Below are 288,358 nucleotides of genomic sequence, written 5' to 3'. Positions count from 1 at the left end.
TCCATATGACGTGTACAATCTATCCTATAACATAGAATGCACTGTACCTAACTTCCGCCTGATCCATACTGGCATCCTCGTGGGGTGACTCTCCGGGGCTCCCCTCGCTCAGTGCAAGGCTGGAACCCCCCCCCCCGAGAAGACGCCGGGCAGGGGGTCCTCTCAGCCGGGCGGGGCGGGGCGCGGCGCGGCGTGCGGGCGGCCCAGGCCCTCCCGGGGCGACCCGGTCGTTGGAGCGCACAGGGCCGGCCCCGGGGAGGAAAAGGCCCCTGCCAGGCCCGGGCGCGGCCCTCCTCCCGCCACCCTCAGTGTGATCCCATGCTGCCGCCTCAGTTTCCCCCTCGCACACAAGCCAGGGGGCGGGGGCAGAGGGCGTGTGTCCGTGTCAGGTGTCGGGGGAAGTCTCCCCACGCGCTCCCCCCGAGCCACGGCGTGTGGGCGCCGCAGCCTTCCACGCGGCCCACGCTCGCTGGGCGGGAGACGGAGTGTTAGCGATGGAGGCCCAGCGGGGACCCCTCAGCACCCACCGTGGGCACGGGAAGCCGGCACGCAGGATGGGGCCCACCCGCGGGGCTCCAGGGAAGCCCACGCGCTGCTCCTTATGGAATCGCCTCCGTGCTCTGCAACGATCGCTCTGCCCAGCCAGCTCGCCCCGGAATCCAAGAGCACCTGGCTGAACCCCAAGAGCACCCGGCTGAACCCCAAGAGAACCCGGCTAAACCCCAAGAGCACCCGGCTAAACCCCAAGAGCACCCGGCTAAACCCCAAGAGCACCCGGCTGAACCCCAAGAGCACCCAGCTGAACCCCAAGAGCACCCAGCTAAACCCCAAGAGCACCCGGCTGAACCCCAAAAGCACCCGGCTGAACCCCAAGAGCACCCGGCTGAACCCTCCCCTTCCCTGCGGCCAGGTGAGCGTCTGCCAGGAGGCAGGTGAGGCGGTTTCCCTCCAGAGCTGCCCTTCCCTGTCCGTGTCCCGGGCTCGCCCCTGGCTTTTCCCCTTCTGAAACCTTACAGGCAAGCCCGCAAACAATAGCCTCCCACCCACAATCACGTTTTATGGGCTTGCTACAGATGCCCACGGTACTGTTCTAGCCCATAATGACAGCTTTATTCTTGCATTGTTTTCATAGCATCTGGCATAATGTTTGAGACGTGGAAAGTATTCCTTAAATACTTGCTCCTTGTCTGTTTAGTTGCCTAAACTTCTTTTCTTTTCTTTTATATTATTTTTGCCAGTCCTGGGGCTTGGATGCAGGGCCAGAGCACTGTCCCTGGCTTCTTTTTGCTCATGGCTAGCATTCTACTTCTGGCTTTTTCTATATATGTGGTGCTGAGGAATCGAACCCAGGGCTTTAAGTATTCAAGGCAAGCACTTTACCACTAGGCCATATTCCCAGCCCCTAAATTTCTTTTAAAAGAGCTGTCATAATACTAATAACTGGGTGCATGTGTTTGTGTGCATGTATGTGTGTGTGAGTGCTGAAACCAGGCTTGACCTCAAGGCCTTCCTAGGGTTTAAAGTAAGGACCTCTCTCTCTCTCTCTCTCTCTCTCTCTCTCTCTCTCTCTCTCTCTCTCTCTCTCTCTCTCTCTCTGTTTTCTTTCTCACAGCTGGAACTCTACCACTTGAGCCACATCCACAGTCTTTGGATTTTTACTGGTTAATTGGAGATGAAGTCTCTGCAACTTTTCTGCCCAGACTGGATTGACACTGGGCCCCTCGGGCTCCCCAGCCTCCTGAGTGGGTGGGTTACAGACCTACACCCCTGGTGCCCAGCCAATATTGATACTCTATATGGAATGCTCATTGTGTTCACAGACACCAAGTTATTAATATTTTACATACCTTAGTTTTTCCCTTTGTATGTAACCTTGAGATGAATAGTACAACTCCATTTTGTAAATGAGAGCACTACACAGATAAAATCAAAAGTTTAAAAAGCCAGATACCAGTCAGTGGCTCACACCAGTAGTCCTAGCTCCTCAGTAAGCAAAGATTTGAGGATCACGGTTCAAAGCCAGCCCAGGCAAGAACGTCCGTGAGACTCTTATCTCCAGTTAATCAACAAAAAGCTGGAAGTAGAGCTATGACTCGAGTTGGTAGAGCACTAAACTTGAGAAAAAAGGTCAGAGACAGCACCCTAGGCTCTGAGTTCAAGCCCTAGGGCTAGCATACACACACACACACACACACACACACACACACACACACATACACACATGTTGAATAAGGTTTATATTTACTGAAATAAAATGATTATATATCGTCCAACAGACCGTATACATGAAGCACAAGCAAAAACACTAAAAATACTAAACTTCTACTACTTTTTAAAATGTTTATTAGCTGATATTTGGTCCCATTAGATTAGTGAAATATATTTATATTCAAAAATTATTTTCAAAATTAAGTCCTTTAAAACAGAAAGAAAACACAAATCAAAGTTGAGGTCAGATGCTGGTGGCTTCCACTACTCAGGAGGCTTAGAACTGAGGATCATGGATCATGGTTCGAGGCCAGCCTGGGCTGAAAAGTCCCCGTGACTCTCATCTCCTATTAACCACCAGGAAACTAGAAGTGGCACTGTGGCTCAAAGTGGCAGAGCGCTAGTCTTGAGCTGAGAAGCTCAGGGACAGGGCCTAGGTGCTGAGTTCAAACCCCATGACCAAAAAACTTGAAAAATATTGATTAGCTGGGCTTTGACATAAAATGAAAAACTAGTTTTGATATATAATTCCATCTCTGAAATAGGATTCTTTGAGAAGTTTTAAATAAGATCTCGATATTTTTAAACTTTTATGGGATTTTTATGAAGCCTTTAAAATGGAACTGTGTAAGTAGCTGACATCATAGCACTTTCAACTGAGTTTTCTCTCTGTAGTGTATTTTTAGTGTGATTTCCTTGTTATTCTGAAGGTGTTGTAGAGAGAGCTTGTCATAAGTCAGGTAATGAGGACATTTCTTTTTGGACAATGTCAGCCTTCCTGTGTTTTCCCCCAGTTTCCCCTTCCTGGTTCTGTCCACATGCTGCATAATTCATTTTCCACATACTGAATGCCATGATTGCATTCGTTCACCCTTCCTCCCTCCATTTCTGCAGCCCACTTTTGCCCCTAAAAAGACCAAAAAAAAAAAATACCAAAAGCAAAAATGAACACACCACCGTACTACCACCTACATACTTTTTACTGAACACCAACTGTTTCTAAGGGTTTTTTGAATGAATGCGTTAGCACCCAGAAAAATACTTGGCAAATTAAAGTTTTCATCATTTCTATCTGTCGTGTGTGTGTGTGTGTGTGTCTAGGGCTTAAAACTAGGGCTTAAACTCAAGGTCTCATTCTCTCCTTTAGCTTTTCACTCTAGGTAAGTGCCCTATCATTTGAACTACAGGTCCACTTCTGGCGTTGCTCTGGTTAATTGGAAATAAGTGTCTCTAAATATTTCATGGGCTTAACTGCCTGCGCTGGCTTAGAACTGCAATTTTCAGATCTCAACTTCCTGAGTAGCTAGGATTATAGACATGAGCCACTGGAATCCGGCTTCATATGTTTCAGCGAGTATGTAAATGTATTGAAGCAGTATGGCTAACAGTTATATTCTTGAATTTGTAGTTTGGTAGCCTTGTCCGTTTAGGAGCTCAGTAACCTTAGAGGAAGTTATTTTAGGTCTTTGAGCCCTATTTCTTCATTGGTGGTAAAAGGGGCTCATTATTCTCAAACCCCAGAATGGTTAGGTAAGCTGTTAGTTTCCGTTTAGTTTAGTGATTTTTAAATTCCCCCTGGCCCTGTTTTCTTGAATGATGCATTGCTAATTCAAAAGTGCCTCATTTGGTCTCCATGAGCTGGTTGTGTAGGTTGTTGTTTCTTTTCCTGATGCCTTCTAGTGTTATTTAGTATGATAAGGCACTCAAAATTATTTCAGGATTTTTGCATTTGCTTGTTTGAAGGCCTAAAAATTGGTCTGTTTTGGAGAAGGTTTCCTGGGCTGCTGAGGAAAAAACCAAGTGTATTCTTTTGCTCCAGAGTAAATGTCTTGTATTGGGATTAAAGAAGAAGAAGGAGGAGGAGGAGGAGGAGGAGGAGGAGGAGGAGGAGGAGGAGGAGGAGGAGGAGGAGGAGGAGGAGGAGGAGGAGGAGGAGGAGGAGGAGGAGGACTATATAGAACAAGACAGGGTATCCTATGGAAAATTCTGGAATCCTAGACAACCTATTGGTAATGTTTTCCTATTTGACAGAATAATACAGAAACCACACATGTAATTTTCACTCTATCTCATTTTACAGTGGCTCTGTGGGTTAAGATTTTCAATCTGTTAAACTATTTCAGGAGAAGAATTTAAATTTATTTTGCCCTTTCCTCTGCATGTTTTATGTGGAATCTATTCCTTTCTGGTTTTCCCATCTGGAGAGTTGGTGAATTTAGCAAGTAAATTTGTTTCTTGAATATCCTTGTTCTCGTTTCATTTAGTCATGTAAAAATATTGATGAAAATAGAGCACTGCATTAAAAGATCTATAGGCTTTAATAAAAAAATTCAAATTAAGAATTACTCCACTTGCTAGTACATAAAACATTTCACTAGGTGCCCCCATGGTCCGCTTGTAAAATTATAGACAAATAGCATTTGAATCACTTGAACAAAATTTACCTTAATAAAAATCAAATCCAGTTGAAAACAATGATCCAAAATCTGGAGCCCAGAATAACAGCAACTCTTGCCATTTGAGAATGCCACTCTTTTCCTCAACGTGGTGGCTTTGCCACCCACTGTCATTCCAACAAGCTTCTTTAAAATTACAAAGGGGAGGGAGCAGAAGACCAAATACACGTTCCACTGAGCTCTGATTTCAAGATGTATGGTGTTTTTCCTCATTACTATGTAAAACAATCCCCCCCCTCCTCTCTTTCTCTCTCACTGTCTATATGTGTGTGTTCATGTGTGTGCATGTAAGACAGAGAGAGAAGTTAAATCTAGAAAAATCTTGAAAGATGCAGTATTAACAGTACTGAATTCTGACAAGTGAATTGCAATGGTAGATTTTTAAAAATTTTTTGTATGGTCCTATATCCTTTGCATTTTCACACAAATATTGGATTTATAATGTCTCAAATTAAGGGAAAATATTCCCATTGCACACATAATATCACAAAGCATAGCAGCTTGCATTTAAAGATTCTTCTTTCAAATTTCCCCATCTTAGAAAATGGGACAGTGATGAGTCATGTGCTTTGATACAAAATCCATGGATGGTGTCTGTGTCCTTTACACAATGCAGAATCTGGGGGCTCCATTCTCAGATGCCACCCTCTTTCCAGTCAGCTCTCATCTAGTCTATCACCAGGAGCATGGTCCAGACCACATCTTCATCGGCTATTGTGGCTGCTACTAAGAAATCTGTGGTAGCTCTCCAAAGTAAATTCCTGGCTGCCAACCCATTGCCACTCCTTAACTATAAGGTATTATGTAAAAATGCATGCTTAAAAAATCCTATCCACATCTTACTAAATGCCTAGCCTCTTTGTCCCTACACAACCTGGCCCTTTTCTTTTATCTCTCCCCCCACTCTCCCCAATTTCATTCGACTCATCTATTATTCAGAAAACACATCAAGCTGCTTCCAGCTGAAAGGCTTCTATTTTCGTTTTTCTAGAGATACCATAACCATAATAAATAAGACCGGTTAGGCATCTTAAGTCACAGAAATGTGCGTATGGATGAGGCTAGAGGAGCAAGCACAAGATCAAAGGCTAGGCTCATTCGGTTTCTCCTAAGGACTGTCCGTCATGCAATGGAGATGTTGCTGTGCCTCTCATGGTTTTATAATGAGCGTTACGTAGCACTTAGAGATCATCTCTTTTGTCATTTTACCTCACCCATTTGAAGGTCTGACCTCTAAATAACTCTCATTCTTCAGTACTGACATTCAGGAGTTAAGCATGTGAATTCAGGAGATATGTCAGTGCTGGACAGTGTTCTTCCCTCTACCTAAGAGTCTCCATGCTTCATTCTTCATGTCATTCCACCTGCGCTCTAATGTCATCTCAACTTGGCTGGCTTCGGTCTCCGCTGCTGGACAGTAGCTCACGTACCCTCTTCCTTCTATGCCTTCTCCCAAATTCACTCACTTCATAATACCTCAGTGACATCATAGCACTGTAAGACATTTTTTAATTTCTCCATCTTAGTTCCAGCACAATTGCATAAACTCCCATTCACATGTGCATGCACACACACACACATACACACCAGTCACATTTGATAAAAAGTAATATTTTTCTTATTTATTGTCATAACCCTAGTAGGTTAAACTCTAGCAGGAATGTTTTAGGACTTCAACAAATATTGACCGGATGACCTAATGCTAACTGCATAGGAATATCCCTGAGATCTTTCTAATAGCATAGAAGCATTGGTTGAGAAAAAAATTCCCAAGATAAACTATGCACAATAAGTGAGCGTGGAAACATGCTCACTTCCATGGTGATGGCAACAAAGGTGGCCATTCTTGTAAAAATGAATGTTTGCTTTGGCAATGTAACAATAAATGAAAACATATGTGCCTTACCATGATAGATGGTGTTCAATAATTATATGCTGATATAAGCCACTTATTCTATGCTAAAGATTTTTCATCAAAAGGTATTTGACTGGGCTGGGGATATAGCCTAGTGGCAAGAGTGCCTACCTCGGATACACGAGGCCCTAGGTTCGATTCCCCAGCACCACATATACAGAAAACGGCCAGAAGCGGCGCTGTGGCTCAAATGGCGGAGTGCTAGCCTTGAGCAGGAAGAAGCCAGGGACAGTGCTCAGGCCCTGAGTCCAAGGCCCAGGACTGGCCAAAAAAAAAAAAAAAAGATATTTGACAAAATCAGAGATCTATGTGGTTAAGAATGCTACAGACATGCAGTATGTAGATGCCCCGGAGGATGTTAAATAAAACATACTTCAAAGAACAGCCTCCCAGGACGAAGAATGAATGAATAGTGAACATCAGTATGGTAGATTAAGGGAGAATTCAAATAGTGTAATTCCTTGAAGGCAAAGATAAAGTTCAACAAAAACAAACACAAAAAACAAGTATTTGAAAGAGGCAGGATGGGGTCCAGGGGAAGGGGTAGACGAATGAAGAGGAGAACACGGTAAGGAATCCAATGTATAGCCTACAAAATAACGAAGAGTGAGGGAAAGGGTGTAGTTGGGGAGGGGTAGGTGAGAGTATTGAGAGGGGTGACATTCATCATGATGAATTGAATTCATAAACTGCTTTGATAAATGACAACTCTTTTGTACAACTACTCAAAGATAATTTAAAAAATGGACATTCACATTTTAATGTGCAAATGTTGAGATTTTTCCTTTAAATAATGGTAAATAACAAAAATAACAGAATTTTTAATTTAGGCATAATTTATCCCACTGTATTTTTGTATAAATCATGGCCCCTATATAATATGAATGCATGTATATATTTATTATTATTATTATTATTATTATTATTATTATTATTTGCCAGTCCTGGGGCTTGGACTCAGGGCCTGAGCACTGTCCCTGGCTTCTTTTTGCTCAAGGCACTCTGCCACTTGAGCCACAGCACCACTACTGACCGTTTTCCCTATATGTGGTGCTGGGGAATTGAACCCAGGGCTTCATGTATACGAGGCACGCACTCTTGCCAGTAGGCCATATTCCCAGCCCCATGTATTTTTTTTAAAAACATATTAGGAGACAGTGAAATTGCAAGTTAGGAGACTTTGTCTTAGAAACGTCTTTCCTTGCCCCTCTGCCTCCCTCTCCGTCTGACATTTTTTTTGTTTGACTCAAGGTTTAGTGCTTGCTGGGAGGCACTGTACCATCCGAGCCATATTCCCAGCCGTGTGTGTGTGTGTGTGTGTGTGTGTGTGTGTGTGTGTGTGTGTGTGTGTTGGTCCTGAGGCTTGAACTCAGGGCACTGGCTGTCCCTACTCACCTTTGCCCAATGCTAGTGCTCTGCTACTTGAATCACAGCCTCACTTCCCAAATTCTTGGTGTTTAATTGGAGATAAAGTCTCACAGACTTTGCTGCCCCAGATGGCCTTGTGATGCTGAGATCTCAGCCTCCTTAGTAGCTAGGATTACAGGAGTGCCTCACTGGTGCCCAGCAAATGTGAAACCCTGCGCCCAACATGGAGGTCGAACCCACAACCCTGAGATTAAGAGTCTCATGCTCTACTGACTGAGCTAACAAGGTGCTGCCTTTTGATACTTCTTAATTCCTATTCACTTTTATCCTTAAGGGTCATAGCGTCTCCCACTTAACTCTATTTACCTAGGGTTCAGAACTTTTACTAGAGATCATACTTGGGTCTAATCTGGGCTGTGCCCTAGATTACCCAATAAGCTTCCATTTTCCTCAGGCAGTTCAAAATGCTAGAACAAACAAAAACTGAGCAAGAAAAACAATGTAAAATATTAAACATAAATTTCACCAACTTAATTTTCACCAGAACAAGATCTAGGAGATGACTTAGCTTAGTTTAATGTGGGGAGATCTAGAATATTTTACTGTCTTTCAGAACCTCAACACAGCTAGAACTGTATTGCAATCTTATTGCTCCAGTACAATAGCAAAAAAACCATGTTTTGTAAGGAACAACTAAATAAATGAAATGTATAGCAGAAGAGAACACTTAGGCAAACAAGGTATGATAGTCTCTCAGTGTTTGTTTGAATAGCTACCAAAGAAGAAGAAAAGCAAAGAATTTCCCCTTACTTTATAGGAAAGAGAGCTAATAATACTAAGTTGGAGCTATAGGGATGGGGGACTGAATTGGGCTGAGTATGGATAAGTTTTATGACATCTTGGCAAAAGTACTGCTTCATAAATAATATGTTTCTTATTACTAGAAATATGCTGAGGTCACGGGATTCATTTTCACAGACACTGACATAGCAGAAGGGATTCCTTCTGGGGGTAGAAAGATAGACTATAAATTCCAATTCTAGGATTCTAGGAGCCTAACCAATTTTTTTGTTGAAAACCAGATATTTAACTCTTTTCTCTCAAAAGCAAATATATATATAATACAGCTTATTTTCTTCTTCTCTCTGTAAGAAAATCTTTGCAGATTTTTCTAATAGAGATTGGTAAATAATTCTACTGTATTTCAGACTCATGTGAATAAATAAGTATGCTGACTTGAAATTCTAGTAAAATCATCAACCATGGCACCTTTCCTCACCTATAAACACTGCTGAGTTCAGGCTATAAGGGTAACAATGCATACTATTTTAGTAGCGAACTCTTGCCTTGTTTATCTTTTAATTTTTATAGTTTATTATACTTTAGCTCTTTCCAGTTCCAGAACTTAATTCAGCACCTGGTATGCTCACTCAGCTTATTTGCTGAGCTTGCTTTCTCAGGCTGCGCGTTACCACGTGGACCATACCTCAAGCCCAGCATTGTGCAGTTGATTTGGAGATGGAATCTCACAGGCTTTTCTGCCTAGGCTGGCTTGATACCATCATCCTCCAGCTCTCAGTTACCAGTATATATATTTTTTTAATTTAAGGGATTCTAAAAATAATAAAATGCAATTTGTTAGATAACAAGACATAGGTCTGAAGTTCTACATGCTAAAGACCATGTCTGCTAGCTAGTTAATATGTCTCTAGATATCATTTTCTCATACCAAGATATGATTTTAGAATCAGAATTTCAACCCAAATTTCATCCCCTGATTTTGCATGATTTTATTTGGCTTCATAGACAAAATAACCATCAGTGCTACTAAAGGATGTAAGTCCTAATGACTTTTCCTAGGTATATGAAAAAGAAAAGAATACAGGGAACCACAAAAATGGGAGCGGTAGCTGCCTGATGCATCATGGGTTATCACTGATATTAAAAGCTTGAAGACTATGGTGTCTTAATCCATTTTTTAGTGGTTAGCCCTTCATATAGTTTGGAATGATGGGATCAAAAAGGAGATAAGGTACACCAGAGAATAAGAGCAGGGGAATTAAAACAAGCTATCATGTTTGCTCTTTGATTTCATTTTTCTCAAAGCTCCCTTATTTGTATCAGTTAGGAAGTGAAATTCTTTGCCAGGGGAAGAAGCCTTTATGAAGTTTCTATGGAAGCCTAACTTGTCAAGTTGCCATGGTGAATTATATTGGTGCAGGATGCCAATGGACACTGCACACTTGGTCTCTTCATGGCCAACTGAATGGGACTGCAACCACATGCTACTCAAAGCCACCCCTGCGAGCTGGCTAGTCATTGTCAAGTCCCCTTACCACAAGGGTGTGGTTGCTATTGGGTCAAAACAAATTTCCAACCTCAGTTTCTCCTCATATGTGTCACTTACCTATTTTTATTACTGTTAAATATATAGGGTAAGTGTGGAGGAGAAGAGAGAGGAAAGGAACAGAACAGTAGGGATGGAGAAAAGCACAGAGAAGAAGAAAGAAAGGAAGGGGAAAGAAAGGAAGAGGGAGGTAAAGCTATGGAAAGGGTGGGGGAAAGGGGGGAGAGGAGAGAGAAGAGCAGAGAGGAAAGAAGGGGAGGGAGGGCAAAGGAGGGGAGGGGGAAAAGAAGAGGCAAGGGTAAGAGAAGGGAGAGGAAGGGATAGGAAGAAAGGGGAGGGTAGAGACTGAGACAGACACAGAGACAGGTTTGACTCCTAATTTGTACATCTTTGTGACTCACAAATCAGAACCTTAGATTTAACCCAGCAGCAACATCTGCCTTTCAGTACTGAATCTAATCCACTCACATTTATCTCAAAGGCTGTCATAATGACTTTATTATTTTGCTCCATATTTTACTACTAACATACATCGTCCTCTATTTTTCTTCCCCTTTACTTTAATTAAATTTCTGCTTATTCCTTTTTCTCATGATAATTTAAAGGTTGTGGTGTGTTCCCCATTCGCTAAATGAACCAGATACACAAGTCACTATGCTTCCTTGGAAAACAAGACACCAGCTACACTCCTGTCTTCCCCACAATCTTTAATCCTATGTTCTTCTTTCTATACAATATATCTTATAGATACTCATTCTTCCTTGTGCATTCCATCTAGATGTGGAGATCCTTATTCTAGCAAAACCTTCCTTCTATTTTAAGAGTCTAACCGCATGTATTCTTAAATTCTCTCTCTACATATATATAATATATAGTATAGATATGTCTACACTGTATATTCTTACATTATCTATATTTAGATTTAGGTAAGTTAAGAATAGTTTAAGAATACATTGTATAGATATATCTATACTGTATATCTATATTATAGGTATATCTATAATATATAGTATATATTTAAACTATAGATATACCATATGTACCTTAAGGATATGTTTAAACTATGTGTGTATATATATGTATAATTTAATAACTATTACATGTGTATATGTATGTATAATGTTTTGTTAGATCATATTTTCCAAGTGTCTATTATGTTCCAGATTCTTTTAAAATGTTTTACATTCTGTAACTCTTTTATCTCTTTCAAACCACCTCTTTACAACTGTAAAGTCCAATAGATAGACTCTACCATTATTTTCATTCTTTTGTTTGCAGGTGAAGAAACTGAGGCAAGGAGATATCCCACACAGCAAATGGGACATAATTAGGAACTAAGTCCATGTGGGCTGCTCTAAGCCCCAGCACATACCCCCGGGCCCAGACATACCCCCACCCCCGGGCCCAGACAACCCCCCCCCGACCCCCGGGCCCAGACATACCCCCTGTCCAGCAAGTACCTCTGGGCCGGGCATACACCTCTGGGCCACACTGACTCACTACCATGGCTGCACTCTTTCACCTTGGTCTAGACTGAAGTGTATCACTTGTTGTGCTAGTGTTTTCTCCTCTTTTTTCTCCTCTGGGGAATTGGGGTAAAGTTCAGAGGCTGTTTTCATCTTTCACCTTCCCCTGTGATGAATCCTCTCTGAGTATACAATTCACAGGCTGTGGATTTTGTTTTCCTTTCAGTAATCTGTTTCCCAGTTTCCCAGGCTGCAGATGAGAAGTCTCCTCTGTCTTCTACTTGTATGAGAGACTGGGGGCCATAGCAAGTAGGAAAGACTTCTTCCTACCCGGCCTCCAAGGAGGGCTGGAAACCTTGCCCATCCCCTGTAGGTTTATGGAGAGGACCCCATAATTTCTATCCAGATTTGGACAGTTGGTTAGCATCTCAATGCTGACTGGGATGCGTTACTGTCAATTTGATGGCATGGCCAAAGGAAAAGGACCAAACAAAGATTGTTTATTCAAAAGGCATTCAAAGAATTGCTAAGTAAGACAATCATCAAAGTTAAAAACTAAAAGACCAAAGTGCTTAACAACATCCAAATTCAAAACCAAAACAATCTAGATATTACAATCAGTACTTTCAACATGCTTACCCTTTGTTCCTCCACTTCTGTATTTTCTGTATTTCTGTCCCTCCAATCAGTATTTTCAACCAGCACATAGCTAGTAAAGGCAAGTTTGACGACTGAATAACCAGAAATTAGGCAGTAGCCTAATTTCTACATATGAACACACATGACATATATTGCCAGAATGTGAAAAACAATGTTTATCACACATCTATAAGACTGATGAAGACATACATTAGAGCTTACCATGAGTGTTCTACAGTTAGTAGCAATGTGAGCTTTTCATTTTATTGTCTAATTTCAACAAGGCATTTATCTTGTATAGATTGTTTCTGGAGAATAAAAAGAATTGGAGGAGGAGAAGGAGGAGGAAAGGATGGGAAGGAAAGGAGGAAGATGTGGAGCAATGAGACAGAGTGGGAAGAGTGGGAGGAAAAGAGGAAGTAGAAGACAAGGGGAAATAGGAAGAGAAATTCTGGAGGGCTGGAAGGAAATCCAAGGGCTGCCAGGTAGAAGGGGAGTAGGGATTCAGAAACAAAGGACAGTCACGTGCTCTGATCATCACGGGTCCTGGTGCATAGAATGTGCATAGAATGAGTCTTGCCTGTTTCAAATTACCACAAATGACCACAGAAGGAAAAATGTAATCCTGACTATTTATGTTTAGCTTTCCCCACAGCGTAATATGAGACAATAGGTTTCAAAGAGACAACAAAACTAGATTCAACTTTGAAAACCAATCCAAAAGTATAGATTAATCATAGTTGTCTGCAGATTATAGTGCTTGCGTAGAGATATGATCATTTTGCAATGAGTTATATGTTATCCACTTACCTAGAAAAAAGTTATCTAAAATGATTAACTACAATTTGGATGATGATATTCACATACTTGACAGTTTTAACTATTAATTTAGACTTAACAACTTTGAACTACATAAAACTCTGATACAAAGCAATGTTTGCATGCAGAAAGGAGATAATTCTGGATGAGTTCATCTTATAATTACATTTTCAGACAGGCTTGGTGATACACACCTGTAATCTTAGTTTTTAGGGGGACTGAGGCAAGTCCAACTTGAACTACATAGAAACATCTCTAAATAATAAAACAATATTCACAAAGCAGCTTCAATATGCATAAATTACATGCTTTTTTTATTAAGGCATTCTCAATACTGTATCCACACTAAGAATAGTAAATCCAATTAAATTTTACTAGATGTCATCAATAGTCACTGAGGACTGTGTGTGTGTGTGTGTGTGTGTGTGTGTGTGTGTGTGTGTGTGTGTAATGATACTAGGGCTTAAACCCAGAGCCTTGCACCCTCTCTGAGCTTTTGTGCTCAAGGCTAGCACTCTGTCACTTGAGCTACTTCTAACTTTTGACTGGTAAATTGAACATAGGAGTCTCTTGGGTTTGTCTGTCCAGGCTGGATTTGAACTGTGATCTTCAGATCTCAGGCCCTTTGAGTCACTACGATTACAGGTATGAGCCATAGGAATGGGCCAAGGGCTCCATTTTCTTGCCTTTTTTAATTGGCAAAATAAGTCTGGTATCCTACTAATCCTCGTGTAAGTATCCAAGATTTGGGTAATCTTGAGGGTGCTTATAGTTGAATACATGTTAAGACACTTAAGTTCAATCTTCATTTCATGAAGCACTGTGTCTATGATGTTCATATGGATACACTGAGTCGACCACAGCCTACATGTATCCCTTCACCTACCTATTGATAAGACTGTCCATTACTATCAGCTAAGTGCATTGGTGGGTTTCTTTCTACCAATTCATTGCTTCTAAGGAAGTCTTTGTTGTTGATGTGTAACATTGATATTTTGAGATCCCGAGAACAAACTGATAGCTATCAAATCAATCTAAGGAGATAAATTGTTGATATTGCTAGACAATGCTCTCTTGCTTAATATAAATGCATATATATAAAACATTCATATATGTGTATACATATATGTGTGTATATAATATTTTTTTTCTGAAACCAAATCTCCTCACTACCAGCACTTGGCCAAATGACAAAAGGAAAAAAATGAAATGACATGCTCTCCTTGCCAATTTTTTCTACTTCAGTCTTTACATTGTGTCTTTGTGGCATGATGTAACCATTCAGTCAATCATCATTGTTTGATTTGCAACACTGCTATTTGGGGTTTGTTGTATAGGTTAATACTGTGTTGACAAGTAAAGTTACCTTCAAAGAGGTTGCAGATCTCTGTCATATCAATCATCATTTGGAGGCTACATCAGCATATTAAGATTCAATTCAGGGTTCTTTCTTGCCTTCTATCTAAAATGTTTCTGAAGGTATTCAACGAAATATGGTTCTAATGAAATGCTGGCAGTAATGTCAAAAAGAAGCAAAGCCTTCCAGGCTGTCTGAGATTTTGTTTTCCAGGAAGCATGAAATATAACGGGCTGGAATGTATTTGGGGATGAGGAATATCACTGGCATGCCTATACAAACAGAAGAGATAACTTTTCCACTTTGCTAACCGACTAGACCCACAAGAGCTCCTGGGCACAACTGGCATATTCTCTTATGCCCTGCACACTGAATTGAACACACGGTGTCCTGTTCTAAATTAGCAACTCTTTCCCATTCACGGTTAGTCTGAATACTTCTCCTAGCCACAGAACCACAGCAGCCAAAAAATGCATGCAGACACACCCTAGTGTTCTTAAAATGGGTATCCTTACGAATTTCCAGAGTCCCTCTTTCAGAGTCTCCAGCTTGTCTGCTATCGGTCCTCGGTTCAAAAAGAACTTTCTCATGTAATTGTTCAAGACTGAAAATGGGGTGTCTAGGCCTAAAACCGTGATTTGCAAGCAATTTCACTCATTGGTTTTTTTTACACTAACGTGTTGGCAGGACCTTATTTTAATTTGGATGGAGGCTGATGTCTCTCCAAACAGGGAGGGGAATTTGGAGAGAAAGAACGGGCATCCTGAGTGTTTGCACAGTCTGATTTCTCTTTCTTTATATTAATTCTTCAGCAGGCATTGGTTTGGGCCGGTTGGCATTGTAGCCTGAGGCCGTGATAGACCCAAGGGGATGACCCCACCGTGCAGGGGTCAGGCCGTTTGGTGCCGGGCTGCCCTGGTGGATGACAGACAGGTGGGCCTGTGTTCAAGTCACGCTGTGTGCGATGAGACCTGTGTGTGATGAGTTCACCTGTGAGCGAACCAGAACCGCGCCCTCCGAAGGCCACGAACATCTCTCCTTCCTGTGTACTCAGCTCCCTCTCCGTCTCCGTGTTGTCCCCTTAGGCTCTGGCCCTCATTAATTAGCTGTTGCCCCTAATTAGACAGCACGCCATGCCAAACCCACCTCGTAAAACTCCGGGCAAACTGGAACAGGGCAACGCCGGGGAAAAAGCCAGGTCTCCCGCCAGGCAGATCAGAACCCAGAACGGGGAAGACGAGGTGCTCGGAGGCCCAGAGAGCAGCTGGGGAGGCGCTCCCTGGCTGGCAGGCGCTGCGCAGGTCACCCACCGTCTCCAGAGCATTGTCACTGTGTTTTCTAAAGCAGCTTTCCCTACATGACAGGACACGCCACTCAAGCTTCAAGCCACAACGCCTTGCCGATTGGGGCAATTTCAAGTCCAACTCCAAATATTGGTTTTTGATTAAAAATGTACTGCAGCCAGGCATTGGTGGCTCCCACTTGTAATCCTAGCTACTCAGGAGGCTGAGATCTAAGGGTCATGGTTCCAAGCCAACCCAGACAGGAAAGTCAGTGAGACTTTTATCTCGAATTAACTACCACAAATAGGCAGAAGTGGAGCTGTGGCTCAAGTGGTCAAGCCCTTAGCCTTGAGCACCAAAGATCAGGGACAGTGCCCAGGCCCTGAGTTCAAATCCCAGGACTGGCACAATTATTATTGTTGTTACTACTAATTATAAAATCCATTTTCTTTCTTATTTATATTTTTATTTTGATAATTTGTATTCTTCGTAGCCAGGGTACTGATTCTCATCTAGATGAAGGCTTGGATCAGCCCAGCTGTGTGGTACAAAGGAAGAACGGCGTGAGAAGAGTCTGTGCCAACTTGTTACTGCATTTCGTGTATGTGTGCCTGTTCTGGGGCTTGAACTGAGCTCTGTCCTTGAGCTGCGCTCTTGCTCAAGCTATCACTCTACCACTGGAGCCACAGCTCCACTCCCAGCTTTTTCTGAGTAGTTTATTGAAGATAAGAGTCTCATGGACTTTCCTGCCTGGGCTGGCGTGGAACAGCGATCCTCAGATCTCGGCCTCCTGAGTAGCCAGGATTACGGGTGTGAGCCACCAGCAAACGGACACACTACAGCATTTTTGTTTGTTTTTTGGCCAGTCCTGGGGCTTGGACTCAGGGCCTGAGCACTGTCCCTGGCTTCTCTTTGCTCAAGGCTAGCACTCTACCACTTGAGCCACAGCGCCACTTCTGACCGTTTTCTGTGTATGTGGTGCTGGGGAATCGAACCCAGGGCTTCATGTATACGAGGCAAGCTCTCTTGCCATTAGGCCATATCCCCAGCCCAATACTACCGCATTTTTAAACTATCTTCCCCCAGCACTAGAGTCACCTCAAAGAAAGAACAATACATTAAAGGAGAAACTCAGAAGATGAGACAAGAGAAGGGGTGTAATAAAGACTGGGAAAGTCATCGGCATACCAAGGCCCTGGCCTGGAACAGCGCCCTCCTCAGTCCTCCGGGCACAGCGGAAGAGACAGCGTGGTGCAGTCCGATGCTTTGCTTGAGACTCTGTGGGCTTCTCAAGGGTCATGCATGTGTACGGGTTAAGTCCACATTTGGTTCCGAGGGGTGCATTCACTTATGGACTCAGCTGTTTTAATCAATCCACAGAGTGTAGTTAGGCTCCCAGTAGAGCAAGCCTGAGTACTTTAGCTCCCTAGGAAAGCATTTGTTTCCTTCATCACCAAACATGTTATCCTCAGACATCAGCTATCTGAGGACTGGCCACAGAAGAAGTAGATTTAGACAAAGGATGCCTGCTGAGAAGGAAAAAGGCAATTCTATATTCTGGAACATTAGTCAGTCTGTACTGTTGCTAATGAATCAGAACAGGTGATTCTCTTGGTCTTCAGAACTGAGGAATTAAAAAGAACTGTCATGAATTCTCAAGTGGAACTGGGTTTGAATCATGGAGATTGATTTTCCTTTCATTTAAAGAATACAGGAGGCTGAGATCTGAGGATCATGGTTTGAAGCCAGCCCAGGAGGGATAGTCCATAGGATTCTTATCTCCAATTAATTACCAAAAAAAAAAGATCCCGATTAGAGCTGTTGTTCAAGTGATAGAGTACTATCCTTGAGCAAGAAAGCTCAGTGCCAAGGTCCTAAGTTCAAAACCCAGCCTGGCACACAGTAATAAGATGCTATGACAGAACGTGTTCTGCTCTGTTTCACCTCAGACTTTGTGGACTTTGTGTTGAAACTTTTACTATCTTGCCTGTTATGAACACAAGTCTGTGAATAAAATATAAAAGTGCAGAGATGAATATATGCTTGCTTGTATTTGTGATGTTAATACACAAAGAAATGATCAAACTGTAAGCCCCAAATGTAAGGAATATTATGTGTGGCCAGACAGGGTGGGAGGTGCCCGTCATCCTAGTTATTCTACGAGCAGAAGCAAGAAGAGCAAGGTCCACAGATGGCCCAAGCAAACACATGAGACCTTGCCTGCAAAGCAGAGTGCAAAAGCAAATAGACTGGGGCAGGGCTCAAGTAATCGAGTGCGCACCTAGCAAGAAAAGGCCCTGAGTTCATCCCTAGTCCTAACAACATAATAAAATAATATAATATATAAAATAAAATGATACATAAAATAACGTGCATCCTATGTATTTGTGTCTGGCTTTTAGTACTGACATTCTTATTGTTTCTAATTTAGCCAACTGGCAAGGAAGAGAGACCATAATGATCAGAGATGTGAACACAGAAGGAATCAGAGAATTCATTTTTGGCATCGATCTGTTCCACTTTGGTTTCTGGACACCCACAGGGGCTTTACTAATTCTGATTTTACATTAACTGCCTGCCATACCTCCTGTATTTTCCATTGTATTCCGGCAAGTATCAGCTCACTATTGTACTCTTCCATTGGTCCATGGAAGGATTTCCTTGTCCAACAAGGCTTGGCCAAAGTGACTTTGTGATGTCAACTTTATTATATCAGTGTTTGACCCCTTCCAGAAAACATCTTTCAATGAAAACATATTACAGAAGATATAGCATCTAAATTAGCAGCCTTACAAGCTCTCTGCTCTGTCTTTGCCCAGTGAAATGTTGTAAAGCATGAATACCATTTTCTTCTTCATGTCTGAGTATGAGAGCAAATTTTAATTTAGACTAAGTTAATTAGCTTACATTGTATCTGAGTTATTTTGTAATGGATTTTTTTTTCCCTTTGGTTGGTCATGGGGCTTGAACTTGGGGCCTAGGCAACTGTCCCTGAGCTTGTGCAACTCTAAGATAGTGCTCTACCTCTTAGAGCCACAGCTCCACTTCCAGATTTCTAGTGGTAAATTGGAGCTAAGAGTCTCACAGACTTTCCTGCATGGGCTGGCTTTGAATCGTGATTGTCATCCTCAGATCGCAGATACCTGAGTAGCTCGTATTACAGGTGTGAGCCACCAGCACCCAGCCCAGAATTTTAATAATAGAAAGAATTCCATGGCTCTCTGGCATCCAGATTTATAGATATAGGGACTGGAGGCTTCCTAAATATATAAATGAATTTTAAAGGTAGAAGGACAAGAAAGTGTTAGCTGGGTGTGGTTGCTTGAGCCTGTAATCCTAACTACTTAGTAGGTAGGTATCATGGTTCAAGGTCAGTCTGGGAAAATTACACTCATGAGACTCCATCTCCATCCATGGAGCACTGCTACACATCTATTATCCCAGCTACAGGAAAGTGCAAATAGGAAGATCACACATAAATTGAGACACTAGCTCAAAAAGCCAACCCCCAAAGCCTGGCAGAGTGGCTCAAGGGGATGCTTAGCTGGTGCAAGACCTTGAGCTCAACTCTAGTACTGCCAAAAAATGTGTTAATATTAGTCTCTCCTACTAAAAACGAGAAAGCAGTCAAGGAGGGCAGAATGCTTAATCATCTACTGGAAATGAAGAAGGGGAACTATGGTGATGAGTTTCTAAAACACACTTGTTACGAAAATAAAAAAGAAACCTTGCGTGTATGTGTGCACGTGCATGTGTATTAGCTTTTGCTGTGTAACAAACTACCCCCTCCCCAATTTAAAAACTGAAAGTGTTGGTCCTGATCTCGGGTGGCTCAGTGGATTTCTAGTTAGCTCTGCGCTCTTCAAGGCCAGCAGAAGTGCTGGTCTCCAAGTCACTTATTTGCTTCATTTTTCACGTGATTTCATGGATCAAAGCACATTAGGCCGACAATCCTAGATCAAATGGACAAAAAGACAGATTCCATCTCTATCCATCTCTACAAAAAATGTAGTAAAGCCATATTGAAGATGTTAGTAGTTGTCGGCCATTTGCCACATAAACCCAATTATAACAGTACCAGTATGCACACACACACACACACGTATTTACGCCACTGTTTACCATCCAAAAAAACACCATTTGCATTGGAGACATGTAACTGTGTGTATGTGTGCATGTGTGTGTGTGCGTGTGCACGTGTGCATCTATGCACAGATCCTGAGGCTTGAACTCAGAGCCTAGGTGTTGTCCCTGAGAATTTTGCCTAAGACTAGGGCTATACCACTTGAGACATAGCTTCACTTCTGCCTCTTTTAGTAGTTAGTGGAGAGAAAAGTCTCGTGGATTTTCCCACCTGGGTTGACTTTGAACCACAGCCCTTAGACCTTAGACTCCGGAGTACTGAGAGTACAGGCTGGAGTCATCAGCATCCAGCATGTGGCGACATGGGAGTTTTTTACGGTGTACAGCCTATCTTGTGAGGGACTCCCGGTGATGGACAGGCCTGGGGGTGGGCTTGGGGAGACCGGGGAAAAGCTAGAGTGCTGGCTCTTGTCTGTGGCTTTTACTCACATTTCAGAGGGAGAGAGATTTTGTAGTTGTAGTTGAAGCCATCCTCAACAGTCCTAGGCCCGCATGGAAGCAGCAGCCAATAGCATTTTATGAACAGTCTCACTCTCTAATTTCTTAAGTAATGTGTAAAAGTCTCTCTATCTCCCTCTCTCTCCTTTCTTGGTTGTGTTTCATCGTCTCTTGCTAATATTTCACAGAAAAGGACCAAATTCCTGGAAAATCAAATATTGAGTATTACCCAAGCCACTAGGGCCCCAGCCAAACTATTTGGCTTTTCCCTGTTTCAGAGAGGACTAAGAAAGAACCCGAGGCAGTCTCCCACACCTGCGAGTGGGCCAGCCAGTCCAGGGGAGCCTCTGCTTAGCGGGTACTGTGCTCCACACGATGGAACTCAATGTCTCTCTGAAATATGTATACCTGCCATGGACTCTATTTAGGAGCTGACAATATTTTAGACCTGGTTGCCAGCCCAATAGTAATTCTATCTTGAAGAACTCAAGAAGAAGAAGGAAAACACTGGTGTGTGTAATTTTTTAATAAAGGTTTGCCAGGCTCTGGTGGTTCACACCTATAATCATAATCATAATAATACTTAATCACACCTATAATCAATACTCAAGAGGCTGAGATCTGAGGATCACAGTTTGAAACCAGCCTATGCCAAAAAAAAAAGCCACTGAGATTCTTATCTCCAACTAAGCACCAAAATGCCAAAAGTATAGATATGATCCACATGGAAGAGCATCATCCTTGAGCAAAAAATGCCGAAGTGAGAGAGTAAGGCCCTGCGTTCAAGCCCCAATACCACAATAAAGTCATTAATTACTTAACTAAAATAAAATACTTTTGTCAGTATATATTCAGGAGAAGCTCTCATACAATGGAACTGACATAGCTGTAATAGTAAAACCAGTTGGTTAGTGACATTTTTTTATTTTCCTGGGTTTTTCAGTAAGAAAATGTAAATGTTGGAATATGTTTCACTAGAACTTTTGTTTTAGCACAAGGAGCTACTTAGCTTCCTCTCCTGATAGAAGAACTAAAAATGGACATTTGGCTCAAGAGGTAGCTCATCAGCTGAGTGAAAGAGCCCGAGGTGAATCCCCAGTAGATACACACACACACACACACACACACACACACACACACGCACACACACAACAATTATATAAGTAATCTGAAAATATTGTTGACACTGAAATTTGACCTAGTGGTTCTATTCACAGAAAACAAACCTGTCTACCTATTTGATGTTAGTCACCTGATGTTTAATATTGGTCCTGTGTTTTCCCCATTCACCTCGTTACAAATAGTTGAACAAAAATCATACTTGAATAGATCAAGGACCTTCTAGCTCATCTGTAATTATGTCTGCAGAAGCTCTGAGAAAACTTGGTACATACGTTGTCTGGATAAATCAAAGGCCTCCCTCAAGGGCAGAAAACAAGGCTGACAATTGGGCACACAGAAAAAAAAAACTAAGAAAAATTTGATAAGGAGACTGGGTAGTGTCCATCTCTGTTTTCTCCATTTAGGAATTGCATTCATTGAAGTCAGCATCACACATGAAATATGTGACGACTCTTACAGCTGGCACCCTGAAAAATTATTAAAGATGGGCCAAAGATTTAAAGGTGACTTCTGTCCCATGTTTCACTCTGGTTCATGAGTTCTCCCCAGAAAAAAAACTTCAAATTTGTTATGAATCTGCCATGTTTACACCGTTGCTAAAAGAGTTGAACCTCGTTCCTTAGAGCCAGCTCTCCAATAGCAACAAAATGCACGGGAAACAGGTAAACTTGCCTTCCTCAGGACTCAAAAGGGTCAGTAGCCACCGCATCTCACTTTGTGTGTAGGAGTACTTATGGGTACCACAGTGACATTGCCACCATGAGAGCCTAGTGTGCATCTACAAACACACGAAGGCAAGACCACCAGCTCCCAGAAGGGAAGAGAAAGCCACGGAACAGACTGACCCCCTAGAGCTTCAGAGAGAGCCCACGGTTTGGCCAACACTTTGACTTGGGACTTGAAGCTCCAGGACTAAATCTCCATCGTTTTAGGCCACCTCGTGTGGACGGGTTCACTCTAGCAGTGCTGAGAAACGAGTACAGTCCCTTCTAGCCCGGTCCTCTGACCAGTGGTGCCCGAGTCCAGCCACTTCTGTCCACACTCTGCCTGTTCTGCGGTGCCCACACTTCCCTGCTGTCTGGATTACTGATAAATGCCCCTTTCAACAGCTACTACTAATGTTTCCCAAGTTGTTCCAGTTACTTTTTCCACATCTGGCTCACTCCAAAGAGTTCCAGAGGTTTAGGAAATGTTTGGAAAACCAGAGGTTTCTTTTTTCAAAAGGAAAAAAAGAACTCTCTCATCTTAAACCTCTCTCCCAGACTGACCTTAAAAGGCTTGAAATTATAGGTTGCTCCAGATAGCTAAAAAGTCACATTTGAAGACTTGGGGATGTTTGGGGATTTTTTTTCCTTTCCAGGGACAAGATGGTGGAAAAGAACAAACATTCAACTGTCCTTCAAGTACACCCATGAAAAAAATTAGTACATGAGTTTCCCTACACAATATTGCAAAACGAGAAAGATTTTTCTCGAATAAAACACCTGCTTAGCAGTTGATTCAAGCATGTACAACAAGATGAATGATGAGAGAAAGGGTAGAGGAGAGCTGTCCAACTACTTAAAGATAACTTTAAAAAATGTTTCTAAGTGTACAGAAGAGTTCTCTGCTGGTCATGTACACCTGACCTGAGACAAGTCATTTATACTCTGAGTTAAGTTTTATATTAAGATACTGAAATGACTCTTTTTAAGGTCAATTACACTAATATAGTCTTATTGAGTGATAAGTTGCCTGGTCAAATTACTTATTTATATATCTCCTAAGCTAAATCAAAGCATCAAAATATCTTTTCTCTAGCTTTGGTACACACACACACACACACACACACACACACACACACACACACACACATTCTTTTATGTGTTTATTTTTGGTGCTAATCCTTACCTTGAACTCGGGGCCTGGGCACTGTCCCTGAACTTTATTGTTCAATAGTAGCATCATTTGAGCCATAGCTCCACTTCTGGCTTTTTTTTGTGTGGTTAATTGGAGATAAAGTCTCATGGACATTCCTGCCCAAGATGGCTTTGAATCACAGTCCTCATCTCTCAGTCTCCTTTGTAGCTGAGATTTTAGGCATGAACCACAGGCATCTGGTTGGGCACATACATTTTATTCAAGGATTTGGTTGACTCTTCAGGCTTCCATTACTTCTGTCTGCCTTCAGTAGAGCCTTTGACCCTTGTGGTTTTACCTCTCTTGGTCAGCATTAATGCAATTTGCGTTTGTAAGAAAGAACTCGGATCTGTAGAATCTGAGCAAGGGACATGAGATATGATCGTAACCTTGGCCATCCACCTCTTCTCTTACCCAGAGGGTAGCTTGGGGGAACGTTATCTGGCACTAAAAAGTGGACTGCCGTCTCAGAGATGAGAAGCTCCGGAGGACTAAGGGTCTCTCGCTGCAGATCTCAGCTGTGCCTCTTGGGTAACCAGGTCATTTGGAAGGGCAGATGCTCACCTGCTATCATTTCAGAATCGTGAGAGCAAAGTGCATGGGGGAGCATACGCCTTCTATGTCACAATCTGTCCTTAAAATCTGATCTACATTAGCTCTTTCATCTGGAAAAAATGGAAAGCTGAACACTAATTTCTGGGATGTGGCAATCTACTGACCAAAAAAAAGAGAAAAAAAAAGCCTACCATACGAAAGTAAAACGTAATTCCTTAGAATGTAAAATCTTCTTGTTTCTATGGCATAAAGTTGCATGTGAAGACAGTTATTGCCACTCGTTACATGTGACTATTTCCATTTAACTTAATGAACATAAAGTAAAGCTGAATTTGTGTCTTCCTTTTAGATTTGGTAGCCATGTTTCAAGTGCTCACTGGCCTCCTTTGTCTTTATCCAGGAAGCAAATCCAGTGTTGAGTTCCTACAGGATTTGCGACACCTTCGTTTGCAGGATCCTTTCCTTCATAAGAATCAAGTTAAGGTTGTATTTAGGATGCTGCCATAATGCATGCGTGGTATTGCCTTCCTAACTAGAACAATAGGCCCTGTTGCAACTTAAACATGGTTTGCTCAAATCACTTTCCTATGTTCTTAGAAATGAACTGTGCTAGGTTAGTGTGAAAACAGCTGTCTTGGCATTTTCCCACCAAGAGGAAATTTGAGTCTGCTCTCTTTGTGTTAAAATAAGAGTTAATTTGGTTTTTAAATGTAAGATATTCTGAAAATATAGTTAGTACCATGAAATTAACAAAGTTCCAAGAAAACTTTTCCACAGATGTTTATAATTTCAAACATGTTTGAATTTAAAAGACATTTAAAAATAATACACACATGTGAGAATTAAAAACGATGAAATCAAACCTTGTCATATTTTGAACCTTAAGGAAGTGTCCTACTGTGATATTCTTCTGATAGCAAAGACATTCAAGTATGAACTTTATATATAAGTTGAAATAAATCATTCCATCTCTAACTTGTTGCTTATATTAACTAAAAATCTAATTTGAAGGGTTTGGCATGGTAGCACACACCTGCAATCTCAGCTACATGGGAGGAAGAAAGGGGATGATCCAAGGCTACCCCTCGTCAAAACTGGGAGACCCTAAACAACAACTGAAGTCAGATGGTTGCAGTGTGGCTCAAATGGTACAGTACTTGCCTAGGAAACTCAAGGTCCTGAGTTCAAACCTCTGTACTGACAAAAAAATTTTTTAATGAAATATAAATTTAAGTAATTCAATTCTCCACATGGATCTGACTTCCTAATGTGGTCAGGGAGGTCATGGTTTTCAAAAGTAAAACATATTTTTTCAAAAAGTAAAAAATATTACTATTCTTTAGTACAAACTTGATTTAAATGACAATATTTAAAATATGAAACCAGCCACCAGTACCTCATGCCTGTAATCCTTAGGTACTCAGGAAGTTGAGATCTGAGGACCCAGATTTAAAGTCCCGCTGGGCAGGGAAGTCTATGAGACTCTTATCTCCCAATTCACTAACAAAAAGCCAGATGTGAGCCAGGTGCTGGTGGCTTACTTCTGTAATCCTAGCTACTCAGGAGGCTGAGATTTGAGGATCACAGTTCAAAGCCAGCCCTGATAGGAGAGACTGTGGGACTCTATGTCCAACGAAACACCAAAAAGCTGGAAGTGGAGTTGTGGCTCAAGTAGTAAAGCACTAGCCCAGGCCCTGAGTTTATACCCTAGTACTAACACTAAACTAAAATATGAGAGATACTTTCTAACGAATAACTGGATTTCTGATTCCTCTTGCAACACTGGAAAGTCGGGCTTGTCGACAGTTCCTGTGATGCTTGTTGGCAGAAGCCAGTTAGCAGGGGCCTCGCTAACCTGTGGGTGCACTCCAGCATCGCCAAAGCCAGCTGTCTGTCAGACCTACAGCACTGACAAGCGAGTTTGAATCTCCTAGCTCTGCCTCTGATTCCCTCATGTGCTGTCACCCGGAAGAGCCTCATGAAGTCCCCTGCCCCAGGAGACCTACGGAAACAGAGACTCTGCAGCTAGCTGCGCTAGAGTTCTAAAGTGGCCTGGTATTTTGTTTTTCTATCTGTTGGTGCTTTTCAGCACTGGAGTTGCAACTCCAGTTCTCGTGCTTTGGGGGCTGGCCCTCTCTCCCACTTGAGCCATGCTTCCATTCCTGGTTTTTGCTGTGTATTTTCAAGATTGCGTCTCACTTCCTGCCCAGGGAGTCACCGGAGCCTACCTTGGGCTCCCCATTGTTGAGGGAATTCCCAGTGCGGCCTCTGCCTCCAGCCTCCTTCTGTGAAAATGGAGTCTCCCAGATTTTTCTGCGCAGGCTGGCCTTGAAGTATAATCCTCCCAATCTCAGCCTCCCATATAACCAGGAGTTCCCACTAGCCCAGCTATGGGTTGAGAAAGGGTCTGGAATGCTTTGCTTCCCAGGCTGGTCCCAAACTACCTTTCTCCTACTCGCAGCCTCCCAGGAAGCAATACTTGTAGGCACGAGCCACCAGCTCCCAGCTGGGCCTGACCACCGATGTTGCATTCATTCCTAAGTGAGTCACACAAACAAGCCAGTACACAGCCCCTTTTCCTTTTGGTCCTCTCATAATTCTGTTTTGTTGCCCCCTGAGCTTCCTCAATGTATACAGATCCTGGTTGAACCTGGGGAAAGTCTAATTGTTTCATCTGTGACCTGATTCTCTCGCCAAGGTTCTGTGTTCCCTCCTGTGTGTTTGGCCTGAGTTGGGAAGGAAACACCTCTCAGCCTGAGGGTGGCTGTCAGTTCATGAAGCCTACTCAGAATCAGTGTGTCTTGCTCCGGGCTCCATCAAGACTTGGAGTGAATCTCTACTGAACAGGAAAGTCGTTCTTGGAATATTTGCTCTACCGGGGCTTTGGTGTCCTAACTGAACAAGTATAGTTCCGATTGTGCTTACTGTTCTTGCTCATCTAAGGAAAGGTTGCCCAGTACTGGTGGCCAACACCTGTCTACAAATAAGTAGGAGAGCTAAAGGATTTCAGTTTGACACCAGCCTAGGCAGAAAGCCCATTTCCAAAGTAACCAGCCAAACGCAGGGCTGGAAGCCTGGATCAAGTGGTAGAGCACAACCAGGCAAGCACAAGGCCCTGAGTTCAAACCTCATTAAGTGGGGGGGGGGGAAAGGTGGGGGATTTCTTACTTTGTTTTTTCTCTGTTACATTGTTATTTCTTATACTGTTTCTTGTTGTTTTTTTAGTTATTATTTAACTTAACTGCTTGGTCTAGATCTAAAGATCTTTATGGACAGCAATAATTTTTATGTGTCATTCATGCACGCCTGGGCACTTGAGATAGTATTAGGAAAATCCTAGGGCTTCAAATAAATACTTTTTGGTCACTGACTCAGGTTTGATCATTCCATTCCCTTTACTTGGAATTTCATGTGGATGGTTTCATTCAAGATAATATTTCCTTTATTTAAAATACAACCAATAAACAAGCGATTATGAAACTGCATGAGGAATTTCACAGATCTTCTGTGTTCATTGTTTGGGATTTTAGTCTGGAACACAATTTTGGCATGCCAATCACATTAGAAATGATGTCTCAGAAGCAAGCCCCTGTGCCTTCATAGAGCTGACATTGAACCTCCTGTGAGAGGCACTTACCAAAGAAGCTATTTTGCAGTGAGTAGGCACCCACATGTTCCCAAATGTTGTCCAGGAAAAACTAGTTGGTCATATTCTTCTTAATGTTTATAAGACTACAAACATGGTATTAAAGTTGGGTGAGGTGGCACACATCTGCAATACCAGTACTACTCAAGAGGTGGAGACAGGAACATCTGGAGTTCAAGGTCAGCCCAGGCAAAGTGAGTGACATCCTATCTCCCAAACAAGAGAGGAACTAAAGGGCTGAGACTCAAGAAGTAGAGCATTGTCTAATCCAAGTGAAGCCCTGGGTTCACATATTTTATTACGCCCTTCCAAATATATAGTACTAATTTCTTTGTCCCATTTTCTCTCCCCAAAATGTCTACATCATAAGTAAAGCCAGTTATGTGATGCTCAAACACACAGAGGCAAAGTGTTGTCATTTGCCAGTGAAACTTGTTCATGTTTTGTTTCCTTCAAAGGAAAATTAGAGGGCTAGAAGGAAGAGAAGGGAAGGGAAGGGAAGGGAAGGGAAGGGGAAGGGAGGGGAGGGAAGGGGAAGGGAGGGGAGGGGAGGGGAGGGGAGGGGAGGGGAGGGGAGGGGAGGGGAGGGGAGGGGAGGGAAATCTGTAATGAGCTGTAGACACCAGAGCTCTCAGCTCAGGCCAAGTCTCCTGCATTTATATGAAGAAGCACCATGGACTCCAATAGCTTAGGCTGATGGCATCTGACCACAGTAACAGAGAAGAGAGGCTTTGTTATGGTCCTGCTCAGATGCAGCTGTACTGTGTGACCTTGGAAAGGGAGAGTTCCCGCAAGCAGAAATGTAACATGTTGTGCTCACATTGACGGGGTGAAGACTGTAAGGGTTTAATTGGAACAGTGGGGGGCTGTGGAATGACATTGATCAAACTCATTGTGTTGCAAATCCGATCATTTGAATTGAACTACTTAAAGATGATAATTAAAAGATTCTCTCCAAGTACACTGTAAATTTCTCTATTGGGCTGTGAACTCGAAACCTGTCCCCATTTCTCTTTCCTTTTTGCCACCCTGTGCCCAGCAGCCGGCATAGTGTCTGGACATGGTCAGCACAGATCTGAGTACTCCATAAACATTACCAACCTGAGTCAAGGGGAATTCCATCTTCTGAGACTTTATTCATCTCAATACAGCAAACCAGTGTCCAAAGTAGATCTTACTGTCCTATGTTGTTCTTCCTGTCTTCTGAAATCAATTTAACAAACTCACGTTCTTGTAGTATAATCATTACTGATGGACCCTTCTATAATTTTCACTCCATTTTAGATTAAAAGCAGATAGTTTTCTTCACACAATGCCTCACCTGTGTAGAAGATGCTGTCCTGATGATCACATAATTTGAGCCATTACACTACTACATTCTACATACAAGTTCTATCCCTTCTACTATTCTGGAGTCTATTATATTTTTTGAGGAAGAATCCAAATTAATTAATTAATGTGTTTATTTACTTAGCACTGGTCCTGGGGCTTGAACTCAGGGCCCAGACTCTGTCCCTGAGCTTATTTGCACTAGAGCCACAGTTCAACTTCCAGCTTTTTGCTGGTTAATTGGAGGTAAGAGTTTCTGTCTGGGCTGGTTTCAAAAGTTGATCTTCAGATCTCAGTCTCCCAACTAGTTAGGATTACAGGTGTGAGCCACTGGTGCCCACCTAGAAATGAATACATTAATACAGGCTACAATGGAGTTTTCTTGTCGACAGGGGCAACCTTAAGATTTTAAGCATCTTTTTATTGTCTTAAGTTTTATTGTAAAGGTGATGCAGAGAGAGATTACAGTTACATGAGTGAAGTAATGAGTGTGTTTCCTTTGGAACAGTATCACCCCCTCCCTCCCTCATTCTCTGCCAGTTTCCCCCTACTTGCTCCTCTTCGCTCCCAAACTTGTATAGTTCATTTACAACATAGATTCTAGTGGGTTTCACTACTGAATTAATTCACCCTTTGTCCCACCATTTCTGTGGATATCCATTCCCCTCACCAAATCAGATAAACTTATATGCAAGACAAAAGGGTACAAAAATTAAAAAACAGCAACAGAAGGGAATAAACTAAAGGAAAAAAAGGAAAGAAAAGAAACACAAACAGTACAATAAAAAAACCTCTTGCTTCCATTTCTTGGAGTTCATTTTGATATGCATCATGTTGTATGTTGTATGATCTTATGCACATAGCTCTTGAGCCTTTGCAATCCTCTCCTAAGAATATCCTCCTTTGTTCTCACTGCATGAATGCTTAGACTACTGTTTAATTAATCATGTCCAACTGTAATTATTTGTCTTTTACTATCCATTGGGTTTACTCATAGATTTATAGGCACATTCTAATTATTGCAAATAAGGGAAACCACGCAGCCTAATGTTTCTTTGGGTCTGGCTTAGTTCACTTACTTCACTTAGTCTAATTTTCCCAAAGATTTCCATTTCCTCATGAATGGGGCAATGTCATTCTTTCTGATGGAAGCATGGAATTCCATTGTGTATATATACCACATTTTCTTGATCCATTCATCCACTGAGGGGCACCTGGGTGGGTTTCATATCTTGGCTGTGGTAAACAATGCTGCAGTGAGCATGGTTGTGCTGATGGCTTTAGTGTAGCCTGGTTTCTGGTCAACTAGATAAATGCCAAGGAGTGGAATTGCTGAGAAACCTCCATATGCTCAAGTTTACACTCCCTCATTCCGCTTAGTTTTGTAGGATATACATTGGATTCTTGATTGCATTCTCCCTTACTTCCTTAAGTTCTTATTAATTTATTATTTTAGTATGTATAATAATAGATTGATCATATAATCCATACTTGTGTTTAATACCTATTAAATCACGTGTCATTAGTTTGAATGGGCTTTAAACCTAGTTCCTTGCTCTGTCTCAATCATTATCCTATTTGTTGACAATAATTTGCTCAATGACTTGCTTATTGGATGAATTAACTAATCATGGAGAACCCTGGAAAAATGTCAATGGAAAGAATGTCCTGAAAAACTTTTCCAATGCTTTTCTACAATCAACACAGATAATCTGAAGGAAATTCCTGTCCTCCAGTGGTCTTTCAGGTGTGGTTCCTGGGCAGGCAGTAACAGCTCCACCTGGGACCTGGGAGAGACGCAGGTTCTGATCCCAGGCCAGCCCTGCTGACTCAGAGGCTCTGGAGGGGCTCCCAGAAAGCTGGTTTTAACAGGCCCTCCGGTGATCCTGACACAGGAAGGTTGGCGAGCTGTTGCTGTGTACTTTATCAGACTGGAGATTCTGATGTTTCCCTGACTCCTCCCCTTCACTAGGCTTACAGGTCCTTCTTTGTAAAAAGGAACCGTGGGTTTATTTACAGTATTTTCCGTGCAGGAATAGAGTGACTTGAGCAACTTATTTCACTTCCTTGCTTGTAAAATAAGCACAATAATCACAATCTTGCAGCATTGGAAGAAGGACTGAATCCAATAAAGTAGCTACAATTAAGTCACTTCCCATGTATTTGTTTCCATCCTCATTTGTCCCCATTCCTTTTTTATTTTCATGTCAACTGAATCACCTACTTCTTGATACTCCATTTTAATGATCCAGTCTAATGTAGACACAAGCATAGTTCAAATACTCAAATACTTGTAGTTTCTATTTAGCTGTATATCCATTGAACCAAGAACATCTCTCTCACTCTCTCTCTTTCTCTCCAAAGACTTGTGTGTGCATGTGCACTTGCATATGCACATGTGAGCCTGTACTAAGGATCTGAGCTTTTTCACTCAAGGCTGATACTCTACAATGTGAGCCATACTTCCAGCTTTTTGCTGGTTAATTGGATGTTAGAGTCTTTCAGAATTTGCTGGCCTGGCTAGCTTTGAACCTAGATCCTCAGATCTCAGTCTTCTAAGTAGCTAGATTTATAGGCATGAGCCGTTAAAGCCCAGTTTCCAAAAATTATTATATCAAGGATTATATGAAAAGAGTACTTGCATGTGTAGTGGATATTGTGAACAGACTTTCCATTGAGAACCTACCATCAAAGCTCTGAGTTTATTAGCATTACCTTTCATGAGATCCATTAATGACTCTAGTCAATAAGTACTAAGCACATCGATCCGTGAGGCGGGCACTGGGATGCTCTAGCCTTTCCCTCAGTGAGCTTCCAGCTGAACAGGATTATGTTATTTATCCAGCCATCTACTGTGCTTACAACAGAATTTATTCTTCTTCTGAAGAAAGCTTCCACTCAGTGGCTGAAGTAAAGACACATGATGGAAATGAAACTGTTACGATGTGCAAGAAGGAAAAGATGGCCAGTGTGTCTGTCTCAAAATAGAACATGTGGATTTTTGAGACTGCCCTTCATTATCTGATACTCATTAGAAGGATGTTCAGTTGTATGGAAGTGATGCCAGCAATGCCCTGGGAATAGAAACTTGCTTTAATCACCTCTGAACGTGGAAACGTTCTGTTTAGAAAGAGTGTGATTTGCTTTGGGGGTTTTACCCATGATTTTCTTCAAATGTATTATGACTGTTGGTTATTCAAAAGTTTTGCAGAGAAATACAGTAGTTTCTTTGCGAACTGGACTTGCTACACGTTTGCCTCTCAAGATTTCTTGAGGGAAAGTAGATAACGGAGATTCAATTTGCCCATAAGTCTAGCAAGTGATAGACTCACAGAGAGATCTCAGTAAGGATTATTTTTATTCTGTTTTATTTTATTTTTAAATTTTAACTTTTTCGTGTTATTATAAAGGTGATGTACAAAGAGGTTATAGTTATATAAGTCAAGTAATGAGTTCATTTCTTTTCTTTTTTTGCCAGTCCTGGAGCTTGAACTCAGGGTCTGGGCACTGTCCCTGGACTCTTTGCTCAAGGCTAACACTCTACCACTTGAGTCACAGCACCAGTTCTGGACTTTTCTATATATGTGGTGCTGAGGAATCGAACCCAGGTCTTCATGTAGATGAGGCAAGCACTCTTGCCACTAGGCCATGTTCCCAGCCCCATGAGTTCATTTCTTTTAGGACAATGTTGAGTAAGAAACATTTATTAAAGAGGGGGAGGAGAAGGTGCCAGTGGCTCACACCTAAAATCCTTAATTACCAGGAGGCTGAGATCTGAATATCACAGTTCAAAGGCAACTCCAGGCAGACAAATCCAAGAAACTCTTATCTCCAGTTAGCCACCAAAATCTGAAAGGAAAGGTGTGGCTCAAATGGTGGATCAAAACAGTTAAGGGACAGCACCCAGGCCCTGAATTCAAATCCTAGTACGGGCAGGAAAACACACACACACACACACACACACACACACACACACACACACACACACACACACACAAATAGTGGTTTCCAGTCTGAAAGTCAAGTGCATCTACTCTCACCAAGATTGTGCTTGTTGGAAATTTCAATGTGCATAGATAAGAAAAGATGGCTCCACTTTACAATTTTTGCTACCAGGGTAAACATACACATTTCCTCAAACCTTTATTCTCTACCAAGCAAATAAATTGAGCAATATATATCCATATATATGTATATATATATATATTACATACATGCGAGATTGAATATAATTCCACCCCTACTGTTTTCTTTGTCTTACCCCTCGTCTTTGTACATACCTGTAATGTCTTCACATCTCTGCTTACTGATTTTTTTTTATAGTTTTTGAAAATGTTTGTGAAGTCCATGTGTGCTTCCTTATTTTTGGCTTTGAGCCTGATGCTCACTAATAGAAAATCTGGCTCACTAGTGAACACCACATGTGAGGATAACCCAGATCTCTCCTCATGAATATGAAAGATGTTCATTACACATTACTGCCATAATCATGGAAAGACGATAAAAATAGGCTTACATTTTGTCATCTCATTCAAGTAAAATGTCTCAATGTAGAGTAAGTCTCAAAGGATGTTATTTTCTGCTTTGTTTTCAAAAGAAAAGAAGAGCTAGGCGCGGGCAGGTGGGTCGCACTTGTAATCCTAGCTACTCAAGGGGCTGAGATCTGAGGATCGAGGTTTGAAGCAGGAACGTCTGTGAGACTCTTATCTCCCATTAACCAGCAAAAGACCGGAAGTAGTGCACGTTGTAGAGTGAAAAAGCTAAGGGAGAGCACCTGTGCCCTGAGTTCAAGTCCTGAACAGGCTCCCACACAGACACAGACAAGGTGGTGGGGAGAGAACCCTCAAGCCTCAACTTGGAAGAAAATACAGCTGACCCTGGGGAACCTGAGACCCTGGGGAGACGCATTAGCCTTTAGGCACAAAACCATAGACCCAAGTTTTGCAAGAGACTTTCGCATATGGTGGCGTTTATGGGCATTGCCTTCTTGGGCAAGCAACAACTTGGAAAGAGCAGTGCTGATCCCAGCAGAAAGGTTTTATTAAAACTGTAGGCAAAATAGAAATGTTATTCCTATCAGAGGCAAGGCTGCCAAAGGCCTCGGGGGCAAGAAAAACTTGGTGGAGAGTGGCACCACAGTTCTGTGACTCAAGCTTCGTCAAACTGTGGTGTCGAAGTCTTTCAAGTTCACTTCAGAAAGACTGGGGAAGAACAATTGGTTCTGAACAAAGAAAATATTAGAGTTCAAATTGCAAACAAAAGAAAAATCAGCTTTCACTTAAGAAAAATTCCAGTAAATCAGAAGCCATTACTCTAACACAGAACTGTCAGCAGTCGTGGTGGCAAGTCACCCAGAACTTTCTGGCAAGACGGAGTTCTCAGTGGGTACAATGGCTCTCCTCCGTGGCTGATTGAGCCAGCGGAACAACAGACATCCAAACAAGGCCGAGGAAATGTTGCTCTCCGTGTCCATGCACTTCTAACCCAGAAGAGGAAACGGAATTCTGGTCCAGTGTACAGTTATGTCCATGCTGTAGCTCCTGACAACTTCTCTTAATGCCGCATGCATGCTTCAGATGTGTCCCTGAAGGAACGGATGCCATCTGGGGTTATTTTCCTCCCCGGTGAAATAGAGTTCAAAGGCAGGAAAGTGCTTCTCGCAGACAGAACAATGCTGTTTCCTATCGCTTTGTTATCTTTCAGTAGTTCTGGGAAGGAGTTGCCATTCCACAAAGCAGTGGATGATGACAGTGTATCTTGATCAATGTCCCCCCTCCACTCTCTCACCCCCCTCCCCAGCCCACCCCTTCCCTCCCTCTCTCAATCATGTACAGTGCAGTGTGCATTGCATTTTATGGCTGCAAGTTGACTTTTGAGGGAAAGGAAACCAGGGACTCTGATCCTCAGAAGGGAATACAGGCTCCTCATCTGGACCACTGGGATACACAGCCCTCCCCCATCTTCATCCCTCCCTGGGGGCGGATTTGTGTTGTTGTTGTTTAATTGGTCCAGTGAGGCCACGCACCCCTTTCATGATGGGTTTCCTCCCTCCTGGTTGGACACTGGAAGTATTATTTTCATTGATTTCCCTGCCTTGCACCGGGAGTGTGGAAGGGATCTCTGTATGGGCAGGGAAGTGAGGGGCCCCATGCACCTCCCCAGCACGCACAAGGCGCATGCCCGGGCACCCGGAGCCCACAGGGCTCATGGGAGCAAGAGAGACGTTGCACACAGTGACCCAGTTCCTGTCGTCCGGGCATTCGTCCCAGCCTCCTTTTCCCGTTCCTAACCACCTCTCCAGGGAAGCCCTAGCTCTCTCTTCCTCCCCATGCTTCTCCCTACCCCACCTCTCTCTTTCTCTCCCCCTTCCTGCCCCCTCCCCGTCTCTCCCCTTCTGTCCCTCCTCCTCCCTTTATAAGCACCCACACGCAAGTGAGTTCCCAGACATGCGCCCTGATGAGCACTGGGGTAGCAAATTCGAGGTGGGTCTCGTGGACGCTCCTGCCTCGGCTGCCTTCAAGCCTGATGCTCACACCTCAGCCTCCTGAGTAGCTGGGGTGACAGCCATGAGCCCCCAGCTCCCAGGACCCCAGTCTTGAGGAGCTTTGAGCAAATAATCCTCCATGGCTCCCTATGTCATCTAGAAGATGAGTTGGGCTAGGAGATTTCAAAAAGAAGAAGGGAAGACGGGAAGGGGAGGGAAGAAGGAAGGGAGCTGGAACAGCACTTCCACTGTTGAAAATGTACAGAGCACACTACCTAGCATAGGATCTACAAGTTGGCCACAGTGTCTGTTACATTAAAAGTATATTTTGACAAGATATTCAGTATTTTAATCTATTTTATAATTTTTGAATTTTTCCTCCTTCCAATGCTAATTCTGCCGGTTCATTCATTTTCCTCAGGGCCACCCCCTTGAAGACAAGAGAATTACATTAAGCACCACCACATCATACACCTCTGTAAACAGCACTAACATCAAAAAACCAGCTCTTAATAGGCTCATGTTAACAGACCGGTCCAAATGTCTAGTCTAGGAGTTGCCAATCCATGAGCTTTTGTAGAAACATTTGGGAGTAAATGATGTTACTAGATGCTCTCAACTCTAGCCATACCCATTTCTCATGGGGTCCCCTTCAGCCTGGGGTTCAGCATCTGACTGGAGTTGTCAAGGAGATGGGGAATGATCTAATGCCCCCTGATGACTGTGTTAAAGGAGAGAAACTAGGAACCTGTTCACATCCAGGCCACATACTGTAGCCATTTCCCAGAGAGGAATGCAATTAGCACTACAGTAGAACCAGGGAGAAAATGGACACTCCAAACATCAATGAGTGTAGGCCCTGGGGTTGTGTTGAACAAAGTCACGGAGTGTCCACCCATCTGATATTCCAGCTGTATTGCCATCTGGCAGGTTGTACAGATTGAATATAAATCTTCCTGCTGACCTGAGAGGAGAAAGTATGAGCTGCAGTGAAACAGGTTTTATAAAGAATCCAGCATGGCTTATTTTTTTTCCAATGGTTCCAGATTTGGTTTCTAAAATAGCTTTGTTGGAAATTTTACAATTGCATTAGTACAGTAAAAATCTGCAAATAATTCTCCAAGAAAAGAAAAAAGCTTATTTCAACTTGTTTAGTCCACATTTATTCCACCAAGAAATAATAACTTTATTGATATTCCACTGTTTTTCATAAAACAGCAAATGTATAATTCAAAATATCAAGATCAGAATTCCTTGAGGAACAAAACTAAATATTTAAGTGCAACTCCCCACTCACTCAATTTTTCAGGTAGGAAGTAGAAGAAGGGGGTAAAATATATCTTTATTTCTAGTGTGTCAAGGCTCATGCTTGTAATCCTAGCTACGAAGGAGGCTGAGATCTGAGGAACATTATTCAGAGCCAACCCTGACAGACAAATCGGTGACACTCTTAGCTCCAATTAACCAGCAAAAGACCAGAAGTGGAGGTATGGCGCAAGTCGCAAGCACTAGCGAGGAGTGAAAAAACAGCTTATCAGTACCATAAGGCCTCAAATTCAAGCCCCAGTACTGGCACACACACACACACACACACACACACACACACACACACACACACACCACAAATCATGAAATATCTTTCATGTGATATCAGTGACTTATAAACTATTGACCAAAAATGTGTAATGTTTGTTATTCGATTTTTCCTTCCCAGGTCTAGTTCCTTGTTTCCCTCTCTACAATAACAATTACTGTGCTCATTGGTTCTGAGGTTTCAAACAGTTGCTTCATGTCTCTGCTGTGTCGTGCATAAATAAAAATTGTTTATAAAATCCCATACTTTATCATACAACTCAAAGATATTTACACTTCACCAAGGTCAACCTGTAGACAAAAATATGCTGTTAGGCTGTGCATTTTAGCCATTTTCTTCCCTTTCTCTTACCTTCTTGTCTTTAATTTTCTGGGTTTTTTTTTCTTTTCATTTGTGATTCTTATTATCTATAATTTCCTGCTCTTATTTTTGTAGTGGTCAGGTCACTCTGCACTCTCCCAAGGATGCCAAGTAGTATTTTTAAAAAGAGAGAAATCTCTGACTTCCACTGTGAAATGAGATTTTAGCAGGATGGTGCTTTCTGTGATTCTACGTACAGTCTTCTTCTTACACAGTTCTGCGGATTTCTATTCATCTTGTGTGAGTCTTGTCTCTTGGACATATCCTCAAATAAAGAAATCCTTATAAAGACATGATTTCCCACAAACTGCATGGCTGCCGGGTCATCACGCGGCTGCTTTCTTCAGCTGGCTTCTGGCAGAATTCTGTGGCTTATAGCTGAGAGCAGGTTGACATGTCCACTACCTAATCCAATGTCAGGGGGCTTCTGGGGCTTCATGTAATGCAATTAGGATTTGAGGAGATTGTCTTCCAAGTCCGTGCCCTAGGTGTCTGAAATTCCTCACATGGTGGATATTTAGAACCTCCAGTATCCACTGTAGCTATGACTTCCTATTTCTTCCCCATCCACCTCTCATTTGTTTTTTTTTTTTTGTTTTTTTTTTTTTTTTTTTTTGCCAGTCCTGGGCCTTGGACTCAGGGCCTGAGCACTGTCCCTGGCTTCTTTTTGCTCAAGGCTAGCACTCCGCCATTTGAGCCACAGCGCCGCTTCTGGCCGTTTTCTGTATATGTGGTGCTGGGGAATCGAACCTAGGGCCTCGTGTATCCGAGGCAGGCACTCTTGCCACTAGGCTATATCCCCAGCCCTCTCATTTGTTTTTATTTATGCATTATTCTCTTTACGTAGTTATTTAAATAACCCTGGATGCAATGATCACTCTTGCTTTCCATCCTATGAGAGTTAAAAACCACTCATGTCCAGCGATCATCAGTAGCAGAAGAAAGAGGAAGGCCTTTCTCCTGGGTCCATGTTCCTTACCTCTGTAGGACTTTATTAAAGAAAGATGAGGATGGAAAGAACATCACAGTTTTACTCTTTCCTGTAGTCATGTCCTGCAAGCTAGATAATCAAACCCAACAACACAAAATCTAGACCAATGGTGTGTGGAGGTGAAGCTTCACTTATTAAGATTCATTCAAGATCCTCATGACACTAGAGTCCTCAATCCTAAACTAATCTAATCCTAAACTAACCCACGAGGAATCTCTTGCCTGGTGTTTCGGGGGATTCACTTTCTTGGCCTAAATTTAAGGTCAGTGAATGGGGTAAATGTCCTCCATTATTTCAGAAAGATAAAGTTTGTACTTGCTTCTTTAGGCTGGAAAACATTTAAATTTCTTTATTGAGCTCAGCATGTGGTTTTCATTCTTCCTAAATTTTAATAAATCTTCCATCTGTTCTCTTAGTTATACAGCTGATTAAATCTTCACACAAAATATTGATGAACACTATATATACATGCAAGCTATAAAATTTCCATTAAAAGTTCACTGTCTCATTCAAATGTGATTTTGGAGCTGAAGCTCATTTCTCAGAATGTGATTCTATCCAATTTCAGAGCAGATAAGTGGTAACTCCATCAGCTACAAGGTGTTTATAAAAATCACAAAGCCAAACGATCAAAATATAATTAATATAAATATATCCAAAGATAAATGAATTCCTTGTAGACGTCTACTTCAAGCATTAAGGGCAAGCTGAGCAATGGTGGCTCATGCCTGTGATCTTAGAAGGCAGAGATTTGAGGGCCACAGTTTGAAGTGAACCCAGGCAAAAATGTCCCTGAGACTCATCTCCAATAACGAGCAAAAGCCAGATGTGGTGGTGTAATTCAAATGGTAAAGCGCCGTCTTTGAATGAAAAAGTTAAGTAAGGCATAGTGCCGAGGCTGGGAGAAACAAAATAACAGTAAGAATATTTGGAACCAATATGTGTTAGATGAGAAAGATACTTTTATGTTGCAGAACACAGCTAAGTTAGACTCATAGATGTTTACTCTTCAAAAAGGCTGAAGATTTGATATCAATCCTGAAAATCTTTTGCTGAACAATTTCAATGATTCAGCAGTAGGGTTTCTCTAAGAATCACCTATACTTTTTTTTTTTTCAATTTAGTTTTTGTCAGTCATTGGGCTTGAACTCAGGGCCTGGGCACTGTCCCTGAGCTCTTTTTGCTCAAGGCTAGCACTCTACCACTTTGAGCCACAGCTCTACTTGTCTTTTCCCAGTGATTAGTTGAAGATAAGGGTCTCACAGACTTTCCTGCCTGAGCTCCTCAGCTCATGAGTAGCTAGGATTAGAGGTGTGAGCCACCACAACCTGGCTATTTTTAATTATATTTCTTATCATCTTTCAGTGCAAAGGAGTTACTAGCCAACAAATCAGTTTATAAACTGATGGATGCCACCCCCTCCATCAACCTGTATATATTTTTTAAGCTTTTGTATCCGAAACTGACAGATGTCCCATACAAAACTTTTAGACAGATGTCATTTTAAAACTTAAGATTTTTCTGGGCTGGGGATATGGCCTAGTGGCTAGAGTGCTTGCCTCCTATATATGAGGCCCTAGGTTCGATTCCTCAGCACCACATATACAGAAAATGGCCAGAAGTGGCGCTGTGGCTCAAGTGGCAGAGTGCTAGCCTTGAGCAAAAAGAAGCCAGGGACAGTGCTCAGGCCCTGAGTCCAAGCCCCAGGACTGGCCAAAAAAAAAAAAAAAAAAAAACCTTAAGATTTTCTGGCACTGGTGGATCATGCCCAAATCCTAACTACTCAGGAGGTAGATGTGAGGATCACAGTTCAAAGCCAGCCTGGGCAGGAAAGTTCCTGAGACATTTTTATCCAATTAACCAGCAAAAAAAAAACAAAAAAAAAAAACCCACCAAACTGGAAGTAGAAGTGGTAACTTAATTGGTCGGGCACCAACCTTGATCAACAAAGCTAAAGGACAGCACCCAGGCCCTGGGAACAAGCTTCAGTACACATACACACACACACACACACACACACACACACACACACACACACACACACACTGCATTTTGTGCTTTTTTTATTCAAAGTATAATATCTGCACCTGTCATTCAACTTAGCCATTCATTTCCTTTATGTTTTGGTTTTTCTTGTTTATTATTACTTATTGGGTATCTACCCTGGTCCCAACACTGTCGTGGAGCTTTTGCTTTCCCCCTCGAGGATAGCATTCTGGAACAGATGTTTGCATAACTACCCTTACTGTGAACATACTTTTTTCCTTACAAAGAAATAGATAGTACATAGTTAAACATGAGGAAGAAGAAAGTATTAAAATTATATTTCTACCAGCTATTTAAACTAAGATCAAAGTTGCTTGATTCTAAGTTTTATAAAGGCTTCATTTAATACAGGCTTATTTTGATCATGCTTCCTCTGTTTTATAAAAGGCTTGTAAATGGTCACTTACATAAACACTTTAGAAAAGTTGCAATTTGTTCCAGGCTAGAAGTAAATACTGACTTCACATCTCTTGCTTCTCATGAATTTCCATGTTCAGGGAGCCCCATTTAAAAAAAAAAAATAGAGAGCGAACTGGTGCTTTTTTTGTATTTGTTGGAAATGATTTTCAAATAAATTTAGTAATCATATCCTGAAATCCACTTGCACAAGGCCCATATTCTGATTTTACTGACGTGAAAGTGATTTCTAAGAATATTTAATAAAGTGTTATTTTTCCCATCAATGATGTAATTTATGTTTGACCAACTTCCAAAGTTGATATTAATAGTCAAGATCTGCCTTCAACTAAAAGCTCATAAAAAACGAGAAGGTCATTCCGACTTAGAAGTCCTACAGTGGAAGCAGAATTTATGAAGCGATGATGAGCTTGCGCCCCAGCGGGTGATGACCTTGCTCCTTGATTTTTCCACGACAACTTCTATAGCAAACATTTTGACTTTCCATCCCATTTAAAACTATTCAAAATATTCTTTTAGGTCAAAAGATGTGGTCCAACATTCCCTCTGTTGTGATGCTCATGGAATAGGATCCACTACACAGACTGAAATTCTACATCATTTTGTAATGAATTTATTCCATGGGCGGAGTCCCAGTAATGCTGAGAAATAGTTCACCCCTTCTGAGTTCAGGTCTTTGAAAGGGAGAGTAGAGAAGGCATGTATGCACGCTGACTAAACGTAAAATACAGGAAGAACTAGACATGTAAAACATCTGCCAGCCACTGGAGGCTCACACCTATAATTCTAGATCTTTATAAGGCTCTGTTCCAAAGATTATAATTTGAAGCCAGGCCAGATAGAAAAGTCTGTGACACTCCTAGTTCTAATTAACCGTCAAAAAGTCGCAAGTGGAGCGGTGTCTCAAGTGGGGGAGCGCCAGTTGTGATCAGAAAAGCCAAACAAAAACTCAAAGACCTGAGTTTTTAAGCCCCTGTACCAGCAGAAAATAAATAAATAAATGACAGACAAGATAGACAAACAGATAGATAGGGAGTATAAACTACTAGAAATGAAATGCATGAAAACAGCACTAGAAAATACAATGAAGAGAAGATGCAGATAAGGAGATTAAAAAATAAAGATATATTTTGTCACCAAACAATTTGCCTAAATCCCTGCATGCAATGGGCCATCACTTCATATTATGAGTCAGTTATCAATTCTACCCCACCAATTATGCATATATCAACAGCTATTAAAAGGATAACATTGGCTAGCTGTTCTCTCCCTTAAATATAGAAAAGAACTTATTTTCCCCACCCTCAGAAATTACTCCAATTCAATGTTGGCTTTAGAGATAATGTTCTGAGGCCAAATTCCACACATGAAATCTGTCTTTGTGCATCAGCATGCAAATCTCGGTGGGCCCATCATTTGCAGGGCCTCCTTGGAATTAAGGTTCAGAACTGTTCAGAGCTTCTTAATAATCCATCTCCTGACATTTGAGCCGGAGTTGTGACTCTAGAATTCCTAGTCGATCTCATTTTTCAAACTATACTCTCAAATCAAGAGACAACAGGAGTTACCATCTTATCAGCTCATATAATCTAAGTGCGTGTTTAAACAGAATTTCCTGAGACGCATCATTGAGCATTCAGGAGGTTATAAAATTCCCATTGGCAAAGAGTCAGCGTGGGATAAAGTAGATGAGAATCTACCTTGAGGCAGAGGTTGGCGCTCAGAAACTCCCCTCCGGCCAGAGACATTCCATGACCAACCAGTGAACTCCCATTGGATGCTTATGGGTGTGAAAAGATGGGGCTGGTCGCAGCCACGAACACGCCTCTCAAGGATCTTGTCTCCTATTTGTACTTTCCATGAGTAGAACCAGGAAAATCACACTGAACACAAAGTGAAAATACTTCCCACTGGAGGAATGATAATAGTGGAGAGAAAAGAGAAAGGTGGTAAGGTAGGAAGTAACTGATCAGGAAAGGAAAAGTATTCAAACAGATGAGCCAAGAACTTGATCAAAACACCCCAAAAGAACTCAACCAAGGCTGGTGTCAATCCAATGAACGTCTCTATGCCAGGAGAGGGAGGACTCTCAATCCAGGAAGGCAAAGATCTTACGTGCAAGTGGGGAGGGGGTGTGGATGTGATCAGAATCCAGCTTTCAGTGTGGTGCTGGCACGAGACACTCTGAGAACCCTCAAAAGAAGAAATCCCTGGAAGCAGAAGGACAAGGCTGGTAAGGAAAGAGGTGGAAGAATTTTATTAGCCAAAGAAAAGGCTTTCTGCAACTTGGAATTTCCTTCAGGTGAAACTCTCTTGCCAGAAACATGTTCATGCCAACGTCTTTACAAACGAAGTCTGTAAGGGAAATAAAAACGCCTGTCAGGACAATGGGCATACACACACACACACACACACACACACACACACACACACACACGATCTCCCTTTTTTTTTCCTGTTCTCTGTAGTGTAGCATGTGACCAGTTCATACTGCCATGATTGAATAATCCGTATAACCCAAATCACCCCTCCTTCCAGAGCTGGAGACGGGCCTGGCACCTCAGCCATCTTGTCAATAAATTCTGGAGTCTGGAAGCCTTTCTGTAAGAGCACAGGGATAGGTTTTCTACTTGTCTGGTCTGGTTTAGAAGGCTGACTACAACACGCTCTGCAGCCTGGGTCTAGCCTGGCCATGTCTCATACTTCCCACTTTTCTGAAGTGTCCCCTAAGGGATGGCCGCATAGAAAAGGCCAGAGTGCCCTTGGGCTGTCTACTCGAGCAGTCTTTCCCTGGGAAAACGCTGACAGTAAGGTATCCCATAGTTCATTTGATAAAAGACTTCTACACCCTCATCAGTTACAGTGATTCATTTTAAGCAATGAAGAAACTTCTAGAAAACTCATTAAACCTATATATTGGCCTCTTCCTTAAACTGGGGTTGAAATGCTACCCCTTCACTGGGATGGTTTTAGGAAGGATAGCCTTGGAAAAATACATCAGGAGGGAAGGCCCTCGACAACAGAATCAATGCCCTCACCAAAGAGCAACCAGTGAAACGTCTCCTTCCCTTTGTGTCCAGGCTTCACGGGGCCTGATCACGCCGGCGCCCGGGATCCCACGCCTTCTCATTCCAGGACTGTGAGAAGTAACTTTCTTATAAGGTGTGCAGTGCATGGTATTTTTAAAGGAATGATCTCACTTGATTTTGTCACACACCAAACAAAAGAATGGTGTTAAAGGCTTTATTTCATGGCCGGGTAGATGAAATGTTAGGAAGATGGACTTACTGTCACCAAACAAGCACGTAGTACGGCTGTGATTAGAAATGACAGCACGTTTGGGTCTCTGGAAAGAGAGGTGTGCGTGCACCGTCCACGTGAACGTTGTTAGTAAAAAAATGGGCAAATAATTCCATGCCGAGAAGAGAGATGGAGAGATTCGAGGAATGGGCAGCGAGAATGAAAGCCTTGCACATCAGCCAAACCACTCATGAATTTCAAACCCATGTCTGTTTCTGGTCCTATCTCTATCATTGATACGTTGTAAAAGCCATGGATAAGTGAGAGAATTTTCTTTCATATTCTTTTCTCTCTTCTTTCTTTTTTTCTTTCTCCCTTCCATTCATCCTTCTTTCCTTCTTTCTCTCTCTCTTTCTTTTTTTCTTTCATGCTAGTCCTGTGGCTGGAAGTCAGGGCCTGGATACTGTCCCTGAACTTTCTTTTTCTCACAGAACTAGCACTCAACTATTTGCACCACAGTTCCACTTCCAGGGTTCTGGTGGTCCATTGACGAGCCTTACAGCTGTTCCTGCCCAGGCTGGCTTCTAACCTTGATCCTCAGATCTCAGCCTCCTGAGCAGTTACAGCCACTGGTGCCCAGCTTGATTTTACCTTTAAGATTATTTTTCAGATAATGCCTGACATTTCCAGCCAGAGCTGGCCTCAGGCCTTCATGCTCGTACCTATGTCCTCTGGCGGAGATAGGGGCCAGGTACAGATGGCCACACGGATTGATTTTGTTGGAAGTTGGTGTTTCACTCACTGCTTGTCTGAGCCATTGTCCAATTCCAGCCATGGTCCTCCTGATCGCCACCTCTTGAGTCGTTTGGATTACAAGTGTGAGCCTCCAAGTCTAGCAGATTTTTTTTTTATTAATTAAAAAATTTTGTTGACAAGGTGTTGTGCACAAGGGGTACAGTTACATAATAGGGCAGTGAGTACATTTCTTGTGATATCTTACACCCTGTTTTTCTTTCCCTTCCCTAGATCAGGTAGACATATATACAATACACAGTGTACCAAGAACATATACAGTAGCCACGTGGCCTACACCAAAGGAAATTCACCTAGGACTTTAAATGTAACGTCAACAATAGAGTTTGCTTATCCTTGTCTTATATGATCATACATATATAGCTTTTGAGCTATTGTGATCCACTGAGAGATCTATTTTTGACCTTTATATGTTGAATAGTTGTTTGGTTTTTAGTTACATAATGTAGGTTCACTGACCCAATCCTGTGGGAAATACCATTTGACAAGAAGCTTTTGGTTTCACAGACCTGGTCTCTACTGTCTCCCCCTCCCCCCTCCTTAACAGTCATATATCAAGGAGATCATGCCCCTTTGTTTTCTGTGTTCTAAGCTTGTCTCGCTCAACATTATTTGTTCAAGTTCTGACCATTTCCCTGCGAATACCAATATTTCACCATTTCTAATTGCTATGTAGTATTCCATTGTGTATAGGTACCATATTTTTTGAATCCATTCATCTGTGGAGGGGCATCTGGGTTGTTTCCATATTTTGGCTATTGTGAATTGTGCAGCGATAAACATGGAAGTACAGATGTCTTTTTGATATCTTGAGGCCTGTTGTTCAGGATAGATGCCTAGGAGTGGTATGGCTAGGTCATAGGGTAGGTCTATGTTGACGAGCAGTAGTTTTACAATCCACCCCTCCTATAACACATATCTACTTGTTCCTATGTATTCATTTAAAAATATTCTACTACATGGGTAGATGACACTGTACTGATCTGTTCACTAATTGATAGACACTTTGGGCAGACTGCAAACAACACTGCTGAGAGCATTCATTTGGTGTTTTTGTACAGACACATACTCATATTCTTCTTGGGTATTCTAGGTATATGTGCGATCTTGTGATTCAAGAATCTCAACTGAAAAGTGATCATAGAAGAAAAAAACATTTCGGAAATATGAAATCAGTGAATTAAAAGCAGGCAGGTTTCTATCCCAAACTGGAATACTCATTTCTGACCAGCCAGCTATTTGTTTTTCTAATTTCAGCTCCCTGTTCGATGATCAGCCCCAACCACCACTAAAACATCACCCTGTGGGCCTCTTTTGTTTATTCCATAAGGACGGTGTTATTTGGGTTTGGGTTCTTTTTTTACTGTTTGCCACTCAGGAAACAAAAGGAGACAAGAAAGCCAAGCGTGTCATTTCAAGCTCTTGTCTCCTGGACACGGTTTCTCTGGATTTTATGGAAGTATGACTTCTCTCAGATCCAGAGCAGCCTGTCAGGCCTTCGTGAACTTGGACATTAACATAAGCACTCCTCTCTGCTCTTTGGCCCTTCTCCCCGTTAAACACCCACATTTCTTGGGGGATTCACTGCCTCATCTTCCTTCTGATTTCCGAACAGGGCAATCCAGAGCCTGGCTGGTGTAGTCTTCTTATTTCATCCCTGATCACATTGAATTTAATGAATGCCCATTCAGGTCGCCACCCAGAGGCACCCCTCCCTTTCAAAAAAAGCCAGCTGCAGTAAGCATGGGTATTAGGACATGTGTCATTATTGTAACAAAATATGTGCAGCTGGGAACTTAGGAAGAAGAGAAGTGTATTGAGTTCACACTTGTGAAGGGTGCAAGTCTGAGACAGGGCAGTCCCATTGGCTTCCCCTCCTTGGGGGCCTGGTGGTGGCTAAAGCAACAATTGATTCACACAAGAACTAACAGACTCCCATAACAATGGAATCTGTTCACTAATTGACAGGCATGGGAAAGGTTTCCGGAAAGCGTCTGAGGCCATGCCCCCAATGACCTGCAGACCTCCCGCCTAGAAAACAAAGCTTCCTTTGGAGGACAAGGAAAGTTCTAGTGAAAAGATCTCCTGGGCTGTGTGCTGGCTGCTGGTGCCGCCTCTCATCTTCTAACCCACTGTTCTGAAAAAGCTAACCCGTAAAGAAAAGCCACGTGACGGGCAATTCCTCAATATCTGAACAATCGCTTTTCAAATCGTGAGCATTCCTTTTGCCAGAGTCTCTTTCCGCTTGCTGTGACTATGTCACCTTTCCTTCACAGTCACACGGCAAGAGCAAGTCCAGGGCCCCCTCTCCTGGAACCGGAAAGGCTTAGGTGCCCTTCCTTTAGGCTTTCTCTTCCCATGTCTGCTTGTGCAATGGCAATGCTCTATTACAATGCATCCACAGCTGTCTGTCTCCTCCCAACTCGCGTGTTCATCTTTAGTGAATAATAAGACATGGGTAGAATTATAGTAGAGAGTTAAGAGCACAGATTCCAAGGCTTGATTCCTCAGTCTGTCTCTTACTGTCTCTATGACCTGGACAAATCATGAGATCTAGCTTATTATTGGAGAACTGAAGTTAGTTAATGCAGCTAAGGCACTGGGAAAAAGTGATCTTCTTCTTTCTTCTTTCTCTCCTCCTGTTCTGTCTTCTGCTCCTCTCCTCCCCCTCCTCCTCCTCCTCCTCCTCCTCCTCCTCCTCCTCCTTTTCCTCCTCCTCCTCCTCCTCCTCTTCCTCTTCCTCCTTCTCCTTCTTCCTCTCCCTCTTCATCTTTATTATTAATATATGTGTATGGTTCCCAAATAAGTACATAGTTGAGATATTTGTATCGATATTTGTAGAAATGCTCTGTAAACTAATGATCTTAATAATTAGAATGAGAGGGCTGGGGATATAGCCTAGTGGCAAGAGTGCCTGCCTTGGATACACGAGGCCCTAGGTTCGATTCCCCAGCACCACATATACAGAAAACGGCCAGAAGTGGCGCTGTGGCTCAAGTGGCAGAGTGCTAGCCTTGAGCGGGAACAAGCCAGGGACAGTGCTCAGGCCCTGAGTCCAAGGCCCAGGACTGGCCAAAAAAAAAAAAAAAAAATTAGAATGAGAGCATGTTACATTCTTTTTTCTCTTCTAGAAGAGAGGCAGAAATAAATGGAGCCAGTGATATCCTGAACATTGTTCACAATTGCTAAGGATGCGACACTGTCTCAGAAACTAGGAATGAGATTGTCCAATAATCACCAGGTGATTGGTTTCACATGTTTCAGTGATATTAGGGAGACAAGAAGTTGAGGTAAAGCCATTTGGATCTGGGCTCTGAGAACACTCTGGAAGAGGAGTGGGGAGGCTCGGTGCTGATGGCTGGTGCCTGTAATCCTCCCATCAGCAGGCTGAGCTCTGAGGATTGTCCTGTGAGGTCAGCTTGGGCAGAAAAGGCTCTCAGCTCCAATTCACTACCAAAAAGCCTGGGGTGAAGCTATGGGCTGAGTTACAGAGCACTGGTCGTGAGTAAAACTGCTCAGGGACAGAGCCCAGGTCCTGAGTTCAAACCTCAGGACCAGCACAAAGGAAGAAGAGGAAAGAGGAAAGAGGAGGAGGAGGAAGACAATGATGACTGGGAAGAACAGGGTGACACTGCGGGGGTGGGGTGACTTGGGAAAGGAAGAGAAAAGGGACCATGAATGAGGACCGGCTCCCCAGGAGCGGTGGCCGTGAAGAGCCGGAAGGAAGGGCCTTGGCAGTGGGGGCTCAAGGACTTCTCTCGGAAATTCACTTTTTGAGGTGATCCCTGCCACCTCTACCCCAGGAAATGAGCAGGTGTCACCTGAGGCTGACTCCTGTGCTAACCACAGGTTTCTCACCAAGCATGGAAGAGGTGACAATATCCTCTGGGCAGTGTTTTGCATTGTTCCATTTACTTGAAGTAATCCGTTGTTCACTAATCTTATTGTTCCACTAATCTTTCCAGGTCCTACGTGTGAGGAGACAGCTCCAGAGGAGAGCAGAATGCCAGCTGCTTGGTAACACTGGTGGGGAAGCACAGACTGCATCTGTCAGAGATCAGCCAGATGTACATACCTCATGGAAAGACATTGAGAACGCCAAGCAAACTGAATTTACTACTAAGGTTAAGTAAAGGCAGTTGACATTTAAACGATGCTATCTTCTAGTGAAAAACTAAAAATCAAACTCCATGTAAAAATCAGAAAGTACGAAAAACCATTAAAAACTTCTAGAATCCTAACACACAGGAAAAGGACCATTGGAACTAAGGAGATCTAAGATACATAGGCTAATAACCTGTTCCTAATTGATGCATGGTTCTGTCATGAACTGGAAGTTAGTAACAATTGACACCCTACCGTTGATCATGAATTCGGCTAATCCACTCACTCTCACGGTTGCCAGAATTTCTAAAATCTTGTACATCGTGACAGGTGAGGCATAATTTCCATTTTTATTGGTATTCTCACTTGTGAGTGAACATTTCTGAGCTTCCACCAGATTCCACGTGCACCTTGTCTTATGCGATTTGAGCACTGTTTTAGTGGAGTTTTGCCTTTCTTAATGAGTTTATGGCTCTTTTTATAAGGAAGATATTACCCCCTTCTGGCACATTTGTCTTTTCATTTTGATAATCCTTTATGTTAGCTAACACTATTTTTCTAGTTACACCTTTTGCATCAGACTGTTAACATATTTCAGGTAGTTAGCATTTTTGTGGCATTTGTTCTGAGAATTCTCCACTTAAATCAGATGAATTCATATTTTTCACTTAAAATATTTCATTCTATCTGGAATTAGCACAAGTTTATTAAATTATAATCCAAGAATGTTTTTTACTGTTGATTTATGAGATCACCTTTATGCATAATATAGTAATTCTTCCATCTAGAAAGGTTTACTGTCTTTTTTTTCAGGCCGTTCTATGGATTTGTTTATTATTTCTGAGGCTAAGAATGTAACAACTGGATGACTGACTAGGATGTGTTTGGTGTCTACTACTGGCAGTTGATGATTTTAAATTTACCTCTTTTGAGTTCACTTCCCTAAAGACAGAATATTTCAGTTCCTATATTGAATCCTCAAACCTTACCGAAAATATTCAAGTCCTTGGTCCCAAATAGCACAATCTTGCTTTCCAGAAGTTTCTAGGGAGTAGGGAAATTTTTACGTTGATAGCCATTTTGTTGAGGATTATTTCTTTTTCGAAAATATTTTATTGTCTTTTCATAGTCATACAAAGGAGTTAGCAAAACAGTGAGTCTTCTCAATGTCATCCCTTTCAACATTCCCACCCAGTCCTCCCAACCCGCCCCTCCCCTCATTTTTCTTACTTTTTTAGAGCAATTTATGTATACAATGCATTTGATGTGTGTCACCCCTTTCACATTTTCGCCCCCCTTAACCCACTCCTTCCCTTATTTTCCTTAATTTTGTGGAATATACAATATATTATTGACTACATTCTTCCTTTTCCCTCTTTATTAGTCTACTCCTTTCCCTTTGCCTGTCCTCTTGCAACAACCCACTTCTTGAGTACTTTTTTTGTTGGGCTTTGACTTAGTCTTTCTGAAGAATAATACCTAAGGTTTAGTTCATTCTATTGTAGCTACTTACATATCAACCTGTGTGTTTGCTTATGTATTTATAGATACATTCTAGCTCCCACAAATGAGGGAAGCCTTCATTTTGTATCCGTGGCACAGGAAACTGTGGGAATCCATATTCTAATGGGTTAGTTTCCATGTAAACACATTAGCACTGCTTAGGCCTGAAAATAACCCTGTGTCTGATGGGCAAAAGCCAAGATTTTTGTCTGGTTTGGGAGGTCTCTGGCTCTCTGTTTGAAGATACGCCAATAAACAACACTGGGTCTTATAAAAGTATCAAAATATGATGGGATATAATTGAACTCAACAAACTTCTCTATTTTATTTGCAAAAGAACTGGAAGAAAATTTGCTTGTTTATTTTTGTTAAAAAAATAAGCTATTGAAAATAAAAATTCCCTCTCAGGGTTCAATTTTCAGTTACTATTGTGACACAAGAGATCTCGATGCCATCTTTACCCTTCTTGCTGTCCGTGATGAATGCTCTAGGCTAATCATCTTATAATTTCAGAACTCATATCACTGACCAAAACTTCTGGGAAATCAGCAGTAGTAACTTGAAATTTGGAGTTACTTTCATTTAACAATACACTGTAGTCACATTCAGTAGTATTTAAATTAGTTTAAGTAATCACATAGAAGCTATTCTGTGACCGGTAGTCCAATTATAAGGTTGAAACAATTACTCCATTGACGAGTGAGAGGCCAGAAACTCCATAGAGCCCAAAGAAACAAGGAAACAGGCAATAGTGAGTTGGTGGAAATGGGAAGAGATTATGTTAAACATAATTTTCTAAAATACTGACAGATAAGCATATGCATAAGATAAATGTGGATTTTATGGGGTGCTCCGTGAGATTTTTCTTTTATCCCACAATTAGTCCTTACAATAATCCTGAAAATTAAATGCTGTTATAGTCAAAGCAAGCATTTTCTTTCGCCAGTAACAGGGTCTAAACTCAAAGCTTCAAGCTCTCAGAAATGCAGCCTGGCATGCACAGAAAGGATGACATATGAAATGGTAAGTACACTATTTCATTTTCAGTACATGCACTATTAAAAGCAGGAAAATGCTAAAAAAGAAAAGAAAACAAATAGAAGGTTCCCAAAGATCTTTGAAAACCCCCTTTTTGCTGGTTGGCAATTCCCATTTGCAAGTGGCTCTAAGAAAAAATTTGCAATTGACCTCTGGTTTAAATAGCTCTTAGTGAATGAAGGACCCAGTAATCTTTTCTTCAAAAATGGCACCCAGAAAAAAAAAATGGTGAGAAGAAAGAACCTTGTTGAAAATCAAAACAGGGTTGGTGAGGGATTGAGTTCTGCTCAAGGAATTCATCTTTGTGGTAACTCGATTGTGCCTGTAAATCTACAAGTACAGTAAACACACTGGATGGTAAAAGAAAAAAAGTACACTGGGACATGATAAATGCCATAGGTCTCTAGGCATCCACACAGTGAGATCAAAGGATGACACTCTGGCAAGAAACACAAAGGCTCAATAGCTGTGTGCACTTGATCATATAAAATAGTATTTATCGGAATGAACTCCAAGAAATGGAACCAAGAGGGTGTTTTCTTTTGTCCTGTTGCTGTTTTTCTTCTTTCCTTTTTGTCTTGTTTGTTTGTTTATCTGTCTTGGGGAGGACAATGGGGACACAGAAAGAGCGAGACAAAGGGTGAACAAAGGCAGCCGTGGTACTCACTGGACACTATGTTGAAAATGAACTATACACCTCGGGGTGGGGATGGGAGGGAAAACGTGGGAGAGAGCAGGGGAAGGGGTGACACTGTTCAAACAGAAACGCACTCCTTACCCGACTTAGGTAACTAACCTCTCTATATCACCTTTACAATAGCAATAAATATAAATATATGCATACATGTATGTATACATCTATCTCCATCCGTTGCACAGGACAAGAAGGGTTCCCTTTCTGAGGACACTTGTGAAACAGCGCTCTGTGCTTCTGTATGCTGTCTTCAGAAGCAAGTAGGGTGTTGATGAGAATCCCTAACATTGATTGCACACGGATTGGCTAACAGTCATGCCGACAGAAGTCATTGCTGATTTCCTTCCGGATCTGTGTTCTATTTACAATAGGCCGGGTGGCTCTTGCACCCAGGGCTTTGCATGTGAGTGCAGGCTCCTGGAATCTCACATAGGACAGGCCCATTATTGTGGCCACTTGCAGTACCTTTGAACACACCCAAATTCATACCGCAGGGGAACAAAGGAGAGAAGGCGCAAAGGAGAAGTCTGTAGTTTCTATTTATAATGATGACTGCCTTTATTGTTAATCAGGTGTGCTGTGCAGGCAGAGACTAGGATGCATACCAAAGCCATTTATTTGTTCTGTCTCAGATAATCCCCTTCCTTTTGTGGTTGGGTATGGGACATATCATCAGCTTCAAGCTTATTTGTTTTGGCTGCTGAGAACAAGTTCACACTCTTCCAAAAGGCTAAGTGGAAGAGGAAAAAAAAAAATGTCTTCTTCCCGTGTTAGAGAAAAGCCAAACACTTGGCTGGATCGGTTTCGCGTTTTCTGGCTGAGGAGGCTTCATCCCATGGCCTTAACTGTGCGGATGGAAACAGAGGCCAACAACCACTCCAGCAAGAAGAGGAATCCCCCCCCAACACCCCCCTCCAGCGTCTCCAGGACGGTCCCTGTGGGCTAGCCCAGGTCTGCCTTTCTGCGCTTAGAAGAAAACTTGAGGATGCCAGGTAAGTTCCTTGTCGTGATGGAAGTGAAGGTCGTCCACCAACACAGGTGAGAATAGGAAACCCAGGAAAAGCCGTAAAATAAAAGGGAAACCAGAGAGAGGATAATAAAGAGTACAGAGGGGGTGAATTTGATTGAACTACATTACATACACATATGGAAATATCGCACTCAAGCCCCTTGTTAACTGATTTGGGTTTGTTTTATTTGGGTTTATTGGGGAAAATAGTACACAAAAACTTGGTGCAAAACTGAAAAGTACAATATTTCCAGTTGAAAACATGTTGGGACAAATTACATTGAAAATAACCATCCCAAAGTCCCTCACCATGAAAGGAAAGGCCTCAAATTCTTTAGGATAACAAAATGTTTTAAGTAGGACACAAGCAAAGAATGAAGAACAAGAGAATGGACAGGCTCCTCAATCACAACGTTGACAGCCAGAAAACAAAAGAGGAACACCTGCAAAACCCTCGGGGAAAATATTTCCTACTTTAGAAGTTTCTGACTCACTTCACCAGCAAGATATCCTCAGGAGGGCGGGGCCGGAGTCCCAGCCCAATCAAGGCAAAGGTAGGGAGCCCTGGTCTCAAAAACAAAACCAAAACAAACCACTGGAAATGTGAGTTATGTAGTAGAGCACTCGCTTCAACCCCCAGTATCAACCAATCAATCTATTAACCAATCAATACTTTAAATAAAAAGTGTCAAGATAAAATAATTTCAACATTCATGATTTCTGATTATTTGCAAAACCCTGTCTTAGATTGCTGGTGGAAAATATACTTTACCAAAATAAGGAAGGAGGGAGGGAGGGAGGGAGAGAGTAAGAGAAAGAGAGAGAGAGAGAAAGAGAGAGAGAGAGAGGGGACATGTAATAAGAAGTGAGAGTTGATGATGTTCAAGTAAAACAAAAGAAATATTCCCCCAAAGTAAAATATACAAAAAGCAAGAAGATCATAGCATTAAAAAATCCAGGATGTCAAAATCTATTAGGATTTCAGAACAGATGGAAAAAAGCTACGAACTCTTGGAACTTCAACAAAGCATTTCACATAGAAAGTAAAGATGGAGTCCAACGCCAGTGGCTCACACCCGTAATCCTAGCTACTCTAGAGGCTAAGATCCGGGAATTAAGGGTGGAAGCCAGCCCTAGGAAGAAAAGCCTGTCCAATCTGATTTCCAGCTAATCAACAAATGCTGGATTAGAGGCATGGCCCATGTGGTAGAGTACCAGCTGAGGGCAAGCAAGCTGATTGAGAACACCAGGCCCTGAGTTCAAGCCCCAGTAGCAACACACCTGTACACACACACACACACACACACACACACACACACACACACCATAAATATCAAAGCAAAAATACAGAAAGCACCAAAAGAGAAGTCTCCAGAAGGAAAAATGAATGGAAATTGCAGGTTACTCAACCAATTTTATCAACTAGGTAGTTGTGAAGACAATTCAGATTTCTAAGAAAACTGAAATAACTGAGACAATTATTAACTCCAGGAAATGCAGTTAGAAGTCAAAGAAAAAGAATATAATCATGGTCATGAAGTGATTAATGAGGGAATACAATGTACTATCACTGTAATAATGAAAATTCTTGATCAAAACTTGTTATAGAACCATGTTGATAAAAGTGCGGAACAAGGGAATAATCTATGAAGAGACTAGGAAGGCATTCTAAATTTTATTCCATCAGTTTTAGTACCAAAAAGATACAAACACACATTGACTGAACTGCTTTACAAAGTCTGCTTGATTACATTTTTTTGTTTATTTTAAATTACCTAATTTATTTATTGTCACAGTGATGTACAGAGGGGTTACAGTTTCATATGTAAGGCAGTGAGTACATTTCTTATCAAACTTGTTACCTCTTCCCTCATTTTTCTCCCACTTTCTCCCCCGCCCCCCAATTTCTCCCTCCTCCTTGATTACATTTTTTTAAATAAAACATACTATTATTGTTAAAAAAAAAAAAGTGCAGAACAACAAATTAAAGATCTATTCACCATGAAGGAAGTCAATAGACAATGTGTGAAATGCTGTGTCTGAATGCAATGTCTGAACTGCAAGGTCAGGAAAAGCTTTATAAATGCACTGCTCACTAGACTTATAGAGGTCATTTATTCATTCATTCCTTCATTTTATTTATTTTCTTCTTCTTTGGCTTAAATTCAGGGCTTCTCTTGTCTTGATTAGATTTTTTAATTTACAGCTGGCACCAACCACTTGAGCCAAGCTTCCAGTTCTAGATTTTTGCTTGTTAATTGGAGCTAAGAGTTTCATAGACTTTCCTGCCAAGGCTGGCTTTAAACAGTGATCCTCAGATCTCTGTCTCCTGAGTAGCTAAGATCACAGGTGGGAACCACCAGTACTTGGCTAGAGTAATTTCTTGAAGAATGGAAAGAATTAAAATAGCCCTGCCCTTGAAATGGGATGGGGGGAAAGAAATTGTTTAGAGAGCTTCACACACTATTTAAGTCTTTAATTTATCTCTTTATTTTTTGACCCAGCTAATCAGTTCATTTTTATTTTAAAAAAAACAACGTTTTTATCTTCAAGTAATTGTACAAAGGAGTTGCCATTTAACAAAGCCGTTTATGAATACAATGCATCTGGATCAATGTTACCCCTTCCAACATTCTCACGCACCCCCTCCTCTGGCCGCCCCTGCCTTCACTTAAATTATCTTTGAGAACTTGGTTCTGTTTCTAAACTCCTCTGCAAATGATTGTATACTTAATCACCTTCCCTTCAAACTGGTCTGGAAATGGGATTCTTCATTTCCTTCCCTACTTTTGCCCATTATACACTGACCAGTCTTACCTTTCTCGCCCACCATAAAAATCTACTTTTACGTTTCAGAAACTTTCCTTGATGTTTCTGAATATTTTTGCTCAGATATATTTTCTACTTTTTTAGAAAGTTCTGGTAATATTTTTTTCTGTGTGATAATCATCATACTTGATGATTATCAAGTTTCTACCCACAGTAGAAATTTTATGATTACAATGATCCCTACTGCATCATTAGCAAGACTGAGCTAAGGTATAAACATTAGTGGCTATAGGAATCTGACTGCAATTAGGGGCTTAGTTTTACATTGTTTTGTTTTTGTTGTTGCTTTTTTTTTTTATATCAATTCTAACCAGCTCAAATTTCAGGAGTTAACTCAACTTGAGGTCATCCTTTCCTTATAATTCTAATTCAGACAACATCAGAGCTAAATTGTGTCTTGCCCCATAAAGTTACCTTTAAAAGAAAGTCTTCTAGAAGACCTAAAGTTTTGCAGCTGTTTTAAATCATGCATAGTCACTGTGAAGTCATAGCAGCCGATACTGTTAACAAGCAGCGTTCTTATAACATGTAACACATTGCATATTCAACCCAACAGAGCACTCACATACATGTTTCAACTGAGACTCAAAGTCCATAAATCTTAGACATCAAAATAGGTTATAAGCCAAACTATCTTGGAGGAAATAAAATAGGCACGTTCACATCAGTTAAATAAATAACAGATATCTCTCCAAGTGTTATGAGTTGAATTGTTTCTCCTCCAAAATCAATATATCAAGTCTTACCTCAAATATGGCCTCTCTTAGAAACAGAGTAATTAGATATGTAATGAGACTAGTTGACGCCGCACAAGAGTAAAGTGAACCACTAATTCATAATGGCTGGGTCTTTTTTAAAATAAGATTTCAACCTGAAGTTAGACAGACACACAGTCAGACCATCTTGGGAAGGCTGAAAATAACAGGATGCCAAAAAGCATTCTGATAGCTGGTCACTAGCAGCTCCCATCTGTAATCCCAGCTACTCAAAAGACTGAGATGTGAGGATTACAGTTCGAAGCCAGCCCAGGCAGCAAAGTCTGTGAGACTCTTCTCTCCAATGAACCACCAAGAAACCAGAACTGGGTCTATGGCTCAAAGTGGTAGAACATTAGCCTTAAGCAAAAGAAGCTCAGCCAAGAATCAGGAGCTGAGAAGGAACCGGGAAAAGCTCCTCTGAGGATCTGGTAGGGAGAGTGTGGCTTTGCAAACCCCTTGGTTTTGTGCGTCTAGCCTCCATAATGGAGAAAAGAAACTTCTTTGTTTGAAGGCATTCAGTTGTGCTTTGCTAAAGTTGCTCTAAGACAGCAGAGAAAGATTAACATGTATTAAAGAGAGCCGGGCACTAGTGGTTCATACCTGTAATCCTACCTACTCACAAGGCTGAGATCTGAGGATCGTGGTTCAAAGCCAGTCAGAGAAGGAAAGTCTGTGAGACTCTTATCTCCAAGTAAGCACCAAAAAAGCCAGACGTAGGGTTGTGGCTCAAGTGGTAAAGCACTAGCCCTGGGTCCTGTCCCTGAGTTCAAGTTTGATGCCCAAGAGAGACATCCAAAAATAAACAAAAAAGCATTATAGATGGAGCTTACAAGATGTTTCTCTTTTTTTAAGGTGTTTTATTTCTGTCTTTGTGTTTTAAGCTAGAGCTTTCTTTAAAGAATGCTGCCTGTGTACTAACTGTCAGCAAGAGAGGTGGGCTATAGCTTTTGTCAGCAAATCAGGTAGCAGAGGCCAGTCAGAGGGCTCGGCTCAGGCTCCCAGGAATCCAGTGACTCCCAATGGATTGCAAACACACACTTACACAACTAGGAATCTAAAGGGGAAAAGGCACAATTGTCAGCCTAAGGCAGCCAGTCAGAAAACGTGGAATATGTCAAAAGCCAGGTACATTTTCACTGACAGGAGTGAAAGGTAAGGAGTCTCTGAATCTATCTCACAAAAAGATATGAGCTATTGCTTAGGAGGGAGCCAGCTCACAGCAAGGTCTCTTAATAGAAAAGGGACATCAAGAGATCTCCAGGCAAACAGAGAGACAGAGAGTAAGCGGTCAGGAAGAAGTATATGAAAAGCCCCAAAAGAGTCAGAAACATTTTCAGTGTGTTCTCAGAAGAGTCTATCAAAATGCCCACAAGAAAAAGACTCAACCTTAAATAAAAGCATCTTATTCCACTAACAACCGTGTAAGAACTTATACAGACACTGTCTCCATGCTCTCCATGCTTGTTTCTTTATTTTTGCTCGTTTCTCTTCCCAATGTCTTAAGTTTGTCAGAATTTGGTAAAATACAACTGTAGAACATCCACCGGCCAGTGGGGAGGAGATTATTCATGAGCATGCGCAGAGTATTTCTATTTCCAAGGAAGCAGAGCAAGAAATGTTCGTATGAAAAGTCAGTAAGTTGTATTTAACAATCTCCAGATGGACTTGCAAAAAACAGTTCCATTTGTACCTACAGGCTTCCAGCTACTGCTCTGTAAAGGTAGTATAAATACCCAGGCTAATTAAGCTTCAATTTTAGCTAGCTTTTAGGCCAACTTAAAGATGTCCACACCACTCATTTCTTTCTCCAGCCTGGCTCCCATCTCAGGAATAGACACAAGTTTACATTGGCCTCACACAATCACCACTAGAAGTGCTGGAACCCTTCAGACAGGAAATGTGGATCAAATAAAAGCACCAACTGGGACACGCAGAGAGTTCGTGTCAGAAGAAATCAATTTCTTCTACCTATTAATTCTTGACATTTTTAATATGCCCAATCTTGATGACAAAAATGCCATTCACTATCCTTGTATTTAATAAATCCTTCCATTGGGAATTTACATACTTAGATCTTTAATAAGTTGAATCTCTATGAAAAGAATCGGTAAAAAATGCATCTGAGCAAAATTTTCCACTATAATGTGAAAGTGACTTGTTATATTGACAGCCTCAGTTACCAAAAGCACTTTGATTCTTTTTTCTGACAGTTATTATAAAATATCTCATATTCTCTTTCAAGAGTTTATTCATCACCCATAGGGGTAACTGATAGATTAAAAACCCTAGATTTACTTTAGAGCCAAATGGAGAGTGGTCTTCATATTTTTTTACCCATTGCAGGTTTGAAGCATTTAGTCTTATAATATATGATAAAATTTGCATCAATAGCGAAGCATATATTCATTGATGTTTTCCTAAGACTATAATTGGAGATTAAAATGTTCTTTAGCTTAGTGACATTTCCTAACATCATAGCACACTTGGTTCCTCGCCTGTTTGTTGGGCTGCCTGTGTAAACAATGAGGTCTACCAAGTATCCACCAGTATACACAATATACACAGCATCTAATATTTGATAGCAATCACAAACAGATATGTTACAGATGTGATTCATGTATACTACATATTTATCATTATTTTAGATTGAAGTCATCTACTTGTAAAAATGTTCAGTATAGAGCAGTGTGACATACTATCAAGGCACCTTACACATTTTATGTTTAACATGACATCGAATGGTGGGTGTTGGTGGCTCACGCCTGTGATCCTAGCTACCCAGGAGCCTGAGATCTAAGGATTGAGGTTCAAGGCTAGCCCAGGCAAGAAAGTTCATGAGACTCTGATCCCCAATTTAGTACCAAAAATCCAAAAGTGAAGCCATGGCTCTAATGGTAGATCACTAGTTCTGAGCAAAGTAAAGCTCAGAGACAGAGCCCAGGCCCAGAGTTCAAACCCCAGGACCAGTGTACACACACACACACACACACACACACACACACACACACACCCTGTAGAAAGATCGACCATAATAGCTACATTCCCTCTCAGTAACCCATGGCTGTGTGTGTGTGTGTGTGTGTGTGCGTGTGTACATGAGTGTGTTTGTGACTAGTATTTTTATGTCTTCTTGCCCTCACTGAGGCTAAATAGAAAAGAATTTATATGTTGAATCTAACCTGTGAGAGATTTTGATAAAAGGCATTGTGATGATGGAGATGAGTAATAAATATCTCAAAATTATAAATATCTTTCTCTGGGCTTCAAAATATATGGTGCCTAAAATTGTAACAAAGCACTTAATTTTAATATAGCACTAAAGTGCTATATTATTAAAATATTTAAATGATTATAAAATGATTTGCAGAGAAAGAGAATGAAGGCGGTTGTGAACGGGATGGTGGAGGAGCAGAGGAGGAAGAGATGAAGGTCAGAGGATGGAGGTACCACAGACGCATAGGATTAAGAAGCCTAGAGCTCTGACGCAGGGCACAGAGACTGAAACTGAAGTGCTGTTGTGTAACAAGAAGCTTGGTGCTGGTGGCTCACGCCTGTAATCCTAGCTAATCAGGAGGCTGAGATCTGAGGAATGTCGTTCAAAGCCAGCTTAGCCAGTAAAGGCTGTGAGACTCTTATTTCCAATTAACCAGCAAAAAGCTGAAAGTGGAGCTGTGGCTCAAGTAGTAGAGTACCAGCCTTGAGCACAAAAGAGGGACAGTGTCCAGGCCCTGAATTCAAGTTCTAGTAGCTGCACGAAGAGAGCCAGAAACAGACACAGACAGATGAGACAGAGAGAGATGGGCTTAACGGTGAGAGATACATGCATTTGCTTCACCCAGTGACCATTTCAGTGTTTGTCTATGCATCCATACCTATCTGTCTTTCTATACCTATCAACCTATCATCTGTCATCCTATCATCTATCGACCTACTATCTTCTACCTATATCTATCATTTAGCTATATAATTATGCAACTAGCTCTCTTTATCATCTATCTACTCTCTACCTTGTGTCTGTCAATATTCTACTACCTGTCTATCATCATCTATTATCTATCTGTACTCCATAACACCATGTTGTAATTTCAAGGACACAAAATAAAACTTATTTTAAAATGTAAAATAAATACAGTATATTAGCCTTAACAAAAATCTTCATATCTTAAATTTCTATTGAAAGAAGAGTTGTTCCATTGAGACACAGGGTGTTAGCTGATTCTCATATCACCTGAGCGTAGCACAAGTCTGGGTCATAATCAGCATCTATCAAATATTTGCCTGATAATTGATAGTGAAACACAAGGCAAAAGAAATCTCTCTTTTCCAGACACTACACATGTAACAAAATCATGGAAAAAGATAAATGGCTGAAAGACACAAATAGGACCCAATTTGCATATTTAACTTTATCTTCTTCATCTTTTCTTTTTACTTTTTGTGTCAGTACTAAGGCTTGAACTTAGGGCTAAGCACTTAGCTTTTTCACTCAAACCTGAGGCTCTACCATGTGAGCCACAGCTCTACTTCTGGCTTTTTTGCTGGCTAAATTGGCGAAGAGTCTCACAGGCTTTCCTACCCGAGTTAGCTTTGAATTGCAGTCCTCAGATCGCATCCTCCTGAGTAGCTAGGATTACAAGCATGAGCCACCAGCACCTGGATGTATTGTCTTTTTTTAGTTATGCTTTTCTGAAAAATAGTAAATACATGTAGGAAGGAATTATTATTGGGATTATTTTTTCATGATTTCCCAGAGACGTTGATATAAGCATGCGTCTTGTGAATCAAAACAGTTCCCCAAATTTGTTAGGCTATGGAGAAATCTTGTGGACAGCACAACTAATTTCTCATGCAACATCTTAGGAAACTGCCATATGAAATACAAGATAAATGTGCCTAAGTGTGCACGCTTGTTCCACACTCCTGAGAGTATATAGCGACATTGCTAGCAAATGGAATGTCTGAGTTTGTATCTGAGATTAACCATATTTTTTGCCCCCCATCCCAATTAACTGTATTTTTTAAACTTATTATTGGCCAAGCGGTGGTAGCTCACACCCATAATCCTAGCTACTCAGGAGGCTGAGGCGGGAGGATCTCAATTTGAAGCCAGCACAGGCAGGAAAGTCCATGAGATTCCAATCTCCAGTTAACCACCAAAAAGCCACAAATAAAACTGTGGTTCAAGCAGTAGAGCACTAGCCTTGAGCAAAAAACAAAAACAAACAAACAAAAATACCCCGGGCCCTGAGTTGAAGCCCTAGAACCACCACCAAGAATCCCACCACCAACAACAACACCAACAGCAAAGCATCATGCACTCTGGAATACTGAACAGAACATAGGATGTGAAAGGAAGTTAAGGTCCTTTCTGTGTTGTCCTTCTTCTTTTTGCAGTTCAAGTAGTACACCTATAGAGTTTATATCAAGCCACAAATATCCTAGTTCCAAGAGTGATGCTAAAAGCCAAGACATTTTGAGAAACACATTTTGGAGGCTAAATTGCTCACTTTTCCATGATGTTACCAAGGAGGAAGTACGGCTTTGCACAGGATGCCTTGGGGCACAACTGCGAGGAAGAGACGGTGAGCTCGAGTCTATGACAGCCCGGGCCACCGTGATGTGTCCTGAGCCTTTGGTGGCGTTACTGACCCAGAGGATGGACATGGCAAGAGGTTGAGTATTGCATGTCCAGGAAAGGTAGGACTCGCAGAATACCAAGGCTACATTACTTACCTGTAGCTAATATCCAACAATTTGTATAAGTGTGTGTGTGTGTGTGTGTGTGTGTGTGTGTGGACAAAAACAAATCTAGAGAATGGAAAAGCGAGAAGTAATCAAGGGGAACATTCCACTACCTTTTCCTAGGAGAAAAAATAAGTGTCATAAAATAGTCAAGGAAATTCTGTTCGAATGACCTACCAAAACCAACTGCTCACATTGGGAAATTTTGAGAAATTGATTTCAGGGCATAAATCACAGAACATTTCCTTGTAACTCAAGATTGAAATATGGAAGGCCAACTGGTTCCTTTGTTCTTGTTTCAGAAAGAGATGGGGAGAACTGAAGTAAATTTTGGAAGACCACTAAGTAGATTATTTTCATATCAAAATGCAAAGTCCATTTTCCTCCTCTTTGTTTAATTTTTAAATTTGCTTAGCTTTAAAAAAAATAATAGCTGGTCTTTGAGTGACTTGGCATCTTTATTGGCATGGGTTTGTGTGTATTCACATATAAAGTGCATTTCGATAAACAAATTCTGGGGACCCTCTGTCTTTCTAATTTCTCCCATTAGCCTGTGGTGATCAGGTATTATTCCGCTAATATTTTCCCCATTCTAAAGCTAGCATTACCAATTGGTCTAAATCAAGTACAGTAGAGATGCTGTTTGGGGGAAAAAAAAATCTAAACGATTGAAATGATGAACAAATGATGGTCCAAAATGATAGGCAAATTATAAGCAAATCATGTGCCAACTATATGAACACATTATGAGCCAAAAATACTTCAAACATTAAGCCCCTATGATAGTTTTCCTTATGTTGTAGTTCCACCTAGAATTCCTCTGGTGAGAAGGCTCTGCTTTGAGCTGCCCTGTTCTCTGACAGCTGTGTTTATACTGAGGATGTCCTTGCCAAATTACTTGTTGTCTTTTGCTGGCCTAAGTTTCCTTCTGCTTAATTCAGAATCTCCTGTTCCATTTAACCTTACTCGTTCCTTTACCTCTACATGTAGGCTCCATTTTCCTAACCTTAGTGCTTTTAGTTTGGGGCATTCTGATAAAATGGTGCCAAGGATCCTAAAACAACAATCACAGTGGGTCTTCCTTACTACATTCTTTCAGCAAAATCACACATGGTAAATTCAAGACAGTGTTGCCTGGGATATCTAACACCCAGCTAAGGTCTGTACCATGACAACCGCAGCCTAGCTCTTTCCACTCGATCTAGCTGGAGTCCGCGGCCAAAATGCTCTTCTTATGGTATTAGATCATTCCAGCTCTTTCATTTCAGGTGGAGGTTTCTCTCTCTTAGCAGAATGCACAACACAGTTGGTTCCCAGCTCGTCAGTCCAGTGTCGTTTTCCTCCCTGGGCCTTCGGGTGTTTCTTGCTGTTTGGGAAATTTGGAAGGAGCATCCCTGTCACGAGGAAATGGGGGAGGGAGTATTCCAGTTGTCCACTTCTTGTGGAAGATTCTTTTTCAAGACATTTCCAAAGCAGCCATATTTCCAAAGCTGCCTTCCCCCCTGAAAATTTTTCTTAGCTTGTCACTTAATTTTTCTCTTGTTTATTATTTTTGTCACCCGTCATTCCAAATGGATACACCATACTTTTAACGAAAATAATACCCAATCAGTTTAGAAAGAGACCCAGAAAAAAAGGTTATAATGAGCTAGTGAGGATTCCCATAAATGAGTAATTTGATTTTTGCCAGTAGAAATCTAGTAGTTTGGGGCTAAATATTAAATTTCCAAGGCATTTATCCTTTAAATCATCTTAAAAGAATGAGATTCTAATAAGGAAACATGTTAGTATAAGAATGTCTATGCTTGTTTCCTGGTCAGGGAACAAAAAAAACAAAAAAAGAATGTCTATGCATTAGGATAAAACTCCGGAAACATCATGACTGCCTATCTAAAGAAGGGTGATTAAATAAATCATAAGATATTCATGCTATATTAAACAGTAACTAGTACATAATATAAATATGTGCTTACTTAGAGAATACTTACCCAGTCATGAGAGTAAATTCAGTTACTCAAGACTGGAGTAGATAAGAAATCAACTGGAGAGAGATAGAAATTTTTTTTTTAAATAGGACAAATGAGGGCTGGGGATATGGCCTAGTGGCAAGAGTGCCTGCCTCATATACATGAGGCCCTGGGTTCGATTCCCCAGCACCACATATACAGAAAATGGCCAGAAGTGGTGCTGTGGCTCAGGTGGCAGAGTCCTAGCCTTGAGCAAAAAGAAGCCAGGGACAGTGCTCAGGCCCAGAGTCCAAGCCCCAGGACTGGCAAAATAAATAAATAAATAAAAATAGGACAAATGAAAGAATGAAATGCTTATTTGTGTGTGCATGTGTGTGTGTGTGTGTGTGTGTAGTAGTAGTAGTAGTAGTAGTAGTAGAGTAGTACTGGGGCTTGAACTTGGGACTAAGGCACTTTGTCTTAGCTTTCTTACTTAAGGCTGGCATTCTACCACTTGAGCCACCCCTTACTTTGGACTTTTGCTGGTTAATTGGAGATAGGATCCTTAGGTCCTTTTGCTACCCTGGCTGGCTTTGAACCACAGTGCTCCAATCTCAGCTTAGTAACTAGTGCCCAGTTGTCATTCTGCTCCACAATAACCAGGTCATTGAACTTCTTGGAATTCTTGTGGCTGGACAGGGCATTGGACATTTTGTCCAATCATTTGTAAGCAGAAGTAAGTGTGGCCCTCTGGACTACAGCACTTACTGACTGCCCAGGACCTCCAGAGATTCCTTCCCACAGCTGACGTGGACCTAACACCCGGGCTCCATTTCTGGGCTTCTGAGTGTTGGAGAAAGGGCAGACATCAAAGACTTGCTCTGATCTATGTTAGGACATGATGAATAGGAAAGGAAATTTATGTGTTATGTTATCCAAATTTGAAAAATATTACTGTGCTATAGCAAATGACATAAATGTTTCAAATGCTTTTGACTTTATGTAGGCGCACATCGTAAGTTTGTTCAACCACTCCCACTCTGGAAAGCAGTATGGAGGTTCCTCAGAAATACTAAACATAGATCCTCTCTGTGACCCAGCATTCCTGCTCTGGGCATTTACCCAACAGAACACAAACAAGACCATATTAATGCTACCCACGTAGAAAGACTTGGGAAAAAAATATATTATGTGAAGTAAGCCAGACTCAGAGAAACATAGGTTACAAGTAAACACACTGGTTGGTAAGCAAGGGGTTACAAATATATTAATGGAAGTATAATAGACTCTAGGGAGAGTTCAAATAATTAAAAAAAAGGAAAGAAGGAAGGAGGAAAGGAAGGAAGGAAGGAAGGAAGGAAGGAAGGAAGGAAGGAAGGAAGGAAGGAAGGAAGGAAGGAAGGGACTTAGCAACGCTGGCTTGAGGACAAGACCGAGTTCTCCCTCTTACTGAGTTCTCCGGGAATCGAGTGCCTGGGTCCTTCCCACTTCTCCAGACAAGGCTCCTCAGCCTCCTGCCTGGAGTGCGTACCAAGCTCCCGCACCCTGGGAGACAGACATGGGGACCAGGTGGCTCGTCATTCAGCAATAAGACTTCACTGGATCCCGTTCTCCAGCCTAACAGCTCACTACTGCCTCTCTGTCTTCCTAAACCAAGAACCAATTGGCATTCATCAGCCCTAAGAAATAAAGCTCCATATTTCTGCACTAGTTGAGAAAGAGTGCTCACCAATACTCCAGGAGGTGTTAAACACTGGGCTGTTTCTTCATGGTTCCTCCTCCTCCTCCTCCTCCTCCTCCTCCTCCTCCTCCTCCTCCTCCTCCTCCTCCTCCTCCTCCTCCTCCTCCTCCTCCTTCTCCTCCTCCTCCTCCTCCTCCTCCCCTTCTTGCTCTTCATCTTCGTGTTCTTGTTGTTGTTATCTTTAAGTCTTTGTGCAGAGGAGCTGCCATTGGATAAAGCAGCTAATGAATACAATATATCTTGACCAATGCCACTCCTTTCAACATTTTTACCCTCCCTCCCCTCCCCACCCCTTCCTTTCACTCTTCTTCATTTTGTAGGGTGTACATTGGATCCTTGCCTGCAGTCCTCCCTCTTCTCCTCTTCATTTACCTACCCCTCTCCCCCTGGAACCCGCCTCACCCCCTTTGTGTAGCCACTTTCTGGTCTTTTATTTTGCTGAACTTTGATTTTGCCTCTCTAAGGAATTACACTGAGTTCTCCCTTAAGTCTATCGTACATCAGTTAATACATTTGTATATACTTTCGTGCCACCTAACATACGGAATGTTACCCATGATTTCTACAGTTCTAGGAATCCCCATAATCTTTGCTTTCTCTGAAATCTGCAGGAAAAACTGACTTGCTCTCCTGCGCTCTCTCCAGCGAAGGAAAGAGTGCTACAGCGTCCTTGTAAATGAGCTCCTCCTCCCCTAACATCTGGCTTCCCACAACCTTTACTGAGTCTTCCCTGCTGTTATTTCCCCCTTCCGTGTGTTTGGCCCTTTGCTCTTATCTTCCTTGCCGTGGGATTTGAAAAGCAGAAGATTTAAACAATTGAATTCCTTGGATTCTGTTTATGTCTAAGACAAATACAGCATTTTCAATAAAATAACTAAAAATGAACATTGCATGTTCTTTGAGGACAGGCCAAAAGCCAAAGCACCAAGAGCAGCAAGATAGACCTAGGTAGCCAGGGACTGGTGGCTGGCGCCTGTCATCCCAGCTACTCAGGAGTCTGAGATCTGAGGATAGCGGTTCAAAGCCAGCCCAGGCAGGAAAGCCCAAGAGATTCTTCTCTCTAATTAATCACAGAAAAGGCCGGAAGTGGCCTTGTGGCTGCAGTGGTAGAGCACTGGCTTTGAACAAAGAGGAGCTCAAAGACAGCGCCCAAGCCCAGGGTTGGAGCCCCATGACTGGCAAGGAATAAGAAGAAAAGAGATAGTCCATAGGCGTTAGCAAGAACTCCCTTGCACCGAGAGGAGCTTGAAGGGTGAACTGGAAAACTCAGAGAAAAGAGGTTTCACACTTGGGGTGGATCTCTTTGGAGGCATTTACTGTAAATGGAACCAAGGCCTTGTTCCACTCGCTCTGTTTGTTTTCCTGTCGGATAAAAAAAGAACCTTTTGTTTAGTCTTTGTCTTCTGCGGATGCGTGTATGGGTGGGAAATGGAAAGGGGGCTGGATTACCACTCCTCACGTGGGTTGAAGTGGCCTGGGAACCCACGGATGAGTCCCACCAAGCCCACAGCCAGAGACCACAGATCACACACCGGCTGGCGTGGGTCCATCCTGCAGCCCATACAGCCCATGACACGGGCAACATGGTGCGTTCTGCGGTCTTGATTTCATTCCACCACCTCGCCCTGGCTGCAGGAACTGACTGAGCAGAACGATGGCTGAGAAACAGTGTCACCACGACCCTTGAGGCGTGGTGTCTCTGCTTGCAGTCCTTTTGAATCTCCCCGGAGGCTCGAGAACAGAATCACCAAATCACCTTCGAGAATCACCAAAGATCCCTTCTGCAACCTATAGCAAAATGGATCCAAAGCAGCATTCTTCCAGGACGTAGCATTACAATTCCGAAAAGGGCCACAAAGCCAGCTGTTTCTTCCTCAGCTCTGAAGCCTCCCCATCCTGTTAGGACAACGCCAGCCCCAAAGAGTCCAAAGCAAAGAGAAGGTGAAGGAGAAGAGGAAAAGGTCAGACTACCTTCCACATTCACAGGAGCCTAATTCCATTATGCTTGAAAATCTGACATGATGTGGACAATCAGTCCTCTCTTCTTAAGTATCTCAATGACATTTTGTAAAGGCCACACAAGGCAACTTTAACTTATAAAAATAGTGTTAACTCCAATGTGATAGGCAAAGAAGCGTCTGGCATCTGCTTGCCATCTACTTTGTTCCAGAAGTTTGCTATTCTCCTGTTCCATAGATTTTTTTTTTCCTTGACCTTCACAGCAACCCAGTAGTATGGACCCCAGCATTTTTTGGTTTCACAGAAGACAAGACTGGTGTCCAGGATTATTCCATCATTATAGAACCTGGACACATTTTGAACCAACATCTTTTTTTTTTTTTTAGTTTGAATTTCATGACACACAGCATGGCATGTTTTCCATGAATAAAATAAGATTGTCAAACATATAATTTCAGAGGGACATTGTAGAAACCAAATGAAGTAAAGACCTGCAAAATCCTAAGAACAATGATTTTCAAATAGTAAGCTCTCACTGTATCTGAATTACTATTGCTTTGGGAATATTTTATTTTAGTTAGTTTTTATCTTCAAATAGTTGCACAAAAGAATTGCCATTCAGAAAGCCATTTATGAATGTAATGCATCTTGATCAATGTCACATCCTCATTCTCCCCAAAAGCTCCCCCTCCCCCTTTCCTCCAGTTTCCTTACTTTCATAGGATATGCATCCAATGTGATTATAATGCCCCTTTCTCTCTTTATTATTGATATTAATACCATTACAACTATTGTATTATTTCTGTTCCCATCGAAGTATTCCTTGCTTATTATTCCTAAAATACCAAAACAAATCTTTTTTGAAGTTTGGGTTTTCTTTACTTCCTGCATTGGTTATTGTTATAATAAAGGTGGTGTAGAGAGGGGTTACAGTTTTATAAATCAGATAAAGAGTGCATTTCTTTCTGAACAATGTCACCCCTTCCCTCCTTCTCTCCCGTTTTTTTCCCTCCCATCCCCACCCTCAAATTGTATACCTCAGTTTCCACATAGTGTCTAGTGAGCACCATTTGCTACATTTGTTCACACTTTGTCCCTCCATGTTTGTGCCCCCCTTACCCTCCCAAAGACAGATAAACAAGAAAAAAAGGGGAAAGAAAACAAAATAGCAACTAAGAGAAAAAAACCCTCTTGTTTCCATTTCCTGGAGTTTATTTTGATAAATATTATTTTATATGATCACATGTACATAGCTATTGTGCCTTTGTGATCCTCTCCTAAGAGTACCATCCTTTGGTCTGACTGTGTGTGAATGCCTACAGCCCTGTATAATTTATCATGTCCCAGTGTTTTGGTTTATTATCATCTAGTGTGTTTCCTTGTAGATGTATAGGCACATTCTAGCTACCACAAATGAGGGAAACTGTGCAACCTGTGTTTCTCTGAGTCTGGTTTACTTCACTTAATGTAATTTTCCCAAGTCTTTCCATTTCCTTACAAATGGAACAATAATATTTGAAAGTATAAGATGGCAGTGGTTTCTCAAAATGTTACTTCATATACAATTGGAATTAAATTTGTTCAGGCAACCAACCAAATTATAAAGTTACAAATTCAATGTAGTTCACCTTTTGATGTCTGCATCCTTCAAGACTTCCCATATCTCCTAGGATTCCCAAGATTTTTATTGGATGTTAGTACATGTATTTTTAATATTTTAATTTTTGAGACATAATTGCTAGTTAGGGGGAGAGAAGAGTTTGCTGACATTATAGATGGCAAACACATTTAGTAATACATGTCAAGAAGTGTAAAAAAAAAGGCTAAATTCTTACATAGTGAATTTTATTCTTGGGGTATGGACAAGGTGGTACAGTGAAAGTATGCTCCTATTCTTAAATATTTCTTTAAGAACAACCAATGTTGCTTAACTGGGCATGGTGGTACATACCTATAGTCTCAGGTGCTTGTGAGGCTGAGGCAGGTGGATGTCAAGTTCAAGGCCAGCCTGGGCAATAACCAGACTGCTGTTTCCCATAAAAACTATAAATCTGAAATATTGGACGCTTATGTTTTGTGAGAGCTGTTGTATTTTTGTCATTAATATTCCCAACTTGAGTGACTCAGGGAATCATTAGAAACTCACTAGTTGAGTGGGAAATAAGTGAAGAAAGTGGTCATAGAAACTTAATGACCGTATTAGATCAAAGACTCAAGTGAGTCTTTAAAGACACTAAGTTTTATTAATTCTACCCACCAGTGAAACTTTGCCTTCTTAGAATTGACTGAGTACTTCCGGTCTGCAGGCCAGTTTTCCAGCATATGCAATGGTACGTTCGTTAAACCCTTAGGGTCTCACCGGGTGCAGTGCTTCGCACCTGCGATGTTAATTGCTTTGAAGAGTTGGGAAAGTTACAGCTCAAGGACAGCCTAGACCCCTATCTAGGCAAAAAACAAAATAAAACAAAAATAGCATGATTCTTGTTTCAACCAATAAGCCAGGACTGATGGCATACAGTTCCAATCCAAGCTATGCAGGAAGTATAGATAGGATTGCAGTCTGAGAGAGCCCGGGCAAAAAGCATGAACATTTATCTGGGCAACAACAACAAAAAAAAACTAAAGCAAAAAAGGGCTGGAGAAGTGGCCCAAGTGAGAGAGTACCCAGCTTGGGAATACAAAGCCCTGGGTTCAAACCCTAATTCCACCAAAAACAGCAAACCCTGGGAATCGCATAAACAGTCAACATGTGTTGCCCAAAGACAGTTCATTAGCGTGTAAACAGTGGTGTGATGTAATGGTAGCAGCACACATAGGAAAAAAAGATGAAAATAGTAGTTTTTAAATGTACCTACATTTACACACATTTTTATAAGCTACCATAAATAAGATGCACTCTTATAAAACATTCGATCATATTTGCTCTGTTCCTTTGCTAAATGGTTCTGTTTGTAAGGAAAAGTTAACAACCAAAAAATAGCGTCTCACTTGTCATTTAATTTTCACAAAATATCTTCTGTATGTATTCATGCCTAAGCACTCTGGGGTGTGTGTGTGTGTGTGTGTGTGTGTGTGTGTGTGTGTGTGTGTGTGTTGTCAAAGTCAAACAAAATATGAAGAGGAAAATCTTCTTGCAAATAGTTGTTACATGTGGCAAACAGCGAGCTGCAGGACTGCACTCCAGGCAAGTAAGTGGTTCCTGCCCTCTCCAAACAGCAAAGGGAAGGTTGGGTTTTACCTGAGGGAAGAGAAAAGACAGAGCAGAGTGTGCTGCCGTCTTGGCATTCTAGGACAGCTGGTGAGCTGGGATTGGTAGGAGGCTGTTTCATTGGGTGGGCCTGGCCAGCCTGTGTAGCAAGCAAGTGTTCTCTCTTGAGCTAGCAGTTAGCTGTTCTTGGGGTAGTTCCAGTTCCCAGGCAAATCTTTGTGTTCCTAGCCTGCCTCCACAAAGAGATGCCCCAGCTGGAAGAAGATGAAGCTGAATCCAAGGTAGGAAGTTGTTTTGGTGAAAAGTTGCTGTTATGGAAAGTGAAGGACTTTAGTGGGAAAGAATGAAGGTCTGGAACGTGGGATGATAAATCCTTAAAGCTGATCTTTGATCATTCTCACAGAGCCATTGTTACGCCGCACTCAGGACAGCTCACAGCAGAAGGCTACCCAGTATTTGGGGTAGCACCATAAATCTGGGCTTCTTTTGAGGCACAGTTTGCTCAAATACTTTTGGATCCAAAACCATAACATTAAACTTTCCTGTGCCTCCTTCCATTACCTTTTGAAGTCACACAAGATCTGGGGCCACAGGGAATTGTAACAACCTACCAGCGTTTTCATTCATGGTCAGAAGTGAAAACTGGCACTATCCATGCGAATATACACGACTCAGCAAATCTCAGTTCCATCTTCCTTAACTTCAACCCTCCCAGCCCACTGGGTGGGGATGTAGTTTTATATCTGCTTTGAAGATAAAGCAATGGTGTTTCCAAAACACAAAACAAATTTCGAAATGCCAATGAGCAATCAAACAAGATTTCCAACCGCATGGCAAGGCCTTCCACATTTGAAAGCTATGCACTTTTCCATTCTACTGTTTGAGATGAAAATGTTTAGGCACCGCTGAGACACATATGCTTACTTCAAGGAAACATTCCTAAAGAACGCATGTGAGGATTTATTTTTACTTTACTGGTTTCCTCTGTAATCAGAAAAACTTTGAAGTGACTTGGTACAAAGAGGAAGGATGGAGAGAACATTCTAGTCAAGAAGAAGCCGAAAGGAAATCTCTCCTCTACAAACATAGAAAAACCAGAACCGCGATGGGCCAGATAAGAAAAAAACCTCCGAAGCAGAGCCATGGATGGGAACTGAAGCGAGCAAGCCGGGCAACTCGGGAGAAGATTGAAGCGTGGGGTTGGAGATGAAGACACAGGTGTAGAAACGCTGAAGGCAGAACCCACCTGGACTCCCGGGACAGTGTATTTGTCCATAAAAACAAGGACTACATTTTTTTCTCTCAACTAGACACACACAAAAAATAATCCTAGAGCGCTAGTAGACAGTTTTCTACAATTAAAAAATGCAGCATTCCTCAGATTGAAACACCTTCCAAAGTATAATCAAAGAATACAAGTTCTACCACCATACATAGTATACAGACCATCTCTTAAGAACATTGATGACGGGGCTGGGGATATAGCCTAGTGGCAAGAGTGCCTGCCTCGGATACACGAAGCCCTAGGTTCGATTCCCCAGCACCACATATACAGAAAACGGCCAGAAGCAGCGCTGTGGCTCAAGTGGCAGAGTGCTAGCCTTGAGCGGGAAGAAGCCAGGGACAGTGCTCAGGCCCTGAGTCCAAGGCCCAGGACTGGCCAAAAAAAAAAAAAAAAAGAAGAACATTGATGACAAAAAGAAAATACCAGAAAGTACTCAGAGAAAAAGGCAGATTACCCACAAAGAAATAGATTAGCATCCAAACCTATTAAGACTAAAGTCATACTCAGGAAAAAAAATTTGTAGGTCATTGTCTTTAAAAAAAAATCAGTCATAGGGCTTGAGCTCAGGTGTGTATACCTTCTATAATAAAGCAAGACCAATGTGAAATTTTTTAAAAGTCGGCAATAATCAATCTTCAGAAGTGAGTAAATAAAAACGGAAAGAGAAGAATGAATGATTTCCAAAGTCAAAAGAGAAAATAAAAATAAAAGAATAAATAACATGTGTGCTTGTGAGAGAGAGAGAATTAGGCAGTAAAAATGATACTCCATTACACAAAAATTTAGAAACAGACTTCTAATTGTAAGAAAATGAATCAATTCATTTATTTCAATGTTACGGAACATGCGAATGAAATAAATAACGCATTGTGAAAGCATACAATTTACCGTAGCAGATCTCTCTACCCAAGAACTAAGAGAGCCCCAGCCACTGGAGGCCGTACCCGCACGCCCAACCACTCCAGAGGCTGAGATGTGAGGAACGCAGCGCAAAGCCAGCCTGGCAAGAAAAGTTCTGAAAAAGCAAGAAAGGGAGGGATGGCTGAAATAAAGCCTGTCAGCCTTGCGCCTGAGGCTCTGCGTTCAAGCCTCAGGACTGATACACACACACACACACACACACACACACACACACACACACACACACACACACGAAGGAAATAGGCAAGCATCTCCTCTTTTGAAGAATTCAGCAGAGCCAAGTAGCAGCATGGGAAATATCTACTAAAGCTTTATAAAAATCAATTTTTCATATATGAACCATCCACAGTATTAAAAATATAAAGCATTTGATATAGCTATGCAGAGTATAACAAGCTTTATATCATTATCCAAAAGTTAAATAGTGTAAAGAAGATTCTAACCCTTGAAGTAAGAAATAGAAGATTCGATATTGGGGGAAAAATACTTGTCGTTATTTGCAAATAATTTCACCTATTTTGAAAATGTACTGAAAGAAAACTTTTACCCAGAGTAATAGCTACAGAAAGAACACCTTGGTTCAACACTTTCTTTAATATGGACAATGATTTGCTGGAAATTTACCAAGTACATTTAAAAAGAAACATACAATTGAAGTATAAACTTCAACTAAAATAGTCATCTTCAAAAAAAAAATTGAGTAGGTATCCAGTTTGCGGACCATTTAAATGGTGTAACTCTCTTTATTTTTCATATGGCCAAACATTTCCGTGCTTTATGTTTCCTTGGTTTTCAGTTCCTGAAGAGAAAGTCTTCTCTTTCCAGATGATACATTCACTCTCCAAGATATTCTTGCAAGTATTCTTTTCTTTTCTTTTTTTTTCATTTCTCTGTTGCTCATCTGGAATTTATGTTTGTACGTACTACAAGATAAAGTTTCAGTTTTATCTTCTCCCCCATAATGGTGCTATTTAGAAACCAAGCCTTTATTTCCTACAGAATTGATAAAGCAATTCTATGATATATTTACTTACATACAATGGGAAAGATTCCTGTGGTATCTCTGTTATTCATTTCTTAGATATTTTGGCATGTTAAGGATATCTAAGAAAACAAATAAATACTTAAATTCAAGTAAAGATTTTTTTTCTTTACTTTTTCTCTCTACCAGATATTGGTTGAGTGGTTCACTATTCTTCAAAAATCCTAAATATAGTCTTCAAAAATCCTAAATATATTTCATACATGAAAAAGTAAATAATTAAACTGACTTTTATAAACCATTGCCCAGCATGAGATTATCTTTAAATAAAGAGAATATGCAAGCTATTTGACAATAGCTTACTTGCAGTGACTTGATATATATCATTGTATTTGCACTTCTACTTGCTCTGGTCTGTTTAGTCAAAGTTGTTTTTTTTAATTTATGTCTAAGAAGCATGGTTATAGTACAGCACAAGTCCTACAGCCCTCACAACAAATCTAACTTAAGAAAACAACTTCTGCTAACACCATACTGTCACAAAGTAAGTCTATTTAGGAAAGAGGGTCAGGAAAAGCCACTCCAAATAAAGCCTCTTGTTTCATAGACATCTGAAAATTATCAGGGAGACCAAACATGAAATGATTCCATACAATACCAAAACTGCTGTTTGCCCACACATCAAATCTCCTAAAATAGAGGTCTTGAAGGAAGCCAGGCCTCCTCTTAGAGCTCTCCATCCCCCACCCACCCACCCCTTGAGCGCCCAACTTGGAACATTTCTTTACCTTTGACCTTTCCCCTTCCCACACTGTTCTTTTTTTTTTTAAATTTTATTTTACTAGAAAGGTGATGTATAGAGGGGTTAAAGTCAGGTAATGAGTATATTTTCTTTTGAACAGTGTTGTTACCCCCACCCCAATTCTCTCCCAGTTTTTCCCCTGCCAACTTCACGCTCCCAAAACTTGTAAAGTTCATTTCCAACATAGTGTCTAGTGGGTTTCCCTGCTGAGCTGGTTCATCCTTCATCCCACTGTTTCTGTGGTTACCCTTCTCCTCACCAGATCAGATAAACTTACATACAAGACAAAAGGTACAGAAACCAAAAGCAGCAAAAGAAAGGAATAAGCCAAAGAAAAAAGAAAAAAAAGAATCACAAGCAGTATAATAATAAAAAAAAACTCTTACTTCCATTTCTTGGAGTTCATTTCTTTAAGTATCACTTTATATGATCTTATGCACATAGCTATTGACCCCTTGTGATCTTTTCCTGCGTATCCTCCTTTGTTCTCACTGTGAATGTTTAGATTGCTGTTTAATTTATCATGGCCAGCTGTAATTATTTGTTTTTTCTATCCATTGGGTTTTACTTGTAGATTGTAGACACAGTCTAATTATTACAAATGAGGGAAAGCATGCAGTCTATGATTCTTTGGGTCTGGCTTACTTCACATACTATAATTTTTTCCAAGTCTTTCCATTTCGTTATGAATGGAGCAGTGTCATTCTTCCTGATGGAAGCATAGAATTCCACTGTGTATATGTACCACATTTTCTTGATCCATTGGTCCACTATGGGGCATCTGGGTTGATTCCACATCTTGACTATGGTAAACAATACTGCAATGAACATAGTTGTGCTGGTGGCTTTAGTGTAACCTGGTTTCTGGTCAATTGGATAAATGCCCAGGAGTGGAATTGCTGAGAAACCTCCATATGCTTTCCAGAGTGGTTGAACAAGTTTACATTCCCACCAACAGTGGGTCACACCCCTGCCAGCATCTGTTATTGTTAGTTTTCTTGATAATGGCCATTCTAACTGGGGTGATCTTGAATTTGGGTTCTGTGGGGAAAGTTCCAGGAAGCAAATCAGGAACTGTTGCCGTGGTTACTGTGATTGTCAGGAATGAAGACTTAATTCTACAGAAAATGTGGACACAAGAGTCTTCACAACCATGCAGGTGCTTTATTTTCTATAGCCACAAAAAGAAACAGAGAGCGAGAGAGAGAATTGGAAGGAGAGGGAAGGAAGAGAAAGAAATGCAGGAGGAAATGAAGTAAGAAAGAAGAAAATGGAAAGAGGGAGGAAAAGAAGGAAGAAAGAAACAAGAAAGAGAAGAAGAGATGAAAGGATGGAGAAAAAAAGGAAGGAAAGAAAAAGAAAGGTAAGTCACAAGTGTTAAGGCTTATATCAATATAAATAAATCTGTGATCTTACAGGTCTGCAAGTGTGAAGTCCAATGCCAGTCTCCAAGGCTAAATTCAAGGTGTTGAAAGGCTCTATTACTTTCTGGAGGCTCCCGTCGAGCATCTGCTTACTGGCCTGTTTCAGCACCTGGAGACTGCCTGCAATCCTTGGCTTGTGGTTGCCTTCCTTCATTTTCAATGCTGTCAGCACTATGAGTCTGTCACCATCTCCCATAGTTGAATTTACCTCTGCTTTAAACTGCAGCATAGAAAGGGTCTCTGATTTTGAGGATTCTTGTGATTAGATTGCATGGGACAATTTCAGTGCCTGTATACACACATCTATATTTATTCCTTTTATTATGTATTTCTTTATTCAAAGGCATTACCATTGAACAAAGGTTATGGATACAGTGTCTTGATCAGTGTCACACTTTTCAACATTTTCACCTATGCCTACCAACCCGCTCCTTTCCTCTTGTCTTAATTTTGTACAATATGCATTGAATTTTAATGCATTTTCTATCCCCCTTCTTCTCTTCATCTGTCTAGCCCCTCCCTTTAGCCTTACCTCAGCCCTTTCAAATACCCAATTCCTAATGTTTATTTTGTTGAACTGATTTTGCCTTTCTGAGGAATCATATTGTTTGAGTTCTCCCCTGAGTCTACAGTTTTCAGTTAAAACTGCCCTGGAGTGTTTATTTATATATTTATTAATTAGCTGCAGATTCCACATATGAGAAAAAACATTCAACCTTTGTCACTCTGGGCCTGACTTAACTTCTCTTAACATATTTTTTCCCAGGTCTGTCCATTTCCTTACAAATGATGTCATAGCATTCTTTCTAATGAATTAGTAAAAGTCTTTGTGTGTATATATGCCACATTTTCTTGATCCATTCATCCACTGAGGGGCATCTAGGCTGATTCCCCAACATGGGTATGGTAAATCACACTGCAATGAACATGAGTGTGTAGGTGGCTTTCTGTATCCTCGTTTGTCATCTTTTGGGTAAATGCTCAAGAGTGGAATTTCTGGGTCATAGGGTAGTTCTATGTTTAATTCTTTGAGGAGCCTCCACACTGCTTTCCAGTGTAGTTGAACAAGCTTACATTCCCACCAACAGTGCACTAGGGTTCCTTTTTGAGGGCCTGCCCCCTTACTCCCAACTTGCAAGTCTCTTTTGCAATGTAACATGAATCGATGTGATAGGTCTTAAGATACAGAGCAAAAATTTCTTTGGGAGCCATCATTATGCCCACCACACAGAGCCTTGCCAGCACTGTACAGAGAGGCCCCAAAGGGTGCAGGACTGGTGCAGAAACAAAGGTAAAGAAACAGGGGGAAGAGAGGATGGAAGGACAAAGGAAAGAAAATTTGCTGCTACTCCATCTCCATCTTGATTTGAGTTTGACATCTTAAGACTCTACCATCTATACAGACCAGCCCTTATCTTCACCCATGAAATATCTACTATAACATGAGATTTTTTTCAATATTAAATAGTATATTCCTGTGTTTCTGTACCACATATTCTTTACTTATAAGTTACATATATTTCAACAATCTATTGTTGTGTGCCATAGATGAATATATGTACATGCACATACACACATTTTCATATACACATGCTTATGATTTGGGTGATTGTGGGAAGAGGATATAATAAAAGCCCTCCAGCTTCCATGTAAGTATCCTTAGTTCCCAGTCTAGACTCACAGGGCTATTCTAGTCAGAGAAGATCAAGAAGATCTCTACCCTGAGTCCAGCTTTTCCAACTCTCTATTCAATTTTACTATCTATTTGACACTGAACAGTAGAAATTCCCAAATCCCAGAGAAACTGAACCATACAAGAACTTTCATTTAAGCACATGGTTCAGATACAAAACTCCCAATTAACAGGGCTGCTTGGATCTTCAATCTAGTAGCCTCTACTCCAGTACCTCCATTATTGTCATGTCTTCAGTTTCTTCTCTCAATTATCAATAACTCACAAAAACCAAATCATTAGTGTAACCCAAAGAGACAAAATGAGTAGATTTCAAGAATATTAAAATTCGAAAAGACGTCGCTGGTACAAATCAATTCTTTCCTCAATCTCTCTATCTTCCTTCCTCTCATTTTGCAGCTAAGCACACTGTAGTTCTCCTCAGAGACCACTCTGTTCAAGTGCCAGTGCTTGAAGCATCATTTCACATTTGCCAAGTGTTGTTGAGATACTTGAAGACTGTAGGGCCAGCTCAGCAAGCCTTGCCTGAGTGGGTGACGGAGATCTGGAAGCTGGTCATCTGAGCCTCAGGCTCCAGCATACAGCTCTTCAGAAAAGACCAACCTTGCACAGGGCTACAAGTCCCAACTAAGGAAGTCTCTTTTAAACTTTTTTTAGCTAGATTTTTTTTTAAACCACAAGATTTCCCACCAATAAGAATCGTATGTTCTTCCTTCATGTTTAAGATAAGGGATTTATTATATGTATTTATTTCATGTTCTTCTGAGCCAGTTGGTATCTCAGAGGGCTTATAAAGGGTTTAAGTTTAGATTATAGACCAAATCAATCATCTTGGGAAATAACCTTACGTCAGATATTATTTGGCGGTAGAAGGACAGTTGGCTATACCTGAAATCTGTAGGAAGTAAAAAACTCAAGTCTCGGGCTGGGGATATAGCCTAGTGGCAAGAGTGCCTGCCTCGGATACACGAGGCCCTAGGTTCGATTCCCCAGCACCACATATACAGAAAATGGCCAGAAGCGGCGCTGTGGCTCAAGTGGCAGAGTGCTAGCCTTGAGCGGGAAGAAGCCAGGGACAGTGCTCAGGCCCTGAGTCCAAGGCCCAGGACTGGCCAAAAAAAAAAAAACAAAAAAAAAACTCAAGTCTCTTGGTGATGTGGCCAGAACTATGGTTTGCCTAAGTTCCTGTAGCGGCGAGTAGGCACTGGCTCAAAGGGCTTTGATTTCGATTAGGAGCCCTGTCCTTCCTTGCTGGATTGAAACCACTAATATTTCATCGATTAAATGAGTGGTAATAAAGACTTAAGTAGTTAGGTGCTGCTGGCTCGTGCCTGTAATCCTACCTACACAGGAGGCTGAGATCTGAGGACCAAGGTTCAAAGTCAGCTTACAACAGTTAATATAATTTTTCCAAGTTTTTCCATTTCCTTATGAGAGGTACCATATCATTCATTTTTATCGATGAGTAGAATTCCCACATGTTCTTGATCCATTTGTCTATCGAGAGGCATCCAAACTGACTCCCTATCTTGGCTATGATAAACAGTGCTGCAATGAACATAGTTGTGCTGATGGCTTTACTGTAACCTTGTTGGCATTCTAGCTGATAAATGTCCAGGTGTGAAGTAACCCAGATCCAGAGAAACAGGGGTTGTATGGTTTCTTTCATTGGTGGTAGATAGAACACCTATAAGTCTATAAGTAAATACATTGGGATGAGCCTGTTGCAAGTGGCTACCAATAAATTAAATGAAGTATAACAGACTGTATGGAGAGTTCAGATTATATAATTGTTTAGAAAGACTAGGCCAAAATCCAAAACTCGACACCAGGAAATGGGTACTTCCAAGAGGGAGTACGGGGCCAAACATAGAGGGTTATGAATGATAGGGGAAGAAGGGAAGAATGCAGTCAAGAATTCATCATATACACCAAAATATTGGGGAAATAAGGGGATGGGTGGGTCAAAGCGGGGTGAGACTATTGAAAGGGGTGGTACTGATCAAAAAGCATTGTATTGATAAACTGCTTTGCTACATAGCACCTCCTTTGTATAACTACTTAAAGGTAACAAAAAAAGTATTTTTTAAATCATCCTGGACAGAAAAGCCCATGAGGCTCTTATCTCTACTTTGGCAGCAGAAAGATGGAATTCCAGCTGTGACTTAAGTGGTAGAACAGCATCCTTGAGCAGGAAAAAAAAAAAAAAAGCCAAGCATGAGAGTACAAATTTGAGTTCAAGCTCCAGCACTAGCACAAAAATTTACACACACACACGCACACTTAAATAAACTGCTACCAGCTTTCTTAGTTTAGTGACATTTTAGCATCTCTAAAACCTTTAAAATCTAAGTATTTTGGCATAATTATCCAAACCCTTTCTAAAATGATGGTCAACAAACCATGCAAATATATAATAAATGCTTTTTGCAAAGGTGTTTGTCCACAAAAGGAGAAAAGACTTGGTATTCTACTTCAAGGATATCATCAATTTTATGGTGACAAAGTAATCCTCTTTCCCAAGAAAAAAAGTAATGCTCTTTTCCCATGGAAAACACCAACATGTTGAACTGGCTTTTGCTTTGCGTGAATCTGAAAAGAAACTGTTTAAGGACGCCAGACAAAGGCTTAGCTTTAAGTTCCCCATCTCATAAAACAACTATTTTAATTAAATACAGAGATTCTCCACCAACTCCAATTCTCAATTATTTAAGACTTTAAGAAAAAGGCAGTAAAATGGCATTAATAAAGATGCTGACAAACTCATGAGCAGAGAGAACAGAAAATGAGTTTTCAATGAAAGTGGTGGTTATTCCTGCTATTATAATAAATGAGCTCCTATAACAAGGAAGGTCTGGCACTTCCCTGAGCCATTTAAATTAACCCATAAAACTTGACATATGCAGTTTGTTCCACACATTCTCAAAAAAAAAGGGGGGGGGTACTGCAAAAAGTAGTGTGTATCCATATGTCTCTTGCCAGTAAAAAAGGCTTACTCCAGAATCTTTTGTTGCCACCTGGGACATACACAACTTAAGATTCATAGCTTAAGATAAAAAGAAACATCATAGCCAGCACCAGTGGCTCATGCCTGTAATCCTAGCTTCTCAAGAGTCTGAGATCTGAGGATCGCAGTTCAAAGCCAGACTTGGCAGGAAAGTCCCTGAAACTCTTATCTCAAATTAACCACCAGAAAATCAGAAGTGGCACAGTGGCTCAAAGTGGTAGAATGTTAGCCTTGAGTAGAAAGAGCTCAGGGACAGCACTCAAGCCCCAAGTTCAAGCACACATGCTCAAAAAAAAATAATGTAGATACCATTCTGTAAACCTAAGTGCTAAAAAAATTCTCTCCTCATCTTACATCTGTTCAAAGTCAAAAGGAAGAACGATCTATGCACAATAATGATTTCCACAGGGAGACTTGCATGTCCTGTCTATAAGGGCTTTTGTCACCATTGTCTAATGAGGAAATGAATATAATCATACATATCAAAGTTACATCCATGTATATCACTTTTGACTTTGGAACCCAAAGTTCCAAAAACTATATAAGTTATGGGGAGAATGTTTGTATCCAAGTAATATTAACTAGTAAATAAATAAAACATGCTGCATTTTAATAAGTGTACCCAAAACTTATTTCAAGCAGACAGGAAAACATTGCCACTGAAAGGAAATTGTGTGGAAGAAATTCATTCTTCTTCCAACAAACACACATCAAAAGTTGGCCTCCTCCAATCCTGAGGCAAAACCAGCATTCCTTTGACCATCAGAGACGCAAGCATTTTTCCAGATCAATGAATTCCCCTTCTGGCCTGTGACTTTGAAAAGACTTAAAACCTAGCAAAGTACATGGCCTTTGCAGACGTGTCGCCAGCCTCCAGCCTCCAAGCCATGAATTTCTGCAAGCATAGAGTCAGTCCTTTCAATTCGTTTTGTTTTATTTTGTGCGGATACTAGGGCTTGAACTCAAGACCTTGAGCTTTTGCTTAGCTTTCTTACTCAAGACTGGTGCTGTACCACTTGAGCCACACCTCCACTTCTGGCTTTTCACTGATTAATGGGAAATAACAATCGGTGGACTTTTCTGCCTGGCTGGCATCCAGCTGTAATACTAAGACCTCAGCCTCCTGAGTAGCTAGGTTTACAGTCATGTGGTCCCCTCTTTTCCCCCTCCTGCCAGTGCCTAATTAACAAAAAACAAGATGACGAATTTCCTATGGACATTTTCAGGGTATAACAGTGTGCTAAAATAACCTTGCACAGAACGCTTGAATTTTTTAAAGCAAAATCTAAAAGCTGAACAAGAGAGTAACATGCTACATTTGTAATTAGGAAAGTTCACTGTCATTAAAATGATACTTTCATCTCAAAAGAGAAACATAAGAAAATTCCCACTAGAATCCTCATTTTTAGTGGAGAACTTAATTAATGATATTGGCACCACAGCGTAATACTATTTACAAAAATAGATTTCCTATGGATTAAAATCTTTTTGGTTTTGGTCCATATTTTTGTTTTCCTTTTTAGACAGGGTCTTGCTATGTTGTCTACATTTCCAAGTCAGACAGGGAACTCACAATTCTTTCCCTACCTCCAGAGTAGCAAGGACCACAGACAGGAGCCCTGGTACCTGGCTAAAATTCTCTCTCACTCTTTTATTGTTTGAATCCACATGTGTAGAGATTTTCTTTTTTGTTTTGTTTGTTTGTTTGTTTGTTTGTTTTTTACCAGTCCTGAACCTTGGACTCAGGGCCTGAGCACCATCCCTGGCTTCTTCCCGCTCAAGGCTAGCACTCTGCCACCTGAGCCACAGCGCCCCTTCTGGCCGTTTTCCATATATGTGGTGCTGGGGAATCGAACCGAGAGCTTCATGTGTAGGAGGCAAGCAATCTTGCCACTAGGCCATATTCCCAGGCCCCTGTGTAGAGATTTTCAAAAAGGCAAATTACTAGGGTTCTCCAAAGAGATTGGCAAATGTGACTTCATTTAAATGTAAGCAGTGTCTCTGGTAATAGTTGCAATTTTTTTCTCTCAGTGGAAAATATTTTTAACCCTTATAACCAACTCTTAGAAAATTCCTATCTACCGAAAGTCACTCAAATTGCTCAGGAAGATATGTGGAAAGGATAAAGGCAGTAACCACAAGAGGAAATTTGAATGATCAATAGCATTAATAGTCAGGAAAATGGAGAGAAAAGAAATGGCGACCGTGAGAGAAGATCTTTATTCTTGCCAGAGGAGGAAATCTCCAGACCAATATCCACAGCAGTCTCTCCTCCAGCTAGTGAGTGGCTATAATTTTAGGAAGTAACTTGGCAGGTTGTCGAAATTACAGCAGGGCACAGGCTCTGATTCCACCATTCCATGTCTACATTCCCATCCACAGAGGTCTGATGGCCAGTATCGAGCACAGAGTGGTTTCCACAGCATCGTAGCAGCAACAGCTGGTAACGGGGCAGCCATCCTCCAAGGTCAGGTTGAATAGATATCACAGAATCAACATGAAATGACAGGAAAGATACTCATTTAAAGATAGCCATTTTTACTCTTAAGAGCAGAAAGTTATCAAATAATTTACACAGTCCTCTCATGAGGGGAGTATTTGCCTAACATGGTCAGTGCCCTGGGTTCAATCCCTAGCACTGAAAGAGGAAAAAACAAAACCGTAAATGCTCCTTCTGTGTGGATGGGGGGGGGTGGTATATTTGTACAGTATATGAAGCAGAAGTAGAGAAATTTGCAACGGCATCCATCAATGGTTAACAGTAATTTCAAAGAGTGGGGAGATGGATGGGGAAGGAGAAAGAAGAAAGCTAATGGTTTGTGCTGCAGTGTTACTTGGCTGCGTTACTACGCTTTTCACTGATAACCTGTTTGTTTGTTTGTTTGTTTGTTTGTTTCATCTCACACGTCTTCAGAGCCAGCACAGTAGCTCACTCTTGTAATACAGCTACTTGGGAGGAAGAGCTAGGAGGGCATGGGGTTTGCAGTCAGGGGAGATGCTGGTTCTGGCTGGCCGATCTCAGACCAAAGGCTCTCACCTGGCTTTTTCACTCCCGGCTGGTTCTCTGCCACTTGAGCCACAACTCCACTTCTAGCTTTTAGCTAGAGAGCATGGATTTGTTTTCTGCTCAGGCTGGCTTTGAACTCTAATCCTCAGATCTCAGCTTCCTGAGTAGCTAGGATTACAGGCGTGAGCCACCAGCACCAGGCAGAAAGATCACAGTTTAAAGCAAGACCTGTCAAAAAAAGTTAGCAAGACTTCATCTCAAACAGCAGTATCCTATCTGTAGCCCCAGTATAATATCTGTAATCCCTCCAAGGCCAACAGGGCAAAAAGCAAGAACCCTTTTTTACAAAGGCTGGTGTGTCTCAATGGTAGCATGCTTGCCTCACAGTCTGGCAGTGCAAAAACCCCAGGATCACCAACAAACAAACAAATCTGCACATGTCTGTGAATTTTCTGTGTCAACTTTGCTGGGCTAAAGTGTGCCCAGAGAGCTGGTAAACTATTCTTGCTGGTTGTGTCAGTGAAGATGTTTCTGGAAGAGATTAGCGTGTCAATCAACGCTGAGTTAAGAACAAAGGAATCATCACTGACGAATGCAGACTATGAACTAACCCCTTGAGGACCTGGGCATGACAGAAATGTGGAGGGCTAGCAAGTCCGCTTCTGCCTCTGGATGGAACACGCATCTTCCCTGAACTCGCACACTGCTGAGTCACATATGCTATATCATATAGATTGTTTATGAGTGAAGGCTGTGTGGACATGGCGATCTTCTAAAGGAGCTGTGACTAAACTGATAAACAAATCACAATGTGCCAGTGGAGGGCCCTCAAGCAGGGCCCGGGCTCTTCCTGTCCATGTTGGTGCCATTCTGGTCGCCAAACTCAACTCATAAACAGGGAACGAGAGGCTGACTGATAGAACTCCTCAGGACCGCTGGGTGCGGGAGGGGGGGAGAGCGGCTCTGAAAGAGATGATGGCACAGCACCCAGGCTAGCACCTGCCTTCCAATACAGGGACTGTAGCTACCTAACATGATGAATTAGCACTGGGGAAATATCCAGGGGCCTGTGACTCACACCTGTAATCCTAGCCACTCAGGAGGCTGAGATCTGAGGATTACTAGGTTGGGAAGAGAAGTTCTGTGGGCAGCTTAGCTCCAATGAGAGAGCACGCAGCTGAGAGTGGAGGTGCGGCTCAAGGGGTAGAGCACTTGAGCAACAGTCAAGTGACCCCAGGCTCTGAAATGAAGCCCAAGTACCAACACACACACACACACACACACACACACACACACACACACACGTGTTCCAGTAGTTTATTCTTTCTGCTGGAACATCATATGTATACAAGATGAGTCATTTCAATTCACAAGAAAATACTTGTTCATTTATTTAACAAATCTTCAAATACTGTTTCAACAACAACACATATTTATCATACAGATTCTGTCGATGTGGATAGAGATGATGATTTTAGATAAACTCCTCTGATTTTTTTCAACAAAATCTAAAGCTACCAATAACTGGAACAATAATCCAGCTTGGAATGTTGATACCTTCCCAAATAAGAACCGGCTGTGCCTGAGGCAGGAACTAAATCTCCTGTCTCTTCTGTTTTGTTATATTTGCTTCTGAGTAAGATTGGAATGGAAGAATCATTGTCAATCTGAACACTGGACATAGCTGTCCAAGAAAGGCTTGTAAGTCACCATCTATCTGCAAGAAGAAGCCCTAAGAGCAATAGAACAGCTCTATTGTTTTGCCCTCTAGTTGTCCTGCTTGCGTTTCTATTAGGAAGTAGAATGCAGCCTAGCTGCTGCACAAGGAACAAACACAGCTGCGCAGTACAGAACTCCTGCTTGCATCTACTGATTCTCCATAAAACATATGCCAGGAGGTCAGCTAACAGAAGCTGCAGCTGAACCAAGTTTCATTTCCCCTTTGAACTCAAGAAAGCAGTCATCCTTCCCTAAACAACAAAAGAACTCTGTAACCCGGAAGCCTGAGTCAGAGTCTCATTCCTTCCCCATTATGGCGGCCTCCATGTCCCAGCCAATGGCTGGAGGGTGAAATTCCATCGTGGCAGGAGAAAACCCAGGCCTCAGACCAGGTCAGACTGGGTCGCAATCTCCAACCTTCTTCCCATCACTTTCCAGCTCATCCTCAAGAAGTAAATCCTGAGCGGTAGACACTTCTCAGCAAGTCCTTTCCTCTGCCATCCAGCTATGTCCCTACCCACACCCGCCATTATCAAGAAAACTAATGATATCAGATGCTGGCAGGGATGGGACCCACTGTTGGTGGGAATGTAAACTTGTTCAATCACTCTGGAAAGCATGTGGAAGTTTCTCAGCAGTTCCACTGCTGGGTATTTATCCAATTGACCAGAAACCAGGCTACACTAAAATCACCATCACAACCATGTTCGTTGCAGCATTGTTTACCATAGCCAAGATTTGGAAGCAGCCCAGATGCCCCTCAATGAACCAATGAATCAAGAAATGTGGTACATACACTCAATGGAGTTCTATTCATCATTAAAAAGAATGCTTTTGGACCATTCATAAGGAAATTGGAAAGACTTGGAAAGCATTATATTAAGTGAAGTAAGCCAGACCCAAAGAAACATAGGTTGCATGGTTTCCTTCATTTGTGGTAACTAGAATATTAGAATATGCCTATAAATCTACAAGTAAACCCACTGGATGGTATATATATATGTGTGTGTATATATATATACATATATATATATATAATCTGGGACATGATAAATTGTACAAGTCTCTAGGATTTCGTACACAATAGAATAGCTATGTGCATATGATGATATAAAATAATCAAATCAACTCCAAGTAATGGAAACAATAGTTTTTGTTGCTGTTTTGATTTTATTTTCTAATTGTCTTGTTTGTTTATCTGTCTTTGAGAGGGTAAGGGGAAACCGGAATGGAGGGACAAAGGATGAACAAATGCAGCAACAGGACTCACTAGATACTATGTTGGAAATGAACTCTACAACTTGGGAGTGAGGAAGGGAGAGACAAACTGTAAGAGAGTAAGGGAAGGTGTGGTATTGTCCAAAAGAAATGTACTCTTTACCTGACTTATGAAACTGTAACAGAAGGGCATATTACTATTGGTGGCTGCAATCAATATTTCTAAATAAAAAGCCATTCAAAAATTATAATTAAATCCTTTCATTTTGAAGATCTTCAGAAACTGTAGCATACGTTTCCAAGGCACTTGAAGATGTAAGAAATTCATTTTGCCTCTCATGACTGCTACATAGCATTTCTGTGAAGGTAATTATAGCATTGGCATAACAGGAAGACATTTTTGTTCTACAGCTTAGTAGAGTCAACTATTTTTGTAGTCTAGACAGATAAGAATTACTAGATGTCCCTTCTAGTCTACAGTAACTCTCAAGAAAGAATAATTGTAGTTCCTAGGAATGTGAGAGCCGGGCACCAAGCTCTTAGGTTTCTCTCGCATACTTCTTCTCCTTGCATCTCCAGGTTCGGATGGCTTCTAAACTTCAAATTGGGTTTTCTTTCGCTTTCCGAAGAAAATTTCTTGGTATTTTTTAAGAAGGGCATATGAACTATAGATGAGGCAAGAAAGACATTGGAGATGTCAACCGACCAAAGTGCCCTGAGAGACAGTATGTCAGCCCCCAAGCTTGAGGAGTCCACATCCCTGAATTTAACCAACTGCTTGGGGAAGAGGATCAAAATAATATCTGTACTGACTGTGTGCAGAATAACTTGTAATAATTTCCTAAACAGCGTGGTATAACTATTGGTGTAGCACTAATATTGTACCAAGTATTCTAAGTAACCCAGAGTTGAGTTAGATGGGAGAACAATTCAGAGGTAGAGTGCTTGTCTACTATGCATGAGTCTCTGGCTTCCAGCCCCAGCACTGAATGAACTTAGAAAAGTTGGGGGTTGGGGGGATACATAGATGAGAGATGAATGGATGGAGAATGAATGCTAAATAAATAAGTTGATAGTGATAGATATATGAAAGAACAGATTGGTGGGTATATAGACTAATAGATGATAGGTAGATAGACAGACAGACAGATGGGTGGACAGATGGACAGAAAGACAGACAGACAGTTCCTTAATTCCTTAAACCTTGGCTGCAGGGTGGTTGAGTCCAGCTGTTCTGCCTGGGCGAATGAGTTAGACCAAGATGCAAAACCAAAAACCTGAAAGTAAGCTGAGGAAACCTGGAGGATGTGTGTTTGCTCCATGTAAATACTACGCCATTTTGCATAAGACTTGAGAGGCCACAGTTTGGTATCTGTAGGGGGTCCTGGAACCAGTTTCCATGCCTACCAAGGGACAACTGCGCATGCCAAAAGGTGATGTTCTACTAGAGTGTCTCCTCGTGATGCCAGGGCTGAATTGATTCAAGCTGCTCTCGAAACGAGCATTCTTAACGTGCAGTTGCTGTTCATAGGAAGGAAATAATCCAAATGGAATCAGACACAACTGATAAACACTGGAAGAGCTTGGCAAAGCCTCTAAAAGTGCTCTTTGCATGGAAGCGAATGGATTCTTCCGAGGAGAAAAGCCACTCCAACCACAGACAGCAGCAGGAAATGACTGTTCTGTTAGTGGCCTCTGCTAATCTCAGTTGACCTTCCATTCACTTTCATGGTGTATGGGAAATAATAAGCCAAACCGAACGGAGAGCACTATTTCATTTGTTCATATTTGCAAATTTACCAAATTGGGTTAGATAACTATCCTCGAGCCTTTAAGAAAGTACATTCCTTCATTATTGATACGGATATCATATTGTTGTAAGCAATCATCTTTAGCGTCCTTTGGGAACTAGTCCATCTGAAATGCTAGATTAACTTTTTAGCAGGGCACCGGTGGCTCATGTATATCATTGTAGCTACTACAGAGGTTGAGATCTGACTCTCATGGTTCAAAGCCAGCCTGGGCAGGAAAAGATTGTGAAACTCTTATCCCCAACTAACCAGCAAAAAGCCAGAGGTAGGGTACTGGCTCCGACAGTACAGTGCCCTCAGAGGGGAAAAAAAGCACTGAGGTCCTGAGTTCAAGTATTAATATCAACATGAAAATTAAATAACTAAAAATGTTTAAACTTCACTAGGATTGTTTATCTTTCTTGCCTATTTGGTCCATATAACACAGTGCTATTATCATTCTTCCCAATATTGAATAGAATCTCTTTCCCCTCTATCTCTTTTCCTTCTTTCTCTCCCCTTTTCGCTCTCATTCAGCATAGTCTCCATTTGCTTCCTGTGCTTACTTCCCACAGCTACCATTCATCACCATACTCACCATTGGCTTCTAGAATGTCTTAATGACACCCCTAAAACATTCCAGAACAGCAGACCTACGGAAGGCCATCGAATGCATCTGCTTATACTGAAAATGTATCTGCTTCATCAATGAGACGCACAGTGGTGGTGGTTTTGAAATAACAGTCTTGCCACACACCAGTGGTTCTCATCAATAATCCTAACTACTCAAGAGGCTGAAATGTAATTGCAGTTGGAAGCCAGCCCAGGCAGGAAAGTCCATGAGACTCTTATCTCCAATTCACCACCAAAGTGCTGGAGATGGAGCTGTGGCTCAAGGGGTAGAGCACCAGCCTTGAGCAAAAAAGCTAAAGGACAGAGCCCAGGCCAAGTTCAAGTCCCAATACCCCTCTCCTCTCTCCTCTCCTCTCCCCTTTTTCTCTCCTATTTGTTAGTGTGGGAATCTTTTCGTTTCAATCCACTTTGCCATGATAAAACTGTGTTCCCGGTAAGTATCATCCAGACTACAAGAAGAAAAGACATTTCTCCTAGAGGCTGGGGATGATAAGATTTGAAGGTAGAGATGATATACAGAGGTCTAAGCAAGTTAAGAAAACAGAGCATCCGGAAATTAAGCAGGAACTTGCATCCGCAGCCCAGAAGTGGAAAGAGAACTCATCCCCTAGGAGCTCCTGGAGCTGGAGCTGAGCGAGGAAGGCACAGCAGGAGGTGCTGGGCCAAGGAGATGCCATGCAAAGCCAAAGCTGTCCCTCCCCCGCTCCCCCCTCTCTCCCCCCTCCTGCTCATGTCTCTCTTTGCCTAAACCCAACCCAAAACCAGCTGTAAAGGATCCCAAGCCAGTTATTCCAAAGGAGTCAGCTTCCAGAATGTGAGATCTGAGAGTAGATCTGGGGTAGGCGAAGAAAGCACTGCAGCATGCTGTGTGTCTGGATCAATGGCTTGAGTGTTGAAGGTATTGTTCCTTCCTCTACAGGTATGAGCGTGTCTAGGTCAAGTGAGCCCCCTTAATACTTGACGTTTCACTCTTGTGCAATCTTACTTACAAAAGAGCAAATAACTTTCAAGCCTTCCTAAAACTGTTTTTCTGGCCCACCCACCACCCAGCCTCCGGAAACGCACCATGTCCTTCCTCAAGTGCCGTGTGCGCTTCTCTGAGAAAAATGATGGCAACTGTGTGCGGATTTTTCAACCCTTTTCTCTTGAGAGGCTTCAAGGGGAAAAAAACAACTGGAGAAAGACCCAAATATGTAACCAACACAAGGCATTCCATGGCTAACGCTGTCAGAACTCATGGTCAGGAGTCCTAGGAAGTTTTGCTCCACCACTCCAAACACGCAAAGGATTCTGTGTCTCATTAAAGAGGAACATCCTTCCTGCCCAGATTTCTTTGTGTCCCCCTGGCCTACCGAATTATTGAGCTGAAGAAGCCCAATACTACTCATTAAGAATATTCTTTTCTCATTCAGTTGTCTGGGCACCATTGTCAGAAATCAATTCCATATAACATTAAGTATGTTTGGGTTTTCAACTCTACCGCAGTGTGCTATACATCCATCACTAAACCACTGCTGTGCTTTGTTGGATTACCAGAGCTTCACAGGAGATTTTGAAATTGGGAGGAGTGGGTTCTTCAACTTTGTTCTCTTTTCAAGACTGTTTTATCTCTTACAGAATCTTTGAATTCCAAATAAATGTAAAGAAAAACATCTGTGAGAAAACCAGGTGGAATTGAAATAAGGATTGTGATTCATCTGTCTTCTAATCTGAAGACCAGTGAAGCCTTAACAATACTAGGTAGTCACATGGTTTAAACATTTTTGTTCTTAATAAAAGCTGATGTCACTTCTTGCATCTTCTTTTACTTTTTAAAATAAGTCTCATACTTCTTTTATGAAAATTATCTCTAAATATTTTATTCTTTTTGTGCTGCTATAAGGAGAATTATCTCAATTTAGTTTTTGATTGCTCAATTCTAGAATACAGAACTACATTCTTGTATGTTGACCTTGTATCTTATGACCTTTCTTCAACATGTTGATTAGTTCTCAGAGTTTTTAGTGGATTTCTATAACATATATTATCTGCAAATGAATACATTTTTTCTTATTCCTTTCCAATCTAGAAGACTTCTCTTTCTTCTTAATTGTCCTTTCTATAACCTACAGAATAATGTTAAATGAAAGTGGCAAAAGAAAACATCTTTTCACCTAATTTGAGGAAGGAAGATTTTGATCTTTCACCATTACATTTGGTTTTAACTATGAATTTTATTTTGTAGATTTAATTTATTGGATGGAGGGAATCCACTTTTATTCCCAGTGAGTTGGATTTTTTTGTGCTGAAGTAACAACAAGTTTCACCAAATGCTTTTTTCTAGATATGCACAGAAGAGCGTGTAGGTTTTATCCCTTATTCTCTAACTATGCTGTTATATTCATTTCTACTATGATGTTAATCTATTCTTAAATACTTGCTATAAATCCATTGGATCATGTTCTACGGTTATTTCAAAGACAATATTTAACAAATAACTTAGGCACAGTATGAGACTAATAACTCATAATGAGGTAGAATAGTTATAACAGCATACTGAAAAAGTTGTTTGGATGTGAGCTTTCTGAGGACATTTCTCTGTGTAGTATTTACTTCTCCTGTGGTCCCATGAGATAATGCAATCCCTACAAGGTAAGATAGAATAAGGTCCTGCCTTCAGCTCATATAGGTGGATCTTGAACATAAACACTGCTGTCACAGCCATTCATCTACTGACTTGAAGCAGCTACGGAATGACTAACAGGAGGGTAGCGCCTCCAGCATCGGTGCGCTGGGTGCCCAGATAATTCACATCCTGGGAGGTAGTATGGGACTATATCATGCTACTCAATATGCAATGTACCATTTAAATTACTCGTTTAATTTAATTATCATAAATGTTTAATTTCAATGATTAATTTCTAGAATTTCTCCATATAGTATTCTTGGACTATGGTGGATTATGGGCAACTAAAACTGCAGAAAGCAAAACCATGGGTAATGAGGGAACACTCTAAGGCCTAGAGTTTTCCTGAGCCTGCTCCCTGCTTGTTTCTGGCAAAGTAGCTCGCGTGGGGCTTTGCCTTTTGCTGTAATAGAGCAAACATTATAAATGGTATAGCATCCAAATCCCCATTGTGTATTTTTGCAGAGAATTCTTAAGATTTCAATATTTCCACGTTCGGTTCTAAAGAAAATCAATTCCTGTGGGGAGAACTTGAGTGCTCTCTTTGAGTGTCCAGAATGATGGCTCTTGGGATAGCAACAGATGTGGCCTACTTCTCTGGAGGTGAAACCTCTGCTTTGATCCGAGTGAGGAGACTGCCTCTGTCCTTTGAATTTAATCCCTCCTAGGATGCAGTTAGCACCCTATAAAACAGAACCGGATATAAGAGCTCCGGTCTTCTCAGCTTGCTGTGCATGGAGTTTGGTCTCCGCCTAATGAGTGAGTGAGTATGGGGTGAGCAGAGAGACCCTCTCATGCTGATTGGCTGGCACAGCGCTTCTGCCACCCTGGGCTCTGTGGAAGGGATGGGAATTTCGGCTTTGATCCTCGCAGGAAGATGTCTTAGCCCTTGACTTGGCGCTGAGGAGGAAATGCAACCCCGTGGGTCACAGATTCTGAGCCTACATGCAGGGCAGGGGGAGGGAAGTAAAGGGAAAATCCGCCACTCGATAGTGGCCTCCTGTTACTCCTGCCAAGATAGAGCAAAAACGGATGAATAACTGTTTCTTCATTTACCACATGCTGGTAGGACGATTTCCAGAAACTAAATGGTTGGGTGTTTTAAAAATAACTTTCACTTAATAGCTGTTCCAATTTGAATAACTATTAACCCAGAGAAATTTAATCTAATAGATATTTTATATCTACTTCAATGTGGCAACTTTAGGAAGTGTTTCAATTAAAAGTATTTCTCACTTGGGCACAAGTGGCTCACATCTGTAATCTCATCTACACAAGAGACTGAGATCTGAGGATCATGGTTCAAAGGCAGCCAGGGCAAGGAAAGTCCCTGAGACTTTTATCTCTAATTAACTACCAAAAAACCTGGAAGTAAAGCTGTGGCTCAAGTGGTAGAAGACTAGCCTTGCACAAGAGAGCTCAGGGACAGTGTCAAGGTCCTGAGTTCAAGTCCCAGGACCTGAACACACACACACACACACACACTTCCCATTTGACATGCTAGGTTTATTTGTTTGGAGATAACTTTCACTGATGATTTGTCACAGTAATTATCTTACTTCTTTCAACACACTGCCTGGCCCTTCTGCTAGGTGTTACCTCTGGTGTGGCTTGTGCAAGAAACTCTTCCTAATGAATGAACATATCATCCTTTCTTCTCTATGGCATTTCCAGCACCTGAAACTTTTTTTCTTAATAACAATAAAATTTTAGAATAAAGCCAGGCACCAAGGGCCCATGCCTATAATCCTAGCTACTCAGGAGGCTGAGATCTGAGGATCGCAGTTCAAAGCCCTCCATGCAGGAAAGTCTGTGACACTCTTATCTCTCCAATAAACCACCAGAAAACCAGAAGTGGTGCTGTGGCTCAAGTGGTGGAGTACTAGCTTTGAGATGAAGAGCTCAGGGACAGTGCATATGCCCAGAGTTCAAGCCCCATGACCAACCAAAGAAAAAGAAAATGTGATTTTGGAACAGCCTCTATTATTTTCCAGTTAGGGACCTTGAAGAACAATTTCTTTTTCCTGTACTCCAGTCAGTTCCTCTCACGCTTCATTGATCACACTGCTTTCAATTAACAAATACAGGCTAGGATCTTTTTGTGTGTGAATGTCAGTACTGGGGCTTGAACTCAGGGCCTGTGTTCTTACTTGGCATTTTTGCTGAAGCCTGGCATTCTACCGCTTGAGCCACATCCCACACTTCTGGTTTCTTGCTGGCTAGTTGGAAATAAGAGCCTCACAGATTTTCTGGCCTGACTAGCTTCAAATTGTGATCCTCAGATCTCAGCTTCCTTTGTAGTTAGGATGACAACACTTTTATATCTTGAAATATGTCACAGCCTATTAGGGAAGTAGAATTTTTGGGTCTCAAGTCATTCGTTCAGCAAATATTTATTATATACTACATATATGCCAGAAGCACACTGGCTACTATATACCTAAGACCAAATATGAGAAATATGATGCCTGGAAATATAGAAATTTGCTGCTTAGCAGATAGAGAAAACATTAAATAAACTATAGTTAGTGTGAGAAGTGTCTGCTCAATTCATGCATTCATCATAAATTGGATCACTTGTTCTTTTGACATTTAGTTAGTGGAGCCTACTAAAAACTAAAATAAGAGATGAGAGGCAATAAGAAAGACTAATAGAAGGGTAAATTATGCATGTGTTCAAGCACCACAATGAAACCCCTTTGTACCATTATTATTAATGTGTATTCATTAATAACAGTTTAATTTTGCTTAAGAGGAACTGCTAGTGTGATTTTTTAAAAAGATACCAAAGAAGTTAGGACTGTTAATACATATCAGGGATCTTGAACTTTGCAAACAACAGGAAAGGTGTTTCATACGAAGTGATAATGACCACAGCACAGTAAAGGCTGAGCAGAGATGATCAAATGAAGCTGTAGAGTGATCCAGGCAAAAGAAGCAGAACCTACAAAGGCTTAGAGGAAGAAATGTTGGAGCAAGGAGTAAGCTGTAATTGAAGAAAATCAATCAAGGAGATAAGTAAGGTACAATATAAAAAATATCACATTTTAGTCTTGATGCCATGAGTCTCAATAAGTTTTCTGGATTCAATACCACTAGAAGACTTTAAGAAAAGTGATAAGACCACGTTTTACATTCGAATTGCCTTTTGGGCTCCTGTGTTACAGGGGGAAATGGATCAAAATAAGTTAAGAACAGAGGAGAGATCAGACAGACATGTTTTGAATATTGCAGACAAGGCCCTGAGGGCTAGAGGAAGAGAAAGGCTGTGGCCATCTAGAGAGGTGGGCTGTGAAGAGATGTTGAAGAGATAGGATAAAAAAACCACTCATGATTCATGACACATGGGACATGAGGAGTAGAGGAAAGTGACATTAATCTCTGATTCCAGAATAAGAGGTTAAGAGTATGTGTGTGTCACTCAGACAAGAAACACTTGTAGGCAAGGTAGCAAAGAAAGCAAGGGAAGGATGTCACTTTGAAATCTCTGTAAACCATCTAGCACAAGACACACCAAGACAGTTGAGTACGCATGCCTTAAGACACCAAAGAAAATACTGGGCTAAAAAGAACTCAGCGTTTGTCAACACCAAAATGGCACCCAATGCCAAAGAAAGAAGTTTTCCATCCTGCTTGACAAATTATTCACCAAAAGAATCTATTTAAATTATGCGTATTCTCGTACCTCTTGTCAAGCATGCTGAATGAGAATCTCTAAAGAGTGGGGTGCCCCTTAGCTGTCCATTATAATTACCTAGACATTATAATTACCTAACCATTTTCTCTGATCAGTCCTCAGTCTGGTCTAGCTGGAATTCATGAGAGTGAGATCCACATATTGATTTTGTTTTCCCAGTGATTACAGCGTAACTTTTATAGAGCCCCAAGTGGATGTTCGTATATTTGAAAGAGTGTGCATGCAACCTCTTGTTACACTTGCTAAATTGTTAGTTCTATTATGCAAAATAATTCTATAAAAGACTCGGAAATTAGGATTTATGGAAATACTTTTTGAAAATCTTGAAACTTTTCTCACTGTAGATAGACCGCATCAAAAGCAACAACTTCTTTTCATAGTAATTTCAGGCTATCCTTTTAAAACTAAGAGCTTTTTAGCTTCCAATATACATTACATCTAATGAATTTCTGTATTGCCATAGTGGGGAAAAAAAACCCACCAACTAGAAAAGAAGTTTCAAGTTGTATTTTTTTCCCATTAAAGAAGCTCTAAATAACTAAATTAGTGCCTACGTTTGAGTTTATGGGATTTTTACCATTCATTTACCCAGCCCATTCAGCCACTTTTGGCCATAGTTCAGTGACGATGTATCCAACTAAGTATCACGAAAATAACAGAAAATTTCAGCAAACATAATGATTGTGGAAATATACTATGAAAGTAAAAATCAAAACATGTTCCATAACCAGGAATTAGCTTTCTGCCTAGCCCCGGTTAGGAACACCATGACCACGATTCCACGTCCCTGCACTGAAAGATAATAAATGACCCACATGGAGAATGAAAGTCACGTCTGCCAAGCTTCCCTGTCTGCCTCTGGGATCTCACTGAGTCATCAGGACCACCCCCCCCCCGGGTCCCCCCCCCCCCAGGCTCCTCACCCAGGAGCTGGCCACCAACAGCCATCAGAAACCCAAATGCATCAGAAACTTAATAACAGTAATAACAATAATAATAATAATTTGAGCTGAGTGTCAGTAACTCTGTAATCCTAGCCACCCAGGAGACTGAACTGTGAGCATCATAGTTTGAAGCTAGCCTAGGCAAGAAAGTCCATGAGACTCTTATTGCCAATTAACCACCAAAAAGCCAAAAGCGAAAGTGTGACTCAAGGGGTAGAGCACCAATGTTGAGAGGAAATTTTAAAAAAAAAAATGACAACAAAGGGAAAGCATTCAGGCCATGAGTTCAAGCCCCAGCATGGCTATGCACAAAAAGAATACAAATAGAAAGGTATACTGGAGATCTTGGAGATTTGGAGGCTCAGTGTTCTGAGATGGGGAAAGATAGTATCTGTTGGTGAACAGCTAAGAGGCGTGGGACTTAGTCTCCATCTTGTTCTGATACTGCTCTGCAGAGTTAGTTTCTTCCTACAGAGGCCAAGGAGGTGAGCTAACCTCAGTGGCTGTCTTGGAGTCTTCCACGCTGCAGGCGGAGAACCCTGGTCAATGCTGAGCTTGGGGAGGGGGGGCTCCTAGGGGCCCCTCCTACCTTGGATGGGCCGCCCAGTCCTTTTGACTTTCAGCTCCCACAAGTATTTCATTCATGATGTTGCTCTTTGTAAACCTTCTCCCACCCCCTCCTCTCTTCAGCGGATGCTGAGATACCTTCAAGGCCACTTGTTCATTGTTTTCTTTGACATTTAGAATGACTTTTATTACGTCTACCACAGAAAAGAAAGGTATATCTACGTGAAAAAAGAAATTCCATGAATGAATTTTCCTTTTTGCAATTAAACTTGCTATTGGGCAGCTTGCAGTATAGGAAAGTAATTAAATGCATACAAAATCATGTGGATTGTGAGATGATTTGGTTGTTTAGGGTTTCCTAGGCAACCTGGTTGTTTTTCCATCAACCCACAGATCCCTACGTTCCTAATAAAGCCTTGGGGATCCGCTGTGCTTTTGAAGACTCTCGCCACTCTCCTATGACTTCACCATATCATTAAAAATCTAAAGTTATTTAGCATAACTTAATAGTATTAGCAAGATTTGTAACTGTATCCAGGGATATGAATTTATTTGTTGTAACAACCGCCAGTGCAATCCAAAAAGCCATTCAGAGAAGGGGGAAGGGGGGGCTGGGGGAGAAGAAACAACATACCATGTGAAATTTTCAGTAGTTTTATTGAAAAATGCCTCTTTTGTTTCAGAAATAAATAATATAAAGGCAGTGAAATTCACAATCTGCAGTTAAAATATAAAAAGCAGCAATTCTATGTCCATAGTCTTGCAAACATTTTCCAACTGCTTTTGATAACTAAGAAACATTATGCTCTGAGAAGGGAGGGGGAAAAAAAAAGTTCATACTACTATACAACACAAACATGCAATTCCATCTCCACAGAGTAACAACCTGCAATTGTTGCATACATGGTAAAGTGTCTACAACGAGGAAGTTGAAGGCCACGAATGTGGCGTCGAACCCAGGGCGGGCACCACCCACCTGGAGCTACGGGCTTGCGTTCTGTGGGCTGGGTGGAAGGCGGTGTGTAGAAGGGCGTTGGTGCCCTCTCGTACAGGGAAGGGGGAGAAGGCGATCGGGGTTGGGGGTGGGGGGCTGAGCCCCTCCTCCTTCATCTTGGCAGAGGAATTCTTTGCCTTACAGATGGGTGTGGGGGGAATGGACAGCCCGCTGGAAAGACACAGCTCCCAGGACACGCGGGCGGTCTCTGCTTGCGGCTGTGTGTGTGTGTGTGTGTGTGTGTGTGTGCAAGGTTTTGCAAGGCGAAGGCACAGGTGTTTACAGAGCGCCTGTGGCCACGCTGGGCTTCCTGCAGAATCAAGGCTCGGAAAGGGGGCTGTGGAGGAAGCAACGCGTGCAAACCCATCGCCGCCAAGATGGGGCAATTGCTCTACCTGACCTGCAAATGGAAATCCGCCCCCCCCCCCTCCCGCCGCGCGCCCTCCCCGCCCCCGCCGGCTGCAGGACCAGGACGCGCGTGGTCTCAGGTTCGAAGCCCGGGGCCTCCACGCAGCGCGCGCCGCCAGCGATGAGGCTGTTGCCGGGCAGGGTCGGAGGCATCGTCGGCCCCGTAGTCCTCGTAGTCGGTCCTCTCGGGCTCCACGGGCACGATGAAGGGCTCGCCCTGGGGCACGTAGGGCTCTGTCCGATTCAACACGACAGTTACCGCATGGTTTGGAGGGCACAGGCACGCAGCAGCACGCACGCACGGCCCACGCACGCACACACGAGCCACAGGGCCCCGGGATTGACTGCCGTTTGCACAGAGCACATGGGCCACCCACTCACGAAACCGCATATGACAAAAAAAACATGGAAAACAAGGAAGGAAGAGAAAGACGAGACAACCTCCGCAGCTGCAGCATTGCACAAACACCTAGAGAGGACCAGAGCCTGGGCCACGCGACTGTGAACGCACAACCAAATCCCCAAGCAACTGCCTAAGACTGCAGACTCCTCAAGTCCAAGGACTGGGAAGGGCTGCAGTCTGGGAGCTCCCCCTGTAACCCTAGCTACTCAGGAGGCTGAGATTGGAGGATCGCCCGTTCAAAATCTGCCTGGGCAGAGGAGTCTGTGAGACTCTTTATCCCCACGGAACCAGCAAAAAGCAGGACGTGGAGAGCTGGCTCAAGGGGTAGTGCAAGAGTCTTGAACAAAAACAAAACAAAACAAAAGCCAAGTGAGAACATGAGGCCCTGAGTTCAAGCCCCAACACCGGCACCAAAGGGGGAGGAAAAAAATACTTGGAAGGATGAGAAGATGAGGAGAAATTTTATTGGCTCCTAGCAATTGAAGTCTGGAGGTGAAAAGCGTCTATCACCAGGTAGAATACAGTACATGACAGTCCTGTGTCTGTCCCCACGCGGGCTGACAGCTCGTGGAAGAGATACACCATGACAACAGCCAAACAGGAAGTTCAAAAAGTCATCTCCAACTTTGGTTTGAAAATTGCGATCCCCAAAGCCAAGGGATAATACACATACAAAAGAAATACTAAGACATTCCATGCCCCAAATCAGACAGCTTGCAAGCAAGAGATGAAAAGATTCCATTCACTGTTATTCCACAGACAGAGAGCAGCGGCAGGCGTTGGTGCGCAAGCTTTTCGGAGAATTGTTAAGAGGTTTTAGTGGACAGGGTCATATACAGAACTGTTTACAAGCCACCATTAGTTTATTATTTACAGAAGATGTTTCTCTTGAACCAGGTTAATTGTTTGTTTGTTTTCTTAAAACGGCATCATCTCTGCTGGTTAGTAATTATGTAATGCACTTCGTTCACAAATGCAGCTCCTCATGGCTGTGTGTTTGAACTTTTATTAAAAAAATACTTTTCTATATTATGACTGAAATGCATCAGGCTTCTACTGCTTTCGTAGCATTCAAGTTAGTATCCTGAGTCTCCACCCTCCTTTCTGATGTCCGCCCGGGCTGTTAACCAGATCTGTGGTGAGATTTCCATACAGACTCATTTCCTAATAAGCACGTGCGCAAACATCTCAGAAACAGGATTTTTCATGTATTCAAACTGTAAGCAGCACTGGCGACTTAGAAAATGTGTTAGCCGGAACCTGAAACAGGTCAAAGATGATAGTTTTTAAAAGTTGAATTACGATGCAAATAATATATGTATATATCTACTACACATCCATCTAAGTATGCAATGGTTAAAGTCTACACACATATCTATATGTCCATATATTTTCAGTTATTCCTACGTGCCATAAAGCAGTGGTGATTTGAATTTATTTAACAACTGTGTTGCAATTTTATGAATGAGTTACATGAGAGATACACATTGAGATTCACTACTACTTTGGGTCACAGGCGATCAGGCACATAAATATATAGACATATAGATATATAGATATTCAACTACTCATGCACAATTTGCCAGTAGCAAACCATATCAAACAGCAGTATCATTTTTAAACTTGCAAGGGTTTGGGGGGGGGTGCACTATCTATAAAGCCATTGTAGATCTCGGTGTGATAAGCTGATATCTGGACCAACACTGTCTCCTCAAACCTCATATCCCCCCAAACCAGGCTCCAGAGACTTCCACCTTCTACCCTGTTGATGAAGTCATCAACAAACCTCCAAAAGATTAAGTCCCAGATTCAATAAGAATTCATCTCATGGCCACTATGTATGAGACATTGAATTACCCTCAGCTGCCTATGATATTATCAACTATCTTGTTAACCAATATGTTTTACACATAGTTTTTTCTTGGCATTCTACTATTGTATTGGTAAAAAGAAGAAGTCAAGTCAACTGGTAGAATTCTTTGAACTTCCGAGGAAGATAGGGAGAATATTTTTTCTTGCGACTTGGTAAATGCAGAAATACAGAAAGAGAAAGTAATGACTTAAAAATAATATATTCTGTTGATGAGACAGCGCTGCTATTCCTTAGTCACGTGATAGCGGTGAAGCCTCAGCCGCTACGGTCAGGAGACCCCCAAATCCACCTTCCTCCCATCCTAGAGATGCTTTACTTCAGGCGAATCTGGGGTCCTGCGATGCTGACATACCTGGATAGCCTTGCCCATTGTATGGGATGCTGGCACACTGGGATGAATCACAGTATCCGGGGGGACCAGGGGGGCCTCGGATCCCCGAGTTTCCAGGACGACCGGGGGGACCGGGAGGACCTCTTGAACCTGTGGACCCTGGTGGACCTGTCCTGGATTCTCCTTGTGGACCTGGTGTGAAGGTCAAGCAAACAGATGTCACCTTGTGTTAACTGTACCTCCCGAGGGAGCCAGCAGTACGGTAAGAGGCGGGCCCACTACTAGCGGATGGTGAGAAATCGTTCCTTGAGAAATCGTTCCTTAATAAATCCCAAATGCAGGGGCTGGGGATATAGCCTAGTGGCAAGAATGCCTGCCTCGGATACACGAGGCCCTAGGTTCGATTCCCCAGCACCACATATACAGAAAACGGCCAGAAGCGGCGCTGTGGCTCAAGTGGCAGAGTGCTAGCCTTGAGCGGGAAGAAGCCAGGGACGGTGCTCAGGCCCTGAGTCCAAGGCCCAGGACTGGCCAAAAAAAAAAAAGAAATCCCAAATGCACTGGGTGATGGTGGCTCACACCTCAAATCCTAGCTACTCAGGAGGCTGAGATCTGAGGATCACTGTTCAAAGCCAGCCCCAGCTGGAAAGTCTGTGAGACTCTTCTATCTCCAGTGAACCACCAGAAAACCGGAAATAGAGCTGTGGCTCAACATGGTACAGTACTACCCTTGAGCAAAAGAGCTCAGGGCCAAACCCCAGGCCCTGAATTCAAGCCCCATGCCAACAATAAAGGAAAGAAAAGGGAAGGGAGGGAGGGAAGGAGGGAGGGAGGGAGGGAGGGAGGGAGGGAGGGAAGGAGGGAGGGAGGGAGGGAGGGAGGGAGGGAGGGAGGGAGGGAGGAAGGGAGGGAGGGAGGGAGGGAGGGAGGGAGGGAGGGAGGGAGGGAGGGAGGGAGGGAGGGAGAAGAAAAGAAGAAATCCCCAATGGGAGCTATTTTGTCAGTGACTCTTCAAGAGTTAAAGCCAGAAATCTACTGCTTTAACAATTTTATTAAAGGAAAACTTATTTAGCTGGATTTCAACCGAGCTAAGAGGTATGTATCAGTGAGTCCTCAGGTTTGTTCCCAGGCCACAGAGGTAAGCACACCTGAAGGAGAGGGCTCTATTTATTCCACAGCCACTTTGACTATCATGAAAATATGCGAGTGTGTGCTCCACGCCTGCAGACTATGTGAAGCAAGCAATAAGATGTCTGACGAAGCGATGCTTAGTTACAGTTAATAGAATCATCAAGATTTAACCATAGGAGTCAGGCCCTGGTGGCTGAGATCTGAAGATCACGGTTTGAAACCAGCGGCAGCAGAAAAGTCCATGTGACTGTTATCTCCAGTTAACCAGCAAAAATCCAGAAGTGGAGCTGTGGCTCAAGTAGTAGAGTAACAGCCTTGAGCAAAATAGCCAAGGGAGAGCATGAGGCCTTAAGTTCAAACCCCAGCACAGCACCAAATACAAACAAACAAATGAATAAATGATTTAACCACAGGGCTAATCTTGGTTACAAGGATCTCACTGACCTTTTAAGGATGAAAACGAAATTATCTGCAGCCTAGCAGACACTATTCGTAAACCAAGTGGATGACTGCTACTTCTTTCCAGAATATCAGGTAAGAAGCCGTAAATGGGATTTTATAATGTTTGTCAAGTCTTTCCATTATATTTTTCTCAGTCTAATAGCCCCATAGAAAATGCCAACCCTTGGTGTCGCTGAAAGCACCCATCTTTGTGTATTGGAAACATAGTCAGTGAATTGTGGGATGCCTTTTGTTTACCAAAAGGAACATAAAGCTGAGGAGGCGATGTGAGCTGAACTGTGTGTGTGCTGGTGCGGACGCCCGCGCTCGTGCGATGCAGATGGGCCGCTGTCAGGGAGTGCGGGGCCCTCTCCGGGTCACACCTGGACCCGAGGTGCCAGCCCGACCTACCTGGAGGCCCCGGCAGCCCTCGTGGTCCCGGAGACCCGATGCCCCTTTCGCCTTTCTCTCCAGGCAAACCTGTGGAACGCCACAAGAACAAAGCATGGCGAGACATCCCTGGAAATGCACATTGCACCCAGCCGGATCATACTTCGCTGCCTTAGTGAAAGCAGCGGCTAATTTTACACAGAAGTTCACTCCTTCAGCCAGATTCTTTCTAGACATTTGTGTCATTCCAAATTCAGGGCCAAGAGACAAAACTGGCAGAAAGTCAAGGGGAAAAACATATTTGAAGGAAACAAACATGTCTAATGCGTTTTTAAATCATTAAGAACGGAAGTCTTGGATAAATAAGTTGTTGTTTAAAAGCCTCTCAAAGAAATCTTGCCACCAGTGGGTCCTAGGGTGGCATCTGGATCATGAGGTCCAGGGAAGTATCCAAGATTTCTTTTGACTACTACCTAGTGTCCTGAAACCACTGTCCTCAAACATCTGGAATCAGACAATTCTATTTTTTCCCCTGATTCTTTTCCTTCAGTTGAACTTACTTACCATAAAATCCAAGTCAAACAACCATGGAAGCCTACCTCCAGGCACTGGACAAGGGACCGGAGAACGCCTGGATCCCAAACTACAGAGCTGCTTAGGTGCACACTGCCTGGCTACTCCATTTCGGAACCGGCCACAGCAATTAACAAGAGTTTGGAGTCTGATTGAGTTTTGCCAAGACACAGGGTTTCCCATGACAGCCACCACAAAACTCAGAACATAACACTAGCTCTACTGAGAGCCACTAGACCTACTGAGATCTACTGGAGCAACCTGTGCTCCAAGATACAGATCTCTAAGGGCGGCCCACTGCTGAGAGGGAGGGTCACACACAGACAGCACTTGGGAGACTGTCAAGTAAGACTAGCTTGCCAAGTTCCATTTTCCACAGGCCTGCAATCCTACCCAGTTCTCGCACAGTCCTCTCTGTGTCTCTGTGCAGCAGAAGGAAAGGCTCACCTCGCTCACCAGGAGGCCCCTGCATGCCTGGGGTACCAGGAAAGCCTGGTCTGCCCCCGGGTCCTGGTTCTCCTCGGGCTCCCACACCGCCAGGAGGCCCGGGGGGACCCGGTGGGCCTGGCTGGTTCCGGCTAGAATGGTAATCATTTGGAATCTGATTCAGCATCTGATTGAATCTGCTCATCTGACCTGTAACAGAGAAAGAAGGCTTGGTAACAAACAAACAAATCAATAAAACAAAAACAGTAATGGAGGCGTGAGAGTAGAGCTGGCTGTTTCTCTTAGCATTTAAAGAAACCCATCTCCCGTGTTCTTTCCCTCCAGAAAACATTTTAATTAAGAGTCTAAAAATAAAAGTAAGACATCCAGTACAAAATGATCTCTGCTGATAAATGGTCATTTCCATAAAATGTTGTCCTGCAAGCCACAGGCATTACTAAGAAGATAGAGTCGTTAAAGTTTAATATGGCTCTGAAAGAAAGCTTTCAGAAGTGCTGGATGATGTCATTCGAAGTTGAACCTATTTTAAATGAACCAATTATGCCATTCTTGTAGGGACCTAAGGATCCACAACCAGGTTTTAGTGCAAACTGAAAAATACACATCTCGGGGCCATTTTTCCAAAGACAATAATTCACTATATACGGCATGATCTGGGTGTTTTCTTTCCTAACAAACAACGTAAGTGATTTTCAGACAAGCAAGTGTACATCAGGAACACGTGTTGAGAAATGTTGATTCTGTAACTTCTCCCAGGGGGAGCCCTGAATTGCAGGTGTGCTTCCCCTCATTCTGTAGGAACGTTAACAGACTTCATGAAGTAAGAAGGGGTTGAAGAAGTAGAACACCAGCTAAGTTAGGCATGGTCCCTGAGTTCAAGACTCAGGACTGGCTAGAAAAGACAAAAAGGAAGGGGGAGGAGTCCCCACCAAAAGTGACATTTTATGATTAAATTAATCTTGATAAGCCTCTTTTTTTTCAGTGATAGAACAAGTAAAAAGTTGGATTTAGTGTGTAAGTGCTTGGAAAGTTTGATACTTCATAGAAACCCTGAAGAAGTTCATTAAGAAGTCTAACATGGAAAGAGAAAAGCCGCGTGAAAATGTGATTCTGCAACCAGCTGAATCTAGAAATATTGCCTCAGGCTATTATTTTACCTTAGTGACAATCTCCAAATATTATTGGCTTCATCTTATCATCTACAAAGCCAGCAGTGTATAAAAGCAAGAGCTCATTAGCTATAAAATGGAAACCTATCTCTTACGTACTCTATGACTCAAACTCTGCCATCTTCCTGCAATGAATTTAAAAATCATTTTCCTATAATTAAAAAGAAAGTCACTGTTACCACTTATCAGTTGCTCGCAGACTTGTCTTGCTACTGCTCGCATCATGTTCTGAGAAGCAATGTCTCCCTGTTCATTAAAACAAGGAGAACCATTAGTATGTAATTCCCTTCGTCCTATGGTGTTTGATGTCAATGCTTAACACATGAGAGAACTGTGAACAGAATTTTAAGAAATACATACCCTATCGCCTTTCTCGCCTTTTAACCCAGATTGGCCCTGGAACATAGAAATTTCACCCATTAGAAAGTGACATCTGGTCTAAAATGATGCATGAATGGACAGGACTGTTGTCTAATGAGTTAGCAAAGTGATGTACCACATTCTTATCTGCATGACTCATATTTGGCTTTTCTATCAAAAATAAGCTCATCTCTTTCTCACCCTGTCACTGTTTTTTATCTCTTCCTCTTTCTTCTTCTCTGTATTTCTCTCTTGTCTGTCTGTGTCTCTGTCTCTGTGACTCTGTCTCTCTTTGTGCCTCTCTTTATTTTTCTGTCTTCCTCTAATACTCTCTCTCTCTTTCTCTGCCATCTTTCTCTGTCTCTCCCTACACCCTCTCAAAAGCGCATGCCTTCCAAAATGGTGCTTAACTATAAACATTACAGTCACAATTATAACTTTTAACACAACACAGACTTGAACTGCAACGTACGTGACAATTGCGCAACAACTAGGCAACGTCACAATATTGCAACTGGTGAGCTGGGCAGGTTATGGAGGAATGTCCAGAAGGATAAGGAAGTGAGACTCCACTCAGCTCCCCTGAGCACCATGGTCCTCTGGCCACCCCCTCACTGAGAACACCCCTCTCAATTCCCTCCACTGAGTCTCCATGTACTGCGTAGGGAAGCAGCCAAGGGTCTCTCTTATTGAATAGCCTCACATCCAGCACAACAAAAGAAGCTTTGGCCCTGCTCAGTCACAGACCATTCACTGGCCATGAGAGATATTGGAAAATGTTTTCCTTAGAGTGCAAAAAGGTTTTGTGTCTTAGTCATAGATTTGCAGGCTGCCAATTGCTATGATTGAAGGGAAGATCCAAACTTAAAACAAATTCAATATTTACGTTGGAGAGGCTGAACAGGCTCCAGGTGCAGTAAAGTCCTATCAAGAACTATCACAAGGAGACCCTCCCCTTGTATTACAAATGGAAACTAATTCAAAAAGTAGAATAAAATAATAAAAAATAAATCAATCTGATACTTAGGTAATATTCCAGACCAAACGCTTCCTTACCATTTCCATGGACTTTGACCCTAATAATTCCAGTGTCTTCCTAACTGGCCTCAAGCCTTCCCATTTTGTTCCCTAGGAAGTCTATTTTGCATGCCAGGCCCTGAGTTCAAGCCCCACAGCCAACCAAAACCAGAGAGAAAGAGAGAGATAGAGAGAGAGGAGACACAAGAGGAGAGATGAGGTCAGTCATCTCTAATTTAATAACTATTTTAAGGAAAGCTTGGGTTTGGCTATGATTTTATCAAAAGGATTAGGCTTTTATGGAAACTATAATAACATTTAATTTGGAAATCACTGCAAATTGCAGTGATTTCTTTTTTTGCATTTGATGGTGTTTTGAGATTGTTCTAATGTCTGTGTTTTCTTTGTGTTGTGACAGAACTGGCGTTTGAACTCAGGACCTGAGCACTGTCCCTGAGCTTTATCACTCAGGCTGGCATGCTACCACTTGAGCTACATCTTCATTTCTGGCTTTTTGTTGGTTAATTGGAGATAAGAGTCTCATGGGCTTTTCTGTTCCAGCTGGCTTTAAACCACAATTCTCAGATCTCAGCTAGGATTACAAGCATTAGCCACCTGTGCCCATCCTTCTAATGTGTACTTTTAATTTATGGTTACCCTGAAGTTGTCCTACTGTATGTGATTTGTAGAACATTTTACATAGCTTTCTTCCAGGCTTCTAGCTGACTCATTTGCGTCTGAAATACTCTTAGATGAGATGAGGGTGACAGAGCAGAGCACAAAAGACTATGAAGAGCTCAGCAGTTTGTACAAATCCTTGTGGATACTTTTTAAATATTATCTTAAACAAAAGATCCAAGTAATGGAAGTTAACTTACATGTAAATTAAGAAAGGGTAGTATAAAAGAGGAGCATAAGAACCAACTAAAATTGATACAATTATGTGATATATTATGTATGTAGCTATGTGTGCATTTAATAGTTCTAGGAAAGCCAAGTACTGGTGGTTTGTACCGGCAATACCAGCTTCTCAGGAGGCTGCAATCTGAGGATCACAGTTCAAAGCCAGCCCAGGCAGGAAAGTCTGTAAGACTCTTATTTCTAATTAACCAGCACAAAAGCCTGAAGTGGAGCTATAGCTCAAGAGGGAAAGCACTAGCCTTGAGTGAAAGAAGCTCAGAGACAGCACTCAGGCCCTAAGTTCAAGCCCCAAGACCAGCACACACACACACACACACACACACACACACACACACACACACACACGAAGCACACGAAGCACACGAAGCAAGTACTTTACCAGTGGTATAGTGATCCATGCCTCCAGCCTAGTAAATACTTAAAAATCAGAGATAAACTACTATTCTAGCATCCTCAACAAAAGAGATAAAACACATATCACGGCCAGTTGTCAAAGGGTTAACTTCCACAGACTAAGGGTGAAGGCCGCCATTCACCGTGGGATGTATTTTTCTGTCTATCATTTCTCAGTAAAAAGAATCCTTTTGCTGACCCAGCTCTGAGGCTCTGGGTGTTTATACAGTGCAGAAATATGCGCCTTGGCACCTCATCCATCTCCCTTTGAAAAAGACCCAATCACCACCATTTTCATCGCGTTGCAAGTCAGAGAACAAAACTTTCAAACGAGGACCGTGTCAAAGCCATGAGCTTAGCACCCTTGCAACGGGTCTTAAACGTATTTACAGCTGAGATAACGAAACATGCGGAAAGGTGGGCGCTGCCGTGATTTGTACCGTGGGAGACTGAAGGGAAGGGAACAGGTGCACTCTCCACTCACCGGTCTGCCATGGTCTCCGGGTTTTCCTGGTTTTCCACTTGGCCCTGTGACTCCCGGAGAGCCTGGGCTTCCCTGAAGCACACAGACCAAGGAAGGGAATATTAGGACAGCAGGAAAATCCCATCCACAGCAAAGCAACAGAGCACGGCCTCACTTCAAAGCTTGACCGAATGGCTGAACGTCATCACACATTGACAGGAAAGTCAAATTCATGTAAGAGGAAGGAGAGGGGGAAATCCTGAAAATTCCAGCTTAGTTTCTTTTTTGGTGAACTGGGCAGTTTTAAAATACATCTTGAGATTAGTTGAAGGTATATGCGTGTACATGATTATTTGCACAATTGACACACTACGATCCCAGTAAATACGTCACAAAATTGATTCGTAGAAAGCAAATTTCTCCCCCTCCCACACACACAATTTTTTTTTAGTTTATTTCTGCTTCCAAAGTAGAAAACATTCCAAAAGACAGAAATTGAAAACTTGTGCTGCAGAGGAATTGAGAAAGTGGCTGATTTTTGGCTGATTTTAGATTAGAAATTCGTTTTTGCTTAGACACAACTTCTATCTCCTTTGCTCTGAAAGCATACGAATTTGTTCCTATTGCTTGTAATATGACATCCAGATGTCTTAACTATATGTTTATGGTTATGTATTTAGTAGAACTACTTATATTTCTTACTTAGTACATATTTGTATATGTAGTAGAATTACTTTTTAATATGACATGCTTATTACATCATATTCTAAAACCTAAAGCATACTTGAAAAATGAATTACTGGACTTTTGTAAAACAATGTTTTACCCCATCAACTATACACATTCTAAGCTCTGTAACAAATATTTAATAAGGTATGCATGCATTCAAACCTCCCTTATCGCAAAGAATTTATTTAATATAAGCAATACCGTTATTAATATGCTCTCAATTCTTCATACCCTCCACCATCTCCGGGCTGTTAGGAAGAGCATGTGCACAATGACAGCATCAGGCTTTCTCCCATACATCTTAAGTAGAAGGCCATATGCTGAACTTGTGCATGAATTTACTTCCTCACAATGAACGATGGTTGTTCAGTAAGAGTTCCTTCTCATTCGAATGTCATAATCGTCTTCAACTTCTCTAGCATGAGGTAACCACTAAAGTTATTTAATCCATCCATTCAACCTGAGAATGAAGACTCTGAGCACTAGCCAGCTAGTGACCAGATTACTCTGAGATTAATGGACGGATTCATCGGGTGCTGGTACTGGGGCTTGAACTCAGGGCCCCTTGTGTTCTCACCTAGCCTTTCCACTCAAGGCTAGCATACAATCACTTGAACCACACCTCTACTTTGGCTTTCTGCTGACTAACTGGGGATAAGAGTCTCTCAGATTTGTCCACCCGGGTTAGCTTTGAATGGCAATCCTCAGATCTCAGCCTCCTGAGTAGCTAGAATTCCAAGTATGCACCCAGTTAAGACTGTATTTTGGGACACTGGTTTTCTCTAGCACATTTTTTTATTGAGGAAAACAAAAACAAATAGCCTCCTCAATGATACACTAACATCAAAAATGCAATATGCCTCATCCTGATTCTGAACCTAGAGATTAAGAAGATGGGGAAGAGAGAGACAGCACCCACTCAGTTCTTACCGGAGGCCCTGGTGGACCCCTGGGTCCCATTGTACCATCTTTTCCAGTAAATCCCTATAATAAAAATGAAATTATTACAGATTAGGAAGGAAGTGAACAGGTTAAATATAAGATACTGAACAGATTGTTCAGTGTGAAGTGTCATGAGAAGGATTTAAGTATTGAGCAACTTTCAATATAAAGACAAATATGCCTTAAAAATAAACTCAGTGTACCCTCTGCTTATTTTAATTAGGCTAATTAATTTCTGTACCTATTCATTTCCCCAGTTATAATCAAAACCATTTAAAATCCCAACGACACTTTCCCCAAGAAAGCAGATTTTATTCAAGACTCTGGCTTTTGCTTTTCCAAGAGTGTGAAGAAAGCTAACAAAAATTAACCCTTAGTTCTTTTTTTTTCCTTCTGGGGGGTAGGGGTGGTACTGGGTTTGAACTCAGGATCTCACCTTTACCTAGCCACCTGAGACATGCCCCACCACCTATATGCTTTAGTTTACAGATAGCGTCCTATGCTTTTCCTGGACTGGCCTCAGACTGCAAGCCTCCCCATCTTCCTCCCATATAACTGGAATTACAGAGGTGCACCACACCAGGCTTGCTTCCTGAGACATTGTGTTTCCCTAACATTTTCACCTGGGCTGACCTTGAACCCCCAAATCTTCCCAGCCCCACTTCCCAAGTAGAATACTGACCCTTCCTACCAACAAAAAAAAAAGAAATCAACTTCCACAAACTGGCCCAGTGGGTAGAATGAAGGGAAGGTTTCTGAGAGAAGCAAGTGGTACCCGAAGTGAGGAATAGAGGTTCACTGCTCAACTAGAAGAAATCTGCAAATCGTCAGTCTGCGGATCCAGGGGACGGTGTGTCTCCTCCCCGGGGAAAGAGATGCTAGGCTGTCCAACAGCCCCTCAGCTAGAGGAGAGCAAGGATTCTCATCACGAGCAGTTGGTCTGAGTGTATGCATGTCTGTCTGTGTGTGTCTCTGTCTTCTCCCCCAGGAACCAGAACTGCATAGTCAGGGATGCTGACAGACCCAGCAGGAGGCCCACAGAGCCACCCTGCCCAGCTCCCTTCTTGGCTCCGGCCTCACGTGGATGTGTTGTTTCTTTTCTCTGCCTTCAATGCCAAGTGACCTTTGCGAGGAATGAGTCACATCGCTACCTAGTTAGCATTCATTCCCAGCAGCAGGTCTCTGAAATCCAGCCAAGAATTTCTGAGTCAGGTTGTTGTTTATGATTGTTGCATTCCTCTGTCCGAAGAGATTTTTGTCCTAGTTTCTACAATGAATAACGACGAACATTTCGCCCATCTTCTTGGATTCTAGTCGAAATCAGCATTAGTTGGATGGCTGCCTGCATAAGTATCCACCCTTCTTTTTGGTCTCTTGATTTTACAATACAGAAGCTTATTTTTTAAAAGTTGTTTGAAATATTCTGCCTCCCCTCCTTTAAAAGAAATGTTTTCAGAAACTTATAAGGATAAAATGTCAGACTGTTTTCTGAAAGAACTGGGCCTGCTTAACAGAAAACAGACCCCAAGCCAATCTGATATAATACCAGCATGACTTCTGAGAGCCACGTAAGCAAAAGCGTTCCAGTAGTTTGAAATGCATAGTTTGAATGGCATTTTTTCCGTCGAAATTTCTCCAGCTGCTACCTTGAACACTCTTTCATGTCTAGATAAGTACCATAGTTTTAATAATCTTCCTTCAGTCATTCTAGCAACTTCCTGATCAGCAATTTCCTTTTTAGGTGGGTGTACTTGAACTCAGGGCCTCAGCGTTTCTTGCTTGAGACTGGTGCTCTACCACTTGAGTTATGTCTCCAGTCTGGCATTTTTCTGGTTGATTGGAACTGGAACCTCTTGAGTTTTTCTGTCTGGGCTAAGCTTTGAACCTGGATCCTCAGGTCTCTTAATATTACAGGCATGAACACTAGCACTTGGCAGCTATTTTCTTTCACAGAAACAGATCTAAGTTGGGGTGAGGAGGATTTTATTGTGATGTCCTCTTAAGAATTACCCACTAGATCAACTACAGGCCTTTCGGACACAATTTTATTTTTCTTTCTTTTCTTGCAAAGCAATTAATACTAGGTCGTTCCACAGAATAGCGGCTGGGGAATATGCTGATGGTTCTCACATAGACGTGCACTTCTTCTGTTGATCCTAGCTTGGAAAAATATCTTTGAAGAGAATGCTGATCGCCGGCCTTCCTGCTTCACCATGGTCCTGGGCTTTTTGTCTCATTTTTATTTTCTGGGTTCAAGTTTCCTGCCTTTATTGTGGGTGTCCTGGGGCTTGAAGTCGGGCCTCATACTCTTGCTTAGCTTTCTCCACTCCCACCTGGAGCTCAGCCCCTTGAGCCACACCTCCACTTCTGGATTTTTGCTGGTTCACTGAAGAAGCGAATCTCTTGGATTTGTCTGCCTGCCCTGGTTTCCAACCAGGTTCTCAGTATCTGCCTCCTGAGTAGCTGGGATTACAGGAGCGAGCCACGGCAGCCCCACCAAGTTTCTTGTTTCTTAGCAAAGACCCTTCTATCAACATCTAAGTTCCCCAAGCTGTTCGCGGTTCCCCTATCCGTTCACCAACTTTCATCTTCCATTGGGAGGTACAGAAGGCCGGGGCAGGTAAATGCGAGGCTCAGTGTACATCTGTGCTTCGTTCACTCAGGTGAGGAGAACATTTGCAATCATTGGGCTGTGAACACTTTAATAAGAATCTAGGGAGGCTAGAGTTGCTCAAAACCCCACACTTCATGGCCTAAAGAGACCCGGGCCCCCTCCCCAACAATGCGCACCGGCTGCCTGGGATCTATCCTGTCTGCCATTGCTTCTCCTTGCTCTAGGAAACTTACTCGATCTCCTGGAGGTCCTGTGGGTCCCGGGGGCCCGGGCAATCCTGGGGTTCCCTATAGGGAAGGAAACAAACGGCTGAGCCACCGCCACAGAACTCTTTTAAAAGTTCTAGAGCAGGAAACGGGAATCAGCAGGCCACTCCACCCCCCCCCCCCATAGATGTTCCGCGGGTGGCAGGTGTCCAGGAGGAGGCCGCAGGCCTGGGGGGACCCCAAGCGCAGGCTGAACCCCCGGGCTTGCAGGTCAGGAAAGGCAGCTTCCAGAACAACTCACCGAGCGGCCCGGGAGGCCCGGCTCTCCAGCGTCGCCTTTCATCCCCTGGCGACCCTGCAGTGAGCAATGGAAGAGTGGTTCTCAGCGGGGCACAGGGGCGAGGGGAAGAGGGGCGCTGGGAGCCCCTCACAACCTCTTCTCCTCACCCACCCCGCGGGAAGGCCACAGGGCAGCCCACCCGGGGCTTCTGAAGCTTTCTTTTTAAAAAGCAAAACAGCACTGCTCACTTTAAACTACAAATGCTATGAATTCTGCTTACAGTGCTTTATGAGGCACTTTTATATTGGGGGGTAAATATCCCTAACTTTGAATATAGTTTCCCCAAAGTGACCTATGCATTACTCCAAGAAATCTTCCCCCCCCCCCAAGCTTAAACAAACAGCAATAGGACTTTTTTCAGCAAAGGTATCTATTATGATATGTACCATCTACACACCCCACATATTATTCATCCTAGGATCTGATCTAAATGACACATCTTGCTGGACGCTCTGAGGACACATACGAGTTTGGCAAGGCGTAGAGAAAGTTCCAGCTTAGCTCGCTTAGGGAAAGTTGTCCTTACCTGCTCTCCCGGGATGGACAGCCCATTGGGTCCCTGGGGACCCGGGGGCCCCTGAGGGCCTGGCGGACCAGTATCTCCACGGGGACCAGGAGGCCCCTAAAATACAAAAGAGAAAGCTGAGATCTGAGGACCGAGGTTCCAAGTCAGCCTGGGCAGGACTCGTACCTCCAATGAACCACCCAAACAAGCTGCAAGTGGAGCTGTGGCTCACATGGTAGAGCACCCGCCTCGGGCAAAAACATTCAATGACAGAACCCTGCCCCCGAGTCCAAACCCCAGGACCAGCACCAAAAGATAAAATGAAAATGAAAAAAGAAAGCGAAGGAGGAGGACCACAAGTAACACCATACCACCAGTACTGATTGTCACTGTCACTCCAAGATGGCAATTCTTTCATCTGTGTATACGTTTTAGAATCTACACATCTATAAAAAGTGCCTGATAATGTCATTCTTTCCTCCTCTGACTCATTTGAAAACTGGAGAGTACAATAAATTCACAGGTAACACTTTGACTCACCCTAAAAAGTCCCATAAAAAGCAGACTGTCACATCCATATCTTTAGATGGATTGATTCATATGTATACAAAGCTCAGATTTCATGAGACTTATTTATACTCGCTCCTCTGTCCTCAGATGTGACTTCGGGGCTCCAAGGACCAAGGACAGCTCCTGAGACACACTGACCCTGGACCCAGGACAACTCCTGAGACACACTGACCCTGGACCCAGGACAGCTCCTGAGACACACTGACCCTGGACCCAGGACAGCTCCTGAGACACACTGACCCTGGACCCAGGACAGCTTCTGAGACACACTGACCCTGGACCCACTGGTTCAAAGCCAACTATCCCCTCTGGGGACATTTAAACAGCAAGACACACACACACACACACACACACACACACACACACGCACACAGGAACATGTAACTGAACTCTAAACTATACTTACAATTGCTCCGTTGATACCTCTTTCACCTCGGGGACCCTTAGCGCCAGGTCCTCCCTACAACACAATAGAAGCAACACACTTTAGTAGGGACATCAGGAAAACGGAAAGAATTTTTCTAGATAAAAGCTACTTCAAGAAAATGAGGGCTAGGACGCTGAAGCATGTGTTTTCAGGAGCGGGGAGAGGTTGAAGGGGGGGGGTAGATGAGCGGAGAGTGAAAGGGTGAGCAAATATGGTTATATTATATGTGAACATGGAGGCAGGACACTTGAGGGGTTGGGAGACGGGGAGAACAAGGGACGGGGTGATACCGACAAGGTGAGTAGTCATCATAATCTGACATGCTGAATTGAAACCCTTTGTATATAGCCGCTTAAAGACAACAAAATGTGCTTTGGAACTATATGAATTCTATTCTTCCAATAGACCTAAAGTAAAACCTGTATGTAAATGCATACAGAATCATATGCGCATATACACAATAAAGTTGCACAGGGTGGATTCCCATGGTGTAACTCCTTTGAAAACTTGACAGACAGTTTAGTCAAATGAAGACTAGGAAGCGGAAGCGGAAGCATGCTCTGTCTGGGAGGTTGCATGGGCTTAAGGGAAAGGGGGGGGAAGAGAGGTAGAGAGCGGAAGGGTGGTGAATTCAGTCACGGTACTCAATGTACGTATGTGAAAATGGAACCAGGTAACCTGAGCGACGGTGAGGCTGGGAGAAGGATGGAGAGGGGGGACACTGATGAAAAGACATTGGACTTGTAAACTGAAATGTTGGCATGAAACACCTCTCTCCAACAACTGAAAGACAAACTTTAAAAGAAAAGGATATCTACAAAGAATGAGTATCTCAAACCTCTCTGAATCTCAGAAAATATCTATTTAAGAAACAGGAATCCAGCGAGGTAGTGGTGGCTCATTCAAGCTACTCATGAGGCTGAGATCTGAGGATCACTGTTCAAAGCCAGCCCCGGCAGAAAAGTCTGTGAGGCTTTGTATTCCTAATTAACCACCAAAAAGCTGGAGGTAGAGCTGTGGCTCAAGTGATAGAGGGGAAGCGGTGAGCAAAACTGCTCAGGGACAGCGCCTAGGCACTAAGGCTGACAGAAAACAAAAGGAAGGGAGGGAAGGAGGGAGGAAGGGGGGAAGGAGGGAGGGAGGAGAGGAGGGAGGGAGGGAAGGACCCAGGAATCCAGAGATGGCTGAACAAAGATAAAATTAATATGTAATTACATCTAATAATATTACCTCTCAACTTCAGAAAAACTTTCTTTAAATAACCTGTCCCATCTAGGATATAACTTTATGATTGTAAATACAAATCATGTAAGTCACTGTCACTTTAAAACTTAATGCAACCTCAATGGCATTTTGATGCTGCTTTCTTATTAGCTCAAACTCAATTTATCTTAGCACAACAACAAAATGTGAGTAAAATTTGAGAGAATTCCAGAGCTGGTCCTGTGTTCATGGCCTAGTCTCTTCAAAGAAGCAAAGGTGGCTTTTTCAAATCCCCACAGTTCCAAAGTTGAACTTGTTTTCTTAAGAAAAAGCTTCTTTGAAGACTAGTCAATGTCATTATTCCAAAGGAATAATATCGGGGCTGGGAATGTGGCTTAGTGGTAGAGCGCTTGCCTGGCATTCATGGAGCCCTGGGTTCGATTCCTCAGCACCACATACACAGAAAAAGCCAGAAGTGGCGCTGTGGCTCAAGTGGTACAGTGCTCAAACCCAGAGTTCAAGCCCCAGCACTGGAAAAACAAGACTCAAAGGAATACTATCCTAATAATATCATTATCATCGACACCTTGCAGGTGTCAAACGCCAGGATCAAACTTCCTGTGTGACTGCTGACACTTCAGATCTCTACATGTGCTACAAGGGCAATCTGTCGTTGCGCTTTCCCTGTTCCAGAAGAGACAGATGAACGCAAGTATCCCGTGCACTCCATACTGGCAAGTAGACCATTACTCCCAAGATGCATGCATTTCTCTTTTCTTACCGCGGGGCCTGGCGGTCCCGGCGGCCCGACGCTGTCCTGGGTGCACGTGCAAGCGTTGGGAAGCGCGGGACACTTGGCCTCATCTCTCTGCAAGGGCGAGAAGCACAGTCACTGAGGCAGCCCCAGAGGCCTTTCCCCTCCCCCACCCCGCAGAGGCCTTTCCCCTCCCCCACCCCGCCTGCGGTTCAACTCAGAAAGACACAAATTGTAGTTACGGCTGCTTATAAACAGTCTTTCAGTAAAACTGCCTTTGCTCCTTTGTGTCTTTATTGAATTTTCTTTTAGGAAACCACACACTACCAAAAACAATTTTTTTTTATAAGACTTCCAGAATCACTGGTAATTTAATCCAATTTCCTTGAATCCAATGGGAGACAAAATGCCACATCTATCTTTTTGTGGTTGGTGTTTTCGTTTCTTTTTTTGCTTTCTGGAGAAAAGGCTTCGCAGTACACTTCAGGCTAGCCGAGAATTCACACAGGTTAGCTTTGAACTGGCCATTCTCTTGCCCCAGCCCCTCCCCGTCCCCCCTCCCCCCGCTGGGATTAAAGGTGTAGACTACCAGGCCCAACTCAACACTTACACTGTCAATGTTGAATTTAATGCGTACCTCGGTATCTTAAACATTATTTCCCACTTTATTCAGGGGGGAAAAAAAGCCAAAACCATTTCCAAGCCCAACAAGATCCTACATGTTCTGAAAACTAGCACTCTGCCAGCAGACCCATCTGTGCCTGGCACCCCTGGCACCCCCATAATCGCCACAGACACCCCTTGTACTTGCTGTCACTGTACTCCAGCCCCAGATGGACTCTAAGATGCTTCTCCGATGCTTAGAACACACTGTGGCCTTAGGGCCATTTCCAATGCTTTCCCACTGGAAAGATTCTGGGAAGATCTTCCTCTAGTTCTGGCTCCCTACTCCTTCCTTCTGGAAAGATCTTCCTCTAGGGCTTGCTCCCTACTCCTTCCTTCTGGAAAGATCTTCCCCTAGGGCTTGCTCCCTTACTTCCTTCAGGTTCCTGCTTCGATCTAACCTTATCACTGGGGGCTAATGGCGCCTGTCCATCACTCCCTATCTTCTGCCCTGGTTGCTTTTCCTCCTGAGGCTAAGGCTCTGTATAGCACAGTGCGCTCATCCTTCACAATCTGGGTGGGGGAGGGGATTTTCCAGGGGCCCTGCAAATATCAAAAAGAAAGAATGCTCCAGTCCCTTACACAAAAAGCCTCAACATGTGCATAGAATCCACTCATATCCTCCTGTATATGTTGAGTCATCACCAGATCACAAACAAGCCCCAGTGCAGTAGGACAGCTATGAGTAGCTGCTAAACTGTACCATTTAGAAAACCACCAAATGACCAATGTCTGCTCTGGCTCTGTACAGATACATTTTTTAAGACACTTTCAAACTGAGTTGGGCCCCTGTGACTCATGCTTGTAATGGAGGCTGAGATCTGAGGATCTTGGAGCAAAGCCAGTCAGTCAATGTAGACAAGTCTGAGAAACTTTTATCAACAATTAACCAGCAAAAGGCCAAAAGTAGTGGAGTGGTTCAAGTGGTAAAGCTCCAGCCTTGAGCATAAAAAGCTAAGCAAGAACATGCAGTTCTGAGTTCAAGTCCCAGTCATAAAACACAAAACTAACATTTGCAATCTGAAATTGGTTAAATCTACAAAGGAAAGACACACAGTAGGAAAAAGCCAACTGTAATATATTTGGTAAGGCTTCCTTTCTTGCTTTCACTAATATAGTCCTATTTTTAGTGCTATATCCGTAGCACACATAATAAATGCTTATAATAAATGCTTGCTGACTAAATAATGTACACTTATCCTTTTATTGCATGCAGTATTTTTCTTGCCAAATGGCTCAAATCTATTCCTGGCATTCAACTTTGTAACTATTACCAACTTCACAGGTTGGGGGGGTAGGGGGGAAAGCCTGGAGTAGGGGACCACCCAGCATTTCAAAAAGAACTGTAGTTATTTCCACCACCTAAAGAATCTTAGACATCCGGAAAGGTGGTTATTTCATCTGTAAGAAATGCTGGTATGTTCTAAGCCATAGAAAGGATTTTGCACTGAGGAAGCTTATCAGCTGCACTGACTCAGCACCATGCTTCTGCCAGAGAGGACTTCCAGATATGGTCTTGAGTATCCTAGCTAGTGAGGGAAGGGCTTGCTTCCTCGGGGACTTCAGTAAACCTTGGACTGGACTCCTTCTTACTTACTCTGGATGGGATGTCACAACATCTGTCTCTACTGGTCCATACCGGGCTACAGACAATGTCAAAATTCTGGATTTGGAACTAGGGGGGGAAAAAGAAAGGCAACATGAGCTACACATGCAATGTCTAAGAAACAGTTCCTATTAACCTTTCCAGATTTTTAACTGCAGACACTTTATTGGATTCTCTCAAGGGTGCAAGCAAGCCCTGGAGAGCAATGTGCTCCTGACTTCATAAAGAAACGATAAAGCAGGTGACTAAGAGGCAGAGAAACAGCGAGGGGCATTGAGTCGGGTTCCCACTCCAAGCTCACTTCTGTGGTTAAAAGGAAATGCTTGACAGAGAGCTGTTTAAAAGAGCATCCATTTCTGTCCTGAAATGAATTGGAACACTCCACGTGCGTGCGTGCGTGCGTGCGTGCGTGCGTGCGTGCGTGCGTGTGTGTGTGTGTGCCTGCCAGTACCGGAGCTGCAGCTCAGAGCGTGAGTTCTGTCCTTTTGCTTTCATACTCAAGGTTGGTGCTCTAAAGTTGAGCCACAACTCCCCTTCTGGCTTTCGGGTGCTTATTTGAAGAGAAGAATCGACTTTCCCGCCTGGGCTGGGTTCGAACCACCTGGGTTCGAGCCTCCACTGTTGGGCTTTCCATCGGTTTTTAAGAATCTTCTCTTAGGTCCTGCTCCCCAGGGGCCACAGCTGGGAACAGGGACACAACAGCAGGCAGGCGGAGATTGGAGGGTTCAGTGATGCTGGCCAGGCACCTGTCAGCCCCTCAGTGCTAACGTCCCGTCCAACTGTGTCCCTAGAGAGCGACTGCGGGCAGGCTCACCCCGCCTGCCTTCTGTCACCGCCTCTGTCCCTGCCCATGCGGTATTGCTCAAGCCCTGCCACTCCCCGTGACAGGGGAATAAACCTTGTGTACTGTGTCTCGGGTCCATGGTAGAAATCGTGAGCGTTCATCTATTTAAAACACAAATGTGTGCAACACAAAAAATATTTCAAACTACAGGGAAAAAGTGTCCTCGAGTAGAAAAGTAACATTAAAGGAATTATGTGGTATTCTACCACTGGTGTTTTTCATTTTAGATACTGCTATGGCTAACACCTTTTCTAATGGCTTTGATTTCATTAACTCACTATAACATGCATCTTCTCTTCCTATAGTTTAGAAGGATACTTATATCTAAAACACAGTTATTCTTTAAATATACAATAAAACCGGATAATACTAGACACCAGTGGCTTACTCCTGTAATCTTAGCTACTCAGGAGAGTGAAATCTAAGGATCATGATTTGAAGCCAGCCTGGGCAAGAAAGTCTATGAGACTCTTAGTTCCAATTAACCAGCCAAAGTCAGGAAGTGGAGCTGTGGCTCAAATGGTAAAGCACCAGCCTTGAGCAAAAATACTCAGGGACAGCATTCAGACCCTGAGTTTAAGCTCCAGGACCAACACCAATAAATAAATAGATAAATCAGACAATGTTTTATCAACTGACATTTAATATTAACTCAATTAGCCTACCACAGGCTACATCCAAATTTGCAGTTGTACTGTGACTAGAGCTAACAAACTGCTGACGACATTTTCTTTTGTTTCTAGTCGCACAGAGTCCAGTGTTTTAAGAGTTGCACCTTTTATTTGCTTTTTTTTTTAACCCACTGAGTTGAAATAGTGAGCCTGGTGAATATGACTGAAGTAATTTACACACATGTATGAAAATAGAATAATGAAGCTTAGTTAAAATAAAAGAAACGAAACTCACTGGGCTATCGAGAAAATACCCTAGAAGTCTTAGTACAAAGTACCAGGAAATGTAAAAATGTGCTACGTACTGTGGCCGATTTCCTTTCCCCTTTAAGGAGTTTTCCAAGAATTTCATGACCATCTGTTGTGATATTTCCAGCCTCCTTAATGTCTTTTTCTACAATTTCATAGCAGTCAATGTAAATCTTCACACTTTTTGAAGTCACTACAATATGAACCTAAAAAAGATAATTTGTTTGCATTTTACAATTTCTACCAGAGACATTGCAGTGACTTCTGCTCTTTTCAGATCACACTTGGTTTCGGACTCGGGGTTTTGGTTTTGTGCTCTAACTTGAGAACTCCCATTGACGCTTGGCTTTTTCCCCTCAAGGCTAGTGCTCTACCACTTGGGCCACATCTCCACTTCCCGCTTGTTGCTGGTTCACTGGAGATAAGAGGCTTTCAGATTTGTTTGCCGAGGCTGATTTGAACCTCTCTCTTCAGAGCTCAGCCTCCTGAGTAGCTAGGATTACAGGACGACAGGCATGAGCCACTACTTGATTTTTACACTACTAGCACTGTGCAACTACTGCAATAAGTACTTGCTGATTACTTTCACAGTTGGGCAGAAAGATACCAAGAACAAAAATGCTCTTAAGCGAGCTGAGTCAAGAAGCATTAAAACAAATTGGAAATTTTTATTTGTAAACTATTTTTCCCGCATTGAAATACTAGTTTGTGGCAGAAGTATCCATTTACCACATCTACAATAAACATGAATTATATGTTGCCTTTACATCCGAATGGCACATAGCTTACGAAAACTAAAGTGTAAGTGCCCCAAGGTAATCAAATAATTCGGAACTCAAAAGTATACCAAATAAGCACTCACGGGAGGATATTTATTACCTAAGAAGAATAAGAAATTTTTATCGGTTCATATGTAAACACCCACAGACACAAACATACACAAAGTACATAAAAAGGCCACAGTGTCCACAAGAGCTATTTCAAAATAAAAAAGCATTTAAATTTGTATCAAAACTCTTCCAACTGCACCCATGACTCATTGCTTACCATAAGAAAGTGCCACCTGGAAGGAAAAAAGAAAGTAGAGATTGAGAGAGCAAAGTCAGAGTTAATGAGAAGGAAAGGGGGCATTATGTAAAATCTAAGAATACAAATTCCTCTAGGAAGACAAACTATACAAAGAAAGTAACGTAAAAAAATCGTAATTTGCAATAATTAATGATAGCGTGCATGTATATTTCTGTGTGCACACCAGTAGTAAAGCCTGAATTCAGGGCCTTGCATTCTCTTTTGGCTTTTTCTGCTCAAGGTTAGTGATCTACTACTTGAGCCACACCTCCACTTCTGGTTTTTTGCCCCTTAATTGGAGATGAGAGCCTCACAAACTTTTCTTTTATCTTCAAACCTCAGTCTCTCGAATAGCTAGGATTATAGGCATGAGCTAACAGCAACCAGTAATACAACCTTTCAGGTTCAAACAATGTGAAGCACTTAGAAATTTCCAAATAATTGGAAATTAAAATTTTCTAAATAACTACTACTGGTTATTATTGGTCAGCAGAAGGTTAGATTCTCAATATTTTCAGTAAGTATGAATCTGCATGAACATGTTCAGTAGGTTTAATCAATGAGCCCTGCCCCCGAAAAAAAAAAGCCAATGAAAACTTGTCGAGAATCAAAATTTGTTACTGAATAAGAACCAGTTGGAGCCAATAACATTCTTTAAGCCATAATTTGCTTTACCAAAGAGAAAGCTATTTTACAAAATGTGTAAACAATTTTTATGTAGGTTCATTATAGTACTTCAGAATTTTAGAGTTTATTGCTGAATTTATTGTTTTCTTTTCTTTTTATTGTTGTTGTCTCATTTTCAGTTATCTCTAATAAACAAACTGAAGCTTCTTTGAGCTGTAGGAGGGGAGTCTTTTAGCAGCCATATGAACAATCTGAGTCAGGACTAGAAAAAATATTCTAGACAGCTGGACTCGGTGGCTCATGCCTACAATCCTACTTACTTGGGAGGCTGAGAAGGGAAGGATCATCATTGGAGGCCAAGCTGGGTAAAAAGAAATGCACATCCTCTTCTTAAACAATAATAGCTAGATGTGATGGCATGTGCCCATCACACCAGGTACAAAAGAGATTTAAATAGGGAACATTGTGATTTCAGGCCTGCCTGGGCAACAACTTCAGGAGACTGAATCTCACTGGAAAACAATGAGTGTGATAGCACATATCTGTCATTGCAACTATGATGGGAAGCATAAAATAGGAGGATCATGGGCCAGGAATGGCCCAAGTAGGACAGAGAGAGAGAGAGAGAGAGACTCTGTCTCAAAATGATCAGTGCTAAAAAAAAGGTCTGGATATGAGACTCAGTAGTAGAGTGCCTGCCTATTAAGCACAGAGTCATGAGTTCAAATCCCAGTATGAAAATGGAAGGAAGGCAGGAGGGCAGGAAGGAGGGAGGGAGGGAGGGAGGGAGGGAGGGAGGGAGGGAGGGAGGGAGGGAGGGAGGAAGGAAGGAAGGAAGGAAGGAAGGAAGGAAGGAAGGAAGGAAGGAAGGAAGGAAGGAAGGAAGGAAGGAAAAATTTGCTGAACCACTCTTCTTCAATTTTTACTTGATAATTATATCAAAGTGGAAATAATTGTTTTCTTTAAATATGGAAGCCAATATTTCTGGGTGTCGTACTTGGAGAAGATTTATACGATGTATATAATAACTCATGTGCTTGTTAACATAATCCAATACATGGAGAAATATTATTTCAAAGTCCATTTTTTCCCAACACTTCAGCCTTCAGAATATTCATTTGTCAGTTAACTGATAAAAGCCTGAAAATTTCAGCTCTCTACTGGGTGTTAACATATGAAAAATTAAGATCACCAAGATATAAACATTGAAATATACCAAAATGTTAATGGCAGTTATTTGCTAATAGTTAAAAAATCATTGTTTTATTTTAAATATTCTTCTTTGAAGAAATCAAATTATCTAAAATAAGATATTATTTTTAATTAACATAGCTAGGCTTCTACATAACATGACATTTTAATACATAATAAAAGAAGTTAGTCTTAGGTTTCAAGTCCTAGTCTCTCTTCTAGAAATAAGACTCAGATAATCTTACATTTTTACCTTATGAAAGCTTCCATAAAACAATGTCTTTACTTCATCAGTATCAAATGTAACTGTTTGCACTTCACCTCTTGTATCCTTGTTAAAGAATGATAAAGTCTTGCTAGAAGCTGCAGTAACATAAAAGCATAATTATTAAGTCACATCATGGTATGTATCTTATTGCAAGTATTAACCATCACTTTTTTTTGGAGAGAGATCTTAAAAATTCAGTAATTTTAGTTGTGATAAAAGGTAACCTGAGTATTTTTCATGTTATATTTGAAAAAATTCAGACATCAAAGCATTTACTATGTATATAATGCACATATATATGTATCAGCTTATCACATCTGTGATAAACATGAACTTACATGTATATGTGTGTATATATAACTGTATTTGTATATATATATACATATATACACACACAAATAAGGTTCTTAAAGGGAAGAGAGAGGGAAAGAGAAAAAACACAATGAAAATTATCGATGCACATGCTTTTAGATAGGGTGGAAATCCTTACGATCTGCAATGACTCCAACTTGTGGTCTGTAGTCTCTGTCTGTGATTTGCCAAATTGCAAAAGGGTCATTTGGAGTTTCTGGAAGAAGTCTGAACAATAGTATAATCGTGTAGGAAGGAGGGAGGCCATTTGGATGTAATTCTCTATTGGATACAACAAAATAAACAAAAACCTAAGATCACTCTCGAGAAACAGACCATTTTACATCTTTAGAACAGATCTCAATGGGGTTAGGATTCGAGGCTATTTATCATCTTCTGCTCCATAGCACAAATACCTTGGGAACATATCAAAAGAACAAACTCTAGTGGGGCACCGGTGGCTCATACCTGTAATCCTAGCTACTGAGGAGCCTGAGACCTAAGGATCATGGTTCAAAGCCCTCCCAAGTAAGAAAGTGCATCGTGTCTCCAATTAACCATTTAAAAAAAAGCCTGAAGAGGATGTATGGCTCAAGTGGTAGAGTGCCATCCTTACAAAAGGAAAACAAATGAGAGTGCAAAGCCCTCTCTCAAGCCCCAGTATTGACAAAACAACAACCATAACGAAGAACAAACACCCAAAACCTATTGTATCAGTGGTAATAGATGACTTGCAATTTGATAAATCCACAAATGCCTGGGAAATGATCAAATCGTTTTTTGCTTTTAGTAACTAAGTACTTCTGGGCACACAGGGAATTAGAAATTAATGTGACCACTTGGGAGCTGTCAACATTACAACTGTAGATATTCGGAGAAGAAAATGAATCTTCCTGAATATATTTAATTTCCCATGGTGTAAAGTTTTGCTCTTTCTCCTTACCACAGTTTTTAATGTCCTCCCTTAAAAATCAAGTCAATTGCCTCAAGAAGCTCACGTAGTCCCCAGAATCAAACCGACTTCAAAACAAAAAGAGGAAGGGTGGGTGAAGCTAGTTGTAATATTCAATAGAGCCAGGTCGCTCGAGGGGAGGGGTGAGGGGTGAGGGAGAAGGGGGGAAGGGGGAACCATTGATCAAGATGCACAGTGCTTTACACACTCGCATGCTGAATGGAAACCCCTTTGAACAACGACTTAAAGATCATTTTAAAAAATGGAAATAGTTAGGACACGGGTATGTATAACCAGTCATGGGAAATGGATATGATTTAAAGAAAGTAGTTTTTGGTTCTAGCATAAAATATTCCATGGCACCTGTGCCTGCAGAAGTGACCTAGACATTGTTCTGGAAGCATCTCTAAAGTAGAATTGCTGTTTCTCTACTGGAGACCAGGTAACACTTCTGGAAAGGAAATGGGCATAGTTGGCTCCTGGACAGAAAGAAAACTACTTCTCCATGCTCCGAGTGTCCAAAAACTACCATCATAATGTCCCATATTAAAAATACTCTCTCGGCAGCTCCTACCTAGCCCACTTTGACTTTCTTCCCTCCTTAACTGGAGCTTGTAAAACAATCATAATAACTCAGTCATAGTTAAGCTTCTGTCCTACCAGCTGGGCTTCTGATTCATTTTTTGTTTGTTTGAGGCTCTTTTATTTGTTTTGTCTTTTGGCAGCTCTGGGGTTTTTATCATTTGGGGTCTTTCACTTGCTGGGCGAGCACTCTACCCTCTGAGTCATACCCCCAGCCCTTCTTCCTGCAGGTCCTTTTTGAATTGGGTCTTGCTTTGTTGGCCAGGTCTACCTGGTCCATGGCCCACTTTGGCTATGGACAGTCTCGTGCCACCACGCTCAGCCTTTTACTGGCTGAGAATCTTCAAGGAGTCTCCAACCGAGGCTGGCCTCCATTCTTGATCCTCCCAATCTCAGCCTCCCAGGTAACTAGGATGGTAGCCATGAGCCACAGGCCCTGCTCAAATGTATGCTTCTTGTGTAGAAAACAGTCTGTCATAATTTAAAATGGAAGAATCGTATCCTGAGGCGACTGAGACAGTTAAACACTTCCTATGAAGGTACACAGAAAGGTCTAGCACAGCGAACCACCATGGCTAAGCATCAAAGAGGGAGAAACATACAACGTGGTCAGACTCCAATCCAATCTGTACCTCCTTAAAACAGATTAGCTTTGGTTTTTGCCTGAATTTTCCACTAGCCTCTCTGAAGCATTTCAAATTTCAAACATTATTTTCTGACCATGTCCTAAGTTTCTGAAAACTTTATTTCTTCTTGTTTTATTTCTCTCCCTAAGTTGCCAAACACATGTTTTTCCAGCATAACAGTTTTCATCTTAATGAGTAAGAAATGCATACTTCTGTTACCATACCCAGGTGCAAACTCTCCTGTAGTCAAATGACAACATCAAGAGCTCCCCAACAGATTGCCCGAGCATCAGCCCAATAGTATCTAACCAGTGCCTGGCCACAAGCAAGCAGAACCGCGGACGCCCTCCACTCCCATATGTCAGAAACATGAAAAGAATGGCGGATCTGCTCATCCCCTTAGACCCACCCAGGATTTGGCACCACAGCAGAACATGTTCAGAATGAGAAGCCGCACTCACTGTGTTCAGAAGAGTTGAGAAGCCATGCACCCTACCTACTGCAGTTCCCGGCTGAGGTCCTTCAGTCCAAATACCAAAGCTTGGGACCTGGTTTCCTGCATTGAGACGGCCACACCACCAGAAGGGCAGTGGTGGGCGCCATTGTATTTAAGGAAATCTAACTGGCTCGTCCGTAAGGCATCGTCTGACCACTGCAGAGTTCCCTAAGCCCAGGCAACCAGCAAACGCTTAGTATCTCTTACCCACGGTAAGAACGGTGTGAACAGGGAAGGGAAGGGGCAGTGGGAGGCAGGAAGTGTTCACACTTACGCAGTCGGCTGATTGATGAAGGCATTCTTCTGGAGCCTGTAAGCTGAGTGACTGGGGAAAGATCCTGACTCTAAAGAGACTCCTTGTACAGAAGCAAAATTCTTTTCTGTCAGATTGTATGCTTCGAGCATCTTAAAACCTTGATATCAGAGAAGAAAATATTTAAATTGAGTACATGTGAATTCTTTGATTCCTTATCACTAAAAATAAAGAAGCCCAAGGACCCAAACACTTACCTGGCGAGGTGTAGCCATCCAAATAAATGAGAGGGCAACCTATAACCAAGAGCAGACTTTAAGAAGGATTCACCAACACGATGCACAAACACATCACAACAGGAGCTAGTGCCGGACATGCTCTGTCTCAACTAACAAAACACTAAATTGTCTTAAATGACTAATTCCATCAGTTCTCAGTTATTTTTTGTAGGCTTTCAAGGTGGAGGAGAAATTATGCAAGTCACCGGAGTTTTTTTTTTGCCTGAGCTGGCTTTGAACCAGGATCATCAGATATCAACCTCCTGAGTAGCTAGGATTAAAGACAGGAGCCACAGTCACTGCCTGGCTGAATTTTTAATATAATGGTTAATCAGTGGAAACAACACCCTTATAAAACATAGCCCTGCCTAGAATTAGGGACATAAACTTGCCACTGGGGACTTAATACCCCAAGAATGGTCACCAACAGATGAGAAAGGAGATAAATTGACAGACTATCTTGAGTTCATCATCACTAAAGTTTAAAATTTGAACTTCAAGTCTTGGCCTAAGAAAACTCTAAGCCTGCACTAATGAGAATCAACTGAATTTCTATTGAATGTACATGCACCAAGCAGCGTTTAGGTGGCTCTCATGAAACACGAATGTTGATGGAACAAATACCAAGAGATTATTAATGTTATAATTATTATAAATATTAATATTACTTATTATAATTTCCTTATGCACAATTCTGAGCTGAAGATTGGTTTACCCAATTATCACAGGCATTGGGATAGTTAAAAGGGGAATGTATTAAAATGCTCTTATTTCCACACAGGGAAAAACAGCTATCACATATCTGAAGCTAAAAGTAGATTTACGACAAGTATGAGTCATCAAGATTTTCGTGTTTTCTCAAGATCTGTTTATGCACGAGATTTGACCCCTTGTAGTACAAATAATTGTCTATGCATCATCATTTTCCAAGACCAGTGAGACTAGGGATTGATGGCCAGGACTTACTTGAAGTGGCAGTCTCACAAACAAATGTAATAAGGTTATCTTCGATCTTTTCAAAAGACTCAAAGTCATCCACAATGAACACATGTCGTTCGCTCGGCTTGCTGGCAATGTTGGCAAGTTCATTGTAATCCACGTCGGCCACACCAACCACGAAGACACTGAACCCTGCAAAGCCGTTGTTGACACAGTGAGTCACATGTCCTTCTTCTGCCCTTTGTTGCTTCAACAACTTAAAGTCAATTATCCCATTTGGGGCAGTATTAGGCTTTGAATCCAGGACCTCACACTTGGCAGGGAAGTGTTCTACTGGATGGGCCATGCATCCAACCCTTTTTGTTTCCAATATTTTCTCCATAGGGGCCTTGCTTTGTACCCAGCATGCCATGGGCTGTGATCCTATGTATTTGACACTTCCTGAACGGCTGGAATGAAAGGCACATACCACCTAACCTGGCTTCGATTTATTTATCTTGCCATTGCTAGGGCTTAAACTCAAGACCTCTTGCTTTGGGTTGCCTTTTTCCACTCACGGCTGGTGCTCTACCACTTAATCCATGCCTCCAGTTCTTCCCTAGCTTTTTCTTGATTGAGATGGGGTCTTGCACATTTTTTTTTGCCTGCGCTGGCCTCAAATCACATTACTCCTGACCTCAGCCTCCCAAGTCGCTAAGATAATAGGATGGGCTACCACACCCAACCCAAAATAAAATCTAACCAGAAACGGTGCTACATTTTTCTCTGCTGTGTACAGCAAGTCTTTTTATTCATCATGAATTACCTTTAATGAATAATAGTGCTTTAGTGAATATATCTTTTTTTCTTAACCATCCAATTTTCTAGCTTACAAAATTAAATTCACCGCATCTGCTAACACACACACACACACACACACACATGCAGATGACAAATGTCATGTAACTAAGCACCTAAGAATTTATTACAATTCATCATTTCTATTCCAGAGTTCTAAAATATTCTGCCTTGCACTGTGTTTGGGACAACCAGGGGAGGAAAGGTGCGCATGCACCTGCTGACCAGACACAGTTTTATTTCCAATAATCCTGCATAATGACTCTAAATAGCAGTGTTACTACAGGGCTCCTGGGGTGCTGGACTGGCAAGTTCTACTCCAGAGAGCCCCCAATGGGACCAGGGTGCTTATTGTTCACAGAGTAGCACTAGGCTTGCATGTGCAAGGGTGAGCTAGGACTGTGAAGGCGTCCTTCACCTTTCCCTACACAGGGGCTCACGTCCAGATTCACTTCCTGCCTGACGGGAAACCGACTCTAGGATGACTCCTTGACTGCCTCCAGCTTTCTGTAGCTGTCTAGCCGCTGTGGGGAGACTCCGTGTACGCCTTGAGAATCCTTGAGTCCTATCTTCTACAAAGAATATGCCCATCATTTTTTTTTTTGAGGAATGTAGCCAGCTATTCCTTCCTGAAATGCAAACTCACGGGATTGTAGAGCACACGGTAAAACAGAGAAGTAACGTTGAAATGCACAACTTGGGTTTTGAGGTTTTTGTTTGTTTTTGGTTGTTTTGCGATGAACTGAGACTCACGAGAGCAGTGTCATCCAGGCCCAGCTTACCGGACTGCTGGATGATGAACGCCGCCTTCTTGACCTCATCCTGTGAGCGGCCATCGGTCACCACAACCAGCACCTTGGGGACATTCTTCCTCATGCCGCTCTCCCAGGTCAGGACTTTCTCCTTAATAAACGTGAGCGCCTTGCCTGTGGAGTGCCAAGACACGCATGCGTCAATGCAAACTACCCAACTGCCATTAGTCATGCCCAAGCCATAGGCTAAATGCTACCCCCCCCCACCCCAACTGCTCTGCAGAGCGAAGGTCTCCGTACCTGTCCTGGTGTTTCCTCCTCTGTACCTAATGTTCTGGAGCGCCCCGAGAGCTAAGGCCTTGTCATTGTAAGTGTTCAGCTTGAACTCAGACTTCACCTCATCACTGTACTGCACAAAGGACACCTGCAAAGGAAGGGAGGGTCTGGTGACTGCAGGTGCCGAGTGCTCCTCTACTGTAAGGTAGGAATAGAAACGACTGGATGGGATGTGCTCTCTACAGTCCATGTTACCCCACTGAGCTCGGCAGCCTCATTGAGCTCTCCAATTTCCAAGCATCCAATGAAATGTAGCGTTATTTGCCTAGGCTGTATTCCTCCATGCCTTTCTCTAGGATCTAGAAAGAGATGGGTAAATCTGGAGAAGGGTGGAATCCCAGCATTAGAAATGATAACACATCACCGTAAGTTTTGTGGGACCACTGGTTCTTAGCTAACATCTCCTTCTCGCTGTTAACATTCGTTGTTCACAGTCCTATAAAAAGACTACAAATGGGGGGGAGGAAGGAGGGAGAAAAATGAGGGAGGAGGTAACAAATTGGATAAGAAATGTACTCCTTGCCTTAAGTATGAAACTGTTACCCCTCTGTACATCACTTTGACAATAAAAATTAATAATAAAAAAATTTGAGACAGAGGGAAAAAAAAAAGACTGCAGCCAGATAACAGTAACTCACAGCTGTCATCCTAGCTACCCAATAAACTGAGACCTGAGGACCTTGTTTCACACCGAGCTCAGGAAGAAAAGTCCATGAGACTTTTATCCTAATTTACTAGCAAAAAACTGGAATGGGGTATGGCTCAAGTGAGAGGACCAGCCTTGAGCAATAATGCTAAAAGAGAGTAAGAGGTCCTGAGTTCAAGCCCCAGGACCAGCACCTGGAGAGAAAGAAGGTTGCTTGTGTAATGATGATCTCAACTCATGACAAACTTAGTGACAATGTGACTCAGTGGAGAGCGCACAGGCTCTGTAGTCAGGATTAGGCTGGGCTCTAATTCTCTCTTTGTAAACATATAGCTGTGCGACACTGGCTTTATTTCCTGCTTCTCTAGGCTTTCGATTCCTTGCCACTGAAATTGAGATAATTATATTTACTTTCTAAGGGTGTATCCAAGACTAAAAACCAAGAATATGAAGACACTGAAGTTATGCAAGGACAAAAGCTGTTTCTATTAGAAATCCTAATTTCTAAAAAGGATAGGAAATAAAAAACCAACTTAAGCGCCAGCACATCAAATTTATACTATAGCCAGACCTTTTTACTCTTCTTGGACTAAAATAATATCCACATCATTATGGAGGAATTTTAAATTTACAGTATTCCACAAAGTACAATCCCATAGACAGATGTGGTTGATTATGAAATGCATTTATTTCCAAATTCATCCCATTTTTAACAATGTCTCTAAGATGCCATAATACAAATTACCAAAATAAAGAAAATCCAGCAAAGGAAAATACAGTTTTTCAAGAAGATGCCAAGTCCGGTGTTGGTGGCTTATACCTGTAATCCCAGCTACTTAGGAGGCTGAGATCTGAGGATCATAGTTGGGGGCCACCCTGGACAGGAAAGCCTGTGAAAACCTTTATCTCTTTAAATCACCAAAAGGCAAAAGTGGAGCTGTGGCCCAAGTGGTAAAGGGCCAGCCTTGAGCAAAGAAACTCAAGGACAGTGCCTCCAGGATGGAAGATAAGAAGGGGAAGGAGGAAAAAGAAGGAGAAGGAAGAAAGAAGAGGAGGAGGGGGGGGGAAGGAGGGAAAGGAGGAGGAGGAGGGAGAGAAGGAGGAGGAAGGAGGAGGAGAAGGAGAAGAAAAGATTTCATTTCTTGTTTTCACATAGAGTCAGAATGCTGTCACATTTAGACAGAAACAATATGAAACAATAATGTAAAGTGGTATTTGTTCTAGCAGAGATATACACAAAACACTTCACTCAGGACCCTAAAGCCAGCAGGGAGCCTTTTCAGAAGGGGTGAGAATTTTAGTAGGTTTGAAAGCTACAGAACCGCCTCCAAAAGGAAAATTTAAAAAGCTAATAATAGCTTGAGTTCAATTCTCAAAGGAGTCTGGGAAGACTGTGCAAAATAGTTCAGTGGCACGGGCGTGAATACTCACGTACCACGGGGGTGTGTGGAACTGAGAATGGGACCCTGCGCTTCGCAAGGAGGTGAGGGAGAAATGACCAAGTCCTTTCGGAGGCCTCAAGAAAACCAACTCACTGGAAATGAGTACACATCAGTACCATTGGGAGCTATCATTTAAGATAAATGAAATACCCTTTGGGTCATAATGGACGTTCTTGTGGCTGGGATAATATATATAATACCAGAGTCGAAAGCAGATTATCCACCAGTCACTCTATGCTTCTCCCATGACGGGGCATGACAATCATAACTTAATATCCAGAGCTTTGGATGCCCCTTCATGGAAATGTACCATTGTTGGGAGTTTAAAGCAAGAAATGCTAGAGTTAGAATCCTCCGGCAGGAATTTCTTCCAACCAAACAGGAAAACTAGAGGAGTATTTGTTTTTGTACTTATCAGTAACACTCTATTCTTCCCTGTCTCAAAAAAATGCATGTATAAATTTACAAATTGTGAGGTCAAAACATGATTTACAATGACAATGACTTCCCACTAAAAGTCTCAAAACGGAAAGTTAGAAGGAAATACTAAGACAAGAGGCTGCAAACGAGCCTCCACTGACACTCACCTGAATTCCAGCAGGACTGATTTCATCAAAGGCCCCCACCGTGTTGAAGATAAATTTTACAACTTTGTTAAAATTATCATCCCCTATACTCCAAGAGGCGTCCGTCAAGAACACAATGTCAGCCTTGGCCCCTTTGCACACTGGGAAAGACAAACACACAGAAGCATGCTCAGATCTCCTTAAAGCTTTCCTCACATGCCAATGCCTAATGGAAAAATGGAAAACCACCTTACTACTCAAAGCGTGGCGTTGTGACCAGAACGTCTCAGACACGCGGGGTCTCAGCCCTATCCCGAGCTTCGCGGGTTAGAGTCAGAAGTAATGTGCCCAGAAGACACAAATACACAAGGAATTGAAACAGCTCTGGTTTATCCAACCCCTGATCCTTACTCTGGAATTACTCCATTTAGAGTCACCATGCAAAAATAGGCTCTTCCCTCGTGCAGTGCTTCAAACAACACATGAGGCCAGTTCAAATGAAAAAGTATTGATGATCAGAACCAGAGGAGATCCATCAGTGGATTTCTTTATTTTAAATACAATTATCAAACACTTGAGATAGATAGATGGATGGATAGATAGATAGACAGACAGACAGACAGATAGATAGATAGATAGATAGACAGACAGACAGATAGATAGATGTGCCACTTGAATCATGTATGAGGAGGGATAGGAGAAAATAGAATATTAAAACACATAAATATCTTTATTTTAGAATTAGGAGCTTTAAAAAAAACTAAGACTAACAAAAATTTAGTTTGCCAGTGGTGGTTCACACTTGTTACCCTAACTACTCTAGAGGCTGAGCTCTGTGGATCATAGCTAGAAGCCAGCCCAAGTAGATAATTCCTCTAATTAATCAGTAAGAAGCCAGCAATCGAGGTGTGGCTCAAGTGGTAGAGAACTGGCTTTGAGAAAAAAAGCTAAGCAAGGACAAAAGCCCTGAGTTCAAGCCCTAAAACTGGTGCATGCATACACACACACACACACACACGCACACACACACATACACACACATGCACACACACACAACTTTCATTTATAAAAGTTTAACATACAGAATATATAATTCTAAGAAGATATCCTAATGTACACTCTAGACCTTAGTGGTAAATATGTGTGGATGTACGCTCTTTCGTTATTGCGAAGGTACCAATCGGGTCCAGGATATTGATGGTTGCGGAGGCCAGGGTGGGGACCAGAGGTAGACAGGAACTTTCTATACTTTCTGCTCAATTGCTGAAAACTTAGAACTGTTCTAGAAAGAAAAGTATTTTCTTTGTGCCAGTACTGGGGCTTGAACTCAGGGCTTGGGTGCTGCCTTTAGCTTTTGCCATCAAAGCTGCCATTCTACTACTTGAACCTCAGCTTCACTTCCAGATTTTTTGCTGGTTAGTTGGAGAGATGAGCTCATGGACTTTGCTGACAGGGTTGGCTTTGAACCACAATCCTCAGATCTCAGGCTCCTGGGTAGGCATGAGCCACCAGTGCCTGGTTCAATAAAGCCTATTTTTTAAAAAAATAAGATTAACATGCTTTAAAAAAAATTACATGGTTTTAAACCAAGAATCCTGAAGCTCTTTCTGAGTCTAAGAAAGTCATTACTGTTACACTGTAGTCTGTTACTTTATACACTTTTTTAAATTTACTTATATAACAGGCTTAATGAAGTATCAACAATCTAGAGTCTGGAATCTAAACTCTGAAATGCTATCTGAAAAACAGAACATTTGTGTAGAAGGAATCCATTAATTTGGTGGGGGAGGGGGGACTTATAAACTGAATTTGATGGAACACTAAAGTATTGCCCCAGTTAGTTACAGAGAGACTGGGTTTAAAACATGTTATTTTAGGGCAAGGGATGTGGCTTAATGGTAGAATGCTTGCCTACCATGCATGGGGCCCTGGGTTCGATTCCTTGGTACAGCATAAACACAAAAAATAAATACAATTAAAGAAAAATGCACAGGACTTTAAATATATATATATTATTTTACCAGTTTACAACACTGACAATTACATCTCAAACCTAAGTAAATGGAATTTTTTGTAAATTGTATGTAATCCAGAGGGCCTGCCTTCTTAGAGCACAAGTTAGGAATTCCAAAGCTAAAAGCCTTAGGGATTAGGTTGCAAATAGAGCCCAAGAGATTTACAGTCTGATGCCAGTAATCTGCATACAAAAATGGCCACCGATGGGCTGGGGATATGGCCTAGTGGCAAGAGTGCTTGCCTCGTATACATGAGACCCTGGGTTCCATTCCCCAGCACCACGTATACAGAAAACGGACAGAAGGGGCGCTGTGGCTCAAGTGGCAGAGTGCTAGCCTTGAGCAAAAAGAAGCCAGGGACAGTGCTCAGGCCCTGAGTCCAAGGCCCAGGATTGGCCAAAAAAAAAAAAAAAAAAAGAAATGGCCACCAAGGGCCTATGACGTGCAACAAATCACTAGATCATACTCGGAAGAGCGGAGGAAACAGATCTCAGGCTGTTGTTTATAAACTAATTTTACTCCCATTAGAATGGGCCTCTTGGACTATATTCCGGGTCATCTTCTGCCCACAAATCAAAAATGTCCTCAAGGATTACTTGTGTAGCACCGCTGAGCCTGAACGCTGGACCCGCACGGATGGATTTCCCGGTCACTTACCGTCCCGGGCTGGTGGAATCGTGGGAGGAGGAGACGGGGTGGGTGGCTCTGTCGGAGCTTCCGTTGGTTTTACAGCTAGAATGTGAAAAGAACAATTAGAAAAATGCAACAGGAACTCATTCCGGAAGCCAGAACTTGATTCTTAAGAGAAGTTCAAGTCCTCAATTAACAAATCATGTCTCAGCGAGCCAGGGTTCCAGTCTCGTGGCCCTGACGGGGTGGTCGTTATTGCTCCCCATACTGTAAGACAGAGTGCTCCCACGAGTGGAGCACCCTCCTACGTCTGGAGTCCCCCACGTGGGGAGCACTCCCTTCAGAAGAACGGAAGGGAGGCATTCCCGGTCACTCAAACACCTACTGGTATGTTCTCTGACAGGAACACCCGGCCCTTCCAGGTTTGGTGTCTGCACAAACACGGTAACGCCGTACTCAGCCTCCGGTGAGAGGCCTGTGAAGCAGTGGCTGGTTTCTGATCCACGCACGGTAATTTCTTGTCCTCTGGTTCCTGGTTGTGATAACAAAGAAAAACGCACGTGGTGTGTTCACACCTGTTAGCATTTAAGACATCTTAGAGATCATTTCTAAACAGAACGAAGTCGCGTTCATTGTCTTTCCATACATACCATCTGCAGGACTTAGCTTCAGCCTGTAGGAGGTAGCTGCCCGGTGGGGTGACCATTTGACGCAGAACGTGTCCCACCCAACCTGGTATGTTTTCAGGTCTGTCACATTTAAATATACTACAAGAGGAAGAAAGAAATAGATTCACTTGGTGAATAAAGGCAAAAAATGGCATACTTGGAAACAAAAGGCAATTTTCAAACTCTTAGTGCAAGCTGGAAAACAAATCTGAAGTCTCAATGTATTTTCTTATTGGAAACCTGAGTCAAATATACATGAAAGTATAATCAGGCCAAAATAGACCACTTCCTTCAGCGCAGAAAAGAGAGCCACCCAGGCCTCAAATCTATGAAGGTCAAAGATTTCACGTGGTAAACAACAAGAAAGGCTAAAGCTTTTACATCCCTAAATATGTATCAAAACACTTGATGACAACAAAAGGTAGCTGTGACCAAATTAGTGATTCAATAATTCAGATTCTACCCATGAGCTTAGGTAAGTATATATCTGAACATCATTAGAAGAATAAGTAGCATCGCAATACTAATGGCACAAATCATTCATGGGTAAAATGACAAATTCTGTAAAAAGTTTGCTTTCGTGTGCGTGTGTGTACACACACACACACGCATGCACACATGCCAGGCCTGGAGTTTGAACTCAGGGACTGGGCACTGCCCTTGAGCTTTATTGCTCAAGGCAAGCACTCTACCACTTGACCCACAGCTCCACGTTGGGGCCTTTATGGTAGTTAATTGGAGATAAGAGTCTCTAGCTTTACCTGATTTGGGGAAGGGAAGAGAAATCACAGAAAGGGCAAGACAAAGGGTGAACCAATGCAACAGCGATACTCACCAGACACTAGGTTGGGAATGAACTGTACAACTTGAGGGGGAGGGGAGTTGAATGGGGGAGGAGGTAACACTGTAATGTACTCATTATCTTACCTTTGTAACTGTAACCCCACTGTACATCACTTTTTTTTTTTTGGCCAGTCCTGGGCCTTGGACTCAGGGCCTGAGCACTGTCCCTGGCTTCTTCCCGCTCAAGGCTAGCACTCTGCCACTTGAGCCACAGCACCACTTCTGGCCGTTTTCTGTATATGTGGTGCTGGGGAATCGAACCTAGGGCCTCGTGTATCCGAGGCAGGCACTCTTGCCACTAGGCTATATCCCCAGCCCTGTACATCACTTTTACAAGGAAAAATAAATTGTACTGGGAGAAAAAAGAGTCTCACAGACTTTTCTGCCTGGGCTGGCTTCAAACCACGATCTTCAGATCTCACTCAGCTTTCTGAGTCGCTAGGATTACAGACGTGAGCCATCAGCACCCAGTTAGTTTTATTTTTCAAGACCCAAACAGACATCACTTCTTCCTTGTGTACATTTTTATGCACTCAGCTTCCTTTCAGAATCCCCACACACCTAAAACCTCAGAGTACCTACCACCTGCAGCGACCCTGCTATCAAATCCTTAGACCAAGCTTTCCAAGGGAGGGGGCTACGCAGGTGTGGTTCTCTCCAGGGGAGTTCTGAGGACCAGCCTTTGTGGACCAGAAGATGAGAAGCAAGCAAAGCCCCCAACGAGGAAGTAAAGGCACAGGACTGGGAGCTAGGAGAAGCCACTCCAGTCTTCTTGCACCACTAGCGATCCCATTCCGACATTACTTGTAGACTTAAATAGGGGTTTGGTTTCACGGGACATAAAATGGCCTCTATTTAGAAGGATGCATGACTCACACGTAGTGCCTTGATCCGTCAGGGGAACACTGAGTCCAGAATCATACTGAGCGAAAACGCTCACATCGTAGGTGGTGCTGGGGTTGAGGTTGTGGAGGGTGTATGAGGTCACTTCTCCCACGAAGGCTTCCATGGGTTCGTTGGAACCTTAAATAACAACCACACAGCTCTGTTAGTCCCCATGTGTTCCATTCATTCATTCACAATTCATACACAATGGCGCAAGCCCCACCGTGTAGTGAATATGAAACTAAGTAAAGACTGACTGATTTCTTCACTCATTTTTGGTTTTTGCAATACTGCGATTTGAACCCAGGGCCTTGTGCTTGCTAGGCAGAAGCTCTACCGCTGCAAACAGAACACAAGTCTCCAGTTTCACTGGCACGGAGAAATGGGATGGTCTGTTCTAGATCCCTAACTGGGTTGATGGCTTCAGCCCTGGTTTGGGCTTTCAGACAGAGCAAACCTCTCTCTATCTTTTGGTGCTCCAGCCTGGTTTTGGTTGTTGTTTCTCTGAGAGAGGTCCTACATCCCAGCAGGCATAACCCTGACCGTGATCCGCCTGTTATAGACTTCCCATAGTCGCTCAGGTGACAAGCATGCTCACGATATCCAGCTCCCCCTCCTCTACGGAGATGGAAGTTCATAGGTCTTTCTTCCCAGGCTGGCCTGGAAATAGGAGCCTCCCATTCTCGGCCTCCTACTTCTCTTAGAATGAGTATGCCAGCTCTGGGCTGGAAAGGAGTCTCTTCTTCCATGGCTCTAATCAAGATCCTCCCATTCTCTGGGCGCCCTAGTTGCTGGGACTACAGGCATGAGCCACAGCACCAGGCTTTCACTCTTATTCTCAACACATAGGACAGTAAAGAGACCCACATGCCTCTCATCTAAGCCCTATTTGGCCAGTATAGAGCTCTACATAGAATAAGTGCCCTGTTAAAATTATTTTGCTTCAGCGACGGTCTAAGTAGTTCTGCCTTAGACCTCCTTCCACACACTTCAGTTTCTAAAGGCCCTCTCCCTTCCTTTTTCAGTTCTTTACTTCTTACGTGGGTTCACATGTTCTTTCTTTTAGTTTCTCTCCTATGTTTTTTTATTTAGTCCACAGGCTTTCCGGGTGCATGAATGATGCTCTAGAAAATTTGATAGACTGTGTCCAGGTCACACTCTTCGATCATGAGATTTCACCAGAGCTTCAGGCTCTCGTCTGAAGGCATTGTTGTCAGGAACCTTATTTCTAGTGGGAAGGAGCCTGCTGGGGTAACTGCCTTAGAGGATGCACTAGAGAAACCACCATATACCCCCCGTCTACTATCACAAATGCGCTTCCTTACCCACTGGCTTATACACAATTTTATATCCAAGAACTGGAGACGGCGAAGGGTCCCAGGACACGCGGAATCTCGTGTACCACTCATCGGAGATGTGTATGTTCTGCGGAGGGAGAAGTCCCACTGGAAGCAAACAACGCCACACGTTACTGACTTTCCACTGGCAGACGGAACTCCACAAACATCACTAAGGCAACCTCATGAGAACAACTGAATTCTCCTTTTTGGGGCCAGTCCTGGGGCTTGAACTCGGGACCTGAATGCTGTCCTTGAGATTGTTTTACTCAAGGCTACCACATGAGCCAGCTGTTTTTGGTGGTTAATTGGAGTCTCACAGCCGTTCCTGCTGGGGCTCAGTGCTCAGATCTCTGCCTCCAGGGCAGCTAGGATTATAGGTATGGGCCACGGGCATCCAACCGCAAATTAATTCTGAATATTTCATAATTGCCTTGCCCAGAAAACAGCTAAAAAGTCGTAGAATTATTCCCCAAAAGCTTAGTAGCTTTCCACATTCTAACAGCAAATTTAAATGAATTCAGGAACTGAATCCAACAATAGGTAAGATGCAGAGAAAGCTTCATCCATAGCAAGACTCAGAGCTAGTATGTGATGTGCCTCAGAATTTTAAAGGAAATTTAAATCTGTTTTAGAATATTCTAGATCATGGGATGTTAGAACCAGGAGGCCATTTAGAGAGAATCTGGTCAGATCACTACATCACATAAATAAGAAATGACTTTCCTACGAGCATACATTTAGCTAGTGAATTAAACAGCTTTCTTGTCCTCCACCAGCATAATCTAAAGTACATGTTTGATCTTCATACACACCACCTCCAAACCTACAAGTTGCAGAATCGATGCTATTGTGAGGGGTCACCAAGTTATTGTTCACAGCTTGACAACACATCCCAATTCAACCCGAAAAACTCTCCCCCCTCCCACAAGCACACAGGAGGAAGTAGACATAGCTTTAGCCATTCCTGGGCAATTCAAACTGCAGTAAAGATGATAGGTTACATTTGGATAAGGATAAAATTCTAAAATATGCCCTTTGAACCAAGGGAAGTATTAAAATATATTTCAAGTCTAAGAGAAAACTCAGAGAATGAAGTTGTTAAGTTAAAATCCTCTTAAGGTAACCCATCTGTGCAAACGCTTGAAGTTCAGAAATAAAATAAAGCTTATAAATAGTGTTAAGTCAGTAGACCCAGTCTCCAGTGTGTCTGTGTAGCAATGAATGCACAGGCCGCTGACCTTCGGAGACTGACCTGACCGAACTGACTCTAGTCCTGTTTTTCTCTCAGAAGCTTTCACATGTCCTCTGCCACAAATTTTGTAATATTGTTGAAAACATTTAAGCACAAATAGAGTTCAGGTATGTGAGAGAAACAGGATGCCTGAAATCCTGTAGGTTGAAGTAGACCACCGCTGGATGAAGTAGGAAGAAGGGCCACACTGGGCCCAGGGGCCAGGCCGCCATTTTGCTAAGCTCCTGGCTCCCAGTCTTGGTGCTGCATTGCAATATCTCAAACTAGCGATGTCTGTATTTCTGGGAAAGCTCTCAGACATACACATCTTTCTAAACCTCCTCAGATGAGTCTAATGAATGTGTTCCCAAAGGTTCTCTAATCAGATTAGGGAATCTTTAAATAATAAGAAACTGCCAGGGGCTGGGGATATGGCCTAGTGGCAGGAGAGCTTGCCCCCCATACATGAAGCCCTAGGTTCGATTCCCCAGCACCACGTATACGGAAAACGGCCAGAAGTGGCACTGTGGCTCAAGTGGCAGAGTGCTAGCCTTGAGCAAAAAGAAGCCAGGGACAGTGCTCAGGCCCTGAGTCCAAGCCCCAGGACTGGCAAAAAAAAAAAAAAGAAAGAAACTGCCTAGATATTGATCATTCTCTGTAAATATTTCAATGCAATACATTTTTTTTAGCAGTATTGCATTTTGACCCAAGACCACACACGTGCTACACATGCACTCTACCATTTAGCCCTTTTAGCTTTAGTCTATTTTTCAGGTAGGGTCACGTGCTTGTTGTCCAAAACAGCCTCAGACCATAATCCTCCCATTTCTACCTCCAATATAGTTGGGATTACAGACATGAGCCATCATAATTGCCAATGCAATAAAAAAAAATTACAGCTCTTTTTTTTAAAAAGAGGATAATTACTAGTTATTTTGCTTTCTAATTTATGACTTAAGATTTGATCACGATGGAGTATTTTTAACTGATACTATCATTCTCTAGTCTTAACTGATACCACACAAACTTAACTGACACAAAAGTCTTAACCAATACAACATTATTCAGAGAAAATGAGATGGTTTTCCAAAGGTGAAATAACATTAATTCAAGCAAAGAAACATGCAGATATTTGTCTCCTTTTTTCCTTCACTTGGCAACCCTTTAAAAAAATTTTAAACATTTCATTTTCATGTCATAACTTTGGCAAAATCCAATGTCTAATAGACAGGTTAGTGCAATATAAATGCAGCCTTTCAGATACACAAAGAGCACATTTAAAAGTTCTAACGGATATAAGGAGCAACATTAAAATTGTGACAAGTTCAAAGCAAAAAATAATAATAGGGTGGGGATAATGATGGAAGGGTGACATTGATCAAGATGCATTGTACTCAAACTGACATGTGGAATTGAAACCCCTTTATACAACCACTTCAAGATAAGAAAAAAATATACAAATAAAAGATTCAAGTGAAGGCATGAGACACTAACCAGTTCTTCCATTTCCAGTTAGATGACCACCATCTCCATCTTCGTAAATGGCGATAACAGTAATTTTATATGGCGTGTCAGGCAGCAGAGGCTGAAGGATTACATTGTTCCTTCTGCCCGGGACTGTGGTCTGTAGGGGAAGCAAAATCACACGTTCATTCACAGTTAGAGGACTTCCACATCAAAAGTCAGTATTGTTGTATTTTTTTTTCTTTAAATAGCAATGATTCTTTATATTTTCTTTTAGGTTTTACAAGGTTCCTTGGAGGATACATTCTCTACCCTGTCTCTATGCAGCACTTTCAGATTGACAGTTTTGGGCTCCAGAGACGGTGGCCGCTAAGAAACCACGTGACTTAGCATCTTAGAAGGTGACTGTGAGGGGGAAGGGCAGTAAGGCACAGAAAGCCTCGGATGTTTCATGGGGGACACCAGCCTGCCATGTAAGTTTGGCATTTTTCCATTGTTGCACAGTCTGGTCTTTACCTAGTACTTCAAATATGTATGCCACATACCCATTGTGGACTAGATATGGGATCTGCTGCTAACAATCCACTGGGAATGAAAAGTAGACACAGTTTCTGTCCTCTAGGCGATACCACTTAGGAAGAAAAGATAGAAGGAAGACATGGGAAACATTCAACCAGCTCCTCAAAGAGGACGCAGATCCATCGCCCCTCAGTTTCTTTCGAACCTGTACTCGCTTTACAAACACAGAGGATTGGTTAGGCCAGTGATCCCGTAACTAGAAACAGTACACTGGTAAAAGAAATGTGTTCCATGATTTCAGATAGGAAAGGAAGATTGCATATTTGTCTACAACAGGTCTACAGAAATGCTTTGGCCAAGTAACTGTGGTAAGAATGAAATAACTCTATCTCAGCTTGATCAAAAATTATAAATGGCAATGGCAGATGTTTGTTGTTAATTAATAAAGTGACCTTTAATTAAAGCTTACCTATACAAAGTTTGATTCAATGAAAGTGTGCGTGTGCGTGGACTGAGGCTTGAACTCAAGGCCTAGGTGCTGTCTCTTAGCTTTCTCCCTCAATTCTTTATCCTTTAAGCCACAGCTCCACTTCTGACATTTTGGTGATTAAATGGAGATTAGAGTCTCCCAGACTGTCCTGCCTGGGCTGGCTTTGAACTACAATCCTCAGATCTCCGCCTCCTGAATAGCTAGGATTATAATTGTGAACCACTCTTGGCCAGCTGGATGAAATACTTCCTCAGTGGTACGTGTGGAGAATCCTGGTGTAAAACGATTGATGGGTGAAAGACTGAAAACCCCAGACCCCACTCCAATCACGACTGTGAGCAGTCTGTGAGCTTACTCTAGCAACGAATCACTAACCTTCAATAGAAATGGTTTTCTGTCCACAACTACAGTATACACATAATGATAGCCATGATAAAGCTGGAGCTGGAGAGCTACAACATGACACTCACAAAAATAGTAGAGAATTTTCTTAGCATGGCCAAGGACCTGAGTTCAACAAACAAGACTTTTAGCCAGGCACAGGTAGCGCATGCCTGTAATCCTAGCTACTCAGGAGGCTACTCAGAAGCTATTCATCAAGATCGATGGTGGTTCCAAGTCAGCCTGAAGAAGGAAAGTTTATGAGACTCTCATCTCCAATTGGCCACAAAAATAAAACCAGAAGTGGAGGTGTGGCTCAAGTGATGGAGCACCAAGCACACAGAACAAAAGGAACTAACTCAAAAGTACTGAGCAGCCAAGCTTAGGGGCTCACATCTGTAATCTTCACTACTCAGGAAGCTGAGATTCTGAGGATCCTGGTTCAAAGCCAGCCCAAGCAGGAAGGTCTGTGAGACTTTTATCTGCAATCAGCGATCAGAAAACCAGAAGTGCAGCTGTGGCTCAAAGTGGCAGACTTGAGACAGTGCCGAGGCCCTGAGTTCAAACTCCATAACCAACAACAACAACAAAAGCTTTGAGCAAATGTCTAGAGAAAGGAGCGATCAATTAGCACTGGAGGCAGAGCTTGTAGAGGATTCAGATCTGAGGAGAGGGTAAGATTTAAATAGTCACATCACAGGAGGTGAACTTAGTTATTCCAGATTAACTGGTATCACATTTCACTAGATTTCGTTCCTGTGACACAACGAGGTAGTTAAATAGTTAAAGGCCACTTGTCAATCAATGTTTCAAATAGGGGCTGGGGATATAGCCTAGTGGCAAGAGTGCCTGCCTCGGTATACCCGAGGCCCTAGGTTCGATTCCCCAGTACCACATATACAGAAAACGGCCAGAAGCGGCGCTGTGGCTCAAGTGGCAGAGTGCTAGCCTTGAGCGGGAAGAAGCCAGGGACAGTGCTTAGGCCCTGAGTCCAAGGCCCAGGACTGGCCAAAAAAAAAAAAAAAATGTTTCAAATAGAAACTAGCCCCCGAAAACATTGCCTCTACGATGAGGGGGCTAACCAGGGATGTGACAGGAGCACCAGATCATTCCGGAGAAAGCTGTAGAAAAGGTGACCGCGCCGTGAAGGTCAAAGTCTCCACCCCAACCGCCGCACACTTCTGAAGAAGTTCATGTCCCCCTCCAGCTGCCTGATGCTATGGACTATGTGAATGAGCGAGCATTATCATACGTACATATTCATCGATTGGATCCCCGACAGTGGGAGAATAAATGATCCTGTACTGCTGAACTGGCCCGTCTGCATGATCCCAGGCTACCGAGAGGCTGTTCGTGGTCTCATCGAAGACCCTCAGGTTCCTTGGTCCACTTCGAGGAACTAAAAAAAACAACAACACAGAATGTGTGTGTGTGTGTGTGTGTGTGTGTGTGTGTGTGTGTGTGTGTGTACTGGGTCTTGAACTCAGAGCTTGGATGCTATCTTTTAGCTTTTTCCCTCAAGGCTAGCACTCCACCGCCAGAGCCACAGATCTGCTTTTTTGCTGGTTAGCAGGAGATAGGAGTCTCATGGACTTTCCTAATGGAAGCTTGGCTTCAAACTTCAATCCTCAGACTCCGGAGTCGCATGGATTACAGGTGTGAGGCACCAGCGTCCAGCCATAACACAGGAGTACTTGTGGCTTTCCTGACAGCATGACCAGCTCTGCTAGCTTAATATTTAATGAAACCTGGAGGCCAAAGTGCTCACTTGGTGAGGAAAACTGCAGGGCAGAACAGAGAAACCCCTCTTCCACTCCTTACCCACCACTAATGCCCCATGGGGGATAAAAAATGACCAAACTCATTCATCACACAAGACTGCCATGAACTACAGATCTCACTGGGATGGGACCCAGGGAAGTCCAGGCAGAATTCCAGGCTGACATCACCCGAGGAGAACTCTCCCCAACATCCCTTTCTCTCCACCCACATGGACTCCTCACTCCTGGCAAGAAGCCATGCCAATCTAACTAGAAGCAGGGAGGGGTGCAGGACGGATTTCAGCCTCACGTGTTCGCCCCTGGCTGGGGCTGGGGTTCCCCTCTCCATCTGAGTAGAGAGCCACAATGTCCACGGAGTAGGGCGTGTCAGGCGTCAGCCTCTCCAGATGCACCATGCGGGTATTTCCCGGCACCACCATCTGCAGAGGAGAAAACGTTCAGCTCTACCTGGCCGTGAACCAAAGGCTTCCTGAGCCTTTGGTTAGTCAGCATCGTAACCTCTGAAAGGCCGAGCCCCAACATGTCCGAAGCCACGCGGCCTTGTCCCTGTGGCCTGCCAAGGCCGCTCTAGGTGCCATCGGCCCTCAGCGCTCCCTCTGCAAAGAACTCGGGTCAGCCTTAACTCTTCCGTGCTTCCATTGCCTCGCACGTAGGTGCCTGAGGAAACTTCTCCAATACAACTTCTAGGGATAACAATAGTTACCCAGAGAACATCCTGACGGTTACACGCTCCTGGGAGAAGGGGCTGCCTGCCTGGCCAGATGTTCACTTTGTTAAGGTAGAAGCAATTCCACAGGGTGGGTAAGGATAACTAAATCTGGCTTAGTCTAAATCTGTCTGAGCAATGAACACAAGGACAAGAAGACCAATACTTGTACTGAAACAACATGTTGCTCATTATCATTTGCTAATCGTGTGTGTGTGTGTGTGTGTGTGTGTGTGTGTGTGTGTGTCTGCACGTGCATGTGAGCGCATGTGTGCCGGTACAGGGGCTTGAACTCAGGACCTCTTTCTCTCACTTGGCTTTTTTGCTCAAGGCTGGTGCTCTTTCACTTGAGTCACGGTATCACTTCTGACTTCTTACTGGTTAATTGAAGATAAGAGTCTCACAGACTTTCATGTCCAAGTGGGGTTTGAACTAGTATCCGCAGAGTACAGGTGTGAGCCACCACCTGTCAATCTTTGCTTTCTCACTATTTATCTTTGCAAAAACCTGTACGTTAAATTAGCCTATACATTGATTTTCCCCTTAAGATATTCTAATACTCTTTCTATTCACCTTATAATTTCCGATTTGTAAATTATTCTAATTGCAAAAGTGAATTGAGTTATGACTTGAAGAAAGACTGTGATTTCTAAGAGCCAATAAAGGCACACTTTGGGCATATTTTCCTAATGAGGACATTTTCACCTTATAATAAAAGCCCATAGCAACAAAGTCTGGCGATTTGCACGTCTTGCTGAAGTTTTTTAATGCATGACTAATTTGCCTGTTCCCAAAATTCTTTGTCTTGAGTAACTTTGTAATTGACATACCTGTCTTCATTCATCACAAGTAATCACTGAGGAATTCTACACTGATGTGTTTGTGGTTTGTCTTCTCACACGCTATCCAACATGACTCATGCATGTGCCGACATCCACTAGTGCATGCAGTTTATGACAAGCAGTGATACACCAATAACCGGCTTACTACTCCCAGCCGGCTGCCAGGGCAGAAGTCAAACAGAATGCACAAAGTTCTTGTGATGACAGAATGACTTACAGATTCTGAGGGTCTTGTGCCAGCCACGGGAGAATACACAACGCGATACTGCTGCACTGGCCCAGGAGCGGGGTCCCAGCGGACGTCCAGGCTATTGGGTGTGGGGTTATACACTTGCACATTTCTTGCAAGACCTCTCACCACTGAGGAAATGAAAGCCAATGCCTGTTTCTTAAGTCTGATTACACACATCAAGCTTTTCAACACTTTCCCACAATTAACACCGTCATAGGAGAAAATGGTTCCCCGCTTTAAACTTCTCTCCATGCACAAAAGCACATTAAAATGCTCCAAAGTCACCCAATTCTGGTGTTGAAAGCATATGTCCCGGCCATCCCAGAGGACCATGCGGAGATAATCACAGGCAGGAGAAGAAGGTTCATAAGGAGGTTTAGTAGTGGGGCCATAGTTCCCACGGGAGAGGGAGCTACATGGCGTCTGCACCTTATCCAGGTGGCAGCTTCTCTCTCCGGGGGTAAAGGGGAAGTCATTAGGTAGTGAGTAGGAGTGGCTCATTAGGTATGGGTGGATCTGGGGGCTAGTGGGAGGAGCTGAGGACCTAAAGCTAGGGAAATGCTAACAGGTGTATGTGTGGATGGAGATGGAAGCAAGCAGAACAAGTCAGGGAGAGTAGAAGAATTGGACTGTATAGAAAGAGACATGGGATATGGGAAAGAGAAAAGGAAAAGAAACTTCAGCTTCCACAGAACATGCAAAGAGGAAGGATTTTACATAGCCTGCCTTCTAAGGAAAACCTGGTAGAAACAATGAGAACTTATGTAAAATCCAGTCAGCTAGCTTCAGTCATTCTTGCTGCATTCAACAAATAGCCACAGAATCACTTCTGTGATTAAGAAAAAAGGCACACGGAGACTGATATAAGACACATTCACTTCCCAACTTCCTTCCACAGGGACTTAGAAAAATCCATGCATTAAATGCATACTAACTCCAAACTATAATAGTATCATCTCCCTAAACCACTAATCTTTCACCAAAGGAAGCCACTTATACCTGCCTTCTTCTCAGAAAGTATATACTTAAAACACAAAGACCTAATTGTAAGTATGGACAAAAGCTTTTAACAGGACTTAAGAGCAAGTAATAAAAACATTTCGTCTAATTTTTCAAGACATTCAGGGCAAAGAAAATCACATGAAATTCCTTTAACTCCAAAAAGCACTTTACCAGCAAACTAGAGAAATGTACAATCAAGTAATAGATTTCAACAATTTAAACTGTGAGAGCCATTGCAAAACAGGGCTTCACACAAACTTAGTAGACAAAGCATAACTCAATTAAAAAAAAAAAAACTTTGCATGCTGATACTAGAGCTTAGACTCGGGGACTCGTGTTCCCGTAGCTTTATTTGTCCTTAATACTCTCACTGTACTACTTGAGCCATACCTCTACTTCTGGCTTTTTGCTGCTTCACTGAAGATGAATCTCAGATTTGTCTGGCCTGGCTGGCTTCAAACTGTTATCCTCAAATCTCAGCCTTCTGGATAGCTAGGCTTACAGGCCTAAGCCACCAGTGCCCAGATCAATGAACTGTTTTGTGTTTTTTTTTAAATGAAGAATGATAACTGAAATTGTGCACTTATAATACACTAGTATATTCACATTTATGAATCCACAAACTAGTCATTTCAAAATCATGCCGTTGGAAACTTGTGAGTTCATTCACCAAAAAAAGTGAACCACCATCAGTGGTGTCTGAGAGATAAATTAGGGATAATAGTTTTAGGTTTTTAGTTTCCCCATTCTGATGCTTTTCATGAGCCAAGATGGCCTTTCCAGTACAAGTTCACTTCCTGCTTTCTTACTCACACGTCCGTCCAGTATCGGAGGTGCGGCCCCCGTCCCCCTCGGTGTAAACAGGAACCACGGTGATGGTGTACGGGGTATCTGGCTGCAGATTCCTAAGAATGGCATAATTGGTATTCCCGGGGATTGGCACCTAAAGATTTGAGTGAAACACAGAGCCTTTGATTTGGGAAAACGTGGAAAGGAGAGAGCACTTCCAACAGTATCATAGCCGTTGCTTTCAAGTGAACTGTGGCCCCAAATAATGATTGATTTATACCCCTTACTTCCTTTTCTAGACTGACTAATTCTCCCTACCACCCATCCCACCATCTTCCCACATCAAGTACTGGCCCTTCGTGGAGTACTGCTGCGTTCATACCAACTTCTTCAGTTCTAAGGCACATCGATGAACTCCTTTAAGTCACTCAGCTGTGGTTTAGCCAAACTACTCATTTTCACCACAGGAAATACGTACCAGTTCCTCTGCTCCTCCGGCTGTTGGCGCGTAGAAGAGCTTGTACTGCCGAGGGTTTCCCTCCGCGTGGTCCCAGCGAACGCTCAGGGTGCTTGTAGAAGGGTCGTAGACCCTCAGGTTCCTCACAGTGTTCAAAGGCTCTGAAATGCAGAGAAATCACTTAGCGGAGGCCAGGCGCTGGTGGCTCCCACCTGTCATCCTAGCTAGTCCGGAGGCTGTGACGATCACAGTTCAAAGCCAGCCAGCACAGGAAAGTCTATGGGACTCTTAGCTCCCATTAACCACCAGAAAACTGGAAGTGGAGCTGTGCCTCAAAGTGGTAGAGCGAGCGCTAGCCTTGAGCTGAAGAAGGAGCTCAGGGATAGTGCCAGGGCCCTGAGTTCAAACCCCACTACTGGTACAAAAGTAATAAAAGCTGTAAGGACTGTGGTGCGACTTACTGGTCTTGCCTCTTCCGGTCATCCTGCCGCCCTCCCCATCCGGATACAGGGAGGACACAGTGATCGTGTAAGGAGTGTCCGGCTTCAGCTTCTGCAAGACCACACTGCTCTGCCGTCCGCCTATGGTGGTCTAGGGAGAAACAGGGTTGACGCCCGTTAGCTCATCGCGTTCTTGCCATCTCTCCATGCAGAGAGAAAACGCTCCTGCTACGGAAGAATCCAGGGAGCCCTTTGCCAAGTCCTGCAGTCATGTCCCACACCGAAGGCCTCCTATTTCTCCTACCTACGGTATCGTCATAAATGTAACATGTACACCTCAGATTAAAGAATGAACTCCAAGATGTACATCGGTGACTGTCTCCATCATCGGAACCATCGGTTTCTTTGAGAAATAAATACATGGAGCCAGACAGCATAGAATTCTTTGAACGGAGAAGCTTCCCACAGAGGAATAAGTCTTTCACATTCACCCAAGTTGGTGCATGCGGCTATCACCATTCATTCTTTCACTGAGTGGTAAATGATTGCACAGAAAGAGAAATTATTTCTTTTCTTATCCTCTAGCCCATCAGAGGATACATAGATTGTTTACACCTTTGGCTGTTACAAATCAAGTTGCTCTGAACAGCATTAAATAAATGCATACATGCATGCATACTTCAATTGAAATAAAATAAAAACATAAGTAAAATTAAATAAATTGGTGACGCTGTATGATTCTAGAGGCGCCACAGAATTCTGTATTGTTCTTCCTTTCTTCCACATGTTCTTGATTTGGCATAGAAACACATTAAAATGATTCGGCCAAAGATCTCTAGCTCTTAGCATTTCCTCCGAGCACTGCTGCTGGCACAGTATTCCCTGGGGAGCGAGGTGGGCAGACCCTTTGCCAAGGGTGGGCCGCACATCCCAGAGCATGGCCGGGAACCACACGAGAGGCACAGAGCTCCTCAGCTCCCTCCAGTTAGGGAGTTTGAAGGTTCCCATGCTCATTGCTTGGGGCCATCTAGCTTTCTTGTTGAAAGAAAATTTGTACAATTTGTTAACAGTCTACTGAATTCAGACATTCGTGCCCTACTAATTAAAAGCACATGAAAACGGCATTCTGCCCACGAGAAGCACACCAGGAGATGGCTGGATGCACTGGTACCAACCAGATGTTCTCCGCGGACACCCATCCACCCACAGAGACAAGCTCAGGGAAATGTTACAGTCATCCTCCATAGACACAGGGGGACAACAGCAGCCAACTTCAAGAATAATGAATGTCTGACATTATAAAGGAAGTGTCAATGTTAGTACAAGCCGTATTTAGGAAGCTTTGATTTATAATGAGTAGGGAATGATCTGTTGAGGAGAACCAGCCTTACAAAGTAAGCCACGGGGCAAGTACTAACTTCTCCCATCCACTCTCCAAAGCCGATCTGGCATTATTGATTCATTACTTTGGGTTCTTCATCGGCCGGCATTAAGATGGAGTTGGAGAGCTTCTCATCCAGCTGAACGCATTTAGCAGGGGCAAATAGTGACCTTTGAACCTCACAACTCAACCTCTGGGAACATCTCTGAACCAGGAAAAAAGGAGACCTATTTGCTAGAGCTCAGAAAGTATGATGATTGAAAATTAAAAAAAAAAACTCATATGTGTGTGCAGGAGATGTTATCACTTCACCCATGCACGCGCCTACACACACACACACACACACGTACATAGATATATACATACATATATGCATACATACATACACACATACATACATTCACACAGGCATACATGCGTGCATGCGTACTTATATTCATACATATACACATGTATACATATACACATACATACATATCAGTAAAGTTCTGGACATTACTGAAATATTTGAAATAAATCTGGAGGTATTTCCATATTTGTGTGGGTATCATATTGTTTCTGGACCTAAGAAATCTATGTATGTCTGGTCACGCATCTTACAAAAGACAAAGATGGTAAAACCCGGACACACTGCTAAAGTTAGTGAGGTAACTGGACAAAGGCTCTAAGGAGTAAGGAAGAATGGGAAGGTACAGAGGATGACAACTGCGATTACAGTTCCATCATCCTTCTGGTGAACTTCCATTTGAGTAGTATAAAAATGATAAATGCCAAAATGGAGAGACAAAGGGTAAAATGTGAACCAGTGCAACAGCAATACTGACAAGACAATATGCTGTAAACTAACTGTACAAGTCGTGGAAGGGTGGGGAGGGACCCGAGGAGGGGGGAAGGTAGGAGAAAAACGAAGGAGGAGGTAAAATGTTTGATAAGAAATGTACTCACTGCCTTACAAATGTAACTGTAACCCCTCTGTACATTACTTTGACATTAAAAAAAAGTTTATAATAAAAAAATGATACATGTTGGCAGATACAATTTCCAGGCATAAAAATACTAGATCTAGATAGAAGATGCTATGTAAGGGAATTGATCCAAATCCATCATACACAGGTGTAGAAATACCACAGTGGAGTTCCTTGTATAAATAATGTATGTTAACACAAGTACTTGCTCTTTTCACTCTAATGACAAGCTTATAATTGAGAGAGAGAGAGAGTTAGTTCTGGGGCTTGAACTCAGGGCCTGGGTACTGCCCCTGAGCTTTTTTCACTCAAGGTTAATCCTCTACCACTTGAGCCACAGCTTCACTCGGGCTTTTTATGTCTGTTTGTTTTTGGTAGTTCACTGTAGATAAGAGTCTCATGGACTTCACTGACCGCCTGGCCTTGAATGAGATCCTTGGTTTTCAACCTCTTGAGTTGTAAGGATTACAGGAGTAAGCCACTAGTACCCAGCTTGAGCTTACAAATTTTTTTTTTTTTTTTTTTTTTTTTTTGCCAGTCCTGGGCCTTGGACTCAGGGCCTAAGCACTGTCCCTGGCTTCTTCCCGCTCAAGGCTAGCACTCTGCCACTTGAGCCACAGCGCCGCTTCTGGCCGTTTTCTGTATATGTGGCGCTGGGGAATCGAACCTAGGGCCTCGGGTATACCGAGGCAGGCACTCTTGCCACTAGGCTATATCCCCAGCCCGAGCTTACAAATTTTAAGGAAAGAGTTTTCCATGTCTACAATGAATTGTATCTTAAGCAGAAGCAAAACATTAATGACTAAAATCTCCAGACTTTTTAAAACTAACTTCACAAAAAGATACCCTATGACACGCAAAAACAAAGAGATTGGGATAAAAGAAAATAAACTTTATAAGTAAGTTTAGCAAGGTTTCCGTTCTTCATTAGGTTAGATAGACGGACTGAGGCCCACATGGACTCAACACCTCTCTAGACGTGGTGGATCATGGAGCACTCATTGTTGGTGAGAGATATATGGGTACTCAGAAGTGAGTGCCTGAAACTTTGAGGCTACTATGAAAAGCATCACTTGGTCTCCATGACAACTGCGTGGCCCAGTGCCAGCTGGAGTCCATGGAGTCCCTCCAACATGGGAACTCCCGCATTCCTCAAAAAAGAAGTATGACTGAACACTCAGGGAGAAAGAAAGTTGGCGAGCAACAAGTAGAATTTCTCCAAGTTAAAGGTTTGCACAAAAGAACTTACCGTTTGCTCATTTCCGTCCCCGGTGGAAGGCTGGTAAGTGATTCTGTATTTCTGCACACGGCCACTGGCAGGGTCCCACTTAACAGTCAAGCTGTTTGATGTTGCATTGTAGACCTGGAGATTTCGTGGACCACTTTTGGGAGCTGAAAGATGGCAGTTGGCAACAGGTTAAGCACACACAACCATGCCTCCCCACTGCACACCCCAAAGTATGTGTGGTTCCCAAGGAAACCAGAAGAATTGTGGTGGACAATTAAATGAAAGCCTCTAAGGAAGATGGTCATTGAATCTTCAATGACAGCTCGGTACAGACAGAAAGCATGAACCCCCCCCACAGAGTGAAGGCTCCAGACTTAATAGACTGTGAGAATCGACGAGCGTGGGACCTCAGAAGGGGACTGACATGTAGAAGAGGTGGCATGACAGCTCATTTCTCGTAGGATAGCACAGAAAGAAGGCCGGGAATAGAGCCTTCATCACCAGGAACAGAATAGGCTGGGATCTTAACCTTGAACGTCTTCTCTCCATAATGAACAAGAACATGAACGCCTCTCATTTAAGTCATCTAGCCTGACATTTGTTATAGCAGAGCGGGCTACCTAATACCTTCTTCAACCAACACACATAAAACTATTTCAGCAAAAAGCCTGTTTACAAGAGGCCCTGGTGAAAGGTGGAAAGGAAGAGCGTGCTTGCAAGAATTCACTGTATATATCACAGAGTTGAGAAATATAAAGGGAGGAGTGGATCCAAGGGGGGAGGGGCTTGAAGACGTCGAAGCGATGACACAGATCAAAATGCATTATACACATAAACCACTTTGCTAAAGGGCAAAACAAATTCAATATACGACCTAAAATTAAGATAAGCAAGGCAAGGGTTAGGGGAGCACGTTGAAAGGAGTTGATTAAAATGCCCTGTATTCATAAACTGCTTCAGTGCATGGCAACTCCTTTGTGAAACTACTTAAAGATATTAACAAAGGATATTCAAAAACAGAAAGAGGCCCTGATCAACACTAGTCAATGGACTGTTGGTAATATATTTTAGGGTACTGTTCATTCACTTGTTATTTGTTCATTCAAACACCTCAGCCACCGAAATCCGTACCTTGGGTTGTTAGAGGTATCAGGCGCACTAGAAGAAAACAAAATTGGGGAAATCGTATTAGTAGATCTGTGGATCTGGTTTGCCAAAGTTCGCTTTACGATGTCACCGTCCAGAGTGCAAGCTGAACACCTACGTGTGCGCTCGCTGCCTGTCAGATCGTCGCTCTCCGCCTCGTCAGGGTAGATAGCAGTGATGGAAACTTCATAGAGAGTGTTGGGGTTCAAGTTCTCAAACACCAAGGTATTTTCATCACCATTTAAGATGGTCTAGGAGAGAGAGGACACACGTATATGCACACCAAATCAAGACTGGCAGCCTGGCCAGGACAGTCCAGAGCACTTTCATCTCCAATTAATCACCCCCACAAGAAAAACAGAAGCCAGACGTGGAGCTGTGGCTCAAGCAGAAGAGCATTAACGATGAACAAAACAGTTCAAGGACAGCACCCAGGCCCTATCTTTAAGCCCCAGAACTAGCACCAAAAGAAAAGAAAAGAAAAACGAATTCTTTTATGCTATCCTTATCAATGGCATTTTGTGGGCATCATTTGGAAGAGATGCTCCTCCATTCCTATGCTCATATGAAGCCAGAAATACCTAGTAGGAAGCTAGGGACATAGTTCAAGTGGTAGCGCCTCAGCCTAGCAAATGCAAGGCTCTGAGTTCCAACCCCAGTGCCACCAAAGAGAAAAAGAAAAGAAGTCACTAGTAGGAAAACATACCTACCTGGCCAAAAAGTACAACCTATTTCACTCAGGCTTTCCTAAAATTAAATGGCCAGAGATAGGAACAGAAAGAGAGAAGGAGATAGCTAGTATTACCTCCATTTTATCCGAGCTGCCAGGTGGAGCCCAGGTGATTCTGTAGAGAGACACGTCGGAGGCGCCATGGTCCCAGGTCCCCCGGAAGCTCTCTGGGGTGACCTCAGTGAGCCTGAGATTGGTTGGAGCTGGAACAGGTCCTGTCGCAGAGAAAGCGGGACTTCGTTTTTAACTCTGAACTACAAATTTAATTTAGTAGACTGGAACAGCTTTGTTTCATTTTTAATGGCCATGGGGAAAAGTGAAGGAATGCATTTGGAACCAACATTTTACCAATTCAGTTCCTTTGGAAAAATAACTTCAGCTACTCAGGAGACTGAGACAAGAGGATCACAGTTTTGGCAGAAGTTAGTAGCCCCTGTCTCATAAACAAGCTGAGTCGGTAATTCTAGCTATTCAGGAAGCTGAGATCTAGAAGATCAGGGTTTGAAAGCCAGTCCAGGAAAAAGGTTTCCATGGCCCCGTCTCCAACAATAGCTAGCTCAGCACAGTGGTGCACACTTATCATTCCAGCTATGGTGAGTGGCATAAATAGGAAGATCATGGGCCGGACTGGCCTCAGCTAAAGTGAGACCATATCTCACAAATAACCAGAGCAAAAAGGGCTGGAGGCGGGACTCGGGTAGTAGAGCGTCTACTTAGCAAACACAAGGCCTTCGGTTCAGTCCACAGTACCACACACAACACTGGTCATAATAATTAAAAATAATTTCACCTGTCATTTTATATCTTTTTTAATGCAAAGATTAGAAATACTTAAATTATACATCCAGCTCTCAGTATGCTTTTTTGAACACTGCTGGCTCTGGACTTGATTATTTGGATTTGGTTATTACACGTTGAACTCTCGATTTCCTAATTATATACTGAGCGCTGGATTAAACAGTTATGTGCTGACCCTGGAGATATGATTTGCGGGAAATAAACATCTTTGCTTCATTAAGAGGGAAATAAAACAACTATTCACAGACTCACAGCTGGGCACTGGTGGCTCTCCTCTGTAACCCTAGCTACTCAGAAGGCTGAGAGCTGAGGATCAGAGTTCAAAGCAGCCTGGGAAGAAAGGTCCATGAGACTCTTATCTCCAACGAACCACCAAGAAGCCAACACTGGAGGTATGGCTCAAGTGTCAGAGCACCAGCCTTGAGCAAAAGACAAAGCCACCCAAGTTGCGCTGCCCAGGAATACGAAACGTTGCTCCACTGAAGCAAGGGCCGGACTCACGGGTGGTCTCCTGCTCGGTGGCCGGCGGGGACTCGCCCTCGTCATACACGGCGGACACGCTGACCGTGTACTGGGTTTGGGAGGAGAGGTCTTTGAGCGTGGTGCTGGCTCGCGATCTGTCCACCTCCACCTGGAGCCGCCACAGAGCACAGGAAAGACTGAGTGAGACTTCTCCCCGCTCACCACTGTCACGCCCGGGGTAGCCACGTGAGAACTGGGCTACAGCCCGAAAGAGAAGCAGACATCCGCACTGTGCGTACGAACCCACGAACTGGACTCTTAGGGGAGCAATCCAAAGGCAAAACGCTTCTGAATATCCAAAATGCTACTTAGCAAAACGGAATTCCAGGAAGTGAAAATGGGGTGCTCTGGTGGTGGTGGTGGTGGTGGTGTCGGCAATGGGGGTGTCTGGTTTTAATTTTGCCTTTTTTTTGTCATTGCCTTTCGGGGGGGGGGGGACAGCAAAAAGGGGACATAAGAATGAAAGACGGAAGGAAAGGTGAACAAATATAGTCCTGGTATTCAATATACACTGTAACAAATGATCTGAAGGGGGGAGCAGAGAAAAGCAAAGGAAACAGTGTATACTCATTATCTGACTTAAGGAATTACAATCCCTTTGTTTTAATAAGGACAATTAACAATATAAGAAAAAAAGAATCTGTAAACTGAACACATTTTAAACGCTTCCAGAACCGAAACATATCTGACCCAATCAAGTGGCAAAGGAAGGCTGGCTATGGATTCAAATAACCTTTTATCTCTTTCAGTCATTCCCTTGTTTATTTCATTTCGCTGACTTTGAGATCTCTCTCCGAGGCCCCAGGGCCATTAGACCACTTTGGAAGTGGGAACCCAGAATGGAAGGAATGAACTCCTATGTATAAATTAGATTTTGTAGAATCCACAAATGACCAGCATGTCTAAATAATTGGCTGGTTGGAAGAACCATTTGTATGGTCCAAAAATGCCTGTGAGAGTCTCACATTAATATTCGCTCCGTCTACCCAACGGTAAACAGATTTGCCGGTGAAGTTCTCAGTCCGCTTCTCCTCTGAAGCAGCTGTCATTCAACAGCTCTACCCAGTTATCATCTCCCATAGGCCCAGTATCCCTTCTCTCTCCCACTCAACTGTCCTTCATTTTCCTATTATCTTCCCCCTCTTTTTTCTGAGATGCTTTTTATTTTTAAAACATCATGACACTTTGTAGACATTCATAGAAAGGAGACTACCATCTAAGGTATCTGGATGAAAAGAAAATACCATTTATGCAGTAACAAATGGTGTGGTAGCAAAGCGCTAGTGCCTCACACCTATCATCCTAGGTACTCAGGGGGGCTGAGAGCTAAGGATCACAGTTCAAAGCCAGCCCAGGCAGAAAAGTCAGTGAAACTCTTATCTCCTATTAACCAGCAAAAAAGCTAGGAATCGAGGGTTCAAGAGCTTGAGCCTTGAGTAAAGAAGCCGAGCCAGAGTGCAAGGCCCTAAGTTCAAGTCCTAGGACCAGCACAAAAACAACAACAAAATGATGGCTTTGAGATTACCAGCACATAGTAAAACATCTCTAAACTAAACCCAAGGCAGTCCAATACGTTACCGATTCTCCAAAAGTGCTTTAATAACGCCACACGTTTTCAACTCTACCTTAATAACATAACAAGGATTCAATAAGGGGGCTCATTCCTATTATCCTAGCTGCTAAGCTGAAAGCTGAGAATCATGGTTCAAAGCCAGCCTGGCAGAAAAGCCTGTGAGACTCTTATGTACAATGAACTCCCAGAAAGCTGATCTGTGGCTCAAGTGGTAGCGTACTAGCCTTGAACACAAAAGCTCAGGGACAGTGTCCAAGCCTGAGTTCAAGCCCCAGTACTGGCACGAAAAAAGAAATCCTGTAACATACCATAATAAATATTCACATATATGACTGTCTGTATTCGGTAGAGTTGTTGAGCTTTGTAAGAAGACAAGTATCTCTATACGTTTCTCATCCTGAACCTACCTGTTTGAAGTCTTCGTCGGGCGTCCTGTAGCGAACAACGTACTTGCGCACTTTGCCGAGCACGGGCTCCCAGACCACATTCATGCTGCTGTGGGTCACGTCCCTCAGTCTCACGTCCTCAGGCCTGGGTAAGGGCGCTGGAGAAGGCGAGATGTCACACCCAGATGGGGCTCTCAACCACACACCTCCGAGGCATCCACACAAGCTCTCAAGAAGCCATGTGCAGGATACGTAAAGCTATCCGGAGCCATCTCTTCGAAATGACCCGCCTGCTAACAGGGCCCTGACGCCACCAGGAAGAGATGGAGTCTCCTTCTGAAGACTCGGTGAGGCACGCCTCCTTCTTACTGCCCGGGGGGCGATTTCTTTCAACTCTACACATCTGTCCTTCTGGGTCACGATCTGTGCGTCCATCTTTCTGCCCCCCCAATCTCATCAGTGTTGGTCTCTCTCTCTCTCTTTCTCTACCCTCTTTTCCTCCACCATTATGGTCTAGCACCATTCCTGAATCGGAGACCCCATTGGTCTTCGGTATTTCCTCTGAACACTCTTGGAACACAGACTTCTAATTTGAGCTGAGTCCCAACTTTCCATCTGCCACTACCTGGCTTCCGCAAGACCACCAGAGACCACTAGCCCCAGCAGTGGTTCGCATCTTAAAGGTAATGAATATGTCCTTGTGTCCATCAATTCCCACTGTCCTGCCTCTTTCTCCTCACTGCTCCATCCCCTTGCATCCCCTTGAAGTTTCTCTGAATTTCTTCATTTCCTTAGAAATGTGGGCAATAAGACTCATCAAACGTCAAAGTAAAATACCTATCCTAGGACATTCACGTTTCTAAGAGCAAAACCAAACGAGGAAAGGGAATGGCCTTCAGTTATCTTACATCGCCTGTTCTCATCAATCCTGTGTACTGTATTTCCTGAGTCTAAGACAACGGTAATTGTAAGCTTCCCCATTAATTCACATTCGGTTCTGTCAGTGGCACCTTGCCAGCCAATGCTAAGCACTGAGAAGACACCCTAGAATCCCCCGTGCCCAATGTAGAAAAACCAATATGCATCCTAGAGCCAATTCATTTTAAGATTCTACCACAAACTCTAGGATCCGGGTATTTATTCTCAAATTTGATTTGGCAAAGCAGTAAGTATGAAAAAAAATTCTGAAAAACACTTAGCAGCCTCTTACAGGTAACTTCCCGAGCAGTGGCAGGTTCGCTCGTGAGGTCGTGCAGGACAGCCTGGACGGAGACCTCGTACTCGGTGTCAGGAAGGAGGTCCGTGATCTGCACATCATTCACGGTTGGCCCCACTCGAATCTGTGGATGAAAATGCGAAAGGGAGGCGTGCAGGGTCAGTGTTTCCACTCACCAGCAACGGCCAGTTAAAGCCTGTTTGTCCGCGCTAGATTATAACATATCTTCCACTTTTCATTTGTAAGCACTGGGTTTCTTGTGGCACTGGTGGCTCACAGCTGTAATCCTAGCTGCTTGGGAGGCTGAGATTGGGCAAATCACAATTCCAGGCCTCTGAGGAGAGAAGGTCCATGAGGCTCCGTCTTCACGGAGAGGAACTGCGATGGCATCTTGCCTGTGGTCCCAGCAAGCACTCCTCAGCAGGAAGCAACAAACAGCCCACGTGTGGTTCAGTGGGACTTGCATAGCAAGCACCAGGCCCTGGGTTCAAACCCTAGCAATAGTTAAAAAGCAGAAATCCATTGCTTCTCTTCGTGCCAACGTTCGGTAAAAAGCTGTTGCAGATCATGAGCCTAACTTTCCTTCCTTTTTGCTCTCAAAAGTTGGTTCAGCAGTGACTGCCGCGTAACGGGAGCTCGAAAGCTGAACCCTCTTAGGAAAGCCCACCGGTGCAGAAACAGACAAGGCTCACCTCTTTGGCTTTGCTGGGCTCTGGGGCCTTCACAGGACGGTGCAGCACGGTGTAGCCAGTGGCGCCTCCCACCGGCTGCCACTGCACGTGCATGCTGGTGGGACCCACGTCGTAAATATTCAGGCTAACGACAGGAACGGGCACTGGGAACACAACAAAGCTGCCGTCAGCCTGATCCCTTGCACTCGGCTTGCTTTTGAGCCGTTGTTTCCCACGTTGATGGTATTTATATACACTAACTAGAGAATGCGTGGCTCACAAGACTAAGGGTAACACTTCCTCTGTCCTCCTAATAAAAATCCAATCTCACTGTTCCTTGCACGAGGTAGCCAAGACTCTAGGTTACCACCATTACCCGGAGGAAAACAACCACAGGAAAGTTCAAGTTGCAAATGACATTATAGCAACTGGAGATGTAGCTCGAGTGGTAGAGTGACAGCTGTGAGTGAAAAAGCCAAATAAGAGAGTAAGGTTCTGAGTTCAAGTCCCAGTACCACTGTACACACACACACCACATGCACATACACACCCCAGTAATTCCATGTGGAAGCTACAATAAATCCTAGCTTCCTGAGACTTTATTCTGTGGAATTTCCTTCACTTCACCATTTTTGCTCTTTCACCAAGATTTCAGACACAAATATCAAATGCTGTGTTTTATTTCATCTTTCTTGAAAAATGAGTAAAAGGATATAACCAAGTCCTAGGAGCTCATACATTAATCCTAGCTACTCAGAAGGCTGAGATCAGAGGATCCCAGTTCAAAGCCAGCCCAAGCAGACAAATCTGAGAGACTCTTATTTCCAATTAACCAACAAAAATCTAGAAATGGAGGTATGGCTCAAATAGTAGAGCACCAGTCTTGAGCAAAAGAGCCAAGCAAGGCCCTACGTTCAAGCAGTAATACTGGAACAATATGTAAATAGAGGTTATCATACGTTTAAAACTAGAGCAGAAGGGATTTACAGACATTTATAATACAAGCTTATGACTTCAATAAAAAGTCTAAAATCTTTTCTTCACTTACCACCCATGCAGGTTTCAATATTTTTTGTTCAGACATTGATATAAAACTTCTTTTGGGTTTTTTTTTGTTTTTTTTAATTTTTATTGTCAAACTAATGTACAGAGAGGTTACAGTTTCATACATTAGGCACTGGAAAAATTCCTTGTACTGTTTTTACCTCCTCCCTCATTCCCCCAACTTCTTTTGTTTTGTTTCTCTAGTCCTGGGGCTTGAGCTTAGGGACTGGGCACTGTTCCAAGCTTCTTTTGCTCAAGGCTAGCACTTGAGCCATAGCACCACTTCTGGCATTTTCTATTTAGTGGTACCGAGGAATGGAACCCAGAGCTTCATGCATGCTAGGCAAGCACTCTACCCCTAAGCCACTTTCCAACCCTGATCTAAAACTTTTAAGGCCTTTGTACATCACCTTCAGAATAATGATACAAAAACTCAATCTGAAAAGGTCTGCCCATTGTAAAGTGCATCTGGTCCATCTCTTGAGAACTAATAAAGACGATCCTGAGGGAAGAGAACTTAGCAAGGAACCATGCTCACTCCTTCCTCTTACCAATGACTTCCTTTCTGCCTCCTGAAGTCTAGCCAAGAAATAGCAAGAAAAGTAAAACGCATTTCCATATTACCTTGGAATAGAAACCAGGAATCGGAGCAAAGAACATCTCTGGAAGTTCTGCTCCAAGTCAAAGCTATCACACTTTCACTAATAGAAACAAGAGGCCTGGGGGGGGGGGGGTGTCAGGGGGGAGGAAGCTCTCGCTGGCAATAGGGACCCATGACTACCAGCAGAGGCAAAACAAGTCACCTCTGCACGACAACTCCTCCTAGACCAAAGCCCACTACTCCCATGATGTACTGCTTGTACTTTGACCTAGAAGAACTTAACTGCTTAGTAAAATGTCCCTACAAAGCAGCTAGAGTAAGGGTGAAAGGATTATCCTCCTGAAAGATAAAATTACATTTTAAGACATTCTCTTGCAGTTTAAGATATTTTCTTGAGCACAGAAAGGACCAAGCCCTAGTAGCTACATGAATAGCCATGTTAAAGTTCTTTTTACTCTAAATTATGATGACCGTGACCCCAGTTCCACCATGCGGTGTTGTATTGACAGGAGCAACCAGAAAATGGCTGGGGGGGTAGATTTGTATTTGTTGAACATGTATATGAAAGAAAGAACACTTGAGAAGTATCTCCCCCAGTCTGACTTACAGGTTTTTTCTGTGCCCTTCAGAGGCTCGCTGTATTCATCTTCCACCACAGAGTACACATTAACAACATATTCTGTCTCAGGCTTTAGGTCTTTCAACACAGTGCTGGTGTCCAGTCGACTCACATAGAACTAGGCGGGGGGGGAGTTAAGTTTTAAAAACACATGTGATACAGTCAATCCCTTCTTGTATGCATGCAAGGAGATCCCAGAAATGGCTCTGCAGGGAGGTTCCTCTTTCCCTCTCATCTTTTTGTTTTGTTTTTTTTCTTTTTCCCAGTCCTGGGGCTTGGACTCAGGGTCTGAGCACTGTCCCTGGCTTCTTTTTGCTCAAGGCTAGCACTCTGCCACTTGAGCCACAGCGCCACTTCTGGCCATTTTCTATATATGTGGTGCTGAGGAATCGAACCCAGGGCTTCATGTATACAAGGCATGTACTCTTGCCACTAGGCTATATTCCCAGCCCTCTCATTTTTTTGGAAAGCTACTGTCTCACAGTGAGATTCCAGGTAAGTAACATACTTTAGTCTCCCACCTGTTGTGTCCTTATTTGCAAAATGAGTAAGTAAAACTTGATCATCTGTCATGCTCCTTGTCAACGCTGTGATTCTAGCACAAGCTCGTGAAGAAGTCAGTATCTTAAAACTAATTTTAATTTCAAACATCATGGACATGGCCAGACGTTGGTGGCTGAGATCCGAGGATCACAGTTCAAAGCCAGCCTGGGCAGGAAAATCCTTTGAGACTCCTCTCCAATTAACCACCAATAAAAGGAAGTGGAGCTGAGTAAAAACATTCAGGGACAGCACCCAGGCCCTGAGTTCAAGCCCCATAGCTGACAAAAAGAAAAAGAGAAAAAAAAAATCCTGTGGGTGCTGTCCAATTCTGAAGAACGTGTAAGGATTTAAGCAAAGCTCTTTTCCCATGTCCACACAGAAGTGGCTGCCCCCCGAGGAAGAGAAGCCCCCCATTTCCACCGTCTGTGCCTCTCCCCACGACCCCTCACTTCCCAGGACCTAAGGACTAGGACCCGATCTCCCCACGCGGAACGAGTGGCAGAGTCTACTCACTTCCTGACGTCTTCCTCCAGAAACGGGGTAGTATTCCACCTTGTATCTGTCCACACTGTCGGAAGGAGGAGTCCAGCTCACTCTAAAAGAACGATGAGTTCTCTCAGAAATAACTAAGTTAGAAGGTGCCTCTAAGTCACCTACACGTGAAACAAAGCACAAAACAATGTTCTCATTACCGCGGTGTCCTGGCAAGCATTATTCAACAATAGCTGATGCAGTTTCAAGTTAGACAGAAACGAGGCTGACCTTCATGGTGGAAGGTTTTACAGACCGTGTTTATTGTTGTTTGGGGGTTTGCTTTTTGTTGTGTCTGTCACGAGGCTTGAATTCAGCGCCTGGGTGCTGTCCTTCAGCTTTTTCACTCTACCGCTTTGAGCCACCGTGCTATTTCCGGGTTTAGGGGGTGGTTGATTGGAGGTAAGAGTCTCGTGGACTTTCCTGCTTGGGATGGCTCTGAACCTCCACCCTCAGATCTCAGACCCCTGAGTCATTAGGGTGTGAGCCATCATCTACATACTTCTTTTTAGGCAGTAAATGCAATGTTGGTAGGGAGGCCCGCTGCCCATCTGCCCCTGAGAAGGTATAGTCAGAGCTCAGGGTCTTAGCCTGGTTCACCACCTTTCCTTCAACCTATCCATCTCACTTTGAGACACCACCAGTTAAACAACTGTTCTGACCCCAGACCACTGAATCACCCTTGTACAGATTCTCCTCTCTGTACAATCATACAGATAATCATTCAATAAAGCTCCTATCCAAACAATGTAGCTTCTCCATTGTCTCAGTCACAATGGGGCTATCACTCAAGTTCATCGGCCTCACTGCCATTTTTATTATATTAATTTTTTTTCATGCTTTAATACAATAGGCAAAAGTTATATCTTGTAAGGATAACACTGATTTCTCTTTTTTCTTTGTAGTACTGGGCTGGGGTTTGAACTCAGGGCCTTGCTCTTGCTACACAGGTGTTCTATCACTTGAGCCATGCCCAGTTCCGTTGCTTTAGTTACTTTTCAAATAATGTTTTTCATTCATGCCTGTACCACAGTCCTCCTATTGACACTTCATGAATAGCTCAGATGAAAGGCATAACATCTACTACAACTACAACATCTGTCTTATTGGCTAAGATGGGATACTAGCTAATTTTTCCAGGCTGGGTCCCAAACTGTAATTCCCAACTTGGAAATGAGCACAACATACTCATCCTAAAATTGGTGTCTTAGTCATGTTGAGAAGCCTTATAGAACTGGTTTCTTATTGCCTGTTTATTCAGTAACAGACCAGCTAATACTTTCCACTCAAGAAGGAGAACAAAGGAGGACTGGCGACGTGGCTCAAATGGTACAGTACCAGCCAGGAGCAAACAAGCTGAATGAGAGCTCAAAGTCATTAGATCAAGCCTCAGTACTGGCACGAAAATAAATGGAAGGAAGGGGAGGGGAGGAGGAAAACAAACAAGTATTCTAAATTATGCAAACATCCTACTGCCTATGATTGTGTTCTCTGGGTAGATAGGGGTGAGTGGAAGCTACAAAACAATATCTAGAAAAATACTAATGACAAAGAGAAATGTTATGCTTAATATTACCAGAAGGAAGATGTTCTAAATAATAACTTAAAGAGAAAAAAATGAACCATTGTCTCCATGTATGTGACAAATCATTTTCACACAAACTCCTTCTCCTTCTTTTAGAATCCAAAACTGGTGGAGGGGGGCGGGAAGGAGTGCAGATTCCTTCCTAATTTTCTAACCTTGATTGTACTTGGGGTCACAGACAAGCTTGCAAAATTATCAAGCAATTTTACTGTCTGGGAAACTAGGACAAATGCAACTATTACATAGTTGATTAAAAAAAAAGAAGAAAGGAAAATAGATAAAAGATGTTTTCATCCTCACTCAAAATACTCTCCAACTGAATAAAACTACAACTCTCTCAGCCATTCCAGAGCCAAGAACGTACAAATTCTGGCTGCCCTGCTGCTCTATTTCTCCAGGGAAAAGGTCAGTCTGTTGTTCAAGATCCAAAACAGAAAATGTGCAAAAGTTTGGAGAAAGAAACTCAAGAAGACACAATCAAAAAAATATACCCTCAAGTCCCCAGAGCATGTAAACCATTTCTGCCACATAATTCTCTAAGAGCACTCCGTTTTTCCCCAAAACTGTAACAAATTCAGGAAAGCTGGTTTTGCCATAATCTACGGCGAATTAAGAGAAATTTCCTTATATAATAAGCACCATGCTATTTATGATTAATTTTCCAAAATCCTTCCATTTGGAGGGCTTACCATGTTTTTTCTATGATTAACATAAACACTAACCATTCTGCATGGTTTTTGTCACTACAAGCCCAAGTCTATAATGTTCTTATTAATGTATTACACATTACAAAGATGTCTTATCCATGAGTACTTTTTCAAAGACCCATTAAAACATCAATAACCATTTGATCCTAAGTCACTTCATTTCCCTTGATCTCAGTTGCTCCTCCAGTAGAGAAAGATGACATCATTCCTAAAAGTGAACATTTTAAGATTGTAACGCTCCTTCCTCTTCTGGGGTGACAGATGTAAAGTCAAATCTGGATTGACTATGGAGGCTGAGCAAATCAGATAGAAGACCTTTCTTCAAATTCTGTTTAGATTAGGAATTTGGAAAAACGATGCCACACTTCAGAAAGCAAATTCTATCGACAACTTCAATAGCAACACAGAAGTTAAAATGAAGAGAAAATATATACATCCAAAAAGGGAGCAGCTCTCTTTTTATTCCCTCTCCTTAGCCCCATTGATTTTGCACCTACAAACTAAACATATCCTCAAATAAACCAGAAACGATTTTCGTGTTTGGTGGCATCCCAAATGCCAATTTTTTTTTTAAGCCAGGCATTGGTGGCTCATGCCTCTACAATGTCCTAAGAAGGCAACTCTGAGAGCGTTTATCTCCAATTAACCAGCAAAAGGCTGGAAGTAGAAATGTGACTCATATGGCCCAGGGCCAACTTTGAGGAAAAAAGCCAAGCAAGAGCTAGAAGCAATGTGTCCAATGCCTAACGTATGAAACTGTAACCTCTCTGTACATCAGTTTGATAATAAAAATTTGAAAAAAAAAAAAGAGCTAGAAGCACGCCTCCCCCCCCCAAAAAAAAAATCTTAGATAGAGGCAGTAATTCTCCACCGGAAGAATCTTACCCATAGCAGTCCTTTAGCAAAACATAGGGGGGGAAAAGTCAGCAGAAACTTTAGAGAGAGAAATTCATGAAGGAACATTCCAGAATAGATATCCTACATCCTCATTGTGTGAACACTCTTACCACGGTACCTGTTAACTTCCTTACAACTTGCCCAACACCAAAATAATGAACAGTTTTGATCATAATCTCCGTGTCATTAAAAAGAACGTTCTCAGCCAGGTGCTGGTGGCTCACATCTGTAATCAGAGCCACTCAGGCGGCTGAGACATGAAGATCACAGTTCAAGTCCAGCCCAAGTAGGAAAGTCCATGAGACTCTTACCTCCAATGAACCACCAGAAAACTGGAAGTGGTGTTGTGGCTCCAAGTGATAGAGTGCTAGCCTTGAGCAAAAGAACTCAGGGACAGCACCCAGACCCTGAGTTCAAGCCCTAACACACACACACACACACACACACACACACACAGAGAGAGAGAGAACTTCTTCATATAATAAGGCTTATCATTTTATCATCCATTTTCCCAAAACCTTCCATTTGAGTGGTCATTATGTATAACCATAAATGTATCATCGATAAAAGTATTTTTGGTGGTCCCATTTCTTGGCGATGCTGCTCGCATCTGAGACACAGAATCCAGTGATAGTTCTAAACCTTTTGCCAAGCAACCCCTCTTCCCTGTCCAGAAAAGAATGACCAACAGTGTGGAGGATGAGAGATGCAGAGAGGGCGGCACATACCCGGCCCTTTGACGCTGTTACACAGATTAATGGTGAGGTCATCCACGATGCTGGAGAGAGACCCAAAATCTGCCACGTTGTATACATGGGTATCATCCGGGTCGGTTGCAATCATCTTCAACTCAACTTCATCAGCATTTTTAATACCTTGCAAAAGAGAAATGGACACACTGAAAATGTCTTTCTGAAAAAAACATGGAAGGAGGCAAGTATTTTAGAGCTTTTTTGGTTGATGGCTGCTTAACTATGAAGACTTGATAACTTATTAACTAGGATATGTATGTACATATTTATATATGTACATCTAAAATATTATAATTTCCCTTCAGGCATAGGATGATTATCAGTAGTTATAACATAGAAGTAAAGAGTAATATAATCTGAAAAATGTTCTAAATTGTTTTCTTCTCACTGCTTCTAGGATCAATGTCTTATCAATAAATACAGTTTCAGTAAACAATAATATATTTCAAAATCAATGAGGAGCCAGGCAGTGGGGGCTCATACCAGTCATCCTCACTACTCAGGAGGCTGAGATCTGAGGATTGTGGTTCAAAGCCAGCCTAGGCAAAAAAAAAGCCGTGAGACTCTTATTTCCAATTAACCAGCAAAAAGCTGAGCCTGAAGGTGTGGCTGAATTGGTAGAGCACCAGCTTTGAGTGAAAAAGACAAGCAAGAGCTCAAGGACCTGAATTCAAGCCACAGTACTAGCACGCACACCACACACACACACACACACACACACACACACACACACACACACACAGCCCAGGCCCAGACACCTGTAACTCACACCTATAATCCTAGCTACTCAGGAGTCTGAAATGTGAGGATCTCAAGTTGAAGGCAGTCCAGTCAGAAAAGTCTGAGAAAATCCCATCTCCAAAATAACGAGCAAAAAGCAGGGCTAGAATGCTTGAGGCACTGAGTTCAAGCCCTGGAACTAGCCAAACATTAAAAATAAAATTAAGGGGCTGGGAATATGGCCTAGTGGCAAAGTGCTCGCCTAGTATACATGAAGCCCTGGGTTCAATTCCTCAGCACCACATGCACAGAAAAGGCCAGAAGTAGCACTGTGGTTCAAGTGGCAGAGTGCTAGCCTTGAGCAAAAAGAAGCCAGGGACAGTGCTCAGGCCTTGAGTTCAAGGCCCAGGACTGGCAAAAAAAAAATTAATTAATTTAATTTAATTAAAAAGTAGGCATGATTCTTCGGAAAGCCAAACAGGAATTTCCCCAAATGTCAGCCATACATTCTTCCTCTGCATCTATTATGTTCTTTTTAACAGAAAGAAAAAAGACACATACTTGGGTCCCACCACAAGAAGAAAAGGATGACTCAACTTCCTGTCCTAGCACTTGATGAACTACGTCCTAGGAAATGTTTCTTCCTGCTTCCATTAATGCTGTCCTTAGTACATTCGCGCCCCCATGATTTGGTGATCTTTGTGCAAAGGTGCTTACCAATAGCAAAGAGCTCCACGCCTTCATCCTTGAGTTTCTTGGACGGAGCCTCCACATCGTCCTGTGATTTCCCATCAGTTATGAGAACACCAATTTTGCGAGCTCGAGGCCTCATGCCAGCTTGGGTCTTGAAGCTCTGCTGGCGAATGAAATTCAAAGCCATGCCTAGTGGGTGGGAGCAGGGTTACAAAAGAGCCAGTCACATCATTTCTCAGCCACAAGCTGGACCCATCCCCCGAGCTGAAGGAACCCGGAGTCCTCACTCACCTGTGAGGGTGTTGCCTCCCTTGTACGGTAAGTTGGCCACGGCTTGCAGCAGGCTCTTCTTATCTCTGTGAGCATTTAATTGCCACTCTGTTCTGGGGTCTCCACTGTACTGTGCAAGGGCTAAAATAACACCAAAGCATGAGGGGAGAAGGGTGGAAGGCATGACACTTATCAACATGCACTGTCCTCATAAACTGACTTACGGAATGCAAACATTTAAAGAAAAAGGGAAAAGGGAAGAGAATTGAGAAACATATGCAAAACAGATACACAAATACAACTACTTAAAGATGATTTTTAAAGGGAAAATATAATAGTAAAATAAACTTAATGAAAAGAAAACGTCAAAGGTCTTCTGTATTGGCAGGACCTACCAATTTGAACTCTTTTGGGGCCAATCTCAAAGACTTCCACAATCCGAGAAATGAAACTCCTCACAGTTCTAAAATTTGCCCGTCCGATACTCCAGGATCCGTCCACCAGCAACACAATGTCTGCTTCGGCTCGGGTCAGACACTCCATCCCTGACACGTAATTGTGAGGTGAACAGTGAGGAAACACGCTGTCAGCAAGGCTAAACATCCTAACCAGCCTCGGTCAGTACTGCCTGTGTACCCGGTGCAGCTCAACTTAATGATTGGGACCCTATCTTTGATTTATTCATTGTAAACATCGTATAGAAGAATCAGTTCCTCCAAAGATCATAGCAGTTCAGATCTGTCCTTTCTGTGATGACATAAGCCCTACAGACTGGAATCGGACCACCGCTGTCCATTTGGAAAGCTCACCGCTCAAGTGGAACCCGCATAGCTAGCTAACAACGCTGATTTTAATCGCGTGTTCATGTCATCTACATGTGTTGCTTCATACCGCAACATCTCACTGTCAGTGGAAAACACATAGAAGAGGGACTGATTCGTTTGGTAAACTCCAAGTGGGTTTGGTGAACCCAAAATACCCTTTAGAATAATTATATTCTAGGGTAACTATCACATATGATAGGAAAGATGAGAAACCTGACTCTTAACATATTTTTCTAAAACCAGGTACACACTTACATTATAGTTATTACTTATTTAATGCTATATATATGTATATATGTGTATATGTGTATATATATGTATATATATACATATATATATACAATCAGGTTAAATGGGGTGGATTCAAATGGCGAAGTTTGCACATTTAAAGAAAAAGGGAAAAGGGAAGAGAATTTAGAAACATATGCAAAACAGATACACAAATTGGAAGCTAGAGAGTCATCAAGCACAAACATTGATACAAAGCTAGCACGCTTTGGAAAGAAAATAGTCCAAACTTCCTCAGTGCACGGCTACAAAATAAAAATACAAGGCAGTTAATATCATCATAAGAGAAACAACAAAACACTCATGCAAAACAGCAAGACTTGACTCTTCCACTTATTTTCTCCACATCTAACTTTTCAAATGCTTTATTTTCTTGGAACTTGTGTTGCCTGTTATAAAACTTCCAATTTCTTGTTACATTAGTATTGGCTCTTGACATTTTAAGGGTTCTTTTTTTTGGCGGGGGGACTGCAAGTTCATCATACTATCAAATACAAAAGTGTTGTTCGTGTATTAAACACCTCGGGATGAAAGAGTCCCAAATACCTTTCCAATCATCTAAGCATTGGTAAGGCTCCTCTGCTCAGAGCTTATGTTTTAATAGCTGATTAGAAAACAAAAAACAGAATAGGAAGTGGAGGTGTGGCTCCAATTGTAGAGCACCAGTTTTGAACAACAAGAGCAACAAAAAAGCAAGAGTGTGAAGCCTTAAGTTCAAGCCCCAGTACTGGCAGAATATGTGCCAGTCACGTGCCGGTGGGTGCAACTCGGTACTTCCATCTTGATAAAAACTAGCTTGCTTTCCACCAAGGCTGTACTAATTCTTGTAGGGCTAAAAAAACCTAAACAGCTTATGTTATCATTTCCTGCTTCCAAATCATGGTTTCCCCTCTTTTCTAAGAAGTATAATTCTGCTTGCCCAGATTATCAAATCATTGAACTGTAGATCTGTCATCCCTTTGACCAAACAAAATTGCACACAGGTCATTAAAAGGAAGAAAAGAATTAGAAAAGTGTACATAATACTATCTGTTCTTAATTTTTTTAAGCTCATAACACAGTACTATGTAACTGATGTAATACCAAAAAAGAAAAGCCTAAAGAATATATATATTTGCAAAATATGCTTAACTGGCTGGGGGGATGGATCATCTGTTTTGGAAGTACTGGGGTTTGAACTCGGGGCCTAGCTCTTGTTGGCAGGTGAGCCACCTCTCCAGACCTTGATTGGATGTCTTGAAGCAGTTTTCCAAGCATCAAGAAAAGAAGTCTATTCATATTTAAATAGTTTTAGTGAAAATTGTACAGCTATTTCTCAGTGTATACTAACCTACTTCTCCCCACTTGAAATCCTTCCCCAATGCTAAGGTTCCCTAGGGGAGCCTATCTCAATTTCTTACCGGAAGCTAGGAATGGCATGACCGTAGTGTCAGAAAGGGTCGTCATCTCCTGCCCAACCAGCGGCGAACTTTCTCCTCCATCAAACATGCCGAAGACGTTGACTTTATACGTGGTACCTGCCCTGAAATGGGAAAGGCCACGACATTTTTGCTTTGGTAAAGACATTTATCTTTTTCTTTAGCTGAATAGAAGCCACGGATTTATTACTTTTTCTTTTCATTGTCAAGATGACGTGCAGAGCCGTTACAGGGGGTTACAGTTACATACGTAGGGTGGTGAGTACACCTCTTGTCATACTTGTTACCCCCTTCCTCATTTTCCTCCCACCTTCCCTCCCTCCTACCCACCCCCCCTTGCTTTCATCATTTTTTTTAACCTTCCCACTGATGGACGTCGTCATTCTAGTCTACAATGCTTATGAACTTTATGAACATTAACAATACAACAATTTCTTCCAGGTTGAGTGATATGTACATTTCTTTCCTCTTGCTTGGTATCATCTGTTCCTTCTTTTTCTCTTTTCTTCCCTCCCCCTGCTGCCCTTGAGTTGCTTAGCTTGTTCTCATCAATGTCCATTGCAGATGTTGGGCCCCCTCTACTGTATTTTTTTTCACCTGCTTTCCACTCATTCTGTGCCCTCCTCCCAGCTTCCCTCAGATGTGTATACACTATATGTGAGGTAAAGAATAAAGAGACCGGCTAGGAATATGGCCTAGTGGCAAAGGTGCTTGCCTCCTATACATGAAGCCCTGGGTTCAATTCCCCAGCACCACATATACAGAAAATGGCCAGAAGTGGCGCTGTGGCTCAAGTGGCAGAGTGCTAGCCTTGAGCAAAAAGAAGCCAGGGACAGTGCTTAGGCCCTGAGTCCAAGCCCCTAGACTGGCAAAAAAAAAAAAAAAAAAGAATATAGAGACCTCTAGATACTGTAAGACAAATTAAGAAGAGGTCCTTTGTTTCCTTATCTTTGGAGTTCTTTTCAGTCTGTATGGTTTTTTAGGTACATATGAAGTAGTGCTTGGGTTTTACTTTTTTGGTGCATTTCTCCCAAGACTGTCCTTTTTTGGCCTCGCTGTGAATTGGTTGGTATCTTGAGTCCTGTTTTCTTTGTCATGTCTCTTTGCTATTTAATTCTAACACCTGCATATCAGGGAGACCATGTGCTGTTTGTCTCTCTGTTCTTGGCTTGTCTCACTCAACATGATTTGTTCAAGTCCTGTCCATTTCCCTACAAATGCTATTATTTTATCATTTCTAATAGCTGTGTAGAATCCCACTGTATACAGGTGCCACATTTTTTGGATCCATTCATCTGCACTGGGACATCTGGGCTGTTGCAACATCTTGGCTATTGTGAACAGTGCAGCCATGAACATGGAAGTGCAGGTGTTCTTGTGGTATCCTGGTTCCTGTTGCTCAGGGTAGATGCCTAGGAGTGGTATGGCTGGGTCATAGGGTAGGTCTATATTTAGTTTTTTGAGGAACCTCCACACTGTTCTCCAGAGTGGTTGTACTAGTTTACACTCCCACCAGCAGTGCAGTAGGCTTCCTCTTTCCCCGCACCCCCTCCAGCACTTGTTGTTGCCTGAGTTCGGAGTACAGGCCATTCTGACTGGGTCAGGGGGTATCTCAGGGTTGTTTTTATTTGCATTGCCTTTACTGCCAGGAATGATGAACATCTCCTCCGGTGTTTCTTTGCCATTTTTATTTCTTCTTCTGAGAAGTCTCTCCTTAGCTCCCTTGCCAATTTAGTGATTGCTTTATTAGATTTGGGAGTGATTAGTTTCTTGAGCTCCCTGTATATGATGGATATTAGGCCCTTGTTGCATTGCTGGTAAAGATCTTTTCCCAATTGGTTGACTGTCTTTCTCGTTTGGCAGCTATGGCTTTAGCTGTGCAGAAACTTTTTATTTTGTAGTAGTCCATTTGTCAAGTCTCTCTCCCATCTGTTGTGCCCCCGGGACTTTTCTCAGGAAGTTCCTGCCTGTGCCTATAAGTTCTAATCTCTCTCCTACTCTGTCCTCTTTCAGAGTTTCGAGTTGGATGTTGAGGTCTTTAATCCATTTTGAGTCGATGTTAGCGCATGGTGACAGGCTGGGATCTACTTTGAGTTTTCTACACGGAGATATCTATCTTGATAAACAAACTTTCTCTCAGAAGAATTCACAGTGCTCAGCATTGTAAGGGGAAGAAAACACTTCCCTTCACTTTCAAGCTTCATGTTCACCTGCTGAGGGACCCAGGAAAATCAGCCAGCCAGCAGGCACTAGTGAAGCCAGTGCCAGAGGCTCACACACATGATTCTAGCTACTCAGGCATCTGAGATCTGAGGAGCATGGTTCAAAGCCAGCTGAGGCAGGTCCATGAGACTCTTAACTCCAATTAATCACCAAAAGGCTAGAAGTGGAGCTGTGGTTCATGTCGTACAGCACTAGCTTTGAGCAAAGAATGGCCCTTAGTTGAAGCCCAGGACCAGCACACACACACACACACACACACACACACACACACACACACAACCTCTCGAAGTCATAACCCCATCTCTGGCTTGTCTTTCCGTCAGAGGAGACAAGCCAGAGAATGAGCAGACGCCTTGCTCTTGCTGCTCCTTGGCAGTAGCTTCTCAGAAAGGCACAGAGGTTTCCTCTTTATCCAGCTGATATGAAAAAATACTGACATTCCTTGCCCAGTAACAAAAGCAACCAATACCATGGTAGCAAAAGAGAACGCTGAATAAATGTCATCCTCCTCACACTGGTAAACGCAAATAACACGTGTTTATGCTGTTTTCAATGGTCTTTTGTTGTTGCTGTTTTCATTTTTATTCTTTTTCAAGGATTTCTACAAAGTGATGTCAAGTCAGCATGTCATTTTATGAGTTCAGTGCGTCTGGACCAATGTCACCCCTTCCATCGTCCTCCCCCATCTGCCCCGGTTTCCACATTATTGAATGAACCATTGAGAGAACTTGCCAAGAGACAACGCACAGTAGTCCATTCGCTCTGCAATAATGAACGTAGGGTGCTGCGCAAAGTCAGACTCCCTTGTTTTCTACCACTCAGCCTAAAACCAGAACTGTCATCGGCCCACGCCTGCCTTGGCAGCCAGCCCTGGGTGCGGAGTTCTGCCTCTGGCTCCTGTGTGCCCCCCCAGGAAGAGAATTCACACTCAAGACCACAGTGTGAGTTACTTGGGCCACTTGGGAAGGCAAGCGAAGTCCAGTTTCGACGTGACTGGAATTTTGGTGAAAGTATATATTATAGATATTTTTAAACATGGTGCTAAATACCCCCTTTCAAATCACTTAATAACAAAAGGTATTATAGTTTGAAATAAATAAATAAAGCCAGGCACCTATAGTCCTAGCTACTCAGGAGGCTGAGATCTGAAGGTCACAACTGAAAGCCAACCTGAGCAGGAAAGTCTGTGAGACTCTTATCTCCAATTAACCACCAAAAAGCCAGGAATGGAGCTATGGTTCAAGTGGTAAAATGCCAGCCTTGGGTGAAAAAGCTAAGGGGCAGTGCTTTGGCCCCGAGTTCAAGCCCCAGTCATAATAGCACAAATACACACACACACACACACACACACACACACACACACACACACACACACACACTATAGTCTGTTCAGGCTAAATTCTTTGGCTAATTTCTGATTTCCAACTCAACCATCATGAAGCGTAAGAAAGCAGCTGTCGTTGATAATAAATACTCTACTAACAAAAACTACATATAAGTGAGTAAAGTGCAAGGACTACTGATTTACACACGTTCCTCCGCACTCTGCAGAAACACGCATACAGTTCCTCCCTACCTCAGTTCCTCCAGAACGACTGTGTTGTCGTAGGGCCCGACGACCAGCTCCCCAAGTCTCCGGTTGTCGCCCGTCGGGTGGAAGGTGATTTTGTAACCTTTCACCTGCCCGGGGGCAGGCTCCCACGTCACACGGAAGCTTGACATGGTCGGGTCCGATGTTTTGAGGTTTCTGGGTGACTTAAATCGAGAAGCTGTAATGATAATAAAAAAAAAAAAAGGTGGTGGGTTTTTTAAACATGTCATCGGTAGGACTAGGATTTGTGTTCACTACCAAAAAAAAAAACAAAAAAATCCCTAAGAAGGATTAAGTCTAGCCGCAGGAGCTATCAGATCCAATCAAGCCAGGCGCAGGTGCCGCCCACCTGCAATCCCAGCTCCTCGGGAGGCTGGGATGTGAGTTTGAAGCCGGCCTGAGCAGGAAAGTCTGTGAGACTCTTATCTCTAATTAACCAGCCAAGACACAATGGAAGGATAGGTGTGACTCGAGTGGTAGAGCACTTGAGGGGTGAGTCCAAGGGAGAGTGTGAAGCCCTGGCTTCAAACACCAGCACACACACACACACACACACACACACACACACACACACGCACACGTGCACACACACAAAACTATTAAACCCCCATCATAACAGAGTGCTACCCAAGCAGTATAAGTAGTTCCCACAATCCAAGTTAGTTTAAGTTAGGTTAGCATTAATACATTATGAGTAGGTTGCATCGTGTTGACAGGAGCCAGACTGGCTGACTATAATCAATAGACAGTACAGATTATAGATGAGATGCTAATTAGGCATTCCATCTCAGAATTCAATGTACTATATAGATTCAGTTTCGTGTGAGTGTGTCCGGGGGTCGAACCCAGGGTCTTGTGCGTCCTAAGCAAGTGTTCCCCCGCTGACTACATCTTCAGCCCCTGGCTTCCATTTAAAGCTTTGACAGAAGAGAGGCCTCTTCTAAAACGTCACCTGCTTCCCCCTCCAAAAATGTTACTCTGTCAAGGCGGGGCGGCTCACGCCTGTCACCGTAGCTACCCAGGAGCCTGAGGTCTGAGGAGGGTGACGGGAAGCCGGCCGAGGCAGGAAAGTCCGTGAGACTCTGAGCTCCGGACAGCCACCAGGAGGCTGCGGCTCACGTGGCAGAGCGCTAACCCTGAGCCAAAGAAGCCAAGCGAGATCTCGAAGCTCGGAGTCCAAGCCCAGCATCAGCACTGTGTGTCTCTGAGTGTGTGTGCGCGCGTGCGTGTGTGTGTGTGTGATTTCATACCTGTCGTTCCTGAGCCTTGCCTGACCTTCCCTTCCCCGCTCCTATACATGGGCAGAACGGTGATGTCATAGGTGGTCCGGGGCTGCAGCCGCTTCAGCACTGTGGAGGAGACTGTGGGGGGCACCTTGGCCACCATTTGTCTTCCGCCCCCTTGGGGGCGATAAACGACACGGTAGTTGATGACTTTCCCCGGTGCTGGTTTCCACGTAACTCTCATGGTATGCTCGGTCTCCTCGTCCACTTTTAAAGTTTTGGAATCCCGGGACACTGGGAGATAAAAAGAAAATGAAAATGTACGCCATGTTGAAGAAAAAATACGCATATTATACATTATATTGTATTATGTATACATAAGTATTGTATCATATAGGATACGTTATGTCGTATGTATGTATCATCTCTCCACTTATATAAAAAGAAACTTTGGTTTTTGTTAACTATATACTCATACTCTGTCAGGGCATGTGAACCTAACCTCAGAAGGATGTTTGTTTTTTTATCCAACCAATATTAAAAACTGAAGTTCATATTGGAAGGATTTCCTGTTTGCATTCTAGAGACTTTAGCAAAGAAAACATTCATTTCCAGAGAGAAGGTTTTAAATTTTTACCGTTTTCATCTATAGAGAATTTCTCTAGTAACAATACCTCAGGAAACACTTAAAGTACAAGGGTTCAAATTTTTATGTAAGCATTTTCAGAAAAAGTTGCAACCTGTAAATACTAGAATTACTGCAGTTAACACTACTCTTGTGATTGCAAGACTATGAACACTAAAGAATTTTAAAAAGTAGCAAATAAAAATGTCTCAAAGAGCAGGGTACTGATGGCTCATGCCTTTAATCCTGGCAAAACAGTAGGTTGGGACCTCTTGGACTGTGGTTCAAAGCCATCCTAGGCAGAAATGTCACCAAAATAACCAGCAAAATGAGGGGCTGTAGGTGTGGCACAAATGGTAGAATGCCAGCTAAGCAAGCCAAGAAAGAGCAAGAAGCCTTGAGTTCAAACCTTAGGACAACACCAAAGACAAATCGGTACTTGAGTGTTTCAGGAGTACTTGATGTTCATAATTGGTGTCATGTGTGACTAATATTATATATTAAACTTTCAGTAATAGTTCACACTTGTTAATAACTATCAAACACAGATCACCAAGCATCCACAAACTGCCAGTCCCACCTTTTTCCTTATACATAATGAGCTTATTAAACAGGATTGTTTCATTTGGTTCAATAACCTTAATATCAAAAAAAAAAGTATCTTAAACATCTTCTTAGGAAGAGATTAAGTTGAAGGACAGTTAAAATCCAGCAAAGAATCTTTCCTTATTATAAGAGAAGTGTCCTTGCTCAAGGGGGAAAGAATCATATGGAACAACTCTTTTTACACCTAGGAAAAAGGTTTGGAACGCACTAAGGTTTAGATGGTGGACAGGGGTCGGGGGTCAGCCCCGGACCGTGAGCCCGGACTGAGGAGAACCGGGGAGAGCAGGCTGTGGGAATGAGCGCGATTCCCCGCACGGGTCAGAGCCCTGAGCACGCCCAGTCATCTCCCCTAACTCAAAGCGTGGCCAGGCGCCGTGGCTTTCTGAAAACACTATCATTTGTCTACATTAAGCCAGGCATGGTCGTTTGCAATGGTAATCCTAGAATTGGGGACATTGAGGCCGGAGAACCGCCAGTGGCCAGTCTGCATGGGCTTTATCTATAAGGAGACCCTATCTCAAAAAAAAATAAAGAGCCTGGTGCTGGTGGCTCACACGTGTAGTTCTAGCTACTCAGGAAGCTGAGATCTAAGAATCACGGGTTGAAGGCAGCCCAGGCAGAGAAGCCCAAGAGATTCTTATCTCCGATTAACCAGTAACAAAAAACAAAAAAAGAAAGAAGAAGCAAAGCTGTGCCGCAAGTGGTAGAGTGCCCGCCTTGAGTTTGAAAAGACTAGGAGACGGTATCCAGGGCCTGGGACACGCCTCAGTACCAGCACTAAGTAAATAGATTTTTTTTTTAATTGTTGATATCAAACCTCATTTCCCTATTACTATTCTCTGAATGCATGAACTATTAAAAGGAAATGTATAAATCAACAAATATGTGAAGACTACCTAGAATTTTGAAAGAAATAGGGAAAATAATAGTATGTAGCAAAATAACCTAGTTGGATTCTTATCATTAGTAATGTTCACAAATAGTAAACAAATTGCTGTGTGCCTAACAATCTTTTTTTTTTTTTTGCCAATCCTGGAGCTTGAACTCAGGGCCTGAGCACTGTCCCTGGCTTCTTTTTGCTCGAGGCTAGCACTCTGCCACTTTTGCCACAGCGCCATTTCCAGCTTTTTCTGTTTGTTTGGTGCTGAAGAATCGAACCAAGGGCTTCATGCGTGCTAGGCAAGCACTCTACTGCTAGGCCACATTCCCAGCCCCTAACAATCTTCTAAAAGACGCAAAAATATGTTTTGCAACCTAGTATTTCCATGTCTTTAATTTTCACTCAGTGGAACAAGACATTTCTGCCTTATACAAAGTATGCAAATCAATTTCACACAGCTCATCAGTGAGTGAAATGGAAATTTAAAGCTTACAATATTGGCCTATGTTTCCAAAGAAGGAAATTCCAAAGTCCAAAATGTTTCCAAATTTAAATATGCTAATAGCAGGCAAATGATGTACTTTGTACCATGAAGTACTTCATGAGTCTCCATGAATATTCCCGCCTTCCTATCACTGCTTTGAAATAAAATATATCGCATCCCATCTAAGTTTGCAGCCACTGACGGGCATGTCTCGTGCTAGGAAATGCTGAGTTCGAGTTTCAGTAACTCTTACAAGCTTCTTTCTGGGAGATGGATCTCAGTGGAAAAGTGCTCACCTAGCACCAGATTCCATCCCCAGCACCAAGGGCTCATCGAATCCTAGATACTCAGGAGGTTGCGGTCTAGAAGATCATTGTTTGAAGCCAACTCAGGCAGAAAAATCTGTGAGGCTCCATCTCCAACTACAGTGGAGCCAGGGGTGCAGGGAGAGGGAGGAGAGAGCTCTACCTACCACTGGCCTCCCATTCATGGATTTCATGATACCAACCAATCATGGCCCCGGGCCCTGAGTTTGCAGAGAAGGCAGAGCCAGACATAGCTAAGACGCCCCTTGGGAACAACCCCCATGAACATGACCTGGTGACTCTAACCTTCACCTTGGGTCTCATGCCTCATCTCAACACAGAACCTCACTCTCCTGTCCAAAAATAAGCTAAACAGCTTGTCCTGCCAAACAAATGAGACTAGAACAAAGCAAAGATCCTGTGCTCTTGCTTGTTTATTTAAACATTTGAACAACTTCCATCAAGTCCAAAAAAATGGATCTCATTCCTTCCAAGTCTGCTTCTAGCTCAAAAGAGGCTTTTTTGCCTCTAACCAACCTTTAAGCCAATCAAGGAGCCAAGAAATACTAAAAAGGTCTTAGAGCCCCATCTTCGGAGATAGCAGTTTATTTATAGTTTCTGCAACAGACCTACTTTTAGCTGAAATACATCCCTTGAAGGGATTTTGTCTCTGACAATTTTGGAAATAGAAAAAAAATTTAAACACATCAACTACACATGCTTTCATAATCTTTCATCCATAGAAGTGTATCTATATTTCTACAAATACGTGTAGCTATCTAGGGCATATATCTGCCCAATTTTACAATACTTATTTCCTACAACAAATACATTTCCACCAGAAATTTATTTCTGCCAAGTTCTTTCACTACAGCAGCGAATATATTCCATACACAAGATTTCTTTTACTATTAACCAACTATATGGCAATCTGTGAAACAGTCTTTTTGACATATTTATATTTCTGGTAAAGAGTTTGATTATTTTTAAACGATAGTTCATTTAGACAAATTTAAACTTATAGATGTATCCCAACTTTGCTGACCAGTGATAAAAAGAAAATTAATTGCTCAGACAACTCAGACCAAAAGATTTTAAAAGCTTTTGCTTTGGTGCCACTACTGGGGCTTGAGCTCAAGGCCTGGACACTGTCGCTGAGCTTTTTTGCTCAAAGCTAGCAGTCTACCACTGGAGCCATAGCTCCACTTCAGTGGTTAATTGGAGATAAGAATCTTAGGGACTATCCTGCCTGGGCTGGCTTAGAACTACAATCCGCAGCCTCCTGAGTAACTAGGATTACAGGCATGAGCCACTAGTGCCCAGGTATTTTAGTTTAATTTGGTTTGGTTTGGTTTTCCTTTTATCTTTAAGCAGTAATACAAATGAGTTGCCATTTAACAAAGCAGTTTATGAATACAATGCATCGACTTGAATATTTTAGAACAGTTTGGGCTTCATCACAAAAGTAAGCAGTAAATACAGAAAATTCTCAGGTATTTCTTCCTGCCTCACATATATACACAGCCTCCTACATTTCCCACACTGCCCACCATGAAGATATGATTTGTAGAAGTTAGTGTTATGATTATTGAAATTATATTGACATACTATGCTCACTCAAACAAGTAACTTTAGGAAAGGGAATGAAGGTCTGGTAATGTGGCTTAGTGGTAGAGAGCTTGCCTAGCATGCTTCAAGCCCTGAGTTTGATTCCTCAGCACCACATAAACAGAAAAGGCCAGAAGTGGCACTGTGGCTCAAGTGGTAGAGTGCTAGCCTTGAGCGAAAAGAAGCCAAGGACAGTGCTCAGGCCCTGAGTTCAAGGCCCAGGACTGGCAAAAAGAAAAATAAATAAATAAATAAAATGGCCAAAGGAAAGAGAATGAAGAACTCTTAAAATAGAAAAAGAAAGATAGAGAAGAAGTGAGGGAGTGGAAGTGGAAAGAAGGGAAGAAAGGAGAAAGAATGGAAGGAAGGAGAAAAGAAAGAAAGAAAGAGAGAAGAAAGGGAGGGAGGGAGGGAGGGAGGGGGAAGTGAGAAAGGAATGGAGGAACAGAGGAAGGGAAGGAGAGAAAAGGAGGAGGAGGAGGAAGAGGAGGAGGAGGAGAAGGAGGAGGGGGAGGAGGGGGAGGAGGAGGAGGAGGAGGGGGGAGGAGGAGCAGGAGGAGGAGGAGGAGGAGGAGGAGGAGGAGGAGGAGGAGGAGGAGGAGGAGGAGGAGGAGGAGGAGGAGGAGGAGGAGGAGGAGGAGGAGGAGAGAACAACCTAGATGCCTCCTTCCCAAGCCAGGCCTTATACACCATGACAACAGCTCCTTCACAATTATCCGTGAGAAGGAAGAGTGGTGAGGGAGGAGAAGATCTGTGCCACCAGCAAACCGAATGGGGCTGCGATGCACTCTCAGGAAAGAAAGTCAGGAGCCGGGATTACTCCTGTTGAATGGAGACCATAAGCCCAACAGCCACTCATCTTCCCTGGATCCTTCCTCAGCGAGAGAGACGGGGGCGCCTTGAGCCTGATTGCGATTAACCCTCAAGACAGCTCTAAGAGAGGAGCTTCATTGCGAGGAAACGGAAACTCAGTAGAAGGTCAAATAACTTGACCAAGGTCATCCAGCCATAAACGCATCTAAATTCTCCCTGTATCCATTACAGCACGCACACGCACACACACACACACACACACACACACACACACACACACACACACACACACACCCGGGGCTGGCACCTACATTCGGTGGTGGCCTCGCCGGTCAGCGGGTCGCCTTCCCCGCTGCTGTAAGTGGCGAACACGGAGATGCGGTACTTGGTCTCGGGCTGCAGGTTCTCGAGGACCGTGTGGACGGCGTCTCCGGGCAGGGCCTTCTCGCCCGTCTCCACGTCGTCGTACAGGGACTTCCAGGAGACCCGGTAGCCGCGCACCATCCCGGGCGCCGACGTCCAGTACGCGCCGATGGAGGTGTCCGTGATGTCCCTGGTCACCAGGTCTTGGGGCGAGCCACGCTCTGGGGTGGAGAGGAAGGGTGAGTCCGATTTAGTGCCTGCTAAAGTATTTCACTCGCCTGGTGGACATTCTAGCTCGACTGGTGGACGTGTGCCCGCTGGGGGGGCGGGGGGGTGGTAATCGTTCAAAGTGCCAGTTGATGAGTGCGATGCATGTCATGGGGTAGGTCCTGACTAGTATAGCTGCATTCTTGTCCTGTGCTTCCAATAGACCAAACCGATGGAATACAACTTGAGAATTCCATCGTATTCCTATCCATCCCTCAGGCAGTCAGGGGGTAAAGTCTCCAGGCTAAGATTGATAGCCAGACTTGAAGAAATGCGTGCACTTCACAAGTTTGACGAGAAACGTACTCACTACCATAGCTCTGTGTAACTGTAACCCCTCTGTACATCGCCTCGACAATTAAAATTACATTTTAAAGAAAAGTGTGTCCAAAGAGAAAGACGTGCCTAAATCCCACAATTTTTATCCTGTTTTGGTCTGCTTCGCGACGTAACTCATTCTTTCCAAAGGTCTACGTCCTTACCAGATCTCCTCATCTCTGATATGAGATGAACGAGTTCCAGGGAACGCGTGGGATCGGTTACAGCAGATGGAGAGAGGACAATGATGGGAGGCGGGCATTGACTGAGCTGCCTTGCGCTCTGAAACTGGCATGTCCAACTGAAACCCCTTTGTGCAACTATACAACTTGAAGATGATGTTTAAAAATAATCACTTAAAGCAGTTCATTTTCAATGCATGATTTATAATAACCACAGTGAAGTCTTATCATTTGCAAACTTTATTTCCAACAATCACTTTCTGGAGAAACTTTTTTGATTGTATAGTTTTTTTTAATTAAAAAAAAAAAAACAGTGGGAGGAATCAAGCACCAGAAGCTCACGCCTATAATCCTAATTATTCAAGAAGCTGAAATCTGAGGTTCAAGGTTCAAAGCCAGCCCTGGCAAGAAAGCCTATGAGACTCTTTTCTCCAATTAAGCACCAAAAACCCAGAAGTAGAGCTGTGGATCAAGTGGTAGAGCACCAGCCTTGAGTAAACAAAACCTAAGAGACAGCATCCAGGCCCTGAGTTAAAAAAGAAAAGGAAAAGAAAGAAAGAAAAGTCAAAAAACTAGAAGGGCAACTTTTCAATACAGCTTGACTCTAATGAAAGAAAAATACTACCATTTCATCTGGAAAACTTAAAACTGATTAGTCATCAAAATAAAACACACCACTTGTTCTAGCTGATCAAAAACGTCTGCTACTAAATTTTGGCTTTTCATTCAAGAAAAAAAAAGCAACTGCAACTCAAATGGAAAAATATGGAAACCTCAAGTTAATAGGAGTCACAGATGTCTCCCAATAAAATGCTCACTTTCCATATTTTAAGTGCAAGATAAATATACAGGTCACTTTATACTGGCTACTTTGACAAGGGTTTATGCCACAAAGTGACATAAGTACAAAACTATCCACTCTCTCAGCATGCATCTTGCCAACAATCGCTGTACATCCATGCAAATGATGCATTAGCCTCTTACAAGTGCCTTCACAACTATTAGCTTCACTTGACTCTGAGAGTGAAGATGACTATCTTAAAACTACTCATAATTAGACGATCACATTTCAGAACAACATGAAGATAGCAATTACTGGAAAAGAAACATTAGTACATAAAACTATTGTGTATGATCGAATTTAGAGAAAAAAAAATTAAGATAAATAGGAGCTGGAAAGACTAACGGACCTTAGGTCCAAATGGAAAAATCTAACTCCATTATAAATAACTCTAAATGCTGACAGGACATCACATCTCTGGAAGGAAATAACATATTTTATTACAACCAAGAACATATTGACTTTCCTTCCCCAAAGGAAAGCTAATTCTCATCTGAAAGTCCTTCTTTAGCTGTATTTGCTACCTTCACGATATGTTATTTGTTTTACTTCTAAGACTATAAACGTGCAATTCTAAGTTGAGTCTTTTCTTTGGTTTGTTTCCATTAACCGTTGTTTTGTTTGTATTTTTATTCATTGTGATCCTGGATATCCCAGCCACTAATCTCTAAGTCGTGAAAGTGCAGTAAATGTTTCCCATTGCTTAGTCAGTACGTTTCCATACGTGCTTCCCCTCCCTACCCTACACGTTCTAGGGGCAAGTGCGGAAGAACTCTACTTGCAAGTGACGCTGAATTGAAATGAGCTAAATACTGAAAAAAAAATGACATTCCCAAAACATATGAAACATGGTTTGCTAGAATGTGGGAACTGGCTTCTAAATTAGCATCCGGGGGGACTGGCAGTCATTTCAGCTCCTGCTTTCCCTGAGGTTATGCTTCTCCTTCTTTTTCTCCTCACTTCATGCAAAACTGAATTAGGAACATTGTTTGTCGCCATGACAACAGACATCAATCTCACAAACACAAGCTAATGATTTCACTAAGGGAAAAATAACAGGAAGAGAATTGTGGTTGAAGCAAAAAAAAAAAAAATACATCCACAAAGACATTTCTGGGCTTAACACAAAATGATCCCAGCGCACCAGACAGGAGTCTCCATGGATGTTAACCAACTATTTTAAGAAGAGCTATAAATCTAAAACAAAATGCTAGTGCAATTATTTGACGTCTGCGGGCCAGTCCTGGGGATTGAACTCAAGGGCAGAGCGCTCTTCTCTGTCCAAGGCTGGGTCTCTTCCACTTGAGCAACGGCTCCACTTCCAAATTTTTGCTAGTTTATTGGAGATACAAATCTCAGGGACTTTTCTGTCCTGGCTGTCTTCAAATTACAATTCTTAGATCTCTGCCTCCTAAGTAGCTTGGATTACAGGCATGAGCTACCAGCACCTGGCCAACCCCTGAAGTTCTTAATAATAAGATCTTTGTTTAGCCAAACATGAAATTACCAAAAAGTGAAGCAACCATGCCTCATTCTGTGACACACCCAGCAGGTGGCTGGGCTGCGGACATGTGTACAACCAGCTGAAGCAGGCCTTGAGCTAGCCCCGCCACGTCCTAGCCAGCGGAAACTGTATCAGACCTGACCAGACACACACAATTGCCTGGAAAGCCAAAAGCAGCCCTGCCTAAAATCAATTAGGTCAGACTACCAGAGGTTAGGCCTTCTACAAACTCCACATGCACCTAATTCCTCCCCCGGACAGCGTTATTTTCCTTGTCTCCTCCTCCACCCCTTTCTCTTTTTGCTCCTCTCCTCTGAAGCCTTAGTGAGGCAGTTATTCGGAAAGTGCAGGTGGTCAGGATGAGGAGCAAAAACCTCCCACTTGCTTTTATCTGGAAATGGGACTCCTTCCACGTGGACAGGTTGCCGGGCATAGTGGTCACGCCTACCATCCCATCTACTGGGGGAAGTGGAGGCTGGGGAATCCTGTCTCAAGGCCAGCCCTGCCACAAATTGAGAGTCTATCTGACAAAGCAAGCTGAAACCAAATAACTCCTGGATGCTCAAGTGACAGAACGCTTGCTACTGAGTCCAATTCCAATTATCTAAGCAAAAATAATAATAATTAAGAGAACCAAATGGATCAAAATGTTGATTGTTGCAATGTCCTGTGGCACCTCTCAGTGTCTCGGCTACAGTATGGCTACATTGCCATGCACAACAAATCACCCCTGAAGGCCTAGTAAGATCTCAAGGCGATGCCGGGCACTGGTGGCTCACGCCTAAAATCCTAACTACTCAGGAGGCTGAGATCTGAGGATCGCAGTTCAAAGCCAGCCCAAGCAGAAGTCTGTGGGAGCCTTTTCTCCCACAAACTACTCAGAAAAAGCCAACATGGAGCTGGGGCTCAAGTGGTAGAGCGCTAGCCTTGAGCACAAAGAGGCTCAGGGACAGCACCCAGGCCCTGAGTTCAAGCCCCAGAACAGGCAAATCAAATGAAAACAAACCCTCAAGGCTGACTGTGAAGTCAAGATCCTCGTCACACATGGCCAATTCTGCCCTTCCTTCTCCCCTGGGTTTGGTCTGGAAAGGAAATGTCTCGAACCAGATTTTCGTTGTTGAACAATTGATCCCATTTTCATGTGAATGAAGTTTGGTCCAAGCCAGGCATTTGTTTGTTTTACCACATTCTCATTTTTTTTTTTTGCCTCAGTCTCAAAGATGCCAGTCCTCCCAGTGTTCACAGAGGAGAGGATTTGCCTTGTTTTCGTTTTGTTTGGCTAGACTCGGTTTGGACAAGCATCATTTCTTTTAGAATATAGAAGGAAATCCAGGAAAAATGTCTGTTCCTCAAAGTTGAGGCATAAAACGATGGCAGTGAGCTGAGAGCCTGTGGCTCACACCTGTAATCCCAGCTACTCAAGAGGCTGAGATCTGGAGAGCAAGGGTCAAAGCCAGCCCAGGTAGTAAAGTCCGTTTGGTAGTTAATCTCCAAGAAACTACCGAAAAGAAAAAGTCATAGTGGAATTGTGGCTCAATTGGTAGAGTGCTAGCCTTGAATAAGAAAAGCTCAAGGACAACATCCAGGCCCTGAGGTCAAGTCCTAGATATGTCTGCACTTGCTCTATTGATAATATTCATATAATCATTTACCCCAGGTAATAGAATTTCTGGTCTTTGTTTCAAATAAGTAATGATTTATGATAACAATACATGTCACTTTTAGTCCTCACATTCCATTTCCTAAGCTTTCCTCTCTCTCTGTTTCTTCCTAATACAACACCAGTACAAAGACAAGGAACAAGGAAGAGCAGCAGGTGTCTGTCATCCAGCTGAAGACATAGCCTGCTGTCGAGGTGTGAAGTCCTGAACTTCTGTCCATACATCGGCGGTGCTGTAGGCCAGAGCACGTGTCCTCATGACCCCTCGCGTGCATCTCCACTGCTGCCAGGGAATGCTCCAGCCAGGTGTGTTTCTCATAAGCTGAACATCCTCAAGAGATTGATTTATATCCCCTTTTTTCCACATTCTAGGCCAGAGAACTAATACTGCCTCATTTAAGTAACTTTCCTATGTTTCCTTAGCCCTTTTCCATTTGCCCTCCGAAAAGCAAATGATCATCCAATTCAAATACCGTTATAATACAAATTAGCCAAGGATGATAACTGAAAAATTAATCATCATGAAATGAAACTGTATTTCATCTTATAGATTGTTCCAGCCAGCTTTCACTGACTTTCACATACCACATTCAAAAACAGAAGTTAAATTGAAAATGTAATGTAAACTCTCTCCTAAGTCAATTTGTCTTTTCTGTAAGAGCTCAGCCCGAAAGTCATCCAACTTTCCCCAGTAAACAACAGAAGACCTCCTTCTATGGAAATCTACCCAATTTCTAACCACTGAATAGAGCTTTGCTTGCAAAGGACAACCTTCACCATTGATAAGGTAACTCAGTTACTTTAAGTAGTCACGCAACTCTTAATTAAATTACAGCTCAACTTTGGATCCTGCACACACACACACACACACACACACACACACACACACACACATCTTCCATATTTATTACCCTCCAATTTGATTTTGATTCCTCTTTGAGCAATTAACTCACAGAAGAAGGGACTACGAATTATTGATCAACAGGGACACTAATGTTGCCAGGCAACTCAGAGTTGTTCTACCCAGATTGCATGAATTTTCAAATGAAGAGACAGCAGTAAGTCTGGGAAGACATAGGGGCCTTGTTCCACCCATCTTAGAGAAACGCCACATCACCCTAGGTAATGCAGAATTCCTGCGATATGCTAAAAACCTCACTGGAGCAAAATGTCAACTGCATGGGCTTGATGGGATCAGTAGAAAGCCATTCATGGCTGGGACAATGGCAGGTTGCTATGGAAACTAAAACAAAAGAAATTCTGAAAAGTCATACTTTCCATAGCCCAGAAACAACACGCCAAAAAAAAATTTTTTTTAGAAAGAACCCTATTGTTCCCAAACTGCTATTTCATTCATCTCTGAATCAAAGTGCACATTATCATTTAGAAGTCTGTAAAAACAGGTTTTCCTGTAAGTCTTAAGGGGGCTGGGGGGGAGGGGGGAGGACAACTGACATTCACACGTGTCATAGTGTTTTAATAATCACATTGAGTCTGTCTACTTTAAAAACAACAATGGGATGGGGCTGGGAATATGGCCTAGTGGCAAGAGCGCTTGTCTCATATACATGAAGCCCTGGGTTCGATTCCCGAGCACCACATAAATAGGAAACGGCCAGAAGTGGCGCTGTGGCTCAAGTGGTAGAGTGCTAGCCTTGAGCAAAAAAAAAGCCAGGGACAGTGCTCAGACCCTGAGTTCAAGGCCCAGGACTGGCAAAAAAAAAAAAAAAAATAGGGATTAAAAACAACAACAATGTAAATCAAACTAATAGTCTATGCTCAGATTCCACTGAAGTTTAGGTCTGAAATAGGCATAAACTCCTGTCTTGGTGATTCTGTTGCCTGTTTGGTGAGCATTTCCCCTGTGCCAGTGCTAATAAATCTCTCTTCCAGAGACTGAGGAATTTTCTCATCATCGGCTGCGTTTCAAAAAAGAAAAAAAAAAAAGTACTAGGAAACAAATTCAAGTTAAGGACAAGTGTTGACCATACTAAATGTTTAATAAAGTAATAATAATAAAAGGAAAGAAAGAACAAAAGGTTTGCTCCTTGAATTGGACACCACGATGCTCCTTAGGTAATGTATAAAATTGTCAGCCTGCAGAATGCTTCTGGACGGAAGAAACATTCTTTTAAGGTCTGCTCTTACCACCTCCTCTCCCCGAGGAGAACAGATTAGAAAAACAGCAGCCCTCAGAAGCAGTGGCCTGGCTCAGCCCCGCGCTTTCCACTCCCTGCGTTTACAATCACACTCTACTCCTCTATATGGTATGCGAATTTGGCCGGCTAATATAATAAAATGAAATGGGATAACCAGGGACAGGAATCTTCTATTATTTTAATTTAGTCACAACTATGTGTTCCCATATTTGTCAAGTTTACCACCCATAATGCAATAGGATAAATATATGAATAAAGCCACGAGTTGGCAGCATTTCTTGGTAATCTTTGCTGTAGAAAGTATAAGATGGCAATTTAGTTTCAAATTAACTGTACTTTTTAAGCAAACTGCCTGACCATTTAGCTTTCTTCCTTCACAAGAAACAGAAACCTGTACTCTTACATTTTTTCATTTTACCTGTTGTATATCTTGATCTTACAGATAATCTCACATCACGCACGCATACATACTTCATACATAGATACATACATTCACGCAAGCATACAAGTTAGGAGACTTTTCCGTACCGTTTGTGCAGAGCTATAAACTTGTAATTCATTTATCTGGCTAGACCAAAAGAATGTGCTAACTATGAATTTGTCATGAGTGACCTTAGAGAAATAAATACATACATGCATCCATTGAGAGAATTTTTTGAGGTTCTGGAGTTTGAACTTAAGAAGTGCTGCTTTCTGGGCACATGCTCTACTGCTTGAGCAGCTTGTGAGGATATATATATATATATTATATATTATATACTATATATTATATATTATGTATATTATATATAATATATTATGTATAATATGTAATATATTATATATAATATGTATGTTATATATTATATAATATATGTTATATGTATTATATTATATATTACATAATATATATATACATATAAACAGCAAGAAAAGGCAAGTGAATATCAGGCGGTAAATATTACAACCAAAAGAAACACTATTAAATTCCTTGCAGGAAATTTCCAATAAGGTGAAATGTTCATATGACATTGATCAAGATGTACCGTATTCATAAACTGCTTTGCTGAATGTCAACTCCTTTGTATAACTACTTGCATGTAATGAAAATATTTGAAGTTGAAATACAAATATAAATAATCTCCACAAATATAAAAGCGCAAAAGTTTAGCCTTAAAACAATCCTATGAACAAACTATGCTGAAAACTTTTTTTAAACATAAAAAAAATGTAATAAGATCTTCTAAAGATAAAGAGAGAAGAATAGCTGGGTGACAATGGCTCATGCCTTGGTACTCAGGAGGCTGAGATCTGAGGATCATGGTTCAAAGCTAGCTAGGCCTGTGAGATTCTTATCTCCAATTAACAACCCAAAAAGCCAAGTGTGGATCTGTGGCTAAAGTGGTACAGTACTATCCTTGGTTGAAAAAGCTCAGGGTAAGCTTCCAGGTCCTGAGTTCAAGTCCAAGGATTGCCCCCCCCCCAAAAAAAAAAGAAGATAAACTTCTCAAAATGTTGCTCCAGATCCAAAGATCGTGTGGTTTTGTCATGTGGCTCATGTCTGTGTAGTAAGGCAGCTTCATTTCTGCCTCTTACAGGCAAGCCCTTTACATAGGCAATCAATATCTCTGAACCACCTACTAAAGCTATATTTTAGTATCAGTTCTCAAGTGAACAATTTATTCCCTCTTTTTTTTTTTTTTTTTTTGGCCAGTCCTGGGCCTTGGCCTCAGGGCCTGAGCACCATCCCTGGCTTCTTCCCGCTCAAGGCTAGCACTCTGCCACCTGAGCCACAGCGCCCCTTCTGGCCGTTTTCCATATATGTGGTGCTGGGGAATCGAACTGAGAGCTTCATGTGTAGGAGGCAAGCACTCTAGCCACTAGGCCATGTTCCCAGCCCAATTTATTCCCTCTTGATGATTTTATGTACAACTAGTAGTTTTCTGTTTCCAAAGAGTTTCATCTGTATTCTCTCATTTGGTCTCTTTAGTATCCCCTGGGAGGAAGGAGAGAAGATGTTCACCTGCCCTTCATAGATGAATAGACAGACTCAAGGGCAAAGGGTTTATTTCAAGGTTACACAGCTAAAAAGCAGCACGACCAGGACTCTGCTTGTTATCAGTATCTTACACATACATATTTAATCGTGTACTTAAATCCTCTTTCGAGAGAAGACTTCATTGACTATTAGCATCGGGCATGTCTGGTTTTGTTCTTTGGTTGTTTTGCTTCTTGGGGGTTCTTAGGGGTTCTCTTTTTGTTTTGAGCTATACTCATGATTGACTGCAGAGTTTCATGCTACATGAGGATTTCACCAATTGAGCCCCATCCCTAGCTGGGTATTAAACTCGCCATCACTAATGTTTGGGTTTGAAATCATTTTTGCCTTCAGTCCTTCTTGTGCATTCGTTCATTTGGCTGGCTGGTTGGTTTCTTTGGGTTTCTTGTAGTTTTGAGAGCAAAGCTTGTCAGGTACCTCGGGGTTGCCTCCAAGTCGGGATCCTCCTGTCTCACCGCCCCCCACCCCCTACCCCGGCTCCAGTGCGGGAATCACAGGTACGGAACCCCATGCTTGTCTTGTTTTCAACTCTTGACTAAAGTTGTCATTATCCAATGAGAATTTTATCGTATAGGCCTTATCCCAGACAACCACAGACTCCATGGTCATTCACACTCCGGGATCAATCAACCTCATGGTTATTTTGCCTAATACTCCCATGAACACAAGAGACCCCAGATTTATTGTCTCCCAATCATTTAAAACAAGAAAGACAAAATATGATATTTAGCGTCCCAACTATCATACTGATCACTATTATTGTAATCATGCACTGACTGATTTTCGCATTATTCTGTTCACTAAATTTACACTTTTTTCTCCCTTACACTACATACTTAGACACTGTGGTGAGTTAAGTCATGATCCTAGCAAAAAGACCAAGAGATAATTGTGAATTAAAAAACTAAGCTCCCATGATATCTCAAAGATCCAAAGAAATACGTACTCTTCTGACAAATAACTCTAAAGAACCAAGGAGACAGGTCAGTCTTACTGTTAAGACTTAACTAAGTATTGCATTAACTTGGAACTTACAATGCAGAACACAATTGTAGAAGTCACTTAGAGAACAAGGAGAAACTTGGGCTCTGTGGCTCTGTCCTATTTCTCAAGCATTACTTTCATGCAAAGCAAATGAAAAGAGCACTCACTGAAAGTCAGAAGATACTTCCTATCTGGACCTGAAACAGGTGTCCAGTCTCTTCTATCTCCCACTTAGTAAACAGACCCATGACTTTGAAAGCCCAAATTCTGCATCCAGCCTGGTGCCAGTGCCTCACATCTGCAATCCTAGTCACACAGGAGACTGAGATGTGACTATCACAGCCAGCCTGGGCAGAAAACTCCATGAGACTCTTAGCTCCCATTAACACCAAAAAACTGGAGGTGATTCGAAAGGTAGAGAGCACTGCTAGCCTTGAGTGAAAAAGCTAAGGGACAGTCCCCAGGCCCTGAGTTGAAGCCCCAGTACTGAATCGAACACATGAACAAACAAACAAAAAACCCATCTCGGCATCCATCCAGGCTTAATAAGAGTCCTTCCCTCTGAACACAGCACGCATTGGTCTCCACTGAAGCAGCCCACGCACCATAAACCATTTCTACAGCCTTCCTGTTCTCTCCACGCCCCCAAGATGCTTCTTCCTTATTAAGTATTTCTGTTTGGTTTATTTGTTTATTTTGGCCTTATCGTGGTGCCAGAGTTTAAACTTGGTGCTTCTGTGTGCTAGACAGGCATTCCACCATCAGACCCAGGCCCCTGGTCCTTTAATGCTCCCAGGGTTTTTTATTTTTAATAGGGTCCAGCCAGGACAGCCCTCCTCCTATTTGCATTTCCCACGTAGCTGGCATGACAGGCATGTGCCACTGTGACAGCTTTTTTTTTTCTTTTTGTCCTGGGGCTTGAACTCTGGGCCTTGGTGCTGTCCCTGAGCTCTTCAGCTCAAGGCTAGCGCTCTACCACTGGGGCCACAGCGCCACTTCTGACAGCTTTGGATTGGTTGAAATGAAATCTCACAACGCTTCGTGCAGGTCAGCCCCCACACTAAGAGCCTCCCAGCCCCAATCTCCCCGCTAGCTGGCATTCCAGGGGGGAGCAAGCGTGCTAGTCCCCTCAAATTCATCTTCTTTCCAACAGCTTATAGCTCACGTCTCTGAATAACAGGCAATGTTCCGGGTAATTCACTTTTCAATATAAATCTCTTGTAAGAAAAAAGGATCACAGATGTCCCTCGAACACACACGTGAAGGCTTCCTGAACTCGGACTCATAGGCAAGCTCGAGGCTTTCCACTGCGCACGGCCGCACATTACCTTCGAGGGTCGTTCCTTCTCCGTGGAGGGCCTCGCCGGCCCCGGACGCATACAAGGCCGTCACAGATAAGGTGTATGGCGTCCCCTCCTTCAGACTCCGCAGCACCGCGCTCGTGGTGTCTCCCCTCACCGTGACCTCCTCTGTGGGCCCTCCGGCCGCCGGGGTGTAGGTGACCAAATACTGCTTCACCTTCCCCGGGGCTCCACTCCACGATAATGTCAGGCTTGACGTGGTGGGGTCAGACACTCTCAAGTCTCTCGGGTTCCCCCGGACTGCATTAGGGAAGGCAAGCACATCGAAACGGAGCACTGAACAAAAGGACTTCGAAAACGCTTTGTTCCTCCACACGTACCATAGATGAGTCAGTTCATTAATCTAATGATAACTGAAAGGCAACACTTTCTTTTTTCTCAAGCCAGGCTTGGGACTTGAACTGAGGGCCTGAACAATGTCCCTAACCTTTCCTGCTCTACCCACTTGAGCCACAGCTCCACTGCTGGCTTTTTGGTAGTTGTTAGTGGAGACAGGAATTTCACGGACTTTCTGGCCTGAGCTGACTAAGCCTCCTGAGAAGCTGGGATTACAAGCGAGAGCCACTGACACCCAAGTTCCCAACAATGTTTAAGCATTTCTAACCCAGACCCTACCTGGAGGCAGACAGAAAGCAAAAGACACCCAATTCACTTTCTATGTTCCCACGTGAGAAAATCTTACGAGTAGAATCTTTCATGTTACAATTTTCCACGTACCATACTTTTTCTAAAGTCGTTCAAAAAGTGGAGACAAATACCATAAGATTTTTAGCTCCCCTTAGAAATCTTGGTAAAAGCAATTTATCAGTGTAATACGGTGAGCATGTAAAAGTAATTATCAAGAAATTATGCTGAGACAATAAAAGAAAGATAAATAAATGAGTGCTACACCCCCACCGGCACAGAACAGCCAGCCAGGCAAAATAAAGTCACAATGAAGTGGATGAAACAAAAAGTGTACATCCTCAGATAGGAGAAGACAAGTTCAAGTATTGACTTACTAATGCAAGAAGAGGAGAAGGAGGAAGAGCGGGGGGGTGGGGGGAGATGAGGGGAAGGAGGAGGACAAGGGCTTGACCAGGAAAGGCCTAGGAGCTGAGCGGCAGAGGGAAGCTCTATACTAAAAAGTCCTGGAGAGTATCTGAAAATGAGCAGTGAAGTCCACAAACCCAGATTCACACCAGCTTTTTAGTTTCATGGCTTAGAGCTATGACTTAATTTCCTTAGTCTCAATTTTCCTTGTAAACCTGGAATGACAATAATAACAAGCTCATAATCTTTACTGGGGATGCAAAAACCACTCCACAAAAATGGATGAAAATAAATGATCAATCCATAATTGCTCATTATTGTAGTATGTGTTTGCCATTTTCACTAGTATTAAAAAAAAAACCAAACACCTTTAAGCCAGATGTGAATGGCTTATTGCTATAATTCTAGCTAGTCAGTAGCCTGAGAACTGGAGGTTGAACGTGAACTTGAACTTGTGATTCAAGATCACGGCAGACAGAAAAGTTTGTTAGGCTCAATCTCCAAAAAATCCAGCCAAACAGCAAGCTTGGAGATGTGGCTCAGACAACATAGCACCGGCACAGGAAGTGCAAAGCCCTGGGTTCAAAGTCTTGTTCCACATACACAAAAGACAAGGAATAAAGCGGAAATACCATATAATTTTCTAAATGAAACACTTATTATTTATTATTACATTAACATTATTATATTAATTGCCTTGATATATTATATTAATATTGCTGTGCTATTGCATTGTATTAATAATTGTTCATTAATTAACACCTAAATAATTTGCAACCATTTTCAGAATCAATCCTGCAAGCCTAAGCACTCCATTGAGATAACTATAAATTACTATTTAAGACCTCCCAGACAGGAACCAGTGGCTCACACCTGTTATCCCAGCTCCTCAGGAGGCCAAGATCTGAAGACCCCAGTTCAAAGCCAGTCCAGGCAAGAAAGTCTATGAGACTCTTATCTCCAATTAACCACCAGAAAACTGGAAGTTTCGAGCTGTGGCTCAAAGTAGTGGAGCACCAGCCTTGAGCACAAGAACTCAGGGATAGCACCCAGGCCCTGAGTTCAAGCCCCACAAGCGACAAAAACAAAAGCAAGCCAACAAACAAAATAGATCTTCCTAAGAAATAAAATAGAATCTGCTTTCATGGCATTAAGCCGTTTGATTTGGTAAGTCCTAGTCATTCTTTACTCTGTACTAAAATATACGATAATATCATTCAGAAAAGAACATCTCTAGACCCCGTCAGTCAAGTTCTACTGACACAAATAAATGAGCCTGCATGTAAGAACAACAGTTAGATAGCTTTAACCTAAAACCATAGTCTAAGAGCCACAGAACATTGAGACCTGAGAGTTGTGGCTTGTGTGACGTGGAGAATTTGAGTGTAAGATTTGGGTAATTTCACGGAGGTGGGTGTGCTTCCTACCTTCTTCGGTGGCTGCGTTTCCAGTCAGGGGGGAGCCAGGCCCCGAGGCGTACTCGGGAACTACAGACACTTCGTATTTGGTGTCTGGGGTCAAGCTGTCCAGCGTTCTCCTTCTCTGATTGGCTGGAGTGGTGACTTCTTTACTTTCTCCTCCAGTAACGGGTCTGTATTTAATCCGATACCTTAAAACTCTCCCTGGGGCTTGAGTCCAGGTAATCTTAAAACTATCTGTGGTCTCGTCTGTCACTTTCAAGTTTCGAGGTGCACCTTTTACTGAAATAAAAAATACATATAAGTATAAAAACACATAAATACAAGCAAGACCCTGTTCATATGTGTCTGTGTGTGAGAGAGAGAGATTAAACTGACTAATGTATGGTACACGCAGGAGTGGAATGTTATCCTATAACCCCTTTAAATAGTTAATAGTTTAACAAAACGACTATCAGGAGGCTGGAACATGAACAGAATGGGGCCAGGTATAAAAGAAGGGGTAGACAAACAGAAAGAGAAATGATAGGCTAGTGCAGTCACAATATTCAATGCACGCATATGAAATTGGAACTAGGAAACTTGCTGAGCTGAATGGGTTTAGGTAAGTGTTGGGGGAGAATTGTGATCAAGATGCATTGTGCACATAAATGGGCAGGTTAAGCTGAAATCCCTTTGTAGAGCCCCCATATTATTTGATGACAATAAAAAAAATAAAATGAATATGTATTTGCAAAATTAGGTGCTTTTATGTGCAAAATTCAAAAACTAGCTTTCAGATCCCAAATTATAACATTTCTCTAATTAAACTATGAACAGCTTTTTTTGGCAAGCATCTCCATTACATATGGCATTCATCTATCCAGAGATTAAATAAAATCTGAAACAGTCCTATAATCAATTTTTATCTGGATGTGGAGATGAATTGGACTGGACATTTGAGACCGGAAGCATGTGATGTGTGTTTAATGAACTCCAGTGAGATGTGAGTTTTGAAGTTAAATGACAATGTGAGTAATACATGCAAACCCACGGTCAACTAGGAAATTTTCACTAAGGTTGATGAGGCTAGAAGCTGGTGGCTTGTGACTATAATCCTAGCAAGCCAGGAGGCTGAGATCTGAGGACCATAGTTCGAAGCCAGCCTGGGTAGGTAAGCCCATGAGACTCTTATCTCCAATTCACCACAAAAAGCCAAAAGCAGAGCTGTGGCTCAAGTGGTAGAGCACTAGTCTTGAGCTAAAGAGGATCAAGCACAGGACCTAGTCCCAGAGGTCAAGCCTCAGGACTGGAAAAAAAAAAAAAAAAAAGACTGAGAAGATCATTTGGCTTTGTGTTTAGTGACCACGTTTAGACCCCCTACTGTGCAGAGGGTGAGCTGTCTATACTGACGACTTACTTGCTCAGGAAAGGCCCGCGTGCTCTCAATGCACTGGGTTGACACGAGAGTACAAAGTGCCTGTATGTGTACTTTACAATGTTTAAGTTCGTTTGAAAATTCAATACAGCAATACATTGCTCTGGGGTAGAAGGGAAAATGCATTTCTCAAGAAAAAAAATAGAAGTTGGCAGACTTGTGGCCATAAGTTAAGCATGTAGGAAAAAGACTAAGTCAGTCCAAATAAATGAGGCAGATAGACTGCTGGGTTTGAATCCTGGCTCTGAAACTTAATAGGTGCGTGATTTTGAGTCTTGGATTGCTCAGCACTAAAACATGATTACTTATGAAGTCATGGTTGAATGTGATAACCCATAGAGAACATTTAATATAGCACCTGACAAGCAGGAGAAGCTAAAAATGTGTTAGCCTAACAGAAAGGTTGCATCAGAAACTTCCTTATTGACTAAAGGAAGTTTAAATCTCGAATTTCACTACAAAGGGTAGAACTGGAAAGACATTACCAACTTATATCACAGAGGTTCAATGACCCAAAACTAAAGCTTATGTGAGAAAAGAAACCTTTGCTCCTTTCCTCCCGTTGGGGAAAAGGGATCTTAATGTATTTCTTTCCACAGTTTTATCTTTTCCTAAAAAGTGTTGTGATAAAATATAGAGAGTCAGGCTCTGGGGGCTCATGACTGTAATCCTAGCTACTCAGGAGGCTGAGATCTGAGGAGTGTGATTTTTAAAGCCAGCCCAAGAAGGAAAGTCTGTGAGACTCCTATCTTCAATTAATCACCGAAAGCCAGAGATGGTGGTGCGGCTCAAGAGGTAGAACACTAGTATTGAGGGGGAAAAAAACCTCAAGACAGTACTCAGGCCCTGAGTTCAAGCCCCAGAATTGGAAAAGAAAGAAAGGGAGCAGGGGGGGGGGGGGGGAGGAAGGCTAAAGAATAAAAGGAGGGATAAAGCTCTGTGGCTTAGAGTAAAATAATGTCAGTATATTTGTACTCAAGGTAAAACTGCCCCACAGATGAAACGGGCAAAATCAAAGTAATTACAGCCAGCCAAACTATTTCGTAAGCAGCTCCACTTCTGGCTCTTTTTTTTGGTAGTTTATTGGAGATAAAAGTCTCATGGAAAGTCTCGTGCCCAAACTAGCTTTGAACCCCAATCCTCAGATCTCAGCCTCCTGAGTAGCTAGGATTACACACGTCAGGACCCAACCCTTCCCACTCGCTCGCTCGCTCGCTCTCATGCTCCAGCTCTCTCACTCTTTCTCTTTTAAAGAAAATATTTCTACAGCTATTTATGTTACATCTAGACATCCGATCTTCCGTAGACACCCACAGTTCTGGACTCGGAAGCAGGTGGGCCCTGGTTGTATAATCAAAGCCCGGTTGTGAAAGCGCCCGCTGGGAAGCCGCCATACCTTCCCCCGTGGTCTCCTCCCCGGCTAGCGGGCTGCTGAAGCCGTCCTCGTACTCGGCGGTCACGTTGACCAAGTACAGGGTCTCCGGCTTGAGGTTGGTGAGAACCACGCTGGTGCTGGACGCCGGCTCCACCACGGTGGCCTCGTCCTCCCCGTCGGCGTCCTTGTATGTGATGTGATAGGAAAACACGTTGTCTCCCGCAGGCGACCAGTCTGCTTTGATGCTGGAAGAGGTCACGTCCGAAAAACGAAGATCCCTTGGAGGCACATAAGCTAACGAAGAGGGGGGAAAAAAGAGGCGATCATTTAAGTTTCTTTAGCCAATAAAACCCAAAGTCCATCTCGTGACTACAGATGAATGCAAATGGCGCCCATTCATTCGGGTGAGTGCTCACTGAGACCAGCATGCGGGGTCAACGTTGTGACTTCCAGGACCATTGGGAAAAGGCCGCTCAGGGCCTCAGTAGAAGGGCCTTAGCGCCTGCCTCCACCATGCACACTACTAAGTTGTGCTATATAAGTGTGTAATTACAATTGGATTTAGGACAGGAATATGGCTCAAGTGGTAGAGTACCTGACTCACAAGCCCCAGACTCTGAGTTCAAATCCCAATATAACCAAAACAACAATAAGATTGAACTTGAATTCAGAACTTCTTAGAGCCATCCACATGTTCTCGCTAACCCCTAGCACTCGAATGTTAAAGTTTGATGGCGGGTAAGTACGTGTTTCAAACTAAAGAATATTTTCCCTATCCATTAGCAGCCAGGCAATGATGATTTATGTCTGTAATCCTAGCTATTCGGGAAGCTGAGGTCTGAGAATCCAGGTCCAAAGCCAGCATAAGCAGGAAAGTCTGTGAGACTCACGTCTCCAATTAACCACCAAAAAAAATCAAGTAGAGGTATGTCTCAAGTGGCAGAGCACCAAAAAGTCAGAAAAAAAAAGAACAAGACGCCCTGCCTTCAAGTTCTAGTAGCCCCCCCAGACACACACATACAAAAATGAATGCTCATTAAGTGACAACGGTTTAAGGCACTTTGTCTTCAGGCCACACCCAATGAAATGGAAGAAATAGGAGACTGCAAAGCTATTTATCCAATCCATAATAAACAAATAAATAGCAGGGCATGTGAATACCAGATAAGTAAAGGTGACGGTCGGCCGTCACTGTACGAGAGCAGTTGGATCTCATGGAGCCTTTAGTCCACGGCAGGGAGGGCACATCCCACTGCACATGGGCAAACAGAATTCAAACAGATGGAGAAAATGAAATAGGAAACTCCAGATGTGAGCTGTCATGCCAGAATTGATCTCTGGAAGGGGAATGTATTGAAGTAATCAGAGATCCAGGACTATGTTCAGGACACCTAACTCAGTTTCCAGCACAAGAAGACACTCCTTCAGTTCTCTGTGACAAACATTATTAGATCTGCCTGATGATCTAAGAAGAGCTACATCTCATGACTCTGTGCTAAATAACTTTTCAGCAGCAGAGAAAAATATATACCCAGGAGGAAGTCACAGCTCAGAGATAAATAAATGAAGTTCAATAATGTTCAACAACACATAAATCTTACCTTTTCCTGGAATTGAAAAGGAAGTGGCCAGGCACTAGTGGCTCACACCTGTAATCCTGGTTGCTCAGGAGGCTGAGACCTGAGAACGGCAGTTCTAAGCCAGCCCGGACAGATAAGTCTATGAGACTCTTATTGCCAAGTATGCAGCAAAATATGCCAGAGTGGCTGTGTGGTTCAAGCGGGAGAGTACCAAACTTGAACAAAGATGCCAAACAAAAGTGCAAGGCCTTAAGTTCAAGACCCCGTACCAGAATACGAGAAAGAAAAAGGAGGGGGAGGAGGAAGAAGAAGAAGAGGAGGAGGAAGAGAAGGAGGAAGAGGAGGAGAAAGTAAAGGAAGTGGAGGAGGAGGAAGAGGAGGAGGAGGAGAAGGAGGAGGAGGAGGAGGAGGAAGAGGAGGAGGAGGAGGAGGAGGAGGAGGAGGAGGAGGAGGAGGAGGAGGAGGAGGAGGAGGAGGAGAATGTGGGAATGAGATCAAGACCGATACAGGAGGAGAAAATGATTGAAGAGGTGGCCATTGAGTTGGAACCCCTTCATACAACTACTTAGAGATTACAATACAAGTAAAATAATGATGGAGTACATTCTACAATTTTAGAGCCAGAAGGCTGTGGTGCCTAATGTTAACCTCACGAAGTCTACTAACCTTTCTTCTTTATAGCTGCCAATTCTTGCTCGATTCTAAGGCAGATGGACTGCGTGAGTTCGAAGGATATCCTCTGGAATGCATCGAAGTCTTCCACGGTGAACACGTGGGTCTCCGCGGGGGGAGAGGCGATGGCTTCCAGCTCCGAGCGAACAGCGTCCTTCACACCAACTGCGAAGATTTCCACGTCCGAGTTCCTCAGCTTTATCGCAGGATCTCGGAAAGCGTCCGACGACTTGCCATCGGTGATGAGAATCATGACCTTTGGTACGTTGCTTCTCGAACCCTTGTTAGGCACGAATATTTTCTCTCTGACGTAAGTCATTGCTTTGCCGGTGTTGGTGGAGCCTCCTCGGTAGGGGAAGGTGTTTATTGCTCTGATGATATCTTCTACTCTGTTAAATTCTTTCAGCGTGAATTCTGTATGCGGGTCCCTGCTATACTGGACAAGGCTGATCTGCACCCTGTTTGGTGAAATCTCAAAACTTTTTGCTAGAACTTCCAAGAACGCTCTCACCTTCACAAAGTTTGCAATCCCAATGCTGTAGGAACCATCCACCAAAAACACGATGTCCGCTTTGATATCCACACCACGGGAGCACTCTGCAAAGGGAAAGACAGTTCCTTAAGCTTCCACGAATCTGAATCAAACCCTCCAGCGCACATCTCTGCCTCTCTTAGTAAGCATGGTTCACTCAAAGAAAATGAACACATATATTGTGTTGAAAATAAAATCCGAAAATGTGGTATACCTAACACAATGAAATTCTCACTCATTTGTCGGGAAGAAGGATATGGTGTCATTTGCAGAGAAACGGGCCCAGAGAGACATGTTTTCTCCCCATGTGTGGAGGTTAGGTTTAATTTATAAATGTATATGTAAATAGTATAGTCATATGCATATACATCTGCATATGGTAATTGGAGATACACGCACATTCCTGTACGTATGTGTCTATAGACATATATTCATATAATATATATACATTAATATATACATACAAGGCACACACGCACATTCCTGTACGTACGTGCCTACAGACATATATATTCATATGATAGCTATACACATACACAGGTATCTATTTCAGTGCAATTACACCACTGGCATGTGGTCTTTGCACAGGCAGTTTCCACTAGTGAGACTACTTTGAACAACTAACCGTCTAACACAATGAACAGCAGCGAGCTGGAAGCTGAGGTGTTGGGGGGGGGCGGGTGGATGAGTATAGAGAGGAAGGGTGGGAGAAGGCTGAGGGGCGGGGGTTTGGAGAGCTGGGGGAGCATGATGGAAGGGGGACATTGGTCTCCACGCCTTGTCCTCATCTACTGGCGTGCAACCACCTAAGGTCAAGGCAGTCATAGTGGGAAATAACACCTGGCACACCCGGCCTGTGGTCGAAGGGGCCTTGGCGTGCTCCCGACATGCCGCGGCCACTCACCCACTTGCACCTTCATGGGCTGGGTCTTCTCCAGGATGGTGGCGGGCTCGCTGGCCGTGAGGCCCCGCAGGGCCGACACGCGGATCTGGTACTCCATGTCTGCCGTGAGGTCGCGCACGCTGAGCGACGTGGTCTGAGGCCCCACGCTGAGCGCCAGCTGCCGGCTGCCCGGGGCCAGCGGGGTGAGCACAACTTTGTAGCCCGTCACTGGGCTGGGGGACGGGTCCCAGCTTAGCTTGATGTATTTCGATGACACTTCCAAAGCAACCAGGTTGGAAGGAGGCTCCACCACTGAAAAGTGAACCAGGAGGCCGCGATGACTCAGATGCACACCTAGTGATTAGGTCCCGGGGGCTGGACTTTAATTCTGATTCAGCTTACGCAATGGAATAGGCGACACAGCGGAAAGAGCTCTTCCGCTCCTTCTCTCCCTAATGCCACCTGCATCTAACAAATGGTGACTACGACCTGGAGTCCTGTTGCTGACAAGGGTGGCGAGAAGGAAGCTTTTTGTGTATGTGTGGCCAGTCCTGGGCCTTGGACTCAGGGCCTGAGCACTGTCCCTGGCTTCTTTGTGCTCAAGGCTAGCTCTGCCACTTGAGCCACAGCACCACTTCTGATGGTTTGCTATATATGTGGTGCCGGGGAATCGAACCCAGGACTTCCTGTATGCAAGGCAAGCACTCTTGCCACTAGGCCATATCCCCAGCCAAGAAGACAATAACAAGTTCCATTCTGAGAAACGGATGACGTATGAAATTAGATAATAGTGAGGGCGTGTTGACTAGCTGTGTCTTCTCCCAGGGCACCTGGGAAGGCATCGGCATCACCAGACAGACCCTGCTCAGCCCAGGAAGCTCGCCCCACGGCGCCACTCACCTTCTTCTCCACTCACCAGCTCCCCGAGCTGCTCGTCCACCCCGGAGCACACCTGGGAAATGATCTCATTCTGGATATCCACGATGGCATCGAAGTTGGCCACGTTGAAAACGTGGTTCAGTGAAGGGGTGGATGCAATTTGCTTCAGTTCTTTGGCATCTGCAGCTTTAATACCTTAAAAAGAAAAGCACGCAAACACCAATGTCAAGGAAATACTGAAATGGAAAAGGGACTGAGTTGAAGAAGTTCTTGGTTTTCTCAATCATTCTAAACTGAAACCAGCCGGGTACAGGTGGCTTACCCATGAGATCCTAGCTAGAATGGTTCAAAGCTTGTGTAAGAAAGTCTATGAGGGCTGGGGATATAGCCTAGTGGCAAGAGTGCCTGCCTCGGATACACGAGGCCCTAGGTTCGATTCCCCAGCACCACATATACAGAAAACGGCCAGAAGCGGCGCTGTGGCTCAAGTGGCAGAGTGCTAGCCTTGAGCGGGAAGAAGCCAGGGACAGTGCTCAGGCCCTGAGTCCAAGGCCCAGGACTGGCCAAAAAAAAGAAAGTCTATGAGACGCTTATCTCCAATTAATCACTAAAAGTCAGAAGTGGAGCTGTGGCTCAAGCAGTAGAGCACCAGCCTTGGTCAGAGACTCAGACCCTGACTTCAAGCCCCAGGACTGGCACAAAAAAAACAAAACCCTGAAACCATTTTCAAATTCTTCTAGAGTCAAAAGCCAGAATTACTTTGCTCTATAACAAATGTGCAAACTATTTCAGATGACAGAGACATTTTATAATTTCCCATAAAGTGACTAGCCAAAGAGGAAAGCAAATGGTTAGTAAAACAGAGTGAGCTCTGATCTTAACCATGCCATCATTTGTCTCTGCCATCTGTAAAGATAATACTTTCTTCTTCCAAAGTCCGGAATAAGCTGAGCCCTCTGAATTCTTTGAGGATTACGTAATACAGAGAGCACATAAAAGCTGCTTAATGATAATACAAGACGGATCTTTATTAGAATCCTTGGCCCAGTATTTTTTGAAAAGTAGAGAGCTGGCAAAGAATGTGATTTTCACCTCGCTGAATGCATATGCAAGAAGAGTTATAGGAGGGGAAAAGATAAGCAGAAGTTTGCTCGAAGACAATTTGGCTTCAGAGTACACTATAAAATGCAGTAAACACTTGTAATAGCCTCTTTCCTGATTCCTGGGGAAATCCAACCATCATCTTCCCCTCCGAGAAGCAGATCTCCTGAAAACAACTAGCCAGACCTAACTCACCCAAAGAAAAAACTTCAACTCCAATATTCTGAAGCTCTCGTGCTGGAATTTCCACTTCATCCTGGGATTTGCCGTCCGTAATAATAATTGCCACTTTAGGAAAGCCGACTCTTGCTCCAGAAGATTCCGTGAAAGTGTTATTAACCAAATAAGAAATGGCATCCCCTAAGGAGAAAAGAAAACACATGCATTCACTCTCTGCCATCCAATATTGCAAAGTCAAACGCTATGGTTTTATTCCAAACGTAGTTAATATATAGTAATCGATGAATTCTTCACTTCTTCCCAAAACAGATAGGCACCAGTTGGAAACAATAGTGAGGTCTGTGGAAGATACCTGTCATTGTGTTGCCTCCTTTGTATGGGATTTTTTTTATTGCAGCAAGCAGCTCATCTCTTTGGTAATGCTGGTTTAGGTTAAATTCAGTCCTGGTATCAGAGCTGTACTGAACAACGCCGACCCGTGTTTTTTCCTCCCCAATATCAAATGCAGACACAAGGGCAGCAATGAAGTCCAAAATGTACTTGAAATTATTCCTTCCCACGCTCCACGATCCATCAACAAGGAAAACTAAATCAGTCCAGGCACTGACAGAGCACTCTGAAATACAGTGGATACAGATTTTTAAATGGTACAGTACCAAATGCATCCATCATTAATACATACAAGTTAGCTCCATAAAACTGTCTTTCTAAACCATTCTATTCACTAGAATGCATTTAGCTATTTTTTTTCATTCACGTTCACAAAAGAACATAAAGTTTTATGGACACAAATAGAAGGCTTTTCAGTAAGCATTGTGATGGCTTTTGGAGATCAGATGTCTTCATACTGCTATAGAATAACACAAGAAGCAATAACTCCATCTGTGGTGTACAGCCATGCATGACACAGTCCAGCGATTTGAATACCGGCTTATCTATTTTTACTAACCGTGTCCACCCTCTTTCCTTCAAGCAAAATTTGTATAATGCATCTGGGAGACATATACAAGAAATATGAGTGATGTTTTTATTCCTTGATATTTACCAACAAATAGAAAATCAGTGCTTGGTGTTCAAACAAATTGAGTTGAGGGAAAAAAGGGATTTTTTTAAAAAATATTCTGCCACATATTTTCAATATAGCTATTTAAGTTTTACAGAAAAAGTAGTCTAGAAGTTGAGTCTAATAAAGCATAAAATTATACAAAGTGGCTAAAATGTTTTTCTTCATTATCAATATTCTCGGTTTTGACAACTATGAGCTACTTCACTAAAGAAAGGAGAAGTGGTCGTGTTAGCTTGAAAGTTAAAAACATGTCCTATTCTTAAAGTCCTGAAATGGACTTTAAGTTTTTGTAAGTGAGTACATCACCTGTCTCTGGATATAGTGAGGGGCCGGGCTAGTTCTCATGGAAATCTGTATTTATAAGACAATACTGAGTGAATTTTCTGAAGATGTTTTTGTCCTTCCAAGTCAGTTGGTAGATAGTAAAAGAAATATTTTGGCTATGAGAAGGAAAAGGTCTTGGAAATTTTTGCGAGCCAAAAACAAGTTGCATGCTTAACTAATTTTTGCAAATGATTTAATCGGCCACCTTAAGTCTATCTATTTACAATGTCTATGTTTAGCATAATGCTTTGGTTTGGAAAAACCGTTGATGGCTTGGAGAATAAGTTGGTATTCTAAGTGCATATTGTAAACTTAATTTCACATTATTAAACATCTGAAAGGAAGACAACCAGTAATCTGGAGGGAAGATTTCCAGATAAGAAGACCTTTGTGCTTATAATTTTATTATTGTTATTCTGGATCACAAACCCAACTTTTACAAAGTGGCAAAATCAGAAAGCCAAGAAACCCCCAAGCATGCATGCTAGTAAAGCAAACAAAGCAATAGAAGAAAGAAAAAATAGAGGCTATTAACCACAAAACTTAGTTTGAATAAAATTACTTTCATCTGATCATGAATGCACCAGTTTCTTCTTTTTTTTTTTTTTCTTGGTCCTGGGGCTCAAACCCAGGACATTGCACTTGGCAGGCAAGCACTTTACACCCAGCTGTGTTCCAGCCCATGAATGCCTTTAAAGATGCCAGTATCATGGAGACAAGTCCAACATCCGGCTAGACTTAGAAATACGTTTTCAAGACAGTTGAATAGCTAAGTGAGGGCATCACTTCCGCCTCCTATTTGTTTTATGCCAATCTGTTTCATTTTGCGAATTCCGGGGCTTGAACTAAGGTACTGGTGCTCTAGTACTGAAGTCACATCTCTAATTCAGCTTTTTGCTGGTTAAATGGACATGAATGCTGTTGGACTTTTCTGCCTGGGCTGGCTTCAAACCACAATCCTCCAGATCTCAGCCTCCAGAGTAGTCATGATTATAGGTGTGAGCCACCGCACGATCAATTTCTATCTATTTGTCTTAGAATGGGAATGTGGCTATAAAGTCAGAATTCTGCATTACAACTACATAATTATGCATCTCTCTGTATTTACTATATGCGCTTTTAAAGCATATAGAAATTAGTACAGGAATAAGATCAATCTTTGTTTATATTTATGCCTACTAGAAAGTTAAGCAAAAATACTTACTTTGTATCTCCGGTTTTCCGGGTTTCTTCTCTCCTGGCTTTGTCGGACCACCTGTTTGAACTGAGGAAAACTTCATTATTACAAAAGGAAAGAACACAGGGAAGAGGGGAGAGAGAATCTACTGTTCTTTAACATTTTAATTTTGAATATATAGTCATGCTAGCTGGTCAAACTGCTAAATAAGCAGTTACTTGCAAACAAAATTATTGTTAATGAGATTTTATTTTTTTTATTTTTTTTTTTTTGGCCAGTCCTGGGCCTTGGACTCAGGGCCTGAGCACTGTCCCTGGCTTCTTCCCGCTCAAGGCTAGCACTCTGCCACTTGAGCCACGGCGCCGCTTCTGGCCGTTTTCTGTATATGTGGTGCTGGGGAATCGAACCTAGGGCCTCGTGTATCCGAGGCAGGCACTCTTGCCACTAGGCTATATCCCCAGCCCTGTTAATGAGATTTTAGATTTACATTATTGCCTAGGAAGACGTAAAATGTTTTACATAATTTTCATTCCTAGCATTTCTGCTACTTCCAAAGACTAAAGTTCTAAGTCAGGAATACATTGTTCACACCCTGTAATAACTCAGATCACAAAAAGAACACTTAGTGCTGATGTACATTAACTCCTTATAATAAGAGGTTATAAAAATGCTTTGTAAAATAAAATACACAAAAGCTCATGAATTTTTATGTCTGCTTACTTGTTAGTTGGCCTATAACTGGTACACTTTCTTCTACTTCATTATATGAAGTAATTGTCACTATGTACTCTACTTCATGCATTAGGTCTGATAATAATGTTTCAGTGGTACTGGCCGCAAGGGTAAATTCTTTAGTAGGCCCATCTGGAAAGAGAGAAAGGAAAGATAGGAATGGAGTTAAATAGTTTTCAAGTATAATATAGCTTCAATCCCCCCCCAAAAAAACGGAAACATTTTAATACATGCACTTTTCAGGACATCTAAACATTACTTTTTAATTATCTTTACAAACCAAGAACTTGAATGGTTTGTTTCCCTTTTTTTTCTCTCTCTCTCTCTCTTCTTGAGCCAGACTCCGTTACTTCTACCTCCAATCTTTGGTACTGATTTCACCCTCAAAATATATATTATATACACATTTTTTTTTGCCAGTCATGGGATTTGAATTCAGGGCTTAGGTGCTGTCCTTAAGCTTCTTTTGCTCAAGGCTAGTGCTCTACCACTTGAGCCAGAGCACCACTCCTGGCCTTTTCTGAGTAGTTTAGTGAAGATAAGCATCTCGTGGACTTTTATGCCTAGGTTGGCTTCAAACTGCAACCCTCAGATCTCAGCCTCCTGAGTGGCTAGGAGTACAGGCATGAGCCACCAGTTCCTGGCTCCTCAAAATATTTATAATGTGTATTTAACTATTACCATTTCATTTCTTTTTTATTATCTTTAATTGCTTAAGAGTTTTAATTCAACATGCCATTTTATGAGTACAATACGTCTTATCATCTGTCATGAATCTTAGAAATTCAAGCAAGCACTGGCATGCCCTTGACAAGTCATATTCAATATTTTTGAAGGTTCCAGACTCTTCTGGATTAAAGGTATCCCAGAATGTCACACCCACAATCTCTCAGCATTGTTAGTCTTTGAAGACTAACAAGAGAAAACCAAATTTTTATAAATAGGATAAACATTGGAAGATAGCAGATATAGTGAGAGAAGGGATGGAACCAATTTGAAGGAAAATAAACTTCTTGGGTTAAAATTAACCCCTCATGTAAAACAATATATTGCCCATGATCCAATGGATATATACCTTAATGGGTCTTCTAAATTGCTTTATTAGGTAGAAATATTGCAAGGTACAGTATAAGAGTATTTATTTAAATAATAACAAGGTACTCCTTGGGCTGGGAATATGGCCTAGTGGTAAAGTGCTCGCCTTGTATACATGAAGCCCTGGGTTCGATTCCTCAGCACCACATATATAGAAAAAGCCAGAAGTGGCGCTGTGGCTCAAGTGATAGAGTGCTAGCCTTGAGCAAAAAGAAGCCAGGATAGTGCTCAGGCCCTGAGTCCCAAGCCCCAGGACTGGCAAAAAACAAAACAAACAAACAAACAAAGGTACTTCTTTCTGGATTCTGTTAAGTGCCAGGTTTAATCAATAAGTATGGCAGTTTGTAAACACTAAGCAACTATTAATATTATAATTACATTAAATTTTCATCAAAACATAATTGGGGAAGGTAGTACATGCAATAGAACCTGAGAAGTAGTCTCAGTTCCTATGTGAAATGTATAGCACCAACCAGCACCTCGTACTACCAACCAGCACCCCAAGGGACATCAAGATATTGGGAATCTGCTGGATTGGGAGCTCCCAATGCCAGATTTATAGCATTAAGAATCAGAAATTTGGGCTGGGGATGTGGCCTAGTGGCAAGAGTGCCTGCCTCGGATACACAAGGCCCTGGGTTCGATTCCCCAGCACCACATATACAGAAAACGGCCAGAAGCGGCGCTGTGGCTCAAGTGGCAGAGTGCTAGCCTTGAGCGGGAAGAAGCCAGGGACAGTGCTCAGGCCCTGAGTCCAAGGCCCAGGACTGGCCAAAAAAAAAAGAATCAGAAATTTCCAGTATGTGGAAACAGGATGGACCCTATTTGAGCTGCTCTTCTACTTTCAAATTTTAAATTTTTACTTAACTGAAAATATATTTGAAAAGTAAAAAATATTTAGAGGAAAAATAAATTATTCAGCCCCTTTTCAGTTCTTATCATAATTCTTTTTAAAAATGTTTCCCTGATAAATGGACATTTTAATTCACTGGAATTTTTTAAATTTCTTTATTGTCAAAGTGAAGTACAGAGGGGTTACAGTTTCATACATAAGGTAGTGAGTACATTTCTTATCCAACTTCACTGGTATTTTTAAGGCCAAAAAGTAACTGAACTCTAGAGAAGCTGTGTTGACATCTGTCACTAGTGAAGGTGTTTTACCACTTGACCAGTGGAAATAGTGATTCTCCCCCCTTGTTTTTGAACTAAAAAAAATATTTTTTGCCAGTCACAGGGCTTGACTTAAGGCCTGAGCACTGTCCCTGGCTTCTTTTTGCTCAAGGCTAGCACTCTACTACTTGAACCACAGCGCCACTTCTGGCTTCTTCTATATATGTGGTGCTGGGGAATTGAACCCAGGGCTTCATGCATGCGAGGCAAGCACTCTACCACTAGGCCATATTCCCAGCCCCTAGAACTAAAATTTTATCAAAAGACATTTGCGCTCCACATGTGGGAAACATCACTAACATTAAGATAACAATGGGGAAAAATGTTTCATTTTAAAAATTAATTAAAAGTTCATTTTTTGGTGCCAACACTGAGGCTTGAACTCAGGGCCTGGGCACTGTCCTTTAGCTTTTTCACTCTAGTCTGGCATTCTACCACTTGAACCACATCCCTACTTCTTGGTGCTGAATTAGAGATAAGAGTTTTCCTGGCTTTCCTGCCTGGGCCGGATTCAAACTTCAATTCTCAGAACTCAGCCTCTTAGTAGCCAGGATTGCAGGCGTGAGCCACTAGTGCCCTGCAAACGTCTGTTTTTAATAACAGTTGGTTAACACAGAAAACCATATCAATAAAGCTCAACTTCACAAAAGTATAACCATGGGTCCTGAGCTGGAGATGGGCAGATCAACAAAGTATCTGGCAACATTAACCAGAGTCGCTAGGCTTGGTAAATGTTGACTTCCTTGTGATGGAATGGGAAGAGAGAACACTAGATTAAAGCATCGTTGATGTCTTGGTCCTCAACCTACCTGTTGTAGGGTCCACTGTTATTCTGTAACCCTCAATATGATCAGCTGGTCTTGCCCATGACATATGAACAGTATTTTCATCTATAATTTTAAAATTCAAGTCTGAAGGTGGGTCAACTGCAAAAGAGAGACGTGATATTAGTTACATTGTCCGGTGTTACCAAATGGCCAATTTAATTAATTCAGAATTTATGTTGAGCAAAGCTTACTAAAGTTGTCTTTGCATAAATTTGTTTCCAACAAATATATAAAAGATATCTTGTTGGATGAGGATAAAATTAAAAGCTGACAAAGTGTGAGAAAACATCAGAGAATATACATATTACAGACAACAAGCACAAAACACTTCTGATTCTTGAATTGCTAGGTCATTCAAGAATGGCCAGCAAAATCAAGCCTAATACAAATGTATTTGGATACAAGTACATACAAGTACAATGAAATCACATATAATAACCACATATGCGAACAATTCACGTAACAATTAAAGGAATTTCAATACATGCTGAGTGCATTTCGGATAAGCATGCCAAATCTCTGCCTGCTTACAACAATAGAAGTTAATTTCTGACATTAACATAATACTTTTTTCCCCGTAATGTGGATAAGAATTGGGGGCTCCTGTTGGCATTGATGCCTTGTTATTAATTGGTATCAGATAAATCTCTATCTGTGACAGAAATAAAAATGTATCTGAATGGGAAGGGAAACGTAGGAAACTTCGTATGTGTCTCATGATGAAATGCACATTTAAATGTATATTCACATCCATAAAGATGAATACTCAAAAGTGGTAATAAGGGAGCTGGGGATATGGCCTAGTGGCAAGAGTGCCTGCCTCGGATACACGAGGCCCTAGGTTCGATTCCCCAGCACCACATATACAGAAAACGGCCAGAAGCGGCGCTGTGGCTCAAGTGGCAGAGTGCTAGCCTTGAGCGGGAAGAAGCCAGGGACAGTGCTCAGGCCCTGAGTCCAAGGCCCAGGACTGGCCAAAAAAAAAAAAAAAAAAAGTGGTAATAATGGATGTTGATAATTGGTAAGTGTGGAAAGAGTGATATACAGATGCTTATAAAACTTAATCTTCTGACTGTTTACACCACTTGCTGTGTGTGTTCAAGGTGTAAACCCAAATTGTTATTTCCCTTACAGAGGCATACTCCATACTAGAAGTGGCATTTTAAACTAAAAATGCCACTATGGTCCCTTACAGAACACTGGTTAATTATGAAAAGACAACATCAATGTGTATTTAATGGACATTTGTTTACAGAACTTTAAGAAAACAGTGCAAGAGTTTCAGTCACCAATAGACATAACTGCGCATCCAAACTTGAGCGGTCAATGACAGGAATGATTGGAAAGTACAGAAAGGAATAGTTTACATACAGAACTGTACAGCACCATGCATGTGTCAATGAAATGCTGGCTTATGTTTAGTCTCCCACAATCCACAAAAGCCTCCATGTACAATAGTCATCACACAAAGACGTCTCCAAAATATTTTATAATGATATTCTCTCGGCAATGTTCATGCCTCATCATGCAGCTTTGGACTGACTCACTGTCAGTGCATGGTCAACGCAATAAAAAGTATCACCCTTGAAGCAAGTCATAAAAGGAAGACAATTTTCAGCCATTGTCTTCTTTAAATGTTTTAGTCTGGAGGAGTTCCTTGGGAGTTAGCATTTTGCCTCTGTTCAAGAGATTATAATCAGCCTCTTTTAGGTATGTATAAAGGTCACCCTCTAAGACACAAATCAGATCCAACTGGCATTAGATATTTACATAGTATTAATAGCATGTTTTGCTGGAAATAAATAATTAAACCAGCATTTGTTTCAATGAACTGCTACTTCCAACTGTAGCAGATGGCTTTATTTTTTATTGGGCACACTATTACAAGACAAATGTTACTTCCTAACTATCCATACACAGGCAGTGAGATTAGACTATTAATCTACATGCACCATTGAATTATTCAACATTTTCCTGTCCGTCATTCTATCACAAGACTTAGCTGAAGTCATCACTTCATAGAATAAACATGCAGAAGATGTTAATAGGACAATAGATTTTTAAGAATATCATTATAAAATATTGTTCTAATAGTAATGGCTCAGGACAAATTTAATGCAAAGGCAGACACAACTGGCCTGAGCATGCTTTTAAAAAAAAATCAGTACATGGAAAAAAATAGTACCACCAACCTTGAAAGGAAATTGACCTGAAGCAGCGGGCATTAGCTTAAAACTGCTGAAGGTCAACCGCGGCCCACCTTGCTGATTCCAAATGACCCGGGTTCCAGATTAACTGAAAAGTTCACTGTGGGGAGAAGTCTTGAACATTCCAGAGGATTCTAAGGTAGTCACAGAGACCCAGCTGTGGGACTCAGGATTCCACAGCAGAGAAAAATGGCCGACGGGTATGTCTAAAACCAGGAGTCCATTGAGCTTTGCTGTTTGCTTGCTCTAACCTATGTACAACCTCTTTAAAGCGTCATTCTATTTGAACAGTCATTGTTTGCTCCATGGAAAAAAATAATAATGCTAAAGTAGGCATGTGTGCGTGTGTGTCATACATCAACTTAAATCACTGCAAAAAAGTATTTTTAATTGATTTTGAAAAGCTTTTACACTAAAGCAATTGCCAACCACCACTGCACTCCTCATCTAGGAAAATGCTTTTTAAAAAATGCTAGTGTTGGGTTGGAAATCAGGCTTAGCAGTAGAGTGCTTGCCTAGCATGCATGAAGCCCTGGGTTCGAGTCCTCAGAACCACATACACAGAAAAAGCTGGAAGTGGTGCTGTGGCTCAAGTGGTAGAGTGCTAGCCTTGAGCACAAGAAACTCAGGGATAGTGCGCAGGCCCTGAGTTCAAGCCTCAGAACTGGCAAAAAAAAAAAAAAACGCTAATGCATAAGGGTATTTCATACATAAATTAAGTACAAGTGGATTCCATTTGCAAGAAGCCATATTTTCATAGAATGTGGGTGTGAACCAAGAGAAATAGAACTAATATTAGGAAGAAGAAAGTAACCTATTACCATACAACTTGAATGTTGATAGTGAAGAGAACATTTTAAGTATGTGTGCTCAGTAGTTTTGTATTATGAATAATGTATTTTGTTATCAAAACGCTATGCTATGAATATCTTGTTCTGATAAGATTTTTCACTACAGGAATGACAGGATTTAGGACATTGTGAGAAAGCTAAGCAGGGCACTGGTGGCTTGTGCCTGTAATCCTAGCTCCTCAGGAGGCTGAGATCTGAGGATCACAGTTCAAAGCCAGCCTAGGCAGGAAAGCCCATGAGACCCTTAGCTCTAACCATCAGCTCTAGAAGTAGAGCTGTGGCTCAAGTGTAGCACAAGTCTTGAGCAAAAAAACAAAGTTCAGGGACAGTACCCAGGCCCTGAGTTCAAGCCCCAGTACTAGCACAAAAAAAGAAAAAGAAAATACTAGGTAACATTTTGAGTATCTTCTATGTCATAATGAGATCTAGTAACTAGAGTCTCTTTTCTTCTTTCTAGCAACCTAAAATGAACTGGATTATCACTTTTCTGAACATGAAGTTAATACTTTTAGCCTCACTATGAAGCATAGTTTTCTATTGTACTACATTAAATGTGTGTATATATATATTACATACCTGTATATTATATAGCATATATATTAGATAATATATATTTCAACCAAAAATTAACTTGTATGTGTAGAATCCAATTTATATGTTGCTACTTATCAATATACACATACCTGTCTTTCTACTTTATGGAAAACGATTGGCAGAAGAACAAATCAAATGCAGTGAGTAACAAATAAGTGGTATGGAGGCATTTCTAGTTCATAGATAGATGGAATTTCTATATTAGATTCACACACTTGTTCAAGCAATCTTGAATTGTCTTGATATAGAATAAAGAAAAAAGACCCCCCCCCACAACCCACTGGAGCACTAAACAAAATCATATGTCTCTAAGTTGACTAAACATGGCAGAAATGAACAGATTCATGAATGGATGGGTGGATGGAGGGAAGGAAGGAAGGAAGGAAGGAAGGAAGGAAGGAAGGAAGGAAGGAAGGAAGGAAGGAAGGATAGATGGAAAGATGGATATATGAATGGATGTGCAAATGGAAGGCTAGATGTACTGGAAAGACGGAAGTATGAAAGATGGAAAGATGAATAGGAGTCTATAGTAATAAGTTTTGTTTAGGTATATATAATGTTACAGATAAAGCAAAGCTGAAAACACATGTTACTTTATTCTTGATGAACTAGTAAGAATTGTCTTCTGGTATTTGAGATAACACTGGGAAGGGTGCATTATTTGTTGGTAGAGATTCTCAGAAGGATGGCAAATTGACTATCTTCCATGGGCATTCATTTATGTTTTCCATGCAAAGCTAGTATATAATTAATACTATCTGCCATGCTACCAAAACTCATTTCTATTTCCATGATTTACATGAGACCCAAAAAGAGTTCAAATGTTTGCACTGCAGAGAAGCAATCACTGTCACATCACATGCTGTGTTCTCACACGGAACGCACTGTGCTCTCACACTGGCTGGATGGAAAACTTGTTAAGGAAAGAGAAGGCATACTGTAACCAAGCCAGCCGAACCAATGCTAAATGTCTTGGGTCTTATCTGTGCTCCTGTCTCTAACTGAGTCAGTGGATCAAGTTATTCAGTCTCTCAACTTCGCGGCTCACAACTATAATCCTGCCTATTCAGAATTCTGAGATGTGACAATGACAGCTCATAGCCAGCCCAAGCCAGGAAAGACTGTGAGACTCGTATCTCCAGTTCATTACTGAGTGACTCCCGTGGCTCAAGTGAAGCTGTGGCTCAAGTGTTAGAGGGCTAGCCTTGAGCAAAAAAAGCTCAGAGACAGCGCCCAGCTCCTGAGTTCAAGCCCTAGAACAAAGAAGGAAGGGAGGGCGGGCGGGGAAGGGAGGGAGAAAGGGAGGGGAAGGAAGGAAGGAAGGAAGGAAGGAAGGAAGGAAGGAAGGAAGGAAGGAAGGAAGGAAGGAAGGAAGGAAGGAAGGAAGGAAGATAACATAAAATTAAAACTGCCTTTCACAAATCTATACCCCTGGAACTCTAGATCAATTAGAAAGATGATTCTCAGAGAATTTAAATGCAGTGTTTGCTCAGAAATAGTTAATGTTTGATATATGAACTCAAAAAAATTATATATATACATATATATATATATATCCAGGCCATAAAGTGCATAAAGTGTATTAGCTAGGTTAAAAATTTGGTAATCTGTATCTTATGGCTAGAAAAAAATGACAAAGACAAAAATTTTATCTCCAGAACACAAGGTAAATATTATGAAAAATATAATTTCTCATAAAAGTAGACAGCAGAAAGAATGACAGGACAAATGAGTGACACTGTCCAAAAATAAATGTACATATTACCTGGCTTATGAAACTCCATACATCACTTTTATAATAATCATTAAAAAAACAGCCAATGAAGACAGACCAAAGGTATCACTATAGTAGTAAAGAAAATGCCAAAACTTTTCCATTAATACCAAAATAAAAAGCATTGTGTTGTCAGCATATAAAATAAAATCATAACCAGACAGAAAGTAGAGAGAAACAGTATGAATTGAAGAGTGAACTGTGACTCATGGAAAAGGAAAAGGAATTTAGGACTAAGGTCAAAATGGCACTGTACCAAACAGAGACCCAAGGTTGAGTTGTAAAAGGTCCCCAAAAGAGAGCTTTTAGGGACAGTGTCAGCAGCCCATTGTCCCCAGAAAGGCTTTGGCCACAGATTCTCTTTGTCCTCCCCAAGCTCCTGGGGCCACTTAGTTGGTAGTTAACACCAGAGCTGCGCTGCCCAGCCAGGGGGACAGGCAGACACATGTGGACTCTTGGACTGTGGCCAGTCCAAAATAGAATGTGTTGCAAGTATAAAATCCACACCCAACTTCAAAAACCCTAGCACCAAAAAAAAAAAAAGCAAAATCTCTCCACTAATCATTTTTAGATTCATTTCAGATTGAAATAATAATTCGGTTTAATAAAATATATGACAAATTTTATTGTCCTCTCTTCCTTTTTGTTTATTTAATGGGACAATAAGAAAACTTCAGCCAAACACTGCTGGCTCACACTTATACTCCTAGCTACACCGGAGGGTTGAAATCAGTGTGGGCAGAAAAGTCCTTGAGACTCTTCTTTCCAATGAACCAGCAAAAATCAGGAAGCGGAGGGGTGGCTCAAGCGGCAGAGTGCCAATCTTGAGAGGAAAATGCCAAACGAAAGCTCAAAGATCTGAGTTTGAGCCTCAGTACTGGCACCAGAAAAAGGAAAACAGAAAAGAACATTCCAAGTTACATATGTGACTTGCATCTGTGACTCCTTATTTCTACTTGATAGCCAAACTAGAAAACTAAGGCCCCTCCCCAAAAAATGAAGCCTATTAAAATAGTCGGACCTAGGACAACGAAAGACAAGAGAAGATACAGCTTAACAAAGTCAAACAAAGAACTATAACATAGGTAAATTATTCCAAATGTAACAGACATAAACAGAAATGTAGATAGCAAAGGGACTAAGTAGCCATTATCCAATTCACAATTTTTTCCACTTCAATCATGTCCAACCTCATTCTTTTCCTAAGAATTTTCTCAAATCAAGTAACTATTTTCTTAATGAGCAATAAATGAACCACTTCAATGAATTATCTAAAAATATCTCTAGTAGCCCTTCCAGAAGTTCCTCAAATAAAATTCCTTCCTACCGACGACACAGAAACGCTTTCTTGTCTCAATAACACTTCACTCACACCACTCTACATTCGCAGGAAATTAATAACACTTTTCTAAACATACCATACATTTTGGAGGCTGATTTTCCTGATCTTAACTTTCTATACCTGAAGTTTTGAACTAGAGAGTGTTTGAAAACATCTCAATGTTTCTGGAAGCCAGTGGCTCACACCTGTAATCTCAGCTACTCACAAGGCTGAGATCAGAGGATCCTGGTTCAAAGCCAGCCCTGACACAAAAGTCCATGAGCCTCTTATGTGCAATTCACTAGAAATGGCTTAAATGGTAGAGTGACAGCCTTGAGCAAAAAAAGATAGTTGATAGGATAGATAGATAGATAAGACTGACGTCTTTTTTTTTTTTTTGCCAGTGAAGTGGGGGGGGGGCTTGAACTCAGGGCCTGAGCACTGTCCATGGCTTCTTTTTGTTGAAGACTAGCAATCTAACATTTAAGCCACAGTGCCATGTCTGGCTTTTCCTATATATGTGGTACCTGAGGAATGGAACCTAGGGCTTCCTGTACACAAGGCGAGCACTTTACCACTAGGCCACATTCCCAGCCCCTGACTGATGTCTTCCATAAGACCTCATTTCATTTATCTTGCAGAATCCTACATGCAACTGTATCGTTCTCCAAAGATAATTGCCAACATCTCCATGGAATTAATCAATATATAGAAACAGCTGATTCAGTACAAAAAAAATTGGGACATTAAAACATCAAATATTCACACAACGTTAACCCCCAGGTTAGGTTTCGGAGTCTTTTTTGCGATGCGTTTTCAGCAGGGCCTCTGGGGCCGATGCCTGAGCTCCTGGGCTGCTGGGAGGCTGAGATCTGAGGGTCTAGCTTCCCGCGACAGCAGGGGCAGGAAAATCCGGGGGGCTCTGTATCTCCCGTTAACCACCAAAAAGCCAAAACCGAGCTGTGGCTCAGGTGGAAGAGGCCCGGCCATGCGTGCAACATGTAAATAAGAAGGACACTGCCCAGGCCCTGAGTTCAGGGTCCAGCAGCGGTGCACGCGCGCGTACACACATACACACACACACACGCACGCACGGTCGTGATCGCCCCCGGGGCTGACCTCTGCTGGCCCCCCTGGGCTCCCCACAAAGCAGGCGCACGCTGAGCTCGCGCTGTGGGAGTCTTTTATTTCGCGTGGTCTCCGCTCCTCTGGTCCCGCGCGGTGCCGGGCAGGTGCGTGGCAGTGTGGACAGCACACCGCACAGACAAGGCCGGGAAACCACACACGCGGGGGCGGGCGAAGCGCAGCGCACACGAGCGAGCAAGCGGAGGAGGAGAGGAGGAGGAGGAGGAGGAGGAGGAGGAGGAGGAGGAGGAGGAGGAGGAGGAGGAGGAGGAGGAGGAGGAGGAGAGGCACACGCGGGGCAGGACGCGCGTCTCCGGAGGGGAGGAGAGCGTCCCCCCGCGAAGCGCACAGGCAGAGCCACAGAGCGAGCCACAGGAGAGCGGGGGGGGGGGGTGCGAGGGAGGAGGGAGGGGAGCGGGGTCCTTACCTTCTGCCTCGATGGTGGACAGGAGCAGGGCGGCGCCCAGGGCGGCGAGCGCGGCGGGCAGCGCGGTCCCCATGCTCGGCGGCCTCGGAGCTCACAGCCTCATGAACCGATCTGCCGGGAGCAAGCGGGGCAGGGCGGCGTCAGAACCCACCGGGCCCCCGCAGGCCCGGAGCCTCGGCCAGATCCGCCGGAATCACCCCACGGGCCCAGCCCAACGCACAATGGGCCCATTGTGGAAGCATCCCATCCGGTTCATCTACATACATTTCATCGGGGCACGGGGAGGGAGTTCGAGATTAAAGGGGGTCCTGTTTTTCGGGGGGTGGGGGAGCTGGTCCTGCATCCAGGAACTCCCCCCCCCCCCCCACACACACACACACACGACTTCACCCCGGTGATGGCCAATTCAGAGGTCATTGTATTCCTGACTCAACGCCATGTCTCTTCCAGCTGGGGATGTCATTTGCCTTTTTCCTAGCTGCTAAACTCTTTAAGTAACTGTACTTCAGTGGTCTCGGGGTAATTTGGAAAAGTGAACCTCTTTTACTCCCTTTCTTGCCCCTCATTTTGGTCTGCCTACAAGTAGCAAGATCTTTAAGGCTTGAAATGAATTCTATAGCAATATGTAAGGCCTGAATAAAACTTGCAATGTTGTTGCACATCTGATAAAATCTTTTACCAGACAGGAGAGAAAAACAACTTGAAAGCACACACTAAAAAGAGACGAAACAGGAAAAACAGAACACCCCTTGTCTGTTTCCCAAAAATGTTTAATGAACAAAAAAAAGTCATTGTAACAAAAAAAAGTCATTGTAACTGGTAATCTTTGCACTTAACTCTTTGTTTCTCCTGGAAGAGTAGCCTCATAGGCCTCCTGATTCTGTAACTACATAATTAATTCCTTAAAGACAAATTTTCTTTCATTCCTCCTCTGTAGTTTGCCAACACACAGTAGGTAGTTAACCAGCAGGCTGGTGAGGCTAAAGAATTCTAGAGTCCAATCTAGAGTCAAATGCCCAGCAGTGAAATGAGCTGGAAAGTTGCCAATGACCAAAGCTAAGAAGAGTGGATTCTGTGGTAACAGAAATTATTCTAAGGCAGCAATCTAGGCCTCATGAAAAATGGGGTGGGGAAGGGGACTAGTTCTTGAAAATCTAAAATCAAGCCAAAGGTTGAGCCCTCCTTGAGAAAAGAAACTGGCAATCGTCTTTATCCAACTGTTGGCACAATGCATTAGGAAAGCTCTACACACACACACACACAGTGTAAATTATATTTTAAATGTCTCGTGAACAGGCGTGCCAAATTGCCCGGAGCTCCTTTTTATTTTTTGTGAAGCCAAGATGAAAATTGTTGGCGCTCCTCTGGGGATCCAAGAGTTGTTCTTTTTTTTTTTTTTTAATCATCATTTTTTTTCTTCCTAATTAACAACTGTTTGACATTTCTCCTCCATTAGCGAAAAAGCAAGAGGTGAGAGTAGGCCATTGTTCCATTCATCTGGCCTTAACTTCGCTATAATAGTTTCCAACTCAGTTGGCAGCTGTGCCCGTGAACACTCACAGGCTGACAACCCACCAAATGCTGCGTGCAGATTAAGAGAGAAAAATGAAAATTCTCCACCGAAACCCCCGAGGATGGGAGCGTTAAACCTGGGTCTCGAGCGCCACCTGCGGGCGGCGCCCGGGCTCGGCGCCCCGAGCGCATCCTGGCCGCGGGGCGCAGCGCAGAGCTCTCCAGCCCGGGAGCCATTCCGCCCGTATAGGTTTAAGGAAAGAAGTCGTTTTCGGCCCAAACATTTACCCGAACGCTTAGCAACGCCTCCCCGAGCGTCCTCAGGCCGCGCTCGCCCGGCGGCCGCCCCTACGTGGCAGCCAGCGCCTCGGGAATGGAAAGGCGTCCGCGGCGGGGTGGGGGGCGCCCGGGGATCCGGGTCCCTGCAGATCCGCGCACCGCGACCTTGACCTCAGCGCGGGCGCGCTCGCCTCCCGGCACCCGGCGCCCCGGGCTCCCCCTGCCCGCCGCGGGAGCTGCGCGCGCGCGGGGCGCGGGGTGGGGAGGGGGAGCCCCGGAGCCTCCCGCCGGGTCTCGGGGAGGTCCCCGGCCGGCCCCGATGCCTGGGCGACCCGGGCTCGCCTCTTGGCTCCACGCATGACCCGGACGCGGCCCCCACCATCTCTGATCGCTGCGGGGTGAGCGGAGACCCTCGCCGGGCTCCGCAGCCCCGGGCCGGGGCCTCGGCTTGGCGAGGGGGACGGAAGGAAGTGGAGCCCCGACCCACGCGCTCACACGCGCGTGCACTCGCGCACACATACGTGTGCACACACATCTGGACACACACGCGGGCGCGCACGCACACAGACCCCAGGCCGGGTCTCCGGAGCCGCCGGCGCCCCGTTGGCCCCGCGGGGTCCTGCGCCCGCTCTCGCTAACCTTCCTGCGGGTGCCCGGTGTCCCCCGCAGCCCCGCCGGCCGCCCGTGCGGGGCCGGAGCACCGCGCTGGGAGCACCGCCCGCGCTCCTCTCCCCAGCAGCGTCGGTGCGGACGGCAGCCCGCGCGGGCGCCGCGCGCTCCCACCCCGGGCCGCCACCCGCTCCTGCTCCCCGGACACCCCGCACGCATCCCGCGACGGCGCGCGCGGCCCTGCGCACCCACCCCACGCCTGGCACCGGTCACCAGGCTCGCCCGGGACTCCCCCTCCCCGCCGAGGTGCTTGGAAGCACAGTTTCTCGGCTCGTCTTTGGGGGCGCCCCGCTGGGGACCCCGAGGGACCGACCTGGGACGCGGGGCGACGGCGGTGGCGGCGGCGACCGTCGCGTCCGGGAAGCCGGCGATCGATCGACGCGGGAGCCCGTGCGCTCCGGGGGCTGCTGGCGGGGGCGCGGGCGGCGGAGGGGAGCCGGGCGGGAGGCGGAGGCCCGGGCGGCGGAGGATCGCGGGCGGAGGCCGCGCCGGGGCGGGAGGAGCGGGGCGGCGCGGGGAGCACCGGAGCGCGGCCAGACGCGTCCGGGGCGGCTGCCTTCGCCGAGTGGGCTGAGACTCCGCGCCGCGGGCTACTTAACGGAGGGCCGTTCCCGACGCTCGCTTTACTGGGTTACGAAACGCCTGGGAAGGTGGACGGCTGCCACGGGTGATGTATGCGCCCCGGCGGAGCGGGCGCGCGGCTGTGGGGAGCGCGTGCATACTTCGAGCATTCCTGCGGCGTGAGGTGGCGAGCGCCGGCCCCGCGCGGCCGCCCCGTCGGGGGCGGGGACGGAGGAGGGCAGGGGAGCGGGGAGCGGGGCGCCGGCCGCCGCCGGGGTCGCTGCCAAGGGGAAGCCGCGGGCCCCGGCGCGGGCGGGCGGGCGGGCGGGGCGGGGCGGCCGCAGCTCGGCTTCCCCGGTGCCCGCGGCTCCCGCGCGCCCAGGAACCGCGCTGCACGCCGAGCCCCGGGCGGGAGGGAGGGGAGGGAGGGGCCGCCCCGCTCCCCCCCCACCCTGCCCCCTCCTCAGTGTCCCCCTCCCCCCCTCCGCCCCCCTCCGTCCGGGGTGCACTTCAAACCCACTCGCAGGGTTTCCATGAACTAAGCGTCTGCGCACGCGGCGGGGCCCGCGCTCCTCCCGTGCCGGCTCGGGCCGCGGCGGGAAGCGGGGCGCACGCGGGCCGGGGAGCGCGGGGCTTTCCCAGCCCCGTCCCGGGCGCTTCGGGGAGGGGGGAGGGGGAGGCGATGGGGCTTCACGCGCCCAGCCACCCGGGGTGAAGCCTGCCCGCCCCCCAGGCTTCGGACGGACGGCTCGGCCCTGACGGGGAGACCCGCCCGCTGCAGGTGGCTCGCGCCCGCCCGCCTAGCCACGCAGACCCGGGGGTCGGGGTTCGAAGCCAGCGGAGCAGGGGCGTCCGTGAGACGCTCCGCTCCCTGAATGCGCGAAAGGCCACACGTGGAGCTGTGGCCCCGGGGTGGAGCACCGAGGGGCGTCAGCCTTGGGCAGAGAAGCCCGGGTCCTGAGTTCAAGTCCCAGGACCAGCGGACACACACACACACACGCGGGAGTGCAAACCAGGGGCTGCCGGCAGCGGAACTTGCTAGGGCTCCCCCGGCTGCGCGGCCCCGGGCAGGGAGTCTGGCACCCCGGGTGTCACGTCCTCCCAGGCCCGGGAGGCCTCCCGCGGGGACGGGGAGGGGCCGGGTCCGCGGCCGGGCGTCGGGGCGAGCCATCGCCCTGGGCGCCCAGCCCGGGTGGCCCGCGCGCTCCTCTCCGCGGGAGCCCCTCGCCCCCCGCCCCCCCCCCCGCGCCGCGGCGGCAGCCAGGGAGCCCGCGGGAAGGACCGGGGATCCCCCGCCCGGGAATCGCCGCCGCTGCACATTCCCGGCGCGCGCGGCCCACTCCCCGCCCGGCCCGCCGCGAGCACAAAGACGCCACACAGCCGCCCGAGCTGCGGGCCGCCCGGCGGGGGGCCGACCCCAGCCCGGCCCGCGCGGCGCCCGCTCCCTCCCTCCCCCCCGGGCCCGGCGCCGGCCCCCTCGCCGAGCACGTGCTTCCCCGAGGGCGCGCGCGAGGGAGCGGCCGAGTCCCCAGACACCCCCCGGCCTGGCGCGCGCAGGGCCGCGGGGTGCCAGCCACTGCCCGGGACGCCCCAAGGGCCCGGACGCCCAGGCGCGGGGGGCCGGGGGAGCTGCGCCCCGCGGGCCGGGCCCGGAGGCCGGGGCCCTGTGTGCACTCTTGACGCGTGTGCGTGTGAGGATGCATGTGGGGAAGAGTCAACCTTTGGGTGCTGATTTCCATCAGGGCGTGGGGGGGCGGGGGGGGGGGAGAAAGCACTGGAGGCGTCACCCCCTCACCCTCTCCGGGAGTTGGGGGGTGCACGGCTTTCTCCTGTCCCCCAGCACAGGATCCCGGCCAGATGCAAAAGCCTGGGGGGTGGGCGGGGGTGCTACTTCTAGGGTAGGGAAGGAGGGCGGGAGAAAGTGGGGGAGGAGAGAGGGGTAGGGAGGAGGGGATCCCCGAAGTTCGCGGGATCTTATTCACAAAGCATTTGCTCCGAGGGCCAGCCTCCCGTCACGGAAAGCGGGGGGGGGGGGGGGGGGGACCCCGTCCAGGGCAGCCTCCGGTTCCCCACGGCTTGAGATCCACGGAGGAGGGGCCATGCGCTGACCGGGCTCCCCCACCTGGGCTCCCTCCGAAGCCGGGGCTCCCGGGGCTCCCGGGGCTCCGGCGCCTCCGATCCCCGGGCCTGCGGCGCCACCCAGTGGGCCGAGCCCGGAACCCATTGCGGCGCCCCGTCGCGCCTGCACCCGGGGTGCAGCGGGAGACGCGGAGGATGGCAGGGGGACCCGAAGATCCCGCGCTGCCTTTAGCACCCAAAAGCAAGGCAAAATGTCCTAAGAGTCAACTTGGCCAGAGTCGGTGAGGGTGGCCCGGGAGAAAGGACCCGGGCGGCCCACACTGTCTGCCCAGCTCTGAGAACGGGGGTGGGGGGGTCCCCCCCCCCGTGAGGGTCTTAGAGGAAACAAAGTCACACAAAGCCCTGGGGGCAAAGCGTCTCAGGCAGGGGCAGACTAAGGAGAAAGGAGAAATCCACCAGTGGGTCCGAGTCCTCACTCTTAGACCCAGTTAGGAAATCAGCGTCTAAAGAGGCCTCCTGCTCAAGGCAAGTCCCTGAGTTCAAACCCCACCATTACTAAAAGAGGGTTCATTGCTTTGTGTGGGGCTGCCACACAGAGGCAGATGGGGGGTTGTGAAGTGCCCCCCTAAAAGTAGAGACTCTTCACTTAGAGGCTTTGACTAGGATCGCAGGAGAGAATTTCTGGGCAAGTCATAATAATAAGCAAACAAGGCAGAGCTTTATTGGATAGGCAAATGAGCGAGCAAAAAAGGCAAGCAGCGGGCTGGGGATATGGCCTAGTGGCAAGAGTGCTTGCCTCGTATTCATGAGGCCCTGGGTTCGATTCCTCAGCACCACATATATAGAAAATGGCCAGAAGTGGCGCTGTGGCTCAAGTGGCAGAGTGCTAGCCTTGAGCAAAAAGAAGCCAGGGACAGTGCTCAGGCCCTGAGTCCAAGGCCTAGGACTGGCCAAAAAAAAAAAAAAGGCAAGCAGGCAACAGGAAGGCAGAGACTGGGACAAGGTGGCTGCTGTCAAGGGAGAGACGCAGCTCTTCGGCATCAGGGGTATTTATACAATGACCTATGGATGTGCAAAGATAGGCCCTTACCTTCTCCCTCAGTCACTCTGGGTGTTGTTAAACTTGCTGAGTTCCTGGCTCTTTACCATTCCGTTATGTTTGGGGTCCACTTTTTAATGGGGGGGAGGAATTTCTCTCAGGAAGGAATGCATTCTGCCACCAAACAGATGCTAATTCTTGAGGTGAGGAATGCCTGCTGTTGTATCTCTTTAGAGATAGTGCTTCCCTGTTTACTTTGTTTCTGAGTTGCCCTAACCAGGCCTCATTTTTCCTAATCCATCCTGCCCCCGGGGAAAGTGTATTTTCTCCTGGAGAGAGAGAGAGAGAGAGAGAGACAGACAGACAGACAGACAGACACAGAGAGAGAGAGAGAGAGACAGAGACAGAGAGACAGAGACAGAGAGAGCCAGTACTGGGGCTTGAACTCAGAGCCTCATGTTCTTGCTTAGTTTTTGGTTTGGTTTGGTTTGGTTTAGGTTTCTTTTGCTCTGCTGCTTGACCATTACACTTACACCTCCAGCTTTTTGCTGGTTAATTGGAAATAAGAGTCTCAGGGCCTTGTCAGCAGAGGCTCGCTTTGAGCCTTGCTCCCTCAATCTCAGCCCCCTGTGTAGCTAGGATTACAGATGTGATCCACCAGCTCTTGCTCTAACACATTGTTTTATATTTACTAGTCCATTCCCCTGAATGTATGGAGCCCTGACATTCAGATATTCCAAGCACAGTCCAGACTTGGGGGTGTTCCTTTTGGTCTGCGCCCTCTGGTGGAGAAGATGTCTAATAGTGGTCTGGACTAGATTTAATCATCTTTATTCTGAGCATAGTGCTTGCTTGGAACTATGAGAGATCGTTTTTTTAAAACCAAACTAAAAGAATTTCTATCCATAAAAAACATACATGTAGCAAGAAAAGGTGAGAGATAAAAATGCAAATACAGAATAGGCCTGGGAAGAGCTTGGAATTGAAAGCCAAAGGAACATTGTGGAAAATAGTTCAGGGGGAAACACAAGAAAGCAATGAGACCAATTCAAAATGCAGACCACTGTGCATGAAAAAATGGCTCATTCTCCCCTCAAACAAATGAAGAGCACACTGTTATGAAAGAAACACATAAGAGCTACAGCAAGCTAGTCATAATAACTGTCAAGAATTATGAAGGGAATGGGTGCTGACAGTTCATGCTTGTAATCCTGGCTACTCAGGAGGCTGAGATCCAAAGATCAAGGTTCAAGGCCAGCTTGGGCAGGTAAGTCCAAGAAACCCTTTCTTCCACGAAGGTATTAGAATAAAGAGCAGAAAACAATGTCAACAGACCAGATCCACTCGGATGGGAAGTTGAAGAGAGACGCCACGGTGACCTGAGGAGTCAGGAGACGCAGGGTGGGGTGTAATGGCAGCAGGGGTGCTTGCTGGGACTTAAGTGGGGTCCTGGGCAAGGTGGATGGAAGGTACAGTTTTACAGAGCTTTGCCAGTTTGTGGCTTGGGCCTGCGGGAAGTTATGCAGGCCTGGCTCTGGGAGTCTGTTGTGCAAACCCACCCAGCAAGTCCAGGTTCAGCAGGTGTGGCCTGCTTCAGGGAATTCAGGGGCATGGTGACTGGGGGGGGGCGGGGGGGGCGGGGGGGGGGAGTGGACTTTTACATTTTGAGGCTGCAAATTCCCATCACGGTTAACCAGGAAAAAAGCCAGAAGTGGAGGTGTGGCTCAAGTGGTAGAGCGCCATCCTTGATCAAAAAAGCTAAGCAAGAGCCCTGAGTCCAAGCCCACCAGCACGCATGCACACACACACACACACACACACACACACACACACTATAGCATGTCTGAGAGTTGCAAGCTTATGGGGGAAGTCGCTGCAGTTCCATGGTGCTGGTGAAACACAGTGAGAGAGAAAGGTTCTTATTGTAGGTAGCGATCGTAGCCGTCTAGATCAGCTCGGAGACGGCAGGATCGCCGTGCCCCCCAGGCAGGATGGAAGCAGCTCTGTGCCTGGCCTCTGTGCCTGCCTCGCCTTTGCCATGCAGAGACAAGGTCTTCGCTAGAGGGCAGAGTAAACCACGCTACCCTTTGCTCTGGATACTGTTAGTGGGTGGTGACGAGTCTAGAAGAGATCACTTGCAGCAATGGCAGTAGGTGAGGGCTTCATCTAAATGCAGGAGAGAGAGAGAGAGAGAGAGAGAGAGAGAGAGAGAGAGAGAGAGAGAGAGAGAGCCCTGTTGAAAGCCCTCCCAGGAGGGAGAATGGAGAGTTTATGGAGGAAGTGTTGTGTAGGAAAGCCATTGCTGAGAAATTGCTGGAGAAGGATCTAGAAAGGCTAAAAGTCTGCATTTCCACCACCACGATCAAAATCAGAGCTTGAACGAATCACGAAAGACAGGAACTGTCTTGGGCTATGATTAAAGCAGAGAGGTTTAGCAGGAGGTTTGTGAACACAGCTGATTTAGTGGCTGAAGTTAGAAGCTGCTGGGAATGTGGAATTGAATCCTCTGAACTGAATAAGGGTTGTACAGGGAGAAAGTGGAGACGCCACATTTTGCAAGGTTGAATTGAGTGTCTATGAAAATAAATGGACTCCTGTCTCAAAGACCAGCAGCCTGCAAATACACTTCACACTGTTAGGAAACCGAGCCTTGAGTGCTGGAGGGGAAAGAAAGCACAACAGCACCAGCAGCAAGCCAGTTCAGCTCCAATGGAGCTGGTGACCACACGAGCCAGGAGACCAGACAGGAACTGGGGGTCGGCCGCGTGGCACTGGTGTCTGAGCTGGTCCCGGCCTAACTAGGGTTGGGTCAGGGTCACAGGAAACTGACAGTCCCAGGCACTGGACTGACAGGTTTATTAACCTATCATGCAAGTCCCCGCCCCTGCCTTCAGGAATTCAGGCACTGCCCATCCCCTGGGAGGTAGACCAGCCGCCAGACCCCCCCATCCACCATGTGGCCAAGATGGCGCTGACCAGACCGGATCTCCCCAGTTCATAACAACTCTGGACTACACAAAATGAGGGCAAGTCAGGCCTCTTAGGCCAGGTAGCTGAGGACAAACAAAAAAGCAGACAGAAGGTGTGGCTCATCATGGCACATCTTCTTCCCATAATGCCCTGGGTACCTGTTGGAATGCTTCTTCCCACAATGCTCCAGTTCCCTCTCACTGGCTGCATTGAGAGGAGTCCGAGCGTTAGGGGCACAAGCCATCAGGCAATAGTGCAAAGCTGGGGGGGGGGGGTCACTGGGGGCTCTCATGACCCTCCTCCCAGAGGACTCTGGGAACAAACGCAAAGAAAAGTGTGAACAAGCTTGCTTTGCCCGCTCTAATCACTGCCCTGCTTTTTAATCCTTTCATCCGTGGAGCCATGACCCTGGGCAGTGTCTAGGGCGTTTTAGATTTGTCAGTTTATGAAATGTAATTGTTCTGCCTCCAGGCTGTGGTAAGGCTGTCTGCTACATTGCGAGGCGGAACGCCATGGTGCAGGGAATGGCCATCACGCTCAGATGAGGGACTGCTGATCATAGGGATGACGGCAGAAAACAACACTCTTTAAAAAATAATCCTGCAGCTGCGCGCGTGCTGGGAAGGGCGTCTGTAATCTGGGGTGGGATGGGGTGGAGTCCCAGTGAAAAGCTCAATGACTTCCTCTCCAGCCATGGTGCTGCCATCCTAACGGCTCAGGAGGCTGAGATGGAGACTCCGGTGTGAAGCTGGGGAGGGCAAACAAGTCACGAGACGAAGCTCCGATTAACCAGAAGAAAAGAGCTCGCCCTGCGGAGGAGCTCGGGGGCAGCGTCCTGTGCGGACACACACACAGCCAAGCCAGTCCTGATCTCAAGCCCCAGTGCAGGCAAAAGTGATCAATAAAGAGAAGAGCTAGCTCACAGCACCATAACCCAAAGAGGAAGAAATAAAGATGAGATGTTTACAAGCCCAGCTACTTGCGAGGCAGAAGTAGAAGGATTATGGCCTTCCCTCCCTTCCTCCCTTCCTCTCTCTCTCTCTCTCTCTCTCTCTCTCTCTCTCTGTCTGTCTTATTCTACCGTTGAACTAAACCATGGCCCCAAAGTGGCAAGAGTATCCATGAAGCCCTGGGTTCAATTCCCCAGCACCACATATACAGAAAATGGCCAGAAGTGGCGCTGTGGCTCAAGTGGCAGAGTGCTAGCCTTGAGCAAAAAGAAGCCAGGGACAGTGCTCAGGCCCTGAGTCCAAGGCCCAGGATGGCAAATAAAAAAGAAAAGAAAATATTCGTTTGCTTTGGGCTTACACCATGAACCAAGGGCGGAGCGCGTGAGTCCAGCCCGCGGCAGACCTGCTGGCTTCTCCCGTCCCCCGCAGGAAGGCCTGGAGAGCCAGGTCCCGACCCTTTGTAATCACTGCTTACCTACCAGGGCCCCACTGGCCATGTGCTACAGCAAGGAAACGCTCGCCAGCGCCCCCTCTGGCCATCTCCCGCCACAGCAAGAAGGCCTCCTCCCTGCCCCTGGGGCATCTGCTGCACAGCAAGAAAACAGGCCTGCAAATCCCCAGGGAGGCAGGCAGTGCCTAAAGCTGCAGGTTCTCAGCCACCCTGGTTCTTTTTCCGCGACTGCCCGAGCTTAAAACACAGCGTATGCATTCCAGCCAGGTGGAAAAAGCAAAGGGGGCGGGGGGGGGGGAGTTGGAGGCCCCCATGATGAGTTCCCTCCTCTCTTCTACCCCGGAGGGCTCCACGCTCACCATCTAATCACCACCAAACGGCCTCACCTCCAACTGCTGTCGCCATGGACGTGAGGATTTCAGTTACGAATGTGGCCATCTTCAACCTATGGCAAACTAGTTTATCCTTTTAAGAAAGTTAGTGCTAGCTGGGTGCCAGTGGCTCACCCCTATGATCCTAGCTGCTCAGAAGGCTGAGATCTGAGGATTGTGGTGAGAGGCCAGACCAGGCAAACAAAGTCGCGAGAATCTTATCTCTACAATTAACCAGCAAAAAAGTGAACGTGGAGGCGTGGCTCAAGCGGTAGAGCACCAGCCTTGAGCAAAAAAGCTAAGGGAGAGAGCGCTGGTCCTGAGTTCAAGCTCCAGTGTGGGCACACACAAAAAATGGTTTTAAAGTGAGAAAATGTTATTTCTGTTTATATCGTCAGTTTGATTGGACTTTACCATAGATCCTAGTCCTTTCCTCGTTCTTCCTCTTTGTGACGGCTGAACCTAGTGCCTCATGCTTGCTAGGGTAGGAGCACTAGCACGCGAGCCACACACCCCAAACCTTTTGACTTTTGAATTTCAGACAGGGGCTTTTCCCTGGGGCTTGCCTGAGACCACAGTCACTCTCTGTACGCCTTCCCGTCGCTGGTAAGAGAAGCACAGGCTACCAGCATATCCAGCTTGTTGGTTGAGATCCTGGGCTGGCCTTGAACTGGGACACTCCTCATGTCTACCGAGGGGTAGGAATTAGACAAAAGCTACCATCCCTAGCACGGTGAATCCTTTCCTTCAGTACAGGGCTGCTGGTCATCCTCCATGGACTGTTGTGCTGGTCACTGAGCAACACAAGAGCATGCTAAACCAAGCCCTGCCCGGGTGACCAAATCCAGATAGCCTAGTTATGGCTGACATTAAATCTGACATCTGCTTTAAGATTTCAGGTAAAATATTCCTCCTTCCATTCAGTCTAGAGAAACAGCTGAATGAGAGACATTCCTTAACTCTTGACCATGAGCTTAGCATAATTTTGACACTGGATCCACTTGAAACCAAAGCGATCCTGTGATCTAGACAACTTACGAAAACCTCAGGTCCTTTAGAGAACCATGAGGCCGAGAATCTTCCCATCATTGCTTGAGTCCTGTGTTCTCCCTGGCAAGTCGTTTATTCCATTAAAAATTAGACCATGTTTCATTGCATCTTTCCTGCTACACACAGCATAGAAAGGATGATGGGACATCTCATTGGATAAGCAAACATGCTGGAGAGCAAAGATGGCAGAACAAATGCACTTCTAAACAGACAGCAAATCTGGACTCGCAGGAGGAAGCGGGGGTTTTCCAGGTGGCTGTGATGGGGCTATTTTGGTTGAAGAGGCTCCCATGCTTACATGGGGAGGACGACTGTGTCATCCCCTGAGACGGTCCCCGGCCACTGAGGGACGCCCGGCTGTGCCGTGGAACCCACAACTCAACAACACAGCCCGCCATGCCGGAAGCTTTGCTGCTGCACTCTCTGAAACTGAGATGAAGAGAAGTGAAAGAGGAAGGTGTCTGAGCTGAGTTCTAGTTCTATAATAAAGCATTTAGTTAGCCAGGGAGATGAGAGAGAAAGAGAGAGAGAGAGAGAGAGAGAGAGAGAGAGAGAGAGAGAGAGAGAGGAAAAAGAGAAGGAAAAAAAAAAACAGGAGAAGAGGGACAGAACAGAAAGGAGACGGGAGAAAGGAGGAGAGAATAGGTCCAGTTGTGGAAATTGAAAGTGAATATAATGAATGGACACAAACCAGACAGTGTGTCAGAAACTAAGCCCCATGGCGATCAGTATTTAAACGTGAGCTCCTTCCAAGGAAATGCGTCTGAGCTTGAGAATCCTGAGAGCAGCCGGGCTGCCGGGGCACGCGCCGGGAATCAATGAGTACAGGGAGTCAGGAGGAACCGAGTTCAATGATCCTCAAGGTCAAGGTGACAAAGGAACAGGACGGCGGCATGGTGATGACCGGCATTTCTGGTTTCAGCTTAGGAAATTCAAATTCTTCAAATACAGGCTTGGCAGACTTCACCGGCCTCTTCCATTCCGATCTACATGGCTATTCGTGTCTGATCTGGTCACTTCAGTGGCTTGACTCTTTCTTCCTTCAATTAATTTGAGCTGTTAATAAAAGTGCTTAAAACCCTGTGTCCTGGGCATTCAGGAGTCACTTCACAGTACAAAATTCCCTTCCTCGGGCATCTGTAAGAAGGATAGAATCGGATCCTCTCAAGTCAAAGAGGATTCCTGCAAATTATCTCACAATACTTGTTTCTGTTTTCAGTCTGTGGCCAGACCGTGTGTGTGTGTGTGTGTGTGTGTGTGTGTGTGTGTGTGTGTGTGTGTGTGTGTGTGTGTCCCCTATTTGCCTGGGTCTAGCCTTAGGCCACATCTTAAGCCTACATCTCACATATAGCTGAGAATACCACCACACCCAGCTTATTTCTTGAGACTGGGTCTTCTATCTTTTGACTGATCTGTGCTTGGACTTGGGTATCTGGAGATTATATAATTTTTAATGCTGTCTCATAAATCCCTTAAGCTTTCTTCACTCCTTTCTAGTGTGTGTGTATTTGTGTGTACGTGTGTGTGTGTATGCACGCTAGTCTATACTGCAGTTTGAACTCAGGGACCTGAGTTCTCACTCAAACTTTTTGCTTACAACTGGCACCCTGCCACTTGAGCCACAGCAACATTTCCAGCTTTTTACTGGTCAATTGGAGATAAGAGACTCATGGACATTCCAACCTTGCCTGGCTTGAAGCCATGATCCTCAGATTTCAGCCTCCTGAGTAGCTAGGATTATAGGCATTGAGTCATACAAAAACTTGAACAGTTTCCAAGTTTTCATGTAGTATAAAAAGTATCATATAGGGGCTGGGGATATAGCCTAGTGGCAAGAGTGCCTGCCTCGGATACACGAGGCCCTAGGTTCGATTCCCCAGCACCACATATACAGAAAACGGCCAGAAGCGGCACTGTGGCTCAAGTGGCAGAGTGCTAGCCTTGAGCGGGAAGAAGCCAGGGACAGTGCTCAGGCCCTGAGTCCAAGGCCCAGGACTGGCCAAAAAAAAAAAAAGTATCATATAAAAAAATATAGCCAGGTGCCAGTGGCTCATGCCTGCAATTCTAACTACTCAGGAGGCTGAGATGTGAGGATCACAGTTCAAAGCCGGCCCAGAAGGTGGCTGGGAATATAGATTAGCGGTAGAGTGCTTGCCTAGCATGCATGAAGCCCTAGGTTTGATTCCTCAGTACCACAGAAACAGAAAAAGCTGCAAGTGATGCTGTAGCTCAAGTGGTAGAGTGCTAGCCTTGAGCAAAAGCAGCCCAGGGACTGAGCTCAAGCCCCAGGACTGGCCAATCAATCAATCAATAATCCCTGAGACTCTTATCTTTAATTTACTATCAAAAAGCCAGAAGCAGAGCTGTAGCTCTAGTGGTAGAATATGAACCTTGAGGAAAAAGCTAGGGACAACACCCAGGCCCCGAGTTTAAGCAACAGGACTGGCACAAAAAGAAAAAGAAAATTGAACCTGACCTTTGACTATAAGGACAGCTAAGATGCTCCTATTTCTTTCTTTGTAAATGACAGCCCTCTATTTCAGTCACTTCTGCCTTCTAAGAACTACGCGCTATGCTGAGACTCAGTGGCCAGTGGCTAGAAGCCGCGGCTCTCGAGGGCTGACCTGACACCTTGCTCTGCATCCAGTGCTCATTCCTCTCGTTACCGGACATTATGGTGCAGAGAGTTTCCAGAGAGCACACAGGGTCTCTACCTATTCCAGAAGAAAGAGCAGCACAGATCAGGGCCAAGAGAGGAAACAGACTAACCCGTGTGTGTGTGTGTGTGTGTGTGTGCGCGCGCGCGTGTGTGTGTGCGTGCGTGTGTGTGCACGCCAGCCTGGAGCTTGAACTCAGGGCCGAGGTACTGTCCTTTAGCTTTTCCACTCAAAGCTGGCACTCTACCACTTGATCCACAGCTCCATTTGGGGCTTTTCGGTGGTTAGCTGGAGATGAGTCTTGCATGCTCTTTCTTCTCTAGCTGGCTTCAAACCTTGATTCTCAGGTCTCAGCACTGGTGCTTGGCTCAGATTGCACTTCTTGAGTCTCACTTGCGTACCCCCTCCCCTCCCGTCAAGGCTGCTCAGCACCTCAGCTAGAATCACTCGACTGTTCCCCAAACAGCGAGTAGGCTAGGATCCATGATTGAATTTAATCATTTTTAAGGTAGTCCGCAGGTAAATCTGCTAATGACCACCTCTCAAAGCAATATGCTCAGAATTAAATTCTAGTGCTATTTTCTATTTAATTTCCTAATTTTTTTCAATGGAAATGTGTTCCCTAGGATTTATTTATTACATTGTAATCAGTGGAAACTTGTAGTCATTTCTCTTTTTTCTCATGGGGCTATTTTGGTTCTGTGGAAAGTAACCAGGATGCTTTCTAATAAAATAAAATAACAGACTAATAATCTTATCTAAGTTTTCTCAGGTTTGTCTTGCAAAGTTAGCCATCAGGACATAGCTACTAAAATAGATCAATAGTATAAACATCAAAATTATATTAGTGCTACTATTGCCACTGTAAAAGCTACACAGGAAGCTGAACATTTTAGGGTTTCTTGTTGAGTTTTCAGTGACCATCCTGGAAATAAGAGTGAGTTTGTAACAGAAGCTAACTTTCTGAACATAAGTGTGCAGATACAGAAAAAGATCTTTAACCCTACAGAATATTTTTTTTAAGTCTTGTTGACTTGTTAGAATTTGTGCTCTTTGGTAGCAAAATTCACCAATTGTAATAAATTATTGAGCAATAATCAGAAAAACCAAACATCTAGAATAGCTTATTTGGAAAATCATAGTATGATTAGACACACAGCAAATTCCAACCTCTGTAAAGAAGAACGCATTAAAGGTAGAACCAACTCATCTCGTGGACAGACAATCTGTTAGCAAAGTTCCATGAATGGTCTAGAGATGGGACTTAGTGTAATACAAAACTAGAAGTCTGCCAGGCTCTGGTGGCTCACGCCTGTCATCCTAACTACTTAGGAGGCTGAGATCTGAGGATCATGGTTTGTAGCCAGCCCTGGCATAAAAGTCCTTGAGATGTTGACCTCCAATGAACCACCGAAACCCAGAAGTGGCACTTGAGCACTTGCCTTGAGCAAGAAAGCCTAGGGACAGCCCCCGAGATCCATGACTGACCAAAAATAAGAGAACCCCCCCCCACCAGACTTCTGTGAATACAAAGCCAGAACTTATTGTGTGTGTGTGGGGGGGGGGGGTACCAGGCTTGAACCCAGTGCTTTCATCTCGTCCCTTGGCTTAGGGATGATGGATGCTCTGTCACTTAAACTACACCTCGCCTTCTAGCGTTTGCTGATGGGCTGGAGTAGAGTCTCACAGACTTCCCTTCCCAGGCTGGCTTTGAACCGTGATCCTCAGATCTCGGCCTCCTCGTAGCTAGGATGGCGGGAGTAGGCCCCCAGTGCCTGGCATCGCTTCCTTACGCTGTGGACACTGTGTCTGAGGCGCGAGGGAGGGCAGAACGGAGGCGAGCTTTTCCCGCTGTTCCCAGGTCCACACAGCTTCTTCACCATGGGCCGTGACGTCAGCAGTTACTGCGCCGTGACGTCAGCAGTTACTGCGCCGTGACGTCAGCACTTACTGCGCCCGGCGCGATTCTCAGTACCTCGTCCACTCGCTCAGGCGCGTTCAGGGTCATCCTAAATGACTACTACCTCCAAATCACAGGAAAAGGCCACCCGGCGTGGAAGTTTGTATTTCCAGTAGAAAAAAGTACATAAATAAGTGCATTATCTCTGGCTGGAAAGTTCTGAGAAATAAGAGGACCCTCTATTAGACTTCGTTTTCCTATACTTTCTCTCCCTTCTTGTTGTGGGACATGACTGCCCAAAGACTTTGCCATCTTGACACTAGATGTGGCCACACGCAGATCACACAGTGATCTCTAGACAGGCAGCTGTGCGGTGGAGATGTAGACAGAAATAGGAGAGGAGACTAGGGAGGGGAGCTGGCTTCTACAGTGACACACAACTATAACCCCAACACTTAAGGGGTTAAGGCTTCCGGATCGTGAGTTCAAGGCTAGCCTGGGCTACAGAGCAAAACTCTCAAAAAAAAAATAGAACTTGACATGCATTCAGAGGGTATTCGTGAAGTACTCAAGCCTTCCACAAATGGAGTCAATAGGCTAAAGAAATGGTGACAGCCTGCAAGTAACTAACAGCCATACTGGGCAAAGAGCAATGAGAAGCATGTGAGCTCTTTACACGTGCCTGAAAAACCAGTGTGATAGGAGTTCAAATAAGCGTGGCTTCAGACAGGCAAGATCCTGATATTGTCATCTTAGATAGGAATACTTTATGTCGTGGCAGAGAGAAATGTGAAATTTCCCCTTCCTCCCTATACAATACTGACCTCTAGTGGTGAAATGGCTTCCTTTCGGGGCCCCCGAACCCCAAAGGGGAAAGAGAAGGAACAGGGAACGTCCATTTCATCAACAAATCACTAATAAATATAAATATATCTGTGATTTATTAGTGATAAATCAAATCCAATAAACCGGAGCTGATTTGTGACCATTTGTTTCAAGTTGGGCCACTAAGTCATTTATTTCTCTTAGCAAAAGCTGTTCTTGAGGGAACTGGTCCCACCATGCATGGATGGGGGCCTCACCCAGGGGGGCCCTGGGAAACTCAAAGCAGGGAGGAGGCCTCCCCGCAAGGGTGCTTCTTGTCCTCGGGCTGGGGCCGGGAGCAGCTTCCTTCTGAGAAAAGAAAAGGCTGACGATTCCACAATTTATACCAAACATGTTGAAGAATGAATCAATTGAAAGCCCCAAGTCAGCAGGGCCAGCGACTCTCACCTGTAGGCCTAGCTTCTCAGAAGACTAAGATCTGAGGATCAGGGTTCAAAGCCAGCCCAGAGAGACAAATGCAAGAGATTCTTATCTCCAGTTAACCACCAAAAAGCCAGAAGTGGACGTGTGGCTCAGGTAGTAAAGTCCCAACCTTTAGCAAAAAAAAAGCCAAGCAGGAGAACAAAGCCCTGAGCTCAAGCCTTAGTGCGGGGGGGGGGGGGGGGGGGGGAGGAAGGAGTTGCCAATTACATCCAAATGCTGTTTGTGCCTTCTTTTCTTTTTGTATCATGTGTTGGCTCATTGACATTTGGGAGGGCACCGAAATGGAGGGACAAAGGGCGAACACATGCTCAGTGGTCCTCACTAGACACTGTGGGAGATGAACTACACAACTTCTGGGTGGAGACGGGAGGAAAAAAAACTGGGCGAGAGCGAGGGGAGGGGTGACATTGTCCAGAAAGAAACATGCTTTTTACCGGACTTATCTAACTGTAGCCTCTCTGTACACCACCCTTTATAATAACATCCCATCTAAGGTGTGGCTGTTTTCTGCTTTGTCAAGTCATGGGACCTGAGCCGCTCCCATAGTAAGCGCTCACCTTGTTGTGCAGGCCCTGGCTGGGGAATCAAGCTCAAGGTGTAAATCCTGGAGAGCAGAACTGTGTCATCGACCTCAGTTTCTATCCTAGAGAGGACTTTGCCAGAGTCAGAGTGGGCATCTCAGTTTGTTGAGTGAATGCATGAAGAAAATGTGTTCCTCCTTCTCTATGCAAACCATGCCATGGGACCCAGGGAGGAGAGCGTTTAGGAGTGTCTCAAGACTCGACCCTGGGCAGAGCAGCCCCCAGCCAGGTGGAGGCTCAAGGCTCCGGGAAGCCACTGACAGGAAGGAGAGACCAGAGACACAGAAAATCCCACCCCGGGAAAAACATGGCACTTCAGTAGCAGAAATGAACCAATTGCTTCACACACACAGATGGGCGCTCACAAGCATGGTTATGTAACGCAGATCCAAACTCGGCCAGCTAATTCCAAGCCAGGGAGACCTTTGGCAGTACTGGCCCAACACGGCACAAACCCCATCGAGTCCCTGGGGCTGCCCTCTCCAGGTCTACATCCTCGTATTCTTAGACCCAAGGGCCATAGCGCTTCTATCCTCTTCTTTAAGGGCAATGTTGTGACTGGGGATTATAACTGCTAACCTGACACCTTCATTGCTGCCGACTCTTCTCCTCTGGTTAGCCAAGGTGGCAATCCAGCCAGGTGCTGTTTGAGCTGGTTGACTGGGTAGTTTAGGCCCACTGCTGACAGTTACAAGATTACTGGTTGGCTGGTCTGTGTTTTTTGGTTGTAGGTTATTTGGAGGGAAGGTGGTACTTTTTTTTCCTGTTTGCTTGTAGATAAAATCACTCTGTATCCCAAGCTGGCCTCAGGCTCAAGAGCTGGGATGGCAGGCAGCAATCCCTGTTCCCGCCGGCTCGCCTCTCAACGCTGTCAGCCTTCACCGCTGGACAGTGCTGAGGGTATCTCTGCCAGCTCGCCACAGGGCCGATAACCGAGGCCGCCTGGCAATGGGAACGCCTACCTCAGGTTAAGAACAGAGCGTTCCAGGCCCAGTGGCTCACGCCGGAAACCCTAGCTACTCAGAAGGCCGAGACCTGAGGATCTCGGTTCAATTCCAGCCCAGATAGAGAAGTCCTTGGGTCTTCTCTCCAGTTAATCACCAAAAAGCTCAAACTGGAGCTGGAGGGGCAGAGCCCTAGCCTTGAGGCGCCTTGAGTTCAAGTCCCAGGACTAGCAGAGAGAACCAGCCCTTCTGTTGTGGTATAAGTATGAAGTGTTCCTCAAAACAAGACTATGGTTGAAACCTGCTGTGATGGACCTCATCATTGAGAAGTCAATGGGCCCTGAGCCCTCTAATCAAACCAACAGACTCGTTCCTGGATGGATTCACAACATGATGTTCTTTTTTTTATTATCTTTAGTCGTGTTATCTTTCGTCTCGGCACAGTACTGCATGAGTGCAGTGTATCCTGATCACGGTCCCTGCTCCAGGCTCTCCCCACCCCCTCGTCCTCTCCAGTTACATGCTCCTGACGGGCGGGCCCTGCGTGGAGGACGCAAGTCACTGGGCACAAGGGCTTGGAAGTAAGCTGGTTTAGAACCGAGGCTTTCAGACCTCAGTGGCTAGGATTACAGGTGTGAGCCACCAGCACCCGGCTCAGCTATGGAAGACATCAGAGCAGATTCACAAAAAGCTGAGAGGAGAGAGAAAAATTTAAAATGGTTAGTCATTATGATGCCAATTCCAGGCTATCCCAGGGCAGAGGGCAGAGGGCAGAGGGAGCATGGAACTTCGCTTCAACAGTCGAGCCCGCCTACTGCAACAACAGCCCGCTTCCCTGCTGCAGGGGGAGTGATCTCTCTACGCCAGCACCTCCATGCTGGACACAGCACCCTGCTTTCCCTCTGCAGGGGGAGTGATCTCTCTACGCCAGCACCTCCATGCTGGACACAGCACCCCGCTTCCCTGCTGCAGGGGGAGTGATCTCTCTACGCCAGCACCTCCATGCTGGACACAGCACCCCGCTTCCCTGCTGCAGGGGGAGTGATCTCTCTACGCCAGCACCTCCATGCTGGACACAGCACCCCGTTTCCCTGATGCAGGGGGAGTGATTTCTCTACGCCAGCACCTCCATGCTGGACACAGCACCCCGTTTCCCTGATGCAGGGGGAGTGATTTCTCTACGCCAGCACCTCCATGCTGGACACAGCTTGCAGACAAACATCTCTTTTTGCTTTTCTTTTTTTGTTTCTTCTGGCCTAAGGCCTAAGTGTTTACCAAAATAAGAAAAGGAAAGCATGGTAAAGCCCGCTTTATTGTGGTGGTAGTTAGTACAAGTCAATAAATATTGATCCCCAAGGGAGAGCTGGGTTACTCAGGACAGCGCTGGTCCGCGGCGGGATGGAGGGCGCGGGGCCGGGCCGCGGCCGGGGCTCCAGTCAGTTCTGCTTCTTGGGAAAGGAAGCCACAGCCAGCTGATAGATGGCGTACGCTGTTCCTGAAAAGGACAAACAAAAGAACCGGGATGAAGCTACATACATTGAAGCATTCCAACCCAAGTGTGGAGAGCCAAGACTGGCACGAAGGCTATTCTAACGAACACTTAAAAGTGTGTTTTGACAGACACCGGCCACATTTTCAGTATTATTTCAAAATATTTGATCTAGCTCCAATATTAATTTCTAGAGAAGAGAAACAGTATGCCAATCTCAACACGATGTAGTTATGTCAACACAATACTATCACCTTGAGCTGGGCACCAGGGGCTCCAGCCTGTAATGCTCATCGCACAGGAGGCTGAGATCTCAGCAACACGCTTCAAAGCCAGCTCGGGCAGGAAAGTCTGTGAGACTCTCAGCTCCAATTAACCAGCAAAAGGCAAGAAGCGGAGGCGTGGCTCCAGTGAGAGAAGTACCAGCTTTGAGCACAAAAGCTAAGGGAGCTCACCGTGGCCTACAGTTCAAACTCATGTACGTGTACATACACACACGTACACACACACTCACACACACACACACACACCAGATTAAGAACATATATAAAGCCTGATCATAAAGTGTTTCAAAACACACCAAAAAGCTCTTAGAATGACAGTGTATTTCAATCACCCTGTCTGTCCTTACACGAGATACAGTGAGCGCCCAGTCTGGAGACAGACTGTGTGTGGTAAAACGCGACCATGAAGTGAGCTTCACCACCACTGTTTTCTGAAGGTCTTACCGCCAACTGTGAGGAACATGGTGGCTCTGTACAGGAGGGCGTCGGCCATCCCGCCCTTCAGATGCACTGGAATTCCATTATCCTCCTGGGGAGGAAAGAAACCAAGACGCACTCCGTTGTCATTTCCAACTAAGTTTTAAATAAAAGAGCACATGACACCCTCCAAGTTCAAACTTTTTTTTTCTTTTTTCCCATTCCCAGAGGGCTTGAACTCAGGGCCTGGGCACTGTCCCTGGCTTCTTCCCGCTCAAGGCTAGCACTCTACCACTTGAGCCACAGCGCCACTTCCGGCCTTTTCTGTTTATGTGGTGCTGGGGAATTGAACCCAGGGCTTCATGCATGCTAGGCAAGCTCTCCACCACTAAGCCACATCCCAGCCCCCAAATTAAAACTTTTTTTTTTTTTTTTGGCCAGTCCTGGGCCTTGGACTCAGGGTCTGAGCACTGTCCCTGGCTTCTTCCCGCTCAAGGCAAGCACTCTGCCACTGAGCCACAGCGCCACTTCTGGCCGTTTTCCATATAGTGGTGCTGGGGAATCGAACCGAGAGCTTCATGTGTAGGAGGCAAGCACTCTTGCCGCTTGGCCATATTCCCAGCCCCCAAATTAAAACATTTTAAGTAATAAAATTAAAAAGGTCTGTATACAGTCTTAATTTTCTCTGACGATTTTTCAAATATAAACTCCTAAAAGTCAGCATTCCTGTTTTAAGGCTAATTTGAGATCCAACAAAGGTGTTTTTGTCCTTGGAATATATAAGCATTAAAACTATATATAATATACTCATCAAACTCAACAATTTCGATATGATGGAAGAAAAATAGCCATACTAAAAGTCAGAGGAATGATTTTTTTCTCCTTATAAAGGAGGATTATTTTTAGGTATATGTACTTTCATCACTTAAAAGTTTACTGGGAAAAAATGAGAATTCACAATAAAACCACTCATAACCTAACTACTTACAAAGACAAACTGCTCTACCACACCCGTTTCCCCAAGAAATAACTACCACTTACAGAACACTACAGATCTCTACTTTTGAATGCTTATATTATCAATTCCTTTATAAGCATTGTTTAATAGAAAATGAAATTATGTTACATAATGATCTGCCAGACACTACTTTTGCTAAGAAGTCTTAAAAAACACTTTGTTAATCAACTTGAAATTACCTTATTCTTTTCAGTGGCTACAAAATATTTCACCATGGGTAAATTATCAGCTGAATTAGCCAATCCTCTATTAATGCATATTTAGTTGGATTTTTTTAAACATGCATCCGGCTTTCATATGCTCATGCAATTATTTTTACAGGAAAGTCTTTAAAGAGTGGGCTTTCTAAGATGAGAGGGTAATGTGACTTGTGTTTAGTGCTAACCTCCTTAACTTTTGTCCCAATGACACTACTAGTTAATGCAGATAAGGCACTGTGGATGAAATGTACTTATCTCCCATACCAGCTAAGCACAATTATTTACATCTTTCTGAAATCTTGCTAATTATATGTGACTACAGCAGTATCTTGTCGTGTTAATGTATTTTGTTAGTTTGTTCTCATTTTTATAAAAGCTAGCTTTCCAGTTCCAGGAGTGAGTGAAGACAGGGCAGTCTTATGACTATGGAAGAGCGATGGAAGGGCTCAGGGTTAGGACTATTTCTTGGTCAACAAATTTACGCCAAAGGAGGGCAAAGGGAAACACAGGTGTAGTTCTGAAGTGATGGAACCTTCAGGGCCCGGAAGGCCAAGGGTCGGGTCCCGGGGTCCGGCAGCACTCCTCCTGCTCCTGTCCCGCAGGGCCCACGCAGCCAGCAGGGCCCCGGCCGCTAGCGCAGACCCGCGGCTTCCCAACCCACAGCCTGACTAGGACGCGGCTGCGCAGTCGGGAGCAGGCCCCGGACGCATGCCTCACCAGCCCATGGCAGGCAACTTAATTTAGATTCTGGGGTTTCTGCTCTTTATTAATGACATTAGCCTTCCATACTTAGAAAATGCCTTAATTTGTACCCTGTGTTTTGTAAGTATAAATCATTAAAAAAAATGATGCCATCAAGCCTTTCTCTTTTCTCTTTAACAGCTCCTTGCTACCTCCAGATTATACAAAAGGGGAATCATTTATATGTGCCATTTATTTTCTTAGAAGAGATCCAACTTTACCTTTTTTTTTTATTGAGGGGGTGCTGGGCTGGGAATGTGGCTTCGTGGTAGAGTGCTTGCGTCCTTGAAGCCCTGGCTTCAATTCCGCAGTACCACATAAACAGGAAAAGCTGGAAGTGGCGCTGTGGCTCAGGTGGTAAGAGTGCTAGCCCTGAGCAAAAGAAGCTTGGGGGCAGTGCTCAGGCCCTGTTCAAGCCCCAGGGTTGGAGGGGGGTGGGTGGGATGGAGGGAGGGGATCTTTTGAGATAAAAGTCTTAACTATATAGTGCAGGCTGGCCTGTAACTCCTGATTCTCCAGCTCCTGCCTTCCTAATGCTGGAATTACAGGTGTGCCCCATACCTGGTCTCCTTTAAAGCAATTGGTTTTTTCCTAATAGTGACCTATTGTACCACTTTCTACAGATATTCGATAGCTTTTACCTTATAAAATAAGCCCCTGTATATATATTTATTCTGTTTCCAGAACCTGTCTATGGCCTATTTGTCTATCCTTATGCAACTATTCCCCAAAGAACAACAGTTCATCATAAACTCCTCCCCCAAACTTCCTTGTTGGCCTATTCCTTTTTCCCTCACATTTTACTGCTTGTTGTCTTAAAGACAGTAAATGCTCTGTTAGATACCAACAGATTTCCTTATTATACTTTTGCTTATACAAAAGGCTCACTAATAAGCAGACAACTCTAGATTTACTATCTCCATCTACAAGATCCTAGAAAGTTCAGTACCTGAAACAGCTTTTGTTTTTCTGGAACTTTGTTTTGCCAGTGCCGGCGTGGAGCAGTGCTGATGGTTCTCTGGGTAACTTGACGAAGAGCCTGAAATGGAAAATGCACATACATTAAACACACTTGACAGCCCACAGAAGCCTTCCAGGCTAGTCAACTCCAACCCTTCTTTTTGGAGATGGAAATGGAAACTAATGCATAACTGCCTTGTCAGCAACAGAAACTTGGGCCAGCACCCAGATTGTTCAATTTGTCACCTCTCCTCTGCTCTGCTCTCCACAGTAACACTCCATAGTCTCCAAAGGTCACACGCAAGAGCTTCAGCTAGTGTGAACCGGTACCCTCTGTAAATAAACACTTAGGAAACCACTGATATACAGATGCAGAAATACTTAAGCTCAGATGTCATTTTATAATTTCTCGTGTTATTAAAATTTGTTATATGGCAGCCAAACGCACCAGGGTGATCCCTACACTTAAAATGTTCCCCTCACTCCGTTTATCCTGAGGTGTTTATTTTTTGCAGTGCTGGGGGAGAATTCGGGCCCCGAGCCTACTAAACAAGCATTCTTATCAGAGCCACATCCTCAGCCCTATCCGAAAATTTTAATGAAGGGTATAAAGCTGTCCTTAAGATAAAACATTCGCATTCCACTTAATTGCACTAAGGAAAAAAAATATGATCTCCACTTTCTACAGCCAGTGGCACTGACTGAGCGGCTACATAAAGCTCGGTTAGTTACAACAGAAAAGAATCATTGTAACCATTTTCCCGGGGCGAGGCCGAGGGCCCCCGGGTGGAGGCGATCGCTCGCGGCTCGGAGATTGCGCCCCCGCCCTCCCCGGGGGCGTCAGCTCCCGGAGGCCCCGCCGGGGTGAGGTGTGCGCGGGTCCGGCCCACGATCTGGGGGGCTTCGCTAGCCTCTAGGGGCACCCGTCCCCCCTCTTCCTGCCCAGGAACGGCCCAGGGCGCCCGCGGGTCAGGTCCAGCAGGACGCGGAGCAAGGTGACCCCGGGCGCGCTGGGGCCCGCTCCCCAGGACAGAGCGCCGCCGCGGGGGCCCCGGGCCTCCGCTCCCCGCCCGAGCCCACCGCCGTCGCGGACCCCGGACGACTCACCAGCAGATTCCGCAGCATCCTGGCTCGGTGAGCACGGCCGACCCGGACGAGAGAACAGCGGAGCGAGAGCCACCACTCCGGAACCGGAACCGGAACCGCTTCCCGACCGGGCGCGCCGGAAGCAGGCCGCCGTGCCGACCATAGAGACCGGAAGCGGGGCGAGAGCGGCGCCGCGCCTGGGCCGCTCTGGCCGGCCCGGAGGTCGTCGGCTCGCTGGCCTCGGCTCGGACCTTCACGGAGTAGCCGGGGTTGCAGGCGATCGATGGAGCCCGGGTCGCAGGCGAGAATCCACCAACCCACCACAAATGCACCCAGCGTGAGGGGTGGCTTGAAGCCACGTGTCTTAGCACACCACGGCCAGCGACTGTCCTACGGTGGTGACTGTCCTTCTTTTTCTTTCTTGGATCTTCGTCCTCCCCACTTTCCAAAGCTGAAACGCCTCACCTGTGTTTTATCCGACACGTTGGCTTGACATGCCCTTGGTACGCCGACCACTCACAAACGTCGGGGGCGGCATTTCCCTCAGTTCACCACAGCTCCCCTTAGCAGGCCCAAGGGCATGGCGCCCATCAATAAGACCACAAGCGAATTCTGCTTGCCACTTCCCATTTTTAAACCTTCTCCTCAGCAATTTCCCTCGTTTTAAGACCCAAATGTTTACTGCTTTCCTTCGCACCTTATAAATAATACAGTAGTAGATTTGGCTGGCAGTAATATCAAAATGTAAGGTGAATCCGGACACCACTAAACTACCACCAGCTTTTCCCATTTGGATTACTGGAGAAACCGTTTTTATTGGTTTTGATTTCCACTCAATTACTTTCCAGTCACCCATCTACCACACAGCAGTGATCCTTCTGTGCCTAAGTTGGATAAGATGACAAAGCTCACTGCGGGGTTGTTTTGGTTTATTTTTTTTTATTTTTATTTTTTGCCAGTCCTGGGCCTTGAACTCAGGGCCTGAGCACTGTCCCTGGCTTCTTTTTGCTCAAGGCTAGCACTCTGCCACTTGAGCCACAGCGCCACTTCTGGCCGTTTTCTGTATATGTGGTGCTGAGGAATCAAACCCAGGGCTTCATGTATATGAGCACTTTTGCCACTAGGCCATATTCCCAGCCCAAATACTGTTTTATTTACTGTGCATTCCCAGGGCCTAAAATAACAACTGATCCACAGGAGAATACTCAATAGGTACAGGTGAAATGGAAGGCATAGTACACAAAGTAACTACTAAAAAATGTTTTGAAAAAAATCTTCCTGAATACTTGTTGGGACTCCTTTCAAAAACTCTTGTCATTATCCTCTTGCTTCTGCTGTGTGAATAATTTGAACAGAAAAAATAGGCTCCTACCCAAACATCAGTTTGTTTTCCTTTTGTCCTTGTCTCTAGAAGATTCATAAGAAGTATTCACAGCATTCCATGAGTACATGGAAAACTCTGATCTGCATAACCTGATTTGTAGCACAGCCTGAATATGGTCCTGCTCATATCAAAAAACAAATCATAAAAAGTTTTATGTGATTTGTGTGTGGAGGGGGCTTACTCTACTTCAAATATGACAAATTATAACGTATATATATACACGCATGTATATAATAGTACAGCTTCATGTGGAGTAGAATGAATAACATGTTAAGAATAGTTTGTCATGTAGCTCCATGCGTCACCTTTGGCAATCAGGAAGCATCTGCTGTTAATTGGTGTATTATTTTGTTATTGGTAAATAATTTAACTAATTGCAAGCTTGTTTTCATCTCCTACTGGTCTCCTACTACTGGTAGAACAGAATATTTTTATGGAAATATTGATCCATGGGAGATAAGTAGTTTACAAGACAGTATTGGCCAAGTAGAAATCAAGTGAAAGGGAGAACAAGGAAGAGGTTAAAATGACTTAGAAGGGTCAGCATGGTATCATGCAGTCATCCCATCGACTCAAAAGGTGAAACTGGGAGCAGGGCCTTGTGAAACCTAAGGACCTGAGTTCAATCCTCAAGTAGCTCAAAAAGCTGTAGAAAACACACATTAAATTGGAGCCACTTTGTACAATTCCTTGATCATTTACAAAGAAAACAAGACCCCATTCCACCCCCTTCCTCCTGTAGAGGACTAGAGAAACTAGCTCAAAGAAAATTTCTGAGTACTGGGTCCCTGCCGCTGGCTGCAGCAGTGCTTAAAACGTGTTCTACCTGAGAATTCATTACTTTGCTAAGCTTTTTAGCAACAGCTTAACAATTTGGAGCGCTAATGAAACAAAATTACTTTTCAAACACAGTTGATAAATACAAAGCAGTCAAATAGTGATCTGGGTCTGATGTACAACAGACTGTTAAGACGGGCTAGAAATATGAGGGAAGTCAGCTCTCTGAACAAAAGAAAAAAAATGGTAACCAAAATGCTGACAATGCAAAGTAGGAAACAAAAGCAAAGATGCATTTGCATCCATACATAGTCTCAGAAAAAGAAGGCAATCCATAGGGGACCCTAACCACAGGATATTTCAGAAATAAGAAATGAAACAAATCTTAGAAACGAAATTTGTTTTTGGAGTTTTTATTGGTACGGGCTGCGCGTGCAGCACAGCGAGACGTCTAGTGAAGATGGGGACACTGTGCAAAAAAGAACACAGAACACCTGCCAGAGAAGGGGAAATTTTAAGACATTAAAAATGAGGTGACTAACTGCAGAAAAAAAAATTTGTAAAAGAACTGTAATTATGGTACACTGCTTTGCTCTGCAATAGTGAGTAAAGTCATTCTCAAACAACAGCTGATGTACTTACTACATATTAAGATGTAACGATATAACAGGGGGTAAGGTATATAACATCAAACTGTGCTTAAAACTTAAAATCAAGTAAATAGAGAAACTGAGATAATGGAGAAAAAAATATTTTTCGGGGGGTGGTGCCAATCCTGGGGTTTGAACTCAGGGTCTGAGCATTTTTTGCTCAAAGCTAGCACTCCACCACTTGAGCCACAGCTCCACGTTCAGCATTTTTGGTGGTTAAAGTCTCACAGACTTCCTGTCCAGGCCAACTTCAAACCTGGATCCTCAGATCTCAGCCTCCTGAGTAGCTAGGATTATAGGTGTGAGCCACCAGTGCCTGGCAACCAGAGGAAAACTTTCAGAGTCAAAGTGATTATCTTTGAGGAGGAAAGAAGGTTCAGGCAGGGACAACTCCTTTTCACCAAAAAGCATTTAGAACTTTCTAGTGGATTCCTGAAGTTGTGTCATGTTACTATGATGAACTGTACCGATATATAAAAGCAAATGCCCTCCCCCCAAACAGCAAATAACATCACCATAGTCTGATTTGTTTTTAGACAAGATATTTATTTGGAAATTTCAAATGACATTAGGAGAAATGTGATTCTTAGGCTTACTGAATGGTGCCATGGGTTAAAGAGGGGTCCTAAACCATTTCGCCAGACCATGCCTGTTTTATTCACCAAACGTCTAGTGTCAGCAGCAGGTTTTCAGTCCCTCTTCCTCCCCTCTCAAGGTTGCCGTGGTCTCAAAGAACAAAACTTTACAAGGTTAACGACAAACAAGGCAGTGTCTGTCCAAGGAGGGAAGGAGGGAGGGAGCGAGGGAGGGAGTCGCTCCCCTCCCCAATCTGGCTTTTCATTTCCTGTGCATCTATCTCCCTTGTGCTTTTCCCCGTCCAGGCCTCTTTCTGCTTCCAGTCCCTTCCCCTAACACCAAATGTAGCCTCAGCCAGTCTGCCTATACCCAGGTAACAATCTGGTCACTCCTTGATAAGAACCGATGCTCCTTAGTACTATCAGTAAGTCTTGCCATGTATGTTGTCAGAGGCTAATATAGATATAATTAATTTTAAATAAATGATATTTTATCAAATTGATAAATTAAAACATGTACTCACTGACCCTGGATTAAATCGTTCACCTTTTAAGACTGAGTGCTAACCATTAAGAACAACGTTGGGACCTTGTTATTTGCACAAGACACTTGACTATAACAAAATTAATTTGATCGTTTTTATTAGTGCAGAACATACTAACAGGATGTTAACTTCACTATCCAATAAATGCATTGCCTGACTCTGCTTGAATGATTATTAGGTAAGTAGCTATTTTTCCAGTTTATTTTTTTAACTGCCGTACCATGTCAATAAAATTTCTTGGCTTTTACTCATTGAGTAACTTCTTCAACTGAGAAAGAGTTTCATGTCAAAATATTTCCTGACAATTGATACATTTCTCTTAACCTAGGTTAAAATGTAAGCCTGTGATACATGAAAATGACATCAGTGTTTCCAAAACAAAAATAACCCGGGGTAAATGTCTTCCCTTTTTCCCCACACTTCCCAGAGACCAAAGGAATGTTCCACGTTCTTCCATAGCCATCCCTGGGCGCTCAAGTGGCAGGAGGCCACCCAGGCCACCCAGGCCCTAGGAAAACAGAGCACACTCCCGCTCTGGGCTGAGAGTCCAGGCGCCACAGGCCCGAGTGGAGGGAGAGAGCTTCCGCTTTTCCTGAGCAGAATCCGTGCTCCTTCAGTTAGAAAAGAGATGGAGGACAACAGGCCCCCTCTGGAAAGTTTGAAGGAACCTCGCACCACTCACAGACTGATCCAGAAAATAAACTGATATGTGTAAGAGACAATTTTCAGAAAAAAAAAACACCAGAATAACAAAAACAAAAAAAAGCATGCTGAGGGCTGACAAAATAAGGACTACTTTTACATCAGGACTATGTACTCAGAAAGTTTAGAGTAACCATACACCAAGTAACTCATGCAAGAATATTTTCATAAGTTAGAAGCCACTATGAATTACAAGTTCTTTTAACTGAATTTCATTATATACAAAACTGGATGTGTGTGGCACATTTCTATTATGAATTATTTCATTTTTTAAAGCAGGTATTATTCAAAATTGATACATTACCTAGACCTTTTGATTGGAAATATAACTGAATGAAATCATTACAAATCCTGCATAAACAAGCATTCTTGTGCATAAACATGAGTTACTTTAGGTATATCAAAAAAAAATTTCAATGTAATTAAGTCATCTCTGATTCACACATTTCCATGCATGTGGAAAAATATTTTACATTCACTTCAAGACTTAAGTTTCATAGCAAACAAATTATAGCATTTATTCAATAAGGAATATTAAAATAATTCCAGTTAGTAGAGAATACTTCATAATTTATCATGTACATAATCCAAAATCCCCACAATTTAGGTAGGAAATTTCTAGAACATCTTTTAAAGTACATATTAGGAAAACTAGCCAAAACAATTGTCATCTTAACTAAAAAAAAGAAAAAATGTGTATACACATCCACATTTGACCTGTATGCCAAAATTGCAGAGAGGAAATTAAGATTCTAAAAATGTACATTATCAGAATAGTAGTACTGAAGCCAAAAACTTACCTGCCATTAAGAACAGCTTGAGGTATTTCCAATGCAGAAGTGACTCTCTTTTTTTTTTTTTTTTTGGCCAGTCCTGGGCCTTGGACTCAGGGCCTGAGCACTGTCCCTGGCTTCTTCCCGCTCAAGGCTAGCACTCTGCCACTTGAGCCATAGCGCTGCTTCTGGCCGTTTTCTGTATATGTGGTGCTGGGGAATCGAACCTAGGGCCTCAGGTATCCGAGGCAGGCACTCTTGCCACTAGGCTATATCCCCAGCCCAGAAGTGACTCTCTTAATGTTAAATACACAAGGATGAAACAAGTCTCCACTGAGCACGTAGACGGGGTTTATGGTTGGAAGACAGTGCTCTGGCTGGCAGCACACGCGCCTCTGTTCCTGGCTTCCCTTGCACAGTGTAAAGCCTCAAGGGACAGTAACCAGGCATAAGTGCATCTCAAGTGCATTCGGATTCCTCACGGCCACATTTGAAATTCTTCTATTCCAGACCTTCTCCATCTCTCCAGACAAAAGCATTCATTTCTATGTCACACAAGGTAACCATGTCCTTTGAATTCAATGCTACGCTTAGCACCCCCCTCCCAAAAAAAAACACTGTATGCAGTGGATAAATAGAATAGAATGATACCATCTTTGAATACAAAGGTGGCACTTTAAGCCTTCACACAAGACACGAGAAAACGATGAAGTGTTTTATTTAGATTGGTCTGTCTTCATCTTTCCCTAATTCTGAATCGTGAAAGGTTATCAAGTCTTGACACTCATACAATTGTAATCCTTTCTCTTCACACATTGGGCACACATATACAGCATCATATGTCAATATATTATTATTAACATAGCATAAACATGTAAGCAGTAGATGCATTTCACATGAAAGAGGCTCTATGCATCATGGGGCTGGTCCCAATAAAAGGCAAACACCAGAATGCTATGTAAGCAGTTACAGTGTTGACAGAATCAATATAGCTAATTTTTGTAATACCCGTCCTATAGTTTGATAAGTCATTCATAGGTGAGAAGCAAATGACAAAGACTTTCTTTAAAAAAAGAAAACTTATGTGCCAACTTCAAAATGATGTACTAACCAGACATCAGCATTCAAAAGCTAGGTTGAACAGGACTGGCCTTGATGCACATGCAGTAGATTTGTTTTCAGAATATAAAATTATATGGTAATGTCAGCAGTATTACTACTGTTTCTATATTTATGATTAATTACTAGCAGTACAACTCCCAGAAGGAAAGAGATGGATCCAACGGTGATGTAAGCAATCCCCAAAAATGGATTTTTTCCTCCCATCCACGAAATAGTGGTCAAGATCATCCGTTTTCGTCCATCGAAAGAATGTACCGGGTAATCTGAAGAGGGTATTTAGGAAAACGTTTCCATCTCTAATTACTTCATGCATAAAATGCACATCTGTGCAATTCTCTGATACATAGGTACCTTGCTTATATGTTCCAAATCATTAAAAAATTATATTATTAGCTAAAGGGCTAATTTAACAAATTACTGCTTCTTGTTGTTGCTGCTGCTCTGCTTTTGCTTTGTTTTACAGCTTTGGAGATCAAACCCAGGCCTTGTGCACATAAGGCAACGCTAACTCTGAGCTCTGGACGTCTCTAGTAGATTAGATGCTTAAAGTAGTAAAAGCCAAAACAATCAATTAAGGTTTATAAAGTTTCCCTTTGCTTTCATTAAACAGAAGTTAAAGGCTTCACAGTCATTTAACATGAAAACAACAACAACACTTCAAATAGACAGCAACAAAGCCCAAATGGACAGTGACAGTGTGGGGGGAGGAGGAAGAGTGATCAAACTGGCAGTGTCCGTAAGCTCAAGGAACATGTGCGAAAAATGTAGTCATGAGCTGGGCTCTGGTGACCTAGACCTAATCCTCGCTGTCTGAGAGGCTAAGACTGGGTCGCGTTAAAGGGCAGTCTAGCCATACATGTAAGACCCCCTTCTCAACCAATGGCTGCTCACATGGGGCACACTTGTCCTCCTAGCTACGTAGGAGGGTAACATTGGGAAGACCTCAGTTCCAGACCAGCCTCAACAGAGTCAGGCAATTATATGTCAATGGGAGACACCCATGCCAGCTAGTACAGGAAGCATAAGAAAAGCGAATCCCACCAGGGTACACTCCCAGGGAAGAAGCAAGATGCTAACTGAAAAATAACCAGTGCAAAAGGGGTTGGAGAAACGGCCAAGTGGTTAGAGCACCACTGAGTCCAAACCTTAGTACAACCAAAAATAACTACTAAAAACAGCGTAGTACGAGACTGAGATGGCTCTGAGAAGAGTCACAAAGCATGAGCGTCAAGTCTGACTGATTTGATAAACTGGGCCATGTTGACGGCTAAAACGAAGCCGGAGTGAAAAGGTGAATTTTCCTCCTGGAACAGGTCTAGGATTCCGGCCGCAGTGAAGGTGGAAGACAGAAGCACGCCCTCAATGAAGAACCACAACTCTTTCACAAGCATCTTTAACTCCAATAACTGTTGCTATCATTTCCACAACTTTTCATGTCTCCAGACAGAGCCTTGTGTGTACAAGACTGACAGGATTATTTTTACTCATTTCTTAAATCAATCTTAATCGAAGACAGGAATGATTTTAGAGCTCTAATACAACATTTCAGGAACCACGTACACCTACACTAATCTCTCTCTCTGTATCCCAAATCTAAAAAGATAGGTTAGAAATCTAGTAGTATCTACCTTACATCCCTATTTTGATAATTAACGCTTCATGGTCTAGAGACCCACAATGTGTCCTGTCAATGTTTGAGACATCTTTTATTTTTTCTCGACATTCTCTCAATACTTGGGAATCTGCTAAAGACTTACTGAATGTACACTATCTTCCAACTAAGAATTTCCTCTACTGTGCTCTGTATTAGACTACACTTCGGTATTTCCCCCCCTTTTTTTTTTTTTTTTGGCCAGTCCTGGGCCTTGAACTCAGGGCCTGAGCACTGTCCCTGGCTTCTTCCCGCTCAAGGCTAGCACTCTGCCACTTGAGCCACAGCACCGCTTCTGGCCGTTTTCTGTATATGTGGTGCTGGGGAATCGAACCTAGGGCCTCGTGTATCCGAGGCAGGCACTCTTGCCACTAGGCCATATCCCCAGCCCTGTATTTCCCCTTTTTATTGCATCTTCTAGGTCTCACTGATTGTGCTAGAGCTGCCCTCTATTTTGGCCATTCCCCGAGGATCGTGTCCTTTCTACCACAGTCTGAACTAAGCCTTGATGTTCTATGTGTACCATTAAGAATCAAGGATACAAAAATGACCTTTAATTTGAAACTGGTCTATTAATTTAGCCTTTAGTTCTAGCTACTCATGAGGCTGGAGATGTGAGAATCAAATTGCATCACCAGCCCAGAGAGACAAATGTGAGAGACTCTTTCTTATCTTCAATTAACCAGCAAAAAGGCAGAATTGGAGGGGAGGCTCAAGTACTCCAGACATGAGCAAAACAGCCGAGATCAAGCTCCAGTTCGGCACAAAAATAAACAAACATGCAAATAAATAAGGGGAGAAAGATAGGGAGGAGGAATGAGGGAATGAAGGAGGGAGGGAAGTAGGGACGGAGGGGGTAGAAAAGGAGGGGGAAGGAAAGAAAGGAAGGGGGAAGGGAGGGAGGGAGGGAGGGAAGGAAAGAGGGAGGGTGGGTGGATTCTGATTACATTAACATTACAGTATGTTTAATGATAGGATAAAAAAAATTAAATGTAAGGACCTTGTTTAGCAAAGCCCAATGTTTCTTCCCTAGAAAAGATTATCTATGTATACACGGATTGATTTGACTAACTAGCTAAGTGAACCAGATAGATGGGGATATTCAGCCTATGGCGGTGGTCAGTGCCTTAGTCTTGCTCTCTAGCTCTCCTAATTACCACCCCAGCCAGCTTCTTAACTGCTCTAGGCTCCTACATTCTGGTCTCGATGGAATGCTATGTACCTCATATTACTGCTTGAATAAAATAAAAGAATGCTTAGTATATTAGTAACATATAGAAGGAACGAAATAAGTACTTATTAGTACTGAAAATGAACCTAAGTTATTAAAGTACAAAAAAAATACAAGTAACGGGCAGGGGCTATCGCTGAGTAGAAAATCGCGTTTACCATGTTCAAGGACTTAGGTCTGATCCCCAACACCATAAAAACAAACAAAAATAAACTCTAGTAATAAAACTGTTTTGATATATGAACAGATCAGTGATAACTGCTCATTTTAATGTGATTAAGCACATGTGCTGATTTTTAATATCTTTCCAAAAATCTATTAAAACAGCTCGGGGTTCCTAATATCTATTTGGTATTAGGTATATTCTTTGCCTTTTAATCACAATTATAGTAAATCAAGTATCTATATCTTAAGTAACTTTATCAAGTGATATGCTTGAAACTCTACTACAACATATTCACAAATTCAAAACATTTCTATACGAAACAAATTAGGAATATTCTTGTACATACACATACTCATAAGAATTCAAACTAAAGCACAAAGTAACAAGCCACATAACTGAGATATGGCTACAGACACCTTTCAAACCCTATGAATTTGAATCCATAACCAAAAAAGGATACTGTATGTGATATTCAAATAGTACTGTCCAGCTGGCAATGTTGGATGTAAATCAGCTCTCCGTTCTATAAGACGATACAGCTTACGGAAAGTAGGTAATGCAGCAGTACGCATCCAAACCATAAAATCCTCGTTTATGAATCCATTATTATCGGTGTCAGAATCTAGCATGTAAACTGGCTTAAGCCAATTTACTGGCTTTGTTGTCCCTTAAAGAAAAGTGGAAGAGGGAATGGGGAAACCAATATTAAGAGTGTTAACAAAAATTCACTCTACTAAAATTAAGATGCACAATATGCAATCTGATTATTTTCAAAAGTATAAAAATATTTATATTCTAAGAAGTGTTAAAAGCTAATTCTCATAAGAACTGAACAAGAAAATTAAAGATTTGGATGATATCCCAATAAAGAGAAAAGACAAGAGAATATATACCAAAAAAAAGCAAATTACTTAATGAAAAATATGTTAAATACTGCATTGTGAATGAAGGCAACACAAACAAAAATAAATTTAGATTGAAAACCGGAGCGTATATAAAGAAATTTGCCACCGTTTTTAAAAGATAATAGCTGACACCTTTCTAATACCAGATAAATGGGATTCATGATATAAACCAAACAATTCCTTTAGAATTTTAAGTACATTACAACATTTACCCCACTTGGTATTAAGAAAAAAATGTTGTTCTTTAGAAAATATAAATTAGCTTAAAACTCTAAAGGGGGAACATTTAACCTACTTCATTAAAACTCCTACTTTTCTTTTTAATGGAATATTATTTTACCTTTAAACCGTTCTTCCAGGGTTCCTGCTCCAGGAGGATTTCTGAATTTCACATTTTTATCTGTCCACCAAGCAATGCCTTTCTTTTTCAAAATAATAGGTGTAAGTGCAGAGTCAGATTCATTGGCAAGCAGAAACAATTCTAACGTATCTAAATGTAAGAAAAGGAAAAGATTACTAAGGTTCACTAAAAATCCACAGGGCCTGCTTTATTCTACAATAAACGAGGTTCTGCGATCTCTCCTAACAGCAGAAGTCACACAAATGTATGGCTCCTGTCCACTCTTTCTTTCCATGTGAATTTACTATGGCTCCTTGGTTATTCTACAGCGGCTTCATTTTCATTACAGATCTAAGTCACAGAAATGTGACGAAGTGTTTTAATATCAACCTAAATAAAATTTCAAAGTAAATCAGCTCTTTTCTTCCTTGCTAAGAAGCCAGGAGCCAGTGGCTCCTACCTGTAAGAGGATCACAGCTTGAAGCCCAGGAGACACTTATCTCCAAATAACCACTCAAAAACTGCAAGTATGGCTCAGAGTGGTAGAGTGTTAGCCTTGAGAGCAAAATAACTCAAGGACAGCACCTAAGCCCTGAGAACTCCCCAACTAACCAAACCAAACCAAAGTAAAACAACAAAGAAAGAAAGAGGGGCTGGGGATATGGCCTAGTGGCAAAGGTGCTTGCCTCATATACAGGAAGCCCTGGGTTCGATTCCTCAGCACCACATATACAGAAAACAGCCAGAAGTGGTGCTGTGGCTCAAGTGGTAGAGTGCTAGCCTTGAGCAAAAAGAAGCTCTGGGACAGTGCTCAGGTCCTGAGTTCAAGCCCTAGGACTGGCAAAAGAAAGAAAGAGAGGAAGGGAGGGAGGAAGAGAGAGAGGGAGGGAGAGAGGGAGGGAGGGAGGGAGGGAGGGAGGGAGGGAGGGATATATATAAAGTTTACTTCATGTTTCTCTCTCTTTTTTTTTTTTCGCCAGTCCAGGGCTTGGACCCAGGGTCTGAGCACTGTCCCTGGCTTCTTTTTGCTCAAGGCTAGCACTCTGCCACTTGAGCCACAGCGCCACTTCTGGCTTTTTCTATATACGTGGTGCTGAGTAATGGAACCTAGGGCTTCATGTGTGCAAGGCAAGGACTCTACTACTAGTCCACATTCCCAGCCCTCATTTACTTTTGAGGATTTTTCCTGTGACTATTAGAAAATTTTAAATTATCTGCAAGGCTCTCATTTATGGTCATGTTATATTTCTACTAGACACTGCTACTCTAAATGATCAAGTACAATTCCTTTGTGATGGTACAAATAACCAAAGTCAGTGCGAATGGCGGCTTGGCTGTTATTCTCTTATATGAAACAGGAAGTTGAATACCTCTGCTTCATCTACTAAGGGACAGAAATCCATTCTACAGATGAGAACGCTCAAAGGGGAGTCAGCACATTACAGGATATTCATCTTGAAGCTGAACTTCTCAATTTCATTCCTATATACTAAATAATCAAATCCGTCATGAGATTATTCAAATTGTTGTCATTGTTTGTGTTTATATCTGTATCATACCATTAAACATGCTGTTGGCAATAGCTCCACAAGGAGCAATTGGTTTGTCTTCATTTCTTCGGTAAGGCTCACATTCCTTGCTGGGATTCTAGTTTTTGGAAGAAAAAGAAAAATAATTACCTAGGTATATGGAGGACTAGGAGGTTCCCTCATTACTGATTACAAAATTCAACACCTGGGTTTTTCCCACTTGTAATGTAGATGTCAGAAGTATGTATTGAAAATAGACTATAAATAATACATTTAAAGAACTGGAGGCATGGCTCAAATGGCAGAGTACCTGCCTTACAAATGGGAGGTCCGTACTTAGATCAACCCTCCCCCAAATTAATTAATAATGCTACACTTAACTCAAAATATATCCTTAATCTTACTGTATTACCTTTTTGGTTCCCCTTATCCTCTGATACTGGGAGTAGAAATCAGGACTTTGTGTTTGCTATGTGCAGGTGCTCTACCATTTGAACCTTGCCCCGAGCCCTTTCTGCTCTAGTTGCTTTCGAGATTGGAGGGGGGGGGGGTCGTCTCACTTTTTGCTCTGGTCTGCTGGGACAGTGATCCTCATATCTACACTTCCTGGCGTCACTGGGGTGACAGGCGCGGGTCCCTGTGCCCAGCCACTTCTGCTGAGATTAGATTTTACAAACTTCCTGCCTGGGCTGACCTGGAACCTTGATCATAGAAATCAGTATCCACCTCCACCTAGCCAAGATGACAGGTGAGGGGCTGGGAATATGGCCTAGTGGCAAGAGTGCTTGTCTCATATACATGAAGGCCCTAGGTTCGATTCCTCAGCACCACATATATAGAAAAGGCCAGAAGTGGCGCTGTGGCTCAAAGTGGCAGAGTGCTAGCCTTGAGCAAAAAGAAGCCAGGGACAGTGCTCAGGCCCTGAGTTCAAGCTCCAGGACTGGAAAAAAAAACAAAAAAACAAGATGACAGGTGAGAGCCCCCAAGAGCAGCCCTGCATTGCCTTTAGCATGCAGCATTTGCTTGCATATATTGTTACATAAGGCTATATGCAATTATTGGCTTTTTCTTCTCATATTAACATCTAAAGACTATTTCTGTCAGAGAAAAATTAAGAAATGGTCATCTATCAATCCAGTTACTGTAAAGGGAAGCAGAACCCAGGCACCGGCGGCTCACACCTGTAATCCTCACTACTCAGGAGGTTGAGATCTGAAGACCGTGGTTCAAACCCAGGCCAAGCAGAAAAGTCCATGAGACTCTTATCTCCAATTTACCACTCAAAACTGGAAGTGTTGTGGCTCAAAGTGGTAGAGCACTAGTCTTGAGCAAAAGAGCTCAGGCCCTGAGTTCAAGCCCCCCAAAAAGAATATTAAAATTAAAAATAAAGGGTAGCAAAGAAATTAAGTTTATAGTGGTTTTCTAAACAATTCCTCTGACTAAAGTGAGCCTAACTTATAAAAGGTATATGCTTAACTAATTTTATAATTCTGTATTAAAGAGAAAAGAAAGGAAGAAAGGGAGGGAGGGAGGAAAAAGAAAGGAGGAGAAAGACAGAGGGAAAGACAGAGAAAGAAAAAGAAAGCAGGAAGGGAGAGAGGGAGGGAGGGAGGGAGGGAAGAAGGGAGGGAGGGAGGGAAGGAAGGAAGGAAGAAGGGAGGGAAGAGGGAGGGAGGGAAGGAGGGAGGAGAGGACATGACAGGACAGTGAAGGAGAGGGGGAAGGGAAAGGGGAGAGGGGAAGGGAATGGGAAAGGCAAAGGAGAAAGAAAATGAAGAGGAAACGAAGCAGTCAAATGCAAATCCCTAAAGCAATTGCACATCCAGGTACTGTGAAAACAGAAATGCTAATGAGGCAAATGTCTGCCTGTCTTCCAGGTTTGGGTTGTTTTTTTTCTTTGTTGTCAGTGTGTACAAAGGGGTTACAGTTTCATATTTAAGGCAGTGAGTACATTTCTTATCCAAGTTGTTACCTCCTCCCTCACTCCCCCCTCCCCATTTCCCTCTCTCCCCCATGAGTTGTACAGTGGGTTTACACCATATAGTTTTGTAAGTATTGTGGCTGCATTGGTTTGTCTTTTTATCCTTTGTCTCTCAGTTCTGGCATTCAGGTTTGGATTTGATTTAGTCTCTACTGAAGGCTCAAGGAGATGGGGTGGTTACAGGGTTCCGCTAGAGGTGTTCTAGGATGGCCAGGACACCGGAGGCATTCTGGGACTCCAGGCCATGCAGTCCATGTCTCCACACACACAACTGACCAAGATCATCTCAACGTGAAACCAAGCAGATGGAAGGGAAGGAAGGAAAGAAGACGGGGGGGGGGGGGGGGGGGCCGAGGGAGGGAGGAAGGCAGGCATGATAAAACCGTCTCTATTCATAGACGAGTGGATCAAAAATTATAGTACCTATACAAAATGGAATTTTATACAGCCATTACAAAGAACAGTATCTCATTTGCAGGGAAATGGAAGGACCTAGAACAAATCATGTTAAGTGAGGTAAGCCACAGTCAGAGAGACGAACTGCATGTTTTCTCTCACATAATCCAGTAAGACAAAGGAGCACACTCTTGAGAGAGGAATACAAAGGCACAGTGCCTCTGTGCATCTGATCATGCAAAACAGTACTTATCAAAATGCTTTCTTCACTGTTGTTTTCGTTTCTTTCCTTTTTATCTTGTTTGTCCATTCATCTGTCTTTGGGAGGGTAAGTATGGGACATAGAAATGGAGGGACAGGGCTGGGGATATGGCCTAGTGGCAAGAGAGCTTGCATTGTATACATGAAGCCCTGGGTTTGATTCCCAAGCACCACATATATAGAAAATGGCCAGAAGTGGCGCGGTGGCTCAAGTGGTAGAGTGCTAGCCTTGAGCAAAAAGAAGCCAGGGACAGTGCTCAGGCCCTGAGTCCAAGGCCCTGGACTGGCAAAAAAAAAAAAAAGAAAAAGAAAGAAAGAAATAGAGGGACAAAGGGCAAATGTAGCAGTGGTACTCACTAGACACTATGTTGAAATGAACTATACAATGTGTGTGGGGAGAGGAGGGAAAAAATTAAGAGGGATGGAGTATCAAAAAGAAATGTACTGGGCTGGGGATATAGCCTAGTGGCAAGAGTGCCTGCCTCGGATACACGAGGCCCTAGGTTCGATTCCCCAGCACCACATATACAGGAAACGGCCAGAAGCGGCGCTGTGGCTCAAGTGGCAGAGGGCTAGCCTTGAGCGGGAAGAAGCCAGGGACAGTGCTCAGGCCCTGAGTCCAAGGCCCAGGACTGGCCAAAAAAAAAAAAAAAAAAAGAAATGTACTCTGAGTTATGTAACTGTAATCCTTTCTACATCACACTTTAAAAAATGTCTGCATTCATCCAACAAACTTTTAAGTACTTTTTGTTGTTGTTGGTGATGGTGGTGGTGGTTGTGGGGCTTGAACTCTGGGCCTAGGCGCTGTCCCTGAGCTCTTCATCTCAAGACTAGTGCTCTAACCACTTGAGTCACAAGCACCACTTCTGGTTTTCTGGTGAGACTGAAGAGTCTTACAGACGTTCCTGCCTGGGCTGGCTTTGAACCATGATCCTCAGATCTCAGCCTCCTGAAAAGCTAGGATTATAGGCATGAGCCACGGCGCTGGGGTGCTGAGTACTTTTTATGTGTCAAGCACTACCCAGGTGTTTAGTACAGGGATGAAAGAAAGTCATGCTCTTTTATTTTATGAGTTTACAGTGTAGTTTGGAAAACTGGATTCTATGGAGTAAACCCTATATGAATTAAAAAGATGAATTGAAAATATTGTAGGGGCTGGGGATATGGCCTAGTGGCAAGAGAGCTTGCCTCGTATACATGAGGCCCTAGGTTCGATTCCCCAGCACCACATATACAGAAAAAACGGCCAGAAGTGGCACTGTGGCTCAAGTGGCAGAGTGCTAGCCTTGAGCAAAAAGGAAGCCAGGGACAGTGCTCAGGCCCTGAGTCCAAGGCCCAGGACTGGCCAAAAAAAAAAAAAAAAAAAAATATATATATATATATATATATATATATATATATATATTAGACTTAATCCAAATCTGTGCATACCACAAAGTCTCTAAACATACTTGTATTTCTTAGGTTTCTTTAGAAACCAGTAATAAAGCCAGTTAGAATAACCTAAGGCCTGGCTACAACAGAGCAAGTTTACCAATTCTAAGGCATTCTAAATTGCTCTGGGCTTCTGAATTTCTACTGCATTGGCAGCAACAACATAAAATACTTAGGCACTAATTACTACTATGAAAAGTTACAGTTGAGAATCTGAGGTGAGCTGGGTGTTCGTGGCTCACACATGTAATTCTAGCTACTCAGGAAGCTGAGATCTGAGGATCATGGTTCAAAGCTAGCCTGGGTAGGAAAGGACATGAGACTCTACAGTTAAATAGCAGAACACCAGAAGTGGCGCTGTGGCTCAAGTGGTAGAGTGCTAGCCTTGAGCTTCTCAGGCACAGTGCCTAGGCCCTGTGTTCAAGCCCCAGTATTGGCAAAAAAAAAAAAAGCTCAGGTACAGCAATCAGACCAGGCCAAGTTCAAGGCCCATTACCACCACCACCAACAACAACAAAATCTAAGAGGTATCAAAGAGATGTTTAAAAAATCTAAAGCTCCATGTTTGCAGATACCAACACATTAAAGTTGGAAGAATTCTAGAATCTGTATGTCTAAACAGTCCTGATAGTTTTTATTTTTTGAGTCTTTGTGTCGGTCCTGGGGCTTGAACTTAAGAGCCTATGTGCTGTCCCTGAGCTTTTGTGCTCAAGGCTAGTGTTCTATCCCTTGAACCACAGCCCCACTTCTAGCTTTCGGTGATTAATTGGAAATAAGTCTTATGGAGGTTCCTGCCTGGGCTAGCTTCGAATGGCGATCCTCAGGCCTCAGCCTCCTGAGTCATTAGGATTACAGGTTTGACCAACTGGCCCTTGGCACCATATTCCATTTTAAAACACAATCTGAGAAGTAAAAACTGCTAATCTGCATGCAGGAGTGGTGGACACCTACAATTCCAGATACTCAGGAGGCAAGATATTAAGACTGTGGTCCATGGCTGGCCTGGACAAAAGCAGTAGACCCTAAACTAAAGCAAGTAAGGGGCTGCGGGTATGATTTACGCAGCAGAGCGTTACTGTCTTAGCAGGTGTGAGGCCCTAGGTTCAAAATTCTACTTCTACAACCAACCCACCCCCCACCAAAAAAAAAAAAATCAACCTGCTCATTTACATTAAGAACAAATCTAAATACAACACATTTGGCACATCTAAATTGTTAGACTGATCAAAATCCCATTATAACCAGATTTAACAAACACAAACCAGAAATAGCAAGTGATACTTTAACTTTCCTAACATGAACTATTTTAACATTTCTAACTGGTTATTACATTCTTATGTTAGCTCTCATTACATCTTATTTTATATCACATTTTACTCACAAGCAATGCACTAGGATCTCCGTTTAGTTGACTGTCATCTCGAGATTTCACATACCGACGATGATTTTGATAGAAGCTAGATAGTCCATAATACATAAACACGTTGCCCTAGAGAAAAATGAAGGACTTTTTTTTATATGAAACCAATTATGAATAAGCTTATTTACTATGTACAAAAGGCTAAGCAGTCTTGTCTATACTAGCTTACAATGTGTGCTAAGCACTGGAATAAATTCTATGTGCACACAGTAACCTACAAGGGCACAGTTGTCCAGGTTGGGGTGTATTGCTCAGAGGTAGTGTTTGCCTGGCGTGTGGGAGGCCCTGGGTTCAACCCCTAACTCCCTACACTGCAAACACACACACACACACACACACACACACACACACACACACACACGAAAAGGTTAAGAAGGAATGTTCCAAAACCACAAGAGTAAACTCAAATTGTCCTCAAAGACTTCAAAGGAGTACTACATTAAAAAATAACTCGCTGGGCACTGGTGGATCACACTTGTAATTCTAGCTACTCGGGAGTCTGGAGTTTTGAGGATCGTGGTTCAAAGCCGGCTGTGGCAAGAAAGTCTCTGAGACTCTCATCTCCAATAAACTACTCAGAATAGGACAGAAGTGATGCTGTAGCTCAAGTGGTAGAGTGCTAGCCTTGAGGACAAAGCGGGGCAGGGATGAGGCCACACCTTAAGACGGGAATAAAAACAAACACAACACCTCTCAATAAATCTAGTAGTCCACTCTGAGAAACTTTACAATGTTCTTAAATTCACATCAGTCTTCACCCAACTAGCAAGCATGTTTCAGGGAAGGCAAATGGCCAAACTTCAAACTTTTTCACTTGTTGTCTAAGGAAATTCCAAGCTGAATGATAACATAAAAATTTCTGTGGGGTTTTTACTATACATTATTAGCAATATAACTATAATTACTACAACATCTTAGAGTCACTTGATAATAACCAAGAAAAGTACTTTAGTGTATTTAGTGTAGCCAACTTCAAAACAAGTTGGGAGACAAGGGTAATGCATATATACTGTAACTATTTAGAAAATGTAAGAAGCCATTTCAACAACTAAAATTTCTAGAAGCACCGAAAATGTTATTTTCTTCTCATTTAAGCTTCTATTTTCTATACATAGCCTATATTCAATTAAAATTCAGCAACATTTTATAAGTGCTTTGACTTGCTACTTTAATATAAAGCTTAATTTTATTTTTTTTCCTTGAGAAAGTCTCAGTATGTAGCCCAAGCTGGCCTGGAATCCTTGATCCTCCTGTTTCGGCTTCCAGACTGCTGGTATTAAGGGTATGTACTGCTATGACCAGCTAAAGCTAGACAGAAAAGATAGATGTAGGGTGAGGAAGAGCCAACTAGTGACCGAAATACAACTCAAAATACAGAATCAAACCCTGTAAACTTTCTCATCCTATAGAAAGAAACTTGTTTACATGCGCACCTTTCTTAGGATTAAGGGAGGATATCAAAATGGTATCACAGAAACAAGATAAATATACTTGTGAAATAAAAATCATCTCAATTAACAAACAGTATGGTAAATTCAACTTGTAAACTGAGAATGGTCCTCCCAATAAATACTGCAAGAAAATAATTTACATTCCTTGAAAAGGCTTTAGTTCAAGTTTTGAAGAACCTACAAAAGGATGAATCTGAGGTTGATCATCTTGAAGAAGAGAAGTTCTGAAATAAATGTTTTTGAATGGGAAGGTGACTAAGGAGTTTCTAAATCACTCCACATCTCACACTGCTTCAATTCTGCCTACAGTGACAAACGCAAAACTTACTGCATCTTTATAGTTCGCGTATCACATTCAAAAGACATGTCATTACATTATTTCTGCTAAAAGAGTTAAATAATTCAACTCATTTCTCTCAAATGAGCTTCCATGCTTTTGGCTACGGCAGCGTTGTGGGTTTATCCTGGTGTAAGAGCAGCTATAACCACCAGATGGCGCCCATCCACTGTCATACCAGACCACTCACGCTCTACCTCCAGAAAGCACAATGCAGAAAAATCAAAAAAGCATGCATTCTGTCAGTTCTGCTCACTTTAGAATAATTTTGCAAGTTTGATTTGTAAACAGAAAGCAGTACAAGTTAGTCTTTCCACGCCTATTCCGAATTTTTATGTCCTTTACCATATGCTCTGTTACGAAGAAGAGCAGATCGTTATTAATACCCCCCAAAAAAGACACCAACAGACAGACAAGGGAGCGTGTCACTTGGGGTATATTCCCAAAATACAAAAGGTCAAGAGACAGACATGGGGGGAGAGTTGGGGGAGGATTCAATTACCAAATTAAAAAAGGTCTTCAAACTTTTCCTAAGTTTTTGCATTTTTGATAATGATTCATATCTCACAAAAATTAAATAATGGGAACATCAGTACTCTCCTAATGTAAAACATTTTATAATTGAAAGTATACAAAACAATTTGATAATTTTTAAATCAAGTACAGGAAGACAAACAACTATTTTGTCAATAAAAAAATGAAAGTATTAACTTTTGTCTACAAAATAATCAATCCAGTCAAATAAATGCTATTAATTATTAGACAACAAGATGAAACAGCCAAGTACACAAGACAATCTTGCCCTCCAAAAGTATATGGATTCCAATCAATTAAATTGTGTTTTCTCAGAAAACAACAAAAAAAGTACTTAGCTTTAAAAGTACAATACAGTTGTGTTTTAAAGCCTGGCTTTTCTAATACAAACCTCAAATGACTTATCCAGTGTGAAGTTGATGGTACAAAAGCAAGGTGTCACTTCCGGAGATAAACATTTATGGCAGGGACTGGAAGGCTCTGTTCCCGTATAATCAATCTGCAAGAGAAAAAGGTAAGTAAGCACTTCCTTGTAGAAAGAGGACACCTAAGACACTCTGAAAGAACCTGCTACTAAAGGAAAAAATAAATCAGTCCAATAAAGCAACCTAGAGTCCAGGCATAAACTGCTATTAAGGTCATCTACTGATGTGACAGATGAGGAATTAAATACTGAAGTAAGCTCCTTGTTCTCTTGGCTGGTCTTTCCCTCCCCCACTCCTTTCTACCAAAACAAATACATGTATGTATAAAGTCATAAACATAAAATTCAAAACTACCTTTAGTATAAGGCTATAAACATTTGAGACTGGACACGGGTGTAGGGCGTGTTCTGGTTGGTACACCCCCAGAAGTGCTGGGAGGACTGTGTGTCCCAAGCACACAGAGAGGGCGTGCAAGTTCCATCCACAAACTCTTTCAGACCTTACCTCCAGATGTGGGTGGTGTCAGAAGAGAGGGCAGTCTCATGAGGCTTGAGAGTTTGAAGCCAACTGACAAGCATGGGTGGCTAGCCTAGGAACCTGATTGTGGGGGGCAATCTTTCAGTCAACACATTAAAACTTGTGGCTCACACTTGTAAACCTCTAAACTCAGGGCTGAGATCTTAGGATCGTGTTTTAAGCCAGTCCAGGCAGGAAAAGTCTGTGAGATTCTCAGATCCAATCAGCACAAAGCCAGAAGTGAAACTGTGGCTCAACAGAAGCTCAGAAACAGTGCTGGGCACTGAGCTCAAGCCCCAGGATTGGACTAAAAAGTAAATAAAAACTTGTGGCACTGGATAGCAGGGTGGTTAGTATCAGAACTAACTTACAGTATATCAGATTGTCAGGTCTGCTAACTAAATTAAAAACCCTTTTTTTTTCATTACAAATCAGAACTTCCAAGGAAACTAATTTTGGAAGGCTCAGTAATTTTCCTAGATAACCCAGCTGCGGATTCTAAGCCAGTGTGCGGACCAGCCCTGTCTCCTGAAGTCCCAACCACCCTGTGCCCTCTTACACAGGAACACGCCCTTCCTGAAACACATACGTGGGACCCACGGGTGATAACAGTGAAGACCGACTGCTGGCAAATAACTATGGTTTCTGTTCTTCCTGTTACTCTCACTAGGCTGCCTAGCATGCAAACACATTTCTACAGATTGTGGAATTCTCCGTGGTGAGACTCCGCGAGGGACAACCTTCAGGAGACAAAGGGAGAAATGGCTTCTTGTCCATCCGAAGCTTACAGTACGGGATCTGAATTCAGCACAGTCCAGACCTAGGTGAGTGGAGGTGATTATAGACTAGCAGCCAACAAAGTAGAGAAAGAAGTGGGGAGAACTCAACAGCAGCTATGGCCTCAAAAGTGCCTCATTTCTACCTGCCTCCTATCTCAATCTCTATATTCCCCATCCATTTTGATTTTGTAGAAAAGCTACCAAATGCCCCGCTAATAAACTTCTTTTCTAACCTGACCAGCGGATGGCTACCGCCGTTAACAACAAAATCTCGGAAAACAAGTGAGTGCTTTTAAAATGTTCTTTCAGAAAATAAAAGAACTGGAAAATTTGTAGAATCAGTGAATGACATTACTATGAAACGCTGTAAAAGTTTTTCTCATTTCATTAAAATACACTGATTCCTCAAGGAAAAAAAAAAAAGAGAAGTGATGAATTCAAATATCTGCCAGCCGGGCCTATTCCCATAGTGGAGGCTTGGAGTCCTCTCAAACAAGTCAGGACATGGGACTTCCTGAACACCCACTAATGAGGGGAGTATTCATTCACCTACTATTTAATGGCTACCTCTGTATTCGAGGCAATGACTATCTAGCACCTGACCTCCCAGAGCTCAGCTTCTCAGAGTCTTTAAAATGGAATGAGTGTTTTGATAAAACCAAACAAAGGAGATTAAAAAAAATACCATGTAAACAGCCTTGCCTCATAGTCAGCAAGCTGCTTCAGGATAGCTACAGAATAGACATTACCCAGAGGAACAGAGTACAGTACTCATCCATGGCTGAGAGCACAGTGCATGAATGCACCCAAAAGATACAGGAGCAAGATTTCAAGTACAGTTGACGTATAGAAAAAGACCTGAATGGGCTGGAAGCAAAGCAAGTTCAAGTGGCAAAGCACCAGCTTCACAAGCATGTGGCCTTGAATTCAAATCCTAGTACTGCAAAGAGAAAGAGAGAGAGAGACAGAGAGACATACTTGAGAATTTCCAGTTGTCCAGTGTTTCTACGGTATAGATTTATAAAACAGCCGGTCATCAGGAACAAGAGAAACTTAAGTCTCAAAGGATAAAATAAAGGTGAAATTATACTGCAAAGTAGAGCTAAGGGTTTTGTGATTTACACCCCTATAAACTAGACAATGTTGCTTTATAACACAGGGGATTGATGGACAGAGAGGGTCATTGCAGCCCTCAGCTGGTTATGCAGCAAGGAAGCATCTAGAATTGCTGATAAAGGCAGCACTGAAGACTGCATGGACACTAGAACTCACAGGAACAGAACCCCCGCAGCATTGGGAAAGCTCAAAGCTCATAAAGAAGACATCGATGTATGGCAGACATCAACCAGGGGCCTGGAGGAGCAAGGTTCTTCTCCAGGTGTCCTCAGGAAAATTAACACACCGGTTGTATTCTAATGTCACCAGTGTGACACCACAGGAGCAAATTTCTCTGCTCTGTCACTGAGAAATCTCAAGTAAGAGACTGTAAGGGTGGAGTATTGTCCCTGTTCTTGACTCAGAGAAAGAATAAGTTATAGTCTGCTACACAAGACCCAAATATGAGGGTCCAGGGTTAAACTTCCACTAAGGTTACTACCACTGGAGACTAAGAAATCTGCACAATCAGGCCCTGCTAGGAAAGATGGCTATGGATTAAGAGAGAAGGGAAGAAAAAGGAGCACAGTAAATCTGTAGCATTATCCTGGGGTGCCCAACATTTTTTACGTATTTAAAATGCTTTGCTATTATTGTTAAATAGACAAACACAGGTCAATATAGATAAGCAGGACAACACTAGAGAAATCAAACTGCCCAAAAAAGCAATGGTAACTATAGTGATCAGATTAAAAAAAAATATGCCATGCACCAGTGGCTCACGCCTATAATCCTAACTACTCTGGAGGGGCTGGGAATATGGCCTGGTGGCAAGAGTGCTTGCGTCCTAACCACTCAGGAGGCTGAGATGTGCCCAGGCAAGAAAAGTCTGAGATTCCTATATCCAATTAGTTGCTAAAAAATGCTGGAAGTGGGGCTGTGGTTTAAGTAGTCGAGTGCTAAAAGTTCTCCATGCAAAAAAACCACTATTCTTTTTTAAATATTTTTTATTAATTAAATTTTATTGACAATGTGTTGTGCAAAAGGGGTACAGTTACATGATAAGACAGTGAGTACATTTCTTGTGTATCTTACACCCTCGTTTTTCTTTCCCTTCCCTAGATCAGGTAGGCAAATAAACAATATCCAGTGCACCCAAATCATATACAGTAACCACATAGGGTACACCAAAGGAAAGTCACCTAGAACTTTAAATGTAACTTCAACAATAGAATCCCCATGTGTCCTCCTCTTGGAGTTGTTTTTGCTTATCTTTGTCTTACATGATCATGAAAACGCTATTCTTGGTCTATAAAAACAAAGCGAGATTCAGAGATTCAATGTGTCCAAACAGCCAGCCAGTAAGTGTAAACATTTTGTTTGATAGGACTACTCAGAACAAGAGAAATGTAGCAAGTGTGTCTCATAGTTCTGAAGGTCTGAGCCCAGTTCCGTTGTTAGCAGGGTCATATTCCCTGAGCCTTCCTTCCTGCTTCTTCCCAGATTCTGGCCATGCCAGCTATCCTTGAGCTTCTTGAGCTGGCAGCTGAATCACTCCATCTCAGTCTCCACTGTTACATGGAGTCCTCTCTGTCCTTCTCTTCATACCATCTCTGATGTGTGTCTGCTAGAGGCACACCAATCACACTGGATGGGAGCCCATGAGTGACCTCATCCGAACTTGATTCCACCAGCAAAGACTCTTTCCACATAAAGTCACATGCACAGGTACCCAGAGTTAGGATTTCACGTATCCTTTAGAAGATCACATTCAAGCCACTCAGAAGCAGCTCTGTCAAGCTCCAAAGTTGTTTTCTTTCCATTAGACTCCATTCCTGTTTCCTCTTATATACTGCCCCACACCCAAAGTCATTTAAACAGAAAAGTCAATTTAAAAGACCTATGTTAAAGTAAATTTGGCTCCAATGATTAATGTTAGTATTTTTAAACAGTACATCTAAATCTTCATTTTTATTAAATACAAATTAAAACCACCCACATCATTATGACAGGGACTCATCAACAAGGACCATTTTTCTTGAGAGTTTGAAACAGAATTTGAAATCCCTAGTTATCTCTGATGGGCACATTCCAGGAAGCCCAGTGGTTCCTGGAACCAACGACAATGGCATACCATACATATAGTAACGCTTTGTTTCTATAAACACTATGAAAAAGCTTAATTTATAAATCAGGCATAGTAAATAATAATAGCAATACATTATAATGAAAATTACATGAATGTGTTCTCTCTCAAAATAGCTTTGTGTAACAATCTTTTTTTTTTTTTTTTTTTTGCCAGTCCTGGGCCTTGGACTCAGGGCCTGAGCACTGTCCCTGGCTTCTTTTTGCTCAAGGCTAGCACTCTGCCACCTGAGCCCCAGTGCCACTTCTGGCCATTTTCTGTATATGTGGTGCTGGGGGAATTGAACCCAGGGCTTCATGTATACAAGGCAAGCACTCTTGCCACTAGGTCGTATTCCCAGCCCCCTGTAACAATCTTCATTTTCTTTCTTCTTGTCTTTTTTGCCAGTTGTGGGCATTGAACTCGGCCTGAGCACTATCCCTGGCTTCCTTTTGCTCAAGGATAGCTCTCTGCCACCTGAGCCACAGCGCCACTTCTGGCCGTTTTTTGTATATGTGGTACTGGGGAATTGAACCCAGGGCTTCATGTATATGAGACAAGCATTCTTGCCACTAGGCCATATTCCCAGCCCCCTTTCTTCTTGTCTTATGAAGAGCTTTCACCTCTCACATAAGAAGAACACCTGTTTCTCTTTGCATATGAATGGCAAGCATCACCACTTTTACTCTTCAGGACCACTACTGAGTAATGTAGAGGTACTTGAACAGGAGTAATGCGACTCCTGCACAGTCAATCTAAGATACCAAGTGGATACTCGGGACAAAGAGATGACTCATATCCAACGCAGCACGGAGCATGAGGGCACGAGTCCATCATGCTGCCCAGAATGGTGTGCGATTTTAAGCTTAAAACCGGTTTATTTCTAGAACTTTCCATTTTCAGACCACAGTTGACTGTGGATAGCTCAAACTACAGAAAGTGAAGATGTAAATAAGGGGAAGAGTTGGGCAACATTTAATTCTACAAACAAGAACTAATAAACTATTATCATATTTTATTTGACAAAAGTCTTAAATTTTTAAAACTTAAAACTGTTTAGGAAATAACAGATGAAAGGAGCTTTGTAGCTAGGCACCAGTGGCTCAGGCCTGTAATCCTAGCTACTCAGGAGGCTGAGATCTGAAGACTGGTTCAAAGCCAACCCAGGCAGGGAAGTCCAGGAGATTTGAATCTCCAATTAACCACAGGAAACCAGAAGTGGAGTTGTGGCTCAAAGAGGTAGAGCACTAGCCTTGGCCAAAAAACTCAGGGACAGCACTCAGGTCCTGAGTTCAAGCCCCAGGACCAACAAAATAAAAAAAAAAAGAGAGAGATTTGTTAGTTAGGTTTCAGCTTACATATAGAGTAGATCAGAGAACTAGACAATCAATAGGAATAAAGCAGGGCTTTGTATCTGATCTCCTTGCCTGCAATGTAAGTACAGTAATGATAAGAGTACTTCCTCTATGCTAATAAGATGATTGATGGGTGGTGCCTCTAGATAGCTTCAGAAGGAAGACTGGTCACCAGAAAGACCACGACTACACAAGGTGTTGGCACTTTTAGGGCCAGGTCCATGCCTGTAATTCCAATTATTTGGGAGGCAGAGACTGGAGAGATCAGTTTGAAGCCAGTCCAGGCACAAAGTTAGCAAGATCCCATTTCGACCCACAAACAAGTGTGGTGGTATGTGTCTGCGGTTACAGGAGGTGCAAGTAGGTAGATCGGGGTGCAAGGCCTGCCTGAAAACCTGAAAATAACTAAAGCAACATGAGATGGCTCAAGTGAGAAAGTGCCTGCCTAGCAAGCAAAAGGCCCTGTGCCCCAGTGCCAAAAATAAATAACTAAAAAGGGCTGGAACTTTCAGCTACACTTAACATCTAAGAAGGGAAAGAAACGGAGGGTTGAGTTGACTGATGGCCAGCAACTGGATCAATCATGCTAATCTAAGAAGGTCTGAAGAATCTCCACACGCAAGAACACGTGGGGTGCCTGGAGGGGGGTACGGCAAGAAGGCACTGAAGCGCCGGCTTTCTCCCACACCTCTTCCCCAGGAATCTTTTCTGCCTAGCTGTCCTCTGAATCCTTTCAATATCCCTAACTGTAAGCTGAATGAAAAAGAAGTATTTCTGTGAGTTCTGTAAGCTGCTCGGGCAAACACATCAATGCCAGGAGGGGTCAATGGAAAATTTAATTTACAGCCCTTTGTCAGAAGTGCAGGTGACAACTTGGGACTTGTGACTGGCCTCTGAAGTGGGGGACAATGCCATACAGCTGATGTCAGAAGTATGATGCTGAATGGTATACAAAACTATGAAAAACACGTTTGTGTTTTTTTTTTCTGTCATAAATATCTTGCTTTGTCAGGTGCTGGTGGCTCACACCTTGTAATCCTAGCTAAGATGCAAAGAGTCGAGATTTCAAAACTAGCTCAGAGAGAAAAGTCTGTGAGAATCCGTCTCCAAAATAACCAGCAAAAAGTAGGCTAGAGGCATGGTGCAAGTGGTAGAAAACCTTAGTAACTGCTTGTATTATTAATTGCCAAGCAATATTCTCCATGCCGTGATTCAAATGACTCTTTTAAGTGAGGTATCGTCTATGTGCCAAACTATCAAATGGCTTTCGACAGCACTGAGTGGAAGCTAAGGTCTTTATAGTGGCCCACATGATGTGTACCCCAACACTTGGCCACTCTCAACATCATCTTCTTATGCTCCTCTGCGTCAAACACACTGGCCTCTGCTATTTTCATCTGCCGAGCACTCTGCTCCAGGCTTCTGCTCAAACTCGTTTTCAAAGGCATATTCTCCCCTGAGATAGCAGGAAGGCTTGCTTACTCACACACCGCTTAACTAAGACCGCCCCTCGCTACAAGATTCAAAATGGTAAGGCCCCCTTTAAGCCTTCTGTATTTTTCTTACAACACTTTTCACAACCTAACATACTTCAAAAGCAGCAATAAAATAGGGAGTGAATGGAGATGAGACTGGACATTATGGACAGGTAATTCTCATGTACTAGCTTAAACCTTATTATCAGAATAAAAGTATATAATTTTCCAACCTCCCATGTACCCAGGTGGCCTTGTTACTAAGGTGATTCCCGGCGGCAGCTTTTAAGAACTGTCTTGATAGAGCCTTTAGTCCTCTGTTCTTTACCCTTTAGTCTCCACTGCTATTCAGAAAAGAACAATTAGAAGTCTAGCCTCCATCTTGAACCTTGGACATGAGATCCAATTCCTAAGAACATCAGAGCAGTAAACTAGACAAAGACGCACTAAAACAGCTTCTACATTGCTTCCATACTTTGCTCTACAGGATTTCACACAAAATGAAAATCCTGAGTACTCACTGCAGAACCTAGTCCTAATCCACATGTATCATCTGCATCACTTCTGTAGTTTACTACATTCACTACCCTAAGCCTACCCCTAATCTAGAACCAGTTAATCTCCTTATTCTTCTTTTCTGTAGGCAGCTTTTGATTTCCTGCCCCAGGATACTCGCTTATGTTCATCTCCTTTATTAAAATGCAGGTGAACTTTCACAAGTTGAAGTTTTAGTTCAAGTTGCTGGTTGGAGCCCACTTCCAGAGCAAAGCTTTCCTGAGCCATTAGACACCAAGATGACTTTTCCTTTGACTTACTAAGACACACACACGCTTTCCAGAGGATGACTGGCTTTCCTATTATGTTTGGCTCACCTTCTCCAACAAGATGCTAGGCTTCTGAAGAAAAGCCTTCTGCTGAAAAAAGAAACTTTGTTTTTATCATCCATTATGCCCAAATGGGATGTGTGTGTGTGTGTGTGTGTGTGTGTGTGTGTAAAATACACAATGGTGACTTATCTGATAAACTCTACTCAGTCTGAGTTTTTAACCATCAAATAATTACTATATCCTCTTTCAGATAAAATTTCAAGGGTAATCTGATCTAACATTCAGATTATAGTAAAATCTGGTAAGTAGAGCTGCTCACCAAGTTTCAAAAACAGAAGTTTATACAAAAATAACCATTCCCAAAAGGAGGCTACCAGGTGGAGGAGGGGACACCATTCCCCTTTTTTAAATAATTAATTACTTTAAAGGTCAAAAACACAAAAGACACAGCTCAAAATACAATGGTAGGCTGGAGACGTGCCCATTAACTTAAATCCAAATGGCAAAGAACCTGAGGCAAAACAGAAGAGATGCAGATGAGTGGATTAGGTGGAGAGTTATATATTTCAGCTTTGCTTCCCACAACTGTAATTTTTCCCTTAAATCAAATTGACATGTATTCTCAGTAATTCTATAAATACATTCTATGCCTAAGAAACAGGCTGAATTTAATATGAAGGGAAAGGAGGAGTTTGAAGGACATGTATTTTTTTATACTATACAGAAGAATGGAAAACTGCCATTTTGAATGTAAATTTATCTAAAGGAAAATCAATATAAGACCTACACAAGTCACTCAACAAAATGCTGAGTAATAAGATAAATCATTCATCAGATTAAGTGTTTTTTTTCTTTAAAAAGGCTTTTTAAGTACACTTCTTAAATTGAGTTTTCTACACTAAAGAATTTATCTGAAGTCCTTCCTAGAGGGTCTAATGAAGACAAAAAGCAAACAAAGTTAAGCTATGAAAAGCAATCCTCTTTAGGCTGCTTGAATTTTACCTGACAGGGAAATGAATAAAGATGTTATGTGAGCCGAAATCAATGGTAAACTTACCTAAGGGATATAATATGTACTAAATCTGAGCAAAGATAGTAGAGTGCAAGCTATTATCAAGGATCAGTATACCTACCTCAAAACATTATGAAGCATTAGAAAGTGAACCTTCACAGCTATTTCTGTAGCAAACACTAAATTTGTTAGCATGTTTCCTTACAACGTTATGAGAAGGCATTTCCATAAATATTTCCAGCTGCTCAAACCACAAAGCAAGTTATGGAATAAGATAGTATGATTTGCATCATATTTTTATTGATACAATTCAATTCATTAGACATCAAGAACGTAATTAGTTCCTGGGGGGAATAACAGTTCTCACAACTAGGATTCAAAGTTAGTGTTCCCCTAATCCCTGGCCTTCTTTTCTTTGCCATCCCTTGCTCTAAGTACTAAAGTTACTTTAGCAATAAAAACACCATCATCACATTACTTCTAAGGGTCCTCTTTCTGTAACTGGCATCAATCAAAACATCACAATTTTCACACTTAAAATGTCTGGTTCTCAACAATCATTTCTAAGAAGCAATTAAACTTAAAAGCAACTAAACTTAACTTCTGATTCTTAAGGTCTAAATATGAATTTACTGAGCCACTTAATCAAAAAGTCTTACAGTTTTTTTTTTTTTTTTTTTGGCCAGTCCTGGGCCTTGGACTCAGGGCCTGAGCACTGTCCCTGGCTTCTTCCCGCTCAAGGCTAGCACTCCGCCACTTGAGCCACAGCGCCGCTTTTGGCCATTTTTCTGTGTATGTGGTGCTGGGGAATCGAACCTAGGGCCTCGTGTATCCGAGGCAGGCACTCTTGCCACTAGGCTATCTCCCCAGCCAAAAAAGTCTTACAGTTTAATAATTCCGATCACACGAAGGTAAAGACATAATAGAAGAGTTTTAAAAGATGCAAGGGTGTGATTAACACTCTGTATGTGTGCAAATGTTACAATGGACCTCTCCCCCTTCCTTGGATAACTGGGATATGGCAATTTTAGGATAAATTTTAAAACACAGATAAAAGATTGTTTGGGTCAGAAACTAGAGAAATAAGTAAGATTAAAGAACGAAAAGAAATAAATGAAATACAGTGATAAAGAGGATAGTTGGAAATTTCTTTATTAAATATGAGAAACTGCACTAAGATTTCATGAAAATGTATCTTCAATCATAATAGTTTGGAGAAAAAATTTGGTTTCTAAGTGTCACTAAATTTATTATGCTATGTTACATTTAAATACTATTCTGAATAACAGCTGATTCTAATCATTAACTAAATTTTTTTGTTCTTTATCTTTTATAAGACAGTATCTTGCCATGTTACACAAACTAGCCTAAAACTCTCCTAATTGATTCCTGGAGCAGATGAGACTACAGGTACAAAACACCTTATTGAACTTTCTGATCGTTATTTTAAAACTACTAAATGCTTTTGAAAAAGTTAAGGATAAGTTCCCTCTCTTGTAAAGACCAAGTTAAGTTCACAGCTCAGCTTCTCTAAGGGCTCTACACTAGAAAAACATTACCTTTGTAGCAGAAACATGTAACTGACTCCTACTGTTGCCAAGTTAAGAAAAATACACATTTTTGGCTCCTCCTAATAAATCAAGTATATTACTGCTTAAAAATATTAAATATTTAAAATATTTTCTACTGAGCAATAAAAAATAACAATTATAGTTTGCTAAAGCCTTATTTTCATTTCATTGGAAAATCTAAAAACCAACTTTGAAAATACCTAACCCTAAATTCATGTATAAGCATTAAGACATAAAAGCAAAAACAATTTTTTTTTTTTTGGCTAGTCCTGGGCCATGGACTCAGGGCCTGATCGCGGTCCCTGGCTTCTTTTTGCTCAAGGCTAGCACTCTGCCACTTGAGCCACAGCGCCACTTCTGGCCGTATTCTATATATGTGGTCCTGGGGAATCGAACCCAGGGCTTCATGTATACGAGGCAAGCACTCTTGCCACTAGGCCATATTCCCAGCCCCCAAAGCACATTCATAAAACATGGTTTCCAGGGGAGTTCAAGGCAATGTTCATAGTACCTTTTTAGTGTAGCATTTCTTGGAGAATGTAAAAGAGTCACTGATTTTACTTAAAATATTTAGATTCTGATCAGAGCACATTAAGCCAAACATTTTGTTTTTACAAGTATCCTGTGCCCTAGTAATTTGAAATAATACAGCAATGAGGCTTCCAGACTTTCAAAAATAAATAAACTAGGATGTGAGGAACTTAAAATACAGAAGTGCAGGCAATAGCTTCCCATTACCTACTTAACTTTTAATAGTCCTCAATATATTTTAATATGTATCAAAAAGGATAGCATAAGCTGTTGGTTATAGATTCAAACTCAAGCACCAAACCCCGCCCCCCCCCCCAACCAAAATAGAGTGGCAGGAAGGGAAGGGAGGATGGGGGTGGAGGAAGGAGAAAAGGTGGGGGGGGGGGGAGAAGATCAGTTTGAAACAAGTATGTGTGTTCTAGAAAACTCCCTGCGTTTTTTCCAATTCTAGACCTAATTCCCAACAATTCCTCCACATATTTAAAACTTAAACCTTCAACATACAAGTGCACATGCACACGAGTGCAAAACTTCTACTAACAACTATTTGTCAATGTTGGTACCAAATTCTCAGTTACTGGGCTGGATATAGCTCAGTGGCAAGTGCTTGCCTAGCAAGTACATCATCTTGGGTTCAATCCCCAGTACCAAAAAAGAAAAGAAAAAAAAAACAGTTAAAAACAAACATCCCCAGTTATTCACAATTTCCATTTCCTCTAGTCCCTAAAGCAATAAATTTCAACATGTATCACTTTTAATTAAATGTCAACTTGAAGCTATAAAATTTTCAAGTTGAACGGCATCTTAGAGATCATCTAATCTGGATCTTTTGGTTGTCAAGTAAAAACTCAGACTCACAAACATGCCTACCATTACAAACTAGAAAAGGAGAGTTGGGGCCTTAACAGTAGCCTGACTTAACTTTCGTATGGCCTTCTGACAACCCACAGCTGCAGCTCTTCAAACAGCTTTGCAATCAGAACTACTCAGGAGAGCTACTTGAGAAATTTCCACCTCATCAACTACTTAAGAACAGTACTGCATTTACAGAACTTCCCAAAGATTCAAAAATTTTAAATTATGTCCATACTTCAGTAAATACCATGTTTTCTGATAACAGTAACCACTGAGTCATATAAAATCCAAGTTACTGTTGTTTTCATCACAATATCTTCAGACACTGAAGTAGGATGATTCAAATTTCTACTGTCACTTTGTTTTCTTCTACTTCATCTGTTATCACTGGTGGTAATAATCTGACAAGTATAAAAGGTTAAAACTGTGGATCAGATCGCTTGCTTTTCTGTTTCAATTTTGTAATTAAATTATAGTTTAGTTTCAAATTAGCTTACTGTACTCTTAATTTAGTTTACTGTCAAATCTTAACTTATCTGACACATCTCACCTCCTGCTTAAGAATGATCATAGTGGTATACATTTTGTATCAGCACTGCTTCTAGTTTAAATGTCTTTTAACTATACATATTACACATAATATACACACAAATATATCAGCCTATTTACATTAGCGATGAGAAAAGAGAACATCAGAGTAAGTAGGTAAAGTAAGCTAACGAAGTGGCTAAACTGGAATTTAACCCAGCCTCCAATTACACAACTTCATTCAAAAACTGATTATGTGACCATAGTGTGGCTGGGAGAACAAGAAATACAAGTTGAATATTCTTTATCCAAATGCTTAGGAGCAAAACTTTAAAGATTTGAGAATTTAATAAATATGAACTTCACCAGGTGAGCATCCTTAATCTGAAAAGTCTGAAATCCAAAACACCCCAAACTCACAACTCTGTGAGGACCTAACACAAAAAGAAGCTTTAGATTTTGGACTACATTTGCAAGGCAATAAAGGAGAGGAAAAACACTACATCAAACAAAAATGTATATTGGGGGAAAAAAATCAGTGACACTTGCTTTAGTAAATATGATGCAAATGAGTTTTCAGTAAAAAGGTTTAAAAACTAAACTGGGCACTAGTGGTTCACACCTGTAATCCTAGCCACTCAGTAGTCCATGCCAGCCCAAGCAGGAAAGTCCATGACACTTTACCTCCAATTAGCCAGCAAAAAGCTGGATGGAAGTGGAGGCTGGTGATGTAGCTTAGAAGTAAAGTGCTTGCCTAGCATGCATGGAACCCTGGATTCTATTCCTCAGGACCACAAAAACAGAAAAGGCTGGAAGTGGCACTGTGGCTCAAGTGGTAGAGTGCCAGCCTTGAGCCTTGGGCAAAAGCAGCTCAGGGAACAGTGCCCAGGCCCTGTGTTAAAGCCCAGGAACAGGCCACCTACAAAAAATAAAAATTTTTTAAAAACTAGTTTGGTGTAGATACTATTAGCAAAGCTGAAGCAACTAAAAATGATTTCAATCTGTTACTCAGGAGGCTGTGATCTAAGGATCACAGCAAAAACAGAAGCATTAAAATCTCTTATCTCCAGCTAACCACCAACCCCCCCCCCCCCCCCGCAAAATAACAGATGCTCTTTAGAAAGCTTAAGGGGTAGTGCACCAGCCTTGACAGAAAAAGCTTAGGGACAGCATCCAGGCCCTGAGTTCAAGCCTTAGGAACAGCTAGCTTACACACCATTAGATAGACCCACAGACAGACAATCTATCATTCTCGCTTTAGAGATAACACAGTAAACTAAAGTGGGAAAAAGATTTCCTTACTCCCTACCCTACTTAAAAAATGGTCAAATACATACGCGAAGTCAGCATAGAAGACATCGATTTACTTAAGACCGTCAACAGATAAGGTCCCCCTCCGCTAGGAAAGAGGACTCGAGGCGGCTCCACGCTGGGCACCAAGCAGTATTCACTCTAACACCCCTTCACCCCGCAGATCGCTGAGAGACGACACCACAAAACCCCCTCGTGGACGGGCCGCCTGGGTCTTCGGTCAGCAAAACGTCAGCTTGCACAATACCAGCCAAAACCGGTTTGTTAACAGTGTACAACTTAACTCCCTGTGTGAAGTCATAGACTTTACAAGGGGGAAGGGGGGAGGGGGGCACTCAGATGGGGAGGGGGGGGCGGGAGACCCGCGAGGCACCATTATTAATAAACTCAGCCTAAAATAAAAGCAGGAGACCTGAAGTGGCCGGGTTACCTTGTTACCTACGAGCACGCAGGCACGCCCGACCGCTAAACACACTTGGGTCCTGCGTCCTCACGAGCGACCGGGTGAGGAGGGATCCTCCACACTCCGGGCGACCCCGGGGGTCCCGTCACAACTGCGGCCCGGGTGTGAAGGCGTGTCCTCGGGTCCTGTCACTCCCCGCCCCCCCACCACACACACACACCACGCTTCCCTTTCCACCCCGTCGAGCAACGCTGGAAACAAGAGTCTCTCCGGACGGAGAGCGGGAGGAAGTCAGAGCACAAGCGAAAACTCGGGAGCGGCGGGGAGCGGGGCGGGACGGCCGCCCTCCCACCCCGGGTCCCTCCGGGCACCGCGGGCCCCGGCGCGAGCCCCGGGCGCGGGCGCCCCTCGGCCCCGGGCACCGCGGGCCCCCGGCGCGGACGCCCCCCCGCCCCGCCGCCCGCTCCTCTCACCTCGATCTCGCAGATGTTGTTGGAGGTGACGAAGATGCCGATGCCGATGGGGATGAAGATGAGGCCGATCACGAAGAAGGTGGGCAGCACGGTGCCGGCCGTGAGGATGGGCTGCCAGGCGGGCAGCCGTTGCTGTTTGAAGGCCGTGTTGTCGGGCCTCGGGGTCTTGGCGGAGCCCCCCGGCGCACACGGGGGCCCGCCGTCCACCTCATCCTTGGCGTTGTAGCTCATCGCCATCGAGCCCGGGCTGCGGCCCGTGACGCGCCCCGCGGAGCCGCCGGCCGACTCAGGCGGGAGACGCGCAGGCGCAGGCGCAGCCCCCGCCGCCGACACCGCCGCCGCCGCCGCCGCCGAGGGCGGAAGGGGCGGGACGCGCCCCACGGAGCCACCTGCCGACCCGGGCGGGAGACGCGCAGGCGCAGGCCCCCGCTGCCGACGCCGCCGAGGGCGGAAGGGGCGGGACGCGCTTCCGGAGGCGGCGCCCCACCCCACCCCAGAAGCCGCGGGGCCCGGAGCCAGCGGCGGGAGGGACAGGGGGGCGGGGGAGGGGAGGAGGAGAGAAGGGGGAAGAGAGAGGCGGACGCACCCTCAACATTGGCGCTGGGACGACGAAGTGAGGGGCTCAGCCTCCCCCCCCACCCACCCCCGCAACGTGAGGTTACGTTAGCGCATGCGCGGCTCCGGCGACTAGCCGCGCCTGCTCCGTGGGCCCGCGGGCGCTGCTTTCTGTGGGTGCGCACCTGCGGGCTCCCCCCGGTTGTCATGGCGACCGCGGGCCCTGCGCCTCTCGACGCCTTCCCCCACGGGGAGCGTGTTTGTTTCTGTGGTTCCAGGCTGGCGCTCTCCCACCCGAGCCAAGCAGGCTCCGGGGGCTCGAGCCTGCGGTGGCCACTTCCGGCAGGTGGGAATCTCGCGGGCTTCCCCTGCGGGGGCCGGCTTCGAACCGCGATCCCAGGCCTGCGTCCCCCACCCCCACCCCGCGCCGGCCGCGGCGGGAGCCCGTCCGTGAGCAGGCGGCCCGGGAGCCTCCCCGGGAACTCGGGCCGTGCCCCGTCGGCGCGTGGATTTAAATGGGCGTCTTCGCGGTAAGCTGTACTTTTCCCCACACACGTGGTGATTCGATTAATAGATAGCATTGTGTAAAATGAGAGAGAGAGAGAGAGCGAGCCACTGCAGCAGGGAAAGGATTCCGGGGCAGTGACAGTGATCGCCTCAAATCCAGCTAAAAGCATAAAAAGTGCTAATTAACCTCCATTCACTGGGCCAGGAACTGCTCCGTTTCACGCTTTCTGTAGTTTCCAAAATTTCTCTGTAACATTAAAAATAAAATACCTTAAATCCACATTGCTTGCCCTAGCTACTCGGGAGGCCGTGATCTGAGGATCCCAATTCAGAGCCAGCCCCGTAGAGAACTCCACGAGACTCAAATTAAACAACAAAAAGCCAGAAGTGGAGGGCTAGCTCAAGTGGTAGAGAGTCAGCCTTAGCAGAAAAGACTAGGCAAGGGCTTGAGGCTTGGAGTCCGAACTCCAGTACCCATCAGTAGTATAATCTGTAGAGTAGATGAAAAAGTCTGTGAAAGGATGTATATAGGTTATGTGCAAATGCCACACCTTTCTGGTGGTTTGAACTCAGAGCTTCAGCATTTGCTAGGCAGCTTCGCTACCCCTGAGCCTTGTCAAGCTCCTGACATTCTGTGTTGGTTATTTTGGAGGTAAGGTCTCCCTTTTTGCCCATCTGTACTTAGATGGCATTTATTTAGACTTCCTGTCATAGCTAGGATTGGCCTGGAACGAAAGTCCTTCCAATCTCTGCCTCTGCCAAAGCTAGGATGACACACGTGACACATGACATCCAGCGTTGAGTTGAGTAAGGGATCTGAAGAACTTTTCAGACTGGCTTCAAACCTAATTTCTATTCTCAGTCCTGTTCTCAGCCTCCCGAGTAGGCATGATTACAGACAGGTATGACCCACCAGCACTTGGCAATGCTGAACCATTTTATAGAGGAAACTTGAGCCTCACGATTTGAGGGTCTACATGGGGCTTGGAAATCAATTCCCCTTAAAAACCCAGAAACAGATGTACTGTGCTTTAGCATTTGACGTTTCTGCCACTCTCCTGATCTGAATGATCAAGATGTGTTTATCTGCTTCACTTCTCTTTAGATGTACGTGGAATAGATTAACCTTGTTTCTCTTTTTCTTAACTAGAAATTTCATTTTGTCTAAAACAGACTTGTAGAACGGAAACCTTAAAAGTTTTGTCTTTTAAAACATCTTCAGGCACTGTTCAAATAGATGAAATTACTTTTCAGAATTCTGACTATCCTATTTCCTTTCCATGACTCTTCTCCCTCCAAATATATCTTTTCCCTGTTAACATGTTTTTCACTCCCTAATGATTATTTCAGGGACTCAGGATTTAATGATTTGCTTTATCACACATTGTTTTATGGTAGTGGGTTTTCATTATTTTGCTGAAGTAAGAATTCTTTAGTCATTCAGCGAGAAAAATCTCACAATAGATTCTCAAACAGTGGTGTCTAGAAGTGAATGTGTGTGTGTGAGAGAGAGAGATAATGTTTGTATTGTTTAAATGATAGTAATTTGCTGATTCCCAGTAAAAGAAGAATTTATCTACATTGAAAATGAACTACACAACTTGTGGACGGGGACAGGAGAGAAAAACGGAACGAGGGAAGGGGTGACATTGTTCAAAAAGAAATGTATTCATTGCCTTATGTAACTCTAACCCTCTGTATGTAACCTTTATAATAATGATTAAAAATTTACCACATGATCTGAAAAGGCCAGAAGTAGCACTATGGCTCTAGTGGTAGAGTGCTAGCCTTGAGCAAAAGCTCAGGGACAGTGTCCAGGCCCCTGAGTTCAAGCCCCAGGACTGGCAAAAGAAAAAAGGAGAAAACTTCCAAGGGCTGGGAACGTGACTTGGCCGTAGAGTGCTTGCCTGGCATGCATGAAGCCCTGGGTTGGACTCTTCAGTACCATATAAACAGAAAAATCCAGAAATGGTGCTGTGGCTCAAGAGGTGTAGTGCTAGCCTTGAGCAGAAAGAAGCCAGGGACAGTGCTCAGGCCCTGAATCGCAAGCCCTAGGACTGGCCAAAAATAAATAAAATAATTAAATAGATTTAAAAAATTGGGCTAGGAATATGGCCTAGTTGTAAAGTGTTCACCTGGTATACATGAAGCCCTGGGTTCAATTCCTCAGCACCACATATATAGAAAAAAGCCAGAAGTGGTCCTGTGGCTCAAGTGGTAGAGTGCTAGCCTTGAGCAAAAAGAAGCCAGGGACAGTGCTCAGGCCCTGAGTTCAAGCCCCAGGACTGGCAAAAAAACAAACAAAAAATTAAAATGTTGAAATTTATGTGATTAAATTACACCCATTAGGGCTGACTGTCAAATGTAATAAGCATGTAATGAATGCATGAGCTCAAGTATATATCCAAAATGATAGAACAGATGCTAACCCAACCATCTGGAAAGTATACACTTTTAGCATTTGAGGAGGAAGTTTTATACAATGTTCACCCTCTTTTAGCTCAATTAATATATTCTGACAGCCAAAGCCATTGAAGAAAATGCACAATACAACTTGCGTAACGTCAGGAATGAGGAAGAGGAAACGAACTGGCTGGTCTACCGGTCTTCCATTTGGCAGTCCAACACAATTTGCATGTGAGGCTCCCTTGTTGTTTGCTGTTGCATTACTTCTCTAGCTCCCAGTCCTACCCAGATCATTCCTATCTATAGCTTTTGGTTGTGTAGGTAAGCTGGAATGGAGTGAAAGAGGAATGAGCCATCATTTTTGGTTTTGTGTCAGTACTGAGGGCTTGAACTCAGGACCGCTGGTTCTCCCTTAGCTTTTACTCCTCAAGGCCTGTGCTCTACCATTTGAACCATACCTTCACTTCTAGCTTTCTAGTGGTTCATTGGAGATAAGAGTCTTGGATTTGTCAGCCTGGGCTGGCTTCCAATTGTGATCCTCACATCTCAGCTTCCTGAGATTCTAGCATACTAGGATTACAGGCCTAAGCCATCAATGCTCAGCAAGCCACAGTTTTGGTTTTTAATTTTTTAATAGGATTTTGTGATTATTGAGATGTTGTCTAGAGGGTTCACCATTTCATAAATCAAGTGATGAGTACATTTTTTTTTGGACAGTATCACCCCTTCCTTCATTCCCCCCTACCCCCGCTTCCTCAACTCCCACCCTGCCCACAAATTGCATAATTCATTTTCCACCATGATCACATTTGTTCACTCTTCCTCCATTTCTGTGCATCCCTGGAAAGACCAGAAAAAAAAAAAAAAAAGCAAGACCAAATACCATCACCACTCACAACAGCAACACCCATGTTTCCCATTTCTGGAATTTGTTTTGATAAATAGTATTTTAAATGCTCTGAGGCATTAGCTTGGATTCCTCCCCTGGAGTAACTTCTTTTGGTCTCACTGTGTGTGCGTGGCTAGAGACCTGTATAATTGATCAGGTCCTGTGATATTTTAGATCTAGCTTCCACATATGAGAGAAAGCTGGCACTGTTTGTCTCTCCGAACTTGGCTTCCTCGCTTAACATGATTTGTTCTGTGTTCATCCATCTCCCTGCAAATGACATCATCTTATTCTTTCTACTGGATGAGTAAAATTCCATTGTGTACGTGTACCACATTTTTGGGGGGCCCACTCATGTATTGGAGGGCATCTTGGCTGTTTCTGTAATTCGGCTATTTTGAACAGTGCAGCAGTGAACATGGATGTCCACGTATCCTGGCTTGTGATGTCCTGGGTTGATTCCCAAGACTGGTGCACAAACTTTAGTTGGGTTTTGTTTTGTTTTGCCAGTCCTGGGGCTTGAACTCAGGGCCTGAGCACTGTCCCTGGCTTCTTTTGGCTAGCACTCTGCCACTTGAGTAACAGTGCCACTTCAGGCTTTTTCTATATATGTGGTGCTGAGGAATTGAACCCAGGGCTTCATGTATGTGAGGCAAGTACTCTACCGCTAGGCCATATTCCCAGCCCCACAAACTTTATAGTTTTTTAGTTACATTAATTTTGGAGAAGGTTCTTAGCGTCTGGAAATAGTTTAAATCACTTTCAGTAACTTTTGCTTCCTCTCCCCACCCCATTCAGTTAACCATGGCAGCTTAAAGAACTTCCGTGGAGCAAAATAATATTATTACCTCAGAGGAATTTTGGGAGAAAGTGAGGTAGAAATAATATCATAAATTTTAATTGCACCAAATTTCTATATTTATTGCATTGATTGATTCAAACTACTTTTTTTTTTTTTTGGCCAGTCCTGGGCCTTGGACTCAGGGCCTGAGCACTGTCCCTGGCTTCTTCCCGCTCAAGGCTAGCACTCTGCCACTTGAGCCACAGCGCCGCTTCTGGCCGTTTTCTGTATATGTGGTGCTGGGGAATCGAACCTAGGGCCTCGTGTATCCGAGGCAGGCACTCTTGCCACTAGGCTATATCCCCAGCCCCTCAAACTACTTTTTAATTACATGTAAAGATTAACTTTTCCCTGATTTTTATGTAGTGGGTTTATTGATACTGTCAAGTGGACAATTAAGAAACATTTTGTTCTCACATTGATTGATTAGCTTGAAGTCAGTGGCATCGTGATGAAAGATTGTTTTCTGAAGGACATAATGTTTCATCTCCCATGAGCCCACTCTAAGTCAAAGAATAGAATTCTAACAGTTCTTATAATGGGAATATAGCCGTTCTTGTAACAAGACCCAACCCACACCTTAGATTTACTGGCTCCCATTGTGTGGGATTTCTTGGTTGATAGGGCCCCGGTGGTACATATTTTTTAGGTAGGTGTCATCAGTTATAGCGAAGGTCTTACCCTCTAGTAGGTTCCCATCTTTAGGTTGACAGCCAGCTGACAGCTGCCCCATTTATAACAGAGATATTAATTACTTAAAAGTGGGGGAGGGCTGGGGATATAGCCTAGTGGCAAGAGTGCTTGCCTTGTATACATGAAGCCCTGGGTTCGATTCCCCAGCACCACATATACAGAAAACGGCCAGAAGGAGCGCTGTGGCTCAGGTGGCAGAGTGCTAGCCTTGAGCAAAAAGAAGCCAGGGACAGTGCTCAGGCACTGAGTCCAAGGCCCAGGACTAGCAAAAAAAAAAAAAAAAAGTGGGGGCATAGCAAATATGCTTAGTTTAATTCATGAAAATTATCAAAGCTGAATGCCAATGGCTCACACCTATCTATAATCCTAGTTATTCAGGAGGCTGAGATATCAGGATCATGGTTCAAAGCCAGCCCAGACAGGAAAGTCTGTGAGCCTCTCACCTCCAGTTAGCCTTCAAGGAGGCAGAGGTGGAGCTGTAGTGGAGCATCAGGCTGGAGGAAGAGGCTCAGGGACAGCGCCCAGAACCCTGGAGTCAGCCCCAAGACCAGCACCACAAGGAAAAATTCAAACAAGAGAAGGATGAAGAGATACAGGAAAGCAGATCTTTAACTCATACGTTCAGACTATTTTTAGGCTTGTTTTAAGTCAGTTTTTTAAAATGTTTTTCCAGGTTTTTAACAATTGGAAGTCCTGGAAGATAATGGCTCTTGCACCCATGGTTTGCTTTCCGAAGCCCTTAAGGTGCTCCTTAGTGCTTGTGTAGTTCTTCCTTGATTTAAAGTGACTCCAACTGATGAGAAGGTACAAAATGGTTACAGTTGGGTAAGTAAGGTAGCGAGTATATTTCTTCACACTCTTACCCCCTCTCTCCTTTTCTCCCGCTTACCTCTCCTTGCTCCTTTCCTCCCCCACAAGCTGTAAAGTTCATTTCCACCATAGTGTCAAGTGAGTATCACTGCCACATTGGTCATCCTTTGGCCTGCTGTTTCTGTGATTCCTTTTCCCTTCCATGGAATAAACGTATATACAAGCAAAATGGTCTTAATCGTGAGTCACTTTGATTGAGCAATGTATATTGATGACAGAGCCCTCAGGTTTCCGTCTGGCTAGCACACCATGAGAGATGGGACGTGGTGGTGGCAGGGTGTGAATTCAGGGCCTTGTGTTTTTGAACGGAGCTGTGCCTCTGGGCCTTTCTGCTTTATTTTTAGATAGGGTC

The 288,358-nt window shown here is 43.4% G+C and overlaps 3 protein-coding genes and 1 long non-coding RNA gene across 8 annotated transcripts; 1 reads left to right on the top strand and 3 right to left on the bottom strand.

Moving 5' to 3' along the window:
* Positions 1 to 98,458: 98,458 nt before the first annotated feature.
* On the bottom strand, positions 98,459 to 223,432 carry Col12a1 (collagen type XII alpha 1 chain). 5 transcript variants are annotated; one of them, XM_048353681.1, is made up of 66 exons: positions 223,058 to 223,432; positions 220,285 to 220,395; positions 211,968 to 212,084; positions 208,882 to 209,025; positions 208,189 to 208,248; positions 205,947 to 206,210; positions 205,610 to 205,774; positions 204,335 to 204,508; positions 203,456 to 203,746; positions 202,014 to 202,616; positions 199,789 to 200,061; positions 196,985 to 197,257; positions 194,493 to 194,765; positions 183,160 to 183,432; positions 177,555 to 177,821; positions 176,290 to 176,482; positions 172,473 to 172,594; positions 170,356 to 170,505; positions 169,982 to 170,101; positions 169,715 to 169,879; positions 168,254 to 168,400; positions 164,319 to 164,458; positions 163,251 to 163,380; positions 161,020 to 161,162; positions 160,322 to 160,451; positions 159,133 to 159,269; positions 157,132 to 157,261; positions 155,908 to 156,047; positions 155,221 to 155,353; positions 155,088 to 155,114; positions 153,978 to 154,120; positions 150,404 to 150,533; positions 149,964 to 150,103; positions 149,510 to 149,639; positions 147,680 to 147,822; positions 146,204 to 146,333; positions 145,390 to 145,532; positions 142,774 to 142,903; positions 140,034 to 140,153; positions 138,700 to 138,846; positions 136,963 to 137,079; positions 136,698 to 136,844; positions 136,340 to 136,414; positions 133,689 to 133,828; positions 130,978 to 131,101; positions 130,708 to 130,851; positions 129,116 to 129,280; positions 128,129 to 128,167; positions 127,893 to 128,031; positions 125,102 to 125,244; positions 124,597 to 124,706; positions 121,514 to 121,663; positions 119,685 to 119,762; positions 117,452 to 117,538; positions 115,447 to 115,500; positions 114,492 to 114,587; positions 113,927 to 113,980; positions 113,653 to 113,706; positions 110,794 to 110,847; positions 109,156 to 109,227; positions 106,341 to 106,376; positions 106,160 to 106,226; positions 104,812 to 105,000; positions 103,813 to 103,881; positions 101,851 to 102,021; positions 98,459 to 99,456 (listed from the first exon to the last, which is right to left on the bottom strand). In XM_048353681.1, exons 2-66 carry the CDS (start codon positions 220,355 to 220,357, stop codon positions 99,299 to 99,301), a joined length of 9,345 nt encoding a protein of 3,114 aa, XP_048209638.1. In that variant the 5' UTR covers positions 220,358 to 220,395; positions 223,058 to 223,432; the 3' UTR covers positions 98,459 to 99,298. The 5 variants fall into 5 exon arrangements, with proteins under 5 accessions (XP_048209638.1, XP_048209637.1, XP_048209642.1 ...); XM_048353680.1 differs by having other exon boundaries at positions 220,285 to 220,398; positions 223,069 to 223,432; XM_048353682.1 differs by lacking the exon at positions 98,459 to 99,456 and adding an exon at positions 100,073 to 100,885 and having other exon boundaries at positions 220,285 to 220,398; positions 223,069 to 223,432.
* Positions 146,719 to 177,608, top strand: LOC125357045. The gene is made up of 3 exons (XR_007212051.1): positions 146,719 to 146,865; positions 173,907 to 173,911; positions 177,514 to 177,608. It is a non-coding gene; the product is annotated as an uncharacterized LOC125357045 (long non-coding RNA).
* Positions 223,433 to 240,899: 17,467 nt separating the features above from the next.
* LOC125357043 (cytochrome c oxidase subunit 7A2, mitochondrial) lies at positions 240,900 to 245,957 on the bottom strand. The gene is made up of 4 exons (XM_048353679.1): positions 245,822 to 245,957; positions 244,704 to 244,793; positions 241,823 to 241,907; positions 240,900 to 241,100 (listed from the first exon to the last, which is right to left on the bottom strand). Exons 1-4 carry the CDS (start codon positions 245,837 to 245,839, stop codon positions 241,042 to 241,044), a joined length of 252 nt encoding a protein of 83 aa, XP_048209636.1. The 5' UTR covers positions 245,840 to 245,957; the 3' UTR covers positions 240,900 to 241,041.
* Positions 245,958 to 251,908: 5,951 nt separating this feature from the next.
* Positions 251,909 to 281,562, bottom strand: Tmem30a (transmembrane protein 30A). The gene is made up of 7 exons (XM_048353678.1): positions 281,246 to 281,562; positions 266,356 to 266,463; positions 263,604 to 263,711; positions 258,181 to 258,268; positions 256,622 to 256,771; positions 255,837 to 256,043; positions 251,909 to 252,591 (listed from the first exon to the last, which is right to left on the bottom strand). Exons 1-7 carry the CDS (start codon positions 281,480 to 281,482, stop codon positions 252,398 to 252,400), a joined length of 1,092 nt encoding a protein of 363 aa, XP_048209635.1. The 5' UTR covers positions 281,483 to 281,562; the 3' UTR covers positions 251,909 to 252,397.
* Between the last annotated feature and the right edge of the window lie 6,796 nt (positions 281,563 to 288,358).

The sequence above is a fragment of the Perognathus longimembris genome, chromosome 9 (genome assembly GCF_023159225.1).
Source record: "Perognathus longimembris pacificus isolate PPM17 chromosome 9, ASM2315922v1, whole genome shotgun sequence".
NCBI lineage: Eukaryota > Metazoa > Chordata > Mammalia > Rodentia > Heteromyidae > Perognathus > Perognathus longimembris.
This window is presented reverse-complemented; position numbering and strand designations above follow the sequence as displayed.

What these genes read in the sequence shown, in the direction of transcription:
- Col12a1 (XM_048353681.1), bottom strand. Translation starts at nt 220,357, where the DNA reads ATGGGGACCGCGCTGCCCGCCGCGCTCGCCGCCCTGGGCGCCGCCCTG. An exon ending in CTCCGATACTGGACGGACGT is followed by an intron (nt 147,823 to 149,509) that starts GTGAGTAAGAAA and finishes TCATTTCCTCAG; the next exon opens with TGGTGAGAGGTCTTGCAAGA. An exon ending in GTTCATCATCCAGCAGTCCG is followed by an intron (nt 129,281 to 130,707) that starts GTAAGCTGGGCC and finishes ACGGCTTTGCAG; the next exon opens with GGTTCAGTGTCTTCGTGGTT.
- LOC125357043 (XM_048353679.1), bottom strand. An exon ending in AAAAACAAAAGCTGTTTCAG is followed by an intron (nt 241,908 to 244,703) that starts GTACTGAACTTT and finishes TTTCCTCCCCAG; the next exon opens with GAGGATAATGGAATTCCAGT. An exon ending in CATGTTCCTCACAGTTGGCG is followed by an intron (nt 241,101 to 241,822) that starts GTAAGACCTTCA and finishes TGTCCTTTTCAG; the next exon opens with GAACAGCGTACGCCATCTAT.
- Tmem30a (XM_048353678.1), bottom strand. Translation starts at nt 281,482, where the DNA reads ATGGCGATGAGCTACAACGCCAAGGATGAGGTGGACGGCGGGCCCCCG. An exon ending in ACAACATCTGCGAGATCGAG is followed by an intron (nt 266,464 to 281,245) that starts GTGAGAGGAGCG and finishes TTTCTCTTGCAG; the next exon opens with ATTGATTATACGGGAACAGA. An exon ending in TGCCAACAGCATGTTTAATG is followed by an intron (nt 256,772 to 258,180) that starts GTATGATACAGA and finishes TCTTACATTTAG; the next exon opens with ATACGTTAGAATTGTTTCTG.